The following is a 288,358-nucleotide window of genomic DNA, read 5'->3' as shown; positions in this document are numbered from 1 at the left end:
TCATGTAGTAATGTGGGGGTTGTATTAATGTAGTGTGTGTGTGTGGGGGGTGTATTAATGTAGTGTGTGTGTGGGGGGTGTATTAATGTAGTGTGTGTGTGGGGTGTATTAATGTAGTGTGTGGGGGGTGGTATTAATGTAGTGTGTGTGTGGGGGGGGTGTATTAATGTAGTGTGTGTGTGGGGGGGTGTATTAATGTTGTGTGTGTGGGGGGGGTGTATTAATGTAGTGTGTGTGTGTGAGGGGGTGTATTAATGTAGTGTGTGTGTTTGTGTGGGGTGTATTCATGTAGTAATGTGGGGGGTGTATTAATGTGGTGTGTGTGTGTGTGTGGGGGTGTATTAATGTAGTGTGTGTGTGGGGGTGTATTAATGTAGTGTGTGTGGGGTGTATTAACGTAGTAGTGTGTGGGGGGTGTATTAATGTAGTGTGTGTGTGGGGGGTGTATTAATGTAGTGTGTGTGTGTGTGTGGGGTGTATTAATGTAGTAGTGTGTGTATGGGGGGTTTATTAATGTAGTGTGTGTGTGTGTGTGTGTGTGGGGGTGTATTAATGTAGTGTGTGTGTGTGGGAGGTGTATTAATGTAGTGTGTGTGTGGGGGTATATTAAGGTAGTAATGTGTGTGTGTGTGTGTGTGTGTTTGTGTGGGGTGTATTCATGTAGTAATGTGGGGTTTGTATTAATGTAGTGTGTGTGTGGTGTATTAATGTAGTGTGTGTGTGTGGGGTGTTATAATGTAGTAGTAGTGTGTGTGTGGGGGTGTATTAATGTAGTGTGTGTGGGGTATATTAATGTAGTGTGTGTGGGGGGTGTATTAATGTAGTGTGTGTGTGGGTGGCGTATTAATGCAGTGTGTGTGTGGGGGGGTGTATTAATGTAATGTGTGTGTGTGTGTGTGTGGGGTGTATTAATGTAGAGTCTGGGGGGTTGTATTAATGTAGTGTGTGTGGTGGGGTGTATTAATGTAGTGTGCGTGTGGGGGGGTGTATTATTGTAGTGTGTGTTTGTGTGGGGTGTATTCATGTAGTAATATGGGGGGTGTATTAATGTAGTGTGTGTGTGGGTTGTATTAATGTAGTAGTGGGTGGAGGGTGTATTAATGTAGTGTGTGTGTGGGGGGTGTATTAATGTAGTGTGTGTGTGTGGCCAGTGTATTAAGGTAGTGTGTGTGGGGTGTATTAAGGTAGTGTGTGTGGGGGGTGTATTAATGTAGTGTGTGTGAGGGGGGTGTATTAATGTAGTGTGTGTGTGGGGGGTGTATTAATGTAGTGTGTGTGTGGGGGTGTATTAATGTAGTGTGAGTGGGGTGTATTAATGTAGTGTTTGTGTGGGGTGTATTAATGTAGTAGTGTGGGGGAGTATTAATGCAGTGTGTGTATTAAGGTAATGTGTGGGGGGGTGTATTAATGTAGTGGGTGTGGGGGGGTGTATTAATGTAGTGTGTGTGGGATGTATTAATGTAGTAGTGTGTGGGGTGTATTAAGGTAGTGTGTGTGTGGGGGGTGTATTAATGTAGTGTGTGTGTGCGGGGTGTATTAATGTAGTGTGTGTGTGCGGGGTGTATTCATGTAGTAATGTGGGGGTTGTATTAATGTAGTGTGTGTGTGTGTGGGGTGTATTAATGTAGTGTATGTGTTTGTGTGTGAGGGGTTTGTATTAATGTTTTGTGTGTGTGTGTGGTGTATTAATGTAGTGTGTGGGGGGGTGTATTAATGTAGTGTGTGTGTGGGGGGGTGTATTAATGTAGTGTGTGTGTTTGTGGGGTGTATTCATGTAGTAATGTGGGGGTTATATTAATGTAGTGTGTGTGTGTGTGGGGTGTATTAATGTAGTGTATGTGTGTGTGAGGTGGGTGTATTAATGTAGTAGTGTGTGTGTGGGGTTGTATTAATGTAGTGTCTGGGGGGTATATTAATGTAGTGTGTGTGTGGGGGGTGTATTAATGTAGTGCGTGTGTGGGGTGTATTAATGTAGTGTGTGGGGGGTTGTATTAATGTAGTGTGTGTGTGTGTGTGGGGGGGTGTATTAATGTAGTGTGTGTGTGGGCGGTGTATTAATGTAGTGCGTGTGTGGGGTGTATTAATGTAGTGTGTGTGGGGGGTGTATTAATGTAGTGTGTGTGTGTGGGGTGTATTAATGTAGTGTGTGTGTGGGGGGGTTATTAATGTAGTGTGTGTGTGGGGGGGTGTATTAATGTAGTGTGTGTGGGGGTGGTGGATTAATGTAGTGTGTGTGTTTGTGTGGGGTGTATTCATGTAGTAATGTGGAGGGTGTATTAATGTAGTGTGTGTGGGGGGGTGTATTAATGTATTGTGTGTGTTTGTGTGGGGTGTATTCATGTAGTAATGTGGGGGTTGTATTAATGTAGTGTGTGTGTGTGGGGTGTATTAATGTAGTGTATGTGTGTGTGTGAGGGGTGTGTATTAATGTAGTAGTGTGTGTGTGGGGTTGTATTAATGTAGTGTTTGTGGGGTATATTAATGTAGTGTGTGTGTGGGGGGTGTATTAATGTAGTGTGTGTGTTTGTGTGGGGTGTATTCATGTAGTAATGTGGGGGGTGTATTAATGTGGTGTGTGTGTGTGGGGGGTGTATTAATATAGTGTGTGTGTGGGGGGTGTATTAATGTAGTGTGTGTGTGGGGTGTATTAATGTAGTGTGTGGGGGGTTGTATTAATGTAGTGTTTGTGTGTGTGGGGGGGTGTATTAATGTAGTGTGTGTGGGGGGGTGTATTAATGTAGTGTGTGTGGGGGGGTGTATTAATGTAGTGTGTGTGTGAGGGGGTGTATTAGTGTAGTGTAGTGTGTGTGTGTGTGTGTTTGTGTAGGGTGTATTCATGTAGTAATGTTGTGGGTGTATTAATGTGGTGTGTGTGTGTGGGGGGGTGTATTAATGTGGTGTGTGTGTGGGGGTGTATTAATGTAGTGTGTGTGGGGTGTATTAATGTAGTAGTGTGTGGGGGTGTATTAATGTAGTGTGTGTGGGGGGTGTACTAATGTAGTGTGTGTGTGGGGTGTATTAATGTAGCAGTGTGTGTGGGGGGGTTTATTAATGTAGTGTGTGTGTGTGTGGGGGTGTATTAATGTAGTGTGTGTGTGGGAGGTGTATTAATGTAGCGTGTGTGTGTGGGGGTATATTAAGGTAGTATTGAGTGTGTGTGTGTTTGTGTGGGGTGTATTCATGTAGTAATGTGGGGTTTGTATTAATGTAGTGTGTGTGTGTGGTGTATTAATGTAGTGTATGTGTGTGTGGGGTGTTATAATGTAGTAGTAGTGTGTGTGTGGGGGTGTATTAATGTAGTTTGTGTGGGGTATATTAATGTAGTGTGTGTGGGGATGTATTAATGTAGTGTGTGTGTGGGGGGTGTATTAATGTAGTGTGTGTGGGTGGTGTATTAATGCAGTGTGTGTGTGGGGGGGTGTATTAATGTATTGTGTGTGTGTGTGTGGGGTGTATTAATGTAGAGTGTGGGGGGTTGTATTAATGTAGTGTGTGTGTGTATTAATGTAGTGTGCGGGTGGGGGGGTGTATTAATGTAGTGTGTGTTTGTGTGGGGTGTATTCATGTAGTAATATGGGGGGTGTATTAATGTAGTGTGTGTGTGGGGTGTATTAATGTAGTAGTGTGTGGTGGGTGTATTAATGTAGTGTGTGTGTGGGGGGTGTATTAATGTAGTGTTTGTGTGTGGCCAGTGTATTAAGGTAGTGTGTGTGGGGTGTATTAATGTAGTGTGTGTGTGGCGGGGTGTATTAATATAGTGTGTGTGTGGGGGGAGTATTAATGTAGTGTGTGTGTGGGGGTGTATTAATGTAGTTTCTTTGGGGTGTATTAATGTAGTGTGTGTGTGGGGTGTATTAATGTAGTAGTGCGGGTGGTGTATTAATGTAGTGTGTGTATTAATGTAATGTGTGGGGGGTGTATTAATGTAGTGTGTGGGGGGGTGTATTAATGTAGTGTGTGTGGGGGGGTGTATTAATGTAGTAGTGTGTGGGATGTATTAATGTAGTGTGTGTGTGGGGGGTGTATTAATGTAGTGTGTGTGTGGGGGGTGTATTAATGTAGTGTGTGTGTGGGGGGTGTATTCATGTAGTAATGTTGGGGTTGTATTAATGTAGTGTGTGTGTGTGAGGGGTGTATTAATGTAGTGTATGTGTGTGTGTGTGAGGGGGGTGTATTAATGTAGTAGTGTGTGTGGGGGGTTGTATTAATGTAGTGTGTGTTGGGTATATTAATGTAGTGTGTGTGTGCAGGTGGTGTATTAATGTAGTGTGTGTATTAATGTAATGTGTGGGGGGTGTATTAATGTGGTGTGTGTGGGGGGGTGTATTAATGTAGTGTGTGTGTGTGGGGTGTATTAATCTAGTAGTGTGTGTGTGGGGGTGTATTAATGTAGTGTGTGTGGGGGGGGATGTATTAATGTAGTGTGTGTGTGGGGGTATGTATTAATGTAGTGTGTGTGGGGGGTGTATTAATGTAGTGTGTGTGGGGTGTTTTAATGTAGTAGTGTGTGGGGGGTGTATTAATGTAGTGTGTGTGTGGGGGTTGTATTAATGTAGTGTGTGTGGGGGTTGTATTAATGTAGTGTGTGTGTGGGGGGTGTATTAATGTAGTAGTGTGGGGGTGTATTAATATAGTGTGTGTGTGGGGTGTATTAATGTAGTGTGTGTGTTTGTGTGGGGTGTATTCATGTAGTAATGTGGGGGTTGTATTAATGTAGTGTGTGTGTGTGGGGTGTATTAATGTAGTGTGTGTGGGGTATATTAATGTAGTGTGTGTGTGGGGGATGTATTAATGTAGTGTGTGTGTGGGGGGGTGTATTAATGTAGTGTGTGTGTGGGGGGGTATTAATGTAGTGTGTGTGTGGGGGGTGTATTAATGTAGTGTGTGTGTGTGTGGGGTGTATTAATGTAGTGTGTGTGTGTGGGGGGGTGTATTAATGTATTGTGTGTGTGTGGGGTGAATTAATGCAGTAGTGTGGGGGGTGTATTAATGTTGTGTGTTTGTGCGGGAGGTGTATTAATGTAGTGTGTGGCGGGGTGTATTAATGTAGTGTGTGTGGGGTGGGTGTATTAATGTAGTGTGTGTGGGGTGTATTAATGTAGTGTGTGTGTGGTGTTTTAATGTAGTAGTGTGTGGGGGGTGTATTAATGTAGTGTGTGTGTGGGGGTTGTATTAATGTAGTGTGTGTGGGGGTTGTATTAATGTAGTGTGTGTGTGGGGGGTGTATTAATGTAGTAGTGTGGGGGTGTATTAATATAGTGTGTGTGTGGGGTGTATTAATGTAGTGTGTGTGTTTGTGTGGGGTGTATTCATGTAGTAATGTGGGGTTTTATTAATGTAGTGTGTGTGTGTGGGGTGTATTAATGTAGTGTGTGTGGGGTATATTAATGTAGTGTGTGTGTGGGGGATGTATTAATGTAGTGTGTGTGTGGGGGGGTGTATTAATGTAGTGTGTGTGTGGGGGGGGTATTAATGTAGTGTGTGTGTGGGGGGTGTATTAATGTAGTGTGTGTGTGTGTGGGGTGTATTAATGTAGTGTGTGTGTGTGGGGGGGTGTATTAATGTATTGTGTGTGTGTGGGGTGAATTAATGCAGTAGTGTGGGGGGTGTATTAATGTTGTGTGTTTGTGCGGGAGGTGTATTAATGTAGTGTGTGGCGGGGTGTATTAATGTAGTGTGTGTGGGGTGGGTGTATTAATGTAGTGTGTGTGGGGTGTATTAATGTAGTGTGTGTCTGGGGGGGTGTATTAATGTAGTGTGTGTGTGTGTGGGGTGTATTAATGTAGTGTTTGGGGTGTTGTATTAATTTAGTGTGTGTGTGTGTGGGGGGGGTGTATTAATGTAGTGTGTGTGTGGGGGGGTGTATTAATGTAGTGTGTGTGTGGCGTGTATTAATGTAGTGTGTGTATGTGTGTGTGGGTGTATTAATGTAGTGTGTGTGGGGTGTATTAATGTAGTAGTGTGTGGGGGATGCATTAATGTAGTGTGTGTGAGGGGGGGTGTATTAATGTAGTGTGTGTGTGGCGTGTATTAATGTAGTGTGTGTATGTGTGTGTGGGTGTATTAATGTAGTGTGTGTGGGGTGTATTAATGTAGTAGTGTGTGGGGGGGTGTATTAATGTAGTGTGTTTGTGGGGGGTGTATTAATGTAGTGTGTGTGGGTGGAGTATTAATGTAGTGTGTGTGTGTGGAGTGTATTAATGTAGTGTGTGTCTGGGGGGTTTATTAATGTAGTGTGTGTGTGTGGTGGGGGTGTATTAATGTAGTGTGTGTGTGTGGGGGGTGTATTAATGTAGTGTGTGTGTGTGGGGTGTATTAATGTAGTAGTGTGGGGGGTGTATTAATGTAGTGTGTGTATTAATATAGTGTGTGTGGGGGTGTATTAATGTAGTGTGCATGGGGGGGTGTATTAATGTAGTGTGTGTGGGGTGTATTAATGTAGTAGAGTGGGGGTTGTATTAATGTAGTGTGTGTGTGTGGGGTGTACTAATGTAGTGTGTTTGTGTGTGGGGGTGTATTAATGTAGTGTGTGTGGGGTGTTTTAATGTAGTAGTGTGTGTGGGGTGTATTAATGTAGTGTGTGTGTGGGGGGTGTATTCATGTAGTAGTGTGGGGTATATTAATGTAGTGTGTGTGTGGGGGGTGTATTAATGTAGTGTGTGTGTTTGTGTGGGGTGTATTCATGTAGTAATGTGGGGGTTGTATTAATGTAGTGTGTGTGGGGGGGTGTATTAATGTATTGTGTTTGTGGGGGGTGTATTAATGTAGTGTGTGTGTGGGGGGTGTATTAATGTAATGTGTGTGTGGTGTGTATTAATGTAGTGTGTGGGGGGTTGTATTAATGTAGTGTGTGTGTGTGTGTGGGGGGTGTATTAATGTAGTGTATGTGTGGGGATGTGTATTATTGTAGTGTGTGTGTGTTTGTGTGGGGTGTATTCATGCAGTAATGTGGGGGGTGTATTAATGTGGTGTGTGTGGGGGGGTGTATTAATGTAGTGTGTGTGTGGGGGGTGTATTAATGTAGTAGTGTGTGTGGGGTGTATTAATGTAGTAGTTTGTGGGGGGTGTAATAATGTAGTAGTGTGGGGGTGTATTAATATAGTGTGTGGTGGGGGGTGTATTAATGTAGTGTGTGTGTTTGTGTGGGGTGTATTCATGTAGTAATGTGGGGGTTGTATTAATGTAGTGTGTGTGTGTGGGGTGTATTAATGTAGTTTATGTGTGTGTGTGTGAGGGGGGTGTATTAATGTAGTAGTGTGTGTGTGGTTGTATTAATGTAGTGTGTTTGGGTTATATTAATGTAGTGTGTGTGGGGGGATGTATTAATGTAATGTGTGTGTGGGGGGTGTATTAATGTAGTGTGCGTGTGGGGGGAGTATCAATGTAGTGTGTGTGTGGGGTGTATTAATGTGTGTGTGGGGGGTTGTATTAATGTAGAGTGTGTGTGTGTGGTGTATTAATGTAGTAGTGTGTGGGGGGTGTATTAATGTAGTGTGTGTGTGTGTGGGCGGTGTATTAATGTAGTGTGTGTGTGGGGTGTATTAATGTAGTGTGTGTCTGTGGGGGGTTGTATTAATATAGTGTTTGTGTGAGGGGGTGTATTAATGTAGTGTGTGTGTGGGGGGTGTATTAATATAGTAGTGTGGGGGTGTATTAATGTTGTGTGTGGCGGGGTGTATTAATGTAGTGTGTGTGGGGTGGGTGTATTAATGTAGTGTGTGTGGGGTGTATTAATGTAGTGTGTGTCTGGGGGGGTGTATTAATGTAGTGTGTGTGTGTGTGGGGTGTATTAATGTAGTGTTTGGGGTGTTGTATTAATTTAGTGTGTGTGTGTGTGTGGGGGGGGTGTATTAATGTAGTGTGTGTGTGGGGGGGTGTATTAATGTAGTGTGTGTGTGGCGTGTATTAATGTAGTGTGTGTATGTGTGTGTGGGTGTATTAATGTAGTGTGTGTGGGGTGTATTAATGTAGTAGTGGGTGGGGGATGTATTAATGTAGTGTGTGTGAGGGGGGGTGTATTAATGTAGTGTGTGTGTGGCGTGTATTAATGTAGTGTGTGTATGTGTGTGTGGGTGTATTAATGTAGTGTGTGTGGGGTGTATTAATGTAGTAGTGTGTGGGGGGGTGTATTAATGTAGTGTGTTTGTGGGGGGTGTATTAATGTAGTGTGTGTGGGTGGAGTATTAATGTAGTGTGTGTGTGTGGAGTGTATTAATGTAGTGTGTGTCTGGGGGGTTTATTAATGTAGTGTGTGTGTGTGGTGGGGGTGTATTAATGTAGTGTGTGTGTGTGGGGGGTGTATTAATGTAGTGTGTGTGTGTGGGGTGTATTAATGTAGTAGTGTGGGGGGTGTATTAATGTAGTGTGTGTATTAATATAGTGTGTGTGGGGGTGTATTAATGTAGTGTGCATGGGGGGGTGTATTAATGTAGTGTGTGTGGGGTGTATTAATGTAGTAGAGTGGGGGTTGTATTAATGTAGTGTGTGTGTGTGGGGTGTACTAATGTAGTGTGTTTGTGTGTGGGGGTGTATTAATGTAGTGTGTGTGGGGTGTTTTAATGTAGTAGTGTGTGTGGGGTGTATTAATGTAGTGTGTGTGTGGGGGGTGTATTCATGTAGTAGTGTGGTGTGTATTAATGTAGTGTGTGGGGGGTTGTATTAATGTAGTGTGTGTGTGTGTGGGGGGGGTGTATTAATGTAGTGTGTGTGTGGGGATGTGTATTATTGTAGTGTGTGTGTGTTTGTGTGGGGTGTATTCATGCAGTAATGTGGGGGGTGTATTAATGTGGTGTGTGTGGGGGGGTGTATTAATGTAGTGTGTGTGTGGGGGGTGTATTAATGTAGTAGTGTGTGTGGGGTGTATTAATGTAGTAGTTTGTGGGGGGTGTAATAATGTAGTAGTGTGGGGGTGTATTAATATAGTGTGTGGTGGGGGGTGTATTAATGTAGTGTGTGTGTTTGTGTGGGGTGTATTCATGTAGTAATGTGGGGGTTGTATTAATGTAGTGTGTGTGTGTGGGGTGTATTAATGTAGTTTATGTGTGTGTGTGTGAGGGGGGTGTATTAATGTAGTAGTGTGTGTGGGGTTGTATTATTGTACTGTGTGTGGGGTATATTAATGTAGTGTGTGTGTGGGGGGATGTATTAATGTAGTGTGTGTGTGGGGGGTGTATTAATGTAGTGTGTGTGTGGGGGGTGTATTAATGCAGTAGTGTGTGGGGGGTGTATTATTGTAGTGTGTGTGTGGGGGGTGTATTAATGTAGTAGTGTGTGGGGGGTGTATTAATGTAGTAGTGTGGGGGTATATTAATATAGTGTGTGTGGGGGTGTATTAATGTAGTTTGTGTGTTTGTGTGGGGTGTATTCATGTAGTAGTGTGTGGGGTGTATTAATGTAGTGTGTGTGTGGGGGGTGTATTAATGTAGTGTGTGGGGGGGTGTATTAATGTAGTGTGTGTGTGTGTTTGTGGGGGTGTATTCATGTAGTAATGTGGGGGGTGTATTAATGTGGTGTGTGTGTGGGGGGGGTGTATTAATGTAGTGTGTGTGTGTGGGGTGTATTAATGTAGTGTGTGTGTGGGGTGTATTAATGTAGTGTGTGGGGGGTTGTATTAATGTAGTGTATGTGTGTATTGGGGGTGTATTAATGTAGTGTGTGTGGGGGGGTTTATTAATGTAGTGTGTGTGTGGTGGGGGTGTATTAATGTAGTGTGTGTGTGTGGGGGGTGTATTAATGTAGTGTGTGTGTGTGGGGGGGTGTATTAATGTAGTAGTGTGGGGGGTGTATTAATGTAGTGTGTGTATTAATGTAATGTGTGGGGGGGTGTATTAATGTAGTGTGTGTGGGGTGTATTAATGTAGTAGTGTGGGGTTTGTATTAATGTAGTGTGTGTGTGGGGGTGTACTAATGTAGTGTGTGTGTGTGGGGGGGTGTATTAATGTAGTGTGTGTGTGGGGGTTGTATTAATGTAGTGTGTGTGTGGGGGGAGTGTATTCATGTAGTGTGTGTGGGGGTGTATAAATGTACTGTGTGTGGGGTGTATTAATGTAGTAGTGTGTGGGGCATGTATTAATGTAGTGTGTGTGTGGGGGTTGTATTAATGTAGTGTGTGTGTGGGGTGAATTAATGTAGTGTGTGTGGGGGGTGTATTAATGTAGTGTGTGTGTGGGGGGTGTATTAATGTAGTGTTTGTGTGGGGTGTGTAATAATGTAGTAGTGTGGGGGTGTATTAATATAGTGTGTGTGTGGGAGGGGTGTATTCATGTAGTGTGTGTGGGGGTGTATTAATGTTGTGTGTGTGTTTGTGTGGGGTGTATTCATGTAGTAATGTGGGGGTTGTATTAATGTATTGTGTGTATGGGGTGTATTAATGTAGTGTATGTGTGTGTGTGAGGGGGGTATATTAATGTAGTAGTGTGTGTGTGGGGTTGTATTAATGTACTGTGTGTGGGGTATATTAATGTAGTGTGTGTGTGGGGATGTATTAATGTAGTGTGTGTGGGGGTGTATTAAAGTAGTGTGTGTGTGGGGGGTGTATTAATGTTGTGTGTTTGTGTGGGGGGTGTATTAATGTAGTGTGTGGAGGGGGTGTATTAATGTAGTGTGTGTGTGTGTGGGGGGTGTATTAATGTAGTGTGTGTGTGTGGGGTGTATTAATGTAGTAGTGTGGGGATGTATTAATGTAGTGTGTGTGGGGGGTGTATTAATGTAGTGTGTGTGTGGCGGTGTATTAATGTAGTGTGTGTGTGTGTGTGTGTGGGGGTTTATTAATGTAGTGTGTGTGGGGGGGGTGTATTAATGTAGTGTGTGTGTGTGTGGTGTATTCATGTAGTGTGTGTGTGGGGGGTGTATTGATGTAGTAGTGTGGGGGGTGTATTAATGTAGTGTGTGTATTAATGTAATGTTTGGGGGGGTGTATTAATGTAGTGTTTGGGGGGGTCTATTAATGTAGTGTGTGTGGGGTGTATTAATGTAGTAGTGTGTGGGGTGTATTAATGTAGTGTGTGTGTGGGGGGTATTAATGTAGTGTGTGTGTGGGGGGTGTGTATTCATGTAGTAATGTGGGGGTTGTATTAATGTAGTGTGTGTGTGTGTGGTGTATTAATGTAGTGTATGTGTGTGTGTGAGGGGGGTGTATTAATGTAGTAGCGTGTGTGTGTGGTTGTATTAATGTAGTGTGTTTGGGTTATATTAATGTAGTGTGTGTGGGGGGATGTATTAATGTAATGTGTGTGTGGGGGGTGTATTAATGTAGTGTGCGTGTGGGGGGAGTATCAATGTAGTGTGTGTGTGGGGTGTATTAATGTGTGTGTGGGGGGTTGTATTAATGTAGTGTGTGTGTGTGTGGTGTATTAATGTAGTAGTGTGTGGGGGGTGTATTAATGTAGTGTGTGTGTGTGTGGGCGGTGTATTAATGTAGTGTGTGTGTGGGGTGTATTAATGTAGTGTGTGTCTGTGGGGGGTTGTATTAATATAGTGTTTGTGTGAGGGGGTGTATTAATGTAGTGTGTGTGTGGGGGGTGTATTAATATAGTAGTGTGGGGGTGTATTAATGTTGTGTGTTTGTGTGGGGGTTGTATTAATGTAGTGTATGTGGGGGGGGTGTATTAATGTAGTGTGTGTGTCTGGGGGGGTGTATTAATTTAGTGTGTGTGTGTGGGGTGTATTAATGTAGTGTGTGTGTGTGGGGTGTATTAATGTAGTAGTGTGTGTGTCTGGGGGTTTATTAATGTAGAGTGTGTGTGTGTGTGTGTGGGGGTCTATTAATGTAGTGTGTGTGTGGGAGGTGTATTAATGTAGTGTGTGTGTGTGGGGGTATATTAATATAGTATTGTGTGTGTGTGTTTGTGTGGGGTGCATTCATGTAGTAATGTGGGGTTTGTATTAATGTAGTGTGTGTGGGGGGGATGTATTAATGTAGTGTGTGTGGGGGGGGTGTATTAATGTAGTGTGTGTGTGGGGTGTATTAATGTAGTGTGTGTGTGGGGGGGTGTATTAATGTAATGTGTGTGTGTGTGTGTGTGTGTGGGTTGAATTAATGTAGTGTGTGGGGGGTTGTATTAATGTAGTGTGTGTGTGTGGGGGGTGTATTAATGTAGTGTGCATGTGGGGGGGTGTATTAATGTAGTGTGTGTTTGTGTGGGGTGTATTCATGTAGTAATGTGGGGGGGTGTATTAATGTAGTGTGTGTGTGGGGTGTATTAATGTAGTAATGTGGGGGGTGTATTAATGTAGTATGTGTGGGGTGTATTAATATAGTAGTGTGTGGTGGGTGTATTAATGTAGTGTGTGTGTGGGGGGAGTATTAATGTAGTGTGTGTGTGTGGGCGGTGTATTAATGTACTGTGTGTTTGGGGTGTATTTATATAGTGTGTGTGTGTGGGGGGTTTATTAATGTAGTGTGTGTGTGGGGGTGTATTAATGTAGTGTGTGTGTGGGGCTGTATTAATGTAGTGTGTGTGTGGGGTGTATTAATGTAGTGTGTGTGTGGGGGGTGTATTGATGTAGTGTGTGTGTGTGGGGTGTATTAATGTAGTAGTGTGGGGGGTGTATTAATGTAGTGTGTGTATTAATGTAATGTGTGGGGGGGTGTATTAATGTAGTGTTGGGGGGGTCTATTAATGTAGTGTGTGTGGGGTGTATTAATGTAGCAGTGTGTGGGGTGTATTAATGTAGTGTGCGTGTGGGGTGTATTAATGTAGTGTGTGTGTGGGTGGTGTATTAATGTAGTGTGTGTGTGGGGGGTGTATTAATGTAGTGTGTGTGTGGTGGGTGTGTATTCATGTAGTAATGTGGGGGTTGTATTAATGTAGTGTGTGTGTGTGGTGTATTAATGTAGTGTATGTGTGTGTGTGTGAGGGGGTGTATTAATGTAGTAGTGTATGTGTGGGGTTGTATTAATGTAGTGTGTTTGGGGTATATTAATGTAGTGTGTGTGGGGGGATGTATTAATGTAATGTGTGTGTGGGGGGTGTATTAATGTAGTGTGCGTGTGGGGGGAGTATCAATGTAGTGTGTGTGTGGGGTGTATTAATGTGTGTGTGGGGGGTTGTATTAATGTAGTGTGTGTGTGTGGGGTGTATTAATGTAGTAGTGTGTGGGGGGTGTATTAATGTAGTGTGTGTGTGTGGGGGGGTTGTATTAATGTAGTGTGTGTGTGGGCGGTGTATTAATTTAGTGTGTGTGTGGGGTGTATTAATGTAGTGTGTGTGTGGGGGGTTGTATTAATGTAGTGTGTGTGTGAGGGGGTGTATTAATGTAGTGTGTGTGTGGGGGGTGTATTAATGTAGTAGTGTGGGGGGTGTATTAATGTTGTGTGTTTGTGTGGGGGTTGTATTAATGTAGTGTATGTGGGGGGGTTGTATTAATGTGTGTGTGTCTGGGGGGGGTGTATTAATGTGTGTGTGTGTGTGGGGTGTATTAATGTAGTGTGTGTGTGTGGGGTGTATTAATGTAGTGGTGTGTGTGTGGGGGGTTTATTAATGTAGAGTGTGTGTGTGTGGGGGTATATTAATGTAGTATTGTGTGTGTGTGCTTGTGTGGGGTGCATTCATGTAGTAATGTGGGGTTTGTATTAATATAGTGTGTGTGTGGGGTATATTAATGTAGTGTGTGTGTGGGGGGATCTATTAATGTAGTGTGTGTGGGGGGGGGTGTATTAATGTAGTGTGTGTGTGGGGTGTATTAATGTAGTGTGTGTGTGGGGGGGTGTATTAATGTAATGTGTGTGTGTGTGTGTGTGTGGGGGGGGTGTATTAATGTAGTGTGTGGGGGGTTGTATTAATGTAGTTTGTGTGTGTGGGGGGTGTATTAAAGTAGTGTGCGTGTGGGGGGTTGTATTAAAGTAGTGTGTGTTTGTGTGGGGTGTATTCATGTAGTAAGGTGGGGGGGTGTATTAATGTAGTGTGTGTGTGTGGAGTGTATTAATGTAGTGTGTGTCTGGGGGGTTTATTAATGTAGTGTGTGTGTGTGGTGGGGGTGTATTAATGTAGTGTGTGTGTGTGGGGGGTGTATTAATGTAGTGTGTGTGTGTGGGGTGTATTAATGTAGTAGTGTGGGGGGTGTATTAATGTAGTGTGTGTATTAATATAGTGTGTGTGGGGGTGTATTAATGTAGTGTGCATGGGGGGGTGTATTAATGTAGTGTGTGTGGGGTGTATTAATGTAGTAGAGTGGGGGTTGTATTAATGTAGTGTGTGTGTGTGGGGTGTACTAATGTAGTGTGTTTGTGTGTGGGGGTGTATTAATGTATGTGTGTGGGGTGTTTTAATGTAGTAGTGTGTGTGGGGTGTATTAATGTAGTGTGTGTGTGGGGGGTGTATTCATGTAGTAGTGTGGGGTATATTAATGTAGTGTGTGTGTGGGGGGTGTATTAATGTAGTGTGTGTGTTTGTGTGGGGTGTATTCATGTAGTAATGTGGGGGTTGTATTAATGTAGTGTGTGTGGGGGGGTGTATTAATGTAGTGTGTTTGTGGGGGGTGTATTAATGTAGTGTGTGTGTGGGGGGTGTATTAATGTAATGTGTGTGTGGTGTGTATTAATGTAGTGTGTGGGGGGTTGTATTAATGTAGTGTGTGTGTGTGTGTGTGGGGTGTATTAATGTAGTGTGTGTGTGGGGATGTGTATTATTGTAGTGTGTGTGTGTTTGTGTGGGGTGTATTCATGCAGTAATGTGGGGGGTGTATTAATGTGGTGTGTGTGGGGGGGTGTATTAATGTAGTGTGTGTGTGGGGGGTGTATTAATGTAGTAGTGTGTGTGGGGTGTATTAATGTAGTAGTTTGTGGGGGGTGTAATAATGTAGTAGTGTGGGGGTGTATTAATATAGTGTGTGGTGGGGGGTGTATTAATGTAGTGTGTGTGTTTGTGTGGGGTGTATTCATGTAGTAATGTGGGGGTTGTATTAATGTAGTGTGTGTGTGTGGGGTGTATTAATGTAGTTTATGTGTGTGTGTGTGAGGGGGGTGTATTAATGTAGTAGTGTGTGTGTGGTTGTATTAATGTAGTGTGTTTGGGTTATATTAATGTAGTGTGTGTGGGGGGATGTATTAATGTAATGTGTGTGTGGGGGGTGTATTAATGTAGTGTGCGTGTGGGGGGAGTATCAATGTAGTGTGTGTGTGGGGTGTATAATGTGTGTGTGGGGGGTTGTATTAATGTAGTGTGTGTGTGTGTGGTGTATTAATGTAGTAGTGTGTGGGGGGTGTATTAATGTAGTGTGTGTGTGTGTGGGCGGTGTATTAATGTAGTGTGTGTGTGGGGTGTATTAATGTAGTGTGTGTCTGTGGGGGGTTGTATTAATATAGTGTTTGTGTGAGGGGGTGTATTAATGTAGTGTGTGTGTGGGGGGTGTATTAATATAGTAGTGTGGGGGTGTATTAATGTTGTGTGTGGCGGGGTGTATTAATGTAGTGTGTGTGGGGTGGGTGTATTAATGTAGTGTGTGTGGGGTGTATTAATGTAGTGTGTGTCTGGGGGGGTGTATTAATGTAGTGTGTGTGTGTGTGGGGTGTATTAATGTAGTGTTTGGGGTGTTGTATTAATTTAGTGTGTGTGTGTGTGGGGGGGGGTGTATTAATGTAGTGTGTGTGTGGGGGGGTGTATTAATGTAGTTTGTGTGTGGCGTGTATTAATGTAGTGTGTGTATGTGTGTGTGGGTGTATTAATGTAGTGTGTGTGGGGTGTATTAATGTAGTAGTGGGTGGGGGATGTATTAATGTAGTGTGTGTGAGGGGGGGTGTATTAATGTAGTGTGTGTGTGGCGTGTATTAATGTAGTGTGTGTATGTGTGTGTGGGTGTATTAATGTAGTGTGTGTGGGGTGTATTAATGTAGTAGTGTGTGGGGGGTGTATTAATGTAGTGTGTTTGTGGGGGGTGTATTAATGTAGTGTGTGTGCGTGGAGTATTAATGTAGTGTGTGTGTGTGGAGTGTATTAATGTAGTGTGTGTCTGGGGGGTTTATTAATGTAGTGTGTGTGTGTGGTGGGGGTGTATTAATGTAGTGTGTGTGTGTGGGGGGTGTATTAATGTAGTGTGTGTGTGTGGGGTGTATTAATGTAGTAGTGTGGGGGGTGTATTAATGTAGTGTGTGTATTAATATAGTGTGTGTGGGGGTGTATTAATGTAGTGTGCATGGGGGGGTGTATTAATGTAGTGTGTGTGGGGTGTATTAATGTAGTAGAGTGGGGGTTGTATTAATGTAGTGTGTGTGTGTGGGGTGTACTAATGTAGTGTGTTTGTGTGTGTGGGTGTATTAATGTAGTGTGTGTGGGGTGTTTTAATGTAGTAGTGTGTGTGGGGTGTATTAATGTAGTGTGTGTGTGGGGGTGTATTCATGTAGTAGTGTGGGGTATATTAATGTAGTGTGTGTGTGGGGGGTGTATTAATGTAGTGTGTGTGTTTGTGTGGGGTGTATTCATGTAGTAATGTGGGGGTTGTATTAATGTAGTGTGTGTGGGGGGGTGTATTAATGTAGTGTGTTTGTGGGGGGTGTATTAATGTAGTGTGTGTGTGGGGGGTGTATTAATGTAATGTGTGTGTGGTGTGTATTAATGTAGTGTGTGGGGGGTTGTATTAATGTAGTGTGTGTGTGTGTGTGGGGGTGTATTAATGTAGTGTGTGTGTGGGGATGTGTATTATTGTAGTGTGTGTGTGTTTGTGTGGGGTGTATTCATGCAGTAATGTGGGGGGTGTATTAATGTGGTGTGTGTGGGGGGGTGTATTAATGTAGTGTGTGTGTGGGGGGTGTATTAATGTAGTAGTGTGTGTGGGGTGTATTAATGTAGTAGTTTGTGGGGGGTGTAATAATGTAGTAGTGTGGGGGTGTATTAATATAGTGTGTGGTGGGGGGTGTATTAATGTAGTGTGTGTGTTTGTGTGGGGTGTATTCATGTAGTAATGTGGGGGTTGTATTAATGTAGTGTGTGTGTGTGGGGTGTATTAATGTAGTTTATGTGTGTGTGTGTGAGGGGGGTGTATTAATGTAGTAGTGTGTGTGGGTTGTATTATTGTACTGTGTGTGGGGTATATTAATGTAGTGTGTGTGTGGGGGGATGTATTAATGTAGTGTGTGTGTGGGGGTGTATTAATGTAGTGTGTGTGTGGGGGGTGTATTAATGCAGTAGTGTGTGGGGGGTGTATTATTGTAGTGTGTGTGTGGGGGGTGTATTAATGTAGTAGTGTGTGGGGGGTGTATTAATGTAGTAGTGTGGGGGTATATTAATATAGTGTGTGTGGGGGTGTATTAATGTAGTTTGTGTGTTTGTGTGGGGTGTATTCATGTAGTAGTGTGTGGGGTGTATTAATGTAGTGTGTGTGTGGGGGGTGTATTAATATAGTGTGTGGGGGGGTGTATAATGTAGTGTGTGTGTGTGTTTGTGGGGTGTATTCATGTAGTAATGTGGGGGGTGTATTAATGTGGTGTGTGTGTGGGGGGGGTGTATTAATGTAGTGTGTGTGTGTGGGGTGTATTAATGTAGTGTGTGTGTGGGGTGTATTAATGTAGTGTGTGGGGGGTTGTATTAATGTAGTGTATGTGTGTATTGGGGGTGTATTAATGTAGTGTGTGTGGGGGGGTTTATTAATGTAGTGTGTGTGTGGTGGGGGTGTATTAATGTAGTGTGTGTGTGTGGGGGGTGTATTAATGTAGTGTGTGTGTGTGGGGGGGTGTATTAATGTAGTAGTGTGGGGGGTGTATTAATGTAGTGTGTGTATTAATGTAATGTGTGGGGGGGTGTATTAATGTAGTGTGTGTGGGGTGTATTAATGTAGTAGTGTGGGGTTTGTATTAATGTAGTGTGTGTGTGGGGGTGTACTAATGTAGTGTGTGTGTGTGGGGGGGTGTATTAATGTAGTGTGTGTGTGGGGGTTGTATTAATGTAGTGTGTGTGTGGGGGGAGTGTATTCATGTAGTGTGTGTGGGGGTGTATAAATGTACTGTGTGTGGGGTGTATTAATGTAGTAGTGTGTGGGGCATGTATTAATGTAGTGTGTGTGTGGGGGTTGTATTAATGTAGTGTGTGTGTGGGGTGAATTAATGTAGTGTGTGTGGGGGTGTATTAATGTAGTGTGTGTGTGGGGGGTGTATTAATGTAGTGTTTGTGTGGGGTGTGTAATAATGTAGTAGTGTGGGGGTGTATTAATATAGTGTGTGTGTGGGAGGGGTGTATTCATGTAGTGTGTGTGGGGGTGTATTAATGTTGTGTGTGTGTTTGTGTGGGGTGTATTCATGTAGTAATGTGGGGGTTGTATTAATGTATTGTGTGTATGGGGTGTATTAATGTAGTGTATGTGTGTGTGTGAGGGGGGTATATTAATGTAGTAGTGTGTGTGTGGGGTTGTATTAATGTACTGTGTGTGGGGTATATTAATGTAGTGTGTGTGTGGGGATGTATTAATGTAGTGTGTGTGGGGGTGTATTAAAGTAGTGTGTGTGTGGGGGGTGTATTAATGTTGTGTGTTTGTGTGGGGGGTGTATTAATGTAGTGTGTGGAGGGGGTGTATTAATGTAGTGTGTGTGTGTGTGGGGGGTGTATTAATGTAGTGTGTGTGTGTGGGGTGTATTAATGTAGTAGTGTGGGGATGTATTAATGTAGTGTGTGTGGGGGGTGTATTAATGTAGTGTGTGTGTGGCGGTGTATTAATGTAGTGTGTGTGTGTGTGTGGGGGGGTTTATTAATGTAGTGTGTGTGGGGGGGGTGTATTAATGTAGTGTGTGTGTGTGTGGTGTATTAATGTAGTGTGTGTGTGGGGGGTGTATTGATGTAGTAGTGTGGGGGGTGTATTAATGTAGTGTGTGTATTAATGTAATGTTTGGGGGGGTGTATTAATGTAGTGTTTGGGGGGGTCTATTAATGTAGTGTGTGTGGGGTGTATTAATGTAGTAGTGTGTGGGGTGTATTAATGTAGTGTGTGTGTGGGGGGTATTAATGTAGTGTGTGTGTGGGGGGTGTGTATTCATGTAGTAATGTGGGGGTTGTATTAATGTAGTGTGTGTGTGTGGTGTATTAATGTAGTGTATGTGTGTGTGTGTGAGGGGGGTGTATTAATGTAGTAGTGTGTGTGTGTGGTTGTATTAATGTAGTGTGTTTGGGTTATATTAATGTAGTGTGTGTGGGGGGATGTATTAATGTAATGTGTGTGTGGGGGGTGTATTAATGTAGTGTGCGTGTGGGGGGAGTATCAATGTAGTGTGTGTGTGGGGTGTATTAATGTGTGTGTGGGGGTTGTATTAATGTAGTGTGTGTGTGTGTGGTGTATTAATGTAGTAGTGTGTGGGGGGTGTATTAATGTAGTGTGTGTGTGTGTGGGCGGTGTATTAATGTAGTGTGTGTGTGGGGTGTATTAATGTAGTGTGTGTCTGTGGGGGGTTGTATTAATATAGTGTTTGTGTGAGGGGGTGTATTAATGTAGTGTGTGTGTGGGGGGTGTATTAATATAGTAGTGTGGGGGTGAATTAATGTTGTGTGTTTGTGTGGGGGTTGTATTAATGTAGTGTATGTGGGGGGGGTGTATTAATGTAGTGTGTGTGTCTGGGGGGGGTGTATTAATTTAGTGTGTGTGTGTGGGGTGTATTAATGTAGTGTGTGTGTGTGGGGTGTATTAATGTAGTAGTGTGTGTGTCTGGGGGTTTATTAATGTAGAGTGTGTGTGTGTGTGTGTGGGGGTCTATTAATGTAGTGTGTGTGTGGGAGGTGTATTAATGTAGTGTGTGTGTGTGGGGGTATATTAATATAGTATTGTGTGTGTGTGTTTGTGTGGGGTGCATTCATGTAGTAATGTGGGGTTTGTATTAATGTAGTGTGTGTGGGGGGGATGTATTAATGTAGTGTGTGTGGGGGGGGTGTATTAATGTAGTGTGTGTGTGGGGTGTATTAATGTAGTGTGTGTGTGGGGGGGTGTATTAATGTAATGTGTGTGTGTGTGTGTGTGTGGGTTGAATTAATGTAGTGTGTGGGGGGTTGTATTAATGTAGTGTGTGTGTGTGGGGGTGTATTAATGTAGTGTGCATGTGGGGGGGTGTATTAATGTAGTGTGTGTTTGTGTGGGGTGTATTCATGTAGTAATGTGGGGGGGTGTATTAATGTAGTGTGTGTGTGGGGTGTATTAATGTAGTAATGTGGGGGGTGTATTAATGTAGTATGTGTGGGGTGTATTAATATAGTAGTGTGTGGTGGGTGTATTAATGTAGTGTGTGTGTGGGGGAGTATTAATGTAGTGTGTGTGTGTGGGCGGTGTATTAATGTACTGTGTGTTTGGGGTGTATTTATATAGTGTGTGTGTGGGGGGGGTTTATTAATGTAGTGTGTGTGTGGGGGTGTATTAATGTAGTGTGTGTGTGGGGCTGTATTAATGTAGTGTGTGTGTGGGGTGTATTAATGTAGTGTGTGTGTGGGGGTGTATTGATGTAGTGTGTGTGTGGGGTGTATTAATGTAGTAGTGTGGGGGGTGTATTAATGTAGTGTGTGTATTAATGTAATGTGTGGGGGGGTGTATTAATGTAGTGTTGGGGGGGTCTATTAATGTAGTGTGTGTGGGGTGTATTAATGTAGCAGTGTGTGGGGTGTATTAATGTAGTGTGCGTGTGGGGTGTATTAATGTAGTGTGTGTGTGGGTGGTGTATTAATGTAGTGTGTGTGTGGGGGGTGTATTAATGTAGTGTGTGTGTGGTGGGTGTGTATTCATGTAGTAATGTGGGGGTTGTATTAATGTAGTGTGTGTGTGTGGTGTATTAATGTAGTGTATGTGTGTGTGTGTGAGGGGGTGTATTAATGTAGTAGTGTATGTGTGGGGTTGTATTAATGTAGTGTGTTTGGGGTATATTAATGTAGTGTGTGTGGGGGGATGTATTAATGTAATGTGTGTGTGGGGGGTGTATTAATGTAGTGTGCGTGTGGGGGAGTATCAATATAGTGTGTGTGTGGGGTGTATTAATGTGTGTGCAATATAGTGTGTGTGTGGGGTGTATTAATGTGTGTGTGGGGGGTTGTATTAATGTAGTGTGTGTGTGTGGGGTGTATTAATGTAGTAGTGTGTGGGGGGTGTATTAATGTAGTGTGTGTGTGTGGGGGGGTTGTATTAATGTAGTGTGTGTGTGGGCGGTGTATTAATTTAGTGTGTGTGTGGGGTGTATTAATGTAGTGTGTGTGTGGGGGGTTGTATTAATGTAGTGTGTGTGTGAGGGGGTGTATTAATGTAGTGTGTGTGTGGGGGGTGTATTAATGTAGTAGTGTGGGGGGTGTATTAATGTTGTGTGTTTGTGTGGGGGTTGTATTAATGTAGTGTATGTGGGGGGGTTGTATTAATGTGTGTGTGTCTGGGGGGGGTGTATTAATGTGTGTGTGTGTGTGGGGTGTATTAATGTAGTGTGTGTGTGTGGGGTGTATTAATGTAGTGGTGTGTGTGTGGGGGGTTTATTAATGTAGAGTGTGTGTGTGTGGGGGTATATTAATGTAGTATTGTGTGTGTGTGCTTGTGTGGGGTGCATTCATGTAGTAATGTGGGGTTTGTATTAATATAGTGTGTGTGTGGGGTATATTAATGTAGTGTGTGTGGGGGGGTGTATTAATGTAGTGTGTGTGTGGGGTGTATTAATGTAGTGTGTGTGTGGGGGGGTGTATTAATGTAATGTGTGTGTGTGTGTGTGTGTGTGGGGGGTGTATTAATGTAGTGTGTGGGGGGTTGTATTAATGTAGTTTGTGTGTGTGGGGGGTGTATTAAAGTAGTGTGCGTGTGGGGGGTTGTATTAAAGTAGTGTGTGTTTGTGTGGGGTGTATTCATGTAGTAAGGTGGGGGATTGTATTAATGTAGTGTGTGTGTGTGGGGTGTATTAATGTAGTAATGTGGGGGGTGTATTAATGTAGTGTGTGTGGGGTGTATTAATGTAGTAGTGTGTGGTGGGTGTATTAATGTAGTGTGTGTGTGGGGGGAGTATTAATGTAGTGTGTGTGTGTGGGCGGTGTATTAATGTAGTGTGTGTGTGGGGTGTATTAATGTAGTAGTGGGGGGGGTGTATTAATGTAGTGTGTGTATTAATGTAATGTGTGGGGCGGTGTATTAATGTAGTGTGTGGGGGGGTCTATTAATGTAGTGTGTGTGGGGTGTATTAATGTAGTAGTGTGTGGGGGGTGTATTAATGTAGTGTGTGTGTGGGGGTTGTATTAATGTAGTGTGTGTGGTGTGTATTAATGTAGTGTGTGTGTGTGGGGTGTATTAATGTAGTGTGTGTGTGGGGGGGTTTATTAATGTAGTGTGTGTGTGGGGGGGTGTATTAATGTAGTGTGTGTGTGGTGTGTATTAATGTAGTGTGTGTGTGTGGGGTGTATTAATGTAGTGTGTGTGAGGGGGGTTTATTAATGTAGTGTGTGTGGGGGGGTGTATTAATGTAGTGTGTGTGTGGGGGTTGTATTAATGTAGTGTGTGTGTGTGGGGGGTGTATTAATGTAGTAGTGTGGGGGGTGTATTAATGTAGTGTGTGTGTGTGGGGTGTATTAATGTAGTAGTGTGGGGGGTGTATTAATGTAGTGTGTGTGTGGGGTGTATTAATGTAGTGTGCGTGTGGGGGGTGTATTAATGTAATGTGTGTGTGTGTGTGTGTGTGTGTGGGGTGTATTAATGTAGTGTGTGGGGGGTTGTATTAATGTAGTGTGTGTGTGTGGGGGGTGTATTAATGTAGTGTGCGTGTGGGGGGGTGTATTAATGTAGTGTGTGTTTGTGTGGGGTGTATTCATGTAGTAATGTGGGGGGGTGTATTAATGTAGTGTGTGTGTGTGGGGTGTATTAATGTAGTGTGTGTGGGGTGTATTAATGTAGTAGTGTGTGGTGGGTGTATTAATGTAGTGTGTGTGTGGGGGGAGTATTAATGTAGTGTGTGTGTGTGGGCGGTGTATTAATGTAGTGTGTGTGTGGGGTGTATTAATATAGTGTGTGTGTGTGGGGGGTTTATTAATGTAGTGTGTGTGTGGGGGGTGTATTAATGTAGTGTGTGTGTGGGGCTGTATTAATGTAGTGTGTGTGTGGGGTGTATTAATGTAGTGTGTGTGTGGCGGGTGTATTGATGTAGTGTGTGTGTGGGGTGTATTAATGTAGTAGTGTGGGGGGTGTATTAATGCAGTGTGTGTATTAATGTAATGTGTGGGGGGGTGTATTAATGTAGTGTGTGGGGGGGGTCTATTAATGTAGTGTGTGTGGGGTGTATTAATGTAGTAGTGTGTGGGGGGTGTATTAATGTAGTGTGTGTGTGGGGGTTGTATTAATGTAGTGTGTGTGGTGTGTATTAATGTAGTGTGTGTGTGTGTGTGTGGGGTGTATTAATGTAGTGTGTGTGTGGGGGGGTTTATTAATGTAGTGTGTGTGTGGGGGGGTGTATTAATGTAGTGTGTGTGTGGTGTGTATTAATGTAGTGTGTGTGTGTGGGGTGTATTAATGTAGTGTGTGTGAGGGGGGTTTATTAATGTAGTGTGTGGGGGGGTGTATTAATGTAGTGTGTGTGTGGGGGTTGTATTAATGTAGTGTGTGCGTGTGTGGGGTGTATTAATGTAGTAGTGTGGGGGGTGTATTAATGTAGTGTGTGTGTGTGGGGTGTATTAATGTAGTAGTGTGGGGGGTGTATTAATGTATTGTCTGTATTAATGTAATGTGTGGGGGGGTGTATTAATGTAGTGTGTGGGGGGTCTATTAATGTAGTGTGTGTGGGGTGTATTAATGTAGTAGTGTGTGGGGGGTGTATTAATGTAGTGTGTGTGTGGGGGTTGTATTAATGTAGTGTGTGTGGTGTTTATTAATGTAGTGTGTGTGTGTGGGGTGTATTAATGTAGTGTGTGTGTGGGGGGGTTTATTAATGTAGTGTGTGTGTGGGGGGGTGTATTAATGTAGTGTGTGTGTGGTGTGTATTAACGTAGTGTGTGTGTGTGGGGTGTATTAATGTAGTGTGTGTGAGGGGGGTTTATTAATGTAGTGTGTGTGGGGGGGTGTATTAATGTAGTGTGTGTGTGGGGGTTGTATTAATGTAGTGTGTGTGTGTGTGGGGTGTATTAATGTAGTAGTGTGGGGGGTGTATTAATGTAGTGTGTGTGTGTGGGGTGTATTAATGTAGTGTGTGTGTGGGGGGGTGTATTAATGTAGTGTGTGTGTGGGGGGGTGTATTAATGTAGTGTGTGTGTGGTGTGTATTAATGTAGTGTGTGTGTGGTGTGTATTAATGTAGTGTGTGAGGGGGGTTTATTAATGTAGTGTGTGTTGGGGGGGTGTATTAATGTAGAGTGTGTGTGGGGGTTGTATTAATGTAGTGTGTGTGTGTGTGGGGTGTATTAATGTAGTAGTGTGGGGGGTGTATTAATGTAGTGTGTGTGTGTGGGGTGTATTAATATAGTAGTGTGGGGGGTGTATTAATGTAGTGTGTGTGTGGGGTGTATTAATGTAGTGTGTGTGTGGGGGGTGTATTAATGTAATGTGTGTGTGTGTGTGGGGTGTATTAATGTAGTGTGTGGGGGGTTGTATTAATGTAGTGTGTGTGTGTGGGGGGTGTATTAATGTAGTGTGCGTGTGGGGGGGTGTATTAATGTAGTGTGTGTTTGTGTGGGGTGTATTCATGTAGTAATGTGGGGGGGTGTATTAATGTAGTGTGTGTGTGTGGGGTGTATTAATGTAGTGTGTGTGGGGTGTATTAATGTAGTAGTGTGTGGTGGGTGTATTAATGTAGTGTGTGTGTGGGGGGAGTATTAATGTAGTGTGTGTGTGTGGGCGGTGTATTAATGTAGTGTGTGTGTGGGGTGTATTAATATAGTGTGTGTGTGTGTGGGGTTTATTAATGTAGTGTGTGTGTGGGGGGTGTATTAATGTAGTGTGTGTGTGGGGCTGTATTAATGTAGTGTGTGTGTGGGGTGTATTAATGTAGTGTGTGTGTGGCGGGTGTATTGATGTAGTGTGTGTGTGGGGTGTATTAATGTAGTAGTGTGGGGGGTGTATTAATGTAGTGTGTGTATTAATGTAATGTGTGGGGGGGTGTATTAATGTAGTGTGTGGGGGGGGTCTATTAATGTAGTGTGTGTGGGGTGTATTAATGTAGTAGTGTGTGGGGGGTGTATTAATGTAGTGTGTGTGTGGGGGTTGTATTAATGTAGTGTGTGTGGTGTGTATTAATGTAGTGTGTGTGTGTGGGGTGTATTAATGTAGTGTGTGTGTGGGGGGGTTTATTAATGTAGTGTGTGTGTGGGGGGGTGTATTAATGTAGTGTGTGTGGGGTGGTTGTATTAATATAGTGTGTGCGTGTGTGGGGTGTATTAATGTAGTAGTGTGGGGGGTATATTAATGTAGTGTGTGGGTGTGGGGTGTATTAATGTAGTAGTGTGGGGATGTATTAATGTAGTGTGTGTGGGGGGTGTATTAATGTAGTGTGTGTGTGGCGGTGTATTAATGTAGTGTGTGTGTGTGTGTGTGGGGGTTTATTAATGTAGTGTGTGTGTGGGGGGGGTGTATTAATGTAGTGTGTGTGTGTGTGTGTGTGTGGGGTGTATTAATGTAGTGTGTGTGTGGGGGGTGTATTGATGTAGTAGTGTGGGGGGTGTATTAATGTAGTGTGTGTATTAATGTAATGTTTGGGGGGGTGTATTAATGTAGTGTGTGGGGGGGTCTATTAATGTAGTGTGTGTGGGGTGTATTAATGTAGTAGTGTGTGGGGTGTATTAATGTAGTGTATGTGTGGGGTGTATTAATGTAGTGTGTGTGTGGGGGGTGTGTATTCATGTAGTAATGTGGGGGTTGTATTAATGTAGTGTGTGTGTGTGTGGTGTATTAATGTAGTGTATGTGTGTGTGTGTGAGGGGGTGTATTAATGTAGTAGTGTGTGTGTGTGGTTGTATTAATGTAGTGTGTTTGGGTTATATTAATGTAGTGTGTGTGGGGGGATGTATTAATGTAATGTGTGTGTGGGGGTGTATTAATGTAGTGTGCGTGTGGGGGGAGTATCAATGTAGTGTGTGTGTGGGGTGTATTAATGTGTGTGTGGTGGGTTGTATTAATGTAGTGTGTGTGTGTGTGGTGTATTAATGTAGTAGTGTGTGGGGGGTGTATTAATGTAGTGTGTGTGTGTGTGGGGGGGTTGTATTAATGTAGTGTGTGTGTGGGCGGTGTATTAATGTAGTGTGTGTGTGGGGTGTATTAATGTAGTGTGTGTCTGTGGGGGGTTGTATTAATATAGTGTTTGTGTGAGGGGGTGTATTAATGTAGTGTGTGTGTGGGGGGTGTATTAATATAGTAGTGTGGGGGTGTATTAATGTTGTGTGTTTGTGTGGGGGTTGTATTAATGTAGTGTATGTGGGGGGGGTGTATTAATGTAGTGTGTGTGTCTGGGGGGGGTGTATTAATTTAGTGTGTGTGTGTGGGGTGTATTAATGTAGTGTGTGTGTGTGGGGTGTATTAATGTAGTAGTGTGTGTGTGGGGGGTTTATTAATGTAGAGTGTGTGTGTGTGTGTGTGGGGGTGTATTAATGTAGTGTGTGTGTGGGAGGTGTATTAATGTAGTGTGTGTGTGGGGGGTGTATTAATGTAGTAGTGTGGGGGGTGTATTAATGTTGTGTGTTTGTGTGGGGGTTGTATTAATGTAGTGTATGTGGGGGGGTGTATTAATGTAGTGTGTGTGTCTGGGGGGGGTGTATTAATGTGTGTGTGTGTGTGGGGTGTATTAATGTAGTGTGTGTGTGTGGGGTGTATTAATGTAGAAGTGTGTGTGTGGGGGGTTTATTAATGTAGAGTGTGTGTGTGTGTGGGGGTATATTAATGTAGTATTGTGTGTGTGTGTTTGTGTGGGGTGCATTCATGTAGTAATGTGGGGTTTGTATTAATATAGTGTGTGTGTGGGGTATATTAATGTAGTGTGTGTGTGGGGGATCTATTAATGTAGTGTGTGTGGGGGTGTATTAATGTAGTGTGTGTGTGGGGTGTAATAATGTAGTGTGTGTGTGGGGGGGTGTATTAATGTAATGTGTGTGTGTGTGTGTGTGTGTGGGGTGTATTAATGTAGTATGTGGGGGGTTGTATTAATGTAGTGTGTGTGTGGGGGGGTGTATTAAAGTAGTGTGCGTGTGGGGGGGTGTATTAAAGTAGTGTGTGTTTGTGTGGGGTGTATTCATGTAGTAATGTGGGGGGGTGTATTAATGTAGTGTGTGTGTGTGGGGTGTATTAATGTAGTAATGTGGGGGGTGTATTAATGTAGTGTGTGTGGGGTGTATTAATGAAGTAGTGTGTGGTGGGTGTATTAATGTAGTGTGTGTGTGGGGGGAGTATTAATGTAGTGTGTGTGTGTGGGCGGTTTATTAATGTAGTGTGTGTGTGGGGTGTATTAATGTAGTAGTGTGGGGGGTGTATTAATGTAGTGTGTGTATTAATGTAATGTGTGGGGGGGTGTATTAATGTAGTGTGTGGGGGGGTCTATTAATGTAGTGTGTGTGGGGTGTATTAATGTAGTAGTGTGTGGGGGGTGTATTAATGTAGTGTGTGTGTGGGGGTTGTATTAATGTAGTGTGTGGTGTGTATTAATGTAGTGTGTGTGTGTGGGGTGTATTAATGTAGTGTGTGTGTGGGGGGGTTTATTAATGTAGTGTGTGTGTGGGGGGGTGTATTAATGTAGTGTGTGTGTGGTGTGTATTAATGTAGTGTGTGTGTGTGGGGTGTATTAATGTAGTGTGTGTGAGGGGGGTTTATTAATGTAGTGTGTGTGGGGGGGTGTATTAATGTAGTGTGTGTGTGGGGGTTGTATTAATGTAGTGTGTGTGTGTGTGGGGTGTATTAATGTAGTAGTGTGGGGGGTGTATTAATGTAGTGTGTGTGTGTGTGGGGTGTATTAATGTAGTGTGTGTGTGTGGGGGTTTATTAATGTAGTGTGTGTGTGGGGGGGTGTATTAATGTAGTGTGTGTGTGGTGTGTATTAATGTAGTGTGTGTGTGGTGTGTATTAATGTACTGTGTGAGGGGGGTTTATTAATGTAGTGTGTGTGGGGGGGTGTATTAATGTAGTGTGTGTGTGGGGGTTGTATTAATGTAGTGTGTGTGTGTGTGGGGTGTATTAATGTAGTAGTGTGGGGGGTGTATTAATGTAGTGTGTGTGTGTGGGGTGTATTAATGTAGTAGTGTGGGGGGTGTATTAATGTAGTGTGTGTGTGGGGTGTATTAATGTAGTGTGTGTGTGGGGGGTGTATTAATGTAATGTGTGTGTGTGTGTGTGTGTGTGTGTCTGTGTGTGTGTGGGGTGTATTAATGTAGTGTGTGGGGGGTTGTATTAATGTAGTGTGTGTGTGTGGGGGGTGTATTAATTTAGTGTGCGTGTGGGGGGGTGTATTAATGTAGTGTGTGTTTGTGTGGGGTGTATTCATGTAGTAATGAGGGGGGGGGAAATAATGTAGTGTGTGTGTGTGGGGTGTATTAATGTAGTGTGTGTGGGGTGTATTAATGTAGTAGTGTGTGGTGGGTGTATTAATGTAGTGTGTGTGTGGGGGGAGTATTAATGTAGTGTGTGTGTGTGGGCGGTGTATTAATGTAGTGTGTGTGTGGGGTGTATTAATATAGTGTGTGTGTGTGGGGGGTTTATTAATGTAGTGTGTGTGTGGGGGGTGTATTAATGTAGTGTGTGTGTGGGGCTGTATTAATGTAGTGTGTGTGTGGGGTGTATTAATGTAGTGTGTGTGTGGCGGGTGTATTGATGTAGTGTGTGTGTGGGGTGTATTAATGTAGTAGTGTGGGGGGTGTATTAATGTAGTGTGTGTATTAATGTAATGTGTGGGGGGGTGTATTAATGTAGTGTGTGGGGGGGGGTCTATTAATGTAGTGTGTGTGGGGTGTATTAATGTATTAGTGTGTGGGGGGTGTATTAATGTAGTGTGTGTGTGGGGGTTGTATTAATGTAGTGTGTGTGGTGTGTATTAATGTAGTGTGTGTGTGTGGGGTGTATTAATGTAGTGTGTGTGTGGGGGGGTTTATTAATGTAGTGTGTGTGTGGGGGGGTGTATTAATGTAGTGTGTGTGTGGTGTGTATTAATGTAGTGTGTGTGTGTGGGGTGTATTAATGTAGTGTGTGTGAGGGGGGTTTATTAATGTAGTGTGTGGGGGGGTGTATTAATGTAGTGTGTGTGTGGGGGTTGTATTAATGTAGTGTGTGCGTGTGTGGGGTGTATTAATGTAGTAGTGTGGGGGGTGTATTAATGTAGTGTCTGTATTAATGTAGTGTGTGGGGGGGTGTATTAATGTAGTGTGTGTGTGGGGGGTGTATTAATATAGTGTGTGTGTGTGGGGTGTATTAATGTAGTGTGTGGGGGGGTGTATTAATGTAGTGTGTGTGGGGTGTATTAATGTAGTAGTGTGGGGGGTGTATTAATGTAGTAGTTTGGGGGGTGTATTAATGTAGTGTGTGTGTGGGGTGTATTAATGTAGTGTATGTGTGTGTGGGGGTGTATTAATGTAGTGTGTGTGTGGGGGGGTGTATTAATGTATTGTGTGTGTTTGTGTGGGGTGTATTCATGTAGTAATATGGGGGTTGTATTAATGTAGTGTGTGTGTGTGTGTGGGGTGTATTAATGTAGTGTATGTGTGTGTGTGAGGGGGGTGTATTAATGTAGTAGTGTGTGTGTGGGGTTGTATTAATGTAGTGTGTGTGGGGTATATTAATGTAGTGTGTGTGTGTGGATGTATTAATGTAGTGTGTGTGGGGGGATGTATTAATGTAGTGTGTGTGTGGGGGTGTATTAATGTAGTGTGTGTGTGGGGGGTGTATTAATGTAGTGTGTGTGTGGGGTGTATTAATGTAGTGTGTGGGGGGTTGTATTAATGTAGTGTGTGTGGGGGGGTGTATTAATGTAGTGTGTGTGTGGGGGGGTGTATTAATATAGTGTGTGTGTGTGTGTGTGTGTTTGTGTGGGGTGTATTCATGTAGTAATGTGGGGGGTGAATTAATGTGGTGTGTGTGTGGGGGATGTATTAATGTAGTGTGTGTGTGGGTGTGTATTAATGTAGTGTGTGGGGGGTGTATTAATGTAGTGTGTGGGGGTGTATTAATGTAGTAGTGTGTGGGGGTGTATTAATGTAGTGTGTGTGTGGGGGTTGTATTAATGTAGTGTGTGTGGGGGGTGTAATAATGTAGTGTGTGTGTGGGGGGTGTATTAATGTAGTGTGTGTGTGGGGGGATGTATTAATGTAGTGTGTGTGTGGGGGTATGTATTAATGTAGTGTGTGTGTGGGGGGTGTATTAATGTAGTAGTGTGGGGGGTGTATTAATGTAGTGTGTGTGTGGGGTGTATTAATGTAGTGTGAGGGGGGGTGTATTAATGTAGTGTGTGTGGGGGGGTGTATTAATGTAGTGTGTGTGGGGTGTATTAATGTAGTAGTGTGGGGGGTATATTAATGTAGTAGTGTGTGTGTGGGGGTGTGTTAATGTAGTGTGTGTGGGGTATATTAATGTAGTGTGTGTGTGGGGGGATGTATTAACGTAGTGTGTGTGTGGGGGTATGTATTAATGTAGTGTGTGTGTAGGGGGTGTATTAATGTAGTGTGTGTGTGGGGGGTGCATTAATGTAGTGTGTGTGTGGGGGGTGTATTAATGTAGTGTGTGTGTGGGGTGTTTTAATGTCGTGTGTGGGGGTTGTATTAATGTAGTGTGTGTGGGGGTGTATTAATGTAGTGTGTGTGTGTGGGGGTGTATTAATGTAGTGTGTGTTTGTGTGGGTTGTATTCGTGTAGTAATGTGGGGGGTGTATTAATGTAGTGTGTGTGTGTGTGTGGGGTGTATTAATGTAGTGTGTGTGGGGTGTATTGATGTAGTAGTGTGTGGTGGATGTATTAATGTAGTGTGTGTGTGTGGGGTGTATTAATGTAGTGTGTGTGTGGGGGGGTGTATTAATGTAGTGTGTGTGTGGGGGGGTGTATTAATGTAGTGTGTGTGTGGGGGGTGTATTAATGTAGTGTGTGTGTGTGGTGTATTAATGTAGTGTGTGGGGGGTTGTATCAATGTAGTGTGTGTGTGTGTGGGGGGTGTATTAATGTAGTGTGTGTGAGGGGGTGTATTAATGTAATGTGTGTGTGTGTGTTTGTGTGGGGTGTATTCATGTAGTAATGTGGGGTATGTATTAATGTAGTGTGTGTGTGGGGGGTGTATTAATGTAGTGTGTGTGTGGGCGGTGTATTAATGTAGTGTGTGTGTGGGGTGTATTAATGTAGAGTGTGTGTGGGGGGGGTGTATTAATGTAGTGTGTGTGTGGGGGGTGTATTAATGTAGTGTGTGTGGGGGGGTGTATTAATGTAGTGTATGAGTGGGGTGTATTAATTTAGTACTGTGGGGGGTGTATTAATGTAGTGTGTGTGTGTGTGGGGTGTATTAATGTAGTGTGTGGGGGGGAGTATTAATGTAGTGTGTGTGTGGGGGTGTATTAATGTAGTGTGTGTGGGGTGTATTAATGTAGTAGTGCGGGGGGTATATTAATGTAGTGTGTGTGGGGGGGTGTATTAATGTAGTGTATGAGTGGGGTGTATTAATTTAGTACTGTGGGGGGTGTATTAATGTAGTGTGTGTGTGTGTGGGGTGTATTAATGTAGTGTGTGGGGGGAGTATTAATGTAGTGTGTGTGTGGGGTGTATTAATGTAGTAGTGCGGGGGGTATATTAATGTAGTGTGTGTGGGGGGGGGTGTATTAATGTAGTGTGAGTGTGGGGGGGTGTATTAATGTAGTGTGTGTGTGGGGGGGTGTATTAATGTAGTGTGTGTGTTTGTGTGGGGTGTATTCATGTAGTAATGTGGAGGGTGTATTAATGTAGTGTGTGTGTGGGCGGTGTATTAATGTAGTGTGTGTGTGGGGTGTATTAATGTAGTGTGTGTGGGGGGTGTATTAATGTAGTGTGTGTGTGTGGGGTGTATTAATGTAGTGTGTGTGGGGGGGGTTTATTAATGTAGTGTGTGTGTTGGGTGGTGTATTAATGTAGTGTGTGTGTGGGGGGGGTGTATTAATGTAGTGTGTGTGTTTGTGTGGGGTGTATTCATGTAGTAATGTGGAGGGTGTATTAATGTAGTGAGTGGGGGGGGTGTATTAATGTAGTGTGTGTGTTTGTGTGGGGTGTATTCATGTAGTAATGTGGGGGTTGTATTAATGTAGTGTGTGTGTGTGTGTGGGGTGTATTAATGTAGTGTATGTGTGTGTGTGAGGGGTGTGTATTAATGTAGTAGTGTGTGTGTGGGGTTGTATTAATGTAGTGTGTGTGGGGTATATTAATGTAGTGTGTGTGTGTGTGTGTTTGTGTGGGGTGTATTCATGTAGTAATGTGGGGGGTGTATTAATGTGGTGTGTGTGTGTGGGGGGTGTATTAATGTAGTGTGTGTGTGGGGGTGTATTAATGTAGTGTGTGTGGGGTGTATTAATGTAGTAGTGTGTGGGGGGTGTATTAATGTAGTGTGTGTGTGGGGGTTGTATTAATGTAGTGTGTGTGTGGGCGGTGTATTAATGTAGTGTGTGTGTGGGGTGTATTAATGTAGTGTGTGTGTGTGGGGTGTATTAATGTAGTGTGTGTTTGTGTGGGGTGTATTCATGTAGTAATGTGGGGGTATGTATTAATGTAGTGTGTGTTTGGGGGTGTATTAATGTAGTGTGTGGGGGGGTGTATTAATGTAGTGTGTGTGTGGGGGTTGTATTAATGTAGTGTGTGCGTGTGTGGGGTGTATTAATGTAGTAGTGTGGGGGGTGTATTAATGTAGTGTCTGTATTAATGTAGTGTGTGGGGGGGTGTATTAATGTAGTGTGTGTGTGGGGGGTGTATTAATATAGTGTGTGTGTGTGGGGTGTATTAATGTAGTGTGTGGGGGGGTGTATTAATGTAGTGTGTGTGGGGTGTATTAATGTAGTAGTGTGGGGGGTGTATTAATGTAGTAGTTTGGGGGGTGTATTAATGTAGTGTGTGTGTGGGGTGTATTAATGTAGTGTATGTGTGTGTGGGGGTGTATTAATGTAGTGTGTGTGTGGGGGGGTGTATTAATGTATTGTGTGTGTTTGTGTGGGGTGTATTCATGTAGTAATATGGGGGTTGTATTAATGTAGTGTGTGTGTGTGGGGTGTATTAATGTAGTGTATGTGTGTGTGTGAGGGGGGTGTATTAATGTAGTAGTGTGTGTGTGGGGTTGTATTAATGTAGTGTGTGTGGGGTATATTAACGTAGTGTGTGTGTGTGGATGTATTAATGTAGTGTGTGTGGGGGGATGTATTAATGTAGTGTGTGTGTGGGGGTGTATTAATGTAGTGTGTGTGTGGGGGGTGTATTAATGTAGTGTGTGTGTGGGGTGTATTAATGTAGTGTGTGGGGGGTTGTATTAATGTAGTGTGTGTGGGGGGGTGTATTAATGTAGTGTGTGTGTGGGGGGGTGTATTAATATAGTGTGTGTGTGTGTGTTTGTGTGGGGTGTATTCATGTAGTAATGTGGGGGGTGAATTAATGTGGTGTGTGTGTGGGGGATGTATTAATGTTGTGTGTGTGTGGGTGTGTATTAATGTAGTGTGTGGGGGGTGTATTAATGTAGTGTGTGGGGGTGTATTAATGTAGTAGTGTGTGGGGGTGTATTAATGTAGTGTGTGTATGGGGGTTGTATTAATGTAGTGTGTGTGGGGGGTGTAATAATGTAGTGTGTGTGTGGGGGGTGTATTAATGTAGTGTGTGTGTGGGGGGATGTATTAATGTAGTGTGTGTGTGGGGGGTGTATTAATGTAGTAGTGTGGGGGGTGTATTAATGTAGTGTGTGTGTGGGGTGTATTAATGTAGTGTGAGGGGGGGTGTATTAATGTAGTGTGTGTGGGGGGGTGTATTAATGTAGTGTGTGTGGGGTGTATTAATGTAGTAGTGTGGGGGGTATATTAATGTAGTAGTGTGTGTGTGGGGGTGTGTTAATGTAGTGTGTGTGGGGTATATTAATGTAGTGTGTGTGTGGGGGGATGTATTAACGTAGTGTGTGTGTGGGGGTATGTATTAATGTAGTGTGTGTGTAGGGGGTGTATTAATGTAGTGTGTGTGTGGGGGGTGCATTAATGTAGTGTGTGTGTGGGGGGTGTATTAATGTAGTGTGTGTGTGGGGTGTTTTAATGTCGTGTGTGGGTGTTGTATTAATGTAGTGTGTGTGTGGGGGTGTATTAATGTAGTGTGTGTGTGTGGGGGTGTATTAATGTAGTGTGTGTTTGTGTGGGTTGTATTCGTGTAGTAATGTGGGGGGTGTATTAATGTAGTGTGTGTGTGTGTGGGGGGTGTATTAATGTAGTGTGTGTGGGGTGTATTGATGTAGTAGTGTGTGGTGGATGTATTAATGTAGTGTGTGTGTGGGGGGTGTATTAATGTAGTGTGTGTGTGGGGGGGTGTATTAATGTAGTGTGTGTGTGGGGGGGTGTATTAATGTAGTGTGTGTGGGGGGGTGTATTAATGTAGTGTGTGTGTGTGGTGTATTAATGTAGTGTGTGGGGGGTTGTATTAATGTAGTGTGTGTGTGTGGGGGGGGTGTATTAATGTAGTGTGTGTGAGGGGGTGTATTAATTTAATGTGTGTGTGTGTGTTTGTGTGGGGTGTATTCATGTAGTAATGTGGGGGGTGTATTAATGTGGTGTGTGTGTGTGTGGGGGGTGTATTAATGTAGTGTGTGTGTGGGGGTGTATTAATGTAGTGTGTGTGGGGTGTATTAATGTAGTAGTGTGTGGGGGGTGTATTAATGTAGTGTGTGTGTGGGGGTTGTATTAATGTAGTGTGTGTGTGGGCGGTGTATTAATGTAGTGTGTGTGGTGTGTATTAATGTATTGTGTGTGTGTGGGGTGTATTAATGTAGTGTGTGTGTGAGGGGGTTTATTAATGTAGTGTGTGTGTGGGGGGGTGTATTAATGTAGTGTGTGTGTGGTGTGTATTAATGTAGTGTGTGTGTGGGGGGTGTATTAATGTAGTGTGTGTTGGGGGGGTTTATTAATGTAGTGTGTGTGGGGGGGTGTATTAAAGTAGTGTGTGTGTGGGGGTTGTATTAATGTAGTGTGTGTGTGTGTGGGGTGTATTAATGTAGTAGTGTGGGGGGTGTATTAATGTAGTGTGTGTGTGTGGGGTGTATTAATGTAGTAGTGTGGGGGGTGTATTAATGTAGTGTCTGTATTAATGTAGTGTGTGGGGGGGTGTAATAATGTAGTGTGTGTGTGGGGGGGTGTATTAATATAGTGTGTGTGTGTGTGGGGTGTATTAATGTAGTGTGTGGGGGGGTGTATTAATGTAGTGTGTGTGGGGTGTATTAATGTAGTAGTGTGGGGGGTGTATTAATGTAGTAGAGTGGGGGGTGTATTAATGTAGTGTGTGTGTGGGGTGCATTAATGTAGTGTATGTGTGTGTGGGGGGTGTATTAATGTAGTGTGTGTGTGGGGGGGGTTTATTAATGTATTGTGTGTGTTTGTGTGGGGTGTATTCATGTAGTAATATGGGGGTTGTATTAATGTAGTGTGTGTGTGTGTGTGTGTGGGGTGTATTAATGTAGTGTATGTGTGTGTGTGAGGGGGGTGTATTAATGTAGTGTGTGTGTGGGGGGTGTATTAATGTAGTGTGTGTGTGGGGGGTGCATTAATGTAGTGTGTGTGTGGGGGGGTGTATTAATGTAGTGTGTGTGTGTGGGGTGTATTAATGTCGTGTGTGGGGGTTGTATTAATGTAGTGTGTGTGTGGGGGTGTATTAATGTAGTGTGTGTGTGTGGGGGTGTATTAATGTAGTGTGTGTTTGTGTGGGTTGTATTCGTGTAGTAATGTAGTGTGTGTGTGTGGGGTGTATTAATGTAGTGTGTGTGGGGTGTATTGATGTAGTAGTGTGTGGTGGATGTATTAATGTAGTGTGTGTGTGGGGGGTGTATTAATGTAGTGTGTGTGTGGGCGGTGTATTAATGTTGTGTGTGTGTGGGGTGTATTAATGTAGTAGTGTGTGTGTGGGGTTGTATTAATGTAGTGTGTGTGGTGTATATTAATGTAGTGTGTGTGTGTGTGTGGATGTATTAATGTAGTGTGTGTGTGGGGGGATGTATTAATGTAGTGTGTGTGTGGGGGGTGTATATTAATGTAGTGTGTGTGTGGGGGGGTGTAATAATATAGTGTGTGTGTGTGTTTGTGTGGGGTGTATTCATGTAGTAATGTGGGGGGTGAATTAATGTGGTGTGTGTGTTGGGGGTGTATTAATGTAGTGTGTGTGTGGGTGTGTATTAATGTAGTGTGTGTGGGATGTATTAATGTAGTGTGTGTGGGGTGTATTAATGTAGTAGTGTGTGGGGGTGTATTAATGTAGTGTGTGTGTGGGGGTTGTATTAATGTAGTGTGTGTGGGGGGTGTATTAATGTAGTGTGTGTGGGGGGGGTGTATTAATGTAGTGTGTGTGTGGGGGGATGTATTAATGTAGTGTGTGTGTGGGGGTATGTATTAATGTAGTGTGTGTGTGGGGGGTGTATTAATGTAGTGTGTGTGTGGGCGGTGTATTAATGTAGTGTGTGTGTGGGGTGTATTAATGTAGAGTGTGTGTGGGGGGGGTGTATTAATGTAGTGTGTGTGTGGGGGGTGTATTAATGTAGTGTGTGTGGGGGGGTGTATTAATGTAGTGTATGAGTGGGGTGTATTAATTTAGTACTGTGGGGGGTGTATTAATGTAGTGTGTGTGTGTGTGGGGTGTATTAATGTAGTGTGTGGGGGGGAGTATTAATGTAGTGTGTGTGTGGGGGTGTATTAATGTAGTGTGTGTGGGGTGTATTAATGTAGTAGTGCGGGGGGTATATTAATGTAGTGTGTGTGGGGGGGTGTATTAATGTAGTGTATGAGTGGGGTGTATTAATTTAGTACTGTGGGGGGTGTATTAATGTAGTGTGTGTGTGTGTGGGGTGTATTAATGTAGTGTGTGGGGGGGAGTATTAATGTAGTGTGTGTGTGGGGTGTATTAATGTAGTAGTGCGGGGGGTATATTAATGTAGTGTGTGTGGGGGGGGTGTATTAATGTAGTGTGTGTGTGGGGTGTATTAATGTAGTGTGTGTGTGGGGGGGTGTATTAATGTAGTGTGTGTGTTTGTGTGGGGTGTATTCATGTAGTAATGTGGGGGTTATATTAATGTAGTGTGTGTGTGGGGGGTGTATTAATGTAGTGTGTGTGGGGTGTATTAATGTAGTGTGTGTGGGGGGTGTATTAATGTAGTGTGTGTGTGTGTGGGGTGTATTAATGTAGTGTGTGTGGGGGGGGGTTTATTAATGTAGTGTGTGTGTGGGGGGTGTATTAATGTAGTGTGTGTGTGGGGGGGGTGTATTAATGTAGTGTGTGTGTTTGTGTGGGGTGTATTCATGTAGTAATGTGGAGGGTGTATTAATGTAGTGTGTGTGTGGGCGGTGTATTAATGTAGTGTGTGTGTGGGGTGTATTAATGTAGTGTGTGTGGGGGGTGTATTAATGTAGTGTGTGTGTGTGGGGTGTATTAATGTAGTGTGTGTGTGGGGGGTTTATTAATGTAGTGTGTGTGTTGGGTGGTGTATTAATGTAGTGTGTGTGTGTGGGGGGTGTATTAATGTAGTGTGTGTGTTTGTGTGGGGTGTATTCATGTAGTAATGTGGAGGGTATATTAATGTAGTGAGTGGGGGGGGGTGTATTAATGTAGTGTGTGTGTTTGTGTGGGGTGTATTCATGTAGTAATGTGGGGGTTGTATTAATGTAGTGTGTGTGTGTGTGTGGGGTGTATTAATGTAGTGTATGTGTGTGTGTGAGGGGTGTGTATTAATGTAGTAGTGTGTGTGTGGGGTTGTATTAATGTAGTGTGTGTGGGGTATATTAATGTAGTGTGTGTGTGTGTGTGTTTGTGTGGGGTGTATTCATGTAGTAATGTGGGGGGTGTATTAATGTGGTGTGTGTGTGTGGGGGGTGTATTAATGTAGTGTGTGTGGGGGGTGTATTAATGTAGTGTGTGTGTGGGGTGTATTAATGTAGTGTGTGGGGGGTTGTATTAATGTAGTGTGTGTGTGTGTGTGTGTGTGGGGGGGGTGTATTAATGTAGTGTGTGTGTGGCGGGGTGTATTAATGTAGTGTGTGTGTGTTGGGGTATATTAATGTAGTGTGTGTGTGAGGGGGTGTATTAATGTAGTGTGTGTGTGTGTGTTTGTGTGGGGTGTATTCATGTAGTAATGTGGGGGGTGTATTAATGTGGTGTGTGTGTGTGGGGGGGGTGTATTAATGTAGTGTGTGTGTGGGGGTGTATTAATGTAGTGTGTGTGGGGGGTGTATTAATGTAGTGTGTGTGTGGGGGTTGTATTAATGTAGTGTGTGTGTGGGCGGTGTATTAATGTAGTGTGTGTGGGGTGTATTAATGTAGTGTGTGTGTGTGGGGTGTATTAATGTAGTGTGTGTTTGTGTGGGGTGTATTCATGTAGTAATGTGGGGGTATGTATTAATGTAGTGTGTGTTTGGGGGTGTATTAATGTAGTAGTGTGGGGGGTGTATTAATGTAGTGTGTGTGTGTGGGGTGTATTAATGTAGTGTGTGTGGGGGTGTATTAATGTAGTGTGTGTGGGGGGGTGTATTAATGTAGTGTGTGTGGGGTGTATTAATGTAGTAGTGTGGGGGGTATATTAATGTAGTAGTGTGTGTGTGGGGGTGTGTTAACGTAGTGTGTGTGGGGTATATTAATGTAGTGTGTGTGTGGGGGGATGTATTAATGTAGTGTGTGTGTGGGGGTATGTATTAATGTAGTGTGTGTGTGGGGGGTGTATTAATGTAGTGTGTGTGTGGGGGTGTATTAATGTAGTGTGTGTGTGGGGGGGTGTATTAATGTAGTGTGTGTGTGTGTGTGTGTGGGGTGTATTAATGTCGTGTGTGGGGGTTGTATTAATGTAATGTGTGTGTGTGTGTGTGGGGGTGTATTAATGTAGTGTGTGTGTGTGGGGGTGTATTAATGTAGTGTGTGTTTGTGTGGGTTGTATTCGTGTAGTAATGTGGGGGATGTATTAATGTAGTGTGTGTGTGTGGGGGGTGTATTAATGTAGTGTGTGTGGGGTGTATTAATGTAGTAGTGTGTGGTGAATCTATTAATGTAGTGTGTGTGTGGGGGGTGTATTAATGTAGTGTGTGTGTGGGCAGTGTATTAATGTAGTGTGTGTGTGGGGTGTATTAATGTAGTGTGTGTGTGGGGGGGTGTAAATGTAGTGTGGGTGTGGGGGGTGTATTAATGTAGTGTGTGTGGGGGGGTGTTTTAATGTAGTGTGTGAGTGGGGTGTATTAATGTAGTAGTGTGGGGGGTGTATTAATGTAGTGTTTGTGTGGGGGGTGTATTAATGTAGTGTGTGTGGGGGTGTATTAATGTAGTGTGTGTGGGGGGTGTATTAATGTAGTGTGTGTGGCGTGTATTAATGTAGCAGTGTGGGGGGTATATTAATGTAGTGTGTGTGTGGGGGGGGCATTAATGTAGTGTGTGTGTGGGGTGTATTAATGTAGTGTGTGTGTGGGGGGGTGTATTAATGTAGTAATGTGGGGGTTATATTAATGTAGTGTGTGTGTGTGGGGTGTATTAATGTAGTGTGTGTGTGGGGGGATGTATTAATGTAGTGTGTGTGTGGGGGTATGTATTAATGTAGTGTGTGTGTGGGGGGTGTATTAATGTAGTGTGTGTGTGGGCGGTGTATTAATGTAGTGTGTGTGTGGGGTGTATTAATGTAGAGGGTGTGTGGGGGGGTGTATTAATGTAGTGTGTGTGTGGGGGGTGTATTAATGTAGTGTGTGTGGGGGGGTGTATTAATGTAGTGTATGAGTGGGGTGTATTAATTTAGTACTGTGGGGGGTGTATTAATGTAGTGTGTGTGTGTGTGGGGTGTATTAATGTAGTGTGTGGGGGGGAGTATTAATGTAGTGTGTGTGTGGGGGTGTATTAATGTAGTGTGTGTGGGGTGTATTAATGTAGTAGTGCGGGGGGTATATTAATGTAGTGTGTGTGTGGGGGGTGTATTAATGTAGTGTGTGTGTGGGGTGTATTAATGTAGTGTGTGTGTGGGGGGGTGTATTAATGTAGTGTGTGTGTTTGTGTGGGGTGTATTCATGTAGTAATGTGGGGGTTATATTAATGTAGTGTGTGTGTGGGGGGTGTATTAATGTAGTGTGTGTGTGGGGTGTATTAATGTAGTGTGTGTGGGGGGTGTATTAATGTAGTGTGTTTGTGTGGGATGTATTAATGTAGTGTGTGTGTGGGGGGGTTTATTAATGTAGTGTGTGTGTGGGGGGGTGTATTAATGTAGTGTGTGTGTGGGGGGGGTGTATTAATGTAGTGTGTGTGTTTGTGTGGGGTGGATTCATGTAGTAATGTGGAGGGTGTATTAATGTAGTGTGTGTGTGGGCGGTGTATTAATGTAGTGTGTGTGTGGGGTGTATTAATGTAGTGTGTGTGGGGGGTGTATTAATGTAGTGTGTGTGTGTGGGGTGTATTAATGTAGTGTGTGTGTGGGGGGGTTTATTAATGTAGTGTGTGTGTGGGGTGGTGTATTAATGTAGTGTGTGTGTGGGGGGGTGTATTAATGTAGTGTGTGTGTTTGTGTGGGGTGTATTCATGTAGTAATGTGGGGATTGTATTAATGTAGTGTGTGTGTGTGTGTGGGGTGTATTAATGTAGTGTATGTGTGTGTGTGAGGGGTGTGTATTAATGTAGTAGTGTGTGTGTGGGGTTGTATTAATGTAGTGTGTGTGGGGTATATTAATGAAGTGTGTGTGTGTGTGTGTGTTTGTGTGGGGTGTATTCATGTAGTAATGTGGGGGGTGTATTAATGTGGTGTGTGTGTGTGGGGGGTGTAGTAATGTAGTGTGTGTGGGGGGTGTATTAATGTAGTGTGTGTGTGGGGTGTATTAATGTAGTGTGTGGGGGGTTGTATTAATGTAGTGTGTGTGTGTGTGTGTGTGGGGGGGGTGTATTAATGTAGTGTGTGTGTGGCGGGGTGTATTAATGTAGTGTGTGTGTGGGGGGGTATATTAATGTAGTGTGTGTGTGAGGGGGTGTATTAATGTAGTGTGTGTGTGTGTGTTTGTGTGGGGTGTATTCATGTAGTAATGTGGGGGGTGTATTAATGTGGTGTGTGTGTGTGGGGGGGGTGTATTAATGTAGTGTGTGTGTGGGGGTGTATTAATGTAGTGTGTGTGGGGTGTATTAATGTAGTAGTGTGTGGGGGGTGTATTAATGTAGTGTGTGTGTGGGGGTTGTATTAATGTAGTGTGTGTGTGGGCGGTGTATTAATGTAGTGTGTGTGTGGGGTGTATTAATGTAGTGTGTGTGTGTGGGGTGTATTAATGTAGTGTGTGTTTGTGTGGGGTGTATTCATGTAGTAATGTGGGGGTATGTATTAATGTAGTGTGTGTTTGGGGGTGTATTAATGTAGTAGTGTGGGGGGTGTATTAATGTAGTGTGTGTGTGTGGGGTGTATTAATGTAGTGTGTGTGGGGGTGTATTAATGTAGTGTGTGTGGGGGGGTGTATTAATGTAGTGTGTGTGGGGTGTATTAATGTAGTAGTGTGGGGGGTATATTAATGTAGTAGTGTGTGTGTGGGGGTGTGTTAACGTAGTGTGTGTGGGGTATATTAATGTAGTGTGTGTGTGGGGGGATGTATTAATGTAGTGTGTGTGTGGGGGTACGTATTAATGTAGTGTGTGTGTGGGGGGTGTATTAATGTAGTGTGTGTGTGGGGGTGTATTAATGTAGTGTGTGTGTGGGGGGGTGTATTAATGTAGTGTGTGTGTGTGTGTGTGTGTGTGGGGTGTATTAATGTCGTGTGTGGGGGTTGTATTAATGTAATGTGTGTGTGTGTGTGTGGGGGTGTATTAATGTAGTGTGTGTGTGTGGGGGTGTATTAATGTAGTGTGTGTTTGTGTGGGTTGTATTCGTGTAGTAATGTGGGGGGTGTATTAATGTAGTGTGTGTGTGTGGGGTGTATTAATGTAGTGTGTGTGGGGTGTATTAATGTAGTAGTGTGTGGTGAATCTATTAATGTAGTGTGTGTGTGGGGGGTGTATTAATGTAGTGTGTGTGTGGGCAGTGTATTAATGTAGTGTGTGTGTGGGGTGTATTAATGTAGTGTGTGTGTGGGGTGTATTAATGTAGTGTGTGTGTGGGCAGTGTATTAATGTAGTGTGTGTGTGGGGTGTATTAATGTAGTGTGTGTGGGGGGGTGTAAATGTAGTGTGGGTGTGGGGGGTGTATTAATGTAGTGTGTGTGGGGGGGTGTATTAATGTAGTGTGTGAGTGGGGTGTATTAATGTAGTAGTGTGGGGGGTGTATTAATGTAGTGTTTGTGTGGGGGGGTGTATTAATGTAGTGTGTGGGGGGGTGTATTAATGTAGTGTGTGTGGGGGGCGTGGCCTAACTGGCAGAGTGGACAGACGTGGCTTTATACAGCTCCTGCCTTACCTGTCCTTTATAGAGAAGAGCCTGCGTCTTACCCACTTGACACATCGCTGCTCAGACACCTGTGGGAGCCCACACCACCCTGGCTCCATAGCCCGGACTATTGGAGCGATTTGAGCCCCCTGCTCGATTGAGGCCTACTTCTCCCCCTGAAGCCGCGGCCTCGAGTTTGGAGCCTCCGTGGTCCGCGGGTTGTGCCTCCGCTAACGTTGCCGCTCCTGACCCCAGCTATCTTCCGGGGTGTGCCGCTACCTTCCTCCGTGGGGATCCTCCGGTGAGTGCCTCTCCCACTCCGTCTTATAAGCCCCCTGGACACCGCTTTAAGGAGCGCTGTTTTAATCGCGGCTGCCGCCGCCGCTGGCTCCTGCTGGGCCCCGTGAGGTGACACATCAGCCCACAGCTCTTTCCCCTTTGAAGAGGCTTTAACACTGGGCTCTGCCCCACCGCCCTCCTTGGTGACCATTTAAGGGGGTCTTGCAAAGCCCTGCAGGCCGCACGGATGTGTCCCCCTGGCTACATGTACACAGCCTCCAGCCCCAACTGAAACCTATAACACCCCTCCCAGTCCATACTCACTATAAGTGTGGGTTGTTGTCTCCAGGGAGTCGTCTGCCTTAAGGAACATTCTGAAGAGATGACTGGGCCTTCTTTCTCTGTATAACCCTCTGTGGTGTCCGTTATCCTGTTTAACTTGTGCTGGACTCAGTAATTATTCTCCATTACAGTGTTCTCTGATCCAGTGATACTGGTGCTCCCCCCGGTGGTCATAGCTTTTATTGCATGCCATAACAGCACTTGGCAGTAGATTTATATTTTTCACCTTTGTCGACAACACTTTTGAGCGATATTTATGTAAAAAAGGCTCTTAACCACAATGACTGTCTCTAACATACTACCATGAAACAAGGCGTTATACATCCATAATGGCTATATAATAATCCCCTGGCCTCTGGGGGTTGGTGATCGACTGCCTCAACTTTTCATATGACATCGTAACATTTAAACGAACGTTTACTGCCTATCATTAACCTACATTTTCAGCTACCTATATGCCATGGGCAAAACCGGGAAATCTGCTCACAAGAAAGAGACTCCTCATCCTAGAACAGAACCATCTCAATCTGACCTACGTCCATTTCTCTTGCCAACTCCTGCTAAACAAGACTCTATCTCTGACTCAATAGCATCTTCACCAGATCCATCAAATCCTCCTAGCCCTATGTCAATGGAGACCCCAGCAATGCAATCCTCTGCGAAGTCCAACAATGACATACAAGAACTTCTGACATACGTCAAGACATTACCGACAAAGTCAGACATCCAAAATACTCTTCGTCAGGAATTGGCGTCTGTTAAGCAAGATCTTTCTTTACTGTCGGACCGCCTTACGTCCCTAGAAGATAGTCAAGAACACACAGATTCCTCTTTGTCTAAGTTGACAACAATAGTTGCCCAACAATCAAGGGAACTACTCTCGCTTAAAACCAGAATGGAAGACTTGGACAATCGTGGCCGAAGAAACAACATACGCGTCAGGGGCTTGCCTGAGGATGTCCTCCCCTCAAACTTAATCGATGCTTTAACAAAGATTTTCAATGAAATTCTCGGCAATAACCCAAACGACAAGCTACAATTTGACCGAGTACATCGAGCTTTACGGCCGCGTGGCTCCTCATCCGACCGCCCGAGAGATGTAATCTGCCGATTACACTACTTTGCCCAAAAAGAGGAAATAATGCGGAAAGTCAGGCAACTAGATGGTGTGGATTTTAATGGCGATGTTATTCACATCTTTCAGGACTTATCGTGGCACACTCTGCAACAGCGCCGAGCTCTACGCCCACTGACTGATGAGTTGCGCAAACGCCAATTAAAGTACAGATGGGGATTCCCCTTCCACCTGCAGGTGACTCTCTCGGGAAAATCGCACACTCTCTATAACCCCTCTGACCTATTATCCTTTTGTTCTGCTCTGGGCCTTCCGAAAATTGAAACTCCTGATTGGAAAGAACCATTAGCTCAATGGGACTTGCCCTCAACTGAATCACGGCCTTCCTCTTGGCAGACGGTCAGGAATCCTCAACGTCGAAACAGGTTTTCCCCAGATCATTCCGCAGCAGAAGTTACCTGATTGTGTATTTCCATTTCCCTTTTCTAGGATAGTGTTCACTATAGAGAGCTAATTTATATTTAATATTGACAGTGTTATATTTTCCCATAATGTAATGTTCACTAAACTTTAATATGTCTTGATGTTTATATCTAGAGTTTTATACCTTGCTAACCTTTTGAGGTTGAAGTTGACACCAATCCCCTGTGCCCCCTCACCCGCTTAATGTATATTACTACTGAGACTTCGGACCATAATTGTTGTTCCGTGGTTTCAGTCGCGGGTTTTTCAGTATTGTTTATCTTGCATATCTTGTTAATGTCTGTTTTTCAATGTTGTTTTCTTTTTTTTTTCTTTATTTGTTTTTTCTTTTTTTTCCCTTGGGTCTTTGAATGCCATTATTTTTTTGCCATCCATAATGTCCCTGCCTACTAAAATTTTAATCTCCTCCGTCAATGCCCGAGGATTAAATTCTCCAGAAAAGCGTTCTCAAATGTTGCGCGCTCTATGGGCAAATAGAGTTGATGTAGCACTGGTTCAGGAAACACATTTTAAAATTGCAGCGCGCCCTCAGTCTTTGTGTGATAGACATTATTCTGCTGCCTATTATAATAATAACCCAGAGGGGAAGTCGAAAGGCGTCGCAATTATTTTCTCACGCAAACTCCCCATTTCTGATGTAAACATACATAGATTGCTTCCGGGTAGACTCCTCTTACTTACATGCCACATATATAATCAGGTCTTCACTTTCATCAATATTTATGCCCCCAACAAGGGCCAATATGATTTTCTCCGGTCTGCAATGGATATGGTTGACCCCCTACTTCAGGGTATTGTTCTTTTGGGAGGAGATCTTAACTGGTCCTTAGACCCCTCACTAGATATATCTAAGGATGCGCCTAGGTATCCCCTTGCTAAGTACAAAAAAGTCAAGACTTTGTTTCATAATTACCAACTGGCAGACTCCTGGAGGACATTATATCCCACGGGCCGTAACTACTCCTTTTATTCCCATCCTCACAACACATACTCTCGCCTGGACTATCTATTCCTCAGCCATAGACACCTCCACATGCTCGCTGAAGCTGACATTGGGCCAATAACATGGTCAGATCACGCTCCGGTCTCATTGACGTTGATCCTTCCACATTTTTCCTCTAAACAATGGACGTGGCGATTAAATGAATCCCTCTTACAGGACACATACTGTAAAGCCGAAATCGATACTGCGCTATCTGACTATATTACCCACAACGACTTACCAGAAACTTCCCCAATCTCAATATGGGAAGCACACAAGTGCGTTATCCGTGGTAAGCTTATACAATTGGGCTCCTATATTAAAAAACAAAAATCCGCACAGATTTCGACCCTTTTACAACAAATTAAATTACTAGAGGCGTCGCATAAACAAACCATGTCTAAAGAGGACTATCATAAGCTTATGGAATCTCGTAATATTCTTAGCAAATTACTTTCGAACAACATACAGTTGTCCGTTAAAAAGTGTAGAAGTCGCTTTTATCACTGGGGTAATAAGCCGGGACGTCTTTTGGCTAGAGCGCTGAGAGCCCAGCGAGCATGTGGATTCATACACACACTTAAGGATAGTGGGGGAAGGCCTCAAGTTGAAACCTCTAAACTTGCAGAATGCTTCCAACAATATTATTCTTCTCTTTATAACCTACCTAATACTAATCCTGTATCCTCTAATCCTCTTACTTCACAAAACGTTCTTGATTATTTGGCTTCCATTTCCTTTCCTACTATCTCACCTCTAGATAAGCTGGCGTTGGAGGTTCCATTCTCTGTGCGTGAGCTAGAGTTAGCATTAGCCTCTTCACCTACGGGAAAGTGCCCTGGCCCTGACGGCTTAACCATAGGTTATTACAAGAGTTTCCAGAATAAACTAATCCCTATGATGTTGAAGGCTTTCAACCATATCTCAGTGGAATCGCAATTTTCTAAACAATTCCTAGAGGCACACATCTCAGTCATCCCCAAAGCTGGTAAGGACCCCTCCCTGTGTTCGAGCTACAGACCCATTTCATTATTAAATATGGACCTTAAATTATATGCCAAGCTAATAGCTAATAGGCTAAACCCCCTCATTCCTCAGCTGATACATACTGACCAAGTCGGATTTGTTAAGGGACGGGAGGCACGTGATAATACCACAAAAGTCCTCAATTTGGTACACTTTGCTACTACTCAATCAAAGATCCCTATTATCCTACTCTCCACCGACGCTGAAAAAGCGTTTGATAGAATTAATTGGTCTTTTATGAGGTCTGTGCTGGTACACATGGGATTGGGTCCCGTGACACTGCATAGAATTCTGGCCCTTTATTCCTGTCCTTCGGCGAGGGTGAGGGTCAATGGTGAGCTGTCTGGATCTTTCTCCATACACAATGGCACGCGACAAGGCTGCCCTCTGTCGCCATTGATTTTCATCCTTTGCATGGAGGCTCTAGCCGGATCTATACGCGCCAATCCACTTATTTCTGGGATTATGGTAGGTGAACAGGAACACAAACTGGCTCTTTTTGCGGATGACCTATTGGCTACTGTTTCCCACCCGGTGACGTCTCTGCCTCACTTGATGCATGAGTTTGACCGTTTTGGAAAGTTGTCCAACTTTAAAATTAACTTCACAAAATCTTGGGCCTTAAATCTGTCTGCGCATGCTTCTGTAGTTTCGGGTTTGCAGTCGGCTTTCCCATTCCCTTGGCACCCTTCTCATATTACCTATCTAGGGGTTAAAATTCCTAAAAACATGTCGCATCTCTTTAATATTAATTTTTCTCCCATCCTCTCCTCCATTCGAATGGACTATTCCCATTGGCATTTGAAACAACTTTCTTGGCTGGGTAGAATAAGCGTGGTGAAGATGAATACGCTTCCTAAATTGCTTTACCTCTTTCAGTCTTTGCCCATTCAGATTCCAGATTCCTGGTTCCGTTCGCTAAATGTCTTAATTCAGCAATTTATTTGGTCTAGGAAACAACCTAGGATTAAACGTACTCCTCTAACTCGACCAAAACAACTGGGTGGTCTCCAACTCCCAGATATCAAAGCATACTATCACACTATCCACCTTAATAGAATTCTTGAGTGGACTAGATATAGAGAGGTGAAGCAATGGGTTGCCCTTGAAGGTCGCTTCATGAAATTTCCCCCTGAAATAACACCTTGGCTTCCTTCCATTCCTAAACTAGATTTCCATCATCCAACAATTTCTCCTTCCCTTTCGGTGTGGAATTCTTTAAGAAATCTCCCTTATATTTCTTCACGCTTTGGACCTCTTACTTCTTTTTTGGCTAACCCGGATTTTCCCCCTGGTATTGATTTTAATCAATTCCCTAACTGGGTGCGGGAAGGTCTTTTTCGGACTGGCCAGCTGGTGACTAAGTCAGGTATCAAAGCATTTCTTGATATCCAGGAAAGGTGGTCAATACCTCATTCAGATTTTTGGAAATACCTGCAAGTTCGCCATTACCTGTCCTCTGCGGGTAGAATGAATGTTTCTAGTCGAGATCTCACTGCTTTCGAAAAACTTTGCATTTCACCAACCGATCCATCCCACACAATTTCTGCTATCTACCAGATACTCCTTAACAACCCTTCCTGTATCATACCTCCTTGGGCTAAAAAATGGGAATTAGATTTAGGCATTACCCTCACAGAGCAAGAATGGCAAACAATATTTCTCAAGGCACACTGCAGCTCAACTTGCTCAATTATCAAGGAAACGCAATACAAAATTTTGATGAGATGGTATAGACACCCTACACTATTACATGCCATGTTCCCAACAAAATCCAACTGTTGCTGGAGATGTCTTAGGGCTCCAGGGTCATTACTACATATATGGTGGGACTGTCCACAGCTATCTAAATATTGGTTGGAGGTCATTTCCGTTTCACAACAAATTTTAGGCGCGCCTGTCCCCACTGATCCAGCATTTTGGTTAATAAATTATTCTGAGTCCTCACTGGGATACTACAAAAAGTCCTTGCTGCGCCATTTGAGTAATGCCGCAAGAGCTGTCATTCCAATTCTTTGGAACTCTTGTAACCCGCCCACACGTAGGGACTGGTTCCAAAGACTCGATTACTACATGTCAATGGAAGACTCTTCAACCCTCTCCATCAATAGCCCTTTTATTCTCACTAATACTTGGCTTCCATGGTTGGAATACAAAAACTCTATGGAATATAGAAATTATATGTTTCCAGCCGTAATTACCCCGTAATATAGACTGCAGCTTCTTTATATTGGCTAACCACTTACTTTTAAAACATGAAGACCCTTCCCTGTTCCCCCATTTTTTGTTACTTAGTATATAGTTTTTCTTTTTACTTTACCTTCTTTATACTGTGTGATGTGTTTATTGAAATGTAAAAAAGTGGTTTCTAATTTGCGTACATTTGGACACATACACGTTGATAATGTTTTGCTTCTGTATGATGTACGTTCTTTGTTTGAAACCTCTAATAAAAACAGAATGCAAAAAAAAAAAAAAAAAAAATGTAGTGTGTGTGGGGAGTGTATTAATGTAGTGTGTGTGGCGTGTATTAATGTAGCAGTGTGGGGGGTATATTAATGTAGTGTGTGTGTGGGGGGGGCATTAATGTAGTGTGTGTGTGGGGTGTATTAATGTAGTGTGTGTGTGGGGGGGTGTATTAATGTAGTGTGTGTGTTTGTGTGGGGTGTATTCATGTAGTAATGTGGGGGTTATATTAATGTAGTGTGTGTGTGTGGGGTGTATTAATGTAGTGTATGTGTGTGTGAGGGGGGTGTATTAATGTAGTAGTGTGTGTGTGGGGTGTATTAATGTAACGTATGTGTGTGTGAGGGGGGTGTATTAATGTAGTAGTGTGTGTGTGGGGTTGTATTAATGTAGTGTGTGTGGGGTATATTAATGTAGTGTGTGTGTGGGGGGTGTATTAATGTAGTGCGTGTGTGGGTGTATTAATGTAGTGTGTGGGGGGTTGTATTAATGTAGTACGTGTGTGTTTGGGGGGGTGTATTAATGTAGTGTGTGTGTGGGCGATGTATTAATGTAGTGTGTGTGTGGGGTGTATTAATGTAGTGTGTGTGTGGGGTGTATTAATGTAGTGTGTGTGTGTGGGGTGTATTAATGTAGTGTGTGTGGGGGGGGTTTATTAATGTAGTGTGTGTGTGGGGGGGTGTATTAATGTAGTGTGTGTGTTGGGCGGGTGTATTAATGTAGTGTGTGTGTTTGTGTGGGGTGTATTCATGTAGTAATGTGGAGGGTGTATTAATGTAGTGTGTGTGGGGGGGAGTATTAATGTAGTGTGTGTGTTTGTGTGGGGTGTATTCATGTAGTAATGTGGGGGTTGTATTAATGTAGTGTGTGTGTGTGTGTGTGTGTGGGGTGTATTAATGTAGTGTATGTGTGTGTGTGAGGGGTGTGTATTAATGTAGTAGTGTGTGTGGGGTTGTATTAATGTAGTGTGTGTGTGTGTGTGTGTGGGTGGTGTATTAATGTAGTGTGTGTGGGGTGTATTATTGTAGTAGTGTGGGGGGTGTATTAATGTAGTAGTGTGGGGGGTGTATTATTGTAGTGTGTGTGTGGGGTGTATTAAGATAGTGTATGTGTGTGGGGGGTGTATTAATGTAGTGTGTGTGTGTGTGGGGGGTGTTTTAATGTAGTGTGTGTGTTTGTGTGGGGTGTATTCATGTAGTAATATGGGGGTTGTATTAATGTAGTGTGTGTGTGGGGGGGTGTATTAATGTAGTGTGTGTGTTGGGCGGGTGTATTAATGTAGTGTGTGTGTTTGTGTGGGGTGTATTCATGTAGTAATGTGGAGGGTGTATTAATGTAGTGTGTGTGGGGGGGGAGTATTAATGTAGTGTGTGTGTTTGTGTGGGGTGTATTCATGTAGTAATGTGGGGGTTGTATTAATGTAGTGTGTGTGTGTGTGTGTGGGGTGTATTAATGTAGTGTATGTGTGTGTGTGAGGGGTGTGTATTAATGTAGTAGTGTGTGTGGGGTTGTATTAATGTAGTGTGTGTGTGTGTGTGTGGGGGGGGGTGTATTAATGTAGTGTGTGTGGGGTGTATTATTGTAGTAGTGTGGGGGGTGTATTAATGTAGTAGTGTGGGGGGTGTATTATTGTAGTGTGTGTGTGGGGTGTATTAAGATAGTGTATGTGTGTGGGGGGTGTATTAATGTAGTGTGTGTGTGTGGGGGGTGTTTTAATGTAGTGTGTGTGTTTGTGTGGGGTGTATTCATGTAGTAATATGGGGGTTGTATTAATGTAGTGTGTGTGTGTGTGTGGGGTGTATTAATGTAGTGTATGTGTGTGTGTGAGGCGGTGTATTAATGTAGTAGTGTGTGTGTGGGGTTGTATTATTGTAGTGTGTGGGGGGTGTATTAATGTAGTGTGTGTGTGTGTGGGGTGTATTAATGTAGTAGTGTGGGGGGTGTATTAATGTAGTGTGTGTATTAATGTAGTGTGTGGGGGGTGAATTAATGTAGTGTGTGTGGGGGGGTTTATTAATGTAGTGTGTGTGTGGGGGGGTGTATTAATGTAGTGTGTCTTGAGGGTGTATTAATGTAGTGTGTGTGTGTGGGGGGTGTATTAATGTAGTAGTGTGGGGGGTGTATTAATGTAGTGTGTGTGTGTGTGGGGTGTATTAATGTAGTAGTGTGGGGGGTGTATTAATGTAGTGTATGTATTAATGTAGTGTGTGGGGGGGTGAATTAATGTACTGTGTGTGGGGGGGGTGTATTAATGTAGTGTGTGTGTGTGGGGGGGGGTGTATTAATGTAGTAGTGTGGGGGGTGTATTAATGTAGTAGTGTGGGGGGTGTATTAATGTAGTGTGTGTGTGGGGTGTATTAAGGTAGTGTATGTGTGTGGGGGGTGTATTAATGTAGTGTGTGTGTGTGTGGGGGGGTGTATTAATGTAGTGTGTGTGTTTGTGTGGGGTGTATTCATCTAGTAATATGGTGGTTGTATTAATGTAGTGTGTGTGTTTGGGGGGGTGTATTAATGTAGTGTATGTGTGTGTGTGAGGGGGTGTATTAATGTAGTAGTGTGTGTGTGTGGGGTTGTATTAATGTAGTGTGTGGGGGGTGTATTAATGTAGTGTGTGTGTGTGGGGGGTGAATTAATGTAGTAGTGGGGGGGTGTATTAATGTAGTGTGTGTGTGTGTGTGTGTGTGGGGTGTATTAATGTAGTACTGTGGGGGGTGTATTAATGTAGTGTGTGTATTAATGTAGTGTGTGGGGAGGTGAATTAATGTACTGTGTGTGGGGGGGTGTATTAATGTAGTGTGTGTGTGTGTGTGTGGGTGTATTAATGTAGTGTGTGTGGGGTGTATTAATGTAGTAGTGTGGCGGGTGTATTAATGTAGTAGTGTGGGGGGTGTATTAATGTAGTGTGTGTGTGGGGTGTATTAAGGTAGTGTATGTGTGTGGGGGGTGTATTAATGTAGTGTGTGTGTGTGTGGGGGGGTGTATTAATGTAGTGTGTGTGTTTGTGTGGAGTGTATTCATGTAGTAATATGGGGGTTGTATTAATGTAGTGTGTGTGTGTGTGGGTTGTATTAATATAGTGTGTGTGTGTGAGGGGGTGTATTAATGTAGTAGTGTTTGTGTGGGGTTGTATTAATGTAGTGTGTGTGGGGTATATTAATGTAGTGTGTGTGTGGGGGGATGTATTAATGTAGTGGGTGTGTGGGGGGAAGTATTAATGTAGTGTGTTTGTGGGGGGTGTATTAATGTAGTGTGTGTGGGGGGTGTATTAATGTAGTGTGTGTGTGGGGTTTTATTAATGTAATGTGTGTGGGGTATATTAATGTAGTGTGTATGTGGGGGGTTGTATTAATGTACTGTGTGTGGGGGGGTGTATTAATGTAGTGTGTGTGTGGGGGGCTGTATTAATGTAGTATGTGTGTGGGGGTTGTATTAATGTAGTGTGTGTGTGGGCGGTGTATTAATGCAGTGTGTGTGTGGGGTGTATTAATGTAGTAGTGTGTGGGGGGTGTATTAATGTAGTATGTGTGTGGGGGTTGTATTAATGTAGTGTGTGTGTGGGCGGTGTATTAATGCAGTGTGTGTGTGGGGTGTATTAATGTAGTGTGTGTGTGGGGAGGTGTATTAATGTAGTGTGTGTGTGTGGGGGGGTGTATTAATGTAGTGTGTGTGTGGGGGGGTGTATTAATGTAGTGTGTGTGTGTGGGGTGTATTAATGTATAGTGTGGGGGGTGAATTAATGTGGTGTGTGTTTGTGTGTGTGTGGGGGGTGTATTAATGTAATGTGTGTGTGGGTGTGTATTAATGTAGTAGTGTGTGGGGGGTGTATTAATGTAGTATGTGTGTGGGGGTTGTATTAATGTAGTGTGTGTGTGGGCGGTGTATTAATGCAGTGTGTGTGTGGGGTGTATTAATGTAGTGTGTGTGTGGGGAGGTGTATTAATGTAGTGTGTGTGTGTGTGGGGGTGTATTAATGTAGTGTGTGTGTGTGGGGGTGTATTAATGTAGTGTGTGTGTGTGTGGGGTGTATTAATGTATAGTGTGGGGGTGTATTAATGTAATGTGTGTGTGTGGGGTGTATTAATGTAGTAGTGCGGGGGGTGTATTAATGTAGTGTGTGTGTGGGTGTATTAATGTAGTGTGTGTGTGTGGGGTTGTATTAATGTAGTGTGTGTGGGGTATATTAATGTAGTGTGTGTGTGGGGGGTGTATTAATGTAGTGTGTGTGTGGGGTGTATTAATGTAGTGTGTGGGGGGTTGTATTAATGTAGTGTGTGTGTGGGGGGGTGTATTAATGTAGTGTGTGTGAGGGGGTGTATTAATGTAGTGTGTGGGGGGTGTATTAATGTAGTAGTGTGTGGGGGGTGTATTAATGTAGTGTGTGTGTGGGGGTTGTATTAATGTAGTGTGTGAGTGGGCGGTGTATTAATGTAGTGTGTGTGTGGTGTGTATTAATGTAGTGTGTGTGTGTGGGGTGTATTAATGTAGTGTGTGTGTGGGGGGGTTTATTAATGTAGTGTGTGTGTGGGGGGGTGTATTAATGTAGTGGGTGTGTGGTGTGTATTAATGTAGTGTGTGTGTGTGGGGTGTATTAATGTAGTGTGTGTGGGGGGTTTATTAATGTAGTGTGTGTGGGGGGGGTGTATTAATGTAGTGTGTGTGTGGGGGTTGTATTAATGTAGTGTGTGTGTGTGTGGGGTGTATTAATGTAGTAGTGTGGGGGGTGTATTAATGTAGTGTGTGTGTGTGTCTGGTGTATTAATGTAGTAGTGTGGGGGGTGTATTAATGTAGTGTCTGTATTAATGTAGTGTGTGGGGGGGTGTATTAATGTAGTGTGTGTGTGTGTGGGGTGTATTAATGTAGTAGTGTGGGGGGTGTATTAATGTAGTAGTGTGGGGGGTGTATTAATGTAGTGTCTGTATTAATGTAGTGTGTGGGGGGGTGTATTAATGTAGTGTGTGTGTGTGTGTGGGGGTGTATTAAAGTAGTGTGTGTGGGGTGTATTAATGTAGTAGTGTGGGGGGTGTATTAATGTAGTAGTGTGGGGGGTGTATTAATGTAGTGTGTGTGTGGGGTGTATTAATGTAGTGTATGTGTGTGTGGGGGGTGTATTAATGTAGTGTGTGTGGGGGGGGTGTATTAATGTATTGTGTGTGTTTGTGTGGGGTGTATTCATGTAGTAATATGGGGGTTGTATTAATGTAGTGTGTGTGTGTGTGTGTGTGTGGGGTGTATTAATGTAGTGTATGTGTGTGTGTGAGGGGGGTGTATTAATGTAGTGTGTGTGTGTGTGTGGGGGGGTGTATTAATGTAGTGTGTGTGGGGTGTATTAATGTAGTAGTGTGGGGGGTGTATTAATGTAGTAGTGTGGGGGGTGTATTAATGTAGTGTGTGTGTGGGGTGTATTAATGTAGTGTATGTGTGTGTGGGGGGTGTATTAATGTAGTGTGTGTGTGTGGGGGGGGTGTATTAATGTATTGTGTGTGTTTGTGTGGGGTGTATTCATGTAGTGTATGTGTGTGTGTGAGGGGGGTGTATTAATGTAGTAGTGTGTGTGTGGAGTTGTATTAATGTAGTGTGTGTGGGGTATATTAATGTAGTGTGTGTGTGGGGGGATGTATTAATGTAGTGTGTGTGGGGGGGGATGTATTAATGTAGTGTGTGTGGGGGGGGGTGTATTAATGTAGTGTGTGTGTGGGGTGTGTATTAATTTAGTGTGTGTGTGGGGTGTATTAATGTAGTGTGTGGGGGGTTGTATTAATGTAGTGTGTGTGGGGGGGTGTATTAATGTAGTGTGTGTGTGGGGGGGTGTATTAATATAGTGTGTGTGTGTGTGTGTGTTTGTGTGGGGTGTATTCATGTAGTAATGTGGGGGGTGAATTAATGTGGTGTGTGTGTGGGGGGTGTATTAATGTAGTGTGTGTGTGGGTGTGTATTAATGTAGTGTGTGTGGGGTGTATTAATGTAGTGTGTGTGTGGGGTTTGTATTAATGTAGTGTGTGTGTGGGCGGTGTATTAATGCAGTGTGTGTGTGGGGTGTATTAATGTAGTGTGTGTGTGGGGGGTGTATTAATGTAGTGTGTGTGTGGGTGGGTGTATTAATGTAGTGTGTGTGTGGGGGGGTGTATTAATGTAGTGTGTGTGTGTGTGGGGTGTATTAATGTAGTAGTGTGGGGGGTGTATTAATGTAATGTGTGTGTGTGGGGTGTATTAATGTAGTGTGTGTGTGGGTGTATTAATGTAGTGGTGTGTGGGGGGTGTATCAATGTAGTGTGTGTGTGGGGTTTGTATTAATGTAGTGTGTGTGTGTGTGGGCGGTGTATTAATGCAGTGTGTGTGTGGGGTGTATTAATGTAGTGTGTGTGTGGGGGGTGTATTAATGTAGTGTGTGTGTGGGTGGGTGTATTAATGTAGTGTGTGTGTGGGGGGGTGTATTAATGTAGTGTGTGTGTGTGTGGGGTGTATTAATGTAGTAGTGTGGGGGGTGTATTAATGTAATGTGTGTGTGTGGGGTGTATTAATGTAGTGTGTGTGTGGGTGTATTAATGTAGTGTGTGTGTGGGTGTATTAATGTAGTGTGTGGGGGGGTGTATTAATGTAGTGTGTGTGTGGGGGGGTGTATTAATGTAGTGTGTGTGGGGTGTATTAATGTAGTAGTGTGGGGGGTGTATTAATGTAGTGTGTGTGTGGGGTGTGTATTAATGTAGTGTGTGTGTGGGGTGTATTAATGTAGTGTGTGTGTGTGTGGGGTGTATTAATGTAGTGTGTGTGTGTGTATTAATGTAGTGTGTGTGTTTGTGTGGGGTGTATTCATGTATTAATGTGGGGGTTGTATTAATGTAGTGTGTGTGTGTGTGTGGGTTGTATTAATGTAGTGTGTGTGTGTGTGTGTGTGGGGTGTATTAATGTTGTGTGTGTGGGGGGTAGGGGGTGTATTCATTCTATGTGTATGTGTGTGAGGGTTTTGTTCATTTTATCTGTGCTATAAGTTATATGAGGCTCAGTGATGTTCTCTGTTATATGGCTCTCACTGCGGGTCTCTCTGTGTTATATGGCGCTCATTGCAACTCTGTGTTATATAGCGCTCACTGTGACACTCTATATTTTATGCCACTCACTGTGACACTCTCTGGATTATATGGCGCTTATTGCAACTCTCTGCGTTATAAAGCGCTCACTGTGGCACTCTCTATATTTTATGCCACTCACTGTGACACTTTCTGCATTATATGGCGCTCATTGCAATTCTCTGCGTTATTTTGCGCTCACTGCGATGCTCTCTATATTATATGCCGCTCACTGTGACACTCTCTGCATTATATGACACCTTTGCATTATAAGGTGCTCACTGTGACACTCTGCATTATATGGCACCTCTACATTGCACTCTGCATTATATGGCGCTCACTTGGACACTCTCTGCATTATATGGCACCTCTACATTGCACTCTGCATTATATGGCACTACTGATACCCTATCTGCTGTGAAGCCACCACTCACTAGTTCCACCGCTGGGCTGCGCCAAGTAAAATGGACATGAGAGGGCATGCAACTGCAACCACTCTTCGCATCTCACGGCTTCACCACCATCCACTGCCCAGCACCCATCAAGTCCAGCAGGGACAGGCCAGAAGCTGGAAAAACAAGCAGGGTGGGCGCGACTGCTTCCTTGGCCCTGAAGAGAGTGAGTCTAAAGCTGGGTACACACTTAACGATATGTACCCAGCGTGACATCGCAACATTGGGACCCGGCAAGGATCCCAGTATCAGCAAGTGCACACACACTTGCCGGTGCCGGGAGCAACAGAGTGACGGCGGGGGCCATGCTGCATTCCGCAGCATAGCCCCCTATGACGATATCACCTGTCAGATCTGCATGCAGGTCTAACGGATGATTCTGCTGGCATGCGCTATCTTCAGTGATATAACGGGTACACACTGGCCGATGTGGACAATATGTTGTCCGAACCGCCAGATTGGATGACATAACATCTAGTGTGTAGCCAACATAAGGACTCCATTTATTAACAAAGCTAAACACCAGAAGCATTTTTTTATTTAGAGTGGCAGTGACACAAACGAAAATGCCCCTCCGGCTTGTTGCAGCAAAGTCCTCCTTATCGGCCACGTCCTCCGCTCAGCTGCTGGCAGCCTAATGCTGCCAGAGATGGGCTTCTGTGTAATGTGCATGCGCGACGGTCCGTCTGCGCATGTGCATGCCACTTAACCCAGAGGGGACCCGGTAGGGCATGGTAGGCTTCGCTGAAGCCGGAGAGGCAGCACTGGATCCCCGTTGCCAGCAATGGGGACCGCATCACGATGCTGTGACAAACACTAGTAATCTTAGCTTACTGCTGTTTGTTAAATACAGAAAGAATGACATAACCCTTTTAGTGAGCACTATAGGGGTTATACATCATTGATAATGGGGCCCTAAGTAAGTCAGCTGAGCTCTCAGCTGGTAGAGGGGTGCTGCTGGATGACTGAGAGGTGCTGACTCTGCTGGGAAAAGGGTGCATAGAGGCCATCCTGGCCAGGGATGATGACTGTGCTGAATGACTGATGGGTGTTGTGCTGGGAAAGGGGTGCATAATTCATGAGCACAGGGGGGCTGTGCTGAATGGGTAAAGTATAGATCCCCTTCAATATTTGTACCTGGAAGTAACATGCAGTGAGGGCGGAAGTTCCATGCCCATACAGTCCACAAAAAGAAGAAATTTGTCCACTTGTGGGCTCGTTTCACTCGCCACGCTGCAGGCACAGTGGCTCGCTTTGCTCGCCACAGGTTTATATTCCCCCTTTATGTCCACATGGATAGTAGGGAATGACTTTGGACAGTAACTGATGACATGAGGGTACAAATATTGAAGGGGATCTGACCATTACCATGCTGAATGATGATTTCTAATGGCTAGATAAGGGGTGCATAATGAGGCCAAGGGTGCTGTTCTGGATGTGGGGTGCTGGATAAAGCCAGGGGTGCTATGCTGGAAAAGTGATACTGGATGTGGCCAGGGCGACTGTATTGAGAGGGGTGCTGTTCTGTGAGGCCGGCAGTATGTGGTGCTGTGAGGTGGGCAGCAACTGGATCAGTGTGTGTGCTGTATATATATGTTTTTGGGTGTGTGTGTACATGTAGCTATATATCTATATATGTATCTATATACAAGATCTATATATATATGTGGAGAGAGAGATAGATGTAATAAATATGTCAAAATGGGGGCAAATGAATCACAATTTGATGACCTCTGCCAGACTCCTAAAGAAAGAAAGAAGAGAAAAAAAGAAAAGGAAGGAACACCTAAGAGGTAAGTGAAAACTGAGTATCATGTTTGAAGAGGTGGGGGAGAGTGTCTGTAGAGTGTAGTGTGGTGGGATTATCTGCTAGGGGGCACCAGCCAAAATCTTGCCTAGGGCACCAAATTGGTTAGGGCAGGCTCTGATCATCATGGTCATCCATGAAAGTCCACAATTACTGTTTGATAGACAGAACATATTGGAAGAGCGTTTCACTTCACACAGATGCAATATTCAGGAAAACAAATAACTTTGTGTGCATTCATACATGAGTTCCAGTGCACAGGAACGGAGCTCTAATATACCGAACTCTGGGGGTGATTGAGCAGAGGACGGATTTGCTGTCGCAGCTGCTAACATGTTAGCAGCTGCAAAAGCTGTAATATGGTAATGCAGCATGAGGCCGTGTCCATCGGTCAGTTAAGGGACCCATGGGGTCACGCAAGCCAGCCATCACAGATGCTTAAAAGAGGCCAGGAAATCTCCGCCAGCTTACGGAGATCCTAGTTTCTCCACTCCCCCCCCAACGGCGGTGACACACATAGCAACGGCAGCAGACTGTCAATCACTGACAGTCTGATGCAGGACTGCGTGCAGATTCCTGAACATTCTGATATAAAGGAATCCTTAATAAAATTGATATATCTTAGGTATTTATATCAAAAGTTCCTGTTTGATGTGCAGTATACGGTATACTATATAAGTTCCAGAAAATTGTAATTTAGTTTTTTACTTATCTGTATCCTTTTTTACAAAGCCAGTCTTATTGCACAGTGTGCTGTAAATACACAGTGGTTACAGGTGAAAGGCCAGAGATCTAATGACCACTTACCAGTGGCTCTTGTGATGACAGGAGGGGGCGTGGCCTAATAATGGGAGGCATGGTAGTGCCCCACTTAGAAAAAAAAACCATTTGCAGCGGCACTGCGCGGTGAGGTTAGTGGCAAATCCATGGTTGGGGCATGATCAATGTGATTGCTCCTTACAAGTCCTGCTCAGGCAGAGGAGAGGAGACTGCTCAGCAGCAGCAGTATCTCTGGTCCCACTGCAGCCCAGAACAAAGCAGGGTGCTGGGCAGCTGACAGGTAAGAAGAAGGGGGGCAGTGGCGTCAAACCCAGGCCCATCCAACAAGCCCGGGCAGGGCCAGATTAACAATGGGGCGGATGGAGCTCCAGCTCCAGGCCTCCACATAAAAATAGGCCCATCAACATGACAGCATGATTACCAGCTGCCTAACTGGCCATAAACAGTTATTCTAGTTTTCTCCCTAAAAAAAATTATACAATTTTTCTATTTCTATGTAGTTAGGGAGACATTGTGTCTCATAGTGTATGGGGTGTACAAACCAAGGTGACTTTGACCACACCAACACAGCACCGATCACAGTTCTTCCCCTTCTCAGTATAGGCCCTTGAACATTTTCAGCTCCAGGCCCATGTAGACCTTAATCCGGCCCTGAGCCCGGGTAATTAGTACCCATCCCTCTCACGCTCCTGAGCCCCTTTGTACCAGGCAAAATCCCAGTATAAAGGGGTTTAACTGTTCTGATAATCAGGTTATCCTCTCCACAGCGCTGTGTCCAAGTCAGTGTCTATAGTGCTGTTTAGTTGATCAGGCACTAAGACCGGGCTTGAAAAAGTCCACAGTAGTGGACGAAACACATTGCTGCTCAGTACCCTATACTTACTGTATCCACTATCTATGTGAGGACCAGACTAGCGACAGGTCTATAACTAAAAAGAACACACCACACTACAGAGAGACCAGTGCACTGTGCGGTCTTATTGCAGCCCTCTGTCTTAGTGCCTGATCAACAAAATAGTGCTATAGGCACTGGCTTGGACACACAGCACTGTGAAGATGATAACCTCATTAACAGAACAGGTAAACCGCTTTATACAGGGTTTTTTCCAGTATATAGCATCCCTCCAGAGCAACCCATCACCATAATCGCAGGAGTTGCCGGCAAGTGGTCATAAGATCTCTGACCTTTCACCTGTAACCACTGTGTACAGTGCATCCGGAAAGTATTCACAACGCTTCACTTTTTCCACATTTTGTTATGTTACAGCCTTATTCCAAAATGGAATAAATTCATTTTTGTCCTCAAAATCCTACACACAATACTCCATAATGACAACGTGTAAAAAGTTTTTTTGAGATTTTTGCAAATTTAGTTAAAAAAAAACAAAAACCTTTGTTGTTGATGCACCTTTGGCAGCAATTACAGCCTCAAGTCTTTTTGAATATGATGCCACAAGCTTGGCACACCTATCTTTGGGCAGTTTCACCTATTCCTCTTTGCAGCTCCTCTCAAGCTCCATCAGGTTGGACTGGAAGCGTCGGTGCACAGCCATTTTCAGATCTCTCCAGAGATGTTCAATCGGATTCAAGTCTCGGCTCTTGCTGGGCCACTCAAGGACATTCACAGAGTTGTCCTGAAGCCACTCCTTTGATATCTTGGCTGTGCTTAGGGTCGTTGTCCTGCAGAAAGATGAACCGTTGCCTCAGTCTGAGGTCAAGATCGTTCTGGAGCAGGTTTTCATCCAGGATGTCTCTGTACATTGCTGCATTCATCTTCCCCTCTATCCTGACTAGTCTCCCAGTTCCTGCCACTGAAAAACATCCCCACAGCATGATGCTGCCACCAGCATGCTTCACTGTAGGGATGGTATTGGCCTGGTGATGAGCGGTGCCTGGTTTCCTCCAAACACAACGCCTGGCATTGACGCCGAAGAGTTCAATTTTGTCTCATCAGACCAGAGAATTTTGTTTCCCATGGTCTGAGAGTCCTTCAGGTGGGCTGCCATGTGCTTTTTACTATGGAATTGCTTCCGTCTGGCCACTCTACCATATACGCCTGATTGGTGGATTGCTGCAGAGATGGTTGTCTTTCTGGAAGGTTCTCCTCTCTCCACAGAGGAATGCTGTAGCTCTGACAGAGTGACCATCGGGTTCTTGGTCACCTCCCTGACTAGGGCCCTTCTCCTACGATCGCTCAGTTTAGATGGCCGGCCAACTCTAGGAAGAGTCCTGGTGGTTCCGAACTTCTTCCATTTACAGATGATGGAAGCCACTGTGCTCATTGGGACCTTCAAAGCAGCAGATATTTTTCTGTACCCTTCCCCAGATGTGTTTTTCCGTTGAGACAATCCTGTCTCGGAGGTCTACAATTGCTTATACTTCATGCTTGGTTTGTGCTCGGAATTTATTCCTTTTTGGAATAAGGCTGTAACATAACAAAATGTGGAAAAAATTAAGTGCTGTGAATCGGGAAACCGGCTGATGTGGTCCTGAGAGCCGGGTTCCCGACTGCTTTATCCCAGCGTGGGTTAAATGACAGGCGTCTATATATAGACGCCTGTCATTTTCCCGACACCGGGAGACAGGTGCCCGGCATCCCGATCAAAGGGATGCCAGACGCTGTGAGCGGACAGCCGCAGGGGGGGAGGGTTAGGTTTAGCGCACCCGGGGGGGTACTTAGGGTTAGGCACCCCCTGGGAGGGTTAGGGTTAGGCTAGGGGGAGGGAGGGTTAGGGTTAGGCACCCCCGGGGGGGACTTAGGGTCAGGCACCCCCCGGGAGGATTAGGTTTAGGCAGTGGGGAAGGGGGGCTTAGGGTTAGGCACTTACAGGGGGATTAGGGTTAGGCACTTGGGGGGGAGGTTAGGGTTAGGCACCCCTAAGGAGGGTTAGGTTAGGATATACTTACCTGAGGACGATCAGGATTTCCAGCACTGTTGGGCTGCCGCAGCCGGGATCTGTCCATCTGTCGGGCTGCCACGGCCGGCGGTATTTCATACTGATTCCGTATTTACAGCACACTGTGCAATTAGACTAGCATTATAAAAAAAGGATACATATAAGTAAAAAACAATATTACAATTATCTGGGAATTAATAATATATGGTACTGTATACTGCACATCAAACAGGAACTTTTTATAAAAATATACATTTTATTACGAATTCCTTTTTATGAGTACATTTATTATGAGGTATAATTGTTGGAGAATTTAACATATGAACCTATATTGTTATATTGTTTTAATCTCTGGATAATGAACTAGGTTAATTTATTTATTTATATAATAAATACATGTTTCTTTTTAACACTGACTGATTCTTTAGAGGTTTTCCAGAGCAGTTTAATATACATTTTTGCGGATTTACCATCTGGCAAATGCCAGATGGTTCAGTGGTCCGGCCCAGTCGGTAGTAAACGGCTGAGCCATTTGGAGGCCTGGCCAAGCAGCTCCCCCTCTCAAATCACTGCTCGGCAGGTTTTCTGGTTGTAGGTTGGCCCGTTTGGCAGTCAAAGGAGGGATGGATGTAAGGCGTGACATATTGTATACTGGAGGAAGCTGGGAGGTGCTCAAGGAGCCAAAAGGAGGACGCAGTCACTGATGTGGGCTGCTTTGTAGTCCCAGTGTGGTTCTGACACACACTATATTAATTGTTATATTTGAAATTATGGCTTATTAAAACTTGACATAGCACTATAAATACAATATATATTATATTTATTGTAACTTTCATACTTACCTACTTTTTTTTCTCAAATACTTTTATTATGCATCACATCAAGTTACAGTAGTCAATCATAGTTCAATACAATAAAGTATATATTGGTGTATATACATATGCGTCCGCAATTCCACACAATAAAATACAAAATTACAGATTGATATATATTACAAATAAAGCAGTAGTTCTCCTATAGACATAGGCGGATATACCACGGCCCAGCTAATATCTTGGAGATATATTCCACTTAGGATTTAGAGACGAGGAAAGCCAAGAAAAGCCCAAAGTCATTAGACAACCTATCAAGGAAGAGCTAGTTTTCTAGTAATATGGGAGGTTCACCCAATAGAATTCTTGTCTCATACCATTCTGTGTTATGAAGTGAGTGTTTAATTCGACTCTGGAAACTCTCCCAAGAGTCAAAAAATTTGGCAAGTAATCTGTCTTCATTTAAAGTTGTCTCCAACCAGTCAATCTGAAAAATGTGGTGGATTTTATGTTGAAATAATTTTAAGGAGTGCGGGGACGTCAGAATCCACTCATGTAGAATGGATTTACATGCAGCTGCGCTAATTGCTAGCATCAGTTTTCTGCAGCCTTTAGAGACCCACTGATTCTCTGGTATAATAACAAAAATATCCCATTCTGCTGTAAATGGCAGATAATTCACTAAATGATCCATAGAAAATGTTTTAACCTGGATCCAAAAGCGCATATTAGAGGGCATGCCCAGAGGCACTGAAAAAGATCTGCCCTAGGTGTTCGGCAGCGGAGGCATGCATGAGAAGTGGACATTCCTGCCAAGTATTGTCTGTGGGGTGAGTAGTGAGCTCTGTGAAATATGTTATAAAACAATTCCTGGTTTTGCATTGAAGGGATTAAGCGACATGAGGAAATTAAATTTTTAACTAATAAGGGACAATTAAGATCTCGGAAATCCTTGAGCCATTATCATATTCCCGAATGACTTTTAGAATGTCAAGAATAGAGATTTGTAATTGTTTAGATTCGCTTTGCGACTCAGTCTATGCCATAAGCGATATGCCGACCATAGTAAAGTGTTGTCTTTTAAGTCCTGATCTATCTCCGCTTCAAAGCAGTGAAGAAGAGTCGTTAACTTACCTTTTGAAAGGAATTGGGCATCTAATGCTGAATTAGTGTAAGTGTCGCTATTCAAAATACAATCTTGCAGATGTCTCATTATAGCCGCATGGTTGTATATTTGAATCTGGGGAAAGTTAATACCCCCATTCATTTTATACTGTTGGAGATTTATCATTGCTATCCTTGGTCTCTTTCCTTTCCAAATGAACTTGCGGAAAAGACCATAATTTTTATTAGGTCGGTATTGCTTATCAGTAATGGTAGGGACTGCATTAAATACAAGAGACGTGGGGAGGTTGACATCTGAATTAGGTTCGCTCTGCCTAGGTAGGAAATGGTCAAATAATTCCATCCTTCTAATTCATTTGAAATGGCTGATATTGCTTCCCCTATGTGTAACCGATATAATTCTAAGGGATGTTTAGGTAGCTTAATGCCCAAATATGTAAAGTAGGATTTTGCCCAATTGAGCAGAAGTTCTCGACTCCAAGTTGCCCTAACTACCCCCGGTCGAAAGTACATACCTATTGATTTTGAAAAGTTGACCTCAAATCCTGACATGCTTCCGAAGTCTTGCAAGAGATCAATGTCTTTGGGCAGAGATTTTTGGGGGGTGCTTATATATAGCAATATATCATCCGCGAACGCAGATATTTTTACCTCCATATTACCTATTTGGATTCCCTTAAATATAGATGAATCCTGCAAAAGACGTAGTAAAGGGTCAATTGACAAATTAAAGAGAAGCGGCGATAATGGGCATCCTTGCCTTGTACCCTGTTGCATAGTCAATTGTTCCCCCCTGAGGTCGTTAACTAGAAGGGAAGTAGAGGGCGTTGTATAAAAGTAACGAATAAGTTTTATAAAGTTGTCATCAAATTCTCTATCCACCAACACCTTAAATAGATGGGGCCAGGCCATGGTGTCAGAGGCCTTATGTGTGTCTAAACTTAAGAGCATATGTCTCCCTTTTTCCCCCTTGAGACGCAGCTACTGTTGCCGCTATTGCTGTGTGTATTTGTTTTACAGAGTGTCATCCCCGAACAAAACCCAGTTGGTGGGAAGTTAGAAACTACGGAAGGATGTAACCTATTAGCCAGTATCTTGGAAAATACTTTAAAATCAACGTTTAGAAGAGCAATTGGCCTGTAGTGTAGGTATGATCTCACCTTTGAGCATCTTAAAATATGCTCCAGTGAAACCATCCGGCCCTGGACATTGTAGCCAACAATTTGCCCGAGCGGTTTCCCCACTCGTAGTAGGATTGTTTTGTATAATCCAGGCGTTGTTGTGTCTGTGAAGTCAGAAAGGGATCAAGTAGATGTCTATCTTTAAGATATATTTCTAGGGTTGTCTCAGAGGGTGATTCTATGTAATTATTAAAGCCCTGTGAGGCAGCCCCTTGGAGGGATTTATATTTGGAGGTGCGTTCTCTTTTTAGTTTAGCAACATAATGGACTGTATGGCCCCTCATGACCGCCTTTGATGCCCCCCAGAACAGGATTGGATTGTCCCAGTGTTCGATATTGTCGTCGAAGTAGTTGGACCATGAATATGCTAAGTATTTGCAAAAATCTTCAGATTTGGACAAATAATCCGGGAAACGCCAAAAGCAGTCAGGAGTGCAGACAGAGTAACAGTACCACTCTAGTGTCACTGGGGCATGGTCTGAAATGATGATTCACCCAGGGTTACCCTTTTGAGTTGGATAAGTAAGGAGTTAGCTAAGAGGAGGTAATTAATTCTGGACAGTGAACCATGGGATCTAGATAGATGGATGAAGGAGCGATCCATCTGGTTTAATAAGCGCCAGGGGTCACTTAATTGCAATGTTTCTCTAACTTCCTGTATGTATTTCCAGCCTTACTTACCTACTTTTATTGTCTGCTCACCGAGAGGTGTCCTGAGAGCAGACACAGATGGCCGCTTCGGGGGGATGGGGCTGGATTCCTACATCTTTAGGCCCCACCCATCACGGCAAACTGCCGTGAATCGCGGGAACATGACGAGGGGCAGGGCTAGGTGTCACAAATTATCACCACACATAGGCGTAGTCACTGACTGTCCCAAATTTTAACTAATGTCCTTGTTTTGCGTATTGGCCATATTCTCAATAAAATTCCTAATCTATTTGTATATTGAATACACTTCTAACACTTGTATTTTCTATCCCCTAGTATATGTGTGATACCCCTGAAGGAGACACAATGTCATTGCCCAGCAGCGTGTCTCTATACTGAGGAACACTGCTGCTGTTTGCGGCAGGGAAGAGGGAGAGAGCGTGCTGCATCACCTGCAGTGGCGCGAGTGAACTGCTGCACGGTCCACCGGAACACTGCCGTGAGTGAGCCCCAGCGCGGTCCCTTGCTCATCCAGGCCACTGCGGAGGGGACAAATAAAAGGGGACTTACCAGCCATTGGGAGTCATTGCAGAGATGGCAGAGAGGAGTACTGTACACTTCAGCGGGACTCACGGAGATATAAAGTGACTGCAGGCTCCGAAATTGGAGATGAGTGGAACCGGAGTCGAACAGAGCAGGAAGAGGAAGTAATGGGAGGAGACTTCAGTAAGAGTGACAGCGCTGAGTCATCAAGGAGGAGCAAGGGGAGGTGACTAAACAGTGAGACTGATCTGAGGGAAAAAGCAGCAACAGTGTCACGTCAGTTTAACGTCTTATTCTGCTGCTTAAGTTACAGAACAGTGTCTATATAAAATCTAGCAAAAGGAGATTTCCCTATTCTTGAAGGATAAGAAAACAGGCAAATAATAACTGTAACTGCTTATACTGGGCCTGATTCAGAGCCGCTCTCAAGCGGCCGCTCGCTCGTTCCTACCGATGTTCACACAACTACGCATGCGTACGGATTTTAATACGCATGCGCGAACCAGTCAGTGTGGACGAAAATCGTGTGCTCGCTAAATAGCGAATGCCTGCTATTTTGAGTGACAGGATGAGGCATTTGTGGGTGGTAACAGGGGAAGGTGCTTGAAAACGGGGAGTGGAGATCCGAACGCAGGCGTGCCAAACGGTCAAAACGGGCGTTTTAAGGGTGTGCATAATTAACAAAGCAGCGTCATCGACCACGTCACTTGATTGTTTTATAGTCAGAACTGCTCGCATGATTGTGGTAGGAAAAACCAACCACAAGAATAGCGAGCAGTTCATACGCCGTCCAATGTACTCGATTAATCTAATAAATAGCAGACATGACGTATGATGCGAGTGGCCAGGTGGCGTTTTTTTCAAAATTACGTTCGCATGTTTTGTTCGCTCGTTCAGACATAGAGGAGTGAACAGACCGCAAAAGGCAAACGGTTCATTTAAATAGCCTGCCCCTTTTTCTGAACAAGCGAGCGCAAATAGCGTCCGACTCTGAATCAGGCCCTCTGTCCCTACAACCATTATTTAGGAAGAAACGTAAGGAGTACCTGTAGCTACCAACTTTCAGCACTAAATCAATACTACTTGATAAGGGCACCGACTTTAATTTAGCTAACTATAGTTTAGTATTAATTACAAGAGGTTTTGAATGTAGTAATTATAACTTGCAATAATATTAGTCCGTAATCAAGGTATTGTATGTGTTTATATTGTTACTGTGCAAAACATACTATTGTTGCTTTTACAAACTCAAATTGAGTTTGTAAAGTTCCTGTTAAATAAAATATAATTTCTTTCACTGCGTGTAATTGATGTGTTGGGTGCTGGGAATAACTTGCCTCTCTGCTAAGTGAGGGAAAAGAGAAAGTCACTGGAATGAATATCAAGGTGAGGAAAACTACACAAAAAAAATCAAGAGAAACTTCGGGGTCTCACATAATTAACTGGCATCATGAACATAATCTTGGCCAAGGTTATGGGCCTGCCCAACACATCCAGGTAACCTCTGTAGGGTAGGTCCCTAACATACTAGGGTTCAAATCCAGAGCGCAGGACACCCCCAAACTAGCCCAGCTAAGCCAACCCAAGGCACCGCTCTAATAACAAAAGTGAAGTGTAAAGGAAATAGTTAAGAGCAGCCACAGCTGCATATAAAGAATACAAATTAAAAAGTTAAATACATATATAAAAAACAGACAGTGAAGCATTAAAATGTGTTATAAAGGAAAATTGTGTTACTGAAAGAACCTGCTTGGTGGAAAGAAATCTAGATAGGAGGCCCAGATACACCAGAAGAAGAGAAATTAGGAGCCGAACAGATAGTACTGCGAAATTAAAAACTTCTAGTCAACTTCCTACTGATTTCGGTAAGGTAGATGGAGTACATTATATACCCATGGGAATGGCTCCTCCTATTCGTGAAATACATCGACCCTTGCCCCCAGCCCTTTACCAGTCTGTTAGACAAATGATAGAAGATATGAAGTCTGGAGTAAACAAGGAAAGTCACAGCCCTTGGGCCGCACCTTTGGTGCTAGTACGAAAGAAATATGGCAGTTTAAGGTTCTGTGTCGATTATCGCAAACTAAATCAAGTTACTCACCGTGATGACTACCCTTTACCAAGAATAGAGGAATCGCTGGCTGCTCTGAAGACTGTTACGTATTTCTCTACATTGGATGTCACCAGCGGGTATGGTGACCAAGGCTCCGGAAGAACGAGAGAAGACAGCCTTTACAACTCCTATGGGGTTGTTTGAGTTTGACCGAATGCCATTCGGGTTATGTAATGCCCCTGCAACTTTCCAGAGAATAATAGAGCACTGCTTAGGGCACAGAAATTTCAAGATGGTCTTGCTCTATCTTGATGACATCATTATCTTCTCCAAAACGTATAGTGAACATCTACAGCATTTGGATGAAGTCTTCAAACAACTGACCAAATATGGTCTTAAAGTCAAGCCATCTAATTGTTATCTCCTGAAACTAGAAGTGCGATATTTGGGACACATTGTTAGTGCTGAAGGAGTAAGACCTAACTTAGAGAAGATCAGTGTGGTCAAAGACTGGCCAACCCCGCAGACTGTCCATGATGTCCGAAAGGGGTTCGTCGGCTATTACAGACGATTTATCAAACATTTTGCAAAAATAGCTGCCCCATTGCATGAGCTATTAAGGGGAAAATCAGATATGAGGAGATGCAAAAATGTTCCTGTGAGAGCTATTTAGCTGCTACCCCATGTATCATATTCACTGACAACAATCCATTGGCCCATCTTCAGGCAGCACGCTTGGGAGCCTTGGAGCAAAGGTGGATATCAAGGTTAGCAAATTTCCAACATGTAATTAAGTTTAGAGTCGGAAAGTCCAATTGTAATGAGGATGCATTATCACGCTTGCCTGTTATAGAAGATCCAGAGAATGAAAAAGATGACTGGGAGACAGTGGAAATTCCTGCTTTTTGCTCAAAATCACTCCAACAATGAATGATAACTTTGTCTGCTAAGCCTTTACTAGAGCAAACAAACGATAGCGGCAAGTAAATTGGATCAGATATTCACTGGAAACAAATTCAGGAAGAAAGTCCTCTTACACAGAAATTAGTAGTTATGTTGAATACCAAAAGCAGGTTAAATACGTCTCAAAGACAAGAAGCCGATCCGGAGTTAATGAAATTACTTAGACATCGGGAACGATTGAACATTAAGCAAGGGATATTAATAAGATGCAGTATTGAACCAACCACTCATCAGCAAGTGACACAGATAGTAGTTCCAAAACAACAAGGACATCTACTGATGACAGCGTACCATAATCAATCAGGACATTTTGGTATGAAGAAAACTGAAGCCATCCTACGGCAAAGATTCTTCTGGGTGGATATGCGAACAGATATTGAAAGATGGTGTGAAAATTGCATCGCCTGTGTTCAGAAACGAAATCCTGCTTCGAGACTGAAAGCACCTCTAAATCCCATCCAGAACAGTTACCCACTCCAAATTGTAGCATTAGATCACGTTAAACTAGAAACAGGTTACAATGGATATCAGTATGCTCTGACCATAATAGACCATTATTCTAAATTCATAGTGGCTGTTCCTGTACAAAATCTAACAGCCCGTACCACCGCCAAAATATATCTGAAGAGTTTTGTGAGACCATACGGATATCCGGAACAAATACTAACTGACTAAGGACCGGCGTTTGAATCTCAATTCTTTGCGGAACTGTGCACCATGTATGGCTGTAAGAAGTCCAGGACTACTGCCTACCATCCCCAATCAAATGGGCTATGTGAACGAATGAATCAAACTTTAATAGAAATGTTGAGAAGTATCCCGATAGAACAACGTTCACGTTGGCCCATCCTGTTACCAGAACTTACTTTCTTATATAATAATACTGAACATTCTTCCACTGGATTTACTCCATTCTATCTGATGTTTGGAAGACAAAGCAAACTGCCCGAAGATCTTGAAATACAACCACTACAAGAGGATCCTGATCTTCCTCGGAGAGATTGGATTGCAGGACATCGTCACCGAATCAAGATGGCCCAGAAAGTAGTAGAATGACATATGCATGCTGTGCACCTTCGACAAGAGAGAAACTATAATCGAAATGCATTGTCTGCTGCCTTAAATGTTGGAGATCACGTATGGAAGAAGAAAAATTACCGGCATAACAAATTAGATGGCAAGTGGGAAGCTGAACCTTACGTAGTGGTGGGAGTACCAATTCAAAAAGTGGCTGCCTATCGAATTCAAAAGCAAAGGAATGAACAACAAAGTGTAGTTCCTAGAAACCAACTTAAACTATGCACCAGCGACTTAGAGAACTTTTAAAGAAACCTCACCAATCACCAAGAACTCACCTACGGCAGAGGGGCGGAGTTCTCCCAGACACAACCCATTTAATGACCCCACAGATTTACTAAATTTCATGTGTGGGCCTGTAGGAGAATAGAGTGTAAAATTAACAGAGTGTCTATCGCGGATGAATATTTGTCTGACATTGCTCACTCCACTGACTTCTCCGAAATGGGTATGGCAGAGTCAGTGGTGAGAAGGTCAGAGCGAAATAACAAAGGCGTTCTACCACTGCAATACAGAGTGTAAAATTTATCTGTTGGTAATTATTAGTACTTACCTTTTCTTTTCCTTTTTTGAGTTTTACGTGTAAAATTGTAAATAGTTATGTAAGAAATGACTTAACTCCTGTAGATCATGTAGATGCGTGCGGACATGCATGATCCTAGCGGGGAAGTATGTAATAACCCTGAAGGAGACACAATATAATTGCCCCGCAGCCAATGTATCTCTATACTGAGGAACACTGCTGTTGTTTGTGGCAAGGAAGAGGGAGAGAGCGTGCTGCACTACCTTGAAGAAGAGAGGTTGAACCTCTCGAAACGTGTTGGATAAAGGGTGACTGTTTTGAAGGACTTTTGAAGGATTTCAGCTTTTCCTCGGATAGAAGGTGTCCTTACAAGGTTTCCGGAGACCTCCAACTTATACCAACTACGGGCCTTTTTTATGAGGAATATCTGGTAATTCCCCATAACATTATCTGACTCAGCATCAGATTATATTTTATGCACTTTTAGCATCATTTGCACATTGATGTTTTACATTAAAACCTTATATTTTAGAATTAATAAATCTGTTAACCGCATTGCACTATGGTTTTATTTCTGATTTTATGTTTTACATGAAATATACGTCTGGAATGAATACAGATTACATATGACATAAAGATAAATAATTAAGGGAAGTATTTTATACTGTACCTTTTTATAGATTTATAACACTAGCACTGATTGACTATTAAAATTGCTGTCCTTTTGTCCCTCTCAGCCTCTTCACCATGTCGACCTATTAGCTGTCAACCATCTGGTGTTGACCTATTGACTGTAGATCTATTGCACCACACATGTCCTATATATCACATTTATACTAAACGTCACCAATGAAATGAAGTACAGTGCACACAAGGGAAGTAAATAGGTCTTACTAACAGTTGCAATAGTAGCAATACTACATAGGTCCATTCTTCTTTCGTTATGTAAGGAATCATTTTTATAAACAAGTTTATATGTTCCTAGGTATCGTATCAAAGACATTTTGGTAACTGAGGCAGTGTATTCTAAATGCTGTGAATTGAGAAAAGATTTTTGATTTCTGCTGTCCATTCATTCTGTAGCAAGAAAAATATACACAGTCTTCTGCTGCAGAAATTGGTAAATGCTACTGAAATTCCTCTCATAATGGTCTCTCGGCTAATTTTGCGTCTTTCATATTACATCTACTCAATCTGGAACCGATTGTGGCTGTTACTGCGATTAACTGTAGCTACTTATGTTTTCTCCTCACTAATCAGGTAAATCAATTTCCTGTTAGTGTGAAATTACTTTGTAAAAATTAGAAAGGTTAGCACTGCAGTTGGCTAAAAGTTATAGTAGGTGGAATAGTCCAAGGTAAATGTATATAGGCTGTGCTGGACCATGGATCCTCACTGAACTGCCTACAAACGGGATGAGAATCCATGGTCCAACATAGCCTTTATACACTTACCTTGGACTATTCAGCGATACCGATACCTGGTGGTATTAAGCTGGGAGGAATTTGGTGCTAGTCCACAGCGGATACACAGCCTTGCTAGCATGTGTCTGGTACAGTCATATTGGGCCGAATTCAATTCAGTGTGATGTTGAATAGCCGCGGGAGGGAGCTCCCACAGCTATTCAATACACCGCGCTGTTTGGGCAGCTAAAGGATTTCTTCTCGCACCCCCCCGGCACTTTAATGCTGGTTACCGCGCCTTAACACCCAGCTTAAGTAGCGAGAACCGGCATTCTCAGACTTAACCCATTCCTGACAAGGCAAACAGCGCGTTGAATTGAATAGCCGCGGGAGCTCCCTCCCGCGGCTATTCAACATCGAACTGAATTTAATTCAGCCCATGGAGTCACAGATACATCATTGGGCATATCACCCGGGTAAGCCCTAGTGCCCTTATCTGTCTGTACTACTGCTGTTCACAAGTGGACAGGAACCACTATTACAACTTCTTTTACAGTGGCCACTGCATCTATGCATTAAGGGGCCCATTTATCATTGTATATTTGTGGTTTAATTCCAAGAAAAAACACAACCATTTTCAGGGGTTAACCGCAAAAATTAAGTTTCCCCAGATGTATTACAGAGGAACAGCAGCACATATCTCTGATACCCTCCATTCCCGCTATAGGTTTCTATGGGGGATGCGATGCTGGCAAATTTACCAACTTCTGAAGATGGTATTAGCCGCAGTAGCCTATGGTCTACACTTCGCATAATTAGTCGGCAGAGGATTACCCCGGAAGCCTCCCCAACAATGGCAGCTGCACATGTGTAGTCAGCGGGACTGCGCATGTTCAGTAGCCCCGGCAGCACTCCGGGCACATTGCAGAGACGGGCTCCTTTCAGAGCCCCTGACCCTGCATGTGCCGATTGATACATTCCAACAGTATGACTGCATCTTGTAATGCAATCATGGGTGGTAATGTCATGCCCAGATCGCATTGCAAATGCAATCATTAATAAATGGGCCCCTAAATCAGGTATTCACTACAGACTAACAGAAGTCCCCTTACAATTAATCCAGAATTTCACTGGTTAAAAAGGACTTCTAATTGAAAGTGTTTGCTAATTGCACTAATTATATACTGGCCAAATTAATTTTTTTTCCCATTATGGAGTCAATCCTATCAGCCGCGATGATCTCGCCGGTGCGAGTCATCGCGGCAATGGCCGCACTTTACAGCAGCCTGGATTTGCTGAATTTCTGCGAGTTCGGGCTCAGAGCGGGCCGTGAAGGGTGCGAGGTGCCGGTCCATTGCCGTCGTTTTAACACCGTTGCAACGGCAACTCACACCCCTCACGGCTAATTGGATTGTGACCCCTATATGTGCACAGAATGCTGAACCTTTCTGAACATATTTTTCAAGTTTTATATATGCTGTTCATATTGTGATTAATTGATATGCATCATTTTTTATTTGATTTATTTTTATGAAATGTGCAATACATTATTGTATGTGATTAAGGGGCAAATTTATTAACATTATTTTTACTAAAATAATGTGAAAATGGATGTTTTCACACCCGTTTCACATTATTTTAGTATCACATATTAAAGGGCAAATGGAGTATTTTTCGTGTAAAATTACTTCAATGAATTACAGTATCTGCCATCTCAACATCATCTTTTAATTAGCGCAGTTTCATACGTTTTATGTAACTTTAAATGTACAAAAATTAGTTTCAAGCACGTACAGAGTAGCAAATGAAGTACAACTTTGGCGTGAGGAAAAGCCACGGCCGCTGCATCGTAGCACTTCATATACATATTCAGACTTATTCGCACACAGATGTACAAATGTCGCACATCAGGTTGATCAGTGCAATCTAGCAAAGTAGTTTTGCTGCTTCCAGCTTTTTTATTTGTGTGAATAAGATGCACATTTTGAGCAAAAAAGAGTTGGGCTGTTTGGCACGACTGAAGCCACGGTATATGATGACACAGCTGTATGCACATATTTCTCATTGCATGTGCTTTTTATGTAGGGCACTCATGTATATTAGCATCTCTTAGGGATGTGTAGCTGCCAATATGTGTTGCAGGACATCAGGAATATACTAGTATGTATGATATACACATGCTATATAAAGTAATCCTTGTTATGTCCTAAGAAGGCTTCAATCTGGGATTGCAGTGAATAGGTTGTCGCTCAAATTGGAGGTGTGTTTTCATGATGGAAATTGCTGCATGAATGTTATAAATAATTACAAAATATGTACAATCTCATAAAAATGTCATTAAAATGCAGTTACTTATTTGCTTTGCTCAGTAAACACAGACTGAACCCCTGAGGTAAATACTTTCATTTAATAATTAAGATAAATTTACTGTTATCAAGTGTTTTAAACAGTTTCTATATTTATCTAGCCACTAGATTGTACTTTTTTTTTTTAGCAAGACAGCTGGTGAGTATAGAAGTTACATAGGATATGATATGGAATAAATTCAAACTTCTATCAATCAATCAATCTTTTACATTTTGATTACCGATCAATACTACATCATATAATTATGTTTTACCTCTGACCCTAAGCTAGAACAATATTTATTTTTTATCATGAAGCAAATAATGGAATCTTCAGGACTTTATATAACCCAGTAAAATGGTTACAATGCATTATTTTCCTTTGCGTGATCAGAAAAAATGTACTTACACCAGCATTATCATCACACAAACCAGCAGTGTGACTTAGCATTTGATAACATTCAATAGAGCAACATTTTTGTTATTACAGTGAGGACATTTTTATTCATTAATGTTTTGCCAATGATTCACTAATGTACTTTCATTTGGACAAAACATTATCATGCATATTCACACACAACACATTCAAGCTCTGCATAAACACACTATGGGCATGATTCAGAGTCGTACGCTATGCCGGTTTTCGCAAATGGAGCAATTTCTTGCCACTGCACGCTGCAAGTCATTAATCGCAGTGATTGACAGACAGAGAGCGTGTGGGGGTGATCCCATACACAGGTCCAATGTCTCAGTTAGGGCAACCATTCTGAATGACCATAGACTTACTCAAAGAGTCGCTGTTTGCCTGATCTGTGTACGAGGTTGCGTATGTGTATGCAGTTGTGGACGATGGCTCAGGTGGGCGTCTCAGTACAAGTCTCGGCTGCTGCTGCAATAGTATATTTTCGCACAGCCACAAATACAAGAATCGCAGCTGCGGGAGCATCAGCGTATAACTTTGACTCAGGCCCTATATCCATATACGTACGCAGATACACAAAAAACAAACAAATCTTCCTTTCTCCATTGTTTCAAGAATGAAGAGAAAGAGAAGAGTTTAATTTTTTCTTTTTATATATTTTCCTTAATTTTTCTGATCGCTTACAAAAGAAACTATTTGTCCGTTCTTAAAAAAATAGGGAAACGCACATTTCCACCCACCCACAACCCCAAACCCAAAAACAAAGTAGCGGAAAAAAAAAAGATTTCTATGCATGAAAAACTATACAGATTAAAAACCCAGTTATTCAAATTCAGCAAAATGTAGATCACCTTGCAATTTAACCCTCCAGCAGCTAAAGGTGATTGCAACATATAACAGTCCCTTTTGACTACTGTACATTGGAATTAATGTTAGTCCTACAAAAGTTTTGGGGAGAAGGACATCCAAAATTTGGTTTATTTGAATACACAAACAATATTACCATTCCTTTCAGTTTTGACTTTCCCCTATTAAAAACAATCCTTGGCAAGTTAAAGGGGATGTCCCCTCCCCATGGTCTCTCACACGGTGTAGAACAAATACAAGTTGCATATATTTAGAAGGGTTTGGAAGACACAAGATAGAAGGCAAAAATACAGAAAAATAATATTCATCTGCGGAGGAAAAGGTGGAGGCAAGTAAGAAATAAAACTGAATATTGCAGAGCACAAAGTGAAATGATTGCCATGTAATTGTGAAATGCTTGCTGTGGAATCAATCATTCAGAGCAAAGGAGCACTTGACTCCCACCCGACCCCTATAATTTAAAATAATAACGAAGAAAGGAAATGGATACCAGCAGCAAAATCACATCATGGGTGGATTGGCATCAGCAGTACATTTATGCCAAAGAGGGCACTACATGGCTGAAAATAAGTCAATGACACGCCTGCTACTGAGCCTTCCTGGCCGCTCACTATAAATGGTGTGATTCACCAGGAGTATCCGTTACATTAAGATAGTGATTCTGGTGATCTACAAAAACAAGAGGCCATCTTTAAAATGAGCAACATCTCTTGTCATATCATTTGCTTGGCTAAGGTGATCCTAAGCACTAATTTAAAAATAAAATTAATACTAACTTTAATCTTAAGCTAATATTGTAAGTGTAAACCCCTTGACATAGCCCTAAAACCAGCCAAATGGTTAAATCTGAAAGCTCCTCAATAAGTAAGTCCTAATATTAGCCCCAGACAGGTCTTGTACTAAAATCGTGGTCTCTACTTTTAGGATACAGCTGCAAATTACCCCAAGTTGTACCAGGACATATGAAGAGCTCAGTAAATTCTAGAAGTGAGCCCAGCATCAATAATGATCAATATCAATAGGTTCAATATGGCAATCACATCACTTTCAGAAAAAGGTCACAATTGTATCATTCTGAGCTTATATTGCGATTTGTCTGTGACATGGAATAGACATTATTGTCATATAATAGTGAGATAAAAGAAAACATTACATGAAGTTTGAGGAATGATTAGCTGTGCAGCTGGAGAAGACTGATAGAAATGGAAGGTACAGGGAATATTGGACCACTTTGAAATGGGTGGATATTACATGAAGACAACATGAAGAATTATAAGGAATTGCATGGATTTCCTAGAACATATTAAATTATGTATTCTGAGACATACTATATGGAAAGGAAATGTAAATACAGAACTTGATGCGTCTGGCCTAAGCATCTTGAGAGGCTGTTAATCTTGCTGTTTAGTGAAAAACATCAGAAAATTGCAAATACTCAGGGTCTGTTCACATGGCAACCATGATAAGATAAACAGGCTATATATATAGCATTCAATATAAATTGATACGAAGGCATAGCTAAAATCTAGGGGACAAAAACAAAAAATGACCGCTTTTAATTCATATCCCCCAATTCATAATAAGATAATTTGCAAATGTCCTAATTACTTATCTTCTACATTTCTGTTGTAAAACATTTACACTTATCAGCTTTTCCTAAGCATCAGGGATTAAATATTTTGCAGATAACTGGAACATTCTGGAAAGAAAGAAAAAAGCCAAGTGCATTATTTATTAATGTGCCAAGAGCCCTATTGTCACAAAATTGTCTACTCTCACTGCTGATATGGTTGTTATAGCATCTCCCTACATAGAGGAAAGCCTATTTAGCAATTACTAAGTACAACCGCAATGTTCTGGTAACACCATCTGAGTATGACATTACCCATAGCAAACACGGGGGGGGGGGGGGGGGGGTTCTGGTTGCCTGGAACCTCCCCTCCCCAGCCCACACCATGACCACATTGAAAATAGTAATATAATAGAATTTTACTAGCACTGCATGTTCTTCCTAGTATCTCAAATTAAATAATTAGTACCACCTGTGGATCTTTTAACATGTGTCAGCCAGTAATAAATACACATTTGCACCAGCTAGGAGATCTGGAAAACATGCACTGTTAGGGGTGCACTGCTATAGACCATCTATAGGCTTAATTATTAATACTGGATAATAATACACTATCCAGGGCATAATAAGACCAATATGTACATATATGTCCAGGGCAGTGCTAGGTTCTTCTGCTGCTCCCCCAGACTTGCTCCAATGCTCTGAAAGGTTGCCCACATCTGAAATAAATATATTCAGCTCAGGCAGGATGGCCCTACAGCCACATTTAATGGCTTCCTGTGATAGCTGGTCCTCTATACTGTATGCTGGAATTATGACACACAATACACTTTGTATGACGTAAAGATGGATAAGTCCTAATTATGCCCTCTTCATGGACTGGCTACACTCACTCTAAAATCAAGCATTTGGAAACCCCCCTCAAGAAATCCTGCGTTTGCCACTGTTACCAGACTAGAAACATAAAAAAATGCTTTAATCTTGTAATATAAATAGAAAATGTGTATGTTTTATATTATTATATATTCAGTGTTGTTTATGTATTTGTTTCTTTAGAATTTATTCAATCTTATTAACTAATGGATAAAATCCTAATTCTGGATCCTGGCTAAGCATAGAGCACCGGTTCTCAAACTCGGTCCTCAGGACTCCAAACAGTGCATGTTTTTCAGGTCTTGTCATAGAATCACAAGTGAAATTATTAGCTCCACCAGTGGATCTTTTAAAATGCTTTAGTGAGTTATGCTGGGTGACCTGGAAAGCGTGACCTGTGTGGGGTCCTGAGGACCGAGTTTGAGAACCACTGGCATAGAGGGCAAGCTACTATTACTGGGGCAGTTTAGTAACGTTCAGCTGACTTGGCAGTATTTTTTATATAAATAGGGACATATGTACATTTTTTATTGCAGTGATAACACATTACACACATTGGGCTTGTTGGGCAGTTGCCCAAGGGCCTGAAGCTTGTAGGGGCCCCGCCAACCCACCCCCCTGCAGAAGCGGCCAGTTGGTAAATTTGTGGTATTTTTATAAGCCGGCCACCCGTGCACTGTATTCTGATCTAATCTCACCCCCCCATGACGAGAACTCACTTCAGTCCCAGTTTCACTTCATCCGCCGGCTTCAGACCAGTCAGACAAAGTCTCTCTTTTTTCCCGTGGCTGGGTGGGTAGGGGCCCCAGTGCATTGCTTTGCCCAGGGCCCACACTGCTGTTAAGGCAACCCTGTGCGCTATTCCTCTGATTTCACAATTCACCAATCCACCAATATGCACCCATAGAATGCAGATAGTTTTCAGTGATTTGCAGAACATTTTCAGCAAATAACAGATATGTCATTCATGAAAGGCTTATCATTTTACTAGTAACAGTCAGCAAATCAGCTGATCGTACCATACACTAGTAATCTACAGTCCCGATTAGTCTGTGAAATCCAACAGTTTGGACAACCTGATCAGCGCCGTAACAGGGCTAAATAGCTACTTGTGCCGGTCCGCCCCTTTAGCACCTGACGTCATGACGTTGGGCGCATGACGTCATTATAACACGTGGAGGGTGCAGGGCTATCAGCAGCGGTAAGTGCAGCACTGATTGAAGCGTCCTGAGGATAATCAGCAGCACAGACTGCAGGATGCCTGCCAGCAGCGTCTAAAGGATGCTCCAGTGGTGCCGCAGCAGTGATCCCTGGCTGTAGGGTGCCATTCCAGGCACCCTGCTAACCAGAAGGGCCATGGGGTGGTGACAGTGCCGCCCACAGAGCCCTGCGGGGCAGCACTGGTCGCATACCCCTAGCTGTGCTGGCCACAGAGCCCTGCGGGGCAGCACTGGTCGCATACCCCTAGCTGATCCCACACCCTTGAACCTGATTTTCCAATTGTGCTCACTTTTTGGTCGGACTCAGCAATCGGTAAACTCCATACAGTGCAGATATTTTTACACAATCATCAGCAAAACGGAGGATTTCACCAATTGATTGCTGATGTATGGGCCCCATTAGAAACAACTTTCTATATTAAAAGGCAGACAAAAACGTTAGTAACCAAAAGAGATGAGTGAATTTCTCCTACTTATCAGAATAATTTTTTTTCACTGATTCAAACAAAAACTAACCTTTTATAAAACTAATATGCTTTATAAGTAACAAAATTGTTTAGCATGTAATTTTTTTCAATGTATTATTAATTTATTATTTTTTTAATTTGTTGTTACAAAATGATTAAATTTTTTTTAAAAAGACAAATATATTATTAATTGCATTTGTTATCCCTGATTCAGTAAGTGACAAACAGTGCAATTTGTAAAAATTAAAAATTTGCTGAAATATTTCACTCATCTCGAATAGAAAAGATAAATATTTACATCTTAATATTAGTTGGGGTATATGAATTTAGAAAAAGTGTGGTGTTCCCTTTCAGTACCCATGAAATTTAAAAAAGCAAAAGAGAATGTACAGAATGAAAACATGGCCAGCTGATATTTGTGACAGGCATCATACATACAGTAGGCCCAGATTTATCAATGAGTGATATTCTGGTTATCACTCATTACTAATCTTAAATGGTGCTCCAACCAATCAGCTTCTAACTGTCATGTGTTTGAAAAATGGGAGTTAAGAGCCGAACGGTTGGAGCACCATTTAAGATTATTAACGAGTGATAACAAGAATATCACCCGTTGATAAATGAGCCATAGAATTTTATTACATTCTTTTATGCATTTCCACACTATAGATTATCCATAGCCTCTACTATACAGTAATTATACTACTCAGCTAAGTGCTACTTACACGCATTTTCTTACATCAATGCTATGCAAACTTTTAAATGTGGAAGGCCAAAAATGTGATACATAAATTATGCATGTGGGTCATACAATAAAGTCTATAGAGATTAATAGGGGTGCCACAAGACAACTTGGTCTGTACCCTGCAATCATCTGTCACATTATCAAGTGACACAGATTGTTATTAAAAATTATTAATTGGGGGTGTTTCACATAATTCATGCTGCTCCCAGCAATGTTAATGTTTAACAGCCTCTCTAAGGATACATATATACAGAGTAAGGGAAATAAGAATGCAACAGAAAAACGACATACAGGATGAAAAAGTAAGACAAAATACATCAATTACAAATCCATTAACAAAATAATAAGGAATCAGAAATCATTAACTGTTTAATGTCTGTACACATTTCATATTTCCTGTATACTGAAGTCAGAGCATGCAGCAAATGAGCAAGTGGTTATTTCATCATTTATCAGAAGGCAAGGCACATAATGTGATAGAAAATTTCGTGCAAATAAGGGAAAAAAAGATCATTTGTACATATTTAATGCTATATATATATATTTATATATATACTATTTTGCTTCATAGGATACTTTACTTTTGTACTCTCTAGTGTTTTATTTATATTATGGTTTTTCAGTTAACCCTTCCATACAACATCTCAAAATGCAGCAGACCTCATATCAGATTCTGGTGATGGTCCCCCAGAGATGACTGACAATTTCTTTGCCACCTCAAAACATCCCTCAATTATTTTTGTTTTATGTTGCAATACTGCTAGTTTTTTAGTGACAACCCTGACAATGACATTGCTATTTAGAAGTAGGATGATGATGGACCAGCTTTAACTGACCATTTACAGAGAGGTCTTTGAGGATGTAAGGGTTTTTGGGTGTTAAAGTGGGTCAGCTGAGAAGGATATCACTACCACAGGGAGTATTAAAACCCCATAATAGAACCAAGCAGATATCCTGCTTAAGTAATAGGTATGTTTTTAATTTTTATTCATTTTAAATCCTTTCAAAACAGACTATTTATACATGGCAGAGAGGGAGGAGTGAAGTATAAAATAATGCACGTCCCATCTTAACCTTTAATGGAAATAGTGCCATATTTACATCTGCCATGCAGGTCTTCAGCCACAAGCCTGTACGATGAGTGCAAGTAGTGGGGTTGTTTGCAGGGAGAAGCACCATGCAGTTTACTCTGTAATGTGGCTGATAACTTCTGTTTAGTACTTACTTTTATTTTTCATACCTACAACTTACTAATATACTTGAGGGGCTCACTTGAGTAGTGTATGAAATTTACATATCTGTACATTTATCCTGCTTTCTATGCAAGTATGAAATTGGAATACAAGGGTATATTTGTATATATACATGTACTTAAAACATTTGCATACTGAATATATACACATATACAGCATATTTAGAACTGGATTTGCTTTTTTTCTGTAACTGAGAGGCCATTTTATAATTGCATGATCCAAACCTCCTCAACCAAATTCATGACATAATATCCTGATACAACACTACATGTGGTTGATTAGTGTCAATTTATACTACAATCTTGAAGACTTTTTAAAAATCCAGCTCTACATATACACAGACACATGGATGCAACATACTATAGTATATGTATACACACAAACATATAAACTATGTAAACATACCTTTATTACTGCAGTGACTTGAGATGCTAGAGAAGCTAGACCCATCTTCCATACCACCCACATGTCCCTGTTACACTGCCCAGATCTCCTCTTTGTGCCTATTATAAAGTTTGTATCCCAACAACCTGGAGCGTACTATGGGCCTGATTCAGAGCCACTCGTAAGCGGCAGCTCGTTCGCTCTGAGCGATGTTTGCCCAAGTGCGCATGCGTACGGATCGTTATACGCATGCGCAAACCAGTCAGTGCGGCCGAAATTCATGTGCTCGCAAAATAGCGAATGCCTGCTAATTTGAGTGACAGAATGAGGCGTATGTGGTTGGTAACAGGGGAAGGTGCTTGAAAACGGGGAGTGGAGATCAGATCGCAGGCGTGCTTAAAGGTCAAAAAGGGCGTTTTATGGGTGTGCATATTTAAAACAGCAGCGTCATTGACCACGTCACTGGGTTTTTTTTAAGCAAGAACTGCTCGCAAAATTGTGGTAGCAAAAACCAACCCCAAGAATAGCGAGCAGTTCATACCCTGTTCGATGTACTCGATTAATCTAATAAATAGCGGACATGACGTAGGATGCGAGCGGCCAGGGGGCGTAGTTTCCCAAAAAACGACCGCAAGTTTTGTACGCTCGTTCAGACCTAGAGGCGTGAACAGACCGCAAACAGCGAACGGTTCATTTGAATAGCCACCCCTATTTTCAGGACGAGCGAGCGCTAATTGCGTCCGGCTCTGAATCAGGCCCTATGAGTTTTAGGGGTATATTAGTGCGGGTTTATAGAAGTGGAGATGTTGCCTATAGCAACCATTCAGATTCTAGCTGTTATCTACTAGAAAGTGCTAGATAATGATAAGTGCTGTATAATCTTATTGGTTGCTATGGAAAACACCTTGACTTCTATAAACCTCCACTTTGGTAAATATACCCCTAATGTCTGGAGAAAGCTGGCATACGGCAGCACTAACCTACCCAATTACAAATAATAGTGTCTCTCTTTTTGGATATATTAAAAGTTGCAAAGTATGCAAGTCACTGCAATTCAAAGTTGCACTGTCAAACAATTTTGTGTGTGTATGTATATATATATGTGTGTGTGTGTCTCTGTATATATGTGTGTGTGTTGTACATATACAAATTTGCCACAGCGTATACATACTGATGTTAACACATTTTCTCTATGGAAACACATATACGTTTGCGCACATGTACATTATAAATCATATGAAAAATGCATGCATGACATGTAATTATTCCTTCAATATCTGAGATTATAGAAATAACAAACAACACTGCTGACATGCAAAAAAGGGTGTGTAATAGGTTCCGGGAGAGATCTCAAAACGAGGGAATAAAGTTCCTTTTTATGTGCATGTCATGAGTGCTGTATGATATTTTATATGAATTACTATTTTGACTCAGACACCAGGCTCTATATTTTAAAGGGAGAGTGCCTGTTTTTTTTGTACACACTCTCGCACACACATATATATCTTTGTTCACATTATCCAACTAATGCTGTTTAGGCAGTTCATTCTTAAACATAACAAGCTGAGTTTTATAGTGAGATTGCACAAAATACACTCTATGGCCTATTAATGGACTGGGCTATAACATGACATGGGGAAGAAAAACAACTAATCTCTCTTTCTCTCAGTCACATATACATTATATCATTACTGTAAGTTGTCTCGAAAAGGTGCACTTGCAAATGTGTATGTGGTTCAATAGGTACATTGCAATTTTGAATAAGACCCGGGAGAAGGTTAAGGTGCATTCCACAATATTTTGTGTATCCCCCTAATGCCAAGCTTTCATAAGCCAAAGTCCTTCAGCCAAAAACAGTATAAACTTTTCTGAGAGGGAGCAGAATAGAGTAAATAAACAATGAAGTAATATCAATCGCATAATAATATTAATAATTATAAAGTATATCCATTCAGGAAGATCTTAGTTATCCCTCTTTCTTGCTGGTTGGATTTTCAACCATTTTTGTGAATGTGCTAACAATGAAAAGATAGTAAAATCATATACATATATATTTTCCAATAATCCGTGATGCAGGAACATGAGCCCTGTGCCTTTCTTCTGTCAGAAGGACCCATCAAAAGATGACAGATTATTATTCTTCCTCATCTCATCTCCCACTGACCACTGTAGGATATCACTGACTTTTTTCTCTTTCGTGGGAAGAATATTTTTGCAAAAAGATGTTTTGAGCTGTTGACCTGTGGACCTGAAGCCTCGCAGAGACCCTCACTTTCTGTCTGCTGGTTCCAGTGGATGGAAGGTAGGTCAGGCTGTTAACCCAAGTACCAAGACTGAGGAAGAAAAACAATGAGAATGTTACAGTAAATTGTGTCAGATAGTATACAAACTCTTACTAATAGTGTCAAATAAGAAAAAAGTTAATTAGGCTAATTCTGTCTAAAAATAATTTCTCTGTAAAATAATAATTTAAAATTAACATTTTGGTGCCATTCAATAGCTTGTACTTCTATAATACTGAATGTTATTCAAGGTCTTCGGTTGCTGCAATCCGTTCACCTCAAGGACAAAGAATCCCAACCTCCAGTGTTGGAAAATGATCACCATTAAACATTACAATCATTTTACTTTGGACCTAATGTAACACAAAAAATGGAATTAGATGTCAAATACAGAAATAGTTATATAGGGTCTGAATCAGAGTTGTACGCAAACCTGGTGGTTTACATATATGTCCAATGTTAGTCGATCTGAGTATGCACAGGATCTGCATTGCGCGTGTGCAGATCTGTGTCTGGGCGTGCCGAGGTCAGTGGCTGTGTCCTTGGACGCAGCTTAACTGGCCCCGGAAACATGAAATGTACAGTCATCCTGAGAAACCTAAGGATTACTCAGATGACCGATGTTCACTCAGATTATCATAACCATTTATTTATATAGCACACACGTATTCTACAGCGCTTTACAGAGAATATTTGGTCAGTCACATCATTCCCTACTCAAGAGGAGCTTACAATCTATGGAGCTCATTCAGACCCGCTCGCTAGGATGCGTTCGCTCGTAGCTGGGCGATTTTCACAATCTGCGCATGCGTACGCATGCGCAAACCAGTGCGAGAGATGGGGAAGAGTTCGCTCGCTGCGCATAGACAGCCCAGGAGAGTGACAGGAGAGGCCGTTTCTGGGTGGTAACAGGGGCAGGCCACTAGAAACGGGGGAGTGGAGGTACGAACGCAGGCGTGCCTGAGTGTTGAAACGCCGTTTCAGAGGCATCCATAATTAAAAGGCAGCGTCATTGTACACAGTGTCGGACTGGGACATTAAGGGCCCAGTGGGGGAATATAGCGGTAGGGGCCCATGCTTGATGGTTGTAGCCAGCCAGCACAGACACTTGGTTAACCAATAAGCAAATCTTGTTGTAGTTTCTATAGAAAAGAGCCAAGCTCTCATGTTGATCAGTGGTACTACGCCATCAGGTAACTGACCATCTAATACAGTAACAATGTATGATTTGAGGTCTGGAACCTGACACCTAGAAGAGGGGGTGGGCCCCCAGGCAGTGTGACCCACCGGGGATTTTCCCTGTACTCCCGTGTAACCCTGATTGTACACGTCACTTGGTGGGATTTCACACTGAAGTGATCGCAGTGCTTGCGGCAGGGTATAGTCAACCTCAAGTGCTGCAATCACATCCAATGGTGCTCGATGTACCAATGTTTTCACGCACTTCCAGGAGATGACGTGCACAAGTGGGCATCTTATGAATGGCTGGTGGGCGTCTGCATACACATAGTGATTGCACGTCAAGACATCCTGGGCGTGCTAATGCCTTGTGATCGCCTGCCTTGCTGGGCGTGCCCTGGATTTGCATACACATCCAGCGAGCGTACGCATCTAGCGAGAGGGTCTGAATGAGCTCCTATGTTCCCTACAACATACATACACACACTAGGGATAATTTTTTTCGTCAGTGTGGAAGGAAACCGGAGTACCAGAAGGAAACCCACGTAACCACGCAGAGAATATACAAACTCCACACAGTAAGGGCCATGATGGGAATTAAACCCAAGACCTCAGTGCTTTGTAACCATTACAGCACCATCCGTTCGCAGCAACGGATCACAAAAGCATGCAGAGGGCGTCTTTCTACTACAGAAGCCTCCTGCTTATTTTACATATTTTATATCCAAAGCAGTGGCAAACGCAGGATTTTGAAAGGGGAGTTTCCAAATCCTTGGTTACCGAACCAATGAAAAAACATCTAGCCACAACTATATATATATATATATATATTGTGACACAGTCGGGATAGGGGTCCCTCTCCTGGGGTAGATGGACTCCCACTTTATACACACAGCAGCCGTAGAAACAGGACACAAGTCTGGGGTTCTCGTACAAACTGGTCGACACCAGTCTTTATTGTGCCAGGTAATTATAACAAAACATAAACAAAAGTCCTAGCCCGTCTGGGCACTAACTAAACATTAGGTACCCTCACTAGCAGAACAGTAGGGCCTACTGCCCTCACCATCAATAACAGCACGTGTACAGTACTCACAGGAATATCACAGTGTCTCTGGACATGCTAGCCTGCATACCTGCTTCCCCAGGTGTGAGACACTGCATGAAAACTCTTACACAGCAATATTGAGCCACTTCCAGGTGTATCCCTTAATTAGCCTGCTCACAGGCTGGAAGGCCTAACACCGGAAATGGCCCTGTGGATGGAGCCCTCCCTTCTCTCTCACATCCACACCCCCAGGCCCCATTCTCTGGCTTTTACCTAAAGCCGACATTCAGATCTGTTTGTAAAACAGACTCTTCCTGGGACTTAAGATACATATTACAGGAATCTGGGATACGCTATCCCTAACTTCTCCAGTGCTTCTATCACATATCCCACCCTTTGTTTCGACCTGTGGGCGGAAAAACTACAAACAACGGACACGTGACAAAGCATCTGTATTGGCCAGCTGGCTTCCTGGCCTGTGTTCTACTGCGAGCTTGACATTTTTTAATGCCAAGAACCACCTTGTTATTAAGCTGTGGCTTTATTAAACCTCTTCCAATGGTGTAACCAAGATAATTTACTTCCTCCATCCCTAGGCAACATTTCTCTGGGTTGGCTGTCAATCCTGCCCTATGGATGGAGTCCAACACTGCCTGTACTCTGGGCAAATGAGACTGCCAATCAGGACTATGAATGACTACCTCACCTAGACAAGCAGCAGCATACCATCTATGGGGTCTTAGAATTCTGTCCACCATCTTTTGGAAGGTAGCTGGTGCCCCACGTAACCCAAAGGGCAACATCTTATATTGGAACAACACTTCTGGCGAAAAACACTGCGCTCTGTTATTTATGTTGGGACATAAGAACAACACATCAATGTATTAAAAGAATTTAATGCTTAAATTATAATAATAATAAAAAACAAAGACACATGTATAAACACAAAGATAAATATGAAAATTGTAAAAAAATAAAAATAAATAATGAATAATAAGCGAGCCTGCTAGAAGCTCATAACAAACAGGAAATTAACAAGCATGCAAATGTAGGAGTTGATCAGGCTCCCAGATCTAAACACACTCTCCTGTGAGAATAGCTACACCATATACCTGTGCAGAATGAGCTACTGTATATACTGCTGTAGCAAGTGAATTGTTAAGGCACTGGTGGAGCCTGTAGCCACTGATAGCTATACCCAACAATGTATCAGTAATGATATTAGTGGAACCCGTTGAAAAAATGCCAGTTTTGTATCAAAGTCACAAGTGATATAGCCAATCTCAAGCGTGATTAATGAGGCTGACCATATGTTCCCTCAAGAGGAGGTGATAGATATAAACTTCTTTGTGAAGCGGAATCCAAATGGATCTTCAGACTTCAATCACTATCTCCAGATGGCTTAAATGAAGCCTTGGAGTTCTGTGATTAATTCCTCCATTGGGTATGGAGATTCAGCTGGTACTGGTCCATATGTACTGTGTGGTCAGTGGACCGGTGCCAGGAAAAAAGGGAAAAAAACCTTAAATTTCTCTTGCCAACCTCAAGAGATTTTTAGACCCCTCTTCACACACATGTATATGTATGTGTGTATATGTATATGTATTTATGTGCATATATATGTGTGTGGGAATGTATGTATATACATGTGTACATCTACCGAGTTGCTCTGGGCTACCAGCATATGACCAGACATCATTTTCTCCGTACAGTGTTTCTCCCTGATATATCAGTTGGGTCTCATTAGAGATAGTCCCATTCTCATATCTTTAGCCACATTGTATAATATCAGGTGTCTCTACTCGATAAACCAATTCTACTAGGACCGATATTGATATTTGGATAATTGGTGCTCTTCCATGAGTCTAGTACTACTACGGATGCTAAAATATATCATCAGTATTACCATTAGCATTATACTACAGTTACATCATTCAATAATAATAATATATATATATACGTGCATATGCATATTTGTGTGTATATATATATATATATATATGTGTGTATGTGCTTACATACATGTATGTGTGTATATGCATTTGTGCTTTTATGGTATGTGTATTAATTCAGTTGTTCACTTATTTACTTTATTCCAGTTCATGTCCAACTTATTATGTTAACGATATACTGGAATTCAGCTGCTATTGTTCGATGGTGATCATCAATGGTCAGCTACATGTTTGTTAGATATAGATAGGCTATTTTTTCCTTTCTTTTTTTTCCATTTATATTATTTTAGTACACTACTCAGGATATCGCAAAGTAGCTGATTCAGCACAGGCGATGTTTCAATTAATCATTAATAATGAAGCTCTAACTATATAATTTATATTCTCCGATGGTCTATATTTCTCTGTAATGTTTATTGTTGGGACATAGGGGTAGACAGCCAAACATATGGTCACACTTGTTGACATATGGGGGCTGAAATAGGTATGCTTATATATGCATACATACGTGTTATATGCACATAGTTATATATGCATACTATGTGTATCATCATACGCCTATCACTAATTGATTTTAGTTGTTTTAATAAACATTTTTCTTTTTATATATTTATTGAATGTTTTGTGTTTAAGATGTCGTAAGGAATATTAAGAGTATATTGGTAAATGATATGGATAAATTTTTTTGGAACCGACCGTTAAGAGTTAAGGAGAGTTGGATGGTTAGTAAAGTAATTATCTAATTAACCAAAGGGTTCCACCCTGATACACTATATATATCATCTAGCCATGAAGGGGAGCATTACAGCTTGAAAAAGGCTACAGTAGTAGCCGAAACGCGTTGCTGCTCTCCATACCAGCCACTGAAGCTACTACCCATCTGGAACCAGGTGCCGCCACATTGAAAACTAGCCTGTAAGTTTTTTCCGGCGAGATTTGAAGCACCGTTTAGACCATTGCCCTATCAGCATCCTCCGGTGCCCACTCCAGTTATGGATCCGGGTCACGTGGCCGCTGACGGAGGTCCCGGCGGCTGTTAAGCACAAGACGGGTGCTGACGCCGAATAAGAGACCAACAAGCGGCTTGCAGACCTGTTGGACATCAATGCTTAGCACATCTTGCTGAAATACACTGGTAATTTTCAGTTACTATTTCCTTTGTGAAAAGGACGGCATGGTCCCTATCTACAGGTACTTATTGACAGCCTAAATATTTAAGTACCCAGCAGAACTTTGCATGACTGTTTATTGCACAATAGGGTACTATTCTACATGTTATATACAGGCTCAACTTCGGGAACATATGGTCATCCTCATTAATCACGCTTGAGATTGGCTATATCACTTGTGACTTTGATACAAAACTGGCATTTTTTCAACGGGTTCCACTAATACTGATACATTGTTGGGTATAGCTATCAGTGGCTACAGGCTCCACCAGTGCCTTAACAATTCACTTGCTACAGCAGTATATACAGTAGCTCATTCTGCACAGGTATATGGTGTAGCTATTATCACAGGAGAGTGTGTTTAGATCTGGGAGCCTGATCAACTCCTACATTTGCATGCTTGTTAATTTCCTGTTTGTTATGAGCTTCTAGCAGGCTCGCTTATTATTCATTATTTATTTTTATTTTTTTACAATTTTCATATTTATCTTTGTGTTTATACATGTGTCTTTGTTTTTTATTACTATTATAATTTAAGCATTAAATTCTTTTAATACATTGATGTGTTGTTCTTATGTCCCAACATAAATAACAGAGCGCAGTGTTTTTCTCTTCTATTGTATATGCTTGTGAGGTTGGCAATCACCTCTTAAACACTGCTGCACTGGTATTTGAATCACTGGCTCATTGGCGCTGAGGTGTTTCTTGTGAGTTCACTAATTGTTTTTAAATTGTCTACCCAGCTGCTTTTTTGTCAGAGTTCAACATGACAGAGTTTATATGGATTAAGGAGAGGAAAAGTAGAAGAGAGAATTTTGTATTTAGATTAGAATCGGATAATACTATGGATGATGTAGAGCCAGATCTGAACCAGGGTTTCCTTGAACTTGAGACACTGTTGTTGGCTGAAAGTAGACACTGGCTTGATAGTGTTTTTTTTAAACAAATATATTGAGCTAGACTGGATCCCCAAAGGTCTGCAGATAAATAAACATCTTTCCATTAATGATGACCCTGAGCTGATGAAAGAATGGGAATCAGCTTTGAAGGGCTGCTCTATCTCTTTGCTAAAAGCACTGGTTGGGTATAGAGAAAGAAAACTAGAAAAAATAAATAAGGAAATAGAGCAGGTTCAAAAGGACCTTTTGATTTTTAAAGATGACCCGGAATTTAAAAGACGAGAGTCGGAACTGGGTAAAAAGGTCTCTAGCTTTGAGAAGGAACTTATAAATAGGAAAAAAAGAAAACTGGTAAGAGATGATAAAGACTCCTATATACAGGAAAATAAAAATCCCAGGAGATCTTTTCCACGAGCACGCTTCCCTCATCAGAAAAATCAGTCATCACATACAATAGTGGAAAAAACAAGGGAGAATGAGATAGAGGATGCATCCAAATCACCTTTTGATCCACATAAGAGAAATGAAAATAACTATAATTTTTCCCCCAAATTCAATCTAGGGGCCAGACCCAAGAATAGGAATAGCCAATTAAACCAACGGGATTTTTCCCACCGAGAAAAAGACTGGAGGATACCGTTAAATCACAACCGATATGCACCCCTTCAGGTGAGAACACCCAAAAGAATAAGAGATATAGGGGAAAGAGAGGAATGGGTAGAAGGAGATCTAAGACGCCCAAGGTTCCATTAAATGAGTCTGGCATTTTTAATCTATCAAATAGACTTCTAAATTAATCCGAAATACAACTCCTCTCTAAGGGCCTTAATTTTGCTCCAAGTGCAAACCCCAATCTTTTTAACCTCTTTTCAGTACTCAACCGCTATGTGAGGTCATTATGCAGACAAAGATACTTTTTTTTTTAATTAAAAAGGGGATTTAGAAGAATGTGATGAACCTATTATTCTGGATGCGCAAGATCTAGACTGTCTTTCGATATTAGAGACATTGCAAGAGGAGGGCAGTACAAACGAAAAAGGGGTTAAAATTTATGATGCCCAAACCCCCACCATTATACATCCAGATAGGACTAAATTTAAGAGAAAATCCAATTTTTACCCCCTTAACCATAAAAGCTCACATATTAAGTTGTTTTATAAAAATACATTAAAAGAGTTCCAGAGATTATGTAATGCCAACCCCAAAAAAGACCTGGGGAAGAGAAATCTGTCTTAGAGAGAGAGAATGGCTCTTAAAAATCTTCAGGATGACGACTCCATCATCATCAAACCTGCTGATAAGGGTGGTGGAGTCGTCATCCTGAATAAAGAGGATTACGTTAGAGAAGCTTTGAGACAACTTCATGACATATCATTTTATCAGATATTGGGAAGTGATCCTACATTGCTATACCAGAAGGAATTAAGGATACTGTTGGAGAATGCACGAGATGAGAATGTCATAACCAAAGATGTATTTCACTTTTTATTTGTTTGTCACCGTGTCACACCGGTGTTTTATTATTTACCTAAAATCCATAAATCTTTAGTTACACCACCAGGGCGTCCTATTATTTCGGGTATTGATTCTCTCACTTCTAATTTATCGGCTTTGTTGATTATTTTCTACAGGGTCACGCTGTTGCTCAGAGGTCACATATCAGAGACACTACCGATCTGCTAGGAAAATTAAAAAATATCACTTGGCAATCTAGCTATGGTTTTTTGATGCTAGACGTCCAGGCGCTCTATACTAACATCCCCCATGAAGCAGGGATATCTGCGGTAAGGAGGATACTGGATAATGATGTAAACACCTCTGAGCAACAGCGTGATTTTTTGGTGAACTGTATTCGATTTATTTTGACACGGAATAATTTCATTTTTGACTCCACCCACTACTTACAGATTCATGGAACGGCCATGGGCACCAGATTCGCTCCGAGCTTCGCGAATATCTATATGGGCGAATTTGAAGATCTTTACATTTGGGATGGACCAGCCGGAGCAGGTCTGGTGTTCTATGGCCGTTATATAGATGGCCTTTTTTTCATTTGGGATGGGGATGAAGATTCTGTTGTGCACTTTACTAATTTCTTGAACACTAACACTATGAATTTGAAATTTACATCACATTTTAGTCACGTTTCTATTGATTTTTTGGATGTTACACTTTCAGTGGTTGATGACAGAATCATCTCGACTCTCTACACAAAAAATGTTGACTGTTGTTCATATCTACATTATGATAGTGGCCATCATCGCCCGTGGGTCCAAAATATTCCAAAAAGCCAAATGGGTAGGATTAGGCGAAACTGCACTATAGATGCAGATTTTGAAGTGCATGCAAATAAACTGAGGGATAATTTTTTAGACTGGGGTTATCCCCTTGTACTAATAGAGGGAGCTAAAAGTAATGTTGAAACGGCTCATAAAAATAAATCTATACAAAATATAGATTTAGATATAGAGAATACTCCGATTGAATCTAGTGAGATACCAAAAAGAGAAAAAACAACTGAATGGGCCAATAGGTCTAGGGACATTAAAACTGGTAAAAAAGATACTTCATTATCATTTATTTCCCAATTTAATAACGAATCCAGACGGATTAGCTCAATAATTAGTAGGAACTATAAGATCTTAAATTCCGATCCAATACTCTCTAATTTTATTGCACCTAAACCAAGTATTATTTTTAAAAAGAACAGAAATCTAAAAAGTTTTTTGGCCCCAAGTACTTATTATAGTAATAAGACAACATCTGGAAAAATTGATACTTGGATCCCCCAGAAACCTCAAGGTTGCTATACCTACAATCATACGAGATGCCTAACATGTAAACATGTTGTCAACAAAAGTAAGCATATAATATCGGTTAAGACAGGAGCCATTTTTTAAATAAATTCCTTTATTAGCTGTGAGTCAACTTATGTTGTGTATGTACTTAACTGCAACTGCCCGATGCAGTACGTGGGCCGCAACACACGCACCCTGAAGGAACGGTTCCGCGAACATAGACTTAATATCATTAAAGGCAAGGAGGCACATAGTGTCTCTCGACATTTTTCAGAGGCACATCATAATAATCCTGATTGTCTCAGAGTTATGGGGATGGAGATTATAAAGAAAACTTTAAGAGGAGGTGATAGATATAAACTTCTTTGTGAAGCGGAATCCAAATGGATCTTCAGACTTCAATCACTATCTCCAGATGGCTTAAATGAAGCCTTGGAGTTCTGTGATTAATTCCTCCATTGGGTATGGAGATTCAGCTGGTACTGGTCCATATGTACTGTGCGGTCAGTGGACCGGTGCCAGGAAAAAAGGGAAAAAAAACGTAATTTCTCTTGCCAACCTAGAGATTTTTAGACCCCTCTTCACACACATGTATATGTATGTGTGTATATGTATATGTATTTATGTGCATATATATGTGAGTGGGAATGTATGTATATACATGTGTACATCTACCTCTGATCGGTATACCGAATGTCAATTAATATAACTTTATTATGTAAGGCTCGCTCTTTCCTTTTATCTTATCTTATCTTTTCCAGTGCAGTGGGGATGTGCATTATCTTGCTCTCGGTTAGCTCACCCATATGCCCGAGTTGCTCTGGGCTACCAGCATATGACCAGACATCATTTTCTCCGTACAGTGTTTCTCCCTGAAATATCGGTTGGGTCTCATTAGAGATAGTCCCATTCTCATATCTTTAGCCACATTGTATAATATCAGGTGTCTCTACTCGATAAACCAATTCTACTAGGACCGATATTGATATTTGGATAATTGGTGCTCTTCCATGAGTCTAGTACTACTACGGATGCTAAAATATATCATCAGTATTACCATTAGCATTATTAGCATTATACTATATTTACATCATTCAATAATAATAATATATATATATACGTACATATGCATATTTGTGTGTGTATATATATATATATGTGTGTATGTGCTTACATACATGTATGTGTGTATATGCATTTGCGCTTTTATGGTATGTATATTAATTCAGTTGTTCACTTATTTACTTTATTCCAGTTCATGTCCAACTTATTATGTTAACGATATACTGGAATTCAGATGCTATTGTTCGATGGTGATCATCGGTGGTCAGCTACATGTTTGTTAGATATAGATAGGCTATTTTTTCCTTTCTTTTTTTTCCATTTATTTTATTTTAGTACACTACTCAGGATATCGCAAAGTAGCTGATTCAGCACAGGCGATGTTTCAATTAATCATTAATAATGAAGCTCTAACTATATAATTTATATTCTCCGATGGTCTATATTTCTCTGTCATGTTTATTGTTGGGACATAGGGGTAGACAGCCAAACATATGGTCACACTTGTTGACATAAGGGGGCTGAAATAGGTATGCTTATATATGCATACATACGTGTTATATGCACATAGTTATATATGCATACTATGTGTATCATCATACGCCTATCACTAATTGATTTTAGTTGTTTTAATAAACATTTTTCTTTTTCTATATTTATTGAATGTTTTGTGTTTAAGATGTCGTAAGGAATATTAAGAGTATATTGGTAAATGATATGGATACATTTTTTTGGAACCGACCGTTAAGGGTTAAGGAGAGTTGGATGGTTAGTAAAGTAATTATCTAATTACCAAATGGGTTCCACCCTGATACACTATATATATCATCTAGCCATGAAGGGGAGCATTACAGCTTGAAAAAGGCTACAGTAGTAGCCGAAACGCGTTGCTGCTCTCCATACTGAAGCTACTACCCAGAACCAGGTGCCGCCACATTGAAAACTAGCCTGTAAGTTTTTTCCTGCGAGATTTGAACCACCGTTAGACCATTGCCCTATCAGCATCCTCCGGTGCCCACTCCAGTTATGGATCCGGGTCACGTGGCCGCTGACGGAGGTCCCGGCGACTGTTAAGCACAGGATGGGTGCTGACACCGAATAAGAGACCAACAAGCGGCTTGCAGACCTGTTGGACATCAATGCTTAGCACATCTTGCTGAAATACACTGGTAATTTTCAGTTACTATTTCCTTTGTGAAAAGGACGGCATGGTCCCTATCTACAGGTACTTATTGACAGCCTAAATATTTAAGTACCCAGCAGAACTTGGCATTTTTTCAACGGGTTCCACTAATATCATTACTGATACATTGTTGGGGATAGCTATCAGTGGCTACAGGCTCCACCAGTGCCTTAACAATTCACTTGCTACAGCAGTATATAGCTCATTCTGCACAGGTATATGGTGTACCTATTCTCACAGGAGAGTGTGTTTAGATCTGGGAGCCTGATCAACTCCTACATTTGCATGCTTGGTAATTTCCTGTTTGTTATGAGCTTCTAGCAGGCTCGCTTATTATTCATTATTTATTTATTTTTTTTTTACAATTTTCATATTTATCTTTGTGTTTATACATGTGTCTTTGTTTTTTATTATTATGATAATTTAAGCATTAAATTCTTTTAATACATTGATGTGTTGTTCTTATGTCCCAACATCAATAACAGAGCGCAGTGTTTTTATCTTCTATTGTATATGCTTGTGAGGTTGGCAATCACCTCTTTTAACACTGCTGCACTGGTATTTGAATCACTGGCTCATTAGCGCTGAGGTGTTTCTTGTGACAACATTTCTGGCATCAGAAAAGCTGTTTTTTCTTTGGCATTCTCAGTTAACGGCACTTGCCAATACTCTTTGGATATGTCTAGTGTGGTTAAATACCTGGCTGTTCCTAGCCTTTCAACTAGCTCACCCTCCCTTGGCATTGGGTAGGCATCGAACTTTGACACTGTTCAATTTTTGGAAATCGTTGCCGAAGCATACACTCCCTTCAGGCTTTGGAATAAGCACAATGGGACTTGACCACTCACTATGCGATTTTTCAATTACACCCAGTTACAACATTGTTTTAATTTCTTTAGACACTGATGCTCTTTGGGCTTCTGGTAACCTACAGGGCTTTAGGTTAATCTTAACTTCTGGGTCAGTTACTATGTCATGTTTAATGACTGTGGTTTTGCCAGGTACATCTGAGAACAAAACCCTATTTCTGACAAGAAATTCCTTAACTTCCTGCTGTTGGACGGTGGACAGGGTTTTAGCTATTGTCACTTCAGGAACCAAAGGCCCTAGGTTTACTGGAGGGCCCGGGACGGCTGACAGAGCTGCTCTATCCTTCCAAGGTTTAATAAGATTTACATGGTATAACTGTTCTCTCTTTCTTTTCCTAGGCTTAATGACAGTTTTATAGGGACTGGACTTCCCCTCCCATGTCTCTTTGGCAATGTCAGGTAATCCCCTTGGATGTCTCCCATATAAAAAATCCTGGCGTACTGCCCTGTGAGGATATGACAACGGACTAACAGGGTCTATGGATTTACCAACAATCATTTTTACATTTTCCCCGGCTTTTACCAGAGTAGGGTCATTGAACTGCTCCACTGCAAAGATCTCATTTCTGACCTCAAGATCAGGCAGACAATCAACTGGCTTAACAACACTTCCCATCTCAGTATTCTCTGGTTCACCAATCACGCTATAAAAAGGGAACTTCACAGACCCGGGAGAAACTTTGCCTGATACTGCATCAGCAGCCTTCTCAAATGGGTCGGGGTTATTTACTTTGGTAACAAATCGGCTTTCCCAGAACTTCCAGAAGTGAGCATAGTCTCTCCCCAACATTATATCATACCTCAAGCCATGCACCAAACCCACAGAGACTATAGCAGAACCAGACTGTGTTTCTATGTTCACTTCCGCAGTAACATAATACCGAGTATCCCCATGTATGCAGGTCACACCAACAGCTCTTCCCTTGCGCTTTAAGGGGTTCACTAGTTCAGCTTTCATAAGTGTAACCAGGCTGCCAGAATCTAACAGAGCAGCTACTTGATTGCCTTCTACAGTACCATTACACATTTTCTTATCTGTCTCAGCCTGTCGGTCAGCAGTACAGGCAGGCTGTGCAAAGAAAGACATTCTGCGACGGACATAAGCAGTAGCACATTGCTCAGAGGTGAGTGGACACTTAGCAGCAATATGGCCCAATTCACTACATCGAAAACAGTGTATCATACTATTATCTAGTCTCTTATGGGGTAAAAACCTTCCTGGCCTGGCTGGCCTATACCCAGATTCCAAACCGCAGTCTTAAGTTCATTGCACCGCCCAGCACCCTTCTCCCCTGGAACAGTCTTACCAGTAGTCACGGGAGATCGCCGTTGCAGAACCGGGGCTCGGTGGGACACACTCAACAGTTCCTCAGCCGCCAAAATACCTCTCCACCAGTTCGACTAACTGGTCTGCGGACTTAGAGTCTGCATGTCACACCCACTTGCGCAGAGATGCAGGAAGCGATCGCAGATACTGGTCCATCATGACTCTTTCCACGATCTGCGGTCCTGTCAGCGTCTCGGGCTGTGGCCATTTTGTGGTTAGATGGACGAGGTCATGCATCTGTGAGCGTGGAGGCTTTTCCATTTGGAACTGACAGGAGTGGACTCGTTGGGCCCGAACAAATGAGGTGACTCCCAAACGAGTTAGGATCTAACGTTTTAGCTTTGCATGGTCCTTGGCATCAGCCAGGCACAAATCATAGTAGGCCTTTTGTGGTTCTCCAGACAGGAAGGGTACCACAAGACTTGCCCACTGTTCCTTGCTGCAATATCAGTGTGTATGCCCACATTCTCCACCAAATGTGACACAGTCGGGATAGGGGTCCCTCTCCTGGGGTAGGTGGACTCCCTCTTTATACACACAGCAGCCGTAGAAACAGGACACAAGTCTGGGGTTCTCGTACAAACTGGTCTGCGCCAGTCTTTATTGTGCCAGATAAATATAACAAAACATAAAGAAAAGTCCTAGCCCATCTGGGCACTAACTAAACATTAGGTACCCTCACTACCAGAATGGTAGGGCCTACTGCCCTTGCCATTAATAACAGCACGTGCACAGTACTCAGGAATATCACAGTGTCTCTGGACATGCTAGCCTGCATGCCTGCTTCCCCAGGTGTGAGACACTGCATGAAAACTCTTACACAGCTATATTGAGCCACTTCCAGATGTATCCCTTAATTAGCCTGCTCACAGGTTGGAAGGCCTAACACCTGAAATGGCCCTGTGGATGGAGCCCAACCTTCTCTCTCACATCCACATCCCCAGGCCCCATTCTCTGGCTTTTACTTAAAGCCGACATTCAGATCTATTTGTAAAACAGACTCTTCCTGAGGGTTAAGATACATATTACAGGAATCTGGGATACATATACACGCCATCCCTAACTTCTCCAGTGCTTCTATCACAAGATATATATATATATATATACACACACAAACGAGTATACATATAACAGCTTACACAGCATTGAGGACCACTGCAGTAAAATATACCACTCAGCCTGACGGGGTACACACACACTGACTGACACAGACACACACAGACACACAATCACACCTCTATCACTAAATAACATGAATGCAGCAGGCACCTAAATACAGCCAGCATGATTTATTAAAAACTCCCCTCCCCCAGTAGTGCCCCTTATAGAGTGCTCCCAGTAGTAGTCCTCCTATGCAGTGCCCCCAGTGGTGCCCCATATAGTGTCTCCTATGTAGTGACCCCAGTAGTGGTCCCCCTATGCAGTGCCCCTTATACAGTGCCCTCAGTAGTACCCCTTATACAGTGCCCCCAGTAATGGTCCCCCTATGCAGTGCCCCCAGTAGTGGTCCCCCTATGCAGTGCCCCTAGTAGTGCCCTTTATATAGTGCCTTCAGTAGTGCCCCTTATACAGTGCCCCCAGTAGTGCCTCATATACAGTGCCCCTTATGCAGTCCCCTCAGTAGTGCGCCCTTATGCAGTGCCCCATATACTGCACAGTGGTCCATTATATAGTGCCCCATATACAGTTCCCCCCTATGTAGTGCTCCCAGTAGTGGTCCCCCTATACAGTGCCCCTTATACAGTGCCCACAGTAGTACCCCTTATACAATTCCCCCAGTAGTGCCCCTTATGCAGTGCCCCCAGTAGTGCCCCATATACAGTTCCCCCGGTAATGGTCCCCCTAAGCAGTGCCCTTTATACAGTGCCCCCATTAGTGCCCATATACAGTGCCCCCCTATGTAATGCCCCTTATACAGTGCCCCCAATAGTGCCCCTTATACAGTGCCCTCAGTAGTACCCCTTATACAGTGCCCTCAGTAGTGCCCCTTATACAGTGCCCTCAGTAGTGCCCTTTATACACTGCCTTCAGTAGTGGCCCGCTGTGCAGTGCCCCCAGTAGTGGTCCCCCTATGCAGTGCCCCCAGTAGTGCCCTTTATACAGTGCCTTCAGTAGTGGTCCCCTAGGCAGTACTCCCAGTAGTGCCCCCAGTAGTGTCCCTTATACAGTGCCCCCAGTAGTGGTCCCCTTATGCAGTGTCCACTTTATACAGTGCCTTCAGTAGTGGCCCCCCTATGCAGTGCCCCCAGTAGTGCCCCTTATACAGTGCCCTCAGTAGTGCCCCATATACAGTGGCACCCATGCAGTGCCCCCAGTAGTGGTCCCCCTATGCAGTGACCCCAGTAGTGCCCTTTATACAGTGCCCTCAGTAGTGGTCCCCCCTATGCAGTGCCCCTTATACAGAGTCCCCAGTAATGCCTCTTATACAGGGCCCCCGGTAGTGCCTCTTATGCAGTGCCTCCAGTAGTGCCCCTTATACAGTGCCCCCAGTAGTTCCCCTTATACAATGTCCCCAGTAGTGCCCCTTATACAGTGCCCCAGTAGTGCCCCATATACAGTGCCCCCAGTAGTGCCCCATATACAGTTCCCACCTATGTAGTGCTCCCAGTAGTGGTCCCCCTATGCTGTGCCCCTTATACAGCGCCCACAGTAGTGCCCCTTATACAATGCCCCCAGTAGTGCCCCTTATGCAGTGCCCCCAGTAGTGCCCCATATACAGTTCCCCCAGTAGTGGTCTCCCTATGCAGTGCCCTTTATACAGTGCCCTCAGTAGTGCCCCTTATACAGTGCCCCAGTAGTGGTCCTTATACAGTGCCCCCAGTAGTGCCCCATATATAGTGCCCCTCTATGTAGTGCCCCCAGTAGTGTGTTCCCCTATACAGTGCCCTCAGTAGTGGTCCCCCAATGCAGTGCCCCTTACATATATAACACATGACACACACACAGATTATTTACCTGAATGTCCGTTCCTGCGCCCACCACCGTCCGCTCCTCAGCACTATAGAAGAGATGTCATGACATCTCTCCCATCACCCACTGCGGGAGCTAGAAGGCGGAGCTCATCAGTGAGCTCCAGCCTGGCTCCCTCCCTGGATGCAGCAGTCAATGAGAGTCTTTCTGACTCCCACTGGCTGCTAAAAAACACACCGCTGCCACACTGGCGGCTGTGTGTTTGTCATTGTGTAGTGCGGACCTAACTCACTGCGGTCCGCACTACACTTACTGGTCAGCGGGCAGGGGGGGTTTCTGGGTACACAGAAACCCCCCCTCCATGCACGTATGCAAAGACACAGATGCTGTGTAAACTGCGTACAATGCCCATAGCTGTTAGGCTAATTAGCAACATTATACAATGCCCCCAGTAGTGCCCCTTATGCAGTGCTGTTAGGCTAATTAGCAACACTCAGCCTGGGGCTTTCATTGTCCTTTCATATTCATCAACCCAAATAGAATTTATAAATGTTATATGATGGCCATTTATTTTTTCCAACCTTACTATATAACACCAGCACAGCTATAATAAACATGTTTAATTTCCTATTAGTGCTACATTACATGTGAGGTTGCATCTTATGCAAGGCAGGAGCAACTAACAAACACTCCTGTACTGTACAATGTGTGTATGTATCTCTTGGAGAACCCACATACAGTCGGGTTAATAAAGACTAATTTTAGATCAAATGATGTCACAGAAATAATTTGGAATAATATGCTCTGCGAGTTATTATCTCTTTAGTAATAATATTTGATATACTATTAATGGAATCATTAAGGTTAGCTGGGCTAGAGTTAAAAAATGACAGAACATAAAAGTTTGACCTCCAGTATTCAGTTAGTTTACATTTAGCATATAACTTTCTAAGGGGCAGATGTATTAATAATCACATTTTTCATGTGAAAATGATCACAAAGGTGATTAAAATGTAATAAACATAAGAACAGAAAATGTTACTTAAATTGTATCCAGTTATTTAGGAAAAATGTTTTAATTCATTTTATTGATGCACCTGGATATGGTAAACAATAAATGAAAGATATCAAGTGATGTTAAAATGGGTAATAAAGTAACTAGTGAGGACAGTGTTTAATTTAGCTAAAATGAGAGTAAATAGGTGTATAAGTAATGATTTTTCTAATATCCCATAATATCCATGTTTTGACATGTGGGGAAAATCTTCTGGTGCCCCCCAGATATGCTCCCTGTGCTGGGAGAGGAGGAGCAGCTCAAAGATTCAGGGGAAGGAGGAGAAAAGATTACTTTCCTACCATGTATTTCCATGAAATTCTACCTAACTCACTATCAAAAGATGGCAACAACTAAAGCAATCAAATGAAAAAATAAATATATTTTTCTGTGATTGATCACTTTAAAAAAAAAACTGCAATGTTTGAAAATATTTTAGTTTGAAAATGTTCATGGCAGATATCTAATGCATGTCTAAAGTGCAGTTTTCACAAACTTTTTACAAAAACAGCCTTGATACATCTGCTCCAAAAATTACTATATATTTATATGAGCCTAGAAAAATTCCAAATCAAAATATGATAACTGTAATTCCACATGGAACACCTATGGCAAATTATGCCCAGAAAAACTTGCCGAATTACACAGCCAAATTAGGAAGGTGACAAATATTCTGCAGTTTTAAAAATAGTGTGTGGCTCTGCTAAATAGATAACAGAAAGCATAGATTCACTATGGGGGCATTTAAAAAAAACTGCAATTTTTTTTTGTAAATCCATTTGTAAAGGGGAAGTATAACATTTGTCCACAAATTTAGGCTAAGTATTGTCATTTTGAAATAAAAATCTTGAGAGTGGGTGGGTGTTTGCGGGCACTGGCAGGGGCGCCTAGAGGGGGGGGAGCTGGTACTAATTGCTTGGCTTGCTGGAGGGGCCCGGCAGGGGCCCGGGTCCATCACCGCTCCCCCTCCCTCTAACGTCACAGCAGCCCAGAACACACTGATGTGTGCTGGGCTGCACTGGTAGACTGCTCGCGGCAGCTATAGCAGCAGCCGGAGCAGTCTACTATGCCTATGGAGGGAGCGATCGCGCCCCCCATTGGCTGTGCGCCGGACTGAGGGCACACACTGCCCCCCTCCCACTTGCTGAAGGGGCATGGTGGGGGCCCAGGTCCATCACCGCTCCCCTCACTCTTACGTCACAGCAGCCCAGCACACAGCAGCGTGATAGCGCCCTCCATTGGCTGTGCGTCTGGCTGAGGGGCACATAGTGCCCCCTCCCCAGCACACACAGTGCCCCCCCTTCCTGCAAAAATATATATATTTTTTTTTTCCTAAGGGGGCGTGGCCACGCCTCCCGCATTTAGGTCACGCACCCTGTCACCTGGGCACGGCGCGGCTGTTGGCGGCCCTGGGCTCTGGTGATCCTTCTCATGATCACTGAATTATATTACACTGGGAGCACAATAGAAAGTCCCCCTACAAACTCTTTTCAAAAGCACTAGGAGGTTAGTGTTGAACACTTGTTGATTGGTTATAACACTGGTCTGTATAATTTTTTAGGTCAAGGCTTTCAGAGGTGATCTTTTATATTTAGTGGATGGTGAATTCAAAAAAATAACTCATTTCATATTCACATCCTTTCTCCTCGAGATTAGCAAATTGCTACGGCAATAACTGGCAACTCTGTACAGGGAAGGGGGGGTGGATTAAGGTGTGCTGGTATATCACTGCTTGTTGCTTTAAGTAGTCTGGCTTGAGCTCTCTAAGTGAATTGTTCAAAAAAAATGAATAGAAAGTGCAAGAATCACCCAAATAGGTTTTACTACATTGGAGGATGATGAAAGGAGTCCCTGGCTCGCATTCAAGTAATTTATCATGAACTTTCTGGGCAACCATCGAGTACGGATATGTTGTCAAGAAACTCCTGCGGAGCTCCCAGGCTCTTGGTACACGTATGTCCATAAATATGCATTTCCTCAGCTCGCATTTAGACTACTTTCCTAAAAACAGCGAGGAGCAAGGAGAGCACGTTCATCAAGACATTCGAGTGATAGAAGAGAGACACCAGGGCCGCTGGGATGTGAATATGCTTGCAGACTATTGCAGGTGCAATGTTCCAGGTGCAAAATACACATGAAAGTCTTTGGAAAGGTCCTTCCTTTAAGAATAACTGTATTTGTGTACCATTTCACATATATACTGTACATTGATGCAAATGTAAGTCTGCTTTGAAACAATAAACAATATACTTTCCAAACTATTATATAATTTATTTACTAAATATGAACTTTTTTAAACTTGAGAGAGAAAAAGTACCTGAACTGATTGAGCTAAATGAGTTATAGTTTTGAATTCATCATCCACTAATCATAAAAGATCACCTACAGTATGAAAACCTTCAACTCAGGAAAGAAAATGTAAAACACAAACCAGTGTAATAAATCCACATTTTAGAGACATGGATTGGCTTGGGAGAACTAGGGAAGAAAGTTAATCATTTATATCTCTGAAAAATCTACTGTATATTTACATTTTTGACACTAGAAAAGAGCAGCTAACAATTCTTTCTTAAAGGAAAATTAAAATGTACTGTAAAAACATAAGAAAGTCATGCTAAATGCATTGTATTATATCTGGATACACTATGTACATTTTGCTTTATATTCAAGTAGAGCTGACATGAACCTAGGCTGCTCTACAATATAATTGCAACAGTAATGGTAATCTAGTAGCTTCTTCTTTAGATGCATGTCTGACATAGCTTATGTCAGGTGTGGCCAAAGCATTGATCGCGATCGACTGGTCAACCACGGGCAATCGACCAGTAGCATCCACGGGCAATTGCCGTGGCATCCAGCAGCAGCCAATAACAATCGGGTTGATTCTTATTGGCTGGCTGCGCTGAAGCCATGGCTGGCCCTGACGGCTGTCACGTGCCAGCAATAGCCAATAAGAATCAGACTGACTCGTATTAGCTGAGGCTATGGCCATGAGACGCAGTACCCTGGGAGTGGCACGGCCGCAGACCCAGCCAATCATTCTTATATACAGCTGCAATCTGTATTGCCGGGTGCCTGATGAGATGCATGTTATGCTAGTGGTGCGCCCAGCTCTTCCTGCCCAACTTCAGTGGTGAGCGCTTCTTGCCCCTGGCCAGAGGCAACGGCGGCAGCTCCCAAGCCCCAGAAGAGCTGACCAAGTTCCAGATGCCCACCCTCAACTTCTGCCTGGAGTAGGTGGCTAGTCTGTGTGAGACACTGGAGGAGACATGCTTCCCGAAGTCCCACCAGCTGCACCCCTGTCTCTGAGTCCCTGGTATAAAGTTGCTGTCCTGGTCCCTGGTATATAGCTGCACTCCTGTCTAAGACACACCTGTCCCTGGTATATAGCTGCACCCCTGTCTCAGAAACACCTGGTTTCTAGTACTGTATATAGCTGCACCCCTGTCTAAGACACACCTGGTCCCTGATATATAGCTGCACCCCTGTCTCAGATACACCTAGTCCATGGTATATAACTGCACCCCTGTCTCAGACACACCTGGTCCCTGGTATATAGCTACACCCGTCTCAGAGACACCTGGTTCCTAGTATATAGCTACACCCCTGTCTCAGAGACACTGAAACACCTGGTCCCTGGTATATACTCGCACCTGAGGTTTGATGGGCACACAAGTGGATTTGGGAGATCTAACCTTTTAAATTAATTTTAATTAATTTAAAATGTTTTCTCTCTTTATAGGCTGCTAGTAATCTTAGGCTACTGTATAGATGGCCTGTCCCCTGACACTTGGATGTGCCCCAAGCTTTTATGCGGAGATAGTATTGTGATATAAAAATCAATATGATAGGCAGACTTTGAGAAAAGATCATGGGATTGCAGGAGTGACACAAAAACAGTTATTCTCTAGAGCAGGTCATGTACACTTATTATATTTATATAACCTAGGTAAATTAGATTATTTTACATTCATGTAAATACTGTATAAGAGATACACACAGATTTTAAATTAGGGTTGGTGTTTTAAGGCTGCTTGAAACAAAAACATGTTATAGGTAAAGTATGTCCAAACTACAGTGACCCCACTGATATAGTGAAGGTTCTGTAAAAGAAACACATGATAATATTAAAGGCTGCTGAAATAAGTGATGAAAATTTAATAATTTTTTTGTCAGTGTAAAGATCATTAATGAGCTTACTTAAAGCTGCATACACACTACTCAGAGGATTCTCAGAACGAGAAATACACTTGGGGTAAATGTTATAGACTGAACATTTCTAGTGCACTGAAATCTGCGGTGAGTTTCTGGCGAGTTTGCTGTGAAACTCGCTGAATGTAATTGATGGCAATATAGAGTCTGCAGCCTTCCCTCAGTGTGTGGTGGGTAATGAAGCCACACATCACTGGCATGCCAGCATGTTTCCAGCATGTGTGCTGGAAATAATTTAAAGAAAAAAAATCTGTATAGTCCAAACTCTCTGAACAGAAACACCACTAGTTCTTCTAAGTAGGGCCTGAAAAAAAAAAGTGCGGGTCCCCTTCCTGTGTACAACCGGCTCTAGGGCTTACACATCAAATTTGGAAAATAACCTTTTTTACTCATTTATTGCTTACAAACTGCTATGGAAACTTCCTCTTTGGTCCATGAAGGCGTTCAAGGCTACTTTGCAAAAAAAAAAAAACATTACACGACTTCTCCCTACGGGAGTCTGACGCTGCTGAGTGGTCATTCGCACACACTCTCCATAGAAATAAATGGGACCACTCTGATTAGTCAGAGTATGGAAGTTGCCCCACTCTGACCAATAAGAGCGGCCCCATTCATTCATAAGGAGAGTGTCCTCTCATTACCAGCAGGGTCCAGAAAGAAAGAAGCCGCATTGTTTGTTGTTTTATTTTTATTTCTTTTTTTAGACAAGCCCCGAGAATGCCTACATGAAACCAAGCGGGCCTACCCCTTTGGGATTCATGAGTAATAAATGGATAAATGAGGTGTGTGCAGATTTTTTTTTTTAAATATTAAAGGACCTTTATACTGTATACGGTTTGTGTACTGGGTTTATTTTAATAGCTTTTTTACAGACAGACTACAGGTACCAGGATACCTTTGATGCTTGGACCTGCTGGCACTTATGGTCCTCCAAGTGCCCTCGTGCCCTAGCAACCAGTAGTCCAGCTGTAAAGAACAATTTTATGATTATTATATATCATTACCTTGGCACTAGGGCCATTATTGGCACTAGGGTCAGTTGAACTCAGGAAGAAGTTGCATGTTTTTTTTTTTTGCAGGCCCCTCTCCCCACTTCCCTGGGGCCACCTGGTCTAGGGCTGGTGGAATCATGGTGGGGGGAACCTCACACTGTGGGTCTCCACACTAGCCCTGGCTGGCCAAGCCTTGTTCTGGTTATAGAAAAATTGGGGGGACTCCACGCTTCTTGGTCACTCCCCCTTCTGATTTTTCTAAGACCAGGCTAGGCAAAAGCGCTAGTGCACGTTCTGTTCTACGCTGTTTTAAAAAAAATATTTGATTAAAAATAATTAAAACAAATTGAGCATGTTGAGAATCTCGCTGCCTTGAGGCCCGTCTATTGTTTCAACATTTTTTTCTGGTGAATTTCCTGTCATATTTCAACTTAAAAGTCGCAAAAAATATGCTGGAATTGCGTCACTTTACTGAACTTGCACCCTTTTTTATTTGGCCCATAAAGTCAGAGGAGCAAAGCAAGGTTTCATTAGAATTAGGGTAAGTATGCCTTAATCACAGCATGAAAACATTCTAGTTACAATACATAAAATTAAATACGCTAACTGTCCAAAGACCTGAAAGAGTAGGTGTGAAGGAGTCCGGATACATGGAGAAAAGATAATATTGTGCACAGTAAAGGAAAGATCACTGAAATTTCTTGCTCTGTAATCAAGAATAAAGAAGCAGGTGTGAAGAGCTACATGTTTTGGTGTAGTAAAAAGTAAACAATGGGGAATATGCAGATGTTTTACAGCACTGGATGTAAAGGTTTTTGAAAGAAGGGAAGCAGGTAAGAATGCACCAAAATCTTAAGAACCCATTTTACAAGGCTCAAAACCCTATCCTTAGGCTCTTGGGGAAAGATTAAGTTACCCAACTTGCTAGTAAATCTACTTAGAACTTTTAGTGAAGAAATGTCCTCCTTATTGTACATGATATTATTATAATGAATGCATCAGAGAGAAATCTGATTATGGGGCCCATTTATTAATGATCGCATTTGCAATGTGATCTGGGGAAGGTATTACTGTCTTGCAATGCGATCATAGTGCTGAAATGTATCATTCGGCACATGCAGGGACTAGAGATGTGCAGTTCGGTTCTCCAGAAATCCGAATCTACCCAAATTTAATGAATCCGGGTAAATCCGAGTGGCGGTTCTAATCTCCTGAGGAGATCCGGGTAAATCCAGGTCACGGTCCTGATCTTTTTGCGGTTCGGAATTCGGATTTTAAATCTGAATTTTGGGTCTTGGATTGCATAAATTACATGATTTTAGCTGTTTTTAAAACTTTTTATCTATTTTTTTATTTAAAAAATCCAGATCCAAAACCAAATCAAAACCAAAACACTTGAGGGTGGTTTGCAAATCCAGATCCAAAACCTTGAAGGAGATACAGATCCAAACCCAAAAGATGGGGGTCAGCGCACATCCCTAGCAGGGACAGAGGCTCCCAAAGGAGCCCATCCCTGCGATGTGCATGGAGAGCTGCCGGGTGTATGGAACCCTCTCCCGGTAAGTTTTGCGATCAGTAGCCCATAGGCTACAGCGGCTAATGCCATCTTCAGATCAGGGACATGCAGTCAGGGTAGAGCCTCCCCTGTCATACTCCTGAGATTTAATAAAGAAATTATTAGAATAATAATAATATTGTAATCATTTTCATAGTTGACACTCACCAGCTTTGTGGAGCTCCCTGGGACTGCTAGGAGACGAGAGATGTGACAGCAACAGCTCAGCCTCGCTTATGACACTGCTTGCAGAGCTGGGGGCGGGGCCACACCACGGGGAGTAAGCTGCACAGAAAGAGAGCTAATAGAGGTAAGCCTCTTAGTATGGGGGCGTGCCTTGAGCACTGATGGACACCTTGGAGTGTCATGTGACCAGGAAGTGCACTGAAGTGAGTGTTTAGAGATCGGAACTGTCAGCAGCAGCCAGAGAAGTTAGGATGCAGGTAGGAGAATCAATGAATACTTAAGCTTTGTGTAGTGAGGGGAGAGTTACAGTGACTAAGGGGTGAGACAGGCTCCCAGCATGTGTGCCTCTCCAGCCATTGACCTCACCGCACGTCCCTGCTTCAGATGGCATTAGCTGCGGGGGCCAATGTTGGTAAATCTGACAGCATCGCTTCCCCCATAGAAACCTGTGGGGGATACGGCTGCCTGTGGGAATGAAGGGATCGCAGCAGGTATCGGAGATATCTGCTGCAGTGCCACCTTCGTACATGGGAGTGATACTAAATATTTGCATTTACCCCATGCAAACGGGTGTTTTTGGGGAATAAGCTGCAAATATTTAATGATAAATGGGCCCCTATATCCTAGAGCATCCTCTGTAAACTCGCACCTATCAACTTTGTTAAATATGTGTGATAACAGGAATTGAGCATTACTGAGATGGCAAGTAAGGATTTGTATTATTTATCAATCAAATCTATACCAGTTTTACACACCAACACTGTTACAAGACAGAATGGTCACTCTATAAATTTGTCTGAACTAAGGTTCATACCACAACAAATAAATGGTTGAGTCAATATATGACTTTCTCTGCTCACTGGGTGGATACTACAGATGAGATTCAGATCAGCGGTAGATCAAAGAATGTGAAGGATAATATTTTGAGATGACATATCAGATGTAAGTGTGCTGTTGTTGAAGTGTAATGTAATTTTAACTGGATTATAAAAGACACTAGAAGCCAGGGTAGGAAGCGCAAAGTGGTGTGGCAGATGTGATGAAAGATCAGTCTCACTGTAAAATTTAAGATAGATTTAAGATAGATTTAAGCAGGGATAGATGGGTAAGGGCAGTGGCGGAACTAGCGGCGGTGCAGCCGATGGCTTGCACCGGGGCCCGCTGTGGTGCAGGGGCCCAAATCCGCCGCTAGTGTCCCCACAAGTGTAGTGCAGACCGCAGTGAGAGCGATCAACAATACACAGTGCTTTGTTATAGCAGCCAATGATAGTCAGACAGACTCTCATTGGCTGCTGCGTCCATGGAGGGAGCCGGCTGGAGCTCACTCACGAGCTCCGCCTTCCGGATCCTCCCGCAGCGGGTGATGGGAGAGACGTCATGACATCTCTCTCATAGTACAGAAAAGTGGGCTGGGAGGAGCGGACAGAGGTGGTCGCGGCAGGAGCGGGGATTCAGGTAAGTTGTGTTTTTTTTGTTTTTGTGTGTGTGTGTAAGGGGGCACGGGATCTGGCACAGCATAGGGGGGAGCTACTGGGGGCACTGTATAGGGGGATGGCCACTACAAAGGGGCACTGTATGGGGGAGTGGCCGCTACTGGGGGCAATGCATAGGGGGGCTACTACTGGGGGCACTGCATAGGGGGGACTACTACTGGGGGCAATGCATAGGGGGAGTACTACTAAGGGCAATGCATAGGGGAGACTACTACTGGGGCAATGCACAGGGGGGATTACTACTGGGGGCAATTCAAAGGGGGAACTACTACTGGGGGCACTGCATAGCATGTGACTACTGGGGGCAATGCATAGGGGGGACTAATACTGGGGGCACTGTATAGGGGGGACTACTACTGGGGGCACTGCATAGGGGGGACTACTACTGGGGGCAATGCATAGGAGGGACTACTACTTGGAGCACTGGGTAAGGGGGACCACGTCTGGGGGCACTGTATCAGGGGCACTGCATAGGGGGACCACTACTGGGGCACTGGGTATGGGGCACTATTGGGGGCACTGCATAGGGGGACCAGTACTGGGGGCACTGTATATGGGGCACTATTGGGGGCACTGAATAGGGGGACCACTACTGGGGGCACTGCATAGGGGGGCCCAAAGCATTTTCTTGCACCTGGGGCCACCATTCTCTAGTTCCGCCACTGGGTAAGGGAATGCTAGATTGGAGGGGTGGCGGGAAGTGTTGAGGAAGGATACGAGTGTTAGTAACATTTGGGTAAAAAAGGACTTTTGTCTCTACGGTGGAGACAACAGGACTGGAATAGATACTGCATGTGAGAAATAAAGCAGAGGAGTTAGTGTGGCACCAAAGCAGCAGGCATTGGTATTGGTGTTGATAGTGAAGGAGAGCATGTGTTCTCCATGTATTGCAGTGGGGACTTGTAAATGTTGATGTGCTAGAACAGAATTATGACTGAATGATGTAAACTGCAGCAAATAGCCTATAGCAGTGCTATGGTACAATAGATGATCCAATTGGAAAAAACATGGACACTTTTACAAAAACCCAAGTGACTTGGAGAACATGAGCAGACCTATAGTATACTAAAAAAATTGCAGGATCTCCTTGGAAGCTGGGTCAATCATCATCACCTTTCTAAATATCCAAACTCTGGGCTTGATTCACTACTGTACGCAACTGCGATTACGCACGCAATCGGGCGATTGCTGCGTTTTGAGCTTGCATACAAATTGCAGTGCGCGTGCATGAACTTTTGCAATCAGAGGTTACGCAGACCTCTCGCAGATTAATTGACAGGAAGCACCATTTGTGGGTGGTGACGGGGTGGTTGGAGATATGCAGGTGTCAGTGCGTTCTCACGCCATTGCAGAGGCGTGCATAAATTAGCCACTTTGATGCCATACGCAGTCTGAGGTCTCATAGCATGCGTGGTTGTTAGCAATTTCTGAGTAAGGTCAGAGCTTGTGCAAGTGTGCGCGAGGCTGCGATGGTACTCAATTGTACCGATGGTTTTGCTATTCTGCTAAGTATTACTGATGTGTGCAATGTAAAGTGTGCATCCTTATGTAGTGCTGAGTTTGCAGTGTGATCGCAATCGATTAGCAAACTATCGCAGTTGAACTGCGTGCTTACGCAATATTGCGTACCATAGTGAATCAGGCCACCTGTTAAATATCTATCTAGCAGGAATGTTATTGTGAAATCAGGACCACAAATGGCATAGTTTCAAAAAGATAAAGTGTGCGGGTAAGTATATTAATCTTTAGAAAGTATATACATGATACCAGTGATATGTGTAGTGTAAAGCCTTCTAATTGTTGTGGTTGGAACATATCTGCCCGAACATTGAAACCAAACCCACACATCAAAAGCCAAGTAATGTGGAGAAAACTGAATCTGTAATTAAAGTACTTCAATTTTGTCTGAGTAGAGACTCTATGATGGAAAAAGCTGGATGCCTGCAACTGTTAGCCAAAAAACGTACAAACAACGGCCATACCGAGGCAAAAAGTCCTATCTTAGGGCATGAGCCATTGAAATTATGCTCACAACCAATCTTTGGCAAATGTTATGTCCAGGTACTCCTTACTTCTGTTGAGCCCACTGATAATTACTATGATACAAACAGGAACTTTTGTCCACTTTAAAGCTATAAACCACTACATAGCTAGATACTGTGTAAGTTATTAGGGACATTTCATTGACTTGCAGTACATACTAAAAACCTATAGATGGTGCACTTTGCATTCATTTGCAACAGTTACGTCAGAACGTTAGGACTCCTGATTTTCCAAGTACAGTGCGAGTTTTTACCAATGGGAAATTAATCTCAGAATGCGTATTTTATCATGTTGCACTTAAGTAAACATACTGTAATGTGTCAGAAATGTGATCCTATAACTGTTTTGTTGGATTTGGCAAGAAAAATAAAGTGACAAAAATCATACCAGGTTTTATGTTTCAAAAGCATGGACTCCCTATAAGTGTTACATACAAAATTCCATGTATTTTTAAAGAGAAGAAAAGGATACTTACAGAGTAAACCAGGCATGTTCAACTGCAAGTGTTTTGGCTCCGACCCTGCAATGCTTTGTAGAGGTTCCTATATTCCCAGATCACCTCTATAATCTTTATTATATTATATGAATTATTTAAAATATAAAAAAAAACATTGATCTGATATTATAAGAGGTAGTGTGCAGTCCAAGCCCCTCCACCTTTCAACTACATTTGTGTATATATTGTACACTTGAAGGCTGAGACTCCTTCTGCTTGGTATTTGCACCCCACCCATCTGCCCTTAGGTGCTTTTAATCGTCTGCACAGGTTCCTACATTGCTGTCTACATATTAGAGTGGGCACATTATAGGTAAGTCCTGGATAAATTGACATAAGGTGCCAAATGTAATAGGTTGCAAATTTGTAAAAAAATCAGAGTTTAGAGCTAAACTCACATTTTTTACTCACTTGCAAATGTAATAGTGTGCGACTACAGTAAAACCCCCAATTTTCGGGCTTTAATATAACTCGCAAAAAAAATCTCGTATCCAGATGTTTTCCCATTTTCTAGATAGAACTCAGGCAATGTAATAGAGTGCGAGTGCTTCACATACACATATTATTGCAAAAACAATATTACTCGCAAAAACAATAGACCAGCTTCAGAATAGCGAATTTATCCTGAGCAGGTCAGAGTAACACAGAAACATGTACATATCCTTGAGATACGTTTCTGTGTGTACATATGAAAATACTTTACCCTCTCCTCAGAAGCATAACCAGCCCTGTACAGCCTGTCCTGGTTCTAAAAATACAGGGGCCAAAAAGCGTAGGGGCCCCCCATATTTTAGGGCCCCCCCATATTTTAAATACCAGCACAGGACTTCTCTGCCCCGGTCCTGGCTGTGGAAATACAGGGGACAAAACGAGTAAGGGTCCCCTGTAATTCCCATAACCAGCTCCGGACTCTTTCTAGCGGGGGGGGTAACGCCACAGTCAAAGCATTACTCCCCCTTTCCATTATAAGAGGTAGCCCTGAATGTTAACACTAATTTGCACTATTGTACAACTACAGTATTTGTGATAATTGCTTTCTTTTTTTTTTATAAATATTTGTATTATTGTTCATTGCGATTTCTGTAAATTTGACACTTGACACTTTGATAAAAAATTTGTTTAAAAAACCTTGCAGCTACTGGTCCATCCTTTTACATATTTGGAACTTCAGGCTGGAGAAAAGTTGTGTGGGTAAACAAATTTGTATGGTAAAGTATTTTTTGTTTAAATCATGTCACTACGAGTACTCTTTACATAAAGGCATATGGGCACCACGGATGGTGCAATGGTTAGCATTACTGCCTCCCAGTACTGAGGTAATGGATTCAATTGCCACCACAACCCTTACTGTGTAGAGTTTGTATATTCTTCCCCTGCTTGTGTGGCCTTCCTCTGGGTACTCTGGTTTCCTCCCACAATCCAAAAATATGCTGGCAGGTTTATTGGCTCCTGACAAAAAATTCACCCTAGTGTTTATGTGTGTTCATGTACATGTGATAGGGAATATAGATTGTAAGCTCCAATGGGGCAGGGACTGACGTGAATGGCTAAATATTCTCAGTACATTACTGTAAATAGTTGGAGAGTATAGTTAATAAGTACCCAAGTTGTTTGGAGCCTGTTAAATTGAACACAAATATAAAATGTTTACTTTTTAACGTGCAAACTAATAAATACTGTATATGGGCAGCCTTCCCCTTCCCAAACAGAAGCAAGCATACTTATTATGCAAATATGAGTGTTCAGTATACTGTAATATAGCTATTAGATTGTAAATGTAGCAGTTTGACCAGATTGGTATAATTGGGTGTGTCTTACAAGCGGTCAGCAAATCAGATGTGACCAGTGGTCGAAATTATCCACAGCTTGTAACTTGCACCAGGTTTCAGTGGCCATTTTGGGGACATTTCACGTCAATGCACCCTTACTGTAATTTGGCCGTTTCTACACGTTTCCCTTCAATGCCCACAAAAAAAAGATCACAGCTTGGATTCACGTCCATTTTCTGAATGAAGTCCACAATGTTTTATAATGTAACAATATTGTATATAAGGAAAACAGAACTGCAGTCTTTTTGCAAATATGCTCTTCTTATTCATTGGCATTTAGTTTGTAGAATTTAAACTTCATAGCATTATAAGTAAGGGAGCATCTGTATGTTTAGAGAGACCGGCAGAGTGTACCATACTTGTTTTGATACAAACGACATTATATAAATAAATATTAACATTTGCAAAGATGTCATAATCATACACAGATATTTAAATGCGGATTTCCAAAAATATACAGACAGTTTGTTTAATGTATTGCAATGTTGTACTAAATAGACACACTGAGCTAATCAAGAATGACTCTTTGTCCCATAATCCCTTTAGCTCCCTCCCAAAGGTTACCTGTAAAGGGGCCTATCCATTAGCAGATCTTTCTCTACGATGAAAGACAAAAGATTTATCCCTTGAAAATTCCTGGGGCTGCTGTGATAGATATCTGTCATGTACATGACAGATTTTTGCAAATGACGAACGATATTGCATGACATCATTCAGGGAGTGGGTTTTTTTTATGTTTCTATTAATTTTCATTAAAAATATCGTTCGTCGTTTACCGCTTATGAAATGACAGATATTTCTAATATCTGTCAGCGATAAGCGATAATTGGCCAACATGTTGGAGAGATGAAAGACACAATTTGTCAGCCGTGGGAGTGCGCATCTGTCATCGTTCAGGGCCTATCCATTACAGATAAATTGAACGACTGTAACGATATATCATTCATCGTTCAAATTTATCTGCTAATGGATAGGCCCCTTAAGTCTCACTGACGTGTTATAAATACAATTCAATGTGCTCAGGCCAAATCTAGAGGCCCAAAATATGAGCAATAGGGAGATAGTCACAGAGTTCAATAATAGCCTATACAGAAGCTTAGTATACAACTATGTATAATGCATAAATAATAATTAATAATGTGATTAAAGTTGCTTTACCCTATACCCTAAAAGTGTCAAATCTTGTTTACAGGTGCACAACAGGCATGCAAAAAATTCTTCCTAACAATGGACAATGGAATGGAAGGCACTTTTACCGCATTTATTTATACAATGCAAAAACAACATTGTAGTTCGGCATGTAGCTGTCATTTATACAGTACTTCTACCAGGGAACTCCTGTCATTTACCAGTTTCTCTCCCTGACACCTGCATTACAACCTGGTCAACTGAGTGTGCTTGCAACAGTGATGTACTAGCAGCGACTTTCACGGACACCTTGCACAATGGAAAGGGTGACGGCTTGAATGTCACTGGGTTATAAACAAGGGGATGTAGTCAGGATCCCGGCAGTGAGCAATTTTGACCATTGGGATACCGCTGCCGGTATTGTGACCATTGGGAAATTGTACCTAACCCGAAACAGGAGATAGATAACTGCACTAATGAATCCAAAGTGATTCCAGACAGCAGCAGAATACAGGGGAGTAATTACCCCAATTTGTTGGTCTTGTCGACCATAGTTAGCAAATTATTCTAATTAATATTATTACTATTGTAATGCATTATGCAAACACACTATATAGAGTATGATACTGTAGGATCAGTCTTGTTCCATTAGTTTGTGCTCATTTATTCCCGCCGCAGTAACATAAATAGTTCTCCATTCAATCACAAGTACCGCTGGTACTCAATAAATAGTACAAGGGGACTTTTAGATCCAGTATGGCTGGTACAATTGAGCCTTCAAATGCTCAAATGTACCATTCTAAATCGTTCCAGGGCTTAGGGTTAACTTTTATCATACAAAATACATGAAATGTATATTACTCTGGTTGCTACCTTCAGGAATGAAAAATGTGTGGAGCTTACAGAGTAAGAAATAGTCAGTTCTTGAGTGAGCTTCCACCAACTACTACCGACCTGAAAGACAACTTGGTCATTAAAGCAATATGAGAGTACTGCAATCAGGTTTCATAATAATGGCTGTATATATGATATGTTTTGGTTTTTCCACCAGGCCAGTTTTAGCCAGTCAATTGGATTTGGGGCTTTCCATAGCATTTATGAAAATAGATATGAAAATAAATATGAAGCTGAAAAACCCTATGCACTGAGGTGCAACCATTGAGCTGATGCTAAAAGGGTAAATGGTTCCCTTTGTCTAAATAGCAAGTTTACAATAATGTGGCAGCTGCCTCTCTGGGTATTTGTCTTGTCTTTTTATGGAACAACACATCTACAGAGTTACAAACACAGACAACAAAAAATATTATATTTCTCTATTGATATTGTCATATTCAAAGAGATGCATAATAGATCTGAATACAGCTTTACTTGACCAGCACATTCTTTGAGCTTCAACGTCACAATATAGTGTGACTAGCAGTATAAAGTGTACCTGTTGCGTACACATGCATGGAGGCAGCTATTTTATGTTTTGAATCAATTTTTATCAGAACATAGCCTATTTCTAGGAAGTAGTGATCAGTGAGGTGTGAAGTGCAAAGTACCCAGGGGTTAAAGTGGGCCAGAACTGGTTGGAACTGCGTTCCGTCAGTTCTATTTAGAGGCAGAACTCCAGCCCACCTTACCAGGCCAGTTAGCCCTGCTCCGCAGAGAGTTGCCGGGCGCCCGCTGAGATTTTGTTACCAGCGGGCGCCCTGCTCCTTCCCTACAGCGGCAGCCGGAGAATGGAGTTCACTCCTGATCTCCAGCTTCCGCAGTGGGCACTATGGGAGATGTCATTATGTCTCTTCCATAGTTCAGAGGAGCAGCCAGTCGGACGGCAGCGGACGCAGGAGCAGGGCTTAAAGTAAGTATTGCGTGTTAGTGTTTCTATTTGTGTAAGGGGCACTACTACCAGGGGCACTACTACTGGGGGCAATACTACTGGGGGCATTGCATAGGAGGCACTGCATAAGGGGCACTGCCTAAGGGGAACCACTACTGTGGGATCTGCAAAAGGGGCACTACCACTGTGGGCACTGCATAAGGGGCACCAATACCGGGGGCACTGCATAAGGGGCACCACTACTGGGGGTATTGCATAAGGGGCACTACTGCTGTGGGCATTATGTGTAAGGGGCACTACTGCTATGGGCATTGTATATGGGGCACTATTACTGTGGGCATTGTGTGTGTTAGGGGCACTACTACTGTGGGCATTGTGTATAAGGGGCACTAATGCAGGCATTGTGTAAAAGGGGCACTACTGTGTCATAACATGAATAAGGGACACTACTACGTGGTGTAATGTGAATCAGGGGCACTATGTGCGGTGTATTATGAATAAGATTGTGCTACTGTGTGGCGTAGTTTGAATTGGGGATGCTATTGTGTGACCAGGCCCCTTTCTTTTGAGACCATGCCCCTTTTTGAGGCACACTCCTACGGCGCACGCTGTCCCTTTATTAAAGAACCGCCGAGGACAGGGGGGTGCGTCACTAGTTCCAAGATAATAAGTATTTGTTCTAAGTACTGGATCAGCCCATGGAAGGCTGTCTCCACTGTGTGTAGCAGCAGATGCTTTACTGTGCTTACTTCACACTGTGTACTGAAAATAGAGCAGGGTTTGATAAAATTGTTCCTGATGCCAGTACACTTTTCTATCACATTTATCCAGCATGGACAACACTCTGAAGCTATAAAATATGAATTTGTTCCTAGTATTTCAAAGAGAAAATACCTGTACAGGTATGAATAAATGATTTATGCAATAAACAGTTAATAGGCTAGTCCTGCATTGAGTGAAACATTATGAGTCTCTTTCAATTTAGGCCTGTTGCTGCTTTAAGTGCAGGAACTTGAGTGCACAGAAAGTCGGGGTTCATCGTGCAAGTCATCATCATGTGATGGTTGGAGAAAGTTCCTCAGCAGCGCAGAGAGCTCTGGGTCCTTCTCCTCCCAAGAGTATGCGATCTGGGGAAGCTGGAACCTGAATGCATTAAGTAAACAAATCCTAAAGATGTTCAGATTTTAACCAGTCCAGATCATTTGTCAAATGAATAAAATCCTTCACACTGTAAAGGTCTATAGACAACAGTATGTCCTTCTCATCTGATGATGTCCACAATCACACCCACTCAGTTGCTTTATAAACAATATTTGTATTTTATTCTCCTAAATAATTCAAATGAATGCACAGCTACAGTATCAGACACATATACACATGTCACTGCTGTCTGCTTTTATTTTACCTGCATGGGTGAGGGGCTGAATTATTAACAAAGAGAAAGTACAAAGTGATATCTGATGAGTCTGTATGGCATACTTCATTGTCTCTCAAGGACATATTGTTTTTGGTACTTGTCATTTTGTCAATTTGTACATAACCAGTGGCAAGGTGGGCCTGGGGACAGAGGTACATAATATTAACTAGTACAGTCACATGAGGTTTACACACACTGTGCCTGATTCTGAGTCGCATGCTAACAGCACGCAATGCCGATGTTCACATAGTTGGCCGATGTTACTGCGCATGCATCCTGATTGTTACCGCATGGAGATGCAGAACAAATTTGGGCACATGGAGAGTGGATTAGTGGGCATACCTGGGAAGTAACTGGAGGGTAGATAGGCAGACACAAGGATGTCACGGGCTTGTCACTGACAGCGGCTGCGTGAGTCCATGTTCAGACTGAGAAACTGCACCTACCATAGGACTGGTTCAAGTTTCTAAATACGCACCGAGACGGATTTCCACAGGCGCAAGGTGCTGCAAGTGGCCGTGGCATTAACACAAGATGCAGCTGCTGCGTCTCCGTGTGACTCAGAATCAGGCCCACTACGAGAAAACATTAGTAATTCATATAATCTGGTACAACAGCACTCAGTAGGTCTGATGGTTTTCTTTTTTTCTTTTTCAATTAAGCAGCTATGTTATATCTGTGTATGACACTGGCCTTTACCTTTTAGCATTCTTGAATTCATTGCAAACAACAGGTAAATCAAGAATTTATATTCACTTGTAGAATGCTATGAGATGACTGCTGAAGGACATTGCATTTCAAAGTGAGTATCATCCGACTATTGTGTCTGTACTTGCAAATGGACAAGTATCAGCATCTGCTTGCATGGAGGTACACCCCAAGATGCATTCCATTAAATCAATGGGATGCATTGCTGAATTAAACACCTTCAATGGCAGATGTTCTATTCATTTTAAAAATATGTAGTACCAGATGGCACTTGTGGTTTCTGAATTCCATCACTTTGTTAAAGAAAATGCTAAATTACAGGATTAAAAGCAAGCTATCTATTAATGCAAAAGCAATTAATTCACATGTGATGCTATACAAATAATAATTTACACTCAATCAGATAGGAATCGCCAACTTTCAATATTGCTAAAGCTCTCTTGTTAGAGATTTCAATATTCCTTTTTATGCAATACTTCTTCCCATTAACTAAGGGCCTGATTCAGAGTTGTACGCTATTGCGCAGCCGTGAGACTTTGTACACAGGGGCTGTGCAATAATATGCTAATGCAGCAGGATGCACCGCGTATAAAGAGACGCCTCCTGCCGGCTTCTGTTATCCGCTACTCATCGGATCACTTGCGTGAACATTTACCAACAGAGTAATCCTCAGGTTACTCAGAATTGGCATGAAATGAATGCTGACGGGTCCAGTTAAGCTGCAGCAGAAGACACAGATACTGGCCCCGGGCACCAAGAAAATGGGGCCATCAACATCATCGCACACACTGATTTGCACATGTGCAGTACAGATCCTTCCTATGCGCCGATTAGCAACCATTGCAGTTGTACACAAATCATCGGGTTTGCATACAACTCTGAATCAGGTCCTAAAATATGATGATGGACTTCTACTGTGTAGTATATGGTAATAACTAATTGCAAAGTTTGCAATCACATTAGGCACGATTCTATTCAGCGCGATGTAAATAGCGCTGGGAGTGAGCTCCCGGAGCTATTCAATACACCGCGCTGCCAAGTTCGACTAATGATTTCTTCTCTCATCCCTCCAGGGATGAGAGAAGAAATCCGACAAAAGTCACGGCGCGAGGCTGTTTTCTGCACTTCGCGCCTGGAAAACAGCCTCACGCCGGGAAGTTAGGTCGGGGAATGCCCGTTATCGCGCCTGAAAACCTTGTTTAAGGCGCGAGAACGAGCCTTCCCCGACCTAACATCGCGATGAATTGAATAGCTCCGGGAGCTATCTCCCGGCGCTATTTACAGCGCGTAGAATTGAATCGTGCCCATTGTAATGTCTATTTTTTCCATATGGCTGATAGCTTAGTATAACAAAGAAGTTCTGTATTGACCTCACCAGCACTGCATTTTTGAAAGTGAGAATATTGTAGACCGCACTTTCACAATGCAGCGCTACAAGGTTTAGGTTTTATAATATTTACTCTTTCATATACAGTTCAATCCTCCTACCCAACCTATTCAATTCTTTCCACTAGGAAGCACAAATGTTGCCATCCCAGATGATGCCACCATATTGGCTCATATATACATGCAAGTGAAGTAAAAGACACTTGCCATGCAGATTACTACCTTTATAGAATTGCAAATAAGCCTTAATATTTTTGTCATTTGTTGGTATTGGTGGATTTTTTTTTTGTTGCTGACATAAAGGGCATTGTTTTAGTAAAATAAATATCTCCTAGGGCACAGACCACAATGATGCCATCACAAGGGTTTACAAGATGAATAGATGATACACTGCCTATATGTTTTATTGAACGCTGCGCAGCAGAGATTGTGTGGACCTGTGATGCGCAGCAACACAGCGTGCGCACAGTTCCACTAGCAGTCCCCTCTCTGTGGAGAGGATGAACAGGAACCTGCAAGTGCAAATGAAGCACAGAAAGGCTTGTGTCAGTTCAACACTATTTACATGCTTTTGCAATATTTCTGCTAATTGCTAACACTGGACCTGATTCAGATGTCAACGGTATTGCACAACCGCAAGGAAGCGGCTGTGCAATACTGTCCAACTAAAAGGCAAATGCAGCAGGAGGTGTATGTAGCAGGGCCATCTCTTCCATTGGGCTTGTTGGGCAGTTGGCCAAGGGCTCTAAGCTTGTAGGGGCTCACCAACCCACCCCCCTGCTGCCGCAGTTAGTTGGTAAATTTGTGATATTTTTATAAGCCGGCCGCCCGTGCACTGTATTCTGATCTAATCTCCCCCACCCCTCCACCCCATGTCAATCATGCTGCGTTTATTGGGGGACTGCGAACGATCTCACAGGACCTGTTCTGCACATGCGCAGATAGGGTCCTGCACCTGCACAGACCCGCAAACATTGTATATGTACGTAAACCATCAGGCCCACTGTTCCTCATCCCTTACACATATCAACATGTGCGCTACCTTATAATAGCTTTGTGTTAGTTGCAGCTTTTGCAGGGGGAGATTGGCACACTGGGCCCGATTCAGACCCGCACGCAGCCATCCGCAGTCAAACTATGCAAATCCTACAATCGCTAGCAAAACATTAGCGCATCCAGTATGTTTTGCCGTCGATCGCGGTATGAAATTAGAGGCCCACCACCCTGACACAAGATGCCCACTTTCCCTTAGTAACATACATCATCTCCAGGAAGTGTATTAAACAATCGGTAACACCGGCTGACATCGGAACCATACGCACCACCTGTGATTGACAATACCCTACCGCAAGCACTGCAAGTGCTGCTGTGTGTAATTCAGCCATGTGACGTGTACGCTGACGATGCGTTTAAATTATGCACGCCCCTGAAATGGCGTTCCAACACATAGACACGCCTGCGTTCGCACCACCACACCTCCGTTACCATCGACCTCTCCCTGTCACCACCCACAAATGGCACGTCCTGTCACTCATGGTTGCGGAGCGTCTGTGTACTGGCTGCAAACGCTTCCCGATTGCAGTGACTGGTTCGCGCACACCTCGTCTTGTAAGCATGCGCAGATTGCAAACATCGACAGGCTGCTTGCGACCGGGTCTGAATCGGGTCCACTATTTTATTTATTCATTTGCTTTTTTAAATACACAGTAAAAGACTAGTTATCAACTTCAAGTTTATGTATGATGATGATGGAATGGTTTATCTAGTATGTGGCTGCATCAATATAAGAACTAATTAGGGCCTGATTCAGATGCTGATATTTATGCAGTTTACCGGTAAAGTGTGCATGCGTCTAAGTCGCCCTGTACATGTGTCAAGGTATATTACCATAGTTGCTTGCAGCAACTTTTTACTTGCAGTGTGATTGACAGTCAGTGAGTGTATGGGAAAGGTAACTTGAAATGACGGCAAACAACGCAAGTGTGTCGCAACCATTTCGGGGGCGTGTCACATTCTGTGCCTGTGATTCCATACGCAAGTAAAATGACTCCGGCGTTTTAGTTTCCGTGGCCATTTTCCACAACCATAGGGTTTCTCAGAAGACTTATAATCTAAGGATCTGCGACCGATACTGCATCTTTGTACGCAGATGTTTTGATTTGCAAAGCCACCGGTGGGTGTCTCAATACATTTCTCTGCATCTGCGACATTTGCATATTTTTGTACAACCACTGCATACACAGATGCAAAAGTGGTGGCTACATTAGCGTACAACTCTGACTCAGAGTGAATCAGACCCTTAAAACATATGTTGGTGCACTTACAGATGTGTCCTCATACATCTAGCCTCCTTGCGCATTAAACAGCCCTTCTAATCGCGCCATGCCTTGGCGTGACTCTGTAGTGCCGACCGTCTTTTTGTGCAACTTTTTACCTTCAACTGCATCTTATTTACACAGTATTGCCAATAGCTAGCACAAGCTACTGCTAATTAAAATGATATGCAGCATGCCTATGTTCTCTGGCCCTGATTCACAGCCGGATGCTCGCTCTGAATCTGGGCGTTTTTTGTTTTTTTTTTAGTTACGGCCTCCTGGCCTCTCGCATAGCTGTGGGTGACCACCCACAGCTATAGCGAGCGGCCATGATGATGGTCGCGATGGTCAAGACCATCGCGACCGTCGGGCTTGCGACGAGACCCTTGTGGTAGGGTCTTGTTCATCGCAAGCCCCAGAGAGCTTTCGGCTCTAGCAGAGCCGGAAGCTCTCCACTGACATCACTCAACATCGACAGCTCGCCCCCTTTGGTGCGAGACTCGGAGCGACGCTAGCCGGGTCTCGCACATGCGCACGACGGAGCCGGCTCTGTCGTGTGCATGCGCTGTGGGCCACCATCGACCCGGTTGCGAGCGCTCAGCGCTTGCGACCGGGTCTGAATTAGGCCCTCTGTGCGTCTGCGTGTGTATCTGCATGCGAAACGCTACGTTACAGTGTTACAGCCGCTGATATGCAGCATGCCTATGTTCTCTGTGCATCTGCGGGTGTATCTGCATGCGAAACGCTACGTTACAGTGTTACAGCCGCTGATATGCAGCATGCCTATGTTCTCTGTGCGTCTGCGGGTGTATCTGCATTTGAAACGCTATGTTACAGTGTTACAGCCGCTGACACTGTAACGTAGCATTTCGCATGCAGATACACCCACACTCGCACAGAGAACATAGGCATGCTGCATAGAATTTTAATCAGCAGAAGCTGCTTGTGCTATCTATTCACATCACTGTGAATAAGATGCATTTGAAGGTAAAAAGTCACACAAAGACGCTCGGAGCCAGGGGCGTATCTATAATGGGTGTAGGGTGTGCGAGGAACATGGGCCCCTGGGTCCAGGGGGGCCCCGCACTGCACACCCTGCACCCATAATATTACTAAGCTCTCTGGAGTCCCACGTCGGCGCGGGGGTCCGGTGCTGTAAAACGACTGTAAAATGGCCGCGGCGGCCATTTTCCCGTCGTTTGCGAGTGCGCAGTACAGGGAAAATGGCCGCCACGGCCATTTTCCCGGTGACCTGTGCATTCATTATAGACTCTGGGCACACTCTAGTGCCCAGAGTCTATAACTCCGGCGCTGGCCACGCACAGCTCAGTGCGCTGCCGGCCGACGGGCGGAGACCCATGTCGGAGACTGCACACGGGCCTCCACCTCTCTAGAAACGCCCCTGCTCGGAGCTACCTAGGCACATAGAGCTCCCACATTATGTGTGGCGCGACTTGTAGCGCATAGAGGATAGATGTATGTGGACACATCTGTAAATGTATCTAGATGTGGCCATGTTTGAGCAAACTATGTTGAACTGCATTTATCTTAGGATACATGTAACTCAATATAAAAAAGTAACAGGGCAATTTTGTGGCCGATTTATATATAGATACATATTGCTCTCAACACTATATGAGCCCTTATGTGTGTAAATGAAAATTTAAACCAAAATTTTAAAAAAATACTAACTGGAGTTATGTATTTTAATAATAATATTACTCTAAACCTATAGATGTCATGAATGTTGTTTATGATTGTATCATAAAAATATATATATATCTTTTTTTTTACTATGGCTAATTCTAAATCACAATTGTTTATGAAAATAACATTCCTAAAATCAGTTTTGGGACAAATGTAATAATAATTTAAAATGTTTTAGCTAAATGGATCTTTATGCATGTGTTCTACTATGCCCTACTGTCTTATCACATTCTGTACTGAGTGATTTATTTCCAGCAACTTAAAAATATCTGGTGAAAATATTTTATATCTCCAGTATGCTATTCATTATATTTCCTGATGTAAAAGAGTAAAATAATGGTACATGTCATCGCCTGTATTATATTCATATGGAGAGTTAAACCACTTACTGTATGCACTTTGAATTCAATACAGTGCTCTCAACCAGATGCAGTGCATTTATGTGTAAGGTCAGGCTGCTCTCATCTAGTTGTCCTTCATGCAGTATTATAGCCTGGATCTTCACAGTGCCCCTCTGCCGGGGTGTGATGGGATTACAGCTGGTGGTGTCATGACCTGTCATACCAAAACCTACATGGACCTAGTTCCAGTTATTCCTGTTCCCTGTCTGATTTCATGGTATGGATCCTGAATTGTCCCCTGATCTGGCTATTGATTGACCATTTCCACTACAATTTGTCTTCCAAAGGGCTACAACATATGAATTGGATCTAACATTATTGCGGATACACTTTAATTCCATATGTATTCATATTTATTAGTTGACTAATTGTGTGGCTAATACAATTTATTACAAGTGTTGTTTCACCAATGTGTAGTTTCAATAGGTTAATGTGACTAATGTATATTATACTTTTTTCTTAATAGATAACTTTAAAACCAGTAAAATAGATGTCTCTTTGTCCTGATTACAAATACGGTATACTATTGCATTGTTTCTGGGTATCTAGATGAACAATTGCTTCCAGAGGTTATGCTCATATCAAAGCAAGTTTGTTAATCAATGAATGACATGAGTTCAACTTTCAAAATGACTTATGTGACTGAAGTTTTCTTTTTTTACTGAGCATACACAAATGACAAATATATGCAAAGGGTGATTTCTGCCATGGTAATAAACCTACATCTACTGTATGACCCTTATTTCCCTACTTACCTGTGGTTGATATATGCTCCCAGGGTCACGGGGGCCAAGTCCTACAAAGGGTCGGTTGGCGGGTGGCGTGCTAGGTGCAGAGTATGCTATGAAGAAAGAATAAATAAACTTGTGACAATGCATACAATAAAAACCTCAAGTAATATCTGTTGTATAAATACTCAAAAACTCCTAAAAATTACTACAAGCATAGTAGGAGGAGCCAGTAATAGTACAAAGATATACACTCCTACAAATTAAAACACCAGATTATAGACGTTGTGTTCACGTTCCCTCCAATACATGTATACAACACAAATCAGACTGGATTGTGACATGGTACCCAATAAGATTTAAAATATAGCCAATATTTAAATTATTTTGCTGCAACAAACTGATACGTATTAAGGAGATTGAAAATTTAGTTACAGGTATAAAAGCAAAATGAGGAATAGCGAATAACACATGAGAGATTATGCCCTGAACAAACACAGTTTTGTATAATATATTGCCCTGAATGATTTTATATAATATAGTTTTTTCTGTTCGATATTGGGGATTAAGGATTCTGCAGCTCAATGCTTTTGCCTTAATAACCCTGAGAAATGAGTACTCAGAGACCACAGAACATAACACTGCACTAACAAAGTGGAGGTTGGTAATATCTGTCATACAGATTACCAAAGGACACGACAATTAATGTCCAATTTTCTAGGCATGTCTTTCTTTGATTTAAATGACAATGCGCAGTGTATATTTAATCTGAGAGACTTATTTTGTTCAGTTTAGTTCAGTTTTAGTTTATTCAGTGAATGTTAATTTATGAAACACTTGTTATACTTCTATAAATACCTTAATGTCATCACTTACTTGGAGAAGTCGGTGAAGAGGTACCACCATCAGATGCGGTAGTAGATTTGGTATCGGAGGGCAACGAGAGACGGGGCATAACTGGAGGAGGCGGAGCCAGCATCTGCGTGGAGATATAGTGACTCGAAACCTTCACCTGGCCGTTCCCATTCAGCTGAGAGAGCAAACGGATGGAGAGAAGTGGTAACAGTATAGGGCATACTTCATTAGGCATATCATCTAAGGATAAATACTCATCAAATTATATATATATTATCCACAGCAACTATGAATTATTATTTATAGTAGCAGGATATCTATCTTCAGCAGAAAATATATTAAATAACACCCTAGTCATAGACAGTTTCATTACATTATTTTCTACTTTGGCAATAATTACCCTGTCCAACTAAATTTGGGCCTGATTCAGGTTCGGACGCTAATAAGGGGTCTCATGCACTTTTCCGATTATTGGAAAACTGCGCAGGACCCGTTCTGTGCATGTACAGAACAGGTCCTGCAATCTCGTTCTCTGATCCCCCAAACCGCAGCATGATTGACATGCTGCGTTCCTTGGGGGATAGAGCGGGGGCATGCCTGGCCAGCGTTCCTGGAAACAGGGAGGTTTTCCGGGAGTGCTGAGGCCAGGGTCTGCGTCGCGATGATCTACGGATGCTGCACTCGGATCGCTATTGCTGTCAGAAGGCGTCTGCTTCCTATAGACTCCTCCTGTAGTATTTTAATATTTGCTGGACAGTACTGCACAGCAGTTTCCTTGTGGCTGTGCAATACCGTCTGGACCAGAATCAGGCCCTTTATTAGAAATGCTGCTCAACCTTTTTATTGGCAAAAGTAGGAAAGTCCTATGATACCTCCATATGAATATAAAATAAATAGCCAGAATATGTTTATTACATAGTATTCCTCCCGTTTCTCTCACAGCATTATATTCCGCTAACCCTCATATTCTTACCGGGCCTGGCTGCTGATTGGACGGGTCACAGGCAAGGGACACCAGGTCTTTCAGTGGATCCTGAGGGTTGAGGTGAGGGGGATAGCGGATAGCCGTGTGGGGAAAGTAAGTGGAGGCAGCTTGGGGGAGGAGGGAGGAAGGTGGGAAATGTAACGTAGTGGATGTATGGGGACTGCGGGCAAGGCCTGATTAGTGTAGAGGGATATGCAAAGAGATGGATAAGGGAAGAAAAAAAGAGAGGAATAAATAATTGTAGAATAAAAAGAGAACAAACTGTGACATAGAATAATACACCAAATGTACATAAAGATACTTATATTCTGTGCTGTGCTCTCAGCAGTTATGTACTCACCACTGTGCACAGCTATAACCGGCCTGTGATGCTGGGTGAAGCCACTGATTCTTGGGGATGTATCTTGAGGTGATGGGCTGTGAAATGGTGATTTGTCCAACTCAGACTTCTTCACAGAGGGAGACATTCCTATTCAACCAATAAATGCAGTGATTAGCAAAGTCTGTAAAGTGCTGCCACAATCAATGAATGTACAGATATGTCCTCTCTCATCTAGCCTCAATACGCCATGCAGCACGAAATGTCTGCCGTGAGTGAGCCGCCAGGTTCCGTGCAACTCTGCTAGCATCGGGCGTCTTTTTTGCCGAAAATGCATCTAAATCACATTTGCAATTGCAACCAGGACACACCAGTAGACTGTGCTGAATAATATGATACGTGACACTTGTATATCTCAGTGCAACTGAGACTGAAAACGGAACTTGGGGGGTCATTCAGACCCGCTCGCGAGCGGCAGGACGCTCGCAAGCGGGTCGATGTTCCCCACTGCGCATGCGCGAGACCCGGCGAGCGACGGGCTCACCATCGCTCCGAGTCCCGCACCAAAGGGGGCGTGCTGTCGATGTTGATTGACAGCACGCCCCCCTTGGTGGGCGTGCCTGCCAGACGGAGGCGTTCCCGTGGGAACGCCTACCGTCTCAAGCCGGCCCCACTGACATCACTAGTGATGTCAGTGGGAGTGATTTTGGCTCTGATAGAGCCAAAATCACTCCAGGGCTTGCGGCAGCGAGACCCTACCGCAGGGTCTCTGTCGCAAGCTCGATAGTCGCGATGGTCAAGACCATCGCGACCATCATCATGGACGCTCGCTATAGCTGTGGGTGGTAACAGCTATGCGAGCGTCCATAAGGACGCTCCAAAAAAATGGTAGGAGGGCCCTGATTCAGAGCGTTCAGCTCTGAATCAGGCCCTTGGTGTGGAAAAAAGCTGCGGTCGTTGCATCGTAGCACTTTGCATGTTGATTGAGAGACTAATGCTGGGTACACACGGCAGATATATTGGCAAATAAGTTGATCGGCCAATACATATTGGGTGTCCGTCGGCCAGTGTTTACAAGCGATATGTCTGTGAATTCACAGACATAAACGTCGGCTCTGCTGCACAGTCTATGACAGATATATCTGCTCATCTTGCTGTGTGTACGGGCGGTCTGCCGACCACCCGTACACTTGCTACACAGGCCGCGGGGAGGGGAGTGCGACATGACCTCCCGGCCAGCAGGACCCACGGCCAGAAGACAGATGATGATTGTTCAGTGTGTATGAACAACCATCATCTTCAGATCATTCGAACTGCAGATATATCTGTTAAGTGTGTACCCAGCTTAAGTCGCACACAGATATACAAGTGTCACATATCAAATTAAACAGCACAGTCTCCTGGTGAGTCCTAGCCACATCACATTGCGACTTAGACACATTTTCGTCAAAAAAGGATGCAAAAAAGAAGTCCAGCGCTAGCAGAGTCTCATGGGACCAGGCGGCCAAGAGGGGCTGTTTGGTATGACTGCAGCAAAGACGAGTGAGGCCACATCTGTACTTTAACAATGGCAACCTGTCTTATCAGACGACTAAAGACTAACTTGACTGAAATGAGAAAATGGTGAAAAACTTGCGAGAATGCATACAACTAAAGTCACTAATCCATATATTTTTAAAAAGCCAATCAACATGATGGCGATGGGGAGGGGGCGGGTTTTCATTTATATTTTGCGATTTCCTGGCCTAGCAGACATACCTGCCTGACCCACAGAAAAAAAAGAGATTCACTCCAGCACACTGTAGCAATAATTATTTGGGGTGAGCGTTTGGGCGTGGGGCCCCCAGGGTTGCTCTGGCTGGGCCTTTTTCAGGGCATCACCACTTAATTCACATAGATATTTTTTCATCACCTTTCTATTTGTTTGTTTATTATTTATGTCATTTTAATTCTTTCTTATTATATTAACACTTAAGCCGCATACACACATACAACGATTTTGTAAATGAATGATTTTAGTAAACGATTTTCGTGCATTTTTTCAAGGGCAAAATGAACGAAAATTGTTTACTAAAATCGTTCATTTACTAAATGTAATGAACGATTATTTTGAACTACAAACGATTTTTGCATATTCCCTTAATGAAAATTGTTGAGTTGGTCAGTCTGACTGAACTACAAACGTGAACGCGCGATAATCGTTCATCGTTTTAACTCAGAAAGTGAACGATTTTTTCAACGATTGAACGATAAACGATATCGTTAACGATAATCATTAAAAAAATCATTTTGTGTGTATGCACCTTTATTGATTATCTTGACACGTCTATACTTTACACTTCACTATCACCTTTCTTCCACTTTTTGTGTAATGCCCAGGGAGTGGTCCTTGGTTGGATTCTTTTGGGCTGCCCTGTGCCTCGGACATGAGCCCCTTAATGTTAGGGACGCCGCTTTAGAGGAGCCTTGACGCTGGCCCGGCGCTTAATCATATATTTGCAAATGTATGCAACCAATACCTCTGAATTTCTATTATCATGTAGGATTCAAGTATTTTTGCTAATATTTGTCGAAGCTGGATAACTGGCTGAGACAGAATCTGTTTAAAATTAAATCTGCACAACGCCATTTTGTGAATGGCAACAAGATGCCATTTTGCGACTGGTCGCCCAGCGCCATTTTAGTGAATCTCACACATTATAAGTACATACGGCGATGCTATTATTTAGCATCGTGCGATTCCCACGCAATAGAAAGATGTTAAAAGTTCTCATTCTATAAATACAGACTGTTACTAAAACATATAATATGATCAACCCTGCAAAACACGTACCACAGTGTACTCCACAAAACATGTAGTCGCACAACGCTAACTAGCGTCTTTTTTTAATACCCCAATACTTACACACTGCACAATTACATAAGAAGGTTCCCTAGCATTAAGGTTTATATTTAAGGTTTCATTCATTATCAGTAATGTTGTGAAATACATGTTATTTGATATCTAAGGGTTAGTGTATGATATGCAGACCGTCATTCTAAACCACTGTGTCTTTGCAGATTTCCGGTTCCATCGGTGAAGAAATCGCAACATGTGTCTGCAAATTATGGATCATAGAGAGATATACATTAAAATGTATCCTGTAATGCATCCAGTTTAGCTTTGTTATGCAGCGGGAAAATGGACACAATAAGCTGTTGGAGGCTGGACTGTGACCATACGAATTGACCTATGAACTGTACTGTAACAGAAGAACCAGGAAGAAGTGGTGTCATTCTAAACCAGTGGTGTCATTCTAAACCACTGTGTCTTTGCAGATTTCCGGTCCATCGGTGAAGAAATCGCAACATGTGTCTGCAAATTATGGATCATAGAGAGTTATGGTGGGCATACACGGCCAGATAAAATGCCTGTCAGACCGACAGACATTTTATCTGGATGGCTGCCAGACGCAGATGTTGCCGCTGAGATTTCTCTCACAGTGTATTCGGCAGACATCTGCGCTCCGCCCCCGGGGGAGGAGACATTTCCCTGTTCCTTCCATGGGAAGGAACACAGGAAATGTCTGTCTGTCGCCCGCGGCTGGGCATACACTGCCCGCTGCGGCCAACAGTTCAACGGGAAATATCGCATCGGACGGGCACGCTGGACAATCCGGCATGCCCGACCAAGCAATATTTAACCCTCGGTCGCCCCCCCACATGCTACAATTCTCTCGCTCCGGAGCTCACTACAAAAGGGGCGGCTGTCAATGTTGATTGACAGCTCGACCCGTTTTGTAGGCGTGGCGGGGGGGTGGTTTCACAAACGGAGGCGTTTCTTAAGGAACGCCTGCCATTTTGTGGGCGGCCGCACTGACATCAGTAGTGATGTCAGTGGGGAGCTTCCTACTCGATCAGAGCAGGAAGCTCCCTGGGGCTTGCGGTTGCCAAGATCCAACCTTAGGGTCTCGTCGCAAGCCCCAATGGTCACGATGGTCTTGACCATCGCGACCATCAACCTGGTCGGTCGCTAAAGCTGAGGGTGGTAACCCACAGCTTAGCTAGCGACCAGGAGGCTGCACTTGAAAAGTCAAGCGGCCGCCCTCATTCAGAGCGAGCACTCGCTTCTTGCGACCATCTATGAATGAGGGCATTAGTCTCTTCCTCAAAGCCCGATCGTGTCATACACACAGAGGAAACAGAGCAGGTTTTCCTTAACCTTAAGGATAGTCTGACAAGAGCACCTGCATTGGGAACACCTCATTATGAAAAACCTTTTGATTTGTATTGTACGGAAGCTAATGGTTGTGCAGCAGGTGTCCTCACACAAAAACATGGTGATGCCAGTAGGCACGTAGCATACTACAGTGCACAATTGGACACTGTGGCAAGATCACTCTCAATGTGTTTAAGAAGTGTAGCAGCAACTGCATTATTGGTCAGTAAGGATGTAGTATTAGGCCATGATATGATTCTCTATACTCCCCATGCTATATCTGCTTTGCTAAACTCTGCCCAAACCAGACATGTCTCCTTAGCTAGGTTCACAAAATGGGAACTAGCCCTAATAGCACCTGCAAACATCACCATCAAACGGTGCAGTACATAAAATCCAGCAACGTATTTACCATATGTGCAACAAGATGCACAAAGGGTGGAGAGAGGTGAGTCGCTGGCGGAAGGCGAGTTCTGCAGGTATATTGATGCACATGATTGTATGGAATATATGAATCAGACCTTTACTGCAAGACCTGACATACGGGATACACCTTTAGAAAATGTGGATGTGACATTTTACACGGATGGGAGTTGTCATAGACAAACTGACACTGGAGAGTTATGTACAGGTTATGCTGTGGTAAATGACAAAGACATCATAGAGGCCAAACCTTTAGGTCCACCTCATTCGGCCCAAGTGGCGGAGCTGGTGGCATTGAGGAGAGCGTGTTAGTTAGCAGAAGGTAAATCTGCTAATATCTATACTGACTCTAGGTACGCCTTCGGGGTGGTATATGATTTTGGTTCTATATGGCGTCTGAGAAATTTTATGACAGCAGCAGGCACACCAATCACACATTCCAGACATAAAAAATGACTACTGACAGTGATCCAATTGCCTAAGACAGTTGCGGTAATTAAGTGTAAAGCCCATACATGTGAGGATGATCCGGTGTCACTGGGCAACAACAGGGCAGACGAAGCTGCCAAATGGGCATCAGGGTTAAAAGTAAATGTGCCAATTAACCAAATGATGTTTCAAACGACTGACATGCTGAAATTAATTGAGATGCAAAATTTGTGTTCCATCCAGGAAAAGGCAGTCTGGAGGTCCAAAGGATGTGGGGATGTGTCCTCTGGAGAGATGGACAAGGTAAGCCAGTGGCTCCCAAGGCGTACTACCCAAGCCTGGCTGAGGCAGCGCACAGTCTGACTCACTTGAGAAAGCAAGGTATATATCCAAGTTCTCGCTAAATTAATAGATAATATCACCGAGATGTATGATGACACGTTTAGATATACAGGTAGGGAGTTGCAAGCTAACAAGAAGGAACTGGTGCAACATAGACTAGTGTTAAATAATTTTACATTTGTAACGGGAGAGCATTGCGTAACTTGGGCCACCGAATTTGGTGTAAAGTGTTGCACATATATTACAAATAACACCAGTGACCCCAAGGAGGTGATAGACCGGAAAATGGACGAAATTCTGTCGTTGAAATGGGAATTTCGGAAGAACCATAATGCTTCAATGGCTGAAGTAGAGAAGGTAGAGGAATGGGTTTCATGGTTGAACCCAGTAAGATGGTTCTCCGGTTTAGGGGAGTGTGTCCAGGAAATGGTTGCTAGTATAGGTAAACTCCCGATCCTCATATTGGTTGTCATCATAGTAATTGGCTTATGTGTCAGGTGTGTTCCTACTGTGTTGAAATCTGAAAAATGTAAAGATAAGTTAAACCGAAAGAATTAAATTTTGATGGTGGTTAGAAGTAACAATATGAATACTGAGGAAAATGTAGGACTGCATTACAACCCTGAACTAGAAGGTACCATCAGATGATGTATAAATTTAGCCATGCATGAAATGTGTTATTAAAATGTTATTTTAAAACATCTTAAATAATGTAAGTCCCTATCCCCTTCAAGACTTCCTTTATAGGATTGGTGCATCCCCACATCTTTCCCATGATCTCCCAAGATCCGCGGAGTGCGTATAAGGGTAGTTTTATGTTCCTCCCTAGAGACACATTATTGATGGTTTAAGAACCACCTTGTGCCATCCTATAATATAACATTAATTAATATGTCATAGTGTAAGCCTAAATTAATTTTAAAACCAGAGTGTGAAAGCATGTTGTTTGCTATCAAAGGGTGGACTGTCAAAGCTGGATAATTGGCTGAGACACAATCTGTTTAAAATTAAATCTGCACGACGCCATTTTGTGAATGGCAACAAGATGCCATTTTGTGACTGGCCACCCAGAGCCATTGTAGCGAATCTCACACATTATAAGTACATACAGCAATACTATTATTTTGCGTCGTGCGATTCCCATGCAATAGAAAGATGTTAAAAGTCCTCATTATATAAATACAGACAGTTACTAAAACATATCATATGATCAACCCTGCAAAACACGTACCACGGTGTACTCTACAAAACACGTAGTCGCACAACGCTAACTAGCGTCTTTTCTTAATACCCCAATACTTACACACTGCACACTTACATAAAAAGGTTCCCTAGCATTAAGGTTAATATTTAAGGTTTCATTCATTATCAGTAATGTTGTGAAATACATGTTATTTGATATCTAAGGTTTAGTGCATGATAAGCAGACAGTTTTTGGTGTCATTCTAAACCACTGTGTCTTTGCAGATTTCCGGTTCCATCAATGAAGAAATCGCAACATGTGTCTGCAAATTATGGATCATAGAGAGTTAGGCATTAAAATGTATCCTGTAATGCATCCAGTTTAGATTTGTTATGCAGCGATAAAATGGACACAAACAGCTGTTGGAGGCTGGACTGTGACCATACGAATTGACCTATGAACTGTACTGTAACAGAAGAACCAGGAAGAAGAACCAATGGAATCATGCCAATCTGTTCTATTGTATTGCCTATCTCTGTAAGAGTATATATGCAGGCTGTCTGAAACTAGATGCCAGTTATCTTTCTTTGCTGTTGACGGAGGTTTCATCTTTGATTCCGGGTATCTGGATCCAGAGCGCGTGCGTATGTAATGACTGTACCTTGTGACTGTATAATTTGTTTGCGCTAATTGTAATTTAGATCACAGTGTGTAACTATCTGTTTTTATGGTGAATACTAACTTTAATACTTTAATTTAATAACTTTAACAATAATACCACCCCTGCTCCTCCCAGCAATCTAGATAAAACCTCACATGCTTTTAACCAAACTTTGGGAACAACATTTGTGTGTACACTCTGGACAGTAAAATGCTACATACTGTATCAGTGCCCCCAAAACATAATGTCACATAGCTGTGCCCTTAATACATGCTTATGCCAGACAGTGCCACATTCATAAAATGTCACACATATGTGCCCAATATGTAATTATACCACACATAAGTGTCCTATATGTTATTATGCAACACATAAGTGCCCAATATGTAATTATGCCACACATAAGTGCCCAATATGTAATTATGCCACACATAAGTGCCGCAGTACATATTTATGCTACACGAGTGCCGCAATGCATAATTTTTGCACACATCAATCCCACAATGCACATCAGTGTGTCCTATCCAATAATCATACCATAACACATGTAAATACATCTGTTTGCCTCAGGCCAGGTTGACGCAGTGGTAGACAGAGGCGCTGTGGAACTTATGGGGCATACATACTAGATGATTTTTATGAACGATAATGATATTGTTATCGTTCATATCATTCATATCGTTCACTGTGTATGCAGTGAATAACCAACGATGCGCGCTTCCGCTGGTCATTAACGATATACCCAGTCGGCTGCACATGTAACTCAGACTGGGGATATCGTTAACGATGCCATGCTGCCGAATGCAGAATGGCCCCGCCCCCTCCCACCGTCATTCGTTGTGGCCAACATTGGTAAGTGTGTATACACTTACCAATGTCGGCAACCCGGCCGGATCCCATCACATACATACATTGTCTAGTGTGTATGCGAATTTATACTCCAAAATAGACATGCAGGCAGAAAACAGATGTCTCAGTATAGGAGGCAGCGCGGCACTACCTTCCTCCAATCCAAACGACTCTCCTTCGGAGCTCAGCAAGGCATTCCAAAAGAGGCTAGGGTGCATTTTTCCATCTGCAAGATGGGCAGTGAACAGCGCCCTGCTGAACCAACCTGGCATGAACCTACACATCCTGTCTGTAAATCTATTAAACATTGCTGTATAGTCAGAGAACCCAATTTGCCCATTCACCTTCACACCCATTTACCCCCAGCAACCCACTCACCCATTTATAAACCATTACATACACAAACACACACCTATATACACACATACATAGACATACACAGACACACACCTATATACACATACATTCATACATACATAGACACAAACCTATACACTCACATACATAGACACCTATATACATACCTACATAGACACACACCTATACATATAAATACATACATACATAGACACACACAGACACACACCTATACACATACATACATAGACACATATCTATATACACATAAAATACACACCTATACACACATACAAACATAGACACACACCTATACACACACATAGACACCTGTATACATACATACACAGACACACACCTATACCCATACATACATACAAACATAGACACACACATACATACACAAACACACACCTATATACACATACATTCATACATACATAGACACACACCTATACACATACATATATACGAGGGTTGTCCAAAAAGTAATGCCTAAATGCTCATAACTCTAAAATAATATGCAACATTTATTTGAAACTTTGTCAGTTTGTAGTTTAATATGTCTGCTAGCTATATATGTATTTTTGTTTAGGTAGTCCAAGAAATACCATGGAATCCAAGATGAAACAAAGAGACATCATTGAATTTCTGGAAAAAAAAGGCTGCAGTGCTACAGAAATCCACAGAAGACTGAAAAAAGTGTATGGTGAGCATACAATTGACTATAGCAATGTCAGAAGGTGGATGAAGTTTTTTCAATCTGGAGAATCGTCCATGTGCGACAAACCTCGTGGTGGCAGACAATCAACTGCAGTGACAGCCGAGAACCAACACAAAGTCAATGCCATGATTCAGAAAGACCATCGTGTGACCATCAGAGATATCAGTGATGAACTTGAATGTAGCCATGGCACTGTAGAAACACTAATCAAATATTTGGGATATTGTAAAGTGTGTGCTAAATGGGTTCCAAAGCAATTAACCAGGGAATTGTGCAATGACCTTTTGACCAACTTTGAAGCCAACCCTGAGACGTTTTTGGAAAATGTCATTACAGGAGATGAGACCTTGGTATTCCTTTATGACCCAGAAACAAAGGCCCAATCAAAACATTGGAAACACCCAAGTTCACCTAGGCCAAAAAGTTTAAATCACAGCGATCCGTAAACAAAGTTATGGCCACATTCTTCTGGGATTGCCGAGGTGTTATTCTCATTGATTACTTGGAACCAAACCAATCAATCAACAGTGATCGATACATTATTACACTTAAGAAGCTGAAAGAAGCCATCCGCAAAAAAAGTCAACAATTCCACTGTCAAATGTTATCTTACACCACGACAATGCCAGATCTCACACTTCGATGGCAACATCTGCGGCCTTGCCAATATAGAGTGGATAATAATGCCACATCCACCATAGAGTCCTGATTTGGCCCCTTCTGACTTTCATCTGTTTGGTCCTCTCAAATACTGTCTCCGGGGTCAACATTTTGAAAACATAGAGGTTGTTTAAATCGTCATACGTTCCTGGGTCAAACACCAACCACTGGAGTTTTTCCAAAGTGGATTCACAGCTTGGGTTGAGAGGTGGAGAAAATGTTTGAGGGCAGATGGTGAATATTTTGAGTAGAGTCATTCTGTTACTAAGACTTCAAAGTATTTTACTGCAAATTTTCAAATCTGTATCTATAATAAAATTTTAGTGGTGAGCATTTAGGCATTACTTTTTGAACAACCCTCGTACGTACGTACGAACGTACATACATACATACCAGTCAAAAGTTGGACACACCTTCTCATTCAATGGTTTTTGTTTATTTTAATTATTTTCAACATAGTAGATTAATACCGAAGACATCAAAACTATGAAAGAACTCATATGGAATTATGTTGTAAACAAAAAAGTGTTAAACAAATCAAAATATGTTTAATATTTTAGATTCCTCAAAGTAGCCCCCTTTTGTTTGGATGACAACTTTGCACACTCTTGGCATTCTCATTATGTATGTATGTATGTATGTATGTATGTATGTGTGTATGTGTGTATAGGTGTGTCTATGCATGTATTTGTATATAGATGTGTGTCTATGTATGTATGTGTATATTGATGTGTGTATTACACATACATAGACACATCTATATACACATACATACATAAATTATACATTCCTCACCAAGCAATGTGACAGTAGCTCTTCATGTAGTATGGAGGGGCGGAGCTCCTTTCGTGATTGACAGGCTGGATCTCCCAGGTGAGTAGAAGACCCGAGGAGAGAGAAGGGGTGGCCACCACACTGCCTGCATGTACCATGACACTGAATTCAGATATATGACAGCCAGGAAAGTTCTTCTGATATGACCCTCCGAACCTCCCCTGACTAAAACCTCCAACCCCACCCCGGCCCTGCACTGTACTCTCTGCAGTCAGTGATAGGGAACATACAGGCAGTGTGGTGGACACCCCTTACCTGTCCTCGGGTCTCCGCAGCACACAGTGACAGCAGAACACATCAGCTCTGAGTCTCCGATGCTGACGGTCCGGGGGCCACCACAACAGAGACTGGCAGTCTGGAGTCATAACAGGTATCGATGGCTGCGGCTGATTAGACCAGCAGCCGCCACCAGTGCAATGTAAAAGATTTGTTGTTTGGTAGACTCAGCGGCGCCCTCAGGGTCCGGCGCCCTTAGGCAGCTACCTAAAGTTGCCTAATGGTAGCGCCGGCCCTGATGACATCACAGCTAATGCTGTGAGTGCATGGGCCCATCTATAGGTAAAATACGCTACTGCAAGAATGTAACATAGTACACATACCATCATTATCGGGCACTATGGTAGCAGCCATCGCATTACTGTTAATAATCCATTTTGTTATATCTGAGTTAGCATGTACAAACAAAATCAGTTGGCAGAATTGTCTATTTAATAGCATATTATAAAGCACATATTTTATGAAACACCTTGTAACACAATTCCTAAGAAAAAGTTCCAAAAAAGTTTATTTTTCTTAGGAACTTTGTTGCAAGTAATAATAGTTTACTGGTAGCACCCTTCTATATGAACATATAACTATTAGTTTATTCATTTGTTAGGGCAGGACAGTGAAAAGCTGCCAACTGTTTTTAAAAAGTTTGGAGCTGTGTTTTTACACTTACAAAGTGAACAAACATCCTGTGCATGCTGCCTAACTAACTCAATACATTTAATATGTGAGTATTGCCAGAATAAAAGCTGCAAGAATAAAACCTGCCTCCTGGCCGCTCGCTCTGAATCACGGTGGCAGCTTTTTTTTTAAAACCTGCCTCCTGGCCGCTCGCTAAGCTGTGGGTAGGGTCTCATTCCCGCAAGCCCCACAAGCCTCTAATAGAGCAGGAAGCTCACTAATGACATCACAAGTGACATGCGAGCGCATTGCACTTGCGAACGGGTCTGAATCAGACCCTCTGTCTTTGTATAATTTACACTTCACATGTTGCAAATGCTTATTATTTAAGTTTAATGTGCATGCTATTTTAACATAGTAACATGATAAAGCACCTTTTTTTTACTGGTACACAAGTCTTATAACCTATATTTTTAAGTGACACTAGCAAAAATAGTTTTACATTGAAGTTATTTCAAACAAGTCTCGTAAAAAAATACAGAAACAGGATGTTGCAGATAAAGTTAAATTGGCTCTTTCCTATATTCTGTTCACCGTGCATATCCACTGATAGTAATGTGTGTGGTTTCACTAAAGGTGTCTACACTAGACGATTTTTGGAATGATATGCCCGATTCTGACGCATCTGAACAACATATCTTTCAAAATCGTATAGTGAGTATGCACTATGTCGTCTGGTGCATGCTGTGTGGTCGTCAGTCGCATTGTCAGCTATGTGGTCTGGAAGACGTAGCCGCTCTCAAGGACCGGGGATGGCTACCCCTGGCAGAGTGTGTACCGGCCGCCCAATATGTCAGCCTGTCGGCAGGGGGGGGGGTTTGCGGGTTGCATCACTTGGTACATACAAAGGGGGAATTACATTTTTTTGGTGGGGCATCTTAACTAATGGGCGCCTGACGAGCAATTCAATTGTTGCTTCATTTGGGCGGGAGAGCCACCAGTGCTGACATTTCTGCTCACACACTCCTGTGGTGGCAAGCAGAAATGTGCAAAAAGTCTGTGGTTTGGGTGCCTGAACGGTAGTTTATGAGCCATAACCAGGAGTTGAGACGGGTTTAGCCGTTTACTTTGGGGGCAACAAGGCATGATACATCTTGAGCGCCCAAAACAACTGAATTGCTCTGTCAGGCACCCATTAATTTTCACCACCCAAAAAAACTATTGAATTCCATCCCAAGTGTCTGATTTATTTTTTATTTATTAACAGTTTCTTATATAGCGCAGCATATTCCATTGCGGTTTACAATTGGGAACATAAATAGAACAAAACTGGGTAATAACAGACAGATATATAGGTAGGAAGGCCAAGCTTGCAAGCTTACAATCTATAGGATACAACATAACTTGGGGTTACCGATTTCAGCTGTCATCTCAGTGAACAACTCCTCCTCCCAAACATAGGTCTGTCTGCACAATTTAACCCCCACCCCACAGCTTAATATGGTTTTGCTATGGTGCAAAACTAATTAAAAAGCTAGTTTAAATTATACAGGAAGTGAGTCATTTGTACACACTGAAAATAATCTTACACTACACCAAAGATAAATCCTGCGAATATTTTATTATAATAGGATTTGTATCAAGTTACGTTTTAGAGTGAAACACATTGATATGTGCATATAACACAAAATAATAAAGAACAAAAAAATAAATAAGCACAATTTAAATAAGGGAATAAATAATAAATGGAAGCTCTAATAAGAGGATAAGGTTCAAGTTAATTAAGGGCATGCCCCAAATAAGATAGATAATGGTAATTTGTTGTGAAGTTTGAATACCATAAAAAAGCGAAATGCACCTTATATCAGCTGTGTGCTACAGTAGATAGAATTGCATGAAATACCTGAACTGCTCATCCCTTTTTTTTGTAAGTAAAGAATGTCCTGAATAAAGTATGTTCTAAGCCATCAGGCCCTCATATACTGTATGTAAGCAATTTGTCATGATGGACTGTCAAAAGGTTGGTACCAAGTAAAATATGGATTTCCATACTTGTTGCATAAATATTTCTCCTTTTCTATGGAATATTTATTTATTGAGAACTGTAATAGATACAGAAATAAACAGCATTTATAATACAAGTATGAAAAAACCATATGTTTTCACAATGAGATGCTTTCCAGTGACCCTGTATGTGCAGCATATTATTGTTATTATTATTGCAACCCTCTTTAATTTTTCAATGACACAGTTAATTGCTGCCCATGGCACTGTACTGCTTTGTTCATAAATGAGTTGCTGGGCATTGTTATGTTCTATTTCCCTGTAATGGTAAGCTGTCCTTGTGGTGAGTGAAGGGTAAAGATACTGTAAAGCTGAATTAGGCCACTCAGTTGCTAATGAGGTTATATCCTGTATCCCTGAAATCACATTAAACTCCCCTGGGTAAAAATGTGCAGAGCAAGGTGCTGCTAGGGTAACCTTTGTGTTTATGAAAAAGCTCAGGCAAAGGAAAAAGTTATGGGTAAAAAAGCAAAATGAAAACTATCTACGGCATGCAAATGCATAAGTATAGGGCTGTGTTATGCTATCACACAGGTACTTTACAGTTACAAAAGAGGAAAAGGCAAAGGTAAACAACAAAAAAGGAGTTTGAAAGGGAGATGGCCTTGTATTAGCTTAGATGAATATTGTGTAGTATTACAAAAAGGAAAAACGAATAGGTATTTAAAAGATGCATGAAATTAGGGGGTCCTATATTACAGAGGTGCAGTTGACTGGAGAGCAAAAAAAGGAAAAGTTCTCACAATGATAGTACAAATGAATCCTAAATGATGTATATATATATATTTAGATTGGAAAAAGACACCTGGTCTGATGAATCTCAATGTCTGTTACGGCATGCAGGTGGTAGGGTGAGAATTTGGTGTAAATAACATGAATCTATTGGCCCATGCTGCCTGGTGGTGCTGGTGTAATGTTGCGGGAAATAGTTTATTGTCACACATTATGTCCCTTCAAACCAATTAACTATATTTTAAATGCCACAGCCTTCCTGAGTATTGTTGCTGACCATGTTAATCCTTTATAGCCATAGTCTATCCATCTGCTAATGGATACTTCCACCAGGATAACATGCCATGTCACAAAAAACACATCATCCCAATATGTGTCCATGAACATGACAATAAGTTCACTGTACTCCAATGGCTCCACAGTCACCAATTCCCAATCCAAGCGCCTGTGGTACAAAGTGGTAGAACGGGAGATTCGCAGCATTAATGTGCAGCCAACTAAACTGAAGCAACTGCGTGATGCTTTTACAGATGTGTCCTCATACAGGAATGGGATTGAAATACCGGTTCAAATTCAGACTACGGTAGCCCGACAGGAGGACATCCCGACACTGGCTGGTAAGTACCCTAACCCTCCCTTCTCCCCCCTGTAACCCTCCCTTAGTGGTGCCTAACCCTAAAACTCCGGGGGGGGGGGGGGAAGCCTATCCCTAAGTCCTCCTGGGGGTGCCTAAACCTAACCCACCCTTCCCGCACCCTATTCCTAACCCTCCCGGGGGGATGCCTCACCCTAACCTCTCTCTACTGGTGCCTAACCATAAGCCCTCCTTCCCCTAGCCCAGGGGTTCTCAAACTTTTTTGCTCTGGGACCCCGTCTAACAATAAAAGTTATTACAGGACCCCAGCAAGTTACTGCAGAATGACTGCCACACATGCATGGTCAGCAGGCCGCTCATGCACAGTAGCACTATGGAGACGCAAAACTGAAGTGAGGTATCTGCTAATGCAGGGGCAGAACTATGGGAGACAATTGAGGCACTTCCTCTATTGCCCACAATACAGTCACCCCACTTAAGGCTATTCTATATTAGTGTTTTTGTGCATATGTGATAGATATGCACCACATTTATTTTACCTTTTGTTTTAGGGGGGCACCAAATTATAACTTGCCCCCGGGCATCTGGTATGAACTTACGCCACTGCGCTAATGCGATCATTTCATTTAGACATTGCAGGGACGAGCTCCTTTCGAAGCCCCCGTCCCTGCAAGGTGAGGCAGAGAGTGACTGGGGAGACAGTGGGTGATTGGGGAGGCAAAGGTTGAAGTAGGAGGCAGTGGATAACAGGGAGAAGCTGTGGGTGACAAGGAGAAACAGAGGGGGTGTTGGTGGCAGAGGGTGACTGGGGAGGCAATAGGTGACATAGGAGGCAGTGGGTAATAGGGAGAAGCAGTGGGTGACGGGGAGGCAGAGGGTGTCGGGTGACGGAGAGGCAGTGGGTGGCAGGGAGAAGCAAAGGATGGCAGTGGGTGAGGGGGAGGCAGTGAGTGGCAGCGTAAAGCAGTGGGTGACAGGGGGTGGAAATGGGTGAAAGAGAGAGGCAGTGGGTGGCAAGGAGCAGTAAAGAGTTTCAAGGAAGACAGTGGGTGACTGGGGAGGCAAAGGGTGACATAGGAGGCAGTGGGTAACAGGGAGAACGAGTGGCTCACATGGGGAGGCAGAGGGTGACAGGGAGAGACAGGGTGATAGGGTGGAGGCAGATCATGGCATGGAAAAGCAAACCGTGACTGGGGAGGCAATAGGTGACATAGGAGGCAGTGAGTAATAGGGAGAAGGAGTGGGTGACAGAGGGAGGCAAAGGGTGTCGGTGGGTGACGGAGAGCCAGTGGGTGGCAAGGAGAAGCAGAGGATGGCAGTGGGTGACAGGAGCCGGCAATGTGTGGCAAGGAGCAGCAAAGTGTGGCAGGGAAGACAGTGAGCGACTGGGGAGGTAGTGGGAGGCTATGGGTGATATAGGACACAGTGGGTAACAGGGAGAACCAGTGGGTAACAGGTGGAGGTAGTAGATGAGAAATACAGAGGGTGCAGTGTGTTTCATGGGGGAGGCAGTAGATGACGGGGGAGGCAATGGGTATTTAATAAATTAGTTTTTTACTGTCCCCCCCTCCCTCCCCCCCTCCAGCTCCCACACTGTGTGCTCCCCTGTTCCCCCATAGGGTCTGTGCTCAGCACTCCCCTCATTCCTCCTCCTGGGGAAGTTTATTCTCCCTACACAGCAATCAACACACATTCTGGGCGGAATTCAATTGATTTCGCGGCCCGCATCTCCCGTCTAAAGTGACAGGAGATCGTGGGCCGCTATTCAATTGTGCCAGCGTTTCACGCTGATCACACCCAAAGTGGTCGGGTTTAGCCGCGTAAAACGGCTAACCCCGACCAAAGTGCTGGGCGCAATCGCGAAAAGTGCCGTTTGGGCGCCCAAACAGGACACTTTTCGCCGATTTCAGCCCGCACCCCTCTGGGGCTGCGAGCTGAAATTGAGCGCTAGCAGCTGATCGCACCCGACAGGAGCAATAATAGAATAGCTCCGTCGGGTGCGAAGGGGGGAATAATCAATTGAATTCCGCCCTCTGTGTCCTCCCACCCTGGCAGCAGTGGTACCCCAGGCTGCACTTACTTAACAACATCTGCACAGACTGCAGAGAGATGCTTGCTGCCTGTTTGTCAGTTTCTGCTGCTGGGCAGGAGGAAAAGAGAAGCTGAGCACTGGGGTGGACGGGGCTGCCTGATGACTACTCGGATCTCTCAGCAGGTGATCTGAGGAGTCTGAAATAACAGACAGTTCAACTGGTTTCACTCTCCTCAGAGGGGTCATCAACCTCACCCCAAGTGAGTTGCGACCCCAAGCTGAGATGGCCGTGACCCACTTTGGGGTCACAACCCACAGTTTGAGAACTGCTGCCCTAGCCTAACCCTAACCTTCCCTGAGGGGTACCTAACCCTAAGACCCCCCGGGGGGTCCCTAAACCTAACCCCCCAATCCCCGGGCTAAGTAGTATACTTACCCAGCTCTTGACGAACGGGATGGCGGGGGTCGGGCCTCAGGCGTAGGGATTAAGATAGGCGTCAATATTTCGACGCCTATCTTAAATTCTGTGTCGGGCATGTATAGTCAGGATTTAGACCGGCGGAATCGCGTCCGCCGGTCTATTAACTACATCCCCTCATACACTATTGCTGCAGTTGTGACCAAACAGCCTCTCTCAGCTCGACAAGCATCTTTTTCGCAAGAAAATGTGTCTTAGTCGCAATGAGACTGAAGGATTTATTTACTATGTGTCACTTGTATATTGATGTGCGACTGAGTCTGAATCTGTATACGAAGTGCTACGATGCAGAGGCTGCATCTTTTTTCAGCGCCATGTTCCATGCTTTGTATACAGATTCAGTTGCACACAGACAGAGCCTGATTAAGGACCACATGGACCTGGAGGTTGAAGATGTATGAGTACCTAATTTGAGAAGCAGAGATGTGGCCAGTACTGTGTGGGGGTGCGTGGGTGTGGCCAGTGCCATGTGGGGTGTACACGCCCTACACCATCAGCCCCAATCTCTCACTAAATACGTAAAAGTAGAAAAAAATTATAATTTTGTGAGGAAAACAGAAATACAATTTTAATACTTATGATTTATGGCTGACCATGTAGCCAGTCATCATCATGCTGTCATGACGATGGGCCTATTTTTATATGGAGGCCTGGAGCTGGAACTCCAACCACTCCATTGTTAATCTGGCCCTGCACACAGATACACAAGTAACGCATATCAAATTAATCAGTGCAGTCTCATGGTGCACCTTAGTGGCATTGCGACTAAGATGCATTTTTAGGCAAAAAGGACACTCAACCCTAGCACTGGACCTGGAAGATCACTTGTTCCAGGCATCTTGCGCTGCATGGCGTATTGAGACTAGATGTATGAGGACACATCTGTTTGTCAACAAGGAACAGAGGGTCTGATTCAGAGCCGGACGCTCTGACCAGAGCGCTCGCTCTGAATCAGGGCCCTCCTACCTGAAAATGGAGCGGCCTCTTGGACCTTACCTTGTTACCACCCACAGCTTATGCGGGCGTCCATGATGATGGTCACGATGGTCAAGACCATCGCGACCATCGGGCTTGCGACGAGACCCTGCGGTAGGGTCTCGCTGCCGCAAGCCCTGGAATGATTTTGGCTCTATCAGAGCCAAAATCACTCCCACTGACATCACTAGTGATGTCAGTGGGGCTGGATCCAGACGGTAGGCGTTCCCATGGGAATGCCTCCGTCTGGCAGCCACGCCCCCGGCACGCCCATCAAAGGGGGCGTCCTGTCAGTCACCATCGACAGCACGCCCCCTTTGGTGCGAGACCCATAACGACGGCTTGGCCGTCGTTATTCGGGTCTCGCGCATGCGCACGATGGAGCTCCCTCCGTCGTGCGCATGCGCATTTGGGTACCATCGACCCGCTTGCGTGCGTTCTGCGCTTGCGAGCGGGTCTGAATGAGACCCAGAGGCCCACATTCCGAGGTGGTCGCAAGAAGCGTGCGCTCGCTCTGAATGAGGGCGGCCGCTTCACTTTTCAAGTGCGGCCTCCTGGTCGCTAGCTAAGCTGTGGGTTACCACCCTCAGCTTTAGCGACTGACCAGGTTGATGGTCGCAATGGTCAAGACCATCGCGACCATCGGGGTTTGCGACGAGACCCTAAGGTTGGATCTCGGCAACCGCAAGCCCCAGGGAGCTTCCTGCTCTGATCGAGCAGGAAGCTCCCCACTGACATCACTGCTGATGTCAGTGCGGCCGCCCACAAAATGGCAGGCGTTCCATAAGGAATGCCTCCGTTTGTGAAACCACCCCGCCACGCCTACAAAACGGGTCGAGCTGTCAATCAACATTGACAGCCACCCCTTTTGTAGTGAGCTCCGGAGCGAGAGAATTTCTCTCTCGCTCCGGGGCTTGCGCACGCGCAGTGTGACCGCTGCGTGTACGCAGGGCCTAAACATCGACCCGGCTGCAAGCGTTCAGCGCTTGAAACTGGGTCTGAATGAGGTCCAGAATCTTTCCTGCCCTTTCTTTAGTTCATGCCAGAATTCATGCTGCTCTTGGAGCAAAGAAGGGTCCCACCCAGTACTAGGTAGGTGTACCTAATAAAGTGGCCACTGAGTGTATTTCAATGGAATTTCGAAAATCATGTTTCCAGTAAAATTACCAATATAGCTTTTTTTTCATTCCCATTTGCTCTTATAGATCATAATCATTCAAGGTAATGGTTATATATTCATGTCTGAATTACTTTTTTATTTTTTTTTAAATATCTTTTTTTTAAAGCATAATCTACCTAATATTTTAAAAGTAAAAAAAAACCACAACATTTTAAGAATTTTGAAATAGTGCTGTGGGCCTGATTCAGAGCCGGACGCTATTTGCGCTTGCTCGTTCAGAAAAAGGGGCCGGCTATTTAAATTGAGCGCTCGCTCTTTGCGGTCTGTTGACGCCTCTATGTCTGAGCGAGCGAACGAAACATGCGCTCGCTATTTTGTAAAGACGCCCCCTGGCCGCTCGCATCCTACGTCATCTCCGCTATTTATTAGATTAATCGAGTACATCGAAAGGCGTCTGAACTGCTCGCAGTGCTTGTGGTTGGATTTTCCTACCGCAATCATGCGAACAGTTCAGGCTAAGAAACAACCAAGTGACGTGGACGATGACGCTGCTTTGTTAATTATGCACACCCTTAAAACGCCCGTTTTGACCGTTTGGCACGCCTGCGTTCGGATCTCCACTCCCCGTTTTCAAGCACCTTCCCTGTTACCACCCACAAACGCCTCATCCTGTCACTCAAATTAGCAGGCCCTCGCAATTTTGCGAACACAAGTTTTCCGACTGCACTGACTGGTTGGCGCATGCGCATTACGACCCATACGCATGCGCAGATGTGCGAACATCGCTCGGAGCGAACGAGCGGCCGCTTACGAGCGGCTCTGAATCAAGCCCTGTGTTCAAAGCAGTGGTGTAGTCAGCTATTGACATAAGGGGGAGTGAACAAGGAAAACATAGGCTCCCCTGGCCTATGTGTTTCCCACATGCACCTATATAGCATCAGGTTCCTCCGCATGCCCCATTTTGTAATAAAGAAAGAAACCCTTAGAACCTGATGTCCTCTAATTATTATTATGAAAACAGGGATATCTTCTAGCTGCTGTTTGAGGAAAGTATGGGTAAAGAGGTCTACCCCTCTTTGATAAACTCCAAACAAATAAAACTGGTGTAATAGGTGTCCCAGTAGGCAAATAGAAATTATGAGCTAAAATATATTAATTATAGTTGCAAAAGGCTATTTATTACATAAATATAGAATATTGTCTGCAGACATGAAAGGAAACAAGATAAAAATAACACGGTGGGACTGATTCGCACATGGGCAGCCACGGAAGCCGGAATTACTACAGTACCTTATGCTAATGCAAGTATCCAGGGAGTTGGTGCATAAGTAAGTGGAAACCAGTGCCAGCCCCTTGTTTTTACTCCATCCGCTGCAACTGTCATCATTCATATCTGCACTTGGACCAGTACCATGCTAGGTACAAGAGAAATGTCAGATACAGGCTTCTCTTCCCCATATGCTGACTCAGTATCACATGTCCACAAGTCAGGATGGTTACTTGTGGTCGCATTGTCACTGCCCACTTCAGACCACGAAATGCCCTATTTCATGGAAAGACAGATCCTTCCAAGCTGCGTCTAACTCAGAATAGGGCGGACATATGCAAAGATGCACAAAAGATGCATAAATTGCATAAAATTGATGTTTGTGACTCAGAATCAGCCCCTATGACAGAATGATGCTGGTAGCTCCTAGTAACTTAGCTCCTAGTAACTTAGTAGCAGCAGTAAAAGTATAGAGATGTCGAATACTGCTGGGTATGCAATATTAATATGCAGGGGTGTATTAGTCAAAAACGAAGACATTAAAAAGCATGCTTACAGCTTGGGTCATTGAAGATTAGGAATCATACTAGTACTTGAGGTTTCAGTCTCTTTCCTGGAAACTACCCATGCGTTAATGCAGTCATATCACCGCGGAGTCTTAGTTTCTCCAGCTTAGTGTAGTGCACAGCTGAGACAGTAAGGCGGTGGCACTGTTGTTAGTTCAGTGGACCAAGCGGCACTTCTCATGCTGTGTGGCAGTTACTGTCTGAACGGTTGATGTAGTGCAGGAAATGGTCTGGGGGGGGTTGGAGAATTGAGCAAGAGGTTCTATTGTTACCCCCTTCTCAGAGCTATTCCACTAGAGACCAGGAAGATAATCTTTTGTCTGCCACTCACCACATTCAAGGGCAGTCATGCCAATTAGGTGCCGATATTTCCACCTGTACCCTCCCCCCTGGCTACGCCACTGCATAGAACTTTATGTTCATGTTGATGGTCCGCAATTATAAACCATTGAATGTACAGTATCAATTTAAGCTTTAGCAACTACAAGTCACTTAGATTGAACATATGTGTAAATCCTCAGATGTGCTTGACCATGGTCAGTCCTGTTAAATGTTCTTGAATTTAGTCAGGTTATTAGAGCAATTAAGGATTTTTTTTTTCCATTGTATTCTGGAGGAATTAAGGGTCAGTCACAAAATTCTGCTATTCATTGTAGCAGAGTTTAAAATGACTAAAATGTATTTTCAGAATAGAGGTAGAGGCCAACAGATCAACATTACAAGTTTCATTCTGCACAGGGTAGTTGTAGTATTTTATTTATTTATTTATTACCACTTATTTAGATAGCGCACACACATTCTGCAGTGCTTTACAGAGAATATTTGGCTATTCACATCAGTCCCTGCCCCTGTAGAGCTTACAATCTATGGTTGCTGATTCAGCACAGGACGGAATTGCAAAGCTGCGCACAAGCAACTGTGTAATTCCGTCCTTGCAATTACACAAATGCTGCAAGAGGTGTCTGACATCCCTGGCTGCATTTGCAATCCCAGCACTGCGACCTGGGATCAGAGCCGGATTTAGACCTCATGGGGCCCAAGGCAAGATACCAGTTTGGGGCCCCCCTCCCTCAAACAATCCAAAGCACTTTATTTGCATTCCTGATTCATGCAAAGCATCCCTACCCTAATGCTGACCCTAATTCAACCCTAAGCTCAAACCTGACCCTAACCATAACCTCTAACCCTAATACCCTAACCGCTAAACCCTACACCATCCCTAATACCCCAACTCAAACATTTAACCTGACCCTAATACCCTAACCCAAACTGATACACCAACCCTAATACCTTATCCCTAATGCCATAATCCAAACTAAACCTAATACCCTAAAGTTTTACTCCTCATTATCCATTAAAGACATCACATAAGCCTGAGGAGTGCTATGGATTAGAAGGTAGCTGCGAGGTGGCATCTGCAGTGGGAGTTGTGGTGTGGACATACCCAGCATTGTGTGTGACTGTGCTCAGCTTAGTACAATGATGGGGATGAGTCATCACCATTACACCCCCCCCCCTTTTTTTTTTAAAGTACACTCTGGGCCCTATTTACAAATGAAATAAAACCCCTTTAACGCTCGCTAAAGGGGTTATACCATCTTGCTGTATTTAGTATACAGCGGTAATCTTAGATTATCGCTGTTTGTACAGCATCGCTCTCGCCATCTAAAAGGTAGCGAGAGCGATGCGGGCCCCATTGCCGGCAATGGAGACATGGCGGTGACTTTCCAGCTTCAACAAAGCCTTCCAGGCACTGCCGGGTCTCCCTGTCATGTACATGCGCATGACCCTGGAACCCGTCGCTGGCAGCGTTAGGCTGCCAGCAGCCCAGCAGAGGACCTCGTCAAGGACGAGGATTCCGCTGGACTTCGCGGGACCTCGCTGGAGGGGTAAGCATTACTAAATACCAGTGGAATTTTCGTTTGTATCTCAGTGATACTAAACGAAAATTCACGCTGGTATTTCCCTTAGTTTGTAAATGGGGCCCTATAGGATTTAATTTTTTATTGGTAGATGGGGAGTGGACAGGACTGCATTATAGTATAGTATATTACAAGTACCTAACATGAAAATACCATCATTCTGGATTGATGTACTAATAATACTAATAATATCATGATCATCATAATGTATATTACTATATGCTTGTAATATAAGGCAGTCATGTCCACTTTCCAGACCCCATCTACCATAAAAAATAAATCCTACATAATTCAATCTATATTAGAGTAGTTGAGAATAGCACAGTACTTGACCCTACCTCCTTGGCTGCTGTGATTCCCTGAGATCTGGATCCTCGGTCACTGTCTCACTCAGCCAGACTCTGCCTTGGCCTGTCCCTCTGCTCCTCGCTGGGTGCCACCGATGCATGCTGCTGGTGGCAAACTGCAAGCCTGGCAGTCAGTGGCAGAGGCTGCTGTGCTAGAGGTGGGCTGGAGCTAGATGGGGCTGGTCAGAGAACCCGGTGGCCCTCCTCCTCCCTCTTAGGCACATTTACTCTGTGACAATGCAGACAGCGGCGCCACAGAGGGACTCTATAAGCGGGTCCTCGTGACATCATGATGTCACACGGTAATCGTACAGTGCTCCTCTGGGAGCATTTTGACCGGCCAGATTTCTTGGGGAAAAGGGGCCTGTCTAGGGCCCCGTGAGTCAAAAGGGGCCCATCCACGGGCCCCTTGGGACTCGCGGGGCCCTAGGCGAGCGCCTAGGTTGCCTTGTGGGAAATCCGGCCCTGCGTGGGATAACCATCGCAACCATCGGTCGTGATGGTGGAGTAAACCTCAGCTTATGCAGGCTGGCCGCCTTGTGAAGCCAGGAAACTGCATCCGTGGAAGCAGATCCTGACTTTGCCACTCCCAAAAAACAGAGGCGTCGCCCCCATTTCCAGGAACGCTAGCCATCCCCGTCCCCACCCCCGCACCACCCCGAAAATGCCTCTGCCTATCAATAAGGCAAAGGCATAGCAAGGGCTGCATGCGATCACGCAGGACCCGCACGCACACATTTCTGACATTTGGGAATCTGTGTTCTGCATAGCACGCTGAATAAGCCCCTATATTCCCTACTATATTCACACACAAATACACACTAGGATTTTTTTTTTTGCTGGGAGACAATTAACCTACCAGTATATTTTTGGAGTGTGGGAGGAAACCTGAGCACCCGGAGGAAACTCACGCAAGCACAGGGAGAATATACAAACTTCGCACAGTTAGGGCCTGGATTTAAATATTTTAAAATACAACTAAAATTTTAAAAAATGTTCAAGGTCTGTATACAAAATGACCTAGAGTACAGCTACATGAGTGTATGCATGCATACTTGTGAGCACGTACAACAAAAAGTAAGTAAAGAGAGTGAAATTTCTATGGCAAAGAGACTAACTCCTGACATACAGCCAACCACAGTCTGAACAAAGACATTAACTGAGGGGAGAGGGAGGGGGGAGTTATGAAGAAAAGGAGGGTGACTGAAGGGAGGGGTGTCAGGACCTGGCAGGGTCATCTCAGGACAGCCTCGCTATAATACAGTAAACATGTGACAGAACAGGGAGGAGACCCACGTAGAAGTCTCTGCTATTGCCACAGACAAACTGCTGCAGCCGCACTGTAAACTTCCTGCTATTGCATTTCTGTGAGCTCCCTGCTTCTGTGGCAGAGCACCATAATACTCAACCTCTGAAAAATGTTTATGTTGCTAAAAAGTTTCCAAAATAATAAATGTGGCTCTCACTCCCTGCACCCCACTATACTATTAAATAGTGGATTCTGCAAGTTCATACAATTCTAATCTTATCAGGGGGTCTCTAGTTTGCTCATAGCTGTTCGAACCTGTTCTGGTAATCGGTTAAAAGATTACACTGCATTGCAGATAAATTCTGTACTTTAAAACATGACCCCAGAAATACTTTAGATTGCCTACAACGGCACCAAACCTTTGGGTTCAGCTGCCTCACTGCTTATTTGGGTCTTATGACTGCTGCTGCAGCAATGTTTATAAACCTTGTCTATGCCCTACTATGTTTTGTACTGTAAATCAGTTTCTTCTTATTTTGTTCATACTGTTTCAGTTTATGGTACTGCGAACCCCTTGTGGTGCCATATAAATAAAGGATAATAATAATAACACAGCCAGACTACCCAGTTTTATCTTTACTGTAGCCATGTATTAGTTTTTATAAACTGCAATTTCCATAAAATATTCGGACAGTAAAGTACAAAAGTACTTTACGTGCAGTAAGCCATAATAATCATTCAGATATTTGCTTTCATCATTACCAAATGTAACTGGCGATTAATGACTTAACTATTAAAACAAACCAAAAAACTTTTTTGATACTCTTTAACAAGATTATGTGCGAGTCACCGCGGCAGTGGCCGCACTTTACGGCAGCCCGGATTCGCCAAATTTTGCTCGCAACCCCATAGGTCAGCGAGCTAAGTTTGGCGAATTCAGGCTCGAGTCGGGCTGCGAAGGGTGCGATGTGTCGGTCCGTTGCCGGCGTTTTAACGCTGTTGCAGCGGCACATCGCACCCTTCGCACGGAATAGGATTGACCCCCATCACTCTCAATATACACAACGTGTGGTCCGCATCGCAATATCATGTACATTTCATTGATACTAAGATTGCTCTATACTAATAAAATAAGAACGTTTTATCTGTCTGTTTCAAGTTGGCACAAAAACTACTGAACCGATTTCCATGAAAACTGCATAATTTTGTAGTGTAACAACCTGCAATTTGTTTCATCTCGATCCATTACATTAAAGCTGAGCAATAACAAAAACATAATTAATTGACATCATCAATGCAAGAGATAGGTGTGGCACCATGCGGCGGCTGATAAGGGGTAAGAGAAGGGGCGTTTTGGGCCTGCGTTCACTTGAATAGGATAGGCTACATAGCAGTCTATGCACAGGGCACATTGGTGTGAATGAAGGTGCTGCAGCCACCAGTCTGTATAGTGCTGCTGGTCACATTTGCCACTCCAGTGACAGGGCCCCTATGCAAAGCAATACAACTAGAAAACCTTGAATGAAAAAAATGTTGGCAGAAGCTATTTTCTAAAATGGAAAGCACAAAATCTGGGAAAATCATACAGCCAAGCAGATGCTAGTCTCAATGCTCCATCCAGCTCAAACCTACCTACTATCTATGTATGGCAGGTAAACTTACAACTTTTAAGACAAACCTCCTCTGAAATAATTTACCAATATTTGTTCTCTGGTCTTTTCAAATGCTACAACTAATGATAGTATTTGTAACACATATTTACATTTTATAACCTGATTTATGTAAGGTCACTCTAGCGTTAAATTGTATAATATTAATAACACAATACAGCTGGGGAAGAATTAAATCAGAAAAATGGAACAGCAATTAGAACAGGGCCAACATTTTCAGCTCCAGACCAAGGAAGCCAGCAGTGTTGTGAGGTTGTAATACTAACCACTAAGCCACCATGATGCCCGAAGACTATATTTTGCCCTGCCATGTAGGATTTTTGCCAATTGGCTAATTAGTAGATCTGAAACCAATATGGACACTATGATGAAGAGTCAAAGAAAACAAATCTAGTTGCTTTCGGAGGGCTTCAATTTGCCAAGTACATGTGGAGGTCATCTGCCATCCAGGTTTTCTATCCTGCTTTCTGCACTCTAATTATCATAGCTGGTTATAGCATTTCTTATAAGAAAGAATATATTTTAATCTATGTAATAAATTGTATTTCCTTAATGTATCTGTAGCCTTCTAGAGTTAATACTTTAACCCCTCTTATTTTGTGTATCACTTGCTTTATTATTATTAAGATCAGCATTTATTCTAAGGATGCCACAAAGCTCGGCAACAAAATACAATAATTTCTTATTTAACTACATGTTTATTTTCATTCTTAGACATTTCTTTGTCATATTGTATACACATTACTTGATTAATATGTTTTAAAACAAAATGTCCATCAGTATATGCACTTTGACATGCCTCTAGGCCAGTGATTCCCAAACTGTGTGCCACGGCTCCCTGGGGTGCCACAGCGCTGTCACCAGGGTGCCATGGAGGCTGGTGGCCTAAACAGTCTGGCCAGTGTATTTTTATTTCATTATTTTTGGCACGGGTGGCAGATGTGTTGGCACGGAGTACAGCGGAGCATTTGGGGGGGGGGGTGCAATGAGCGGGGGAGAGCTGTCACTGTAAGCAACAGGCAGTGAATCCTGTGGCTGCCTGTTGCTGAAAGGGGTCCTACCATGCAGTGCGTTGTGGGAGATCAGACAGGAAGTGTCTGATCTGATCCTAGGAGTGATGTTGCAGAACGGCGCTGATGATCACAACTAAAGGTAAATAAGGGGGAGGACATGGAGGGGGGCAAATGGAGACATAGAGAGGGCCAAATAAGAGTCATGGAGGGGGCAAAGGGAGAGACATGGAGGGGGCAATGGGTAAGAATAACAGTTTTTCTCTTTCTTTTTTAAATACCTATTACGTTATTTTGACCTAACTACTTAAAAACCGGGATTGCTCGATAGTTATTTTGGCTTAGGGGTGGCTTGAAAAAATTATGGAGACCCCAAAGGTGCATCAAAGTTTGGGAACCACTGCTTTAGGCTGAGTAAATGCAGCACATACACCTAGCCTCCTTGCGCATTAATCAGCCCTTCTAGTCATGATATGCCGTGGTGCAACTCTGTAGCGCCAAGTGTCTTTATGTGCGACTTTTTCCCTTAAAATGAGTCTTATTCGCAAAGTGATTCCAATAGGATGCACAAGCAGCTTATTCTGAATAAAATGATATGTGTCATAACTATAGTCTTTGTGCAACTGCGGTTATATCTTTATGCAAAATGGTACGCTAGTGTCACAGCAACTGACACTGTAACTTAGCATTTCACATGCAGATATAATTGCAGTTGCACACAGAATATAGGCATTCCGCATATGATTTTATTCAACATAAACTTCATCCTGTTAGTATCGATTTGCGAATAAGACGCATTTTAAGGGAAAAAGTTGCACAAAAAGACACTCTGCGCTACCAAGTCGCAGTGCACTCAAGCGTTATGTGTAACGCAACTTGTAGCACATGGAGGATAGATGTATCCACATACACATCTGTACCTGGAGTAGCAGAATGTATTTGCTGGTATGACTTCTAAGTACTGTATGTGTATGCCACAACTTTCAGGCTGAACATATGGAGCAACATACAGAAAGCAATGGGATGGTTTACACCCATGTAGATAATGGAAATGTGAGAAATGAAAATGTAGCTAGAAGCAGTACTACAATCCTCAATCTTAGAAACAAAAAATAAATATTAATCTAAATTTTCCAATTTCACTGGCAAAATATGTGATAGCTAAAGTACTTGACGAGTCCATTTTTTGTTAAGCAATAAATATGTGGACTGCACCCCACCATTTCAGTCTGCAATGCTGAGTATAAGCAATATAAAGCAGAGCAGACAGTAAACTGAAGTACAGTGAGGATAAAGTCCACTTGAACCTGCAATGAGCAGGAGAGATGAACTCAGGGGACATGCTAGTAGAAGACTTGGCACTTGATGCACTAGGAAAGTCTTTGTAATGCCTAGGAGGCTTCAGAATACAAGCAGGCTGGAATCACAGAATAACTCACAGACTTGGACTGTAGCTGAACCATATAAAAACAGGAGGTTGCAGACGTGGAACCAGAATGGAACAGGAGACTTGATCCAGAATGGAACCGGAGGTAACAGCAGAGTAGACGGAGTGGAACCAAAGACTTGATCCGGAATGGGACCAGAAGTAACAATAGAGTAGCTGGAGTGGAACCAGAGACTTGATCGGGAATGGGGCTGGTGGCATCAGCAGAGTAGCCGGAGTGAAACTGGAGAGTTACCAGAATAGGATCGGTGAGAACAGCAGCTTGCTGGAGTTGAACCACAGGCTAGAACCGGACTGGCACCGATGCTTGAATGCTGGGTTGGTAAGGTGAAGACTGGAAGCTGGACACCGCACCACACTGCAGAGTAGATGGAGCAGACTCAGGGGCAGCAACTTTCAGGAGTCCAGTAGTCAGCAGCACAGATTCAGCAGTGGATTGGAGGTAGTACTCACTCACTGGTGACTGAGATCACAGGGAGGAAAAGAACCACATTGTCCCGACGATGTGTTGGTCTCAGGTGCTGACTTAAATAGGGCGCTCTTGTCAGGGATAGGAGGAGGCAGTAATGTGAGCACAGCAGCAAGTAGAGACTGGATAGTAGTGCTCACCTGATCACAGACAACATGGCTGCACTCATGAACCTCATAGAATGGATAGACAGCACTCTGGGACACAATGACCCACCTTAGTAAAGCCCTAAGAGGTAAGAGTGACTAGCTCCCGGTTTTGTAACATGACCTGTCCTATGAATCATATCCTATACTCCTGATACAATATCAATTCTAACTAAGCAAAATGAAAATGAATATCTGCTCTCAGTTCAATGGTTACAGTGAAATAAGGAGCACTTGTGATAATTAAAACCTGTATTTAGTACGCAGTACCTGTAAAATAAATTGTATTTGTATAGTAATGTTTATAAAGCCCTTTTTTGGCTGTAAGTTCATAGTCCGTACTGGGAGACCGGGGGTTCCAATAATACCGGCTGGTAGCCGTGCTCAGATGGTTGCAGATCGGAGCTAGCTAGCTAGCCCTATTTCTGCCTACCTTCTCGGTTGTGTTCTGCAGCTGCCGGCTGGTTCCCTCCGCTTGATGGTGCAGTGTTGTGGTGAAGCTCACTGTGCTGAGGTGCGGTCTATAGCTTCCAACATTTTTCAGGCTTAGAGCCCTTTTTCAAAGATAGCGTGTGGGATCTGAGGTCTCCTTTTATTGTGAAAAGTTTATTAAATTAATTAAAAATGATCAGAATCATCTAATTAAGATTTAAAACAGGTGGCTGCCATGCTTATTTAAACAGGCAGTTACCATTCCATTGCTGGATAATTAAGTTAAAAGGTATTGCGGCGCTTCTAAATGTTAATAAAATATATAATAATAAAATAAAAAGTTATGTAAAAAAACAGAATTATTGTATAACATACCTTAGATAATTATTATTCTTCGAGGTCCACAGGATCTACCTTGGGGTATGTAGTTGGATTGCATCCAATGCACCAAACAGCATAGCTTTGGAGCTCCCAGCATGCACTGGTCCTCCTCCCTTTATACCCCGCCGCCAGCCACAGGCATTCAGTTTGTAACCAAGCCTAACGGCAAGAGACGGAGGGAGGAGAAGGAAGAAAACTTGCACAAGAAACACTCAACATACGAAGAGGGAATCTCTGAAAAAAGGCTGAAGAACAGATCCCAACTGAGGCCAGGTGCGTCAGGGTGGGTGCCCTATTGACCCTATGGACCTCGAAGAAAAATAATTATCCAAGGTATGTTATACCATAATTCTGTATTTCTTCTTCGGGTTCCATAGGGTCCACAGGATCTACCTTGGGAACATCCCCTTAAGGGTGGGGACGCTCCTGCACAGAGAGGAGAATCCGCTGCCCAAAGGAAGCATCCTGGGAGGCAAACGTATCAAAAGCATAGAATTTGATAAATGTATTAACGGAAGCCCAAGTGGCTGCCTTGCAAATCTGTTCAGCCGAGGCGCCATGTCTTACTGCCCACGGTGGTCCAACAGACCGAGTGGAATGTGCTGTCACCTTGTTAGGAACAGGGAAAGCAGCCTGTGTATAAACGTGGGAAATAGTCATACGAAGCTAGCGAGCCAACGTCTGTTTGTTTGCTGGACAACTTCTTTGGTGAAGTCCATATATCACAAAGAGAAAATCCTCGCAGACTTGGGTCCGTGGTGAGGAGTACCCATTCCGGGATCCATAACGGATGACCCTTGTCAAAATGAGTTGTCTCCAGCCACCAAGCAAGGGAGAGCCGAACCTCTGGTGAAATGCAAATCATCTGATGCTTTAATCGATGATACTGACCATCCCACTGGGCCAGGATCAACAGCTGTAGAGAACTGGAGTGGAACTGGGCATAAGTCACCATGTCAATGTGGCTACCATGGATCCCAGTATCTGCATAGCCAAGTGATCTGACACTGTTTGCTTACTAAGTAGATTGTGCACACGAGACTGTAGTGCTACAATCTTGTCCTCTGGAAGAAGAATCCTCTGTCCCAAAGATTCCAGCAGCACCCCCAAGTGCACCACCTGTGAAGTTGGAGAAAGAAAATACTTTTTCCAATTGATTACCCAGCTGTGTTCCTGTAGGCAGACAATGGTCATCTATAGATGACATTGTAACATCTCCTGAGATTGTGCCAATATCAGGAGGTCATCTAGATATGGCAGTATCCTGGCTCCTTGTTTTCTGAGACAAGCCGTCATGACTGCCATTATCTTGGTAAATACCCGAGGCCAGACCAAAGGGTAGATCCTGTAAATGGGAATGTTGCTGATCCACCACGAACCTGAGAAAGGCCTGGTGGGATCTTGCAATCGGGACATGCAGTTATGCATCTTGTATGTCCAGTGAGACCATGAAGTCTCCAGGCTCCATCGCCAGCATAATTGACCATACAGTTTCCATACGGAATTTGGGTACATGGATGAATCTGTTGATAGACTTCAGATTTAGGATAGGGCGGTGAGACCCATTGGGTTTTTGAATCAAAAATACATTTGAGTAATAACCCCTTTCCTGTTGTGTCACAAGAACGGGGACTATGACTCCTGACCTCAGGAGTGCCCCAATAGACTCCCGGTAGGCCGAAGCTCTGACCGGGTCTGCAGGAAGGTTTGTAGCAATAAACCTCTGAGGGGGATGTCTTAGGAATGTGATGGCTTGGCAGCCGGGCGTTTAGTAGACCAAGGTTTCTTGGGCTGCGGTTTCCTGTGGGACTGACTGGCCGAGGACTGTTTCTTTGTCCTAGCTTGTGGACGAAAGGACCGAGATGATGACTGCCTCCTAAAGGTAGACGTAGATGGCAATTCAGCAGACTTCGGTGTTGCCAAAGAAGTCATTATGTCATCCAATCCTGCCCCAAACAGTACCTTCCCTGCAAAAGGCAAAGATTCTAGCGCCTTCTTAGACCCTGCGTCCGCCTTCCAGGTCTTTAGCCAAACGGTTCTTCGGGCTGTAATCGAGTTAGCCGAGACCCTAGAAGCCAGGATGCCTGCGTCAATTCTCGCTTCCCACATATACATAGCTGCTTCTAGCATCTGGCCGAGAAGGGACTGCTGCTCTCTGTTTGGATCAACTATAGTGTCCTCCAGAGATTTCGTCCACTCCTCCATAGCCTTGGCCACCCAAGCTACAGCCGTAGCTGGCCTAGTAACAGCTCTATATAGTGAAAACATTGATTTCAAGTGATTTTCCAGTTTTATATCCGTAACCACTTTTAAAGAGGATGCTGCAGGAATGGGTAACGTAGCACTCCTGATTTAATCTTGTCTCTGAGTATAAGAGTCTGATGAGGAGGTCGAGTCAGACTCGTGAGGCAACACATGACGAGAACCTCTTTTATGCCCCTGCTTTTTTACTACCACTGGTCTATCCACCTGCAGAGTGGCTGAAGATGGCAGTATACCCTGACTAGAGTGAGCAGGCAAATTACCCCAACAGAGATTCATGGGGGGCATACACATAGGATGATGCACATGCTGTGCGTATCCCATAGCATGAGGCGCCACAGCAGCCTTGCCTTGCCTATTAAATAGGACAAAACCTCAGGCATAATGGCCATCCAAGAAGACTCTAGTGCTGGTGCGGGTGTACCAGATATATTGGATAGCTGTTTGCAACAGTTATTACACAATCCATACTGGTTAACATTCTGGTCCAATAAGCCTGCGGAACAGGACTTACAGGAAGTAAGCACTGGAGGGCTCCCATCCTCACCTTTACCTTTAGACATGACAATGTATACATGGTATAAGGTATACTATATAAATGCAATGTGAGTTTGTATCAATGAAACACTCCACACACCTTCAGAGGGTTGAGGAAACACAGTGATAGTTGTACCCGACAGTTTTGAAAAAATAGGCAGTGAACACATCAGCTAGCATACAGTCACATACAATGCATAAATATGCATATTTGCTAAAGCAATATGGGACTCTGGATCAACTGACCAGCCCCGAATGGGTAATGGAAGGATACAGAGTGCGCTATATGCAAAACCCAAGGGAGAGGTATATAGAGAGACAGACCAAACCTCTGAGACCAACCGCTTCAATGCACGGACCAACGCTAAACTGGGCGGATCTCACACATGAGGTGGTCAAATATAGCAAGCCAGACACGGGAATCAGTAACCGGAAGTTTGCGTCTGGGGGGGAGGAGCGGCCGGGGGAGCGTCTACCTCCCCTAGGCTGCGATTTTGACGGCCGGGTACGCTGACCCCATGGCAGCAAGATGTTGACTAGTGCACTCTAGTGCGTCTTACCACCCGTCCCAGCGACAGACGATATGGCCCCGGCCGCCTTAGTGAGGATACGTTGCATGAGGCCTTCACCCGCAGCCGCCTCCGATGCGTCTCAACACCGGAGGCAGGGGACTGCTTTGCGCACGATTCCCCGAGAGGAATCGCTTACCTGTCATCTCCGTGACCTGACCGCAGTCCCAGGCCTCAGCGAAAGCCATTAGCCAAGCCACGCTGAGGCCTATCGAGAACCTCAGGGCGTATAGCGGTGCTGGTGTTTCAGCGTCGGTGGAGGTAGAAGGAGCCGCGGTGCAAGCGTCTGTCACGGCGTCTGGTACCGCTAAACTCTGAAGTTCAAAAAACTTAGGGTAAAACAAAAGAAAAAAGCCTAGGATTGCCTAGCAGTCCCGCTGTAATAACAGGTGCGTCTTGCCGCGCACCAAACAAAAAAATTAATGCCTGTGGCTGGGGGAGGGGTATATAGGGAGGAGGACCAGTGCATGCTGGAACTCCAAAGCTTTGCTGTTTGGTGCATAGGATGCGATCCAACTACATACCCCAAGGTAGATCCTGTGGAACCTATGGAATCCGAAGAAGAAAATGTAAAATATGTTCATTAAAACGTTAGTAAGTTGTTAAAAATAAAGATTTGACTATTCAATTATGTAAGAAGGCATTAAATTATATGTCTATGTTTAACCCCTTGGTTGTAAAGTTTGCATGCAATAGATCCATTTGGTCTCATTCTTTTTCAAATCTTGGGAACGGTCCCCTCCTCTCCAATTTTTAGGTACTATTTGGATTCCCATATATTTTAATTCAGTGGGATCTTTTTTGTGATGGTCCATGAAGTGCTTTGAGACACTATAGGTCTGTAACCCTTTTTTTAATATTAAAGATATGCTCTGCAATCCTTGTTTTTAGCTTTCTTTTCATTTGCCCTATATACTGGTAGCCACACGCAAGAGATTGTATCTTTTATTTTGTATTTCTTTTTTGTAACATTTGATCGAAACTCTGTTGTTGGTTTTGTAGTACTTTTCTTTGTAGTTTTGCATGCCAGGCAGTTTAGACAGAAAAAGCTTCCTTTCTTTATTATGTCACCATCCTTTTTTTTTCTTTGATGTAGCTTTTTACTAGTCCTTGTTTAAAATTCTGTGCTTTCTTGTATATTATCTGTGGTTTTTCCTGAATGACTGTAGGTAATTGTTTAACTACAAAGAAAAGTTTATGGGGCAAACGAATAGAAGGCTAAAAACATTTAATGCCTTCTTATTTAATTGAATAGTCAAAAATCTTTATTTTTAACAACTTATTTAAAAGTTTTAATGAACATATTTAAAAATTTGTACAGAATTTTTTATTATATAATTATATATATTTCTAACATTTAGAAGCGCAATACCTATTAACATAATTATCCAGCAATGGAATGGTAACTGCCTGTTTAAATAAGCATGGCAGCCACCTGTTGATAATTAGATGATTCTCATCATTTCCAGTTTTAATTAATTTAATAAAGTTTTCACAATAAAAGGAGACCTCAGATCCCACACGCTATCCTTGAAAAAGGGTTCTAAGCCTGAAACGTGTTGGAAGCTATAGACCGCACCTCAGCACAGTGAGCTTCACCACAACACTGCACCATCAAGCGGACCATGAAGACGGCCATGGAGGGAACCAGCCGGCAGCTGCAGAACACAACAGAGAAGGTAGGCAGAAATAGGGCTAGCTAGTTACCTCCGATCTGCAACCATCTGAGCACGGCTATCAGCCGGTATTATTGGAACCCCCGGTCTCCCAGTACATACTATGAACTTACAGCCAAAAGGGGTTTTATAAACATTACTATACTAATACAATTTTTTTTTACAGGTATTGCGCACTAAATACAGGTTTTAATTATCACAAGCGCTCCTTATTTCACTTCATTGAACTGAGAGCAGATATTCATTTTCATTTTGCTTAGTTAGAATTGACATTGTATCAGGAGTATAGGATATGATTCATAGAACAGGTCATGTCACAAAACCGGGAGTTAGTCACTCTTACCTCTTACGGCTTTTCTAAGGTGGGTCATCGTGTCCCAGGTTTTAATTATCACAAGCGCTCCTTATTTCACTGTAAACATTGAACCTCTAAAAGTGGAGCTGCTTATATAATATAATCAACATTAGCGTAGTGTCATATAAGGTATTAACTGCTCTCAGTTCATACTTCTGTGAGTATGTCTCGTTGGTGATGATCACCCATAACGCCCAACTCCTCACATCTGTCATGTCCCTATGAAACAGATTAATCTCAACCTATTTGTGCACTCACCGCCTTCCATGTCCTCGGTCCAGTTTCGGCTGCTCCCAGTCGGAGAAGAAGGCGATGTATAAAACTCCCCTCCAGGACTTGTGTCAACATCATCCTCCAGAGAGCCAGACTTGTGTCTCTTACTCCTGTATAGGGAACAGTAACAATGTAACAATAATTTGCAGTAATATTGATGCATATAAACAATAGTATTGTTCATCCCCTTTCCTTTTATATTAATTTTATATAAGAATAATTTTGTATTTCTTCCTGGATGCTAAAGCATTATCATATCATTACTTTCTTACTGGCATGCTCCGTTCCATTGAGTCACTTGTGATTATTTGTTGTGATCCAGAAAATGTGACAAAAGAGTACAGCATGTTATCATAGCATGTTCCCCACCACAAAGTACAGCAGGAGCTCCACTGAAATCTTTCACCACCTTGGTACCAAAAATTGCAAATCAAAGAAAATCAGAGATATGGTAAGAACTTACCTTTGTTATCTCTCTTTCTTCGAAGTCCATAGTGTCCACAGGGTTTACCTTGGGGTATAGCTGGATCTGGATCCACGGGCACCACGCAGTTAAAGCTTTAGCTCCCAGGATGCACTGAGTCCATCCTCCTCTACACCCTGCCCCCGAGCCACAGGCACCTCAGTTTGAGTTGGTGCCCGGCCAGAGTCAGGTCACCTTTATGCGCAGGAGGGCTGATTAACAGCCCCTAAGCTTTTATTTATTTGAGTTGATTAAATTTTATTTTCTTTTAAGAACTCTTCTGAGCGGCATACAAAGCTGCTTTGCCAATATAGGCAGCGGTATCTCTCATCTGTCCCACCAAAGCTTTCTGGACCTCAGGAGCTTCCTCAGTAAGGTTATCCTCAAGCACATTGGCCCAGCTCTCAATGGCCTTAGCTATCCAGGAGATAGCCATAGACGGACGGACCACAGCCCCCGAGAGAGAAAAGATTAACTTCAAGCAAGCCTCTACTTTCCTGTCTGTGGAATCCTTTAGGGAGGAAATGGAAGGCAAAGGCAGCGTAGCACTCTTGATTAAGCGAGTAACTTGAGAATCCACCGCAGGTGGGGATTCCCACTTCTTGCAATGACCTGCAGAAAACGGGTAGCTAGACGCCAAACGTTTCTGCGGCTGGAACCTCTTACTAGGCGACTACCAGGCCTCCGCCCATGAGGTCAGTCAACTGGTCAGCGAGAGGAAAAACAGCTGAATTCACTTTTGCCTGTTTGAAATTTGGGAATGTGGATTTAGGGGCCGGGGCATCATCCTCTATGTCAAGAATGGATCGCACCGCCCTTACCAATGCTGGTACATCAATAGAAGACCTGGTTTCCACCACCCGGACAGGGGAATCTGAGTCCGAGTCCTCAGGCAATTCCCCGTCATCCGAGGATGCCTCCGAGTCTGAGAGATGCGTAGACTGGGACGACATCACGGGGCGCTTAGACGCTCTTTGGGGCTTATCACTCCTCAGCATAGATTGGAAAGCTGAAGATGAAGCTGCCAAATTCTGGACCAAACTAGAAAACACATCCACCCAGGGTAGGTGCCCCCCCTATGTGAGTCCCTGAAAAGGGACGACCGACTGTTGTGTCACATATATAGCAGCACCCCCGGATAGGCATTAACAGCTTGAGGCCCAGGGGTAGAATGCAATAATTGCGGGATACCCTGCGATGGGAGAATAGCAGTTTGGGGTAACCCCATCTGGGGGAGAACTGCCGGGACCGACAGGAGATCCACTATGGATGCCAGTACCTGGGAAAAAAACGCAAAAGGAGGGACCTGTCCCATCGTTGGGGGTTGGTGGGGCCAGGCAACTGAAAGCACCTCACACACAGCCCATCCTGTGATAAATCCTCCTTAATCACCCCTGCAGCGCAGAGCCTGCAGGAGATCAGAGTGGGACGAGCAGAGTGCTCAACTTCCTTGTCAGACATTGGCTCAGACAAAATATAAATATATATACAGATATATAAATATAATATATTGGGAAGCACAAAAGCGGACCACTGGTAAACCCACAAGCATGCAACACACCGGTCCACAGATATGGCACCGTGTAGCAAGCAACTGTATGTGACAAATCTCACAAATACTTGAATCTTTATAAGTGAGGTTACAGAGCAACCCTTCCCACACACACCTGTTAGTCTTTGCCTGTCCCTTTCTTTCTCCTACAGCCCTGACAGGTTATTAGAAAAAAAGAAAGACACAGACAGTCAGCGCTAGCAAAAGTCACATACAATGCAGAAGTAATACTCACTGCACCTTTACCACTACAATCAACTTGCCCAGATTCAGTGTCTGGGAGTGCTATAGTGCTGCATACACTGTCCTGCAGGGGAGAGTTATACAGGGGGACTGGTCCATAATAAGCCTGCGAGATCTGCGCTGCCACTTCAGAAAAAAAGATGGTCGCGCGAGACCTCATAGGGGGTGTGGCCGTAGGAGGAGAGCAGCTCAGCAAAACCAGACCTGTGCAGAAAGGCGCGGTGAGCTGAGGGGAGGAGCCGCTAAACAAGGAAGGCTGCCTCCCCTGGCTGGCTATTACAGAGGAGGATCCCAGTGCATCCTGGGAGCTGAAGCTTTAACTGCTTGGTGCCTGTGGATCCAGATCCAGCTATACCCCAAGGTCAACCCTGTGTACCCCCTATGGATCCTGAGAAGAAATTAAGAGATAAAGGCTCCCCTCCCTCCTCCCCGCTGACAATTGTCGTTGCCGCCACCAGCAAGTGTGGATGAACTTAACAATGCCGGTACCCCCGCCGGGCCTGCCACTGTCAATAACGCTCCGTATATACATCGTTTGGTGTGTACGGGGCTTAAGGATGATTTTCACTTCACTCCCTAGATAAGCATAGCAAAAGCAGACATGTGCACTGAACCACAACAACCAATCAGCAATTAATTACTATCTGTCTATTGCAAGTTACACAATGAAAACAGGTTTCTGATTTGTTGCTTTTGTGTGCAAATGTTGCATCTGAAAGCAGTAATACAGTATATATGAGCTCAAGTGGTAATAAATGTGGAATAACATTTAACAACACTATGGCAGCAGTAATGAATATATTTTAATACATTTTCTAACCAGGTTTGATACACAGTTGTGATAGGAACTTAAATATAATATACATCTCTAACTAAGGATGCAAAACACATAGGGCCTGATTCAGACCCACTCGCGAGCGGCTGTCCGCTCGCAAGTGGGTCGATGTTATGCACTGAGCATGCGCACGACGGAGGGAGCTCCGTCGTGCGCATGCGCCAGACGCGACGAGCGAAGGAAAGTCCTTCGCTCGTTGTGTCCGATCAAAGGGGGCGTGCTGTCAATGTTGATTGACAGCACGCCCCCTTTGGTGGGCGTGCCGGGGGCGTTCCCACGGGAACGCCTCCCGTCAGAAGCCGGCCCACTGACATCACTAGTGATGTCAGTGGGAGTGATTTTGGCTCTGATAGAGCCAAAATCACTCCGGAGCTTGCGGTTGAAAACCTCAACCGCAGGCTCCAGCTCGCAATTTCGATGGTCGCGATGGTCTCGACCATCGCGGCCATCAAAAAGCACGCTCGTATAGCCTGTGGGTGGTGACCCACAGCTATACGAGCGTCCAGGAGGACGCTCCATGAAAATGGAGCCCGGCCCTCATTCAGAGCGTGCGCTCTGCTCAGAGCGTACGGCTCTGAATGAGGGCCATAATCCTGGAAGTCTTCATTCTTCACCTTAATATGGCAACCACTTTTTGTATGTATAAATAGAAATAGGAACATCTGCTGATTAGAGCTTATTTTCATATGATTTATAAGAATGCAAAACTACACATGCATAATGGTACAGATATACTGTATATTTCAAACAATATATTACCATTTGTTCCACTTAAAATCTCCATTGATCCCCTTAAACTGGGAGGTCTGGAAATTTCAGTGTTAAAAACAACTTGGCAGTAAAAATAATCTGTGCAGGATTGCACAGAACAGCAGATTCCTGAGGTTATGACTATGGTTCTCGTATAATTTAAAATATACATTCACACAGTGTATGAGAAAAAGTTCTCACTCCACTATCAAAGTGTACCTGAAATGTTTTATAAATTACCTAAACAGTTCCATTTTTAAAACATAGTAATAGTTTAATATAAACAAACTACAATTTCAGGATTAGTCCCTTTATGCCATTCTTTTTGTTTTGAAAAATACAAGATTCCTAATCGACAAGAAACACTTTATATTTATTGGATAATTTTACTATCCAATCCCCTACTTCAGGAGTTTTCAGCTCCAGTCCACAAGTGTCCCCAACAAGTCATGTGGCAGAGCCCCAAATATCATCAGGGGTACGCAGTGGTTCAGGCAAAGGAAGACTCAAGGGAGAGACACCCTACTTTCTGCTAACAGGGGCGGGAAAAGCATTTTAAACCAATGCAAGCTGCAATTTGTCTTTAAAAATATAAATATGTTTAATTGAAAAACTGTATATTGAATGAGAAAGTGAACTGAGATTAAACCCACTACCTACTATTAGAGATGCTCAAACCAGACACAATTTTATTCTCAAACTTCAACCAATCAATACAACTCGCCAAAATGTTAAACTGCAAGCTGGAAGCAGGGTCTACACTAGTGGAATTAATTCTGGACACTTTTAGGTAATTTTTTTAAATTTTGCGTTTAGTCATTATTTTTACTTATAATTTATATTCCAATCAAAGTATATGTGAGTATAATCATTACTATTTATTTTTAAGTTGTCATTTGTCAAATTTCCAGTGAAAAATTCAGTAAAACTACAGTTTTACAGGTATGCTGTTATTACGGAAAAAAAAAATGCAATTTCAGCAATACACAAAATTAATATTTAATTGGATATCCTCTGTTTTTAAGAACAGCTTTGATTAGTCGAGGCATCGAGTGAACCAGACGTCCCAGATCTTCAGGTGAAATCACGTGGTACCAGGCCTGGATTATAGCTTCGACCATCACTTTAAGCCTTGACCAAAGATTTTCTATCGGATTTAAATCCAGACTATTTCCTGGCCAAGGCAAGACAGTGATTTGGTGATCACCCAACCACTTCATGCAACTGTTGGCAGTGTGGCACGGCTCTCCAATCTGCTGAAAGATACACTTCCGTGAGTCAATTTCGAACAAATCCTCGATTGTGGGCAACAGTTTCGCCTCCAGCACTGCTTCTTGATGGCATTGATATTGCCATCAACGACAGCCAAAAGTCCCACACAATGGTTAGCCATGCTGCCCCACACCATCACACTCACTGGGTGCTCCATAGTTGCCGTGGTGCACTCGGGCAAAAGATCTTCCCCAGGCCGACGCAGAACAAATTTCACTCCATCACTCCCGAAGATGCTGATTTTGGTCTTGTCGCTCCAAATCTTGTCCCAGTCTTCTTCTGTCCACTTATTGTATGCCAGAGCCCAATCTATACGTTTCTGCCACTGTTTCTGGTTTAGATATGGCTTCATTCTCTGGGTCCTAGCTCGCAAACCATTGTCAAAGTTTTTTTCGTATGATTCGGTCACAAACTTGGACACCAGATGTTTTCATTATATTGTTGATGGCTTTTGCAGACCTTCAACGGTTCTGCAGGGCCAGATGACAGATTCTGTGCTCATCTTGCTTTATAAGCGTGGGCTTTCTCCCAGTTCTTGCTGCCGATTTCATCGATCCACTGCTCGCAACCCTAATGCAAAGTTTCCATACACCTGACTTCGTTGCCCCACTGCCCAACCTCTTTGCAATTTCTTCATAAGTAAACCCTTCCTCACGAAGCGTCATGGCTTTGCCTCTCTTCCCAGGCGACCAGTCAACACATTTCAAGGTATTCTGATCCATTTTAGTCGTTATTCACACTTTGACCAGAGCTGTAACTAGCTTTGAGGATTGATTGTAAAAGCTGCCACAGTCTGGATGAATTGAGTGCTGAACAAAGCACACGAGCCTACATGGATGCTGTGTGGGACCTGCTCCCGATCCTGTCAGCATGCTGCCTGCTGTGACTGGTGACCGCCTGCATCTTCACCACTGACAATGGCTGGTAAGTGTATGTCAAAACCTTCTCTCTATCTCTCTTTTCTTTCTCCCACTCTATCTCTCCATTCCCTTCTCTCTGTTTCCTCTCTCTCTCTGACAAATCATGTTAAAATATTAAGTAGAAACATCATAGATTACAATAAAAACATTAAAGTATTGATTTGGTATAGCAGAATATGAATTTTCTGCATAAATATCAAATAAAATATTTTTTTTATTAAAAGTGTCCAGAATTAATTCCACTACTGTATAACAGGGTATAATATGAACATGTTTGAAGCCATCTAATAGGTGAAATTCATTTTAATTTTGAACTGCTTCCAAATTTTGGAGCATTTCCACTATAGACACAATGGGTCTCATTCAGACCCGGTCGTTAGATGCAAGTGGTCACTCTGATTGAGGGCGGCCGCTTGCATCTTGAAGTGCGGCCACCTGGTCGCTAGCTAAGCTGTGGGTTACCACCCACAGCTTAGCGACCGACCAGGGTGATGGTCGCGATACCATCGGGGCTTGCGACGAGACCCTAAGATTGGGTCTCGGCACTCACAAGCCCCAGGGAGCTTCCTGCTCTGATCGAGCAGGAAGCTCCCCACTGACATCATTGCTGATGTCAGTTGGCCCGCCCCCAAACGGCAAGCATTCCGTCGGGAACACCTCCGTTTGGCCGGCCACCCCCCGACCCGTCTTCCAAACGGGGCAAGCTGTCAATCAACATCAATAGCTCGCCCCCTTTGGTGCGAGACCCGGAGCGACGGAGCGGCCGTCGCTAGCCGAGTCTCGCGCATGCGCACGTCAGAGCCGGCTTCGACGTGCACATGCCCAGTGGGCAAACATCGACCCGGTTGCGAGCGCTCAACGCTTGTGACCAGGTCTGAATGAGGCCCAATATGCTTTAAGAGCTCCGAATTCTGTGTTAGTGTAATATATTTATTAAGAGTGTGCTTAGCTATTTTCCCTATTAAAGTTGGGAACTGATTTATATTTTGCAGTAGCATGTGTTTATAAATGGTTGTAATAGGTACACAGACACTAGATTACACAAATAATAGTAATTCATACACTTCAAGTAACACACCCGCTAGATGATGTGCTGGGGAGGGTCCTTCTCATCCCAGTTCCCGCAGGATTTAAATCGTACGCCAGGTGTCCCTGTAGCTCTCCTAGAGAGAAATTGGGTCCTGTGCCAGAGACAACTGGGGCTGCAACAAGAAATAATAAATGTTAGACAATTCTCTAAGATTTTCAGTAGTTTAATCAATCATTGTGATTTGTTAGTGTGACGTTGTGTGTGCTAATAACATGGTGGCCCTCCACCTATTAAGGTACTTAACTCATAGAGATCTAGGGTTGCAGTGCCTGTAAGGAGTCCAAACAAATGTAATTGGAACAAGTCCCAAGTTATAATCATGGTGGTTGAGGAGATGTGTGAAAATGTGAAAAGGATAATGATCAATGACAGTGAACCATACAATGTGACTGCTATATAATAAACCATAATTGACATAGAAGAGAGATAGTATGAGTATATTCAGCAGTGCTTTACAGAGAATAGTTGGCCATTCACATCTGTCCCTGTCCCAGTGGAGCTTACAATGTATATTCCCTATCACATGCGCACACACATACACACTAGGGTACATTTCTGTTGGGAGCCGATTAACCTACAGTACCAGTATATTTTTGGAGTGTGGGAGGAAACCAGAGTACCCGGAGAAAAACCACGCAAGCAAAGGGAGAATATACAATTTCCGCACAGGTAGGGCTGTGGTGGCAATTGAACCCATGACCTCAGTGCTGTGAGGCAGTAATGCTAACCATTACACCGTCTGTGTAATAAGATTTAGAGGGCTATTCAATATCGTTTTTTGCGTTAATATCGCACTTTTTAACTTTTTTGCGTTAATATCACTGGTTTTAGTTTTACACCGTATTCAATTTCAAAGACTTATCGCAGTTTTGAAAAGTCTTTGATAAAAAACGGGGATAACTTCAACATTGAATAGGTGTCGAAAAAAAGTGCAGAATTGGGGTTTAGGGGTGCAGGCTTAAAAAAAATAGCCTGCACCCCTGAGATTGACATTTAAAAAAGAACTGTGTCAAAAAAAGTTGAAAAAAAAAATAGGGACACCCCAAAAAATGTATTAAAAAATTGGGGTGCAAAAAAAAAAATGGGAAAATTGTTAAACAATAGGGAAATAGGTTCAGGGCCATTCTGCAACTATGCGGCAGGTGTTTTCTAGAATAGAATTATAGCGGCAGGTGCAGAAATGCAGAATTTTTAAAAACTGACTTTAGGGACTTAAAAATATGCTAGTACCCATTTTCATGTACCCCAAATTTGATGGGACCACTTAAAAAAAAACGAAAAAAATAACCTAAGTGCTCTTCTGCATCACTTCTTCAATGTCGGGAAAAAAGCACCTGCTGCGGCTATTTAAATCCCCGACTTTCAATTAAAGGCTAAAACGGGGGTATCCATAGTGTTCCCCGATGTTTTTACAACTTTAGGGGGTCTTACAATTATTTTAAGGAAAAATTTGTAACTTTATGCAAATCCAACTTCGGAGTTTCCTGTTTTCATTAATTTTATTTAGAATTCGGGGATAAGCATAGGACACAAGTCCATTTTAGAAAAGGTAGAAATAAGGACTTATGCGCGTTTAAATTGTGCTGATGGCGCAACATATGCCTCAATCTCTTGGTGGACCACATTAGGGGGTTTTCCCGAATCTCCTGACTAAATTCTGCGTCATGCTGCTGTAGGAAACTAATCAGGTTGCCGTCGGACAAATATTTTTGTCTATGACCGAATCTGTATATATATTACTATTATGCAGCCAATCCCGCAAATAACGCAATATAGATGCTTGATTGACAGATGAAACGGCTTTAGTGATATTACCCGTTAGAGGGCAGATGGTGATCTCGGCAATTGTATACCAAGATATGTGATTTGAGACTTAGCCCTAGAAAATGGAATGTGTCTATTCGATAATGGTTGGACCACCCCTGGCGTCAAACATAAACCCACGGATTTAGACATATTTACTTCAAAACCAGAGATGTTCCCAAAAGCTCTCAGAATATTTAACACTGCGGATAGGGAATCCTTGGGATTAGATATGTATAATAAAACGTCATCAGCAAATGCCATGAGCCGAACTTCTGTGTTACCTATCGGGATTTACTGAAAGAGAGACGAGGTTTGTAGGATCCTAAAGAGTGGGTCGATAGCTATATTAAAGAATAAGGGCAAAAGGGGACACCCTTGCCGTTTACCTCTATGCATGGTTACAGGAGAACCATATGAGCCATTCATAATTAAAGAAGTGGTAGGAAAGGAATGAAAATAGCGAACCAGTCGTATAAACGAGGGGTCAAAGTCACGTTTCTCACAAACCTGAAACAGATGGGGGCCAAGCTACAGTGTTGAATGCCTTGTGAGTGTCTAAACTCAACAACATACAATCAGGATTCAAGGAATGAGAGGCAGCGATCACAGCCACAAGGGCAGTTCATATCACCTTCACCGATTGGCGACCCTGAACAAAACCCACCTGATGATGAGTTAACAGATCCGGGAGTATACATTAGAGCCTATTATCCATTCATTTTGAAAATATCTTAAATTCAGTATTTGATAAAGAAATGGGTTTATACGCATCCACAGAAGTCGGATCCTTGCCCGGTTTGGGAATCAGAGTTGTATAGGCATTAGTAATTGAGGGATAAGAAGCGTGATCATTAAAGAGTTTAACATATAACTCAAGTAAGGTTTGAGTAATTTCATTCTGGAGTAGTTTAAAATATGCCCAAAGTAACCATCAGGGCCAGGAGATTTATGAGGTGGTAAACTTTTCAATACTGACTCCAATTCCCAGCCTGCTATACTGTATCTGCCGCCAAAAGACCCTTCTGAGTAAATTTATGAAGACTTGCATCCTCCAATAATCTATCATGCAAAGTCGTATCGACATTTTTTTCAGCATAGTCATTGTAGAACTTATTAAATTGTGATAGAATTTCATTAGTCTTAAGGAGGGCTCTGCTAGAGGTCAGATCCTTAATTGTAGAAATAAATTAACGTTTTTCCAAAGCTTCGACATCATAGAAAGTAATTTGCCTGCCGTATTGCCCCATCTATAATTTAGACGCTGACTCGTCTAAGAGGTTAAAAATGACTCTAGTAGCTTTTTGTTTTGTAAATATTGTTCTAAAGTTAAGTCAGAGGGACTACTGAAATAATGATGGAAACTACGTGAAGCAGTTTCCTGCAAGGACTGATATTTCCTAACGTTATTCCTTTTCAATTTCGCAACATAACCCATAATGTGACCCCCTCATCACCGCCTTTGACGCTTCCCAGAAAAGAATTGGATCATCCCAATGGTCTATGTTGCAATCCAAGAAGTAAGTCCAGTTAATAGGACAGAAAACGTTTAAAGTCTTCTGATTGGGCTAGATAATCCAGGAAACGTCAAAAGCAGTCCCGAGAATGAGTAATTTGTAAGTACAAGCACAATTGTATTGGGGCATGATCAGAAACTATAATATCCCCTATGTCCGTTGATTTAACCTGGGTCAGAAGTGAAGTAGTTATTGAGAAATAATCTGTCATGCTTGACTACGTGGAATCCCCTACTGAGGGGCTGAAAGCTGTGGTCCAAGGTTGAGGGAGAAATCGGAGGCGAGAGGCCTGGATATACGTTCTCCTCATCCACAAGTATAGGACATTGACGAGACCTGACCAACGGTGCGGAATCTAACCTGCTGGGAGGTGTTCACCAGTGACCCCTCCAATCGAAATATGGGTTTCAGCTGCTCCAGGCAAGCAGGTCACGGTCCTTTGGTCAGGTATCCGATGCAAGTGGGAAATGGAGAAAGGTATACCGCTATGGTACGGTTTCTATACCTACAGGTACAGAGTAGGCACAAATAGAATTGCTTCCTGAAGTGGTACAATGGGAGACCAGAGGAAAGATCCACAGAGGAGTAGGACGCTCTGCTGGCACTGGAGGAGGGTGGTGATTGAGCTGACTGGGAGAGCGATGACTGCAAGGAGTGCGGATACTGGAGCATCGTTGGTACAGGAGGTGGACTCAGAGATAGTACTAGGATGGAGGTGCACTAAGTATATACAACATGCGAATCCAGACGCACCCAAGAGTGGTTCAGTGCAAGTACTCGGTTGGTGTGTGCTGAGTACACCAGGGCCCGACAAATGACCAGATATTGCTACCTGGCGACCAGATAATCCAGGATGGGAAGAAGCAGATCCTCGTCAGCCCTAGCAGAGAATATAATTTTTTTTTACTATATATTGCCGACATCGGCTATGATTGAATAGCCCAGCACCGCCTACAGCAGGTGATCTTTGATTGGCTCTCTGCATGCACAACATTATGCAGTGTAGAGGAGCCCAGCAGCAGCAACTGGCATGCAGCCACCGGGACAGACAGGAGGGTGGGAGGTAGATGCGGTCACCATGATGAGCATCACGGTCTGGACGCTCAACCATGCAGCTGCCACGGGTAAAGACACCCAGAAAGCCACATCACCAGGAGGACACTGTGCCTGACAGGCCTGAGAGAAATACGTGCCAACACCTGACCGGAGACCAGATTGAGGTGAGAAGCCAAGCAAGGAGTGTGGGGAGAGAAGCCAGCAGAGGGAGCAGAGTACTTGGAGACCGGAGTCTGGGGAGAGGAGCCTGGCTGCTGTGGGGAGTGGGTGAGGTGGCAAAGGCTGCCATGAGCCCGGGAGTGGGTGAGGAGGCTGACTGACAGATTAGGGGAGAGCGGGGATGCTGCTGGAACAGGGGAGTGAATGAGTATGCTGAGACTGGCATAAGGGGAGGGTTAATGTGTGAGGAGGCTGACATCAGGGGTGTCGAGGATGCTGAAGGAATAAGGGAAGTGGTGAGGAGGCTGAGACTGGAATAGGGGAGTGGGTGTGGAGGCTGGCATGACGGGAGAAGAGGCTGTAGGAATGAGGGGACTGGGTGAGGAGGCTGAGGCACGCATGGGGGAGGCTGGCATGAAGGGAGAGGAGGAGGCTGCTGGAATAGGAGAGTGAAAGAGGAGGCTGAGGCTGGCATAAATAAGGGGAGTGGGTGAGGTGGCTGGCATGAGGGGAAAGGAGGAGGCTGCTGGAATAGGAGAGTGAAAGAGGAGGCTGAGGCTGGCATAAATAAGAGGAATGGGTGAGGTGGCTGGCATAGGGTGAGAGGAGGAGGCTGCATATTGCTGGAATAGGGGAGTGGGTGAGAAGGCTAACACTGGCATCCTTTATATTTTAATAGATAAAAGTGAATATTAATACATTTACATAAATTAATACCAATCAGGGAAAATCCATATTTTGAGTTAAAAATGTCAAGACTTGATTCAGAACCCCTTGGACACTCCAAAAGCTGTAATATATACACAGCGAAACGCGTGAGAGGCCTGCCTCTATCCAACAAGTGTTATGTATTGGACACTATAACAAGCCTGGACCAGCTTTCCGGTTACCATTGGATCACCATTTGGATATATCCTGTGCAAATCCTCCTGGACACAAACATCCCTTCCACACCATGGACTTCTGAGGGCTCCAAGTGCAGCATATGGAATTGTATGCCAATAGGACCATCCCTCTATTGGTGCTAGGACTTGGCAACTATATATTGGACACATCACGTTTTCTCAAACTGAGACTGCTAATATTTGGTATCCATCACCCGGAAGCATATACAGAAACAGGCAATACTTTACCTTTAATCAGTTGGAAGAGGCTCAATGCTCAATTTTTCACTGCTCATTTATTATTTCATCTTTTTAGTGTCACAGGTACATTTGACTATTTCTTGATTTTATATTTATTAAAGTGTTTATTATATATATATATATATATATATATATATATATATATATATATGTTTATTATTGACACTTACACACTGTAGCACTGCTACCTTTTCATGTGTTAATGTAGTATTACTGACTTATGTACATTGCTGTAACTAACACATGAGAAAAATACATTTTACAAATGAATTTCACATGTAAGAGTACTACAAAGGGTCACACTCTTTCATTGTCACATGTACATAAGATAACTACCTCAAATGTTAGAATTACTCTAATAAGCGTATGTTACTCACTTCTGGACACTTGGATTAATTCCGTGACACTGAAAACACCAGAAGTGACAAAACTCTCCTGGAAATCTGTAATATCTGCAGAGACAAAATATCAGAAAAACACGACTGCGAATACACTCAATACAGAGACTGACTGGACATAAGCATAGTGAATGCACACCAATGTTCACTTACCCAAATTGATTGGTTTAGTGTCCTCCATGTCTGAGCCAATAACTGTCCGAGGGCTGCTGTCCTGCTCGGAATCTAAACACAGAAATACTCGGAGATTACTATTATTTAATTAAACCTGCATAAAATACTACCAGAAAATACAGAGTGAAATATGTATTTTATTTATTTGCCTAATATTTTTATAGGTTTAATGCAAAACACAAGAAAGCAACAGGAGAAAGCAAAACAATAGGTGAGAATCACCTAAATTACGGCAAGGACGCCTGAAGATACCATTCAGATCTGAAAACATATATGGTATAAGAGAATTAGTGAAAGATACACAAAAAAATGTATATATATATATATATATATATATATATACACACACATGCAGACAACAGAAAGATAAAGGTCTATGTGACCAAAACATTGAACAACGATTGACACAGCTTGTCAGAGTGATTCTTCTCTTAAAGGACCCGTGAGTGCCGTCATTGTACTCCTTTCTGTTGTCTTTTTTATATATATATATATATATATATACTGTGACACAGTTAGGTTAGGGGGTCCCTCTCCTGGGTAGAGGGCTCCTTCCTTATACACACACACAGCAGCAGGGAAACAGCACACCAGTCTGGATGCAAGTACAAGCTGGTCGGCGCCAGTCTTTGTTGTACAATGTCAGAAATAACACAAAGAAAACATAAACGTAAATCCTAGCCCTGTCGGGGCACTAACTTCACAGGTAGTTCCCTCACTACCAGAACCTGGCAGGGCCTAATGCCCTCGCCAGCAACAAAGCACAGCACAGTACTCACAGATAGGTTTTCCAAGTGTCTCTGAGCAAACTCCCTGTCTGCTCTCCCAGGGGAGACAATCAGCCCTCAACACACTAGGCCTATATTGGCCACCCCAATCAAGCCTGTTACCAGGCTGCGAGAACCAAAACCTGGAGTGGCCGTGGGTGGAGCCCTCCCTCACCTCTCACCCACAACCCCCAGGTCCCAAACCGGCTTTTCAAAAAGCCGAAACTCAAGCCTGCTACACTGCAGACTTTCTCCTGGGGATTTTAAACACATAGGACAGGAATCTGGGATAAATGTCCCTGTCACAGACCACTTTACCAGTGATCCTATCACAATACATATATACATGTTATTTTTATTAGCACTCTCAACAGCACAGAGCAACAGCACAAGTTTCCAGCACTATGACAGCCAGGGACAGTTCCCATACAGTTCAAAGCCACACACGAGTACCATCTCACATTGCAACTTGCTGTACCTCCATGCTTAAACTGACTAGAACAGGGGACAGAGCAGCTAAAAGAGATGAGACAGAGAGAGAGAGAGAGAGAGAGAGAGAGAGATACAAGCCAGTTTCTAATCTATGATTCTATGAGGTCGTAATTCGGCTCTGATTATAGCTCCCACATTATGCCAATGCCAACTATTCTCCATGATACTGACATAATTTGCATGCAACATTTCATAAATATGAATTCATGCAGTCCCATCCACATTTCTGTTCTAGGCCTATCCCCATAAACTTCTATCATAAGACTGTCCCTGATTCAGACCCGCTCACTGCCGCAGACAGCTTGCAGGGTCTGTGGGCGTTTTTTTTTTTTTTTTTTACTCCAGGCCGCTCGCAAAGCTATGGGTCTCCACCCACAGCTTGTGCGAGCGGGCTGGAGACCGTCTCAATTATCGTGACCATCGGGCTTGCGACAAGACCCTGTGGTAGGGTCTCAGCTGCCGCAAGCCCGAGTGGACTTCCTGCTCTAATATAGCAGGAAGTCCACTACGGACATCACTAGTGATGTCAGTAGGTCCTCCCACAAACACCAGGCGTTCCTCAGGGAACGCCTGTGTTTCTGCAGCCACCCCCCCACCCGCTTACAAAACGAGACGAGCTGTCACTCACCATCCACAGCCGCCCTGTCTTGTAGTGAGCCCCACAGTGACTGAATTTCAGTCGCTCGGTGGGGCTCGCGCATGCCGGACGCGGCGCGTGCGCAGTAGGGAACCATCGAGCCTCTTGCGAGCGGCTCTGAATTAGGTCCACAGTGTATATACAGATGCTTTGCATTCATGTGCTTTCACAAAGTACCGTGGCCGAAATGAGCAAGGTATAGCACGTGTTTGTGTGAGCTCCCCAGCTATATTATCCTGTTTGCTCATGCTTACTCGGTGTAGTGCAGCTTACTGGTGCCCTGGACTTCGGCTATACCCATCTCCCTCTGTGGGGTCTGGTGGTTGGTGTCATGGAGGTCCCTGGTCTTTGTTGGCTGCATTCCTGCTCTGGGGCCTGGTCCTGGGTTCCTCTCCAATTGTGTCTCATGCTCGCGGCGGTGCAGTCCTTACCGGTGGACAAGTGCCTTTGCCTTTGATTCTATCTCCCAGAATTGTCAAATCTTTTACAAAGCCAACATATTAACTAACCCTATACACAGGTATCTCTGCGTACTTTGTACAAGGTTTCAATAAAACATTTTCAATACAAATAAACTTTGTGTAAAAGTACAGTAGTTTTAGGAAAAATCAAAATTTTTTCATTATTTTTGTAAATGTAAAAAATAAAAATAGCAACATATTTATTCCATAATGATGCAAAAATAATGGCCAAATTGTCACAGTTACAAAGCCGTGTAACATACACTGGCCTTCAAAGAATAGTTTATTTACTCATTCTATGCTTTTAACTGAACATAGCAGTGCTCCCTATATGAATAAGCTGTCAGGACATGCAAAATACAGCAATAAACCTGGCACTGTGCTGTTTCTTTCCGCACATTTCCCAGCTTATGTTCCCAGGTCACCACGTCTCTTTCACTGTCCGCACACTCCATTATTATTATGATGTGACAAGTTATCAACCAGTCCTGTGTGTGTGTGTCCACACTGCCTATTTCCAGCAGCAGTAACCCAGTTCCTCTGATCTCTCCTCTATTCCAGGATCATGATTCCCTTTGCCATCCTCCTGTTACTGTTTTCACGTCTACACTTTTCAATACAGTTTCACGGTTTATACACATTCATATCATTGTCATTTTCAATATTGAACTGCCAGCAGGTGATTCTGTATGTGCAATCTCGCAGTGTCTCTGGGTCTTCCTTTTCTCTCTGCAACCATTTGGTTTGTCCCAGCATCATTCCCCCACCCTTCCCTGTTTCTGCGTCTCTCTATTAATATCCCGCTCCTGCAGACGCTGAGCTCAGCAATTCTTAGGCCCAACCAGCGAGATCCTCACATCTGTCTTCCCTGCAGAGGATCAGAACATCCCCCTACACTGCGCACACTGCCTCTCCCTACCCCATCCACTCTCATCAGAAATGGCACACCTCCTCCCTCTGTTATACAGGAGGGCATTTACTGTGGTCAAAACTAACCTCCCCATCCACCGCTTCCAAAGATATAAAATCAAAACCCAAAATATGTATTAATAGGATATATGTAAACAATGTAAACTAACAAATTAAAATATAGATCAACAATAAAAAAAATATACAGTAACATGTTTATAAATATATTTATATTCAATGAAGTTTAATTATAAATGTAGTAGCATTAACCCTTTCGCTGGTTAGAGTGTTTTCATTCCTGTGCTGACGCCACTTTTCAATACTCCAACATCAATATCACTGTTTATGGTTTTTTTATGCAGTACCCACACCAGAGCCGTAACTAGACATTTTGGTCCCCTGTGCCAGAAAGAGCATTGGCGCCCCACCATACTTTAAACAGAGACAGCGTGTGGGGGCATGGTCACACAATAGTACCAATTCCAATGACACTAAACAGCAGTGCAACCTTATTCACATTACACCGCACAGTAGAAGTAGAGCCCCCTATTCACGTTATGCCACACAGTAGTAATGCCCCTAATACCCATACCATCACATTGTAGTGGTACCTCTTATATACATAAAGCCACACATTAGTAGTGCCCTTATACACATTATGTCACACAGTAATACCCCTTACACATTATGCCACAAATTAGTACTGCCCTTATACGCATTATGCCACACAATGGTGTCCTATAAATAAAAGATATTAACACTACAACCAGGACAGAATTATATAGTGCAGCGAGGACAGTGTATAATTGGAAAATGTATAAATGAGAATAACACCACATGGACATATTGATGGTGCTGCTGCCTGCTGCCCAGGGGGAGGGGGCAGAACTATGGGACACAATGGAGGTGCCTGCTGCTGGGCGCCAGCACTGAAGGGGCACCTCCTCCATTGCCCACAATATATACACCCCACTTAAGGCTATAAATATGTACCCGAAGTGTACCATCACAGCCGCCCAATACATGCCACCTCTTCCCGGCACCTGAGAAGCTACCATAACCTTATACTAGTGGAGGGCTCAGTGTCAGACCATCAGATGCCGCTTCCGTCTATCTATAGCCTGTCGCTGCTCCTCAGCAGCTTTTCATGCCAGGATGACTCTCGCGCCCCCCCCCCCCCCCACCCACATCTTCCCGTCCCACTCCTCCCTGGTGGCAACTCTAGCCACGGACATGTGCAGCGGGCCGTGCATAAGCGCGGCTGCAGATCTTCCAGGAGCTGGATGTCAACAAAGATGCACCAGACAGAGCTGTGGGTAGAAGGGGGGGGGATGGGGCAGGAAGATACTGAAGGTGCTGCTGTTTAGGGGGGGGTGATCGTGAGGTGGATTGCGGGCATGAAGACAGTGAAGGTGCTGTTTTTCAGGTGGGGATCGGAGGGGGGGGGCGCTGGGATGTATGGTGATACTGAAGGTGCTGCTGTTCGGTGTGTGATTGGGGGGTGATGCTGAAGGTGCTGATGTTTGCAAGGGGAGAGGGCATACGGGCATGCAGAGACAGTACCTGAGCTGCTGAAGCCGCTAGTGTCCTCCTCTGTTTCGCTGAAAGCATCACACTTCGACCTCCACCGCTATTGGCCTATGCACCACTGCTGTCATTGGCACAGTGATCTGTCTGGGAGGCGGAGCTCCGGACTGCATGGAACAAGCCGGGCGCTCTGCTAGTGACATGAAGGCACCCGGCAAAAAGAGATTGTGGTGACGGCCGGTTCTGTCCCAGGACATCCTGCTCTCTTTGCGGTGGCACCGGCCGCACCACCCTAGTAACGGCCCTGACCCACACAAATTATACTCCTATCGTCTACAAGTCATGTTACACATAACGCGTGAGCACCATGCAACTTGGTAGTGATGCGATTATGATGCACATGCCTCTTCTGCTGATTAAAATGATATGCGGCATGCCTATATTGTGTGTGCGATTACAGTTATATCTGCATGTGAAATGCTACGTTACAGTGTCATCGGCTGTGACTCTGTAATGTAGCATTTTGCATGCAGATACAGCTGGAGTCACACACGGAAAAGCTGCTTGTGCGGCATGCCTTTATATTTTGTGTGTGACTTCGGTTATATTGCATGCGAAATGCTACGTTACAGTGTCAGCGGCTGTGACTCTGTAATGGAGCACTTTGCATGCAGATGCAGCCGCAGTCACACACAGAGTATAGGCATGCCGCCATACCATTAGTACCATTAGTAAATGTTTCTTCATACATTTAGCCTCAATATATATTTAAATTCCAATAAAGTGAACTTAATCAAACATGATTTTTTTTCTTTATTATGAACACCAGAAAGAAATGTGTTTCTTTTTTCAACATTAATCCACCTTTCTAAACAATCAGCAGGCTTCTAAATGTAGTTTTATACCTACAAATCTGCACTTGAAAATTATGTATTTAAAAATGTCTTACTATTTGTATGAATAATAATAATAAGGCCTACAATATTTTAAAATAGACAAATTACCACATTAACTTAGGGGCCCCCCTTTTTTATTTGACACAAAATGAGGGGAGATTTGGACTTTAGTTCCTCCCCATCTGTGAAAATGTTTATTTTTGTGTACTTTTTCAGTTATTGTTTGATTATTTTTATAGCCCTATTGGGGGAGATCTGGACTACATTATTATTTTGAAGTGCCAGGGTTTAGCTTTTATATGGGCACGCTGTTTAAAAGAGGGAATTCCCCTCTTTAAATCTAGGGCACCCCCATCTTTTTATATTATATGGTTTCGGTTATAGAGGGATTTAAAAGCGTCCCCCAACATTTTTTCTTACAATGGTGCTGGTCAAAAACACTGATTTTTGAAACCTGATAAAGCATGCATACCACATAATTCCTATAAATGTACCGCACACATATAGTGCATCACTAATATCCAGTAACCCCCCGCAGACCTTTAACCCCTTACCAGGAAGCAAAGCGTCCAGTTATGAATAAAATATCTGTAGATATTATATCAGACATCTGATTACTTCAGACTGATATCAGATGCATTGTACAGTATTTTTAATGGGTATACTCCCCAGCATGCAAGTAGAGGAAAAGACCTCCTCAGTTGTGTTCTGCATTATTTTCTTTGTTGCAACAATCGGCTTATGCTGGACATATGCGTTCAGATAAAATGCCTGTCAGACCAACATACATTTTATGTAATCTACTAAATTGTGCACTTTGAAAAAAAAAAGTTGTAGAGATCTATGCACTGCCCCTCGTGTATATATGCATGTACTCTCTTGTAGCTTGCTCTGGTAACTTGCCAGTCCTCATTTTACCGACTCTGACATCCTTCTCCCCTGTATTTGGAGAGGAAGTCATGGCCCTCATCCGGTCCTGCCCCCTTCCACCTTCTCCCTTGACCCTATCCCTTCACGTCTCCTCCACTAACTCTCTACTTGTGCCTGTTCCTATCTAGCCCACCTCCTCAATCTCTCCCTTTCATCTGGCACTGTCCTTTCAGCATTCAAGCAAGCCCTTGTCTCCCCCATTCTTAAAAAACCTACCCTTGATCCTAACACTCTCTCCAACTACCGTCCCATCTCTCTCCTCCCTTTTGCCTCCAAGCTACTTGAGCGTGTTGTTTACAACCGCCATACCACCTTTCTTTCCTCAAAATCCCTCCTCGACCCTGTTAAGTCTGGCTTCCGTTCTTTCTACTCCACTGAAACTGCCCTCACAAAAGTCAGTAATGACCTCCTTACTGCCAAATCCAAGGGCCACTACTCTCTGCTCATTCTCTTTGACCTCTCTGCTGCTTTTGACACTGTGGACCACCCTCTCCTGCTGCAAATCCTTTACTCCCTTGGTCTACGTGACACTGACCTCTCCTGGCTATCCTCCTACCTCTCTGACTGATCCTTCTGTCTCCTCTCATGACTCCTCTTCTCCCCCACAGCCTTTTTGCAGTAGGTGTTCCCCAAGGTTCTGTTCTTGGACCTCTCCTATGCTCACTCTATATGTCCTCTCTAGGTGAACTCATCAGCTCTTTTGACCTCCATTATCATCTTTATGCTCAGATACTCAGATCTACCTTTCCTCCCCTGACCTCTCCCCCTCTCTCCTCACTCGTATCTCCAACTTTCTCTCTACTATCTCTTCCTGGAAGTCCCAGCAATTTCTTAAACTTAATATGTCTAAGACTGAGCTGATCATTTTCCCACCCTCCAACATAACCGCACTTTCCACCATTTCTTTATCAATTGATAGAACAACTAACTGCGCTAGCCCCAAAGTACGCTGTCTTGGAGTTATCCTGGATGCCGCCATCTCCTTCAAACCACATATCCAGAATCTCTCACAGTCCTGTCGTTTCCATCTTAAAAATATTTCCAAAATTAGACCCTTTCTCACCCAGGATGCCACTAAAACCCTCATACACTCACTGGTTATCTCCAGATTGGACTACTGTAACCGCCTCCTATCTGGCCTCCCCAACTTCCATCTCTCTCCTCTCCAGTCTGTCCTCAATGCTGCTGCTTGGCTTATCTTCCTCTCTAAACGCTCTACATCTGCCTCCCCTCTCCTACAAGCCCTTCTCTGGCTCCCCTTCCAACATCTGGGCCTCAATGAATTGTTATGTTTCATATGTTTCCTATGACATAGATGTCTTTGTTGATACTTACCTTATATAGTACTTATTCTGTTCTGATAGAGATCTGCCCCTGCATAGTATAGCAGGATATGCGCCAGGCTTACCCTTTATGATACTGATGCTGGAAATGAGGGCTAATGTCCTGCATATTTTGACATTCTTCTATCCACACCACACATTGCCCATATAGCACAGCGCACCCTGTTTGTCCTTTTATTAGTTGTACATTTTAATTTTCGGTACATACATTTATAAGCTCCTGACAACCTACGGTAGACTGTTTTAGTTAGGGCCCTGTGATACATGTACCTGACTCACTATGACCTCTTGAGGTGTTGCCACTATAGCAGAGTATATTGCCCATCAGGATTATAAAGTACTTGGCTTCTAGTTCTTTGCATATATTATACATGCCCTCCTCTGCGCTTACCATATCGCTTTATGGATTCTGCAATGTTGCTCTGCTTCATATTTTGTTAACCATTTCCTCTGCAGCATTAATTGTCCTTGTCACTATGGTGATGGTACACACAACCGGGATCACATCTCCTGGAGATGACCACTCCATGGGCATGGGGTCGTGCCAGTGATGTCATCAGGTCTCCAGTGGGAGTTGTGGCGGGAATGGATTGAGCACGTAGGTGGATGCACAGGTATTTCTATTTCATGTTCTTATTAATTTCTGATATGTCTTGATAAAAGAGAGAGATCTCTGAAAAGTCGACCACACATAAGACTGTGTCTGCATTATTTCTACATTGTGAGACTCTGAGTGCGTCAGCTTCTAGTTCACTACTTTACACTTTTGAAAGGCACCAGAGCAAGCTGTGAGAGTACATGAAAGTAACGAACATTGTGGTGAGGTATGATATAGATATAGTATATATATATATATATATATATATATATATATATATAGAGAGAGAGAGAGAGAGAGAGAGAGAGAGAGAGAGAGAGAGAGAGAGAGAGAGAGAGAGAGAGAGAGACAGAGACAGAGTTCACATACCGGCACTCCCCTCTCCATTCATATAACTGCAGCGGTGCTCAATCCACATAATGTAAACATAGAAGCAAAATGATGGCATTCCTGGACTTCTCTCATAAATGATACACGGTCACACAGCTTACTGCCAAGCATTAATGAGTGACCATAAAAAGTCATAATTAATAGTGAATGATAAAAATAAAATATGATAATGTAAAACCAGCTGCAGCACCCCGATGATGAGTTTGTGGATATTCAATAAATTTCCTTACTAACAAGAAAAGCGGACAAAATACAAGACTTGTGTCTTGATTACATCATTTCTGCCACACCAATACTTTTGTTTTCACAATATAAGCGCAGCACCAATCTATTGCTTATAACTGCAGGCTACCCTTCCCCAATTTTGGGACTCATTTATCAATGAGTTTTATCATTCACAACGAGTGATAAAACATTTTGCGTATGATAAATGGTGCTCCAGCCAATCAGCTCCCAACTATCATTTTTCAAAAAGCTGACAGTTGGGAGCTGATTGGCTGGAGCACCATTATCATACGCAACAAGTTTTAGCACTCGTTGTGAATGATAAAACTCATTGATAAATGAGGCCTTAAGTCTGTATTGTGACATAAGTGCAGGTTGCCCTTCCCCCACTAAGACAGTATTGTCACAGAAGCTTCTACTGAACATATCTATGTGGTGACAATAATACAAGAAAACTACAGGCAAAATTCCTCGGTAAATATTGCTGGACAGTTCTATTGTTTAGTTATTCTTGACACATTAATTGAGTATTGAAAAGTATTTTAAATACATTATATAATCCAGTAGTAGGTGTGCAAATTAGCTGATCTTCTAACATAAGGTTTACTTGCTAGTCTGAATCATTAATCACTATTTCAAACGGAAAATGTACAACAGTTAAGTACAGATAACCAAAGCATTTACTAATACAAACTCCATAAATAGGGTCATTTATTGTGAGGAGGGGTCCAAAAAATAAGTACAGTAGACAATGGATTTGCAATGCTGAACCCTCATGCAGAGAAATAATTTCATATATGGAACAGGCACAATGGGTGTGCTAAACTAACTAAAATTTTAACATGAATGTCATGAATATGTTTTATCAGGACTTAGGAAAATAATATAAAAATATGGTCATGATTACTCCCAAAGTTTTGAGTACCTGTGAACCCACTGTAAGTAAACTACTGTAGCTGCTAATATATGTTGATATTAGTCCCGGTTTCATTGATCTATCATTCATAATAGATTATTTGTACATTTGTGTGACAGACCATTTAGACAGTGTTTATGTTAAAGATTTCAAATGCTGTGCCTATAATAGTGATGCTGAATTCCAGGGCATTATATTTCCTATAGTGGTTCTCAAACTTTCTTGAATCCCGGCGCACTAGAATATTAGTATGTTTTTCTTCGTGGTGCCCCTAGCCAAAAGTTTCCTATTGAGAAATTTATTGAAAATGTTTAAATTAAATAAATTGTGCTTAAATGTCATCCTTAGATTCAGTTATGTGGTGGTGGATAGAGTGGCTCTTCTGTTTGTCCACATATTTTATGATTGACAGCCAACAGCTCTAGTTTAGCCTATCACATGGACCATATATAATTTAATTTAGACCTGGATAACCACAAGTGGCTTGAGTGACCCAGTTTGGGAACCACTGCTATAGGGGCATATATGAAAAACATACACTTAATAACCCATATTTGAGAAGGCCACTTTATATATTTATAATCTGGAAATCTAGCAACTATGGGGGGGGGGGCTGGAGGTGTGCGTGCACCGTGTGCCGGATTATTGAGGTGCCGATGTCCGGTGCAAAAATTATGGGCGGGCGGCATGAGCGGTCACCCCCGTGGCCACCAAACCTGCTATACACATCCCTGCAGGGCCAAAGCAAACCTGCACAACAGGGAGATGCCAGACTGGAGAGGCGATCTCCCTGTAGCTGCTGCCGAGTCCATTGATGCTGCAGACTACTGCTGCGCCTGTCAAGCTGTATTACATGCAGCGGCAGCCTGCTGCAGAGAAGTGCGGCTGAGCCTCCCTGAGAGGTTCTTCGCACAGTCCCCTGCTGTTTTAACTTCCCCCTCCCTTCCTTCCTCCCCTATCCTTTGCTTCCCGCTCCTCCGCTGCGCTGCACTTGAACAGTGACACTCCTCCCCCGTTGGAAGCCTAGCTGGAAGGGTCTTGACATTAAGCACATATCGGGGGAAGTCGGAGTGCCAGTGACTGCAGAGGTGCTGAGTGGATAGCTGGTGGCAGCCAGGCAGCGGGACTCCAGAGTAGATGCGGCCAGCTGCACCCGGTGGCTCTCAGTATGCCGGGAAAGAAAGAATAATGGAGGTAAGTCTCCTGGCAAAGGTGGAGGGGTCCTAAGTTTGTCCAGGAAGAGGGAGGGGGGTTCTAAGTGCCCTGTATGGAGGAGAGGGTGGGGGGCTAAGTGTACCAATGGAAGGGGAGGGGGGTGCTTAATGTGGCCATTGAGAGATGGGTTGCTATGTGTACCCAGGAGCTAAATTTGCCTAGCAAGGGAAGTGAGGGGTGCTAAGTGTGACCACTAAGTGAGGGGTTGCTATATTTGCCCAGTAAACAGGAGATGATTTTTAAGTGTGCTCACTAAGGGAAGGTGTCAAGTGAGCCCAATAAGGTTGGGGGTTCAGTCCTGGCACTGTCCTATCTTGGTTCTGTTGCTGTCTCCCCTGTCCTGAACCTCTCACCTCTGTCCTACCCTGCCCTCTTTGTTCTGTCACCTCTGTCCTGTCCCCTATTTCCTGCCTTGTAACTTCTGTCCTGTCACTGTCACCTCTGCCCTGGCTCTATCCCCTCTTTCCTGTCCCTGTTACCCCTCTATGCTGTCCCGTCTGTTCTATCTTGGCCCTGTCACCTCTATCCTGGACCCTCTATCCAGGTCCCTGTCACTTTTGTTCTGGCCCTGTCCCTTTTTCCTGTCTCTGTCACCTTTATACTTTCCCTGTCAGCTGTCCTGGTTCTGTCAATGCTGTCCTGGCATTGTCACATATACCCTGGTCCTGTCATCTCTATCCTGTTCGTGTCCACTTCGTTTAGTCCCTGTCACCTCTATCCTAGAGATATCAATAGATCTATTTTTACATACAAACTTGTTTGGACAGGGGACCTGGCGTTCTCTATATAAATATATATATATATATATATATATATATATATATATATATCTATATATACACATTTTTAGATATATTTATAGATGGATGAATATTTAATTCATGTCAGAAAAGGCCATCATCAGGCGGAGCTCCAAATTACTGTCTTGCCCCTGGTGACAAAAATCCTAGTTTCGGCCCTGATTCATAGATATACAAAATGGACAAAAAAGATAGATAAGGAGTTCTCATAATAACAAATGACAATATGTCACAAAATTATGAAATCAAATCAGTACTAATATCAGTTGTCAGGCTGGAATATGCCAACTAATCAAATTTGAATATTACTGCAATAACATACATTACTGTAGTGGATATCTGATAACTTGAGATCATCTATTATGTAGTCTTGATAATATATACGTATAGACTTGACTTACACTGGCAGATGGAGCTCCAGATTATATTATTGATATGTTGGGACTCATAGCACCTGAATATCAAGATTACTTAGAAACGAGTTTTTCTAATAATCTGGGTGTAGAGTTCCTAGTGGTATGGAATATTGTACTAATTTTCCAGGAATATTAGACTAATATTTTGATTGAATATATTATGGAATATATATATATATATATATATATATATATATATATATATACTGTATGCAACTCAGTGGATCTTCTTTTCCATTTTCTGATTTGTTGTATTTGAGAACTAGAGAACTAGGCATTCAAGTAGCAGCAGAGCTACAAACTGTATTTTTGAATTTATTTGTTTAATGGCTTATTTGTAGAACTATTTTCTTTTCTTGGTCCTGATATACAGTAGTTCTGAAATATTCATGCTTTCTATGGATCTGAATTTGAATTATTACTAATATGTTATGTTCCAGAGAAAAGATATCCCAGTTATAGAATTCCTCAATCAAAGTATATTTGGAACATACAAGGTAATAAAACCGATGGTAAAATAAATTAGCTACTCCTAGCGACCCCAAATAGAAAGTGGGTGATGTCAGAATTTTTTATTTTTTGGGGGGATCAGTTTGCTACTGGGGAAGTGGACAACTGCTCGACTGGCAGCAAATTACATGATAAGTTTGTCAGTGTGAGTTTTCTGATTTTAATTTATGCTTTATTATAAGAAGAATAATTTAGCATTTATATTTTATTTGGTTTGCAGTATCTCTGGGTAATTTAGATACCAATTGTATAGTGAGAAACATTTAGGTTGTAACTTAAGGCTTCCTGACGAGTGACAGCTCTTTAAACAAATGGTAATGGTTGCAGAACTGGGTGGTTATAAGTGTGAGATATGTTTTATGGGACTTTCGTTATTATTGCCGCATACCAGGTGGTTTGGTTTTGACTATCCATTATTTTCATGCAGGCATCACACATGCTTCATTGAGGTTTGTCACTGAAAATGAACCTAAGTGTTCACTAGGTGCAAAAACAAGAGCATTACGTTAAACAAGATGCACAGCTTCTCACTGTGCCACTCGCTTATAAATGAACATCATTGTCTGCTCAACAAAATGTCAGAGAATGGGATTTGGGCAGCTATTCAGGCAACAGGATAACATAGCCGAAAATATGCTGCTGTTAACCCATAATACATATCAGCATATAGACATGGACTTTTGGAAGCCTGAGATCTATCTCAAACACTACATCAATGCACTGATCACCTATTTAGTGCTTTCATATGTTATGAATATATGCTAAAATGTACACAGGGGTCCCAAGTTAGACAAAATGATTAAGATAAAATATATTTCTTCAAAACAAAACAGCATCTAAAACTATATAAAATAAGATGCAGTAAAATGTTATAGAACACAAATAAAATACAAGTATTTACTTGTAAAGTCCTATTTAAAGCAATAAACATTATATAATATTATATAAACGCTTTGTTCCTGTTATTCAACATGGTGAAAGGAACGAGAAATTATAACTATAACTTCTGCAGCTCCACAATTTAACTAATCCAGGCATGAAATAGTTAATCTGAAAATGCATTATACAATTCTGGCACCAGAACATGCTGTTCCTTATAGTCCCTACCCCGTGTAAAATGAGCAACATCTGTTTGTTTATTTCTGGTACAAATTTTTTCTGCCAGTATTTATACATCGATATTGTATCTTGTATCTCTGTGAACATACACTACATGATTTCAACTACTCTTGCTTTCTAGCACTATCATATACAGTGCTGATCACATATCCAGTACACAGACGTAGTGTTGGGGTGGAGTCTTTCAAAATGTTTGCGTTCGTTAAAGAACAAAGTAGGGTGTGGGGTGGGGGTTGACACCTAGGGTCATGCGATACCTATGTAATGTCTAAATGGACATTTTTTTTCTTCTTCTACATTTACCCCTCCATTTCCCTGCTCTCTCCCTCTCTGTTTTTACAGAACGGCGGCCATTTTGTGCTTTCCGTTTGTGGATATGTGCATTGTGTGAAAAGGACTGAGGAGGATGGGGAGTGAAAAGGGTGCCCGTCAGATTTTTATCCCTGCCCACTGATAAAATGTAACCTTTGAAATGAATAGGAAGATGGCACTGAGAAAACACTACAGTTGACGAGTTCCATGGTAGGCAGATACTCTGGTAGGCAAGGAGTTAATATTGAAAGCTAAGGGGACAGCCTTCGTAAGGCACACCCCAAAAATGTGTGATGATCAATGAAGTCACTTTGCATATGAGAGGACATACTACAGGGTTAAATCTTGTAGTATGCAAGCCTGCCAAATAAAGTAGTTGAATTTGGCAAGCGCCCTCTTTCCTCACTCTCTTCTCTCCCTCCTTCTCTCTGTGAGTTCCACACCCTCTTTTCAGCTGTTCATTCTATTTCCTTCTCTTACTTCCTCTTGTCTTATACACTCTCTCCTATTTCTCAAGCTTTCTATTATTTTCTGTCGTGACTCTTCAACAACACTCACCTTTCTCTCTTCCATTTCTTATACTTTTCCATCCTATTAGTGTTGTCTGCTAATCAAGAATCACTCTCTCCGATTTCACTCAGTATGTTTTTTCAATTATATAATATTCTTCACCTATCTAGTCTAAAAGTGAGAAATGTCATATCTGTAACATAACGGTCAAACTAAACTTTATAGCCCAACTACACACTTGCTGGAGGGAAAATAAACCATCTACTCCAGTGTTCTCCCCTTAATTTCCACAAAGCTGGGCGGCACCATAGGCAGTCGGAGAAAGGAGTGGTGGGCCCCGCGCACTCATCCACTCCCACCCGGCATACTACCCACTGCCAGATGGCCTCTGGGCAGGAGAGGGGGCAGCTGCGAATCCGCTATGCATGCAGTGGCGGCTCCATGAGACAGCTGGAGAAAGGAAAGAGGGGTGGCACCGTGCACCCTCATCCCTACTCATGCGGCATAACACCCAATGTTACAGCAGCAGTGCACTAGCAGATTTTAATATGACACTGAAGATGGTCTAGTTGGCTGTAATTCAAAATAATTGCAGGCACAGAAAGGAGGAATAATGGTATCGCCAGAACATCACACCTCTGTGACATGGCCTGTTCCTGTGCCACACTTTAATCAGTGAAATGTCAGTGGTTTTGCTTATCTCTATATTCTAGATAGATAGATAGATAGATAAATAGATAGATAGATAGATAGATAGATAGATAGGTAATGCGCATGTATTTTTCACATGCATCCTTAGAGATATTCATATCCATTTATTATGGTACCTCTTAATCCAGGCTAACCTATAAAGCGACCTAGCTAAATGTTCTTAGTCAGTTATGACTAATAAAAATCACCTAAAACTAAGGATTTTGTATTTCTGACATTTAACTTTTACCCCAATTTACACTTTAATTCCTTAGTCACATTATAATTGAATTTATTCTTTTACATCCTATTTTACAATTCATAAAGTATTTTATGGTTTATATAGGACTGTAAAATACCAAAGCTGCCACCATTGCCAACATGTCAGGGTAAAAGGATCCCTATGTATTCCTTCTTGGCTCTTCAATTTACCATCTGTATGTACTTCACTATTAGAAACTGTGGCAGCTACTTGGCACCAATGAACTATTAGGTCACAATCTTGCATGTACTCTGCAATTATTTGCACTTTAGCATACACATGGTGAAAGGTACCCACACTATATACAGATGTGTCCTCATACATCTAGCCTCAATACGCCACGCTGCTGGACTTGTCTGGCGTCGGTAAGCCAGCGGGTCCCGTAAGACTCTACTAGCATCGGGCATTATTTTTGTATAATGCGCAATGCGATGCGTCTAGTACGCACAGTGTTCCCAAATACGTGCTATAGCGCGTATTTTACCCGGCATTGAAGACCGGGTACTCACATTTGTAGAATGGGTGGGTCCCCAGGGACGCGCTCCGCTGCGGCCAATCCCTGACTCTCGAGTAGGCTAAGATGCTGTGCGCTGCAGCCAATAGCGCTACCCTGTCTATCCCTTCAGAAGCGGTAAGAAATTTAATTTGCTGCCACCACTCCTGCTATTTGGAGGCGGAGCCGGAGACCAAGCTCACAGTCAGGAGCAGAAGACAGAAGGGCTGGGCTGCTGTACAGAGTGGCCGGCCCTATTTTAATACCTCGGGCGGCCGCTGTTATCTGCTGGGCTGCGTGTGCTGTCTATTGCCAGCAGTACAGTGCAGACCTGCGGCCCCTCCCCCTCACTATGTGCGGCCAGAAGCACAGTGGAGAGACAAGGCCCCGCTCCCAGTCTCTCGTCTCCTCTGCCTGTGGACAGCGCGGCCAAAGCCAGCATGTTTGGAATAGCCAGCCAGGTGCCTGCTGCAAATGAGGACTACAGTACCACAGCACACCTGGTCCCAGCAGTCCCTGACTTGCTGTCTATAATCTCCGCCTCCCCTCCACCCCTAATACCCGGTGTCACCCATACCCCTTCTACTGTCCCTGCCTGTTCCTCTTGTCGCTAGCTCCCCTCCACCTCCTCCTGTATGTGGCTCCCCACTCCCTCTAATACCCGGTGTCACCCAGCCCCTTCTGCTGTCCCTACTTGTTCCTCTTGTCACCAGCTCCTCTCCACCTGCTCCTGTATGTGGCTCCCCAACCCCTCTAATACCCGGTAGCACCCAGCCCCTTCTCCTGTCACTGCCTAACCTTCCTGTTCCTAGCTCCCCCTCCACATCTGATACCTGGAACCCAGCCCCTTCCCCTGTCCCTGTCTACTTCACTTATCCCCAGCTCACTTCTATAATTTCCTGTATGTGGCTCCCATTCCCCTCTAATACCTGGGGCACCCAGCCCCTTATCCTGTCCCTGTCTATCCCTAAATCCCCTCCCAAAATTCTCCTGTCAGTGGCTCTCCACCTCCTACACCTGTCACTGGCTCCCCACCTCCTTCTCCTGTGCCCGGCTCCCCACCTCCTACTCCTGTTCTCGGCTCCCCACCTCCTACTCCTGTGCCCGGCTCACCACCTCCTATACTGTCCCCGGCTCCCCACCTCCTACTCCTGTGCCCGGCTTCCCACCTCCTACTCCTGTGCCCGGCTCCCCACCTCCTACTCCTGTGCCCGGCTCCCCGCCTCCTACTCCTGTGCCTGTCTCCCCACCTCCTACTCCTGTGCCCGGCTCCCCACCTCCTACTCCTGTGCCCGGCTTCCCACCTCCTACTCCTGTGCCCGGCTCCCCACCTCCTACTCCTGTGCCCGGCTCCCCACCTCCTACTCCTATGCCCGGCTCTCCACCTCCTACTTCTGTGCCTTGCTCCCCACCTCCTACACCTGTCCCCAGCTCTGCCTCCCATACAGGACCCAAAAGAACCTGTAGCATGAGTGCAGCGCCCCAGATCCAGCGCCCACAGATTTAAAAGGACAGAAGAGTGCACAGCTAGATGCAGAAAATTCCTTAAGCACTTTTTTGTTCAAAGGTAAGAAAACAAAATTTTTTTTGTATATTTTTAAAATGTATTTATTGGTCCAGGGTTTTTCATAAAATTATGTTGAAACTACAGTTTCTGCATAATTTTATGTATCACTGCTATGTAAGAACAGTCTAATGCAGAAGATTCACAGAAATCTCCTGCAGAAGGCTAACTACTTCAGCAGACTGCAATCCCTATTATTGATAATGGGTACTGCAGTCTGACCGATTCAATTGGGGTATCAGAGGGGCATTCTAGGGGTATATGGGCATGTGGGGAGGTCTGAAGGTCCAATGGGGAGCTCTAAAGCATAAATTATGATGGGACCCAGAAATGATCAGGTAGGACCCCATTTTTTTAAAGTGGCGGGTCCCAGGGACCCACATATTCTGTCGCTCAGCGCGATCACTGACGCACCAGCAGTACTTTCTATAAGGGTATAAAAACAAAATGCCATTATAGCTCTTTGCAGTTCTGCTCTGTGACTTGTGAGGCTTGGTTTATACCCAAATGCTGTATATTGCTTTTCTGCTCTGCTTTATTTTGCTTGCCTAACAAATTGCTTCTATACTTGGATGTGAAGGATCCAATTAACTATCAAGTTTTGGCATCATACACTGTGGGTATGATGTTGTTTCTTGGTATGGAAAGGGCACAGAAGAAGAGAAAAGTGCAGAGGTCCTGTTGGACAAAGGAGTGGCTGCTGCAGAGGGATTCTTTATTTCACATGCTGCTGCTGATGGAGATTCGGGAGAACAATCCCAATGATTACCACAATTTCCTGCACATGGATGATGCCACCTTCCAGGAGTTAGTGCATCTGGTGACTCCATACATCCAGGGACGGAATACCAAGTTGAGGGCCATTTCTGCTGAGGAGTGGCTGGTTGCTACCCTGCGATTGCTGGCTACTGGCAAGTCCCTGGCTGACCTGAAGTTTGGCTCCGTCATCTCACCTCAAGCTTTGGGAATCATCATCCTGAGACCTGCAAAGCCATCATTTGTGTCCTAAAACAGCAGTACTTAAAAGGTAAGAAAAAATAAGTCTTTTATTTCTTTGGGAAAAATATTTTTATTCAAACTACTATAAAATTAGCATTGTATAAATGACGCCAACTTAGCATGAGTAAAATTACGTATAACTTTATAAATAACAAATCATGCCAACAAAGCATGAGAATAATTGCATATGCTTTGAAAAATGATTTTTTTTCACATAGTAAAAAATAAAACGTTAAACATAAACTAAACCACTATAAATTGCAAAATTGAGGCTCTGTTGGACTAGACTGGGTATGTGGAGTATTTGGCACTAGGAAAGCCCATGGAAGAATGTCCACCAAAGGTGGGTGGGATATTGAGCACTGGTTGGGATTGGGAGTGAGGCGGAGGCCTGATTAGTACCTGGCTGTCTGGCTGAAGTTGCCCGGCTAGTCCCTTTGCCATAGTATCTTACACCATGCGCTCTGCATGTGCCCTCTGCTCCTCGGCCATACGGCGCATCTTAAATGCTACGTTTGAGCCAAACACATCCCACTCATCTGGGAGCTTCTGTAACACTTGCTGTGCACTGGATAATATTTGGTGCGTCAGCTCATAGGTGTCAGCCTTCTCCTGTGCCATCACATTTCTTTTATTTTTTTTGCTGGCTATTCTTCCGATACACCTTCTCCTTCAGATTCCAGCTGCTGGCTGCTCATAGTGTTCCGGGTGACAGGACCACCAGTAGTACTGATGTTGAAGTCTATAAAATATTAAATACACGGTAAGGAGATGTTTTTACAATATTTTTTTTCTAGTTCCCTTCAAAACTGTGGAGGAATAGTATTGCAGAAGAATTTGATGTCTGTTGGAGCTTTCCAAAATGCAGGGGAGCCATAGATGGCAAAAATGTGCGGATAACCGAACCTGCCAACAGCGGATCCTTTTACTACAGTTACAAGGAATTCTTTAGCATAGTACTGATGGCTGTGGTCAGTGCTAACAACGAATTCAAATTTGTATGTTGGCAAGAATGGTAGAGCTTCTGGTGATTGCTCGTTTAAGCAGACAACTTTCTATAATAAGCTCATCTCCAAAACCGCATGGCCTAAATTTTATCTTTGTAGCTGATGAGGTGTTTGCTCTACATGAAAACATCATGAAGCCATATCTGCAAAGGGGACTCATCAAGTAGAGGAAGATTTTTAACTACAGACAGAGCACGGCGGATTGTGGAAAATGCCTTTGGGATTGTAAGTAATCGCTTCAGGATCTTCCACACAGCCATCAATCTACCTGCAGACAAGATTGACTGGGTCGTCATGGCATGCTGTGCACTGCATACTTTTCTATGAAGATCAATTCACTAGCAAAGGCCAACATATGCAGTTATGCCAGATAAGCCAGAGTATATAGAGGAATTTCAACTGTGACAACAGGAGTTGCACCAACACCCTCTACCCGTGGCAAACAAGTGTGGGAGGAATACCTCACATACTTTAATGGTGTGGGGGCAGTGCCATGGCAGAATGACTTTATTAATTAAAATAAAAAAAAATCAATTTAAAACAAATCTACTGTTGAACATTCTGCATGTTGTGTATGTTTTGTGTGTCCACTTACCAAGTACATGCTGCATCCTTCTTCAACATCTTTGTCCTCATCTTTGCCCAGCCTAGGATCCAGAGAACCCAAAGAAGCCATCTGTGGTTGGTTCCTGATACACAGTAAACTTTAAAAGGTCGTAGTACCACAGGGTCACAGGGTTGATAAATATATGTTGTCCACTCCTGCTCCCGACCGCATGGATGCCCTGACATTTTTATATTCTTTAAGGAAGACAGTCTGAAAATTTAGTATTCTCTTCCGAAACCAGTCTGCATCCGCACAACTAATATGGTTTACTAAAGGCAACCAGATCTTCAATTGTGGATGATTTCGTGGACTTGTTGGAGTATTCTTTTGATTTTATTCGCCATAAACATTCCTTTTCCCTGTACATTTTGAGGAACTGTCTCCAAAAGGACTGTCCTTCTCAATGGACATAATAACTATAATAAAGGACAAAAAAATCATATTAGAAATATTTAAAAAACATTTACCAGTAATGAATAATAATAATAATAATAATAATAGTAGTAGTAATAATAATGAATATCCACATGTAATAAAGAATGTTAATGTTTTGTGTAAATAAATGTTTATAAATTGGTTTATTAATAAAGAATGTTAATGTTGAAGTGTGTATTTAAATAAATCATTAATAAACTGTAAAGTACCTCATAAATTGTAAACCTTTATTTTTTATTCTAAAAAACGTGTAGAAATAAAGTATTATAGGCATACAATCAGTACAACATTCATTCTCATTTTTTGTGTAAAATTACACAGAAAACCATATAAAAAAAAGGACGCAGACACATTAAAATGAATGAGAATGATTGGTTTACTCATTAAGCACATGAACATTAAACTAGGAAAGTACACAGATATTTAAATACATTATACATATAGCGTTCCCGCTAGGCTGTTTTAACGGGGCGCGGCGCCCTGCTCTCCTTCTGGAGGGCAAAAAGCACCCTGCCCTCACAGCCTGCGGGTGCCGAAATGTGTGGTGACCTGGTCACCGCCGGAGAATAGACGCCGGGCACATGAGCCCGGCATCCATTCTCACTGTGTGCAGCGCTTGGGGGCTGCCGGCATGTCCATAAGTGCCGGGCACGCCCCCAAGTGTGACGAAAAGGGGACGCGTCTTATAAACATGCCCCCTTTTCATGGTCACGCCCCTTTTTTGGGCGCACGCACAAACTTGCCCTCTCTAGGTCCGGCGCCCTGGCTGCCGCCGGAGCTAGAGTGAACACTATATATATATATATATATATATATATATATATATATATATATATTATATATACACACACACACACATGCATGGGGGATGGCATCACTTGCATTGCATAATTTACAAAGAATAAGCTGGTCCCACGACTTGACCTTGTTGGTTTTGGAAATGTTATACTTGAATATATTAACAAAACCCTAAACTAAGGTAGTGTGACCGGTTTATACTTTTAACACAAGTGACGTCACCCCCATGCTTGTATGTATATTTTTGTAAAGCACCCCGGAAGATTTTTAAAAACATAATATTCAGTGGCACATTGCATCACTTGTGTGTATATATATATATATATATATATATATAGATAGATAGATAGATAGAGAGAGGGAAAGAGAGAGAGAGGGAGAATGAATATATTATATAATAATATACATAAATATATGTTTGGTGGAACACATATACATACAGGCCTATATATAAAACGTTGATGGGAACCTACCACAGATCGGTAGCGAAGTTGTCTCCTGAACATCGAAGAGCTGACAAGATGGAGTAGATGGGAGTGGCTGAGGTGATGTCTTGTCTTCGGAATCCAGATCTTTACGACAGGTTTACACCTGGCTGGGCGTACACACTACACGATTTGCACAAAATCGCTAAAGATATCTTCTCATCTGCCATGCATGTACAGCACATTCAGAAGATACGAGGAACGACTCACGGGAGGGCGTAATAGTGCGTACACATTAGACGTGTGAACGATTTGACGTTTCACTTCATCTCAAAATGACAAATCGTCCATTTCATTGTCTAGTGTGTACCCAGTAAAAAAAGAGACAAAAAAGATGCACGATGCGAGCAGAGTCTCACGGGACTCGGCGAGCCGAGAGGGGCTTTTTTTGCGTGACTGCAGCAAAGATGTATAAGGACAAACAACAACAAAGAAACTGTCTTTTGCTGGAAAAAAGACTGAGGCCACAACTACTGGACGTTCCCCAAAATGCACCCTCTCCATCGGGATCAGATCACTCATTAAGCCAACTATGGCATCACACTATGGCATTGGTGTCCAACAGGTCTTCTTTATCCTACCGAGACAGACATACCAGGAGGGTAGGCAAGTATGACATAGGTCTTATTCTAGATCTGCTCTCCATTTCTTGAATCTAATTTAACATATCTTGCCCTGCATAAATATAAATAAATAAAATATAATGGCGCAATCATTGGCACATGCTGCACCCACATACATTTATAATACTACAAAATCTCCCCATCTCTTCCCATCAGAATATACAAATCACACTGTCTACAGACAGACATCACCATTCTGATGCACAGATCCGTATGTCACCATAAAAAGCTGACAAAAACATATACATTTTGTCATAAAATGGCATATACACTGCAGGAATGAATTATTTTGCATATTTATAAATTAACTTTGTAGACTTTTTTAATGTAACGTTTTGGATTATAATGATCGACCACAATTTTCACTAATCTGGTAAAATGCAGTTTCAAAATGGTTTAAAAATCAGTAGTAGCTTATGCAATGTGGTGGCATAAATGAGTAAATTATCATGATAACCCTTAATAATAATAATAATAATAATAATAATAATAATAATAATAATGTTTAATTACAAAATAAGGTTGCACTAGGAGTTAAACATTAGTAATTGAATATTGTTGGTTTGATGAGAGCGATGGGTCTAGAAACATAATTTTGCACTCTTGCAACTCAAGTGCTTAAACAGCTCACAGGTATCTCTCCCAAAATGGCCTTCAAACTGTATGGGCGTAATGCACTATAATCAATATTGGGATCAAACCCCAAAAATGCAGTTTTCAGGGGTTTGACCGCATTTCTGCTATGCACCAAGCCTTGAAAAGCACAGTTTTTCGCAGCTTGGACCCGATGGGTAACACCATGGGGGTATAATGTGCCTGTATGCATCAAGCTCCGGAAAGTGAAAATATTGATTGTTTGCAACCATCAATGGTCGATAGCTATTCCTACCCTCCTGTATCACATGGACAGAACAGTACAGGACAGAACAGTACAGAAATTTCTACATTTGTGACATGTTTTAAAAACAGAACAAGAAACAAGCTGCTTGCAGGAAACACTATTCTTATGCTGAGTACACAGTAGACGATATATATCATCCAATATAACGGTTTGACGCAGATCGGAACTATATATATCTGGCATATTGTAAAAAGTTTACCATCGATTGAGCACTCTCGCGAGGCCGTTGGAGACGTCATCAAATCTGCTCAGGGCTATTTTTCTGGAAAAATAGGTTCAGGAATTGTGGGTGGAGCTACTGGGGGTGGAGCTATAGAAAAACAATTATATATTTATACTTTATATATACATATATATAGTATATAGAAAAGAAGGCACACAAAATGGACTTAAAACTTATCTTATGGAAAATACATTTTGGCCCAGGACATTACGTCATAGCTAATGAGAAGTTCAAGAACGGAGTTCCTGTTTGTTCCTGCTGAAAAATAGCACTGTATCTGCTGTTCTGCAAAGCAGCTGTCACCATCTAGCGGCGGACGGCATGCTCCTGGATGCGGCCACTCAACAATATATCATGCGGTTGCGTGCTATATTGGTCTGTGTGTACGGGCGACCAATGTATCGTTACATCAGTCGTCCCGCCGGCCACGATCCAGGATCGTCTAATGTGTACCCAGCATTAGTCCAATGTTAAGGGAAAAAAATTATTATACAATGCCCCCCAACATAAAATCATTTTGACGCCCCTGGTTATACATAGAAGTTGTCAGCCATCAGATGGGCATCGGAAAGCAGCATTTGATGGCTGGAAACCATTGAATAAGCAGGAACATCGATGGTTGCTAATTACTTGCTTCCGAAGTCCATCCCTAGAATGGAATACCTGGGAGCATCAGTAGGCTGGGCTGAATTTTTTTTTTTTTTTTTACATCAAGGAAGGGTGGAAGGAGAAGACCACCACAGGAAACAGCCTGTGGAGCCGAGCATTACTTAATTTTTTTATGTCTGCTCAGTTAGAATGCAAACTATTAGAATTGCTTTAACACAGGATGGCCTGAAGTCATCCCCTACTGGTGCCCTGAGTCAGCGGTGGCACTGACAGAAACAAGAGTGGTGGAATGCTTGGTAATATAAGGCTTTGCAAAACAGCTTTTGCACTTTGGGCTTTTGCCACATTGACTGCTTTTTAAACCACTGCTGCTTTTGAGTCCCAGTCCGTCCCTGGTTACCTTCTTTCTATGTATTTTGAGTTTAACGTATATATATTTCTATGTGCGTTCACATCATTTACGTTTGCAAAAGGAGAGGCTCTTTTCTGTCCCAAAATAGTGCAATGCCAGTCATTAAGTCTCCTCATGGGCATTTGAAGCACACTAGTGAAATTCATATACACCACGCTTCACCTTGTAAATTCCCCGAAAACAAATCTGATTTGTTTACATAAGGTTATCACCTTAAATTATAGCAACCAATATTATTGCTACTACATATTTATGCATTATTTCATACCTCCCAACATTATGATTTCAAATGGACAGTCCCAATTTGCATAAGGAGTGCAGCAGTCACATCCCATGTCTGATTCCAAATTTAGCAATGTTAGGAAGTAAGATTACTTTAACAGACCCAGTAAATAATAATTTTGCTAAGCTACATTGCATCACCTATACTACCCACAACTGTAGATATTACAGCAGAAGTACACTGTTTGGTAGTTTTTCTCTTTCATGATCAAACCAAAACTTGTCAATAAGGAGAGAGGTTTCAGTACTACTTTGAAACTTGCAATTTGCAGCCCTTGGGGAATAAAAAATACTTCCTGAAAGAGCAATACACAATTTTAAGAGCAAGATACAATTTTAACTAGTGAAGGCAACCCGGTCTTTGCATAGATCCATTTGCTCATTGTGCACATGGGTTGGGTATGGTTTGCCGGCGGTCGGGATACCACCGGTCAGAATACCGACAGTGGTATCCAGACAGCATAATCCCGACACCCATAGGTAAGTAAGCTAGCACTAACCCTAACCCCTACCATAACCCTCCCCGGTGCCTAAACCTAACCTCCCCCCCTAGTGCCTAAGCCTAACCTCCCCCTACCCGCACCCTAAACCTAAGACTCCCTAGCTGGTGCCTAAACCTAACCTCCCCCCCTAGTGCCTAAACCTATCCTCCCCCCCTAGTGCCTAAACCTAACCTCCCCCCCTAGTGCCTAAGCCTAACCTCCCCCTACCCGCACCCTAAACCTAACATTCCCTAGCTGGTGCCTAAACCTAACCTCCCCCCCTAGTGCCTAAGCCTAACCTCCCCCTACCCGCACCCTAAACCTAACATTCCCTAGCTGGTGCCTAAACCTAACCTCCCCCCCTAGTGTCTAAGCCTAACCTCCCCCTACCCGCACCCTAAACCTAACACTCCCTAGCTGGTGCCTAAACCTAACCTCCCCCCCTAGTGCCTAAACCTAACCTCCCCCTTAGTGCCTAAGCCTAACCTCCCCCCCTAGTGCCTAAACCTAACCTCCCCCCCTAGTGCCTAAGCCTAACCTCCCCCTACCCGCACCCTAAACCTAACATTCCCTAGCTGGTGCCTAAACCTAACCTCCCCCCCTAGTGCCTAAGCCTAACCTCCCCCTACCCGCACCCTAAACCTAACATTCCCTAGCTGGTGCGTAAACCTAACCTCCCCCCTAGTGCCTAAGCCTAACCTCCCCCTCCCCGCAACCTAAACCTAACATTCCCTAGCTGGTGCCTAAACCTAACCTCTCCCCCCTAGTGCCTAAACCTAACCTCCCCCCTAGTACCTAAACCTAACCTCCCCCTAGTGCCTAAGCCTAACCTCCCCCTACCCGCACCCTAAACCTAACACTCCCTAGCTGGTGCCTAAACCTAACCTCCCCCCCTAGTGCCTAAGCCTAACCTCCCCCTACCCGCACCCTAAACCTAACATTCCCTAGCTGGTGCCTAAACCTAACCTCCCCCCTAGTGCCTAAGCCTAACCTCCCCCTAACCGCACCCTAAACCTAACATTCCCTAGCTGGTGCCTAAACCTAACCTCTCCCCCCTAGTGCCTAAACCTAACCTCCCCCCCTAGTACCTAAACCTAACCTCCCCCTAGTGCCTAAGCCTAACCTCCCCCTAACCGCACCCTAAACCTAACACTCCCTAGCTGGTGCCTAAACCTAACCTCCCCCACTAGTGCCTAAACCTAACCTCCCCCTCCCCGCACCCTAAACCTAACCCTCCCTCCCCAGTGCCTAACCCTAACCCTCTCCTTAGTGCCTAACCCTAAACCCGCACCATAACCATAACTCTCCCCTAACTGCCGATACTTACCTTCGAGATGCCAGCAGTCGGGATACTGGTGCCGGGATACAGATGCTGTCGGGATTTCGGCACTGGTATTTAGACCGTCGGTATCCTGCCCTTTTCTTAGATACCATTGCTCTTTGCACATTCCAAATTGCACTGTGCACAAATCCAATCACAAGATTTGGAGGGATTTAATGCAAATGTAAAACTGGTAAAATAGTGTTACCTATCCCAGTAGCACACAACATCTATAAATCTACTTGTGACCTGGATATTTTTGCTGACATGTATAAACACATTTTGAAAAGATCAGATATCTCACTCCCAAGTCACGTCTATCAATTCATTACAATAGGACCAGAAGAACTGAACTGTACAGGAAGCTGGCCAGCAAGCACCACAGTCCTTTAAAGTGACTTTTAATTAATAAAAGTATCAAGCAGTTCCAGCAATTACAACTTCTTTGTATTTTGTTCCCAGACACGTCTCCTCACCTCTTATTGTCAATATTTTGTCTGCCCACTATGTTAGTTTTGTGCGGGTCACATGAATGTACCAGGGAACTCTCACACCAACAGATCATTTAAATAATGGTTAAGAATCTATGACACAGGAAATGAGGGGCACAGTTCAATAGAAAGTGCACCATGTTATTGCTAAGATACATATGCATACTTGCAAACTTTTAAAATCATTAGGCCCTGCCTCCATCACAACAAACTGCTTCAAAACGCAAGACCGAGAGGAGGGGGCAGTGCTAAATTACGCGTTTTCGCATCGTTTAGCCCCGCCCCCTCCATATGGAGAAGCGGGGGGGCTGCCCGAAAATTCTGGAGCCACCTGCAACTTCTGGGATAGTAGGTTAGTATGCACATGTTTCAATAGGCTTTGGGAAGGACTTCAGCGGAGTGAGGACATAGGGAGGGATGTACTAAGCATTGTATCCGTGATGCCGTACATTCCGCTAATTATCGGGTACATACCGGCAATAATGTCACCGGTATGTACCTAGAAAGGACATCTCTCCCGGTAAGAGCTGTCCTTTGCTAAAGAGGGACTTCCGGGTTTATGACGCAGAAGTCCTTCTGGCATCCTTCTGTGCATGTGCACAATGACGTGCGTGCCGCTAGGAGGGATGCGAAGGGATCAAATTCTTTGTTAAATTGCTCAGGTGTGTGCCCAGCTACATATGGTTTGAGCTAGCAACCAGGAAAACAATAGTAGTTGGTTGAACTAGCAAACTGTGACAAGCAGGTAGGTGGTTATTTTGGCAGCAATGTCTATTTAATTTCATTCATACTTGAAAGTGTGACAGATAAGAAAATCAAAGGAAGAACTGGAAATATATATATTTTTTGCATGTGGGTCTCTGGACTATACAGTAGGTCAATGTTTCCCAACTCCAGTCCTCACGGACCTCTAACAGTGCATGTTTTTTAGATCTCCCAGTTGGTGCACAGGTGTATTCATTTCTGTCTGACACATTTTAAAAGATCTACAGGAGGAGCTAATTATTTCAATTGTGATATTGAGGATATCTGTAAAACCTGCACTGTTAGGGGTTCCTGAGGACTGGAGTTGGAAAACACTGCAGTAGGTTCAACTGACTTTGCTCCTTTGTTCAAAGGCACATAAAACTAGGCACAATGAGGATGTTAACCTAAGTATTTACAGAGCACTCTGAAATACACTATCCTATTTTAAATTACACCAATAGCCATATTATAAAGTAAAGTGCTATGATGTTTGTGAAGTGTGACACAAACATTTCCAGCATAACATACTCACTCATGTTGCATATAAACCATTGTATTCAAAGCCTCCCTGGCTAGGAAGGGTTAAGGTAAGCATGGGTATCGCTTCATGCAGTCCTCATCCCACCTCCCACACACTGTACACTTCACAAAGACTAATCAATACTCATCGATTGGCTCCGGTCTGGGCTGACAATCAGAGACTGATTAAAATTCAGAGCTGATGGGAGATCCTTTCCTCATTTCACCCCAATCCCTTACATCAAGCTGGAATCTTGTAAAATCATATAAGCATATATTAATATTCACTAACTCAATAAATATTTAATAAGCAAATAATAATACCCGACAGTCTATGTAGTTATCCATATTTTACAGTTTTTCTAAGAAACATTTGTTGCTGGCTAAATGTATCAAAGAGTGTCATGTGAGATGTAATCTGGTTGGGCATACGCCTGTGATTTTATGTGTGTGTTAGACATTGCTGGTGTCAATATGAAAAGCAGTGACGATATTGTAACGATATCGTAAGAGTTATAATCGAAAATTTTGCAGCCCCATATGAACAGTCTTATCTGGTTTTAAATGTATAAAACAAATTCCTAATCACAATACAATGCAGAGCTTCATTAAGGCAATACCTATGAATTGCACAGTATATATTCTGGTGACATATATACAACATATATACAATTTAATTCTATTATAACGGCAATAGCCCCATTATAGTGACTAGTATACAAAGCAACCATTCTGGATCCCACTAAATACTGCAAAGTTCCTGTCAGGGTTCACCCTAGGATTGGCTATCTCTCACCTCTGTGCCAGATTCCCCTGACTTTCTTGTGGTCAGACGTCTGGTGCAGTGAGGGGTGAGATGCGGAGTATTCTGCCTTAGGTGCTTTTGCGGACTTCCATGGTTGGCTGTGTGTTTTGGGGATCGGAATTCCCATCATGGGCGCCACCATGACAGTTCCTCTCATGTGACAGTCCTCCTAACCAATGGTAGCATGATCTCAGTCAGCTGACGAACATATTTAACCGTTTCCAGTCCATGCCTGTGTTCTAGAATTCACATCCATCTCCAGAGTTCTAGCATTCTGTTCACCTCCAGTATTCTAGCATTGTATATAGTTTCTGGTCTTCTGCCAATCCCAGGTACCTGTCCAGAGGGCCGCGACCTGCTCACTTGGTGTGGCGAAAACCAAATCCCAATTGGAGGGGTCACTGGACAAAACCACCAAGTGAGCTACTCCGCGCCTCTGGGCAAGTCTAGCCAAACCTGGGTTCGGCCGCAACTAGCAGACCTAGTCCAGTCGCTCCCCTAGTCATCCAAACCCCCCGCCTCACCGTCCTCCACAGAGGCACATTTGCGCTGGATCGTGACAGTATGAACAGACAATATGCAAGCCGCCGGGTTCCAGGGTGACGCAGGTTTTCAGGATTTACTCTTTCATTGACTGCACAGGAGACAGCTCTGCAATCCGTCAGACAGCAGCTGCAAGAACTCTCTAGTCAAATGATGGTTATTCATTCGGTTCTAGCTGCTTTGTCCCCAGACACACCACAAGTTCCGCCAGTGAATTCTGCACAGCTTCGTTCTGAAGTTCCAATTACCCCTACTGATGAAAAATTTTCTGTGTATGCTAGTGAAGCTCTCAAGTGTCCTCTGGTTCCCCAAGTATCTGATATTCATGACCCTGAACCTTTCAAGAGTTTCTACTGGCTTCTAGAACAATTACAAAATCTCCGTCCCAAAATTTTTCAAGTTATTCCCAAGCTTCCTAGTGTTACTCCTGACTTGACTAACAGCCCTTCCAAGCAAACAGTAAAGCATCAAAGTTTCCTGCCCCCTAAACTTACTGAGGTTGAATGTCAGCGACGCCGGGAACTGTATCTGTGTTTATATTGCGGTTATGACGATCACTTTCTTAAGGACTGTACTCTGCGCCCACTGAGAAGTGGTGGCAAGTGTGTGACTCCCAACGTCTGCGCATTCAGTTCTCCCCATCATCCATCAGTGATTTCCGTTTCTTCAGTTACAGATAAGGAGGTGATGTCCACTAAGCAAAAGAAAGTTCAAGTTTTCGTTTGGGGTCCTGTTACAAGATGCTTCAACCCTCGTCTAAGAAATATTGTGAGGATATTTCAACCTTCTAAAGTCAGGGACACTACTCATTCCATTTCTACTGGTCACAGCCCTGATTCTGCCCATTCCAGTCCCGGCCCGGACTCTGCCCGTTCCGGTCCCGGCCCGGACTCTGCCCGTTCCGGTCCCGGCCCGGACTCTGCCCGTTCCGGTCCCGGCCCGGACTCTGCCCGTTCCGGTCCCGGCCCGGACTCTGCCCGTTCCGGTCCCGGCCCGGACTCTGCCCGTTTCGGTCCCGGATTCTGCCCGTTCCGGTCCCGGCCCGGACTCTGCCCTTTCCGGTCCCGGCCCGGACTCTGCCCGTTCCGGTCCCGGCCCGGACTCTGCCCGTTCCGGTCCCGGCCCGGACTCTGCCCGTTCCGGTCCCGGCCCGGACTCTGCCCGTTCCGGTCCCGGCCCGGACTCTGCCCGTTCCGGTCCCGGCCCGGACTCTGCCCGTTCCGGTCCCGGCCCGGACTCTGCCCGTTTCGGTCCCGGATTCTGCCTGTTCCGGTCCCGGTCCGGATTCTGCCCTTTCCGGTCCCGGCCCGGATTATGTCCGTTCCGGTCCCGGCCCGGACTCTGCCCGTTCCGGTCCCAGCCTGGAATCTGCCCGTTCCGGTCCCAGCCCGGATTCTGTTTTTCCCAATACGGTACTCCAGTCAGTAGCCCCAGGAGGGGTCCCAACTTCCTTACCCCAAGTGAGTGTTTCAAGTCTTGCACCCCAGCAGGGGGTCCCAAGTCTCGCACCCCAGCAGGGGGTCCCAAGTCTCGCACCCCAGCAGGGGGTCCCAAGTCTCGCACCCCAGGAGGAGGTCCCAAGTCTCGCACCCCAGGAGGGGTCCCAAGTCTCGCACCCCAGCAGTGGGTCCCAAGTCTCGCACCCCAGGAGGGGGTCCCAAGTCTCGCACCCCAGGAGGGGGTCCCAAGTCTCGCACCCCAGGAGGGGGTACCAAGTCTCGCACCCCAGGAGGGGGTACCAAGTCTCGCACCCCAGGAGAGGGTTCGAAGTCTCGCACCCCAGGAGGGGGTTCCAAGTCTCATGCCCCAAGAGGGGGTTTCAAGTCCCGTTCCCCAGGAGCAGATTTCAAGTTCCACACTCTTGGTGGAAGTTTCCACTGTCCTGTCTAATAAAGAACATCAATCAACTTTGGCTGAATCATCCAATCATCGCGTTAAAGAATCTCTAAGTGGTTCCTTCTCAGTTCCTGAATAGAATGCTGTAACTCAGGATTCTATAGTGTCCATGACCTTCGATGATGATGTGTCCCAGTACACCATATTGCTTAAGCATCATGATGTCCTAATGAGAACCGATCCAACTTGTGGATCAAAATCAGGAGAGCTGAGAGGTATGCAGTACAGATGGGTGACATCACATGGTGGCCATAGTTTACCACTTTAACAAATAACCCTTATTGTTTCTATTATTATTGCATTATCTAATATCGGGACTGCTCTTGTTTCATTAGAATGCACACAAAGTCAGTGTATTATATACTCAGCAAGCTTCACGTTTATTTTGTAATAAACAGATAATCTTCCCAAGTTTACTTGACCTATTATCAAAATGAACTAGCCAGGACACCTTTACAGCTCTGGGTCCCACCAACATCGTCATGTTTCTGTTTATGCACTTTAGAGGTAAAGCCTTGGAGTGGGCCAACCCACTCATTGAGTCCAAGGATCCAATTCTACAAGACATAATAGCCTTCAGTACAGCTCTGCTTAAAGAATTTGCTCCTATGTGTCAGTCTTCAGATACCTTTTCTGATAAAAATTCTAGAGTTATTTCAGCACCTTCAGATATTAAACTTGCATACACCGCTGTACTTCCTTCTCAAAATCATATGGTATAGGATCAATCAGTCCGAAAGAAGAAGATTCAAAGAACTATTAGAGACCAACAACATGATACCATGAGAGTTGGTTGTGTTTCCCTCTGTCCATCTCCGGAGTCCTCTAGGTTCTCAAGTCATATCAACGTTTCTGATTTTCCTTTGGACATGGATTCTGATTCTGAATTCGATCATGTGCATGACAATACTCCTTTCCTTGACAACCATTTGGTATCAGACCATATCCTTCCTAGTTGTGTTTTTCCCCAAGAATTACCAGTAAAATCTATTTCACTGCAAAAGAAAGGTTCTTCTTTCCATACTAGATACCAACTTAAGATTGGGATGTCCACAGTTCCTCGCACTAAGTCTTTGTGTGCATCATTTCTTGAAGATATTCCTTTTACAGGCATTACCGAAGACTTCATGGCTGATACAAGTTCCATCTGTAGTGAAGAAGAATGGTCTATGGACCCTGAGGATAAAGATAACTTTTTGGGATACGAGAGCTGGGAAGACATCTGAAAGACCCTTAAGATTTAAGAAGTTTTCTCTGCTTTTTCAAGATTTTGGAAGTTTTTTCGAGTTTGTTCTGGTGTTTCAAGTTTCAAGCTTTCTTGTATTTCTGGAAGGAAATTTTTGTGCACGTTTTTGGTGTTCGGAGTCCATCCTAAAAGGGGGGGGTTTTGTCAGGGTTCAGCCTAGGATCGGCTACCTCTCACCTCTGTGCCGGATTCCCCTGACTTTCTTGTGGTCAGACGTCTGGTGCAGTGAGGGGTAGGATGCTGAGTATTCTGCCTTAGGTGCTTTTGCGGACTTCCATGGTTGGCTGTGTGTTTTGGGGATCGGAATTCTCATCATGGGAGCCTCCATGACAGTTCCTCTCATGTGACAGTCCTCCTAACCAATGGTAGCATGATCTCAGTCAGCTGATGCTGTGCTCCAATAATCTGCTACCCCTGGGTATAAATCCGCCCCCAGAACTTCAAGTAACTGCTGTTCAACTTCTTTGTTCCAGTGCCTGTGATACTATGTTGCTCTTTGCTATTCCTGCAGAGAATTGCTTCAGCCTGCTCACAGTTCTCCAGTTTCCTGTATTAGCTTCTATGCTAATCCTTAGTCTGAGACTTTAGCTCTCTCACAGTACTTCAGTGTTTCATGTCTCTTTCCTGTGTGTCTTTGTATATGTGCTGCTAATTCTATTGCAGCTTTCCTGTGGCTATTACCCTGTGTCACTGAGGTGTCAGATTACCTGCTATTACTATTAGCTCCCAGCTGCACCTTTTAGCATTCCCAGCCTGTCTACATCTCTGTGTTTGTCTGTGCAATAAGTACCTGCATTTCTAGTATTCCCAGTGTATGCTTGTATCCACTCTGCTCTATGGGCCTGATTCAGAGCCGCTCGTAAGCGGCCTTTCGCTCGTTCGGAGCGATGTTTTTCACATCTGCGCATGCGTACGGATTTTAATACGCATGCGCGAACCAGTCAGTGCGGCCAGAAATCATTTGTTCGCTATATAGCGAGTGCCTGCTATTTTGAGTGACAGGATGAGGCGTTAGTGGGTGGTAACAGGGGAAGGTGCTTGAATATGGGGAGTGGAGATCCGAACGCAGGCGTGCTTAAAGGTCAAAACGGGCGTTTTTAGGGTGTGCATAATTAAAACAGCAGCGTCATCGACCACGTCACTTGGTTATTTTATAGCCAGAACTGCTCGCAAGATTGTGGTAGAAAAAACCAGCCACAAGAATAGCGAGCAGTTCATACGCTGTTCGATGTACTCGATTAATCTATTAAATAGCGGACATGACGTATGATGGGAGCGGCCAGGGGGCGTTTTTTACAAAATAGCGGCCGCAGGTTTTGTTCGCTCGTTCAGACATGGAGGCGTCAACAGACCACAAAGAGCGAACGGTTCATTGAATAGCCACCCCCTTTTCCTGAACGAACGTCCGCAAATTGCGAACGGCTCTGAATCAGGCCCTATGTCTTGTCTGTGCAATCAGTACCTGCATTTCTAGTACTCCCAGTAATTGCTTTTGTCCACTCTGCTGTGTGTCTAGTCTGTGCAAATCAGCACCAACATATTTAACCGTTTCCAGTCCATGCCTGTGTTCTAGCATTCACATTCATCTCCAGAGTTCTAGCATTCTGTTCACCTCCAGTGTTCTAGCATTGTATATAGTTTCTGGTCTTCTGCCAATCCCAGGTACCTGTCCAGAGAGCCACGACGTGCTCACTTGGTGCGGCGAAAACCAAATCCCAATTGGAGGGGTCACTGGAGAAAACCACCAAGTGAGTTAGACTCCACGCCTCTGGGCAGGTCTAGCCAAACCTGGGTTCGGCCGCAACTAGGAGACCTAGTCCAGTCGCTCCCATAGTCACCCAAACCCCCCGGCTCACCGTCCTCCACAGAGGAACATTTGCACTGGATCGTGACAGTTCCATTCTGATAACAACTATACAGAGTATTACAGATGTCAATTCTACTGAGCTTTATATAGTGTACAGTAGAGTCCTGTTAACCACTATGCTGTGCCAACACTTTATAAGGGTAGATTTGGGACAAAGTAAGTCCTGCACTGATCTGCCCAAACATCCCCACTTTCTACCAAATCCACTTTCCACTGAATCAGGCTTAACACACTACAATCTGTCCCACTTCTCTCGAGGTCACCAGATTGGGACTGTCTCCCCAAAATCAGGAGAGCTGAGAGGTATGCAGTACAGATGGGTGACATCACATGGTGGCCATAGTTTACCACTTTAACAAATAACCCTTATTGTTTCTATTATTATTGCATTATCTAATATAGGGACTGCTCTTGTTTCATTAGAACGCACACAAAGTCAGTGTATTATATATTCAGCAAGCTTCACATTTATTTTGTAATAAACAGATAATCTTCCCAAGTTTACTTGACCTATTATCAAAATAAACTAGCCAGGACACCTTTACAGCTCTGGGTCCCTAATACACTTATACTAATGCATCAATGTTTTTTAAGCGTCAACAAAATGCAGGTAAAACATTTAATCTTTGTCCCCCCATCAGAGTTTTGGCTTTGACATGGGAGCTACATTAAACATAAGGATTATGATGATCTAGCCTAAAACAAACAAAATATGTCTATGCACACAGTGCTAGTTCTTAAGCATTTCAAAAGTTTATTTGTGACTATAAAAGGGTTAAACCTTCTCTACTGGGGATGCGCCTGCTATGGATCCATTGAAAGGAGGGGCAGAAAAGGAAGAGAGTGGACTTAAGGTCAGCAAGGAAGCAAAACCAACAGGAATATAAATATTATGATACTGAATTCCAGGGAGGCACCAGCAAAATAAAAAATGAGGAGAGCAAAAACAAAAAAACTTGAGAGAAGACTATAACATAAAAAGAGACTATACAATAAGTTTAAAAGCAAAACCAGGGAAACGCACAGTCTATTACATTTGGGCCAATGTGTTTGTCTATACTTAAAATGTTCACTTTTATACCACGTCATCAGGGAAATATTTCATAATAGTTTGTTATTTGATGCATAGTCATTTTTAAATATTTCTAAAAACTCCAAATGTTTAGAAAAGATGTTGAGGGCAAAAATGCATAAAATTGTGAATTTATTTTTATTAGATTACACTTACTCCTAAACCTATAGTTGTCAAGGCAGATGCTAGGTTCAATTCTTATCTTTCTCTCCTGAAATCATTATAGACCAAGCCAAGTGATTCAAATACCATGCAAATTGAATATTTTAATACTGTATTTAATAAATAAAAAATTTAATTCCTGCATGGGAATAGAAGAAAGGGACCAAAAGCTCATATAGCCCTAATTTCATCAAATTTACTTAGGCCATCTCAAAGGAGTCCAGTTAGGACCAAAAAAAATATATGTGGAATATGGACAACATCCTGGGTTTACAGCTCTAATCAGGTGTAAGCATTAACTCACTAAGACTATTATTATTATTAACCCGTTTATGTAAAACCACACATTATGCAGCTCTTTCCAGAGAATATTTTACCATTTAATATTTAATCATCAGTTACTGCCCCAGAGAAGCTTAGAGTCTAAAGCCGGGTACACACTGAAGCGATGTCAGGCCGATTTGCCATTTCATAATGACAAATCGCCTAAATCGCCCAGTGTGTACCCGCGGTAACTCGCACTTTTGGGTTGCAAAAGCCGCCACTTTATAAATATACCACTAAGAAACATATTGGACATAAGTTACTTTCAAAACTAAGCACACCTTCATGTCTTCACTGTATCCCATATCCCACCTGTACCATCACAAGAGGTCACAAGTATTAGTATTAGGCAAATCTGCAATCTGCATACGCAAATATGTGTGCAGCTGTTTTTCTTGACATACACAAAGGCAATTTGCATATTGTACACACCCCAAAGTGGCAAATTCAACTCCACATCAGCCCGATACTGTATGTTCTTAACTTAAAACTGTGGGGAAAAAATCTCTATAATATTTAAAAATATTTTCTTTTTAAAGAAGCAGTCTTGCAAAACCTCTCTTGTCCCCTTACATTTTAAGCATGCATGTGAGATTCCCATTTCTTAGCTGTCTTCCTAAAAATCATTATCTACTTTGGAAACAAACTTAGCTCATAGGTGCGCCCCAAGGCGTCTATGCCCATTACATCATGTGTCTATGGTTGCTATGGTAGTCACATGACACTGAAAATTGTGCAGAACTATATGTCTGTAATAACTGCCTGAAGAAACCAATCGTGGAAAATGTTTTTTAACAAGATTCTTCTTATAGACGGCCTCAGTAATTTATGTTAAATAAACTGAATAGGCATAGTGGTATGCGGAGACATTGCTTGTTTCTCTTAATAACAAGCTGATATTATTGTATATATTTTACTAGATGTTTTGGGTTTAAAGAAAGAAACAGTAGAAGAAGAAACACAGCAAAAAAATACAGCCTTGTAACCTTATCTCAGACACCACTGCTGTGTGGGTGTGGCCAGTACCATGTGGGCATGTACACCCTGTACACGACAAGCCTAAATGTCTCCCTTAAGGAGTAAAAGTAGAAAATTGCATCATTTTGTACAGTAATTAGAAATAAAATTGTAATATTTATGATTTATGGCACCGTGTGGCCAGTTGCGAGGCTGGTCATCATCATACTGTCATGATGGGCTTTTTTTATATGGAGGTCTGGAGCTGTAGTCTCATCCACCCCATTGCTAATCTGGCCTTGGCGAGATGTGAGAATTCTGCTTCCTATTCTATCATGGACCCTACCCATTTCAGCTTTGGAACGAACACTGGAAGAAGTCGTTATGAATAATGGTTTTTATGATTATTATTATCATTATTATTAGAAGAGATAAATTAAAATTGTAATCTGTATCTGAGGTGTAGGGTTCGATTTCACTAGCAATCTCTGCAAGGGAATGTTCAAATGTAAGATTTTAACCAGTGAGCATACTCTGACATTCCTAATCGAGGAATGTCAGCACATTTTCCCGGTATCCATTTTAAGAAGGGGTGGAGGGATGCATGACACATTGCATTCCGGATGTGATGCATCCTGCACCTCTTGGCATGCATACCGGCGTTAATTACGCTGGTATGCATAAACAAAAGCGCAAAGGACAGCTGTCTCGGTAAGAGCTGTCCTTTGCAAGTGAGGGACTTCCAGGTCTATGACCCAGAAGTCCCTCTGGTGTCATTCTGCGCATGTGCACAATGACACTCACGCCACGGGGGGTGCTGGGAGGGATCCGATTGGATCTCTCTCACAGCACAGCTTCGAAAAGAGAAGCCCTTAGGCATCTATAGGGTAACGCCATTTGAAGATGGCATTACCCACTGCATCCAAGCGGGCTTGGTGCAAATGAGAAATGCTGTCTAACCCCTGAAAACTGCATTTGGGGGGGTTTGATGGCATTTCTTGCTTTAGTGCATCCCACCCCAGGTATGCAATTTTGTCCATTTCCATGTTCGTGGGACACTGAGAATAAAACTTAGAATTGCAAACTCTGCTCTGAATATATAAATTAGCCACTAGTAGTGGAAAAGGGACATCAATAATTACTGTAGCATGATACAGTGCTTTTCCTTCCCTTACTTATACCATCATCTACTCCATACTACCTACAAAGGTACCTAACACCCTGCTGCTTATTTTGGGTATTATGACTGCTGAGGCAGCAATGTTTATACCATGTCCTGCAATGTTCTGTGCTGTAAGTCACTTTTTCTTGTTTTGTGCATTACATCTTTGTACTTTGTAAGGAGCTGCAGACCCCTTGTGGCGCAATATAAATAAAGGATAATAATACAAGTCTTAGAAAATACTTAATGTAGTATACCAATGCATAAAAGAGACATGTTCTTGATCATAACATCAGATAATTCATAGTACATGTTAGCGATTTCATTCAGAACATAATTAGAGGACTCAGGGCCAGGGGAAGGTTTCTGGGCGCCCTAAGCAAGATTTCACTAACTGCCCCTGCTCCCTCCAATTCATAATATGCCACGCATCAGTCTCCCCAGTTTATAATATGCCACACAGCAGTGTCCCAAATTCATATACTATATAGAATATGGAACACAGCAGAGAACCAAAATCATAATGTTCCTCATAACATTGCCACAAATTAATTATATGCCACTCAGCCATGAATTATGCAATTCATTTTTTGTTGTGGACTCAGCAGCGCCCTCCAGTGGCTGCCACCCCTAGGCGGCTGCCTAAAGTTGCCTAATGGTAGCACCGGCCCTTAGAGGACTCCTTTACCCTTTCCTCTTTCAGGAATGGCTCCCAAAACATAGAAGGGTGAAAAATAGGGCATTGCCTATGCAGGGAAGGTCAAAATCTTGTTGTGTGCAGCCTCATTAGATAAATTTTGGTTCTCAGATTGCATTAATCTTTTTGAGAAATGTTTATTTCTTTATTTAACCACTTAACTGATGAATTCTTTTTCCAAAAACCGCTCCAAAATTGTCGGTTTCTTTTATGATTGAATTAGGTCAAGAACATAATTTTAAACTTATCCATCACTATTTTATTTGAAAAAAATATTTTTTTAAAACACAGAGGCCCTGATTCAGAGCCGGACGCTCTGACAGAGCGCTCGCTCTGAATCAGGGCCGTCCCTTCTCCTTTTTGGAGCGGCCTCCAGGCAGCTCGCATAGCTGTGGGTGCCCACCCACAGCTATAGCGAGTGGCCAAAATGATGGTCGCGATGGTCAAGACCACCACTAGTGATGTCAGTGGGTCCGGGCCCAGACGGTAGGCGTTCCCATGGGAACGCCTCCGTCTGGGCAGCCACACCCCCGGCACGCCCACCAAAGGGGGCGTGCTGTCAATCACCATCGACAGCACGCCCCCTTTGGTGTGAGCCGGCTCCGTTGTGCGCATGCGTACTTGGGCAACATCGACCCGCTTGCCTGAGTCAGGCCCAGTATACCATAAAAATAGCAATTTTTATGTTATACTGTAGTGATGGCCATTGACAGCTGTACCATCGATGGTTCAACCATCGTTAGAAGCCATCAATTCTTTAGCGATTGTTCGAGATCTGTGTAGACTGCAACTGCCGATGTTTCCTAAACATCGATTGAGGGTTACCATCGATGGTGCAACATTGATAGTCACCAGCAATGGCAAACCACTTGTTTTCAGTGATACCATCGATGGTTCACAAACCATCGATGGTCGACTGCCATTCCTATTCAGAGGCTCTGTGATATCTATCGATATATATATGTATACAGATATATATATCGAACATGTGTGTATATATATATATATATATATGTTGCACACACGTGTGTATGTATGTATGTATATATATATATATATATATAAATATATATATACACACACACGTGTGTGTATATATATATATATATATATATATATATATATACATACACGTATATATATATATATACACACACACACACACACACACACAGGTATATATATATACATACATATGTATATATGTATGCACATATATATATATATATAAATATATATATATATATATATATATATATATATATAGTAGCCCTTACAAAATCGGGCATCATTGGGGAGGAGATGAGGCCGGATGTAGTGTGCTGGGCTACCTGGAACTGGAAGCAGCAGCCAAAGCCGCGGCTGCTGCTCCTTCACACACTTAGTTCCGGAGCCACAGCGGGAGGGTGTCCCGCTTGCGGCCCGGATACATAGCCGACGCCGCTGCTCCTTCACACACAGTGATCACTATGTGATCACTGTAGTTCCAGAGCCGCAGTGGGAGGGTGTCCAGCTGGCGGCCCGGATACATAGCAGCAGCGGCGGCTACCAGAGCTGCCGCTACTGCTGTTTACTGAAGGGGGTGGAGATGGCTGCCCGATCACTGCTGGCCACAGTGATCGGGTCACAGCAGCAGCACTGCTGCCTCTATGGAAGGGGGGCTGCCGACGGTGCCCGATCACTGTGACCAGAAGGTCCTTCTGATGTAGGCGGCTGCAGGAAGATTAGCTTCCCACAGCCGCCTAGTGGGCATTTCTGACTGGTCGTATCAGATACGACCATGTCAGGGAAAGCCCAGCCTGATGTGGTCGTATCTAATACGACTGTGCCAGGCAAGTGGTTAATAGGAACATGTTGATATTTCTGTTGACTTATGTTGTAATATAAAATATTGTTACACTGCTTCAATGATAATACCATTCAGGAAAATAGCTGTATTCTTTTCCACAAGTGACTAAAGAAAACGTATCATTAACATTGCATATTAATGTTTAATCATGCAGTATATACATATGCTCTTATGTTGTTTTTTTTTTCTAAATGTGTTATTTATCCTGTTATTTTTGCTGTAATTTCTTCCTTAATGACACGATCGTAACGACCAATCGTGTAAAAAGTGGCGTTTTATGGACGATTACGATGCCGATGCGTGGGCCGGTGTCGTGTATCACCATGGTAGATCAACTGAACCTGCAGTAAGATTTCGACCTATCCTGCACATCATGCACGACAGAGATGCATGTAGTATGGACCAGGGAGATCATTGACAGAGAAGCACGGACGGGTCAGTGAGGCCCGTCTGTGCTGCTGTCTACTGTGTACTGTATTTCAATGACACAGATGCATGCATGAACCAGGAGATCCGTGCTACCTGCATCTGTGTCATTGACACAAAGCACGGACAGGAACAGAGAGACCAGTCTGTGCTGCTGTGGTAAAAAAAAAAAAAAAAACCTGTGTAAAAAAAGAAAAAAATGGAATGCCCCCCAAAAAAGAGCAACCAGCTTAAATAAAGGGGACAAATGACGTAGGGGTCCCCTGTACTTAAGCACAACCAGCACCAATCTAGTCAGAACACGCCCTGGTTGCCAAAATACAGGGGACAAACTTTGCGCAACCAGTACTGGGCTCTGATCTGGTCCTGGTTCTGAAAATACAGGGGGAAAAAATGAGAAGGGTGCCCCTGTATTATCCAGAACCAGCACTGGACTTTTTCTAGTGTGGGGAAGTAGTGCCACAGCCAGGGGAGCCCTTTAACTCGGCCCCCCCAGCCAAAGCATTAACCCTGACCGCTATTCAGCCCAGGCCGGGGATCCCTGGGGAGCTGGGGACCTCCACAATAAAGGGGTCCCCCTCTCCAGGGCACCCCTGGGGTGGTGGGTGCAGGGTTGATTATGTAGTGTAGTGCATTTCAAATAGTTAAAAATACTGGCCCTCATTCAGAGGCGCTCGCAAAAAGCGAGCGCTCGCTCTGAATGAGGGAAGCCGCTTGTATTTTTAAGTGCGGCCTCCTGGTCGCTAGCTAAGCTGTGGGTTACCACCCACAGCTTTAGCGACCGACCAGGTTGATGGTCACGATGGTCTTGACCATCGCGACCATTGGGGCTTGCGACGAGACCCTAAGGTTGGGTCTCGGCAACTGCAATCCCCAGGGAGCTTCCTGCTCTGATCGAGCAGGAAGCTCCCCACTGACATCACTGCTGATGTCAGTGCAGCCGCCCACAAAACGGCAGGCGTTCCTTAAGGAACGCCTCCGTTTGTGAAAGCACCCCCCCGCCACACCTACAAAACGGGCTGAGCTGTCAATCAACATCGACAGCCGGCCCTTTTGTAGTGAGCTCCGGAGCGAGAGAATTTCGTGCGCAGGGCCTAAACATCGACCCGGTTGTGAGCGCTCAGCACTTGCGACCGGGTCTGAATTAGGTCCATTGTCTTTTGCTGTGGAGCTGCAGGTTCCAGCAAGTCTTCCCTGCATGCTGGTACTTGAAGAACCACAAGTATCCGCATGTGGGGCATTACGGGCCCGCTGGTACCTCTAGTTCCACAGCAAAAGCAATATTAAAATAAACACATGACACACACACCGTACAAATTATGATGCTGGCCACACACATAGCAATATTTTACCCGATCTGGCCAATTCCGACACATTGGAACGACAGATCATGTAAAATATGGCCAAATCCTGAGTAAATCGTGAGTCCCCACTCACGATCACGATGCACGTCCCCGCTGGTCGCATATTGCAAAGTCAGATCTGCCGTGCACTAGGGCAGATCTGACTATCTAGGAGGCAATGCACTGTGAAAGTCTGACTGAAGGAGAGATCGTATGAAGATCGGACACCAAATCGTGTGCAGATCGTGTGCAGAGCTGCCGAGGAGAGTTTCAAGGGAAATCGTACACATCGGCTGGCACAACGCCATGTGTTTGGCCAGCTTAAGTTTATTAAACATACATGCACTCACACATGTACACATACTCACCTATGTATCCCTGAAGCCCATCGCATCCTCTTCTCCATGTAGAAAATCCATAGAGTACCTGTAAAAAAAATATCCATGCTCACCTTCACCTATGCGAAGTTCGGGTCCTTTTCGTTCCAAAGTAGCCATCCCCGGACTTGGCAAAACAAAACACGCAAATATGCGAGCCACCAGACAATAGTACCGTCTTATAAGGATGGTACTTCCCGAATGAGAGCTCAACGGCGAGCTTTCACTATGGAAACCACGCCGCTGAGCGCTCATTGGCTGAGAGAGATGCGAGCCTTCCCCCTCTCAGCCAATGAGCAGTTGCCACCATTGAAGTTAATGGTGGGAACCGTTCATCGGCTGAGAGGTGAAATTACACAGCAGCACAGATGGGTCTCACTGATCCCGTCCATGCTTCTGTGTCAATGACAAAGATGCATGTAGCACAGATCTCCCTGGTCCGTGCTACATGCATCGGTGTCATATCGCACTTGATTTAATGAATATGCAAATCATTAGATCGTGCACGATAGATTGGGTGAACATCGTGCAGCTTTTGCTGCACATCGTTCACTTCAGCTGCAGGAGAGAGCTCCAGAGTGATTGCATACGAGAACGCATCGTATACAAATCTCACCGTGTATGGGCACCTTAAGATTTGGGGGTTTTCTTTACACCCATGGCAAGATTTATATGACCAAATTTAATTGAAATTGGAGAATGTAAGGTAGAAATTTTCAGAAATTGTGTAGATTTGATCCAGAATGACACCTGTGTAAACATTATGAATATCGACATGGTCACTGTCGACATGCTGCATGTTGACATTTTGACCATGTAGACATTCTCATGTTAACTTTATGCCTGCTAACATGATAACTGTCGACATAATGTATCACACCCAGACTGATGTTACTGTTAAAATGTTCTTCAGCTAAAGGTGCCCATCCACTAGACGACAGGCAAAAGACTGCACGATTACGACATTGTAATCGTGCAGTCGTTTGTCTGTCGTTCAGTGAAGGCACATCAATCATCTGCAAACAATATCGTCAGGTTGTACAACATATTTGTACGATGATAGATGTCTAAACGACCAGCGGGAGCGCGCATTGCTGGTCATTTTAGATATATTTGAAACAATCTGCAAACGATTTTCAAACGATTATCGAATGATTATTGAACGATAACTATATCATTCAATCGCTCAATTTAATCGTCTAGTGGATGGGCACCATTAGCCTTAACTGCCAGAAATTTGCATACGTTTATCACTCTCCACTTTTACACTTTCCAGAGCTTCATACATCTGCCCCTATGTTGCTACTTTCCAGAAGTTGGGAGGTATGAAAATTGTATTGTGGTTTTGGAAACAGTGATAAAAATCTGCTATTTTATGGTCGGACGTAAGAAGAAAATGTATACAAACACATTTTACTGATATTTGTTTACAGTAAGTGGTGAAAGTAATTTTTGAGGTTGAGAATGGTAACATTAACTAACGTGTGACTGTACAAGTCACCTTCTCCCACTGGATGAATATAAACTAAGCTGCAATGGAATGAATGTGTCCTGCTATGCCAAACAGTAATCTGTTTATGTTTTCTCAACTAAATATGAAAACAGTAAATAATGGTATCGCTATTATTAGTATAACAAATATACTTTTCACTATTATTCATCGTGATTTTGTTGGGAGTCAGAAAAAGAAATGAGCACAGCTTGATAAATAAAATGAGTAAGGCCTTCATTAACATTTGGTACTTGTAGAGGAATCCTACAAGTTTGTAGTTTTAAACTGTAATGGTGGTCGGTGAATAATACGGATTTTCTGTGCAAATCTTCAGCGACTGTTCTGCTTATTGAGTCACATCCAAACATCTAGGCTATTTGTGTGCATATGGACTGATTTAAAGTAGAATGTAAAGATTCCCCATTTGTGCAGGAGAGATGTGTCTACACAATTGCATTTCCACAACTGTAGTTTTAGCTGCATACTGTACTTCTTAATATAGAGTACACATGCATTTTAAATGAATATGTGAGAATCCTCACAAAATATGCATCCGATGCAAAATTTATGCATAGTAGGTAACGTATTTCAAGATCGTGTAAGTCAAATAAGGTGCATGCTATTACTGTTCTGCACTTGTACATTACTGTCCCTGAAACGCTTCTCCAAGTATTGGGTTGCCAGCACAGGAATTGTGCAACTGTCGCTTCACATATCTGCTGTGCACATTCCTAGTGCATCAACTTTGCACCAAGACACATCATAATGTCCCACAAATGCATTTACAGTATATGCAACTATGGGCCATTCAATTTGAGACGAAAAGTCCGAGGTCGGACTTTTCGCCATCATCGCCGTTTTTTTCAGGGATAAGGTAGCAGGCGCATGCTCGCTTATCTCTGTATTCAATTAGGAGCCAGCGAAAATGGGACCCGGCGGAAAGGTAAGTATCGAAATGTCCTGTCAGTTTTTGGGGAAATCATGCTGTCACCCCCCAAAAGATGTCCTGACATGGGGGTTCACTATCGGTACCCCCGATATGGCCTGTTGAAGGTAGTTTGAGTTTTTAATAGCCGCGGCAGGTGCATAAATGCGGCTTTAGAAGAGGTGGTGAAGAATAGCACTTAGGTTTTCTTGGTGGGAAAAAATAACTAGTCCCATCAAATTTGGGGTACATGAAAATGGGTGCAAGAATTTAAAATTCTTCAAAAATCCACCTTCTGCTACCACCCGCATTCTAGAAAACACCTGCCGCATACTTGGGGACCTCCCTGAGTCAATTTCACTAGTTTTAAAGTTTGTCCCCCAACATTTTTATTTCACCCCCAAAATGAAAGTATCTTTTTTGTGGTGTCCTAAGGATTTAAACATTTTTTTTTTACAAAGATTACATTAAGGGGAAATTCCAAAGGCTGCAGGCTATTTTTTTTTATTCTGCACCCCTAAACCCCAATTCTGCACTTATTTTCGCCATTTAAGTGAAAACTTATCCCCGTTTTATAACAAAGACTTTTTGCACCTGTGATCAAATCCAAAGAGAACACAAATTATTAACCAATGATTGGACTGAGACCTCAAATCTGAAACTTTGAGTAACAAGTAATTTTACCTTATTTTGTTCCTCTGTTTTAATGGGAAAATCAGGTTTAATGGGAAAACAAGGAAGAATTTACCCCACTTTTCCTAGCGACTTGAGGTGGTATGGTGATGTGCCAGGCAAAGGAGGAAAGGTAGGGAAAGTGACGGAATGGTGATGGATAATAAGGAATAGCAGGTGGCAATTGTTATGTGAGGGTTAATACCCATCTGTACAGCCTGGCTCAGAGAGAGTGACAAAGGAGTTCCTCCCTTATACTGCCAGGCAGACTGGTGCCATCTGCTGCAATACGCACAGGAAGAGAGAGTGAGAGTGAGAGAGAGCGAGAGAGAGAGCGCGAGAGAGAGAAGAGAGAGAGAGAAGAGAAATTAGAGATTACATCCCTGTCATCTACATGTACTTCTACGTCTGCTACTCTCTTTCCACTAACATCTTCTCTAGCCTTTTACTACTTTCTTCCAATCATGCTTGAGATGTATTTTATAGCCTATATTATGTGGTTTATTTCTTTACCAGCCCCCTCCAGAGTTTCCTCATGAGCTACAAACTGTAATAAGTAAATTTGTTAAGAGTTCTGCAAAGAAACCGCAGTGAGGATAACAGTCACATGACTTATCAGGGAGTGAAACACAAGAGAAACAAAAGAGACGGGTAGATAAGGTGGAAGCGTCAGAGGGAGAAACACACACACAATAAACACATAATACCATGCACATAGACAACCACTCTCCCCTCAGAAGGGACACAATGTTCCAGACCGACATTTCCCTAGAGTTCAAACCTTAAGGAGCCAGCAGGGCAGCTGAGAGAATAATGCTGATGTAACAAAAGTCAAAGCTAGACAAAATGCAAAAAGCATGAAAGAGTGAGGCAAAACTGAAATGAGAGGAATGTATAGTCATGTACTGTAGGAAGGAGATAGCAGCATGAAAGAGAAAAGCTAGAATAATGAACACATGAGAAAAAAGAAGATAAATTGAAAGTCAGATGGAGAGATGTGGGAATACAGAAATGAGGGACTTTCAGAGGGGATACGTTCAATATCGCGGCAGATGGGATTCCCGTGGTCAGAATGCCGGCACCGGAATCCCGACACGTGTCAGAATCCCAGCGCTGGAAACCCGAAGGTAGTAGCGGCGTTAGGGGGAGGGCTAGGCACTAGGGGGAGGGTTAGGCTTAGGGTGCGTGGAGGGGAGGTTAGGTTTAGGCACTAGGGGGTGGTTAGGTTTAGGCACTAGGGGGGAGGTTAGGATCAGGCACAGGGGAGGGTTAGGGTAGGGAGAGGGGGAGGGTTAGGATACCGACCGACAGGTGCCGGTATTCTAACCCTATCAGGATGCCGGTGTCGGGATTTTGAACACCGGGATCCCGAACGCCAGCATCCCGTACCCATCCCTTTCAGAGAGATACATTTTATACTGACAATTTTGTGGAGAATCTGTAAAACAAATCACAATACGCAGGTGTAGTCTCTGTAGGCCTAGCTGGGTAGGTGCATTTACTGAACCTACAACAACACACAATCACAAAAAGATAATGGTCTGGTATGAAACCAAAGGGAGCTGATATGGCAAACTGGGATGTGGAGTCCTCACTTTTTAGTGTTATAGCACTTTTTAACAGAGCAAATATACTGGATTGTTTACATCAGTTTGCAGGGGGTATAAGCAAAGATTTTACAGAAGAAAATGTGCTTACGGTTTATACAAAGCACAAAGATACACAAAGAAAACCTATGTCATTGAGCTACTAAAACTTATACCCCTTTTACAATGGCCAAATAACCTGGGTCGGATTCCCGGGTCAAGTGACCCGACTTTCCAAACAGGGTAGTGAGCAGGATTGAACACAGAAACGACCCGTGTAACCATGCAGTGTGAACGGGTGACCCGGGTCATCCGACCCAGGTCCCGTTAACACCATACGGAGAGCCAGCTTACACTGGCAGAGGAGTAGTCTGCGTAACCGCTGTGACACGGCTTGAAACCTGTGTTCAGTGGTCCGGGTGTTCAATTTGGTGGAAAAGAGGTACATTACAGATTCATGCAGAGCTGGATTTAGATCTCATGGGGCCCTAGGCAAGATGTCGGTTTGGGGCCCCCCTCCCTCAAAAAATCCTGTGCATATATTACAGTAGGTGTCGCTGGATCAAGAAACACAAAACATATTATATACACGTGTCATTATATATATACATATATATGTTGTGTGTATCTTGCTCCAGTGACACCTAGTACTATATGCACAATTATTACAGTGTTCCTAGATCACATTATATGTATGTGTAGTAGCTCATTAATGTCATTCTCCACATGCACGGTGGAAACTTGTCCAGGAGATCTGAAGTTCTGACATCTGAAGCAATCTAAGGAGAGTCCCAGAGGAATTTGGGGCCCTTTGCACAACTAACTGATTGGAGGAAACAATACCAGAATGATAAACCAGAATGTAAACCAGAATTAAATGGGGTACCTGGTTTGCTTTCATTTTGCAATATCTTCAGTAAGAAAGCAGATGGTGGTAGAGTAACTGGGAGAATAAGGTATGACCATGGGAAAGACATTACACCCCCTGTGAATTCTCCATATCTACACTCTGGTCACAAAAGTGGGAACCTGAGTTTTAGAAAAAAGTAGCAAAACAATCTATTCTAGGAACCCCTGAATGTTTGAACCATTGTTTGCAATATTACTTTAAGGCAACATTGCCCAAAGCCAGACGTTGGTGATGAATAATTGCCCAGTTGTTAGGTGAATAGCCTTTGAAAGGCCCATTTCCTAATCCCTAGGGCTTTTGTGACAGAGAGCGAGAGTCTCCCAATCTGTTCAGGTAAGGAACCACGGTTGTTGCCCAGACAAATTTTACCTGTAAATTCCCATAGGTGACTGGGAATTGCAGCTACGAGCACTAATATGGCTGGCCTTTACTTGAGCAGATTGATATGACCCTACTGCTCCATTGTGAACTATCTATCTCTCACTGCCTGTGAATTCAGTGCATGCTCCCCAACCTTTTAAAAATGCAAATCTCAATAGGTTCTGTGATTGTTTGAAGTCTAAGGGAACATGGAAAAGCCTCAGTTGTGAGGCCTTAATTTTTCTAATAGCTTGTCTAAGTCCCTTAAATGTGTAGTCTGACTGTGAACTATCAGTGAAAGGTAATTCTGGACACTTTTCTGGAAGAGCTGCCAGAGAAAAAGAAGGGATTTGAGAGGGTCAGACATACTAAAGCTCATTTATGGTGAGTGATTAATATGCCCTGGTCTATTATACAGTGGACTCCTTTCTGACGCAGGTGAATATATTATAGTATGGAACCGCTGCTTCAATAAACGTGTGCAAGTGTAAGGTGCTATTGAGAATTAGAACACCATTACAATCCACTGAAACAGGCAGCTATAATTATGGTAGACCGAGAACACAGTGAGACCTCCAAAAGAAAAAGGAATAACTGCTAGCCCTTTCATCATGAACCATCTCTTTTTAATGTATGTACTGTATTTAGTACCTTCACATTTAGCTCTATTCTGAATGACACATTTGATATGAGAAATATATCGTCCAGACTTTGGAGGCCAGGTTTGCCAAATCTATTTTCCCCTGCTGCCAAGCTATAGACAAATCTTTGTCTAGCAAGAGGATGCAACTCCTTGAGCATATTTTACAAAGGAGAGTGAATGGGGATACTCAGACTGTTTGAAAATATTATTAGGAGCCACTTGTCTGAACATGACCTGTGAGCATTGTATTGAGCCCTAACCTCACATATGAAATCTGGGGCTAAGAGATCTGCATCTACCAGAATGGGCATGTCAAGCGGCCTTGGGGTAAACTCATTAGTGCAGCTCTGCTCAACCAGCAAACCCTTCGCCAATAATGAAAGTGACTATACTAATGGCATTGAGTAGGACATATTTAAAAGCTACTAGAGACTCTATTGTGCATAAAAAGCCAATAGCTCCTGGTCTCCCATCCACAGCACTGACATCGCTTAGCTTCCCAGCTGTGGCATAATCAGACTTTCTCAACAAGAAGAAAAGGACCAGCAGCATCAGTTATTTTAAAATTTGCCTGAACATTTGGTCATAAGGTTGCTTTGACGCAAAAAAGAAACACATCGCTAGCAGAGTCTCGCGGAACCTGGCGCGCTGAGACGGACTTCTTAGAACGACTGCAGCAAAGATGTGTAAGGACACATCTCTATGTCGCTATACTTGCCTCTTTGAAGACCTAGTCACCTCTTATCACTCACAGTCCACTGAATAGGGAAAAGGCAGACATGCATACTTATTAAAGTTTAAAAGTGAAGCATTGTGTTGGGACCCCTAATGGTGCCCACTTCAGGCAGAGGTATTGTGCCAGTCACACGCAGAAGAAATGTGTCTGATGCTGACAATGGTGCTTTGCCACCTTCAGGCAATTTTAGGGAAGGATCCATTTTTGCCTGAACAAGCAAGCATCCATGTGTGCATTTTTTCACCACAATCACTTTTGCACCTCATATTTTGCCACATTTGGCCAATTTCAGGGGCTACTAAATTTTTGCCTAAACATGCATCCCTGAATAGTCACTGGAGGGAAAGGCAGTGATTTGTACCTCAGACCCGTAGGTAAATTAAAAAAATTGCAATCCACTTCCACAAATATATTTTTCATCATGATTAACAGTTTTAGGGGTATATGGGCCTAAGTCAACAGTGCACGCCAGTGGAGAGACCAAGATCTCTGTCGGCTTACTGAGATTTTCTGGCCTCTTTTGAGCATCTCCAAAGCTGGCTTGAGTGACCCCATGGTCACTCAGCTGGCTGATGGGACACGCAGATAATCCAAGGACGCAGCTCAGATCAGTAATGCATGCAGAAGGCGTGACACCTCCTGCTGCATTACCATATTACAGCTATCGCAGCCCCTCGGCTGTGACACTGTAACGTGGCATTTTACATGCAGATACAGTCGCAGTCGCACACAGAATATAGGCATGCCGCATATCATTTTAATCAGCATAAGCTGTTTGTGCACCCTATTCACATCACTTTGCGAACAACATACATTGTAAGGGAAAAGTCACACAAAAAGACATGCGGCATGGTGCGCTAGAAGGGCTGTTTAACGTGTAAAGGAGGCTAGATGTATGTGGACACATCTGTACAAACCATTCGGCTCCTAACTGTCACTTTACTGGCTGTGTTTGAAAAATGACAGTTAGGAGTTAAATGATTGGTATTTTATCTCTAGATTAGGATATAATTTTCACACTATTTACCTACAGTGTTATGGATAAGGATATCGTTGCCACACACTAACCTACTGTACTATACATATCTTATGGATAAATATATCATTACCACACCACTCACCTACCATATATGTCTTATGGATAAGAATATCATTACCACACCACTCACCTACAGTATATGTCTTATGGATAAGAATATCATTACCACACCACTCACCTACAGTATATGTCTTAAGGATAAGGATATCATTACCACACCACTCACCTACCGTATATGTCTTATGGATAAGGATATCATTACCACACACTAACCTACAGTATATGTATTCTGGATAAGGATATCATTACCACACCACTCACCTACAGTATATGTCTTATGGATAAGGATACCATTACCACACCACTCACCTACAGTGTATGTCTTATGGATAAGGATATCATTACCACACCACTCACCTACAGTATATGTCTTATGGATAAGAATATCATTACCACACCACTCACCTACAGTATATGTCTTATGGATAAGGATAACATTACCACACACTAACCTACAGTATATGTGTTATGGATAAGGATATCATTACCACACCACTCACCTACAGTATATGTCTTATGGATAAGGATATCATTACCACACCACTCACCTACAGTATATGTCTTAAGGATAAGGATATCATTACCACACCACTCACCTACATTATGTGTCTTATGGATAAGGATATCATTACCACACCACTCACCTACAGTATATGTCTTATGGATAAGGATATCATTACCACACCACTCACCTACAGTATATGTCTTATGGATAAGAATATCATTACCACACCACTCACCTACAGTATATGTCTTATGGATAAGGATATCATTACCACACACTAACCTACAGTATATGTCTTATGGATAAGGATATCATTACCACACCACTCACCTACATACATATCTTATGGATAAGGATATCATTACCACACACCAACCTACAGTATATGTCTTATGGATAAGAATATCATTACCACACCACTCACCTACAGTATATGTCTTATGGATAAGGATATCATTACCACACACTAACCTACAGTATATGTATTATGGATAAGGATATCATTACCACACCACTCACCTACAGTATATGTCTTATGGATAAGGATACCATTACCACACCAGTCACCTACAGTGTATGTCTTATGGATAAGGATATCATTACCACACACTAACCTACAGTATATGTCTTATGGATAAGAATATCATTACCACACCACTCACCTACATACATATCTTATGGATAAGGATATCATTACCATACACTAACCTACAGTATATGTCTTATGGATAAGAATATCATTACCACACACTAACCTACAGTATATGTCTTATGGATAAGGATATCATTACCACACCACTCACCTACAGTACATATCTTATGGATAAATATATCATTACCACACCACTCACCTACAGTACATGTCTTATGGATAAGGATATCATTACCACACCACTCACCTACAGTATATGTCTTATGGATAAGGATATCGTTACCACACCACTCACCCACATACATTTCTTATGGATAAATATATCATTACCACACCACTCACCTACAGTACATGTCTTATGGATAAGGATATCATTACCACACACTAACCTACAGTATATGTATTCTGGATAAGGATATCATTACCACACCACTCACCTACAGTATATGTCTTATGGATAAGGATACCATTACCACACCACTCACCTACAGTGTATGTCTTATGGATAAGGATATCATTACCACACCACTCACCTACAGTATATGTCTTATGGATAAGAATATCATTACCACACCACTCACCTACAGTATATGTCTTATGGATAAGGATAACATTACCACACACTAACCTACAGTATATGTGTTATGGATAAGGATATCATTACCACACCACTCACCTACAGTATATGTCTTATGGATAAGGATATCATTACCACACCACTCACCTACAGTATATGTCTTAAGGATAAGGATATCATTACCACACCACTCACCTACATTATGTGTCTTATGGATAAGGATATCATTACCACACCACTCACCTACAGTATATGTCTTATGGATAAGGATATCATTACCACACCACTCACCTACAGTATATGTCTTATGGATAAGAATATCATTACCACACCACTCACCTACAGTATATGTCTTATGGATAAGGATATCATTACCACACACTAACCTACAGTATATGTCTTATGGATAAGGATATCATTACCACACCACTCACCTACATACATATCTTATGGATAAGGATATCATTACCACACACCAACCTACAGTATATGTCTTATGGATAAGAATATCATTACCACACCACTCACCTATAGTATATGTCTTATGGATAAGGATATCATTACCACACACTAACCTACAGTATATGTATTATGGATAAGGATATCATTACCACACCACTCACCTACAGTATATGTCTTATGGATAAGGATACCATTACCACACCAGTCACCTACAGTGTATGTCTTATGGATAAGGATATCATTACCACACACTAACCTACAGTATATGTCTTATGGATAAGAATATCATTACCACACCACTCACCTACATACATATCTTATGGATAAGGATATCATTACCATACACTAACCTACAGTATATGTCTTATGGATAAGAATATCATTACCACACACTAACCTACAGTATATGTCTTATGGATAAGGATATCATTACCACACCACTCACCTACAGTACATATCTTATGGATAAATATATCATTACCACACCACTCACCTACAGTACATGTCTTATGGATAAGGATATCATTACCACACCACTCACCTACAGTATATGTCTTATGGATAAGGATATCGTTACCACACCACTCACCCACATACATTTCTTATGGATAATGATATCATTACCACACACTAACCTACAGTATATGTCTTATGGATAAGGATATTACCACACCACTCACCTACAGTATATCTTATGGATAAGGATATCATCACCACACCACTCACCTACAATACATGTCTTATGGATAATGATATCATTACCACACACTAACCTACAGTATATGTCTTATGGATAAGGATATCATTACCACACCACTCACCTACAGTATATGTCTTATGGATAAGGATATTACCACACCAGTCACCTACAGTGTATGTCTTATGGATAAGGATATCATTACCACACACTAACCTACAGTATATGTCTTATGGATAAGGATATCATTACCACACCACTCACCTACAGTATATGTCTTATGGATAAGGATATCATTACCACACACTAATCTACAGTATATGTCTTATGGATAAGGATATCATTACCACATCACTCACCTACAGTATATGGCTTATGGATAAGGATATCATTACCACACCACTCACCGACAGTATATGTCTTAAGGATAAGGATATCATTACCACACCACTCACCTACAGTATATGTCTTATGGATAAGGATATTACCACATCACTCACCTACAGTGTATGTCTTATGGATAAGGATATTACCACACCACTCACCTACAGTATATGTCTTATGGATAAGAATATCATTACCACACCACTCACCTACAGAATATGTCTTATGGATAAGGATATCATTATCACACCACTCACGTACAGTACATATCTTATGGATAAAGATAACATTACCACACCACTCATCTACAGTATATGTCTTATGGATAAAGATATCATTACCACACCACTCACCTACAGTATATATCTTATGGATAAGGATATCATTACCACACCACTCACCTACATACATATCTTATGGATAATGATATCACTACCACACCACTCACCTACAGTACATATCTTATGGCTAAAGATATCATTACCACACCACTCACCTACAGTATATGTCTTATGGATAAGGATATCATTACCACACCACTCACCAAGCGTTCCCGCTAGGCTGTTTTAGCGGGGCGCGGCGCCCTGCCCTCCTTCTGGAGGGCAAAAAGCACCCTGCCCTCCAAGAGGAGGGCAAAAAGCGCCCTGCCCTAACAGCCTGCGGGAGCTGTTCTCACCCGCGGGATGCAGTGTCCCGCGGGTGGACAAACATGCGGTGACCCGGTCACTGCCGGAGAATAGACGCCGGCGCATGCTCCCGGCATCTATTCTCCCTTTCTGCAGCACTTGGGGGCTGCCTGGCATGTCCGTAAGCGCCGGGCACACCCCCAAGTATGACAAAAAGGGGACGCGTCTTATAGACACATCCCCTTTTCATAACCACGCCTCCTTTTCAGGCGCGCGCACAAGATTGCCCTCTCTAGCTCCGGCGCCCTGCCTGCCGCCGGAGCTAGAGGGAACACTACTCACCTACAGTATATGTCTTATGGATAAGGATATCATTACCACACCCCTCACCTACATACATTTCTTATGGATAATGATATCATTACCACACACTAACCAACAGTATATGTCTTATGGATAAGGATATCATTATCACATCACAAGGATATCATTACCACACCACTCACCTACAGTATATGTCTTATGGATAAGGATATCATTACCACACCCCTCACCTACATACATTTCTTATGGATAATGATATCATTACCACACACTAACCAACAGTATATGTCTTATGGATAAGGATATCATTACCACACCGCTCACCTACAATACATATCTTATGGATAAAGATATCATTACCACACCACTCACCTACAGTATATGCCTTATGGATAAGGATATCATTACCACTTCACAAGGATATCATTACCACACCACTCACCTACAGTATATGCCTTATGGATAAGGATATCATTACCACATCACAAGGATATCATTACCACACCACTCACCTACAGTATATGTCTTATGGATAAGGATATCATTACCACACCACTCACCTACAGTATATGTCGTATGGATAAGGATATCATTACCACACCACTCACTTACATTATATGTCATAAGGATAATAATGCTTAGCGCTAGATATAGGGACATACAAAGAAAGACAATGACATATTTAAAAGTCAGATGGAGGATTGTATAAATACTGTAGCTTATATAAATAGTAAGATGTGATATGTATAGGCACATATTTATAACAATGAAGTAGAATTTTTTTTATTTTTATTGGGGGCTTTTAATAATAAAGAAAGAATTCTATTGATTCCTGATCTTACACTTAGTTGTACCTCCACCCGCCTCCACTCCACCCCCAACTGTTCCATATTCTTCAGGCCACAATTTGAGGGCTCTGGGACTTTACGGTCCTGCAATGGGAAAGTTGGGAGATTTGTCCCAATTACTGCTTTTCTGCACAGCAGGTGCCGCACGAGCAGGAATGAATAGGTGTTTGGAGAACAGAGAAAGTGGCTGAAGAGTAGAGTGGATCTTAAGGAGGTAGCCAAGTCCCCAAACTGACATGGCCACACCCTTGTCCCGTTTCATAGATCTGATATGTTGGGAGGAATGCAACAGTTAGGTGGGATTAAATATTAATAATAAATTATGCAGTGAAATTTTATTCGCAAAGTGATTGACAGGCAGTGACCATTTGTTGGCGGCCACTCAAACACAGGCGTGTCTCAACCATTTTTTGGGACATGACTGCAACTGTGATCCCAGGCATACACAGTAAAACTGGCTTTGGCACCTCAGCCTCTATAGGGTCAACTAGAAGTTCAACTATCGACTGATCTGTGACCGATGCTGCGTCTTTGTACGCAGTTGTTGAATTTGCAAAGCCGAAGGTGGACGTCTAAATACAGATCCAAGTGGCTGTGATATTTGCATATTTTCATACAGCTGCTGCATACAAATTCACGGCTGTGGTGGCATTAACATCCATCTCTGAATCAGGTCCTAAAGATAAATAGTGCTGTACGGAATATACTCTATAGAGCTATACTGAAGGACTGTCACTATACTGAAGGACTGTCACAAGCCGCTCATGCGAACGACGGGGGATCGTTCACTGAACTCCTCCCATCAACTATCCATCATCCCTGCTCTGTTCTGGATTGGTTCCTGCGGCTATTTCCTTCTGGTGCGGTGATAGCGTTTCACGTGTTTCCGGTTTTGGTGTTGTCTTCTGTTATCCAGTCGAGTACCCAGTTCTCCTGTCTCCTTTTGTTACCTGCCATTTGTGTCATCTAGTCGGCACAGTCCGCAAATCCATGCTCTGCTGTTTGTGTCATCTAGGCGGCACAGACAGCACTCAGTGTCCAGAGTGCGCAGTTCAGCGTCCAGCTGCTTGTGTCAACCCGGCGGCAAAGGCCGCATGTCAGCGTCCAGCTGCTTGCGTCAACCCGGCGGCACAGGCCACACTTCAGCGTCCAGCTGCTTGTGTCAACCCAGCATCACAGGACACACATCAGCGTCGAGTTGCTTGTGTCAACCCGGCGGCACAGGCTGCACTCCAGCGTCCAGTTGCTTGTGTCAACCCGGCGGCACAGGCCGTAATCCAGCATCCAAAGTATGCAATCCAGCGTACCACCGTTTGTGTCATCACGGCGGCACAGGTCCTTCTTCAGACCACCGCAGCCAAGGCTGCTACACGGCCCAAAGGCCGCATCTTGTTCTACGGCCCACAGGCCACAGCCTGCCAAGGCTGCTACACGGTTCAAAGGCCGCATCTTGTTCTATGGCCCACAGGCCACAGCCTGCCAAGGCTGCTACACGGTTCAAAGGCCACATCTTGTTCAACGGCCCACAGGCCACAGCCTGCCAAGGCTGCTACACGGTTCAAAGGCTGCATCTTGTTCTACGGCCCACAGGCCACAGCCTGCCAAGGCTGCTACACGGCCCAAAGGCCGCATCTTGTTCTACGGCCCACAGGCCACAGCCTACCAAGGCTGCTACACGGCCCAAAGGCTGCATCTTGTTCTCCGGCCCACAGGCCACAACTAGCCAAAGACTTACCAGCCCTCAAGGCCGTTGCAGGACTATTCCTTCAAAGATAATACCCATATCCTAACATTATCACCGGCCACTAAACAGAGACCTTTTTGTCATATTAGGGCTTTCTTCTATTATTCTTCAAGCATGGATTCCTCACAAAATCCTGCTCAAGTTCTGGCCACAAAGATTCAGGCACTAATTCAGAAAGTGCTGAAAGGAGCTTTCTCTCCGTGTTGAGGAGACTCGAGGTGCTCCAGCCCCTGCAGTGCTTGAACCTAAGCTTAATCTGCCTGACCGGTTTTCAGGGAATCAGAAAGATTTCTTGAATTTTAAGGAGAGTTGCAAACTCTATTTTAAGCTCCGGCCCAGATCCTCGGGCTCGCAGGTCCAACAAATTGGAATCATAATTTCCCTATTACAGGGAGACTTGGGCCTTTGGCCTTCCCTCTACTAGTATGGCATTACAGACTGTGGACTCCTTTTTTGCCGCATTGGGTCTACTTTATGATAGGCTATGGCCCTTGAAACAGGAGAAAAGAGCAGCCAAGGACTATTGCATTCCGGAAAAGGGCCGTTGATGTGGGTTGGAATGACCCAGCCTTACAAAACTAGTTTCATTTAGGACTGTCTGATCAAATAAAGAATATCCTAGACCAAAATCCATCTCCGGAATTCCTTAAATGACCTCATGAGTTTGGCCATTCGCATTGACAGGCGACTCCGGGAGCGCAGAGTAGAAAAGAATCTGCCTTCTCTACCTCCGCGTTCTACGATATGGATGGCTTCACCTGACCCTGAAGAACCAATGCAACTGGGAGCGTTTCGTCTTCCGGCCGAAGAGAAACGTAGGAGACGTTCGTTGGGTCTCTGCCTCTACTGTGGCGGTAAAGGACATTTGGCCTGACTTTGCCCAGTAAAGTCGGGAAAAGGCAAGGTCTAGATGAGCTACGGGAGGTAAATCTAGGCCTTGCATCCATTTCCCCTGAAAATTCTTTTCTTATCCAGTCCTGTGTCAGTTATTGGTCTGGATGGCGAAAGTCTTTCTAAGGTTCCGGTTTCCTTTCGGACTCCTCCATTACTATCCATTGGGGATCTGCATCTGGAAGAGTTGTCTTTCCTCCTACTCCAATGTCCGCTGGCTCCAGTTGTGTTGGGATTATCTTGGCTGTAAAAGCATAACCCTGTGATCCAATGGCAAACTGGAGAAATTCTCAAGTGAGGATCTGCTTGTTTCTCCCAGTGCCTTTCTGGCCCCATTCGTCTTGCTACTGTCATTCAAGCCTTCACAGCACTTAAGACAGCTTTTGTGTCCGCTCCTGTTCTTCGGCATCCCAACCCAGAACTGCCATTTGTCGTTGAGGTGGACGCATCTGAGATTGGAGTGGGCGCTATCCTCTCTCAGAAGGATTTCAAAGATGGCAAGTATCATCCGTGTGCATTCTTTTTCCGGAAATTCAACTCTGCGGAGAGGAACTATGATGTTGGCAACGGGAGCTCTAACCATTAAATGGGCCTTTGAGGACTGGAGGCACTGGTTAGAGGGGGCTAATCATTTGATGACGGTTCACACGGACCATAAGAATCTGGACTACATCGAAACGGCCAAGAGGTTTAATGCAAGGCAGACTAATTGTTCTCTATTCTTCACCAGGTTTAATAATATTATCTCCTTCCGGCCCGGGTCTAAGAATATAAAGGCGGACGCCCTTTCCCGAAGTTTCTCCTTCAACCAGCCTTCAATTACTTTGGAAGAAACCATCATGCCAACTTCCAGGATTCATGTAGCCTTGGCCAGGACCTTGGCAGATTCTCTCAGTCTGAATCTCCTATTGAAAAACCATCAGGTGTGCTTTTCGTCCCTTAGAAGTTTTGCAAAACAGTCTTAAAGGACTTTCACTCTTCAAATACTATTAGTCACCCAGGCATTTCTAGGACTTTGGAACTTCTATCCCGTTCTGTTTGGTGGCAGCATATGTCTCAGGATACTCGTGAGTTTATCCTGGAATGTGACGTCTGTTCCAGGAATAAGACCTTCTAAGCCTTGGACCCATATTGCTATGGACTTTGTCGTTGACCTTCCATTTTCTTCCCGCTGTTGTCATATGGACGATTGTTGACCGGTTCTCCAAAATGGTTAATTTTGTGTCATACCAAATCACCATCAGCGAAGGAGTTGTCTGCATTATTTCTACAGCATGTCTTCAGACTTCATGGGCTTCCATCAGACATTGTCACAGATCATGAGTCTAAATTTGTTGCCCGTTTTTGGAAATGTTTTTGTACCGACCTGGGTATCATCATGAGTCTTTCCTCGGATTATCATCCACAATCCAACGTACAGATGGAGCGGGCCAATCAGTCCTTGGAACAGTACCTCCACTGTTTCGTCTCGAAATATCACAATGACTGGGTTCCTCTGTTGCCATTTGCCAAATTTTCCTTCAGCAATTCCTGCCATTCTGCTTCTTCTGTTTCTCCATTTTTCTGTAATCTTGGGACTCATCCTAGAAGCAACTCTTTTGAAATCACATCAATTGGAGCTCCACCATCTTCGTCTAGCTCAAGGTTTCGATCACTCTGGAGGAAGGTACAACACGCCCTTCTCCAAGCGACCAGTCGTTCCAAGCGCTGGGCTGACAAGCATCGTAGACCATGTAAATTCGAAGTGGGAGATTTGATGTGGCAGTCCTCCAGGAACATTAACCTTCCTCAGAGATCACAAAAACTGGGTCCCAAATTCATTGGCCCATTCAGGATCATTACACAAATCATTCCAGTTGTATTTCGATTGCAATTACCCAGGACACTCAGGATTAATAATACATTTCACTCTTCACTTCTTAAGCCAGTGTTCTTCTCCTCCAGGTTTTCTCCTAGACATTCAGTCAGACCTCCACCAGTCCTCGTCCTGTGTCGCCAGGAGTTTGTGGTGGAGAAGATCCTTGATTCCAGACTCTCACGGGCAGCCTTCAATTCTTAGTCCACAGGAACGGCTATGGACCAGAGGAGCGCTCCTGGGTTCCCGGTAGAGCCTTACATGCTCCACTCCTGAAGACATTTTTTTTTGAGAACTGTCCTGGGAAACCAGGGTTTAGGGGTTTCTTAACCCCTCGTCAAGGGGGGGTGCTGTTACAAGCCGCTCATGCTAACGCCGGGGGACCGTTCGCTGAACTCCTCCCATCAACTGTCCATCATCCATGCTCTGTTCTGGATTGGTTCCTGTGGCTATTTCCTTCTGGTGCGAACACTGCTCCGATGACGGTTATAGTGTTTCACATGTGTCCGGTTTTGGTGTTGTCTCCAGTTATCCAGTGGCACAGGCCGCACTCCAGTATCCAGTTGCTTGTGTCATCCCAGTGGCACAGGCCACAATCCAGCGTCCAAAGTAAGCAATCCTGCTTACCACCGCCTGTGTCAACTCGGCAGCACAAATCCTTCTTCAGACCATCGCAGCCAATGCTGCTACACAGCCCAAAGGCCGCATCTTGTTCTACGGCCCACAGGCCACAGCCTGCCAAGGCTGCTACACGGCCCAAAGGCCGCATCTTGTACTACGGTCCACAGGCCACAGCCTGCCAAGGCTGCTACACTGCCCAAAGGCCGCCTCTTGCTCTACGGCCCACAGGCCACAGCCTGCCAAGGCTGCTACACGGCCCAAAGGCCGCATCTTGTTCTACGGCCCACAGGCCACAGCCTGCCAAGGCTGCTAAACAGCCCAAAGGCACATCTTGTTCTACGGCCCACAGGCCACAGCCTGCCAAGGCTACTACATGGCCCACAGCCTGCCAAGGCTGCTACACGGCCCACAGGCACAACTAGTCAAAAACTTACCAGCCCTCAAGGATGTTTCAGGTCTATTCCTTCAAAAGATAATACCCGTACCCTAACAAGAACCGGGTTATAGGCTGAATTTTTATATTAAAATAATTTTTTTTTTTAATGGAAAGGGAAAGGATATGAATGCTATTTTATAAATCTGGCATTTTAGAGAAGAACTTTGAAAGAACAATTGGTGTCTCCATATAATTTGCGTACATCTAAAACAGATAAAAATGACCTTGTACGAGTAGTTTGAGAGATAAACATGTTTGATCACAAGTTGATAGTGGAAGACAGACCCATTTTACATGCCGATTATTATTTACACATTGCAGTTGCATTAATGTGGAATGCTTTCTTATATGAGAAATATAAAGCACTGCACTTTCAAAAATATGAGTGGTACTGTAGGATCAGACACAGTGATTGAAGGGCTTCTTGTGAGCTGCAGTGGTATAAGCGAATGAAAACATTTTAGAATGAGCTTATACTGGTTTAGGACAATTTGTATAAAGCTTTATAAACTGGTATGATTACAATTCTAGAAAGAGATTACATGGGTATAAAAGTTCAGTAACACTAAATGACTAAAAAGTTGCATGAATAAAGTGATCCAAATTATTGTCTCACCTCTCTCTCGAATAAAGTAAGCCAAATACAGGTCTAGTTCTTTCACAGAGACACTAATGTGGTGTGGCTGTACACATAACTGGGGGTTTGAGCAGTGTGCTGCCTTCACCAGTCTCTCTCCATCCGTGCTCTCTAACGGAATACCCTTGAAGAGGATCACCATAACAAGATCCAACCTCCACACCTTGTCTGCCTGTCGCAGGCAGTCAATTCTCCTCATCTTGCCTTTTTGGTCTGGGTTGGAGAGGACACAACTGGCTGCCTTTTTGCCAGTAATAGACAACACAAAATCCTCACGGAACTCTGGCCTGATATCTTTTCGAAGTTTTGCTAAAAGACGTGATGCCCACTTCTGCTTGACTTCAGCTTTCTCATTCAGCAGTTCATCTTTCACACCTCGCTCTTCTTCTTTAGTCATTTTTTTCTCATGTTTCTTGAAATACTTTCTTTTCCGAGCCTGAAGGTTGAACCAAGTGTAAGCAAAGGCTCGTACATAAGGGAGAAGAGCCTCGATAAAGGGGTGAAATTCATCCTGGGTGGGAAAAAGTGAAAAACAAATTTATATTCGTACGCACATAAAATTTTAGAGGTTAAACATTTATTTGGATTTATAGGAACATAGAAATGTAATACATATGGATATGAAACATGTAGCATGGCTGCTGCCATTGCTAATAATTAATAAATCAACACTTTTATATATAACCCACTACTACCGCAGCCTAACCCTAACCCTCCCACAGTCTAACCCTAATCCTTCACCTAGTGCCTAACCCTAATACCTTTGCAATCTGTTGGGATTCTAACAGTTGGGATGCCACTGATGGTATTGTGACCGTCTGCATTTTGGATGCTGACTACATCCCATACTATTGATGTAAGACTACTACTTTAGTTATGAAAGCTATGCCAAATACTGTATCTATTAATCCCATCCATTGTATGGATAATTTAATTGATTGGTTGAATATTTAGAATTTTTTGTTAGATCTAAAGGGCTGGTGTTGCATGGTCAATTTTAAACACTGCAATTTTATATCCAGAAAAACAGGTTGCTGTGAGCTCCGAATGGTGACATACTGTACAGGGGTGGATGTAGAGTTACAGTAGCCGTAAGCACATTTTTGGGGGGGCACAAATTATTAACATTAACTTATATAGTACCAGCATATTATGTTTTGCTTTACAACTGTAACAAGTAACACTGTAAGTAAGAAAACACTGGGTAATGACAGACTGAAAAAGAGGAAAAGGGACCCTGCTCACAAGTTTACAATCCATATCAAATTGTGCTGTTTTTTGTACTGCACATGCACACAAAAAAATATTAAGCATTCTTTCATACAGAGATTTGGACGCATTTAACGTTTATGTCTCCTCACATTTACAGGCAGAATGGAGAATGGAGCATTGGCGTTGGAATGGGGAGGGGCAAGGGGGCATCCCCAACATTTCAGAGAGGCACCTGGAGTATTTGTTCCCTGATGTCATCAGTTACTGTCCAACGTCATTCCCTACTATCCATGTGGACATAGAGGGGGAACTTATATACTTATAAACTTGTTTGATGGCCTTTATGGGCATGGAACCGCACTTCCGCTCTCACTCCAGGTCACTTCCAGGTACAGATACTGAAGGGGATCTATACCTTTCCAATCAATAAGGTACTGAAGGCAATTGGATCGATGTAAAGAATCCAGAATTCCCTCAATCTCAAATTCGATACCCTGTTGGGTCTGCACTTGAGGTGCTTTAGGAGGGGAACAATGAAGTTAGTTAAGAATCAGAGGACGTAGTAGAGAGATATGGAAGGTATTGGAGATCTTCAGCTGAGGCGGAATTTCTAATTTATACACCACGGGATTAATTGCTCTGAGAATGTGGTAAGGTCTAATGATGCGTGGAGCAAACTCCATGCTAGGTACTTTTAAATTAATGTTCTTGGATGATAACCATACCCTATCTCTAACCCCCAGAAGGGGAACATCAAGGTGTTTCTTATCAGCAGATTTTTTGTAGTTACTCGAGGCTTTCTTCAAGGAACAATTAATATTCTTCCATAAGACCGCAAATGAATCTGCCAGATTGGTTACGGCTGGTACCTCCACAGATGGTAATTCTTGAAAATCAGGCACTCGCGGATGTCTACCAAAAACTGTGAAAAATGGAGTGGAATTAGAGGAAGATCGACCCAGTCATCCTGTGTAGATGATACAAAAAGTCTAATAAAAGTTTCCAACTCTTGCTTCACCCTCTCGGTCAGGCCATTTGTTTGTGGGTGGTAGGCGGAGGAGAATTTTAACTTAATACCGCAGGTTGCACACAGTGCTCTCCAGAACTTGGCTACGAATTGTACCCCTCGATCGGACACTATATCTTTGAGTAGACCATGCAACCGGATGAATATTTTCGCAAATTGTGGAGTAGACGGAAGACCGACAAGGGTAATAAAATGGACCATCTTTGAGAATCGATCCACGACCACCCAAACAGTGTTATGTCCTTTGGACAGTGGTAATTCAGAAATAAAATCCATGGAGAGAGGAGTCCATGGAACAACTGGAACTGGCAGAGGACGTAACTGACCCACGGTTTTATTGCAAGTGACTTTATGCTGAGCACACTTAACACAGGACAAAACAAAATCTCGAACGTCTTTCTTCATAGTAGGCAACCAGTAAGATCGCTGTAAGAATTTCTGAGTCTTAAGAATGCCTGAATGTCCAGTGCAGAGGGAGGCAAGGGCCCAAGCCAGTAAACTTTTATGCAGTTGTGGAGCAACGTAGATTTTGCCAGGTGAAGGAGCAGCAGTTGTGTGGGTGCAAAGACAAGGGGATCCAGGATTGGGCGAACTTGAGGTTGATCCTCTTCCTCCTGTGCAGACAGAAAAGACTGAGACAGGACCTCAGCTTTCTTATTCAGAACACCAGGACGAAACTGAAGCTTGAAGTCAAATCTAGCGAAGAAGAGGGACCAACGAGCTTACCTAACGTTTAACCGATGAGCTATTTGGAGGTGTACCAGATTTTTATGATCAGTAATGATGGTGACAGGGAATCTAGCATCTTCCAAAAGATGTTGCCACTCTTCCAGTGCCAAGCTCATAGCCATCAATTCCTGGTCACCGATGGTATCATTCTTTTCAGCTGGAGAAAAATTGGCGATAAAAACCCACATGGATGAATCTTCCCATCTTCAGCAGTTTCAGATAGCACAGCTCCCACTCCAACCAAAGAGGCATCCACCTCTAAAATGAAGGATTTATCAAGCTGTGGTTGGGGCTTGGGGCTGTTTTTAATTTTTGGAACGCAGTCACTGCCGAGGAAGACCAGTGAGAAGGATTGGCTCCCTTTTAGGTGAGTGCCGTGATGGGAGCAACCAGAGTGGAGAAATTCAAAATAAATCTTTAATAGTAATTAGAGAATCCTAAGAATCGCTGCGTAGCTTTCAGAGAGTTAGGTTGAGGCCAATCCCGAATGGCACTCTAGTGTTCCCTCTAGCTCCGGCAGCAGGCAGGGCGCCGGAGCTAGAGAGGGCAATCTTGTGCGCGCGCCCGAAAAGGGGGCGTGGTTATGAAAAGGGGTCGTGTCTGTAAGACGCGTCCCCTTTTCGTCATACTTGGGGGCGTGCCCGGCGCTTACGGACATGCCGGGCAGCCCCCAAGCGCTGCAGAAAGGGAGAATAGATGCCGGGCGCATGCGCCCGACGTCTATTCTCCGGCGGTGACCGGATCACCGCATGTTTGTCCACCCGCGGGACACTGCGTCCCGCGGGTGAGAACGGCTCCCGCAGGCTGTTAGGGCAGGGCGCTTTTTGCCCTCCTCCTGGAGGGCAGGGTGCTTTTTGCCCTCCAGAAGGAGGGCAGGGCGCCGTGCCCCGCTGAAACAGCCTAGCGGGAATGCTACACTCAATTTGTCTGGATCCATCTGTAGAAAGTTTCCAGAGATGATATGTCCCAGGATTGCTCAAAGAGACATTTGGGAATCTTCCCATAAAGACAGTGGTTCCGAAGACGGGATAAAACCTCTCGTACATGAAATCGGTGTGACCGCAGATTCTCAGAAAATATTTAAGTGTCGTCCTGATAATCCACAATGAACTTGTGGAGAATGACCCTGAAAATGTCATTAATGTTATCCTGGAACACCGCAGGTGCGTTACATAAACCAAAGGGCATTACCAGGTATTCAAAGTGGCTATCTCGGGTGTTGAACACGGTTTTTCCACTCATCCCCCGCATTGATGCAAATTAAGTTGTAGGCTCCGCGGAGATCCAGCTTTGTAAAAAAGTGAGCCCCACGAACCTTGTCGAAAAGTTCAGAGATGAGTGGTAGAGGGTACTGGTTTTTGACAGTGATTAGATTGAGTCCTCTGTAATCTATGCAGGGTCTGAGCCGCCCGTCTTTCTTTTCTACAAAGAAAAATCCAGTCCCAGGAGGGGAAGAGGATGGTCTGATAAAACCTTTGGCTAGGTTTTCTTTGATATAGTCGGACACAGCTGCTGTTTCCGGAACAGAGAGAGGGTAGATTTGGCCACGAGGTGGCATTTTCCCAGGAATCTATGCCACAGTCCCAAGAACGATGAGGAGGTAATTTATCCGCATCCTGTTCACAAAAAAACATCAGCAAAATCCTGGTAAGGTTCTGGCAGATGGGGATCTGGAGAAACTTTCAATTTATCAGGAGTAGGAGGCTTAGAAACAGGTCTGGTAGAAACTTGATGAGTACGTACAGGAATCACACGGGACAGGCATCTATGGAAGATGCTTGGGCCCCAAGCAAGGATTTGCATATTAGACCAATTTAGCATAGGGTTATGTTTTTTTAACCAAGGCAGACCTAAAACTAGTTCATAGGAGGTTTTAGGTAGGACCAGGAATTCCAACATTTCTTGATGGAGACATCCTACTCGGAGGGACATCGGGTTGGTAACAGAGGAAATAGACTCACCCAGAATAATGTTGCTGTCCACCCCTGAAAGAGTCAGCTTGCTGGGTATGCTACTGAGGAAGCTGTGGGATCTACCACAGCGAAACGCGTTTGGCACCCTTTTACTGTACAGCACTTGGATTCCTATGTGGATTATACTCTCCGGACCAGCGGTATTTATCATTTTCCAGCTCCAGCCATTTACAACCGTCAGCATGCCAGTGCAAGAAATTCTGCACCACCTATAGGCTGTGGACATCTTACCAAGTCTGGTAATTATATCATCGTTTTCCAGCCCTAACCATTCACAATACGTCAGCATGCCAGTGCGAGGATTTCTATACTGTTTATAGGCTGTGGACATCTAATCAAGTCTGGTAATATATCAGCTGGATATTATTCCGGATCCACCTGTGTAGGCCAGTGACTGTTACAACATTCCCCTATATCTCTCACTACAATGTGAATGAAATATATATTTATTTTATACTCAGTTATTATTCAAGATTGGTTTACACCATTCATTCTATGGACATTTTCCTTTCTTTCTGATTTGGATACGAATTATTTATTTTTATTATTATCATTTTTTTGTGTATTGTTATTATTTATTTACACTGTTTATTATTCATTATTTTTTACTACTATTATTATTTATTTATTTTTTTGATTATTGTCATTATCGGTTTTATTGATTGCTATTTCTCCATCCAGATTGTGGACATCATTTTAAATCAATTTTCAATCAAGCCGTATAGAGTCATGTAGTAGTTCATGATAATATATATTGATTTATGATCTATGCCATGTTGGTTTTCATCTGCATATACTGATAGATTTTCTAGCGCTGTTCATACCTATCTTTTTGCTGGGTAGAGGAGTAACTGGAATACCCAGAGTTCGCACAAACAACTCAGAAGTAAAATTCCCGGCGGCTCCGGAATCTACCAAGGCCTCCAAATCCTTTGTTCTTAACTTGTGAGAAAGAGACACTGTTAAGAGACTATCCATTAAGTGGGAAGGCTTGATCATTACCCCCAACTGGACGCTCCCAGAACCAGTTAGGGTCTCGCGTTTCCCGCAAGAGGACAATTCTTGAGAACATGTCTTGAAGTTGCACAGTAAAGGCAGAGCTTATTCTGGAAGCGGCGACTACGTTCTGCCGCGGTCAGCCGAGATTTATTGACTTTCATAGGTTCTTATTTACTTGTAGCTGTAGAAGAGGAATGTGTATCCAAAAATGTCCGATCCCGAAAATGATCCCCTCGCCCTCTACTAGCCAATCGTTCCCAGTCAATTAAATAATATAAGCCACCTTTGACCTAGACGTAGGGAAATTCTGTGGCAGACATTCGAACTGAATCTCGCATTGGTTGATGAAACCTCGGCAACATCGTGGATTTCCATCAAAGAGTTCCAGGAATGTCAACTGAATATGAGACTTCTGTGTTACAGGAACTGGGGGATGGACTGAAGGATTCGAAGGATCAGACACCGTGGGAGGAGGCAGTAACGTGGCCAAGGTAGATTGAAAACTCTTGTAAATATTGAGCCACTTGATGTTGTGCTGCCTTCTGATCTCCATGCGAGATCTTGTAACGCTGCTGCACTCTGGGATCCTGGAGCTTCCATTGGGCCTGAACAAACTGTCACAAATGACTCAGGAGGATCTCCTTCTGAGCTGAAAGCTGAGGTCTGGGGTTGTGGAAGGAATCGGAGGCAAGGGGCCTTGATGTATTATTATTAAACCTCTATTTTTCAGCTTCTTATATATGCAGTAGCAGCTGCTCTTATCTATCTTATACTTTCTTATACTTCACCTTCTCTCATTAGAGTGATGCCCTGGGGTGGCTCAGCTAGGCCTGTTTGGAGGTGTCCTGTGCTCTGGATTTCAACCACAGTATGTTAGGGACCTACCCTCAGAGGTTACCTGGGCACGGTGGGTAGGCCCATAACCATGGCCATGATTATGCTAAAACCTCTATGTATTGCTAATTCTATTGCATAATGTATTATATATAATTAGTAATGTTGGAGGTTGTGCACCTGTACTTTTTCTTCTTGTGTTTACAACAACAGTCTCCACAGGTAGCACCTCCCATTATATATATTCAGGGTGTGCAGTCTAGGGCCCCCTTTTCTATATAATCTATTTAGTGTGCTCCCATGCACACCTGAAGATACGAGATGTCTTCAGCCTAGATTAGCACCTCTCCCCCATTGGTTTTAAGCAGGGATTCTAGCATTTTGACTGCACCTTAGTACAAGGCACAATTCTAGGTAAGTCCTATAAATTTTTATACTGCAGTGCAGAAATGGGTTGATTTTTAGGGCGTGGGTCCCCTGGATTGCTTTGGTTGGGCGGCTTCAGGGCATCGCATTATAAACACATTTTCCTTTTTGCACCTCTATTGTTTGTTTAATATATATGTACTATTTTTAAACCTCTATTTTTCACCTTCTTATATATGCAGCAGCAGCTCCTCTTATCTATCTTATACTTTCTTACACTTCACCTTCTCTCATTAGAGTGATGCCCTGGGTTTGCTCAGCTGGGCCTGTTTGGGGGTGTCCTGTGCTCTGGATTTCAACCACAGTATGTTATGAACCTACGCTCAGAGGTTACCTGGGCGTGGTGGGTAGGCCCATAACCATGGCCATGATTATGCCAAAACCTCTATGTATTGCAAAATTCTATTGCATAATGTATTATATATAATTAGTAATGTTGGAGTTGTTAACCTGACCATATTGTCAGGTTGTTGCATGTTCGGGAATGAAGAAGGGAGCCCGATACTGAACGATCTCGTTCATGATATCGTTCAGTGCATGTGCTCAGTGTCATTAACGACACTGAGCATACCCCTGCCGGGGATACACTAGACAATGTCGTTCATGGAGCAAATCGTCTAGGGTGTATGCACCTGGGGCTACACAAATACATCTTATGTTGACCACAACAAGGACAGCACACATGCATAAACAATTGTTGATCTATTTGTTATTTACAATCAGCCAGCAGCATAAAAGCAGATTGTTTTTTTAAAGATAACCAATGTATGCATTTAATTACTGTATACTTAATTGATACTTTTATTTTGAAACTTACCTCTGGATTTAATTGCACTTTACATGATAAATGTGACTATTATTTATTAATAATAATGTAAAGCACAGAGTACTATATAGTACTAAAGTTCTATACTGCGCACAAATGAAGCTACATCTCTTGGCATAAACTAGGCGCATATACTACTGTTTTCTCTTGGCAACAACCTGTGCATACACTACTGCTCTTTCCTGGTGTAAAACTGGAGCATATGCTACCATTGCAGCTAGACAAATCCTGAAATATTTCCAGGTCTGCGAGCTGCGCTAAATGTGCCTTTAACATTAATACTCACGAGCCACAACTATGTCTTCCCAGGAAAACATAATGTTCAAAAGAATGCATATGACACCATCCTAAAGTTATGATGATATAGTTTTGTAGTCAAGTATTCTCTGTTATGGAGAAAATATTGTTTTAATCCTATTTAATGATTTTACATGCTGTCATTTGTCTATGATGTGTGAGTTTGCACATGTACTTTACACACATCACAGGTGAATATTGCTGCTGTTGACCATGAAGATGTTTAGCTTGTAGCTAATAATTCTCATTAGATACAGACAATAAAATAATAAGCATCAAAACACTATGTAAAACGATAGTAAATGATTACTGATATTTAAAAAAACGTAGTTATTATAATTAATATTAATGCCACAGTATGCAAGCAGTACATTATGCCATGTCTTCTACCATACCAATCCTTAGATACGAAGGGCCAAATCTAAAACTCAGCGAGTGCAAGATTTCAGCAATTTGACTAAGATTTAAATTACCTGATTGTGCCTTCAAAAAAAATTGCCGCTTTCTATTTTGCAGCTAAATTGCCTATAATCTCAGAATTTGCTGCAACTCAAAGGCTATTACATGTTGTCTGGAGTCTCATCCAGGGGTGTGGTATATTTTGGCTATAATTAGAATGCTGATATTTAAAATGTCAATGTGTTCTGAACATCAACAATCAGAATATTGACATGTACAGAATGTAGACATTGACAATGCCAGAAGCAGGGGCGTATCTACCCCTTGGCAACGATGGCACTTGCCAGGGGCACCGGTCGAGGGGGGGGGCGCCGTCCCGCGGTGCCACCTGCGGCTGGGGGTAGAATCTAGACAGGACTGCCAGGACTGGAGTCCCGGGCCCGCCCCTCGCTCCAATCCAGCGCAGACGCCCAGTGTCAGGCAGGCGCTGGTGCTGTTGCCAGTGGCTGCCTGGTTCAATTAATAAAGTTTTTTTTTTAAACAAGGCACACGTGACATCATGACGTCACGCGCGCCTTATCTTAAAAGAAAAAACCTTTACTCATTAATCATTGGACCGGGCAGCCGCCGGCAAGCACTAGCGGCTGCCTGACTGTCACGCTTGCCACAGAGAGGTTGAAAGCAGAGGTACGAGGTTGGGGGAGAAATCGGAGGCGAGGGGCCTGAATGTAAGATCTCTTCATCCAAAGAGTTGGCCGTTAACGAGACCCTATCAATGGTGTGGAGTCTAACCTGCTGGGAGGTATTCACCAGTGACCCCTACCAATCAGGATATGAGTTTTAGCTGCACCCAGCAAGCAGGTCGTGGTCCCTTTATCTGGGATCCAAACCCTATTGGAAGAGATACACACAGATGGTGGCCCGAGGAATATGCCTCCCAGGAGGCACAGCTACACCAGGAAATGGTACTTGAGGTACCCATAGGTAGAGGTGTTTAGATGCACTATTGCACTGAAGGATGGCTCTTTGGTATTGAACACAGGCAGAGGTGGTATGACGCACTGTTGCTCTGGAAGGTAACGCTAAGTTGCACACAGGCAGAGGTGGTATGACGCACTGTTGCTCTAGAAGGTAACGCTAAGTTGCACACAGGCTGAGGTAACGCACTGTTGCACTAAAGGTAGCACGGAGTTGGCACACTGGTAGAGATGGTAATACTGAGTTGCACACAGGCTGAGATGAAATTATGCACTGTTGCACTGAAGATAGCACAGGGTTAGCACTCCGGCATAGATGGTCAGACACACTAGAGAAGACACGGAAGTAATCTCAGAGGAACCTGGAACGAGGACACAGCTAGCATACACTAGGAATGACAAACAATGTTCAAGCAACTTCCTGAGTCCTGGAGCCGGTAATATACCCAGGGGTAGCAGTTGATAGAACAGCGTCAGCTGACCGAGACCATGCTACCATTGGTTGGAGATACTGTCACATGAGAAGGACTGTCATGGCACCGCCCCTGATGGGAACCACGATCCCCAAGACACAAGACCGACCATGGAAGTCTGCAAGCGCCTAAGGCAGAATACTCAGCGCATCACCCGCCACTGCAGCAGATGTGTGACAGCACGAGAAGTCAGGGGAAGCCGGCGCGGAGGAAAGAGACGGCCGATCCTAGGATGAACTCTGACACTGACACTGGATGTCTGCACTGGATTGGAGCAAGCACTGAGGAGCCAGCACAGAATATTTAAATGATGTATCTCTTGGCTGCGGGGGGTTAGATGCTTGGGGGCTGGAGCTGGGGAGACAGAAAAGGATCTGACTGATTATACCTACGGGGGCTGGCTGGTCAGACAGAAGACAGTGGTGTAGCTAGGGTAGTGCAGCCGGTGCCATCGCACAGGTCAGGGGGCGCTGTTTGGGTCTGTCAAATTTCTGTTTATTATTATTCTTGCTTGTAGCTACCTCTTATTTCATTCCCAGCATCTCCTGGCCTCTCCTATCTCTTCCCTGGCCCTTCCCCATGAAGCCATGGCCCCTTTTTGGGTGCATTAAGTCCCTTTGAAAAATGAGAGGGGCGCCAATGCTCTTTCTGGCACAGGGCACCAAAAAGTCTAGTTACGGCTCTGTTGGTAGACATAAGTGGGTGCTGGCTGATGAGGCAGAATGGGGTGCTGGCTGGAAACATTGGAGTCAATGGTGCACTTAGTGAAAGATAATGTACAAAGCGCAATGACAAATTCCCATTAGATTCTAACAATTTGCAGCCACAATCCAGTGATGACTTCACAAGTGTGTATGGTGAAGGACAGGATTAGTTACTCCTTTACAAACTATACAACCAATTAAAAAATTTTATCATTACATTTTCACTGGCCTGTTTCTTATCCTTAGAGGAGCACTGTGAACAGCACTCTGAATAGTTTTTCCTGGAGCTCCACCGTTTAGTATAGCAGCAAATAAAGTTTATCTTTCACCATTTTAAAATGGTAACGGAGATGAATTTGAGCCAAAAGACAAATAAAAACCTGCAAGTTCTGTTGTTGCTCTCACATAGGGCCTGATTCAGAGGTGGATACAGACGCAGCTGCGTCATTTACAGTCGCCTGCCTGCGGCTTTATACAAATGCTGCTACAAAATTCTTCCGTGGTGTACATCCGTGCTTATAATTATGCAAGGACTAGACACTCCCATAACACGCCCATCTCCTCGCATCTGTTTAGTCACCTCCCAGGAACGCCCAGCACTATTAAAAGACATCTCTGATACCGTGCGCCTCGATCACAACAGCGTCTTTGTGCGCTCACTGTAAGTAATACATGTGCCGTAGGAGTTTTTAGGGATTTTCGCACACGCGCAGCAGCAGAGAATCAGTCAACTCACCACATCGGCATTGCATGCAGCTCAGAAAAAAGCTCATAATGTTCAAGCAGAATGTTCTATTTCCATCTGAAGTCACACAAATGAGCATTTAGGGCTAGATTGAGTCACACGCAAAATGGCTGCATCTGGTGCGGGAAAACACCTGTGCATTTCTGTCTGTTCAGCCAGACAGACCTACATAGCTGCACTGTATCTGTGTCTTTATGTTGGGTTCAAGGTAACATTTATGTAATTGCCATACTGTACTATTACAACTGGTAGTAGTAGTTGTAGTATTAATAATAATATTCAATAGTAAAGTTATTAATAATAGAATACGAACAAGGGGTGTAACTTGCAATCAATAGCCCCAATACCTAAGTTCTCTAAGCCCAAATGGGGCCTCATTGTGCATACACCACCCTCTGTGCATGTTCAGAAGAGCAGAGTGGTGGCCTCTGGTGTAGATGTGCCAGTATCGCTGGGCTCCCCTCACCACCAGGTCTTAGAGCAGCTGTGTGAGCTGCTCTATTGGTAGTTTGTCGCTGTTATGCTGGGAATACACTGTGAGATATAATGTATGTCAGACCGTCAGATATTTTATCTGTCAAGCTGATACCAGCAGATACCGTGGCCATACAATGATGTCTGTCTTCTCACTGCTTCCTGGGACATGAAGACATCGGGCAGGAAAGTGTACATGAATGGATACTAAACATCACTATACATCGCATCGATGTGATGCAATATAGGAATGGGATTAAAATACCGTTAGCTGAAATTCCAACAGCGGAAGCCCGACAGGCAGATATCCCGACTGGGGCTGGTAAGTATCCTAACCCTCCCTTGGTGGTGCCTAACCCTAAAACTCTGGGGTGGTGCCTAACTCTAAGTCCCCCAAGGGGTGCCTAAACCTAACCCCCCTTCCCGCACCATAAGCCTAACCCTCCTGGGGGGGTGCCTAACCCTAACCTTCCCCTAGTGGCACCTAACCCTAACCTCCCTCTTCAACTAGCCTAACCCTCCCTGGGGGGGTGTCTAACCCTAAGTCCCCCCCCCCGAGGGTGCCCAAATCTAACCCTCCATCCCCCTCGGCTAACTGCTAAGATGCCTCGGACTTACCTAGTTCGGAACGGCGTCCTTCTGCATTCCGGCATCTGGATTAAGATAGGCGTCGGTATTTCGACACCTATCTTAAGTCCCGAGTCGGGCTTTAGCCGTCGGGATTTAGACCAGCGGCATCCCGGCCGCAGGTCCTTTAACTACATCCTGCGATATATAGTGATATTTTTCAGTAGCCACTTCATACATCCTGCCACTCATTACATGCATGCAGGCATTAATTACGCCAGTATGCATATAGAAAAATGCAAAGGACATCTCTCCCAATAAGAGCTGTCTTTTGCGAAAAAGCGACTTCTGGGTTTATAACCCAGAAGTCCCTCTGGCGTCATTCTGTGCATGCGCAGAATGACACACACCACGTGGGGTGCTGGGAGGGATCTGATTGGATCCCTCTCACTTCACTTTGCGAATAGAAGCCCATCTAAATATGGCGTTATCCACCGGGTCCAAGCTCCGGAATTTGGTGCATATGAGAAATGCGTTCAAATTTCCGAAAACTGCATTTTCGAAAGGTTTGACCGCATTTCTGACGTTGGTGCATCCCGCCCACTGTGAGAAAATTCAAGGTGTATGGCTATGATATTTGCATTCGATCCCTGGAGAGGAAACATTTCCCCATTCCTCCCATGTAAAGGAACAGTGCATACGCTGCCCAATGCAACCGAAAATTATCGGATCCATCGGACATTTTTGCATGCCTGACAAATCGATAATTACTGATCGGTCACAGCAATACACTGTTCAATTATCGACCCGATCAGATGATTATTGTCTCCTTTTATAACCATTACAAATGAATTTAGATGGGCTTATGCTGTGTTTGAGTGCATTTTCATAAATAAAATGCAGACAGAAATCTGTTCACTAAAAAACGCAAATTGCCTACATGTGAAAAGTTGGACACATTGAAAGATGCATGACGCTGTTGCTCATTAACATAAGTGCCAGTTTTGTGTCAGGCATATATCAGATACATTTACTAATTTATTTTGATAGTGAAGAATGCATTTGCTATACTTGCATAAAATATAAAAATAACTCACAAATACAGCAGGTATGGCCCTCTTTCTTGCATACAAGAAAAAAAATGCTAAAGAACACTAACAAAATCAAATAAATGCTACACTATTAATGGAAAATTAGAAGTGTTTAGCAGCACAGATGTTATAATTGTTAGCATTACTGCCTCACAGCACTGAGATTGTGGGTTCGATGCCCTAACTGTGCAGAGAATGTATAGTCTCGCTGTGCTTGCGTGGGTTTCCTCCGGGTATTCCGGTTTCCTCCCACACTCCAAAAATATACTGGTAGGTTAATTGGCTCCCAACAAAATTAACCATAGTGTGTATGTGTGTGCGCATTTGATAAGGAATATAGATTGTAAGCTCCAACTATTCTCTGTAAAGCGCTGTGGAATATGTGTGCGCTATATAAATAACTGGTAATAAATAAATAAAACAAGTGTTGCCAACCGTCATACTCATCATCGGTGTGTATTGGCACCTGGGTCATTCCATGTCAACTGGGCCAGGGATCCCCACCAAACCATCTCCAATTTTGATAAAAGGTTGCATCAAGGTTGCAAATATGTCAGACTTGTTTTGTGAAAAAAAAAATTCTCAATATGCTATAGTAGCAAAACTATGGCCCATAAAGTGGAGTTGGGTGCAACTGTCACCGATTCAGCAGTGCAAATCAGCAGGTGGGGACGATCTTCAAAATTGGTCCACTTGACATGGAATGACCCACCTGCCTTCAGGCACCCACAATTCATACAGCTAAAGGCCCCCATACATCAGCAATCGATTGTGGCAATTCTGCAATTTGCAATCGATTGTGTATAAAAATCTGCAATGTATGGGCTTCACAGATCGCAGATTGCAACCAAAAAGTGATTGGAATTGTTAAATTAGATTGTCCAACATGTTGGATTTCATGGATCGATTGGGGCTGTAGATTGCTAGTGTATGGGCATAATCAGCAGATTTGCAGACCGTTACCAGTAAAATGATGGGCCTTTCAAGATTGGCAGATCTGTGTTTGCTGCAATCGATCTGCAAATCACTGAAAAAGATCTGTAATGTATGGGCGCAGATTGCTAGATTGGGAAAATCCTAAAATCGGGCAATAAATATTCAAATTGTTCAATTTAGACAGGGTTATATGCATCTCTGGGCCTGATTCAGACCCGCTCGCAAGCGGGTCGATGGCTGGGCAGTGCGCACGCACAGAGTGCGTGAGCCCCGGAAAGAGCGAGAAATCACTCGCTCCGGGGCTTGCAACAAAACGGGGCAGCTGTTGATCGACAGTTCGCCCCGTTTTGTAGGCGGGGAGGGGGGGTGGCTGGCCAAACGGAGGCATTCCCGAAGGAACGCCTGCCGTTTGAGGGCGGCCCTACTGACATCACCTGAAAGAGCGTCCGGCTCTGAGTCAGGGCCTCTGTGTGGATCTACATCTGTTTGCAATTATGCCCTTATGAAACTTGTCCTACGTTATACCAGCCCTTCCCATCCCATTCCACCTGTCCTGTCCCAAGTGTAAGATTCATGCAAATCTGCATGTGTCTTTATGTGTGTAGCCTGTTATGTGGGAATGTGCAGAACCAATTGTGGATTTCACAAAAACTGGCTTTGGCTCAATCCAGGATCATCCTCAAAATCTTTAATTATTGATATGAGGTTCTTGGGTAAATCTGATTTAAGATAAATAATGTAAACTTTCACACAAAATAAATGATGCCATAAATGATATACCATTACTAAATAATATCCAGTAAAGTATGCCACAAAGTATGGACTGCAAACCATGAAAATACATTGTATGCTAAGCACAATACATACATAAATTGGAAGGCATCAATCAAAGACTGTAAAGCACTGTACTGGAGTGATATTTATATATTAAAACAGTGATATTTATATATTAAAAAGAAAAAAAAGACCAAAAAAATATTCGCTCAGGATTGAAGAATATACCTACAGAGCCTAAACTACAATCCTGTCATGCAAAAAAAAAAATTGAAAAGAGAGCTACTAAATATACTGGGTGCTGCTGGCCTATGAATGGTTAACTCCACTTAGCGAATGTGAGATATGGAGGGTGGGGGGAGGGGGTGTCTCACTTCCGAAGTAAGAACAGGTGGAGCTGGATATGGGTATTTGTGTAAAGAGAACAGAAAGGTTAAATGAGGACATTGAGACTGTGAGTGTATTAGTGTTAATATACCAGTATGCATGTGTACCCTTTTGTTACTTATACAGTACTTATGCTTGTTACAGCAATACAGAACTCACAACTATACACATTACTTGCTATTCATGATGTATTATGCATGCATCCAATGGGAGTTTACTTGCAGGGCAAATAAGGTAGTTAACAGCTATACACCGGGGCGCCTTTTATGAATATTCATTTTAGTTACAGAGAAACTTATGTAAGAGGTATCATATCCCCCCAATTGTAAGGGTATTTGAAGTAATTGGGTTTTTAAATATAATATCACTTGCATATTATATTATTGTCATTAAAGTAGACATTTCAGGGTTTGTTCATTTAAATATTGTGGATTTTGGTTTACGGGGCCCGTACATCTAATGACTGCTGCAATTCCTGATCCCCTGACGACTGGATTTGCCGATCCGGACCAAAAAATGATTGGGGAATTTTAACATGTAGAATTTCCCCGATTCCCCAATCGATCGCCGATCATTAATGCTCATGGTTTTGATGGGCGGATCAAATTGGCAGAGTGGGATTGGGGAATTATGGTGCTGATTTATAACCGACATTATCCTCTGGATTTAATGTTGCTGCATATGCCATTAACAACACTAAAGCTGGGTACATACTATAAGATATATTGTACGATATATCGTTCCAGTTGGGATTGGAACGATATATCATACAGATCGTAAAGTGTGTACACCTGATTGCGTGTGTTCGGCGGTCGTTCATCACAATGTCCCATATGGGACGATACAATGAACGATGCGATACTGCTACATGCAAAATGTAACGATAGATCGCGCCGCCGCACGTGCCCGATATATCGTTACATTGCATTGTTACGACAGCTGGGTCACACATTGTATAGTGTGTACCCAGATTAACTTTAAACACATAAACACCATCTACTCTTCATAAATATTTGCTCATTGATTCACCATGGCTGGAATAATTTACTTTCTGGTAGATTTCTCCTACCTCTATTAGGGTTCATAATACAGGTATCAAGTTAACTGCTTAAGCATTGTAATTGCTTCTGGCTGGTTTTCAAGGGCAACTAGCTCCTTCCATAAACACATATGGAACCTATCCTTTTGCAATTAAACATTTCAATGATTATTTTGCAAGAATTTAATGTTTGGACTAACCTTACTAGCTTTCAGTAAAATATATTTTTCAGGAGAAAGACTCCTATAACTGGAAAGAAGCATATTACGTTTACTGAATGAATAATCTTTCATGAGTGTCTCAGAGTTTGCATTTTAAAATGTGACAAGACATTAAGAAGAGTTTACCAGACAATTATTAATTATCATGCAATGGTTATGCTGGTGAAACAATATCAGCATCACCAGGAAAGACAAGATAATTACAAAGACAAGATAATTACTCCAGGTGAGGAAGGTCTCAAATCAGAATTATGTGAGTCTATAGGCCCCCATACATCAACAATCGATTGTGGCAATTCAGCAATTTGAAATCGATTGTGTATAACAATCTGCAATGTATGAGGTTCACAGATCATAGATTGTAACCAAAAAGTGATTGGAATTGTTCAATCAGCTTGTCCAACATGTTGGATTTCACAGATCGATTGGGGCTGTACATTGCTAGTGTACGGCCATGATCAACAGATTTGCAGACCGTTACCAGTAAAATGATGGGCCTTTCAAGATTGGCAGATCTGTGTTTGCTGCAATCGATCTGCAAATCACTGAAAAAGATCTGTAATGTATGGGCGCAGATTGCTAGATTGGGAAATCCTAAAATCGGGCAATAAATCTGCAAATTGTTCAAATGTGGTTTTCAGATTGCTGAGTATGGAGGGCCTTTTGAGCCATATCACACCTGACGGTTTTGCCGGCCAAGAAACAGGCAGCAGCCAGCCATTTTTTTTCAGACACTCAGTGCCTTTCACATGGAACGGCTTTGAGCCATTTTTAATGGGTTTGTTTTCCCTTCATTTACTGAGCATGCGCAGCTGCAGTACAAGCCGGCCGGTGTGTGTGTGCAAGGAAACATTGTTTCCTATACTCCACTGCCTTGCTTGGACAGCACGGACACGGCACGGCAACCGTCTTGCTCAGTGGAACACTCCCGGCTGTTACACGGTGACCATGCCATGCCTGTGCCGTGTGAAAGAACTCACCTGCTTCCATGCATTATTAAATTTAACAGCCGGCAAAATAACTACCGTTTTTTTGACGGACGGGGAAAACCGGCATGTGTGAAATAGACCTGACAGTGGGGGTCATTCAGACCAGCTCGCGAGCGCAGGACGCTCGCAAGCGGGTCGATGTTACCCCAATGCGCATGCGCACGACAGAGGGAGCTCCGTCGTGCGCATGCGCGAGACCCGGACAGCGACAGCCAAGCTGTCGCTCCGGGTCTCGCACCAAAGGGGGCGTGCTGTCGATGGTGACTGACAGCATGCCCCCTTTGGTGGGCGTGCCAGGGGCGTGGCTGCCAGACGGAGGCGTTCCCATGGGAACGCCTACCGACTGAGTCCGGCCCCACTGACATCACTAGTGATGTCAGTGGCAGTGATTTTGGCTCTGATAGAGCCAAAATCACTCCAGGGCTTACGGTCACCGAGACCCTACCGCAGGGTCTCGTCGCAAGCCCGATGGTCGCGATGGTCAAGACCATCTTTTTGGCCGCTCGCTTATGCTGTGGGTGGTCACCCACAGCTATGTGAGCGGCCAGGAGGCCGCTCCATTTTTAGGTAGGAGGGCACTGATTCAGAGCGAGTGCTCTGGTCAGAGCGTCCGGCTCTGAATCAGGCCCAGTGTTCACCTGGTGTAGCTTTGGCATATAGATTTAAGGATAGATAAAATTTTAATACAGGACTATTTTGTGTCATAGAAAAAGTATAATTACATAATCATGACAACTAAAGCTCTGTAATTAAATAAATACAGATATTGTGAAATAGTGAAAATAAATGTTTATATTTGAACAAACTAAATCTGACAAGAGAAATACACACACACACATTAATATGTATCTTTATTGTGAAAATATAAGATTTAGGGGTCTATGTACTAAAGCTTGATGAGAGATAAAATTGTGAGAGAAAAGTATTAACCAATCAGCTCCTGTCATTTTTCAAACACAGCTTGTAAAATGTAAGTTAGAAGCTGATTGGTTAGTGCTTTATCTCTCACAATTTTCTCTCTCCAGTCTTTGATAAATACCCCCCCCCCCCCTCTTAGCCCAATGCACTCTTCAATAAACAAGTCTTCATTTGTAGTTTTATCTCGGATTGGCACTTACAAGTCTGAAGGTATATTATAGTGACTGAAAAGGCTGTAGGTGTTTGCGGCTTTGTATAAAATGCTTTAAGTTCAGAAATATACTGAACTGAATAGGCATAATTAATACACTATCATTTTCTTAATTGGTTGGGCAAGTAAATACAAATGTCTCAAGGCTTACTTTTTTCTTACATTTTCAACCTTCAACTTTTGCCTTATGGCAGAATCCATACTAACGCAAATTCCTCTCCTGCTCTTTTCCTTAACTTTCCTTTGTGTGTGACAGTAGTTCAGATAAGCATACCTCCTCTGAGAGAAAAAGCAAGGTGCATAAAAGATGACACCAGGGGGTAATTTACAAGTTCCTGTCTATTAATTTGCTTTGTAGCAAAGTAACAGCAAGAGTTCTGTGACACAGGTAAACAAATAATTAGTAACTTTATGATCAGATCATTTTCTTACAAAAACGTTTTAAGATGCTGTAACGTATTTTAAACAAAACTGTACATAAATAGATACCAATATCCCTTTACATATCAAAGAGCACATATTTACACTTTTATATATCCACGATTATGTGAAATACTAGAAGAAGAATGCTGCACTAGAGTATGTGCTTTCTGCTAGTGGGTCAAACAACACATAGAATACTGCAAAATTCACTGTAAAAACTGTGCCCATGTAATAGTTATATAAATAAACATTTACCCAATGATCAATTTAGATATGTCACAGATAACTGTGTTAAGTTTTTGGACACTCAGACAATTTAAAAATGTATTACTTGAGGTAATATTAATGAGTATCTGATTATCTAATGCTTTATTAATCCCAACACCTATGTTATTAATTTAAATAACTGTGTAGGTATTTATAGAATCAGTAGGTTAAAGAACAAATCTGAAGTAAAACGGATGGCCATTATTTTCTGTAAATGCTACAAATGGCCAGTAGTGCACTATTACACAATGCTCTTTTTACCAGTTTGCGATGTTTTACAAATGGCCAGGCAGCAGTAGGACTAGGGAATATTATGCTTAATGCAGACATGGCACATAACAAACAATAATTATATATATATATATATATATATATATATATACATACACACACACACACACTAAAAATTACATATATATATATATATATATACACACACTAAAGATAACGAAAGCGGACCGCTGAAGAATAAGAGAGAATAAGAATATGACAAGCGTACCTTCAGATAAATGGTTCGCAACAAGGGGAATTCAAAATTTTTCATGTATGTATGAATATACAGTATCACTTCTTTGAGTCAATATGCAAGTATTGAAGTATGTATTCCGCACATGGAAAGACTGCACTCTACAGCACTCTCCTCTGCCCATAGACAATGACTGCACTGTGCCAAGGTAAATGTTGCTTTGCACCACAACACACGCTGCTTAACTTGCAGATTTCCAGTGACTCTGCACAAGTGTATACTTTGTACTGCAAAGATGATTGATCTGCACTGCTAAAAGCACACTAGTTTGTACTCAGGCCGTAGAAACAGATAGAAATTGTCCTACATTGTAATGCTTTGTAACAAGCTACGCTGCAGACGCTTCCATTATGGTGCATACAGGTATAAATTGTTCTCTCCTTTTCTAGACGGCATCAATTACAGTATTTGATATTTCTATATTCATACAGTACATAACAATATATTTATCTATACATCCATACACATTATCACATATAAACAGCAGGTGCAACAATATACCCAAAACAAACTAACATTCGGTTTCTGATCTTCATGTGGAGCGCTGTCATTCCAGGCCAAGGTCACTTCCAACACCAGGCCTTTTCCACCCTCCACTCTGTTAACCCCTTGTTTGGAAATTGGGTGAGCAACGCATTACATGGCAAACTGACCCTACTTTTGGCACTGAAAGAGTTACTGTGCTTCCATACAATAGTACATGGGTAGGGTGAGAATTAAAAAATGCACCCCAGGAAGTAACAGCAAGAATACAACATTGCAACTAAAATCACAAAATCATATATAGCCTATTTGTCTGTAGTGTTGAAAACACCACAAACTATCTTAAAAGTAGTCTGGACGATAACCCCCCCCCCCCCCCTCCCCCTAGTCTATCAGCCACCCACAATATGCAGAGATGGCTGTCCCATAATTTATTCCTTTCGTCTCCCTTAGTAAAAGTGTATGACTGAGATATATATATACATATATATATATATATATATATATATCTTGCAGTTACGTACTAAAACAGAAAAATAAGGGTGGAAAAAAAAACATCCCACAAAAGAGCGGGCGAGAGGGTGTGGGGCGAGGGGCGGACTAGACATGTGACTAGCCTTTTCTATCAGAAAAAAAATGGCCTTCCACACATTCCTAAAAGACCGAAAAAGTTCGTGAAAATTCCCTCCACGTATTGATACAAATATTACGAACATGATTTCAGTTAAAAATAAACCAGATATTTATATAAAATATGATCTATTTTAATGATATAAGCACTTGGTTCAAAACTTATCACTAGTTTCTTCTTTCCCCATTTTTACCGCATTCCGAAATCCCCAAAATGCAAACACTAAGCACAGCACCCACCCTGTTTTTAATGTATAGCATGCAGAATTTCTCATTGTATTATATTTTGTTTTTCACACCACTGCAAAACCTCTAAATCGACAATGCAACAAATAAAGATTTTTTTTCAAAAGATGCAAGCATAGCTGCGTATCACAGGCTCTAGAATGCAACGGGAAAAGACAAGCAGGGTGGGAGTCAAGCGTATTCAAAAAAGTATAATTTTGAAAAATGGGTTTTAAGTCACTTTACCTGTGTCAGACATAAAGGTGATGCATACATGACTGTAATGGGTATCCTCTTATATTCCACTGCTATATACACAAAGTTACTGAGTCACAGGCAGCAACTGTATGCTTGCTTCTCCTTATGATATCCCACATCCAACTTTCTGTCTCCCCCCAAAAAAATTTAAATCATTCTTCAAAATACACATTAAAACAAAAATCAAACGATAAAGCTTCCTTTGGGAATTCCAGACTGGGATAGTGGGATGAGATCTTTCTTTAAAAATCCTGGTACCCTTGTTAAGCACCCTCCCCAAATTTAGGCTCTCTCAAAGGGAGGTAGAAGGCAACTTTGTGAATTGTGTTCCATTAGGAAAATGAGCAGAGGAACGATAGAATAAAAAAAAAGACAGAAAAGAGAGAGAGAGAGTGAGTGTGGGAAGGAGGGCTGAGGAGGAGAGAAAGGGGTGACGTTTTATATAAAGCCCATCCTACATCACTAAAAAAAACTATATAAAATGACATCCCTTTAAAGATGTAGGATCCTAGACGAAGGGTGAAGATGCAGTGATATGCACGAGAGGATAAGAAACGCTTCTGTACTCTACATTTTTAACACTCTAGCTAAATACTTTTTGTCTAGTGAATTGGGACAAATTAATATGACATAATACCTGGCTGGAAGTGTTGCAGCAACCAAGGGGATTGGTGAGATGGCTTCTAAAAAGTGTTATCAGTGAATGATAATTACTAGAACTATAATTGTTTAACTTTGTTTACTTAACATTACTGCTGTTCTTCTTTGACTGTTTTGTGTAATAGAAACATGTAAGAAGGCATCAAGCATCAGAGGTGTTACAGCATCGAAAAGGTTAATTAGCCGTTAACTGTTCCAAGAACACGTTATATCACGTGGCAGGATGTTCACTAGATCTAATATACGTATTTTGAAATTGTCTTGCCTTTTTATATTTTGAAATAAGCATTATTTACTGGTGTGTGGGGGAGAGTGTGTTTTCAGGCATGATATATGCACAATTCTACTACTCTGCATATACATTTTTGTATAGATATTCTGGATTGCAAAAATTAGCTGACACACAAGAAGAATGTTTACTCAAGAAGAATCAGTGTAGCGTTTTAAAGCTTTATTTCCTCCTATTTCTGAAGCAAAACAGCAAATAGACCAGGCTGGATACTGTAAAAAATAAACTTCGAAGGCAATTCAAGGCAAATGCATATCAGCATGTGAGTTGGAATAGGCTAAGTTTTTAGATGTTAAATCACAAAGTACTGATTGATGGGTGGTTTTTGTGTTTTTTTTTTTTTTTTTTGGTTGGGGGGCTGTATTCATATTACAGAATCCAAAATATAAACAGGAACACAAAAAAGTATCCACAACTTAATTCCTTTGTTAAGAATATTTCTTGCTTTAAAATTTGATGGGAAACTGTACAATTTACCCAGACTCTTTTTACTATCTTCTCCATGTGAATGGCAAATGTATCCTTCATACAACTGTTTGACTACTATAAATGTATATGCACATATATAACACAGTTAATGGGGTATTTATCAAAGCTTGAAGAGAGATAAAATTGTGAGATAAAGTACTAACCAATCAGCTCCTGTCATTTTTCAAAGCCTGTAAAATGTAAGTTAGAAGCTGATTGGTTAATACTTTATCTCTCACAATTTTATCTCTCTCCAATCTTTGATAAATACCCCCAATAATTACTGTTGCTTAGGTATAGTTTCTACAAGTATTTTTAAAAATGTTGGGATAGTTTTAAATTTAATTAAGACACCTTTTCTTATCTTAATAAAGTAAGTAGTAGGTAGCTACAGTATGTAGACAGAATATTACTACTGTGTATGTAAACATTCTATTTAATATATAATGGCATGAAATTTTATTGACATTCTATAAGCATCTAAAGTATATAGAATGAGAACGTTTTGGATCTATTCAGCATCAGTTTTAACCTTTTATTACATGATCTGAATGCCATAAATGACATATTATATTACAAAACGAACACGGTGCTGTAACCTTGCTATGTATAAGAGATCTCCACATACGGCTACTGCCGACTGAGAAACAGGAGGTACACAGCGAAAAAACCGGAAACCATGAAGCTGACACTTTAACCATCTTGTTCTGTTTTTATTTCAGACCTGGGTATTACATCTTTTTGGATGACCTGGCAAAGATAAGACATGCTGACTTCCTAGATAACCTAACCCATGGCTGAATATGGTGACTGGCAGCAGGACTGTCAGGTCGCCCAGCAATCTGGTACCCTATCGTGTGAATGTAAGCCCCAGGCTACTGGCTATGCAGATAACACGCAGTTCCTGGCACTATAATGTGTGTGGGCCATCTAGTAATGGACGGTATACTCGGTTATCAGCAGCAGTCTGTGTATCTGTGCTCTTCTACGCAACTTCTTTTCTACTTTCCAGCTACAGCAGAGACAATGAGCCGATGGACGATAGCTGGCTACCGACAGGGGCGCTGCCCCTTTAATGCGGCTCTGTCTGGGACACTAGGCGGGCCAGGCGTGTCTCTCCCCGGCTTCACTTCCAAGTTCATCCCGATGTCTGCGCTGGGTCCTCCCTTTCCTACGCGGCCATTTTTAACCAGCGCCAGCCTCTATAGTCTGTTAGAGCAAAATCTCCCCACCCCCTTGTCCTAAATTCCCCTCCTCCCTCATACAGCTAGACAGAGAAGGGTGAAGGGGGGTCATCGTCCCATTAATATATAAACGACAGCGGCATTTCCATCACTAGTCCGCACAAAACCTCGCCCCGCAGCAGCCTTCCCATAAACATCCTACACACTGCTCGCAGCAATAACATCGCTACGGTATGCGCAGCAGCTACGCAACACCACCACCCCGGCCACAGCACGTTGGCACTGCCACCTACCATCATCAGTGTCCGCTACAGTGACGCTGGAGGTGCGGGACTCTGGGATCTTCCTAGGTCCATTCTCGCCGTGCACAGTAGATGGGAGGGGGTGATAATCCCATCAGAGCCCCTTTGGCTTTGTGTCCTGTCTTAGAGGCTATTGCGAGTCCCAGCGCCTCTGCCTCCGCTCCCGGTTGGTGCTGTGCATGAAATGCTGAGTAACATAGTGTAAGATCCTGCACTGCCCTCCCCACTGCTCCAACTGGGGAATTACTTGGCCGGAGGGAGGGAGGGGGAGCTGCTGGGGATAGAGGAGCACCCTAAAATAAAATACGATGTAGAACAATCGTTATATTGGCCACAGACTCTTATAGCCCCTCTCTCCTCAGTTGCAAAGCCGCACACCTTTCTCATAGCCACTCACAGCAGCAGAGATAGTCAGTGTGTGTGTGTGGGACATGTTCTCAATGAGGTCCATAAAAGCAATCATTCATATCACATAAGTGCATTCTAGCTGCTGTCCATCTTCTCCCGCCCCGGCCTGGCCACATACCATCATTGCTGGGCTGTCTCTAAACTCTCTCTCTCTATTCACTCAATTCTCTGGCTGTCACGTTTCCTCATTCTCTCTGTATTTACCCTGACCCTCTTCTCACCCCCTCCAGCCTTTTCTCTCTATCTCCATCTCATTCCCTGCACTCCTCACTGAGCCCTCTGTCACTACACTCTTCCCCTCCTCCTTATCTACATGTCTCCTCCCCTCCTTACTCTCTGTCTGTACCCATCTGGCTTGTGCCACCCTTATACTACATAGAGCAGGTTGGATTAACCCCTGACATATCAGCTAGATAGATCCCCTTGGTACAGCATTTCACTCTTTCAATTAATGGTGCATACACACGATCAGATTTTTCCTTCAGATATGAACGATAACGATTTAAAAATCGTTCAGTCGTTCATATCTGAAGGAAAATCGTTCATATCTGACATGCCTGAACGATGGACGATCAACGATGCGCATTCCCGTTTGTCAGATAACGATATCTGACATCTGATGGGTTTGCAGTCAGACTTGGACGATTCCATTCATTTTAATGCAGTCAAAAATCGTTCAATCGTTCAAATCGTTCAAAACTTTGGTAAAATCGTTCAAATCGTTCAGATCGTTTAATCGTTCAATCGTTCATCTGACAAATCTGACAAGTCTGACAAATCTGACCGTGTGTACGCTCCATAACATGTTATGTATAGGCCTGTGTACGATAAAAAACCAGAGCCGTAACTAGACTTTTTGGTGCCCCCTCCCCCCATTTTTAATAGGGACATACGATAATGCACCTGAAAAAGGGGCATGGCCTCATGGGGAAGGGCCGGGGAAGATATAGGGGAGGCCAGGAGCAGGGGCGCCGAGGGGGGGGGGGAGGTACAATTTACCCGGGCTTCCAGAGGGGCCCGGGTCCAGCGCCGCCCCCCCCCCCCCTCGCAGCAGCCCAGCACACGCTGGGATGCAGTGGGAGATTGCTTGCGGCTGCTAAGCAGCAGCCACAGCAATCTCCTATGCCTAAGGGGGGGAGCGAAGCAGCCACAGCAATCTCCTATGCCTGAGGGGGGGGAGCGAAGCAGCCACAGCAATCTCCTATTCCTGAGGGGGGGGAGCGAAGCAGCCACAGCAATCTCCTATGCCTGAGGGGGGGGGAGCGAAGCAGCCACAGCAATCTCCTATGCCTGAGGGGGGGGAGCGAAGCAGCCACAGCAATCTCCTATGCCTGAGGGGGGGGGAGCGAAGCAGCCACAGCAATCTCCTATGCCTGAGGGGGGGAGCGAAGCAGCCACAGCAATCTCCTATGCCTGAGGGGGGGGAGCGAAGCAGCCACAGCAATCTCCTATGCCTGAGGGGGGGAGCGAAGCAGCCACAGCAATCTCCTATGCCTGAGGGGGGGAGCGAAGCAGCCACAGCAATCTCCTATGCCTGAGGGGGGGAGCGAAGCAGCCACAGCAATCTCCTATGCCTGAGGGGGGGAGCGAAGCAGCCACAGCAATCTCCTATGCCTGAGGGGGGGAGCGAAGCAGCCACAGCAATCTCCTATGCCTGAGGGGGGGAGCGAAGCAGCCACAGCAATCTCCTATGCCTGAGGGGGGGGGAGCGAAGCAGCCACAGCAATCTCCTATGCCTGAGGGGGGGAGCGATCACACTGATCGCGCCCCCCCTGGCTTTGCGCCGGGCTGAGGGGCTCACAGCGCCCCCTCCCCGGTGCCAAAGGTATGTTTTTGTTTCCAAGGGGACATGGCCACGCCTCATGCGATTAGGACATGCCCCCTCTTTACCGGGGCTCGGCAGCGCTCTCTACACCCCTGGCCAGGAGATGCTGGGGATAAAAGAAGAGAAAGTTACAAGTAATACCCATTTTATAATAGAGCTAAAACCCAGGTTAATGCAGGGTTAACCCGGGTTGCTCCTAGGTGTAAAAGGGGACAGGGTTGTATTCCTGGTTTGAGTGACCCGGCAATCCAACCCAGGTAACTTGCAGGGTTTTACACAAGAACATCCTGTGAAACCCTACAGTGTAAACGGGAACCCTGGGTCATTCGACCCGGGTCCCGTTTACAGCATGGGGACTTCTGGGTTTCTCGGCGCTTGGAGATGATGTCATCTTCAAGCGCCGGAAGAAGTGTTCCACTGCACCCGTGTGCAGTGTGAACTGTGCCGATCCGGGAATAATCCGGATCAGCGCCACAGTAGAAAGGTCTGTCCTGGGTATGATCCGTTTTGGAAATGTTCCAAATCTCGGGTCAGACCCAGGATATAGGTGTAAAAGCAGTATAAGAGTGACAATAAACAGGAAAGTTGATAGGCCCAAACAGCTCCCCCTGCCCTGCGGTGCCCTGTGCCATGGCACTGGTCTCTTTACCCTAGTTATATGTAAAAAATATATTTATAATACACTATGTAAAAAGGTACAGGACACAGACAAAAGGTATTCAGCACAAGGCTTCAGATTAATTTTTTAGATTATTTCGCAGATTTCTCCTTGTTTGAAGAACTAGGTAAACAAATTAAAAATTCTATTAAGAAAAAAGATACAGACATTGCATACCTTTGAGTACTATAAAAAAACACTGTTTATAACTATTTTGAAGATGTTTTTATTATATCTTCATAATCATCATATTTTATGATATAATATAACAGTTACTTGATTATTTGTTTCTGAAATTTTGTATTCCTAACAATCTTCTTGTACTTATATGGAATCACTGTGCAATACAATTTCTGAATGCTGGATGTAATTCTTAAGTCGGGTACACACTAGACCACGGGTTCTCAAACTCAGTCCTCAGGACCCCAAACATACATGTTTTCCAAGTCTCCTCACAGAATCACTAGTGAAATAATTAGCTCCACCTGTGGAACTTTTAATATGTGTCAGTGAGTAATGATTACACCTGTACACCTGCTGGGTGACCTCGAAAACGTGAACTGTGTGGGGTCCTGAGGACCGAGTTTGAGAACCTCTGCACTAGACGATATGTCGTCCGATGTGGTGGATTGGACATCATATCGGACAGTGTGTACCCGCTATGGGGTTGGGTATGAAATACCAATAGTCAGAGTGCCTACTGTCAAAATGCCAACAGCGACATCCCATTGCTCGGTATCCCGACGAGTCTGGTAAGTATACTAACTTTTCCCCCTTCTCTCTTAACCTTCCCCATCCCGCACCCTAACCCTCCCCATTAGTGCATAAACCTAACCCTCCGCCCTTGGTGCCTAAATCTAACCGTCCCCCGTTAGTGCTTAACCCTAACCTCCCCCAGTGGTGTCTAACTCCCCCCTAGTGGTGCCTAACCCTAACCTCCCACCCCAAAAGCTAACCCCGCTGTGGTGCCTAATCCTAACCCTCCCCTCCTGCGGCTAACAGCTTAGACACCCCGGTATACCTTTGATAGAAAGGTCTGTCCTGGGTATGATCCGTTTTGGAAATGTTCCAAATCTCGGGTCAGACCCAGGATATAGGTGTAAAAGCAGTATAAGAGTGACAATAAACAGGAAAGTTGATAGGCCCAAACAGCTCCCCCTGCCCTGCGGTGCCCTGTGCCATGGCACTGGTCTCTTTACCCTAGTTATATGTAAAAAATATATTTATAATACACTATGTAAAAAGGTACAGGACACAGACAAAAGGTATTCAGCACAAGGCTTCAGATTAATTTTTTAGATTATTTCGCAGATTTCTCCTTGTTTGAAGAACTAGGTAAACAAATTAAAAATTCTATTAAGAAAAAAGATACAGACATTGCATACCTTTGAGTACTATAAAAAAACACTGTTTATAACTATTTTGAAGATGTTTTTATTATATCTTCATAATCATCATATTTTATGATATAATATAACAGTTACTTGATTATTTGTTTCTGAAATTTTGTATTCCTAACAATCTTCTTGTACTTATATGGAATCACTGTGCAATACAATTTCTGAATGCTGGATGTAATTCTTAAGTCGGGTACACACTAGACCACGGGTTCTCAAACTCAGTCCTCAGGACCCCAAACATACATGTTTTCCAAGTCTCCTCACAGAATCACTAGTGAAATAATTAGCTCCACCTGTGGAACTTTTAATATGTGTCAGTGAGTAATGATTACACCTGTACACCTGCTGGGTGACCTCGAAAACGTGAACTGTGTGGGGTCCTGAGGACCGAGTTTGAGAACCTCTGCACTAGACGATATGTCGTCCGATGTGGTGGATTGGACATCATATCGGACAGTGTGTACCCGCTATGGGGTTGGGTATGAAATACCAATAGTCAGAGTGCCTACTGTCAAAATGCCAACAGCGACATCCCATTGCTCGGTATCCCGACGAGTCTGGTAAGTATACTAACTTTTCCCCCTTCTCTCTTAACCTTCCCCATCCCGCACCCTAACCCTCCCCATTAGTGCATAAACCTAACCCTCCGCCCTTGGTGCCTAAATCTAACCGTCCCCCGTTAGTGCTTAACCCTAACCTCCCCCAGTGGTGTCTAACTCCCCCCTAGTGGTGCCTAACCCTAACCTCCCACCCCAAAAGCTAACCCCGCTGTGGTGCCTAATCCTAACCCTCCCCTCCTGCGGCTAACAGCTTAGACACCCCGGTATACCTTTGATAGGGGTGGCGGCTGTCGAGATTCCAGCGTCGGGATTTAGAAAGGACGTCAGGATTTCGACGCCTATCTTTAGTCCCAGGTCGCGCTTCCCATGTCGGGATTTCGACGGCCGGCATCCCATCCGCCTGCATACTAACTACATCCCCCCCACTATGTATCTGACGATGCGCGCTCCCGTGCATCTTCAGCGACAGCGCCCATTGGACCTGCATGCATGCAGATCTGACGGACGATATCGTCATCAGGGGCCATGCTGTCGAACGCAGCATGGCTGTCGCGCCGTCGCTCCTGGCATCGGCAAGTGTATATACAGCAGCCGCCTACGATATTGTGCTGGGTACCCATCACCTAATGTGTACCCAGGATTAGCATTTTGTTCTAATCCTGTTAATGTATAGATTACAATTTACTGAGATTTATAATTAAACTACATTACCATCATGGCCAGCTCATGCTTGAAGGATTCTGAGGTAGCGTGGTGAGCTTTGCCTGTATAAAGGATACTACTATGGGCCATTTCTTTTAGATCAAAAACTGGCATGTATTTCAGTGGAGGTGTATCTATCACTTTTAGTTCTCTTATCCACTTCAGTTTGACTTCGGGTTTTATCGCTCATTAAACATGTTTCATAAGCTTTTCTGTTTTTTAACCAGCATTTTTACTAGCCTAATAGAGATTACTGTAGGCTTCTCAAAACATCTACATCTGGTAAACGCAAAAAGTGGGACAAATAGCATTCAGAAAATTTGTTCTGCAATCAGTGGCATCACTATGGGTGGTGACATACAGTGTGGCACTGAGAGACTCCTCACGTGTGTGAAAGGGGGCATGGCCTAGTGAGGTCATGCCCCTAATGTGTGACGTTTTGTTCTCGTCACACAAGGGGCTTGCCCCGCAATCTGGGAGCTGCAGGGCAGCGACACGGGATGAAGCACGTATCACCACTGCTGCTCTACACTATCCAAGTGGTGAAACCAATTTAGCAAAGCAGCTCTGCTATTTTAGTGTCACACCCTTGGATGGTGTCACTCGGTGCAGCCCACACCCCCTAGTGATGCCACTGTCTGCAATGCAATGCAAGTAAAATCACTAATCACTAATAATACCTGTAGCATTGGTAGCGCTGGAAGCAATGGTTTCTGGTCTTAAACTAATTTTTATGCATTTTTTCAGGTGTTAAAATGTCATTGAGCATAATCCCTGCATGACCGTTTATGGATGTTGAAAGTGGGCATCTCAGTCCCTGCACATTCATACACACAGATGTACATCAGGGAAGGACTTTGTAGCGACATCTTCACAAAAATCGCAGATGGGCAGTCACATACGCCTCTGAATCAGGCCCATTGTACCTTACATCCTTACCATCGAGTAGAGCTCCGGGAGGTGGAGCTGGTCAGTCAGGCCACTGAACGACCCAGCCTCTGACTGCCGACCAGGAGCAGATCTAGACTTGTTTTAGAAGCAGCATTTAACAATTAATACAGACCCCTCCCTTTTTTATTCCTGACCCCTCCTACTTCTTAGTCTATACTCTTACAATCAGGGGCGGATTGGCTTGTCGGGAAGGCAAGAGAGTTCCCGCTGGGCCGGTCCCATGAACCCGTCTGGAGGGCTGGCCAGCCCAACACTGCCGTCTGGGTCGGCGTTGCATGCTGTCTGCCGCGATTCCAGGAGACCGGAAGCTCGCGGCTGCACCATCACTGTGCGGTGTCCTCTCCATCAGCCTCCGCCGGCGGCCATCAGCACCCCCCTCCCTGTCTGTGGGATTGTCAGGGCCGGGATTGTCCATCCCCTGGGGCTGCTGGAGGCGGGGTGGACGTGACCATGTGGGGATGAATGGGGCGTGTGCAGCCTTCAGCTGTATGGCTGGGAGTTCTGGGACAGACTAGGAGCCGGAGGAGCGGGACGTGGGTAGGAGGAGCATTTCACTCACTCTGGATGTGAAAACTGGCTGCTGTCAGCGCGAGAGAGGGACGGTGATTGGGACCCATGCAGAGAGAAGGTGATTCATGTTCAGGTTACTTCTTCCCAGAAAGTCCCCTTCACTCCAATTCTGCCCACTTATTTCCACCACTACTCCCACCCTGCCCCCTGCTCCACACTACAACTCCCATCCTGCCCCTGTTTTCCACTATTAGTCCCACCCTGCACCACACTACTACTTCCATCCTGCCCCTGCTCCACACTACTACTACTTCAAGCCCACCCCAAATTACTTTACTCCCATCCTGCCCCTGATCTGCACTACTACTACTCCTATACAGCCCCCTGATCTGCACTACTACTCTCATCCAACCCACTGCTTCCCACTACTACCACTCTCATCCTGCATCCTATTACTACTACTCCCATCCTGTCCTTGTATCCCACTACTACTACTCCCATCCTGACCCCAACAGTGGCAGAGTGTATGGAGCTCGTGCTCCAGGCGCTGTCTCTGGTGGGGGCGATTGACTTACCAGACTACCCCTGACCTCACAATAAAGTACCAGCCCTAACTACCATCTCTGCCATATCCTACTCCCTATCCCCCTAGATATACAGCACCCTACAGGTCAGGGACATACACTACCCAACCATACCCCCCGGCCTCAGGGACATAGACTGCTGACCCTATTTTTTTCTTGTTGAGACCGATGTGTTTTTGTTTTTTCCAGTGGAGACCAATTTTTTTTCTTGTGTTTGCCAATGAGTTTTTATTTTTTTTTCCTGTGGGGGCCAATGTGTTTTATTTTTTTCTGTAGGGGCTAGTGTGTTTGCTTTTTTTTCTGTGGGCCAATGTATTTTTATTTTTTTTCCTGTTCGGGGTCAGTGTGTTTGTTCGTTTGTTTTTTTCCTGTGGGGGCTATTGTGTTTATTCTTTTCTTGTGGAGGTCAATCTTTTTTTTTTTCCCTATGGGAGCCAATGTGTTTTATTGCCTTCTGTCAGGGCCAATGTGTTTGGTTTTTTCATGTGGGGTCCAATGTGTTTTATTGCTTTCTGTCGGGGCCAATGTGTGTGTGTGTGTTGCTGAAAGTGTTTGCTTATAGAGACGGTGAATTTCTCACATAGGATGCCATACACAGACTAAGGATCTGCACCTAGCATTGGGCTGGAGAAAGTTTAAATGGTGCGACCGATTGTGGTGCCTGAAGACGCACAAAGCATGATTGCAGCGTCTGTAGACACTGACAGTGGACGTCTCAGTCCTTGCATATTCGGATGCACGAATGTACACCAGGGAAGGGTATTGTAGCGTCATTAGCAGATGCAACTACAGCAAAAGACGCAAGGAAGGCCACAACTCAGAATCAGGCCCTATGGGGAGGGATCCCGCCCCCCTCAACAGACACCACCTCCATTAGGGCTGCTTCCATAGATTTCCTGGGCTGGTTTTCCATCCCAATCCACCCCTGCTTACAATTTAAATATGATTTAAATAACTTACAAGTGCAGTGGCGTAACTTAATCGCAGTTGCCCGAAGGCAAGATAAATGTTGGTGCCCCCCTCCAGAAATTTAAAAGTGCTACCACGAAAAATATAAAAATATATATGTCTGTGTGTAGCACTGGAGGTGTATTTGATCTATCTTATTCAGGGCCGTAACTAGGGTAGTGTGACCTGTGCCATGGCACAGGGCACCGCAGGGCAGGGGGCGCTGTTCATGCCTGTCAATTTTCCTGTTTATTATCATTCTCACTTGTAGCTTCCTCTTCATTTAACCTCAGCATCTCCTGGCTGCAGGAGTACCCCTATCTCTTCCCTGGCCCTTCCCCATGAAGCCATGGCCCTTTTTCAGGTGCACTATCTTATGTCCCTATTTAAAAATGGGAGGTGGGGGGGCGCCAATGCTTTCTCTGGCACAGGGCACCAAAAAGTCTAGTTACGGCTCTGATCTTATTATTACACTATTTGTACACTATCTTGCTCTTTAAATTTATCATAGCTAAGTGCTAAAAAATAAGCTCTTTAAATATATTACTTTCTTCAAATGTGAATATGGAATGCCCCCCCTCCCCTCCTGCACCTACCCCACCCCCATAGGGCTTGCACTTACTATAATCTTATTCAGCCACTGCTTATCTGCTGGCTGCTCTCCCGACTCCCGACAGCCGCTGCTCTGACTCTCTATATTAGGGGTGTGCACCCGCCACTTTTCGTGTTTTGGTTTTGGATCTGGATCTTTCTTCGTGTTTTGGATCTGGATTGGTTTTGCCAAAACCACCCTTCGGGTGTTTTGGGTTCTGGGTTTTGTGTTTTGGATCTGTATTTTTCTTTAAAAAGCATAAAAACAGCTAAAATCACAGAATTTGTGAGTTTTTCTGCTCCTTTGCTATTATTAACCTCAATAACCTTAATTTCCACTAATTTCCAGTCTATTCTGAACACCTCACACCTCACAATAGTGTTTTTATGTCCAAAAGGTTGCACCGAGGTAGCTGGATGACTATGCTAAGCGACTCGAGTGGGCGGCACAAACACGTGGTCCATCTAGAAGTGACACTGCAGTGTCAGACAGGATGGCAGTTTGAAAAACTAGGCCCCAAACTGTACATAATGCAAAGAAAAATAGAGGTGCAAGATGGAATTGTCCTTGGGCCCTCCCACCCACCCTTATGTTGTATAAACAGGACATGCACACTTTAACAAACCAATCATTTCAGCGCCAGGGTCTGCCACACAACTGTGGCTGAAATGATTGGTTCGTTTTGGCACCCACAAAACAAGCTGGCAATTAATCTGTCCCTGCACAAACTGGCTCTGCGGAGGCAAGATGTCGTCCTCATCCACCGATTCCTCACCCTCTTCAGTGTTGTGTACATCCTCATCCTCACAGAGTATTAACTCGTCCCCACTGGAATCCACCACCACAGGTCCCTCTGTACGTTCTGGAGGCTGGTCTCCCTGGAAGAGTTGATAATTCATTTTTCTACTTCAGGGTCCATAGGGGGTCCACAGGGTTGACCTTGGGGTATAGCTGGATCTGGATCCACGGGCACCACGCAGTTAAAGCTTTGCTGCTCCCAGGATGCACTTGGGTCCGTCCTCCTCTATACCCCGGCCACAGGCACCTCAGTTTTAGTTGGTGCCCGGCCGGAGTCGGGTCACCCTGTCGCAGTGGGGCTGCAGGAGCAGCCCCTAAGCTTTATTTTTATTTTTTTCTACTTTTTTACACTTTTAGAGCGGCAGCATTAGACTGTCCTTTAGGACGTCCATGCTGCCGCTCCTCCCCGCTGGCGCCGCAACGCCAGTACATCTCTGGGGATCGCGGCGGGACCCCAGAGCCTGTACTAGCCGGGCTCTGGGGACTCCCTTGACTGCTGCCGGATGCGACGGGGATCAGGTAAGCACGCGGCGACCCGCGGATACTTTCTATGCAGTCAGAAGCCTCCGGTCTCTGGGGACAGACCGGAGGCGCTAGCGGCGGCGGCGGGCTCCCCCTCTATAGAGGAATACCCCACGTGTCCGCTAGACCACCAGGGTAACAGGCTGGTAGCGGGACCGGCAACCCGGGGGTTAATTGCTAGCCAGGGGAGGCAGCCTTCCCTGTCTAGTGGCTCCTCAGCTCAGCGCGCCTTTCAACTAGCAGTCTGGCGTCGCTGAGCTGCTCTTATCTCTCGGCCACTCCTCCTCTGAGGTCTCCGGTGGCCATCTTTACTGGCACATCGCAGACTCCCAGGCGGTATCAAGTGGACCGGTCTCCCTGTGTACCTCTCCCCTGCTAAAGGACAGTGTACACAGCACTATAGCCCTCCCAGACACTGAATCTGGGAGGTTGATTGTAGCGGAAGGTGCAGTGAGTACTAACTTTTCTGCATTGTATGTGACTAGTGCTGCCTGTCTGTGACTTATTCTCCTTGCTGTCAGCTTATAACTATCCCTTTCCTTCTCCTACGGCCCGGCAGGTGTGTGGGGGAAGGGCGTTGTTTCTGAGACCCTCACTTATATAAAACACGTATTAGTGGGGTCAGTCACATACTGTTGTGTGCTACACAGTACCATATCTGGGCTGTTGTGTCGCATACTGGTGAGTGCGCGGGTGTTAAAACCGTAATTCCTCTGGTGATACCTATTTCTTGTGATTTACGGTATCATGTCTGATGAGGAGACTGAGCGCTCTGTGGCTCCTGTGCTAATTTCCTGCAGACGCTGTGCTGCTGGAGTTGATGGGGAGGACTTATCTCAGGATGGTCTGTGCGGGCGGTGCCAGCTGGTACCGGGCCCCTCCAACCCCCCTGTATCACAGAACCCTCCTTGGGCGATGTTTTCACAGGTGCTGGCGTCTATTGCGGACCGGTTATCGGTCCCATCTAGGGCGTTGCCGCAGCCCACCATCCCCCATTCCCCGGGTGTTCCACAAATGTTGCGGTCTCCCCCCGGGGCCCAGACTGTGGGTCCTTACTCGGGACTGCCTGTGTATGTGCAGTCTTCCCCAGGGACGCGTCAGTCTGTAGTGCCTTTGCAGAGTTTTGCTCCGACGGCTCCTCCGCCTTGGGTGGATGTTCTCTCCAGCTCCGTACAGAGTCTGGCGGCTTCATCCTCGGCGTTTCAGTCCATGTTGCAAGGTGATGTGCCACCAAGGGCGTCTAAACGTCCTGTGGTGAGTTCACTAGCTGCGCAGTTGTTGGACTCTGAAGTGTCCTCAGATGATGGAGAAATCCATGAGGACTCTGACTCTGATGCCATGGGGCAGGAGGTGGAAGCTAAGTCCTCCATTAATGTTCCAGCCTTAGTTAGGGCGGTGCGGGCTATCCTACATGTTGAGGATGATGCGCCGGCTCCTAGGTCGAAGTTTCCTAATTTTAAAAAGACCAAGGTGACTTCAACTGTGTTCCCCCTGTCTGATCAATTATCGGATCATATGGCGGCGGCCTGGCAATTACCCAGTAAGAGGTTCCATCCACAGAAGAGGTTGGCGGCGAACTATCCTTTTCCTGAAGCTCATTGCAGGAAATGGGAGACTCCGCCGGTGGTGGATTCTCACGTTACCCGCTTGATCAAAAGCGCGACGCTGCCATTGCCGTCTATCTCCTCTTTGAAGGATCCCACGGATAGGAAGGTGGAGACTTGTTTAAAGTCCATTTATTCTCTTTCCGGGGCGGTGGCTCGCCCGTCCATGGCTATCTCCTGGGTGGCTAAAGCCATTGAGGCATGGGCCAATGCCTTGGAGGATACCTTTCCTGATGAGGCTCCGGATATCCAGAGAGCGTTAGTAGGACAGATGCGGGATGCAGCTTCTTATATTGGGGAAGCGTCTTTGGATGCCAGCCTGCTCACTTCTAGGGTGTCGGCTGCAGCGGTGTCTGCTCGGCGCTCCCTGTGGCTGAGGTCCTGGAGGGCTGATGCAGATTCAAAAAAGGGTCTGGAGGCCTTGCCTTTTAATGGTGATTTACTATTTGGTCCGGATTTGGACAAAATAGTGGATACTTTGGCTAAGTCCAAGTCGGCTTTCCTCCCTTCGGCCTCTGCGCCAGCTAAAGTAAGGAGCTCTGCCTTTCGGTCCTTTCGGGTTCAGGGTAAGGCCAAGGGCCAGTCCTTCCCGAGACATTGGGCAACCAAGGCCGCACCCAAGCCCAAGAAGCAAGCATGGAGTGCTCGGCGCCCTTCTTCCAAGCAGGAGGATAAACCTGCTGCCTGATGGGACGGGCCTCTCTCTGGGGGACCCCAGAGTGGGAGGCCGACTTCTCCAATTCGCCCAGTGTTGGCACAATACCACCACGGATGCCTGGGTTCGAGAAGTAGTCTCTCAGGGGTACGCCCTGTCTTTTCGGTTCAGTCCGCCCAACCAGTTTTTCTGTACGAGTCCTTCTCTGGACAAGACCAAAGCTGGTCAGATTCAGGTAGCTATAGAATCCTTGCTACAAGCAGGGGTCATTGTTCCCGTTCCGCAGTCTCAGCGCGGGACGGGGTACTATTCTACTCTGTTTCTGGTACAGAAACCCAATGGTTCTCATCGCACTATCCTGAATTTGAAGTCTCTGAATAGATACCTCAGAGTTCCCATGTTCAGGATGGAAACGTTACGTTCCATCATTCTGGCGATGGAACCCGGGGATTATATGGTCTCCCTCGATATCCAGGACGCCTATCTCCATGTGCCCATAACACCGGCACATCAGCGGTATCTGAGGTTTGCTATCCTGAACCATCACTACCAATTTCGGGCGTTGCCTTTCGGCCTTTCTACGGCTCCGAGGGTGTTCACCAAGGTGATGGCAGTTATGGCTGCCCACCTTCGGGGTCAGGGTCTACGTCTGTTGCCGTACCTGGACGATCTTCTGCTGCTGGCGAGCTCCCCGGAGGTGCTTCTTCGACATCTCCACCTGACCATTGCTTGTCTTCAAGCACACGGGTGGTTGATAAACTGGAAGAAGTCCTCCCTGATTCCATCACAGCGGATGGTTCATTTGGGAGCCCTGCTGGATTCTCGTCAGCAACGGATTTTCCTGACTCCGGAGGAGGTCTCCTCCCTGCAGCTGCGGATACACAGTTGCCTGAGCAGTTGCCGCCTGTCGGTCCATTCAGCTATGAGAGTTCTGGGGTCCATGGTGTCGACATTCGACATGGTGGAATTTGCCCAGTTCCATTCCCGGCCCCTGCAGGGGCTGATTCTATCGGAATGGAACGGGTTACCTCACCGGATCCGCTCTCAGATGCTGGTGTTGTCCCCGGAGGTTCGACAATCTTTGGCTTGGTGGCTTCAGACAGCGCATCTGGTCGAGGGGCGCCCCTTTTGGATCCCGGACTGGGTCCTGCTCACGACAGATGCCAGTCTCCGGGGTTGGGGGGCAGTGACCGGCTCATTATCGCTTCAGGGTCGTTGGTCCGCGGAGGAAGCACTTCTCCCCATCAACATCCTGGAACTGCGGGCTGTGTACAGGGCCCTGCAGTCGTCAGGCCCCGCTCTTCACGGAAGGGCGGTTCAGGTGCAGTCCGACAACGCCACCACGGTGGCGTACATCAACCACCAAGGGGGAACTCGCAGTCGGGCAGCAATGTCGGAGGTGTCTCGCATTCTTGCTTGGGCGGAGTGTCACGTTCCAGCGATCTCGGCAGTCTTCATTCCCGGAGTCCTCAATTGGGAGGCGGACTTCCTCAGCCATCACGACGTGCATCCCGGGGAATAGTCGCTTCACCCAGAGGTGTTTCAGCTACTCGTGGACAGGTGGGGGCTGCCGGAGCTGGACTTGATGGCCTCCCGTCACAATCAAAAGTTGCTCGTTTACGGGTCAAGGACAAGAGACGCAGGCGTCTTGTAGACGCTCTGTCGGTGAAATGGATGTTTCACCTGGCGTATCTGTTTCCTCCGATATCCCTGCTTCCTCGGGTCCTGCGGAAATTCAAGCAGGACGGCGGCACGCTCGTGCTGGTGGCTCCGGCGTGGTACTCCGATCTGAGGTGCCTCTCCATCGACGCTCCGTACCTTCTTCCTCAGCGTCGGGACCTGTTGTCTCAAGGGCCCTGCCTTTACCCGGATCTGGGTCGGCTGTCTTTGACGGCATGGCTCTTGAGACAGCTGTCTTGAGGTCTAGGAGTTTCTCCAGTTCGGTCATTGGTACCATGCTTAGGGCACGCAAGCCTGCTTCCGCGCGGATTTACCACAGGGTGTGGCACACTTACTTTCAGTGGTGTGAATCCAGAAACTATGATCCGCAGGTGTTCCGGGTTTCCAGAATCTTGGAGTTTCTTCAGTCAGGTTTGGACCTCGGCTTACGCCTGGCCTCTCTGAAGGTTTATGTGTCTGCTTTGTCCGTGTGGTTTCAGCGACGGATTGCTACACTGCCAGATGTTCACACCTTTTTCCAAGGTGTTCTCAGGATCCAGCCTCCGGTGGCTCTGTGGGACTTGACGGTGGTACTGAGGGTCTTGCAGGGTCCTCCTTTTGAGCCGCTTGAGTCGGTGGAGCTCAAGTGGCTGACGTTTAAGACCATTTTTCTCCTGGCAATTGCTTCTGCCAGGAGGGTTTCAGAATTGGGGGCGCTTTCCTGTCGCCCTCCTTTTCTGATTTTTCACCAGGACAGGGCAGTGCTCCGCACGCGTCCTGAGTTTTTGCCCAAAGTGGTTTCAAAGTTCCACATTAATCAGGAACTTGTTGTGCCAGCTTTTCAGTCACCTGATCTTTCTGCTGGTGAGGCTTCCTTGGATGTGGTCCGGGCACTTAGAATCTATGTGGACCGGACTGCTTCGGTTAGGAAGTCGGATTCTTTGTTTGTCCTCTTTGGTTTTCACAAGAGGGGTTGGCCTGCCAACAAGCAAACGTTAGCCCTTTGGCTTTGTTCAGTTATTTGTGAGGCTTATGCGCAGGAGAGTTTACCTGTGCCAGCCTCTGTTAAGGCTCATTCCACTCGTTCTGTGGGTCCCTCTTGGGCTGCTAGATGTGGCGCCTCCGCTGTTCAGCTGTGTAAAGCGGCTACTTGGTCTTCACTTGAGATGTTTTTGAGGTTTTATGCGTTTGACACCTTCTCCTCTCAGGATGCATCCTTTGGGTGCCGGGTACTCCTTTCAGCACAGGAGCGTCCCCGCCCTTAGTTGAACTGCTTTGGGACATCCCCAAGGTCAACCCTGTGGACCCTGAAGTAGAAAACAAGAGATATGGTAAGAACTTACCTTTGTTATCTCTGTTTCTACGAAGTCCATAGGGTCCACAGGGCACCCGCCCTGACGCACCTGGCTTCAAATGGGCTGTGTGGCTGGTCACCGGTTTTCCGTCTCCCATTTCTGTGAGTATGGTTTCTTGTGTGTTCCAGTCTTCCTTCTCTCTGTTTAGTCTCCTCCTCCGGCCTTAGCTGCTTACCAACTGAGGTGCCTGTGGCCGGGGGCGGGGTATAGAGGAGGACGGAACCAAGTGCATCCTGGGAGCAGCAAAGCTTTAACTGCGTGGTGCCCGTGGATCCAGATCCAGCTATACCCCAAGGTCAACCCTGTGGACCCTATGGACTTCGTAGAAACAGAGATAACAAAGGTAAGTTCTTACCATATCTCTTGTTTTATGAACATAATCTTCTCCACATTTTGTGGAAGCAACCTCCTACGCCTTTCGCTGACAAGGTTCCCGGCTGCACTAAACACTCTTTCGGAGTACACACTGGAGGGGGGGCAACTCAGGTAAAATAGAGCCAGTTTGTACAGGGGCCTCCAAATTGCCTCTTTTTCCTGCCAGTACAGGTATGGACTGTCTGACATGCCTACTTGGATGCTGTCACCGATGTAATCCTCCACCATTCTGTCAATGGTGACAGTATCATATGTAGTGACAGTAGACATGTCAGAAATTGTTGCCAGGTCCTTCAGTCCGGACCAGATGTCCAAACTTGGTCCTGCCTGCCCTGCATCACTGCCAGCGGGTTGCTTAGGATACCTAAGTTTTTTCCTGGCAGCCCCAGTTGCGGGAGAAAATGAAGAAGGAGCTATTGACGTGTCACGTTCTGCTTCAGCTGACAGTGTTTTCACCAGCAGGTCTTTGCACCTCTGCAGGCTTGTGTCGGCCGGAAAGAGAGACACCACATAGGCTTTACACCTAGGATCGAGCACGGTGGCCAAAATGTAGTGGTCTGATTTCAACAGATTGACCACCCTGGAATCCTGGCAAAGCGAATGAAGGGCTTCATCCACAAGTCCCACATGCCGAGCGGAATCGCTCCATCTTAGCTCCTCCTTCACTTTCTCCAGCTGCTTCTGCAAAAGCCTGATGAGGGGAATGACCTGACTCAAGCTGGCAGTGTCTGAACTGACTTCACGTGTGGCAAGTTCGAAGGGCTGGAGAACCTTGCACAACACGGAAATCATTCTCCACTGCGCTTGAGTCAGGTGCATACCCCCTCCTTTGCCTATGTCATATGTGGATGTATAGGCTTGAATGGCCTTTTGCTGCTCCTCCATCCTCTGAAGCATTTAGAGGGTTGAGTTCCACCGCGTCACAACCTCTTGCTTCAGGTGATGGCGGGGCAGGTTCAAGAGTGTTTGCTGGCGCTCCAGTCTTTGGCACGCAGTCGCTGAATGACGAAAGTGGCCAGAAATTTTTCGGGCCACCCAAAGCGTCTCCTGCACGCCCGTCGCTTTTCAGAAAATTCTGCACCACCAAGTTTATTGTGTGAGCAAAACATGGGACGTGCTGGAATTTGCCCAGATGTAATGCCCGCACAATATTGGTGGCGTTGTCAGATATCACAAATCCCCAGGAGAGTCTAAGTGGGGTAAGCCACTGGGCGATGATTTCCCTCAGTTTCTCTAAGAGGTTGTCGGCGGTGTGCCTCTTACTGAAACCGGTGATACACAGCGTAGCCTGCCTTGGAACGAGCTGGCGTTTCTGAGATGCTGCTACTGGTGACGCTGCTGCTGTTGCTGCGTAAGGTGATACATCTACCCAGTGGGCTGTCACAGTCATATAGTCCTTAGTCTGCCCTGTTCCACTTGTCCACATGTCCGTGGTTAAGTGGACATTGGGTACAACGGCATTTTTCAGGACACTGAGGACACTTTTTCTGACGTTTCTGTACAGTCTCGGTATCGCCTGCCTAGTGAAGTGGAATTTAGATTTGGAACCGGGGACACACTACCTCCATCAATTGTCTAAATCCCACTGCACTAATGGCGGATACCGGACGCACGTCTAACACCAACATAGCAGTCAAGGCCTCAGGTTATACATTTTGCTTCAGGATGACTGCTGTCGTACTTCATCCTCCTCGCTAAGGACTGTTGGAGGGTCAATTGTTTAGTAAAAGTAGTGGTGTTCCTACTTCCTCTCTGGGATGATGAACGACTCCCAGCAGCAGCGGCAGCAGGAGGCGTAGCAATGCAGGATCCTCCGGAGGAATCCCGGATAGGAGAGTCAGTCATGCCAGTGACATGGCCTGCAGGACTACTTCCGATCCTGACTAAGGAGGAAATTAACGAGGAGGGAGTTGACGGTGTGGTTTGCAGGCGCTTGGATACAACAGGACAACGGGATTTAGGTGTCCCTGGACTGCTTACGGTCTTAGCCAAAGTTTCTGAACTTGACAGTAACTTTTTATGAACACGCTGCAGGTGCCGTATAAGGGAGGATGTTCCTAGGTGGTTAACGTCCCTACCCCTACTTATTTCACCTTTACATATGGTACATATGGCAAGACAGTTGTTGTCCGGATTTGGATAGAAATATTGCCAGACCAAAGAGGTGGAATGTTTGGTCTTCTGCCCAGGCATGACCGTGATGGGCTTTTTCATCCCACGGACAACAACTGTATCCCCCGGAGCCTGATTTAAACAAACCACATCACCATCAGAATCCTCCTCGCCAACTTCCTCCTCAGCGCCAGCTACACCAGTATCCTCATCCTGTTGTACTTCAACAGTGACATCTTCAATTTGCATATCAGCAAGTGGACTGTGGGTGCTCCTTTCAGCACTTGCAGGGGGCGTGCAAATGGTGGAAAGAGCCACCTCTTCCCGTCCAGTGCTGGGAAGGTCAGGCATCGCAACCACCACCACACTTGGACTCTCCTTGGGGATTTGTGATATCTTCTTAGAAAGCACAGTTCTTCGCTGTGCTTTTGCCAGCTTAACTCGTTTGATTTTTTTAGTGGGAGGAGGGCTTCCATCATCATGTGAAGCTGAACCACTAGTCATGAACATAGGGAAAGACCTTTGCCATTCCTTGCCACTCCGTGTCGTAAATGGCATATTGGTTAGTTTACGTTTCTCTTCAGATGATTTAAATGTTTTTTTCAAGGTCATTTTCCTGAACTTTGTCATTTGGGATTGTATGTGCCCTCTACTATGACATTGGGCATCGGCCTTGGCAGACGACGTTGATGGCATGTTATCGTCTATGTCATGACTAGTGGCAGCAGCTTCTTGATCTTTCCCTATTTTATTTTTATCGGAGAAAGTTTGGTCCTCCATTTATGTTATATTGATATATACATGCGGCTAAGGCGCACACAAACACAGAAAATAATTTTTTATTTTTGTTGGAGACTAGTGCACTTTGTGGGTTACACCACCCTTTAAGAAATGAGCCAGCCGGCCCTTTACTTATGGGACACAGGCGCACGCTTGGTGCTGCTCCATTGTTGATGCACGTGCAGCCACAGTGCACACAATTCACAAACAGAATTTTTTTTTTTATTTTGTTTGGAGTGCCCTTTGGGGGTTACAGCACCCTTTAGCGGTCAATCCAGCCGGCCCTTTATTTATGGGACACAGGCGCACGCTTGGCACTACTTTGTTGATGCACGTGCGGCCACTGCGCACACAATTCACAAACACACAAAAAAATATTTTTTTATTTTGTTTGGATTGCCCTTTGGGGGTTACAGCACCCTTTAACGGACAAGCCAGCCGGCCCTTTACTTATGACACAGGCGCACGCTTGGCACTACTTTGTTGATGCATGTGCGGCTACTGCGCACACAAACACAAAAAAATATATTATTTTATTTTGTTTGGAGTGTCCTTTGGGGGTTACAGCACCCTTTAGCGGTCAATCCAGCCGGCCCTTTATTTATGGTACATAGGTGCACGCTTGGCACTACTTTGTTGATGCACGTGCGGCTACTGCGCACACAAACACAAAAAAATATATTATTTTATTTTGTTTGGAGTGCCCTTTGGGGGTTACAGCACCCTTTAACGGACAAGCCAGCCGGCCTTTTACTTATGGGACACAGGCGCTTGCTTGGCGCTGCTCCTTTGTTGATGCACGTGCAGCCACAGTGCACACAATTCACAAACACAGAAAAAATATTATTTTTTTTAGCACTTGGGGGGAGCACCCCTGACGGACAGAGCACCCCCTGGACAACACTACAGCACCCCTTTAGGACTGGGACACTGCACAGGACTTTGGAGTGGACACAGCCCCTATGGACAACTGACTGCACAACACAGTCCAGCCAGCCCCTATGGACTTTGAAGTAGTGGACACAGCCCCTATGGACAACAGCAGCACAGCACAACACTGCACTACACTACAACACTACACTACACAGCCCAGCCAGCCCTAACTCCCACCCTCCCTCTTCACTGTCCACAGCCGAGTGAGAAAATGGCGCCGACGCGGGTACCTTATATAGGATCCAAAACCCGCGAGACCCGGAAGGCGGGATGATGACATTTTGCCTCGATTTCAGATCCAAGTCAGGCGGTAAAAGTCGAGCCTGACTCGGATCGGCCTCGGATCGGGGGGGTTCGGATTTCAGAAATCCGAACCCGCTCACCCCTACTCTATATACACTTGGCCACACTGTTGGCTCCTCAGTCGAACAGGTTCAGGGTCGCGATAACATGTTAAGTGACGTCCGCAACCAGAGCACAGAGTCCAGGTCATGGAGGAGGACTGCCACTGATTCTGATCGGCAGAGGCAGATTGGGATATAAAAAAGCCCAAGAATTTTATGGAAGCGGCCTAATGGGGGTGGGGACTGTAGCAGTGGTGGGGTCTGTTAAGGGAGTAGGATCCCTCCTCATAGGGCCTGATTACTGAGTTGGATGCCGTTGCGGCTTTCCTTGCATCTTTTGTGGCAGTTGCATCTGCGACTTTAGGCCAATGCCACTTTGATGCCCTTCACTGGTGTACAGCCATGTATGTATAGACTGAGATGCCTACTTCCAGTGTCTACAGACGCTGCAATCATGCTTTGTAGCCTTTAGACGCCACCATCGCTCGGACCATTAAAACTTTCACTAGCCTTATGCTAGGTGCATATCACCTGTCTGACTATACCCTCCAATGTGAGCAATTCAGTGTCTCTATACTGTACACAAGCATTGTCATCATCACGCCCAGACTACGTTATATCTGCGCCTGCTTAGCCAACCCCCTGTAACCGCCTAGGAATGCCAAAAACACATTTCTAATATACTGCATGTGTCTGTATCTGTACTGCAGCGCTGTACGAAGCATGCACGGTGCAACTCAGCCGCATTCACAGACGAAAAACATTGTACAGGAAAAAATAATCACATTGGCCCCCACAGGAAAAAATAAATACATTGGCCCACATAGAAAACAATAAATCACATTGGCCCCCACAGGGAAAAAAAGCAAACACATTGGCCTCAATAGGAAAAAAATAAAACACGTTGGCCCCCACAAGAAAAAATAAAACACGTTGGTCCCCACAGGAAAAAAAACAAAACACATTGACCCCAACAGGAAGTAAAAAAGCCCTTTGCCCCCACAGGAAAATATAAAATACTTTGGCTCCCACAGGATAAAAATATAAAACAAGCAAATTGGCCTGGATAGTCTGGATAATGTATGTCCCTAGGTTGGGGGGGCTGTGTCTAGAGAAGGGAAGGTAGGGTAGGGAGTGTATGTCCTTAGCTATGGGGGTCATAGGGTGGATAGTATGATAGTGTGGTATGCAGTCGGGATGCCGACGGTCGAAATGCGGACCGCAGGGTACTAATGACAGGCGTCGAAATCCAGACACCTGTCATTAGACCTACGCCGTGAGCCCGATGCCCAGCATACCAAATGAAGGTAAGGCCGGGCGTGGACAACAGCGGGGGGGGGGGGAGGTTTAGGTTTCAGGGCTCCCGGGGGGACTTAGGGTTAGGCACCCCCCCCTCGGGATGGTTAGGGTAGGGAAAGGGGGGTTAGCATTAGGCACCCCCAGGGGGAGGTTAGGGTTAGGCACCCCACACCGGGAGTCTTAGGT

The 288,358-nt window shown here is 43.7% G+C and overlaps 1 protein-coding gene across 3 annotated transcripts; it reads right to left on the bottom strand.

Annotated features, from left to right (window-relative positions):
- Positions 1-81,262: 81,262 nt before the first annotated feature.
- Positions 81,263-267,153, bottom strand: NFIC (nuclear factor I C). 3 transcript variants are annotated; one of them, XR_015870072.1, is made up of 11 exons: positions 266,590-267,153; positions 241,635-242,166; positions 178,304-178,375; positions 178,130-178,204; positions 172,061-172,184; positions 164,933-165,057; positions 128,847-128,975; positions 128,495-128,679; positions 127,539-127,696; positions 126,694-126,779; positions 81,263-84,846 (listed from the first exon to the last, which is right to left on the bottom strand). XR_015870072.1 is itself a non-coding variant. In XM_088450827.1 (11 exons), the coding sequence occupies exons 1-11, from the start codon at positions 266,593-266,595 to the stop codon at positions 84,829-84,831; spliced, it is 1,506 nt and encodes a 501-aa protein (XP_088306953.1). In that variant the 5' UTR covers positions 266,596-267,153; the 3' UTR covers positions 81,263-84,828. The 3 variants fall into 3 exon arrangements, 2 of the variants coding, with proteins under 2 accessions (XP_088306953.1, XP_088306952.1); XM_088450827.1 differs by having other exon boundaries at positions 127,543-127,696; XM_088450826.1 differs by lacking the exon at positions 81,263-84,846 and adding an exon at positions 118,950-119,147 and having other exon boundaries at positions 127,543-127,696.
- Between the last annotated feature and the right edge of the window lie 21,205 nt (positions 267,154-288,358).

This window comes from Taudactylus pleione, unplaced genomic scaffold (genome assembly GCF_031769625.1).
Source record: "Taudactylus pleione unplaced genomic scaffold, aTauple2 ptg000529l, whole genome shotgun sequence".
NCBI lineage: Eukaryota > Metazoa > Chordata > Amphibia > Anura > Myobatrachidae > Taudactylus > Taudactylus pleione.
The sequence above is the reverse complement of the archived record's forward strand: the minus strand, read 5'-3'. Positions and strand labels throughout refer to the sequence as shown.

Excerpts from the sequence above, each read along its gene's own strand:
- NFIC (XM_088450826.1), bottom strand. Across the intron at positions 172,185-178,129 it reads ATTAATCCAAGTGTCCAGAA|CCCCAGTTGTCTCTGGCACA; the intron begins GTGAGTAACATA and ends TTCTTGTTGCAG. Across the intron at positions 128,976-164,932 it reads GACCGAGGACATGGAAGGCG|GAATGTCTCCCTCTGTGAAG; the intron begins GTGAGTGCACAA and ends TTGGTTGAATAG.